Source organism: Triturus cristatus, chromosome 2_2 (genome assembly GCF_964204655.1).
Source record: "Triturus cristatus chromosome 2_2, aTriCri1.1, whole genome shotgun sequence".
Taxonomy (NCBI): Eukaryota; Metazoa; Chordata; class Amphibia; order Caudata; family Salamandridae; genus Triturus; species Triturus cristatus.
The window spans coordinates 632803021-633091378 of record NC_140582.1 but is presented as its reverse complement, the minus strand read 5'-3'; the positions used below and the strand labels follow the sequence as shown (position 1 = coordinate 633091378).

At 43.2% G+C, this 288358-nt stretch overlaps 1 protein-coding gene across 1 annotated transcript; it reads left to right on the top strand.

The window, feature by feature from the left end:
- Window positions 1-52474: 52474 nt before the first annotated feature.
- LOC146862604 (uncharacterized) lies at window positions 52475-197752 on the top strand. The gene is made up of 3 exons (XM_085643097.1): window positions 52475-53802; window positions 58159-61301; window positions 197623-197752. The coding sequence occupies exons 2-3, from the start codon at window positions 58201-58203 to the stop codon at window positions 197750-197752; spliced, it is 3231 nt and encodes a 1076-aa protein (XP_085499223.1). The 5' UTR covers window positions 52475-53802; window positions 58159-58200.
- Window positions 197753-288358: the final 90606 nt, after the last annotated feature.

Below are 288358 nucleotides of genomic sequence, written 5' to 3'. Positions count from 1 at the left end.
CGACCTTACAAGTAACTATGTTGCCATGCTCTAATAACTGTGTAACCTTTGTAACGATGTAACCTGCAACTATGATCTTATACTCATGTAAAGTGCTCTGATACCTCCGGGTCTAGCCAGCGCTATATAAAACCTTTAAAATAAAATAAATAAATATACAAAGATGGGTTGGGGGAGGGGGGTCTACCCCCAAGAAAATTCTGGGAACATGGTGCATGCTACAACACATTTGTCATTATACATTCAATTGCATTAGCTTTTAAAGCATGGTAAATGATGACTTACTGAGCACTAGGATAGGACAAACTTTGTTGGGGTTCTTTAATGATTTCCTAACTGTCACCCTCCAACAATGCATCTCATCTCTCCATAACCCCTCTCTCACATGTATTTCATTTGTTTTACAGCACCTCTCATGCTAGTTTAGTGTATCGGAGCACTTTAAATCACATACAGAGACAATGAATCATACGTGTGTAAGTCAGTGTATGGAAAATGTTACATGAGTCAAAGGGGACTACAAGGTGTAGGATTCACATATTATCTATAATGGTAGGCATTTTTCAAGAGTGCCTAGTCTGAATACACACAAACTCCGGATTCAGAACATGACAAAGTGGTTTCGGTTTACTTTAATGCAAATTTATTTCTACCTAAGCAAATCTTTTTTAGCAACATCAGATTAATAAAAGACTGGGAAAAAAACAAAGTTTGTAACCTGTATTATGCAATTTGCATGCAGCTATTTGGTGGTAGTTGATAGCTCACTGTGTTGGATTACGATTGTAACTTATGAAATGCACAGTAACAAAAGAATTGCCTTGACAAAAATAGAAACCCACTGAGCTATGCACATATAATACTGTTCTTCTGATGTACATGGTATACGTTCTTTGCAGCAGGTATATTAACACCTCTGCGCTACCTTGGGTGAGTTGAAACCACCTCTAGACAAAACTCCTATCTCCCTTCAGAAGATGCATTAATCACCAGAGTTATCTTGACACTTCTATTGTTTGTACATGATATTCAAGGTGTCATGATAATGTTCTTACTAAGTGGAATTTGTAAGCAATGTAGTTTCAGGGAATCTAATTCTGCATTGTTATACATGCAAATGTGTGTTAAAACTTAGGAAATGTGTACAAGTTAAAATTGGCATCATTTCTCCCCGGGCCTAACTAAGGGCGTGAGTATGAGTTTGGCAGTCCTGGAGCGGGTCCCCAGACCAGAACCATACTCCAGGAACACCAAACTCAATCGCCCGCCACCCGCCACATTATGAGTAATCTCGTGGTCTGGCATGCGGTCCTATGGCGTTCCCAAGGTGGTACCTATTAAAAAGGCACCGCAATGGGAAAAGCCTGTTCATGCACAGCATGGACTGGTGCAGTCATTACCATGCAGTAAAGGAGGTGACAGCACACAGGGGGGCACAACATGTGCCATCCTGTAGGCACATCATGGCCCTGAGGCAACAGTGGGCCCTGTACGGCCCACTTTGTTTTCTCTCCACCACAGTTTTCATGGCAGACTCACCTCCATGAAAACTGTGGCTCGCAGGAAACTCATAATTTGCTTGGCAGCACAGCAGCAGCACCACCGAGCATAGTGCAGCATCATGACTTCCGCAACACCACCAGGGATCTCTAATCCCTGGTGATTGCAGTGGTTCCATGGTGGTCTGACCAGTGGTGCCTGCTCCACCACCGTGGCTATAATTAGGCACTAAGACACATGACACCCACTCTGCGAAAATAAGTAAAATAACAAGCTATCTAAATAAAAGCAAGTCATGTTAATATATATCACAGCATATGTATATAGAAAATTAATTTACAAAGGCAATCATACAGTTTGAAAGCCCAAAGCACGTATTAAAAATATAAAAGCTACAAAAAACTTATTTAAGATGTTAAAACTAGGCCAACTAAATGGAACAGCCAACTGTTTATGTGTTTCGAGTGGTAGACAAAACATTTCTGTTCCCAGCAACCTAAGAGGATGATCCCATAGGCACACAAACAGAGAAGATTGATGGAGCAAAAGTGTTCCCATCCAACCTCACAGCAATCACTGAGGGAGTTACTACAGCAGTGGTGCTTCCGCTGAACCAGAGTCAAGATCCAATTCACCAGGAGAAGAAGCATCCCAGGAGTGCTCATAGAATGCAGTCAGGAGCAAGGGAATATGCAGTGGACAGCTACACAAATTAGTCTTTAAGGGGTCTATCAGAACATTGATATATGAAGGCTCAACTAATTAGGTGACCAGTCACAAGTCCAAGGAACACTCAAAAGTGCATAGGAGATAGCAAAATATGGGCTTCACACAATGAAGCCAAACAGGCTACAATGATAAGAACCAATGCTCATTCAGTTCTCGAAGCAAAGAGCAATTTAGAATTCTTGAAGTGAGTTGATGGTCCAGAGGTGCTTGGGGAGCTGTCCCAGGTCTTCCATCAGTAGATGTGGGGAGTATGGGCAAGTAAAAGTGAGAGGGAGTGTAGTTTTCTCAAGGTTGGTAGAAGTTCAGACAGTGGTTAATGTAGGCGGGTCCTTGGTTGTGTAGAGCCTTTCATGGGTTGGATCAGCAGCTTGAATTGTCATCTCACTAGTATGGGGAGCCAGTGGAGTTGCCTGAGGGGGGGTGAGGATGAGTCTGACTGTTGTGTTCTGTATGGTATGAAGTCTCTTTTGCAGGTGTGCTTCGGTTCCTACGTCGGAGGGCATTGCCATAGTCCAGTCAGCTGCTGATGAGGGCCTGTGTCACGGTGCATCTCGTGTGTAGGTGTAGCCACTTGAAGATCTTACATAGCATGTGCAAAGTGAGGAAGCAGTCGGAGGAGACGGCATTGATCTGTGATTTTATGGTGAGCTTGCTGTCAATGATGAGATATGTTTGCCATGGAACCATTACAGGCTCCATGAAGCACAACATCCTTCCTCACTAAGAATCCACTTAAAGTACTCTCAGAGTCTGAACCAGCTAAGAAAAACTACAGTTTTACTTTTTCGACAACAAAATTTGAAAGGTAGTTCCCAATACTTGTGTACAAACCCTTCACCCAACGCTTCCTATCTGCCCACTTGGTGGTATTGTAGCCAGTACTGTAAATGAAATGTTGAAATCAGAAGGATGATGTTCCCACAGTTTATCCAATCTGCAGATGGTTTTTCAGCAAAGGTGAAAGGTATCCTGCCTAGTATGTCTGTGTGTCCCCTAGTGTATTTTCGTGCCATGAGTATTTGCTGCTATGTAAGGTGGTAAGGGGCACACATGTTTGTGTCATTAATGTGTCCCCATGGCATGTGGCCAGAGAGTAGTGTTTGTAATGTCCAGATCAGTAGTAAAATAGACCTAAGCTGTGAATGTTAATGTTGTAATGCAGACATGTCTTGTTAAACAATGATTATCGCTAATGACACTGTTTCCCCCAAAAAAGTATATTCTAGACGACTGTTAGAGCCTTTTCCTAAATTGGCCCTGTCAATTTCACACAATCTTTTAGCAGCCTCCTGCTGAGAGACTTTCCATATTTCGTTGTATTAAGCATACTAGAAGCGTTTTTACATGGCTTTTGAGGATCTAATAAAAAGACCCTCAGTTCCAGGTCATCGGATAAAAGGGACAAGTGTTGTTTCACCTGGGACAGCGTTGAGGTTTTTAGCCAATCAAGGCACAACTTCCCAACACTATAAACTGTCACCACCCCGAGTGTTCAGACTGCACACACCGTATGTCAGGCCAGCTTGTCTTAAACTCCTCCATTTTGTCTAGGAATCGTGCCTGATATCTGTTTGTGTTTAGTGGCCAAACCGTCTTTCTCTTCCAGTTGGGGTCTGATGAACTGTTTGTGCCATGTCATAGGATAGTATCCAATGTATCCTCACTGTATTTTGTAAACCGTTGACAGTTTTCAAAACAGGTGAATGTGGGAATTCATGGTGTATCCACATCCTTCATCTTGGCTTATCCAAGGCATGTTGTTTGTTGCACAGTTCTGTTAAGGAAAATCATTTTTTGGTAGTATTAGGCATGCTCCAAACAAGGCCTCAGTTGCCTGAGCCTGTCAGTCTTTTTCCCCCCAAATTGATTTCACATCAATTGTGTCCGTTCAAAAGTCAAAACTCAGCTAAGACAGCCAGGAAAGAAAAGAAGCAGAGTATATCAGCTTGGTGTCTGTCACCACTGTTTTCTCCGCAGGTGATGTTGTGTTACAAGCCTATAGCAGTAAGAGGCAGGGTCGGATGTATCATACCCAGAAAATTTAGCAAACTTCTGTGCCAATGTTTTTGAACTACCCTCTGGTAGCGTAGGGCAATGTTTCCATTGAGTGTAATTGCAAACGAATGTATGACATTACAACGCAAACATTAACAATGCACTCCTTTACAACGCAGTTTTTACATCGCAACATTCATTACAATGCATGATTTTACATCGCATGCCATCACAATGCAATTTTTGAAAGTACATTTACAGCACATTCCATTACAACGCATACCATTACAACACATACCATTACAACACATATTACTTTTAGGGCAACAGTAGGGTAAGTGTAGGATAGTGTAGGGATAAACATTACTATTCCCACTCCAGTGAGTGCAACAGTAGGATAAGTGTTGGATAGTGTAGGGGTAAAAATTACTATTCCCCATTACTTACCTTATATTGCGTTGTAATGGCATGCGTTGTAGTGACATGCGTTGTAATGACGTGTTGTAGTGACATCCGATGCAATGGCTGCATTGTAATGGCATGCAATGTAAAGGATGTTGTGTTGTAATGACTGCGTTGTAAAGGTACTGCGATGTAATGACTGTGAAGTAAAGGTTGTTGCCCATTGCGAACAGCATGCAAAATACTTGTTTCATGCTGAAAATGATGACCATAATATTTTATATACTGTATCAATGTCCCAATCGTCAGAATTAGTGGTACGTGTAGTGACTTCATTCAATGATATTTTAAACAGGTATGGGATTTGTAAAAGTTTAGTGGGCCATACACGTCATACGATACCTTATCCCAAACAATCCCATCAGGAAATGGAACAGCTGAAATGTTAACTAGGGGAAGGTTTGTTCGTTCTCGGAGTGATGGCGAATGTGGTTTAAGAACCAAGTTTACAAGTTGAACTTCAGAACGTTCAGGGAGGTAGTGTCCATTCAGTATTAGGAAAAAGACTGCCACCAAACCAATCCATAGGACCAAGAAAAATAATGAAATGGTAATCCAAAGTTGTAGCGATGGAGAAAAAAAGATGTCCATTTCAGCCAAAAATTGAAGACACACACTTGCAGCCTGAATGGTAGACGTGGCGGTGGTAATGGGTCAGACAAATCTGTAGAGAAGTAATCAAAATCGATAAAGTAGCCAGAGGCAGTCTGATCTATTTTAAGCCGCCCAGCAGATTTTGTAGAACTGGGAGAGGACTCGATCTGTGGTACATTGACCGTATTTTTTTCAGGTTTCTAAATTGAAATCTTTGTTTTATTACTAGTTGACTGTACAGTTGTTGTGGTTGTGGCGACTTCATTGCTGTTGATTGTTGTCTCTCATTGGAGAGGAGATGCTTCATTAGATATTAAAGCTTCTCTCTGAACTTCCTGTACGGTAGCTAGAGGTGACAGGTAGCTAAAAAGGAGTCCACGTGGCTTACTGTTGAGAATAGGCCACATAGTGTGGTTTGATCAGATCAATAGAGACAAATCTTTTGTCTTTGCAGCCTGCAATAGGCGGAAGAAAGTACAGTGCTGATACCTTTAACAGCCAGAATAGGGACAGGTGCTCTGTAAGATGGTGCAAATACTTTCTTGTCCAAATTTTCTTCCTGACCTAATCTCCAACCTTTAAGATCCAGGCAGGTCTAGCCAGCACTTCCTTCACTTCCCCACTGACAGTGGATTTTACTTGGCCATTGCTATTTTTGTCCCATAAGCCATTCCATTCCTGTAAAAGAGCCAAATGTTCAATGATATCAAACTGTGTTTCTGTCGCCTCTGTGCTGGCATTGTCAAGACCTGGAACCCACATCTTCACCCCAAACAGGATTTTTAATGGAGTTGGACCACCCAGGGATTTTCTAGGCAGGTTGATGAGTGCCTTTTGGACCCCCTATAAGTGATTGACCCAACTGCGACCTGAGCTGTTACAGACTGCTTCAAGTCATGGTTTTGCCTCTCCACAACCGAATTTCCCTCAGGATGGTATGGAGAAGAGAAACACTGGGTAACACCCACACTTCCCATGGCCTCTTTGTAAGCCCTAGAACTAAATGCCGGAACCTGATCAGAATGTAATGTGCCTGCAGTGTATGTCAAGATGAAGCCTCGCAGTTCCTTTATAACAGTGCAGGCGTCAGCCGACTGCTGTGGCTATATCAATAAGAATCGGGGGCAGGTGTCCACTGCTACCAAGATGTACTTGTAAGCCCCATCTGATGACAAAGGGCCACAGTGGTCCAAGCAAACACAAGCCAGAGGCTTGTTTGAAATCAGTAGAGGTGCTGTGGTGAACACGCCACAGTGGAACCCTTCATATGCTGGCATATGTCACATTTAAGGACAAAGTCCATAGTCTGTTTGTAAAGACATGGCCACCATTAGCATTGCTGCAACAATGAAAATGTAGCAGCCACCCCTGCATGAGCAGATGTGAGACTCTCGTGTGCAGCTAGTATTAAACCCAGTCTGTGGTCAATGTTTGGTATTACTCTATCCCCCACTCCAGGAATATAAGCATATGAAATGTGTTGGTCATCTAACTTATAGGAGTACTTGAGTGGAAAGCCTTTCAGCAGGTGCGTGTCATTGTGAACAGCGTTGACAGCCACCATGATTTCTCTGTCTATCCTCGTACTTGAACAAGTTATTGCAGCAACCGCAGCAGTGCGAACTGTTGCTTTCACTGCTTCATCAGTGATGGAATTCTCTGCAAAGTGAATGCCAGCACTTTGATGACTCAATGTGAGTAACACATGAGTCTGTGGCAAGCAGTCTTTTATCTTTACCACCTGTTCCCAATGCATCTTGTGCTTGATTGAGCAACCCATTGAGTCTCTGAAACCATTCTGGCTCCAATAATGTAAATACAATAATGTGGACCATACACAATGAGTGTGGGGAACCCAGGATCCTTTTTCTCCAGAACCTGAATTAGAGACTTTAGTTCCACCAGCTCTGCTGTACAATAACCAAGTGGCTGTGTGTAGGTTTTCTTAGAATGCAATTCTCAATCATCAATGCACCCTTTCACAATTGAGCATGCTGCTCCGTATTGGTGCTTTGTCCCTATGGCCATCTGGCCAGAACCATCAATGTTTATGATGTCATCATAATGTTCTAGAGGCAATATTATATTAGGCAGAGGATTTTCATGTTCGCATTGCAGGAAAGCTTGTGTTTATTGTGTTGTGTCTACATCTGTTGCATTGAGTGAGTTAGCCCATTTAATCCATTGTCGATGTAATGCTTTAGCGTTCTCACCACAACAGTTTGTACTACTGTCAGTATTTTTTGTGTAGGTGCAAAACGCATTTCAGCATTTGTGTATAAATGCGATTTATATGCAACTGGTACTGTATCACTTTCATTCAATGTAACATAGGTGTACCAGGATGTCCCCAAGATGATGTGGATCACCAGGTTCATTGTGTTTACACATGTGTGTTAGCGTTTTGAAGCTATCATGTCAGCATTTTCAAAACGTAATATATTTATGTGTTCCTGTTCCCAATGTGTACTTGAAAAGTCGTAGAAATTTTACCCATTCTGCGTAATCTGGAATGTAGGTCCTGCCAAAGTTTAGAAATCCCAATATGGATTGTAATCTCTTCAACATAGTTGGAGTTTGAAGTAGTGCACACTTTTCCAAGAAGTGTATCGCAAGGTTTTTGCCTTCACTTGACAACTCATATCCCAGAGAAAGGATGTTGAGATGAGCAATTTTAGATTTTTTGAAAGCCCGGGGCTATTCTTAAACCCCTGGGGAATCAACAGAATTGCCCCTGTGAGCCTAGCATGCCGAATGCTTTAAGATATCTGCTTCCAGGTGCTATATTTTGGCAGGAACATCTGTTGGAGATATCTAGTGTTGTTTTTTTTGTTGTTGTCCTCATTTATGCAAGTATTGAGATATGAGTAGACAAGATCCCCCTTTTTCTAGAATGGTATCTAGTTGGGGCTTTATTCTCACATTATCTGATTGGAGGGACTGCCTCCAGATTCCACCGTGAGCAATGTCCCAAATCTCCAAATTCCACGGGCTGATCACTCATGGAGCCACCGAGATGATCCTCCCCAAATTTGTTTAGTTGCATTATAGAGTAATCATTGGACATCCCTTCCTACCCTACCTTTATGCCTAATTGTGATATATATTGTTGTCTCAAATCCTCCAAAATTTGGTCCTAGAGCTTGTCCCTCTTGATTTGTCTAATTTTCAAAATTTCTCTACAGATGCTCACCAATCATTTAAGTTTGGAGGGCTAGCAAGAATCTACTTTACACAAATTTCTCTACTGGCTAGCAAGATTAATATAAACTTTCTAGTATACCATAAATAACAGTGGTTGTGCTTACCTCAATATTCAGCCCTAGGGCTTTATTGATAGTCTTACCCACTTCTTCCCAAAACAAGCCGAGATCGGGACATTGATGGAACAAGTGGATGTTGTTCACTTTTGCTTCTCCACACTTTGGGCATTTTCTCACCACTTCCTTATTCATTTTAGTTAATTTCTCTGGAGATATCTAGTGTTGTTTTGTATTTCTTCCGCACTATGTTGTTCATTAATGTGGCACTGTGTTCATTTTCTGCAGCAAATGTGAGAGTAGCTGTGATTAAGGTCTGTAATCTAATACTAGATGATATGACTGATCAGGTTTCATTAAGGGAAACTAGGGATTTTTATTGATGAGGTGCAACTTTCTATTACATCTGGGTATTCAAGTTGTTGGAAGATTTCCCTAACCTGTTTTTTAGCTTCATGCTTAATTGGATATTGTGTTTGACATTGCGGGCTGTCCTCAGTGGCATTTCATAGTAAGGGGAACCATCATCCCATCCCACATGGTTGTGGTATAACGCACAATCTAGCACTAGCGCCCACTCCTTGGTGTATGAAAGTATAACTGATTCTGGCATGCAAGTGCTCCTCTGATTAAAACCTGGAAATGCTTCTTTATTAGTAACAAAAAGCATCCTGGCACTGAGCCGAGACCTTTAGTCAGGCCGCCATTTTTTACGTTCTGTAGATAGCTAAGTCACCACATGATGAACAACAAACATTTGCACAATGTATATTCAGACCTTGTACAGGATCTTCAAGGTGTTGTGATAATGTGGAATTTCCAGTGTTGTGCACACATATGTTTGTTAAAAGTCATCGTGTGAAAGAGAAGGCATCTTAGGAAACTTGTACATGTTAAAATTGGCATGATTTCTCCCCGGGCCTAACTATGATACATGACAGTGTATGCGACTCTGCTAAGGATGCCAACATTCTGGGCAATCCTCTCCACTCCTTGCAAACACCTTATCGTGAACTGCTTGGGCCTCTCTTTGTGTGAAATCTGTATCGCATCAAACATTTTATTTTGTGTCAAATATGATATGATTCCATGAATTGGCACTCTTCATCAATTATACTTTGCAATGCAGACCCTCTACCCTTCAAAGCAGCTCATTCGCTGCTCCAAATACGCCCACCAATATATAATGCATATTTCTGAAGACTGCGTAGTAATATTGTTAGCCTTGCTAGGATTCAATGGGTTTCAATTTTTCAGGATCCATTTGTTCCAAGCGTTTCCATCTCCAAAGTAGATTTCTTCAGCTTTCACCCCAGATTGAATATGCTGTATAATTCTCTGTGTTTGTGAAAAGTCAGATAGTATAGCCTATTCGGAAACCACACTGATAAAACCAAAATATCATGCATAGCTCTGTTCAACATGAATCCATAGCAGAAATATTATGAGATCAACAAGTCTTAAATCACTCCCCAGGAATGTATGATCTCAAGGTAAAGCCTTCTCAAACAATATCTATTGTTGCCCAGCCATGCCATATCCTGAGACTTAGCTGGTGTTTGTACATCTGTAAACACAGCACATCGATGAGACAAGTGTACAAAGAGGTGAGAGATGGGAACCCCACCAGCAAGAGCTTGCAAAGTTTAATTATTGGACTCATAGTTGCAGCACAAACTTCTAATGTGCTCTTTAATAAGCCACCAGCTACTTTAACAGTGACATAGTAAGGGTTCCCTAGGCTGTAAGGCTGTAATTACCCGAGGGTAGGTAGTAAAAGATAGCCTTAATTAGGATCCTCTGAGCCCGCCTAACCTCTTGGGGTATGATGCGACTGCACCTGCTCCACTGCTGATAGTTACGCTCATGCACTTTAAACAAACATGATTTTTCCATTTATAGGAGGGCACGTTACATAACTCTGCCAGGCCATTATTTCATTCAGGTTGTTATGGAGAAACATACTTTCAATAAATTGGATCTGTGTAAAGCACCGCTTCTAGAAAATACCATACCATGACACAAAAGTGGGTTCTGTGTTGGTTATCATAAATTAATTATGTTATATTATGGTATGGTATGGTATGGTATATATGGTATGGTATGATATGGTATGGTATGGTATGGTATGGTATGGTATGGTATAGTATGGTATTTTATGGTATGGTACGGTATGGTATGGTATGGTACGGTATGGTATGTTAGCAGGATTTATGAAGCGCAACTTATCACCAGAGATGTATACAGGTGCTGGAGAAAGTGTGAAGGTCGCCTCCCGGGTGTTAGTTGAAGAACCAGGTCTTCAGCTTCTTTTGTAATTCCAGAGGTGAAGAGGAGGCCCTTATGTGTGGAGAGAGGTTGTTCTGACTTTTGGGGAGGCTACAGTTGAAGTAAGCTGGTACAATGTTGTGCAGTGCCTTGAAAGCAGGTGTTAGGAGTTTGAATTGGCAGAATTTGTGGATCAACATCCAGTGATCTCTGCAGTGAGGCATGATGTGGGTGCGGTATGGGAGATCCAGGACGCGTCTAGCAGCATAGAGTGTGCTGCCATAGTTAATTCTGCTGGTGACTAGGGCTTGAGTGACAGTATGCCTGGTGCTCTTGGGAAAACATCTGAAGATTTTTAAGAGGATATGTAGTGTGTGAACACAGGAGGAGCTGAACTCGGTCACCTGAGTGCCCATGTTGAGTTTGTCATCTAAGCTGATTCCCAGGTTATGTGCGTGGTTAGAGGGGGATGGTGTTGGACTGATCTGTGATGGCCACCTGGTGAAGTCCCATGGGGAGTTCTTGTTCCAAAGATCAGCACTTCTGTCTTTTCCGTGTTCAGTTTCAGACTGTTGATTCTCATCCATTCTGCTATGCGGATCATGCGTTTGGTTGAGTTGGATCTGGTCTTGGGTGACTTGTCTGACACTGAAAGGATGAGCTGGGTGTCAACGGTGTAGGAGATGATGAAGATGGTGTGTGATCTGACGACATCTGTGAGTATTGTCATGTGGGTGTTGAAGTGGGTGAGGCTGAGGGATGTGACCCATGAGAACCTAAGCAGATCAGTTCCTTGCGTCAACAAATAGCGGTGCTCATAAACATCAAATCCCTGTCCATGGTTAGAGACAATAGTAAGTACCCAGTGCAAAAGCAACTGCGATTCTCTGGAAAGTAAAGTTAGCTGTATTCTCAAGAACAGGAGCACTAGAAGGAAATTAGGAGATGTATAGCATAAACATCATCTGTCCAACAAACAAGATGCAGACATTCTTTGCTCAGTGTTAGCAATGAGTATCAAACTGTCCAGACGTTCATTACTGGCAGTTTTCCATACAATAGATGAAGATACATTCATTTGGACAACAGTGTGGATGAATAAGTGCAATTCTCATGTACTTTTTGTTTTCTAGGGTATGAGAATGAAAAGCCACAAACCTAATCTTGCACACTTGAGCCAAGCAGGGATTATCTATAGTACACAAACTGTCCATCAGGATTTTACATTGTGATGTCTATAGGGCTCTTCAGTTAGGACAGCAGATACTCTGTATACTTTTTTTCTTTGTGAGATCTGCCCCCCATACATTCTCAGAGCTTTTAAAGACACTGTTCTTGTCCCTGAAAGCAGGAGGAGACTGCTATTAAATCAGGTGGTGATTTAGGCAGAGTTAGTGACACTTCTGGAGCAAAAATGAGTTAGAAATTTGAGAAAGGTTGGTAGAAGGTGAAAAACTAGACATGATTGGTTCAGAAACATAGGACAGGAAATAAACATAGGACAGTATACATAGGATAGGAAATAAACATAGGAAAGGATGAATGAACAGGACAAGATTGGCATCTCAACACCTCTGAATATTGCTGGAAGTAAGAAGACTACATCAGAAATGGAATGAAGTAAAACCCAAGAACTCCTGAGCCCTCTCCAAGGAGCAGATGGCTAACCTTCTGTTTGCTTGCTTCAGGGACACAAAGAACAGAAGAACACCTGTCTCAAAGAGACCCAGGTGAACACAGAGGTCTAGACCGTGCTGCAGGCCTGGATGGTAAGAGACCCGGTGTCTAGCAGTACCAAAGTGCTGCCGTAGTGGCTGAAAAGAATTGACTGAGTTTGAAAGTAAAACCTTGAACTGAGACAAATCAGCAAATCTACCCCAGCATCAAAGTGACCTTTTAGTTCTAGCTTTGTTCTGCTCTGAGCTCTTTATATTACATTTGGGTTGGTATATTGGACAAAATGTAGGTGTTATAAAAAACCATATTTCTCAGTGAACCATGAAATATAGGACAAATATGTATATGGCAGTTCTCTGCGAAATATGGATTTCATCAAAATGACAGTCCTAAACTGCATTGCAGAGCTTTACCATTGCTTGGCATACAAAGATCATGCAGAATGGTAGACCAAATTATGCAGCAAGGCTTTCTTAATATGCGGCAAAGGCAAAAAATGTGGCACAGTCTCTGGCAGTATTATTTTCATGCATGTTAGGTACAAAAAGCATTTTTGGTGAACTGTGCAAATTTTGCAAGTTACGCTACAAATTACATGCTAAATGCAGTAAATTAAAAAATGTCCAGCCACAAAATAGCAAAAATCTTCTGGCCCTCACCACTGCCAATTGCTTTATCAACAATGTATTCATGAAGGGTAAATCTTAAAAATCTACTGACTATCTGTGTGTATTGTTAGCCGAAATAAGGGAACTTATTGCATTGAGTGGTCCAATATAATCATTTAGGGGTTCTGGTGACATCATACACCACGAGGCCAAAATATCACCAGAGCCCCGGGATGACACTATAGGCCTTTACTTCATGTTACATGTCGCATATTTTATTAGATTTTTAGTTTGTGTATTTAGCCTTAAAAGTCTGTTTTCTTCATATTGCAACTAACAATGGGCACTTACAGGTAGAAAGTTTGGGTTTTAATCATCTTTCATGAATAGATTACTGAAGGAACCATTGACAAAAGTGAGGACCAGAGGCTTATGTGGCTGCAGTTGCTGCAGTATTTATGACGTCATCCGTGATATCATCAATGATCCCATTTAAAATGTCATGAATGATGTAAAAAGTGAGTTCATAGGCAGTGCATAATGAGGTGGAGGTTATGGTTAATTTACTGAAACATAACTGTCGAATTTCAGTGGTTTTTAGGTTTTTCTTTTGTTTTGAATCCCAGCCTCTGTAATGGCTAACCTCCCTCTCCGAAGACAGAGCTTGGCTGAGCATACAAAGGAATGGCTGCAAGCTCTGCACGCGACCTGTAATACGCAGCTTACCCATACAGGACATGGCCTTCATGCATGTGGCTTAGGGGTTGGCTTCAAACCATGCCCTCTGATACGGTCATGTGCCCTGCTTGAAGCGAGGGCTGTGCAGTCAGACCTTGTTCCTAAACTGGAGCATGGCCTCTTGCTGTGTGCCTCACTTTTTGCAAACGTCGGACTCCTATTTTGCACAGCCTTTGGCTATGCGTCATGCGCAGCAGAGGATATCTGCAGGGCCAAGACTCCAGCCAGGCCCTGCACCTTCCTGTTCCATCAGGACATGAGGACACATGAGATGCGGCGGGATTAGTTAGACCTCTATTTAAAACAGCCTCAATCTGCCCCACCCACTATTTGTTCACGTCAGAGGAGCAGCTCGTGCTCCTTAGGGTGGAGAGGAGAGGCCCAGCAGTGATTGGAGAAGCCCCAGCAATGCTGGAGCATGCTCCTGTGCTTCTTGCAATTACTCTGACTCCAAGTCTGGCAGAGTGAACATTCTCTTGCCGGACAAGGGTGGCCCACGGGCCCAGCCCAAGACGATAACGGGTGACCGTAATTACGAGCAATATCAGTATTACGCATAGCGATCTATGAAGGTTTGTTCTATCATAAACCTTTTTCACAGCATCTTATCCATGGCATCCCCACCCCGAGAGGGCAATCAGGGCAATTGTGAGCTATATGTTACTAATGGTCTTATGAATGTTCAGTGGAGATTAACGACTAGCTGCCATGAGAAGGCTCTTATCTGTGTCATCAACAATAACCCATTCCTCCAGATCCTCTTACGAGCTGCAAACATCCTCATTTCTCTCCTCCTCATTTCACCATTCTAACCCTCAGTAATCATAAAAGCAAAAGTGCCTCTGCCAAAATGTTGGATTCTGAAAGCGTGCCAAACCTGAGAATCAGGGCCTTAGAAAATCATTGTGCTTTATTGGTGGATGCGGTGGCCTTGTCCCAGATAGTTTTATTAGACATATTGTACAAATAGGAAAATAGGCCGTTGGTTCCTTCACACCACATAGCCTTAGACATTTTGCTCAGTAGCATTGATTTCATGGTATCACCAAAGCACATTTTCAAAGGTAGGATGATAACCATAATGTTTTTTAACCCCGACTTAAATTCTGTTATTTTAATTTGTCTTTAATAAGATGTTGCATTATGAAAAATATAACACACAATAACACACTTAACAGCTACTGCCTGCTGATGTAGACAAATGTATACATATGAACGATTTAGCTACGTACCTCCTAAGAAACTGTATTAAACAATGACTTCCTATGAAAGCGAGATAGTGTTCCATAGTCAAGGCTTTGGCTGCACCAATGTGTTTGCACTTTTGATCAATATTCTCATAATGCTCTCCACTGTGAAGGAGAAAGATCCACCTTCAGTCCTGGCACTCGGATGGATAGAAAGAATGTGTACAAGATAAAAGTGAATTGAGAGGCTAGAATTAGGTGACCTGAATAGTGTGACAAATAAACAGACGAACACATGAAGAGATCGAGCAAGACCACAACATATTTTGACCTGCGCCATGACAGGTCTTTGGGGATGGTGCAAACAACTTTTACCACCGTATTATGAAAGCATGTTTCTGGAGATGGTAATAGGAAAATGGTTCTCAATTCTGACACTCAACTGCATGTCTTCCGAGTAGTAAAAGAATGTGAAACCTTGTCTTCTGATCGATGTACCAAGAGGGGTCACACAGATATTAGGAGACTGGCTAAATGGCAAGCAAACGTGTGGGATGCGCCCATGTCCTCGTTGTCCTTGAGAAAGGAGCACAAAGACCCAGGGGCGAAGTCTTCGCTCCATAGTGTTTCAGATGGAAACACTGAATGACATGGGAGGCCATATCTAGGCCTTCGACCTGCAGAAAGAACGATTAGACCATTATACATTCACGACATTTTTTATAATATTGGTTTGTGTGGTGTAAGAGCTATCCAACAGGCCTAAGAGACTCTCTTCATCAAACCATTATCATGAAGCATACCGGATTCTTGTTTTAAATGAGAAGAGTTTCTGGGGCTGATGCAGGTGATGCTGCAGACTAAGAGGGCGATCTTGGCTTTGAACAGCCTCAGACCTCTGGCCATCATCGTTAAGGCTGGGAGGAGCGCGAGCCTCACACAGACAACCTTGTTTTCAGAAAGATTATCTTGAGAAAGCATATCTTTGTTGCTTTCTTTGACAATGACATAAACCTACGTTTTGGGGTTACAGTAGTTCTTTTAATTACATCATTAAGGGGCATATTATCAAGGCAGGCGATGAAATTATCGCCGCTTTAGCGGCAGAAAACTGCCGCTAATACGGCGATAATTCCATAGAGCATATTATCAAGCCCATTATCGCCGTTTTTTTTAGCGGCAGTTTTCTGCCGCGAAAGCGGCGATAATTGTATCGCCTGTTTCGATAATATGCCCCTAAGAGAGTCGGATGCCCACTTGCCAACGAAAACCTGAAAAGCCAACAAAGCTATTAATAAAACCATCACCTGAATGGTGCCCTTTACTGACATACTTTGCCATCTCCATTAATGTTTGGTATTAGGGAAACAGATAGAAGACATACCATCAGCAAACCTAATGGACGTGTGTGGTACAAAGAGGAGTATTTTCGTGTGTGCTCTCGAAGAGCAAGTGAAATGGGCACTTTCTGTTAGAATCTGCAGAGGTAACATAAACCAGCAACCATGCATAACTTGATTTCAAGATTGGGAGTCAAACAGTTTTGTGGAAAATATCTCCGAGAAGGGCAAATGTCATATATGCAAAGCATACTTTCCTTACACGGTCAGTAGGGCTGGACACGAGACAACCTCTGTGTGACAACACATGTGCTGTGTTTAGTCATACTGCAGGAATTGTGGCTATTATGCGAATACTGATCACACACACAACAACATATTCTGGCGTATTTCTGAAGCCAGAGTCTCCATTATGAAACTTTACCTCTGCACCTAAGTGACATTTATAACTATAAAACATTATTAAAATGTGGCTTCTTCTGACTATAAGTCAAATCCCCATGCACACACAAGTGATGGGATGATGCGTGCAATAAGCTTAACCTCTGGCAACAGTGGCATGACACAGAACCCCACAGCCCCCACTATGCGGAGGACCCCTGAGCTGCCGGCGACCCCCTCAGCACAGTATCAGGCTTGAGAGCTCCAGATTAAATCTGGAGCGGGGGGCCTCCATGTACCTTGCAGGGGGCCCCCTCAACTTTCATTACACCACTGTCTGGCAATTGCATGGCGTCACATTCCAACCCACTGCCCTTTTGCCCACTATACCACCTCAGAATAGACTAGGCTGTATGCAAATCAGTCTTGAACTTGCTACAATGGGAACAGTCAGGCCAAGCTGCCAAGCTAGGTCCTCTCTGAACCCGGAAAAAAAAGCAACTCAAGACCATTTTCCCCTGATTGGGACTCTTGAGTTGGGTTTAGCTTGGTTCTAGTGGTACAGTGAGCAAGGGACCCACATCTGGGCATACCCTTGGCCACTTAGGGCTGTATATAACACAATCAAAAGGTGATGGGGGGATGCTTACAATCATTTTAGCCACTGGCAATAACTCAGGGTAGCTTTTGAACCCATTTTTCTTTTGCCCACCATGCCCCCTTAGATATGTGCAAATCAGTCTTTACCCTGGTGTTGGGTCCTGTCTTTAGTCACCCTAGACTTTTTGTAGACTTGACCCAGATGTAGGGGTGGTATAGGAATCCGCAGACTTCAAAGGTGGGTACCAGCCATAAATATTGGACCTCTAGAGCCACTCATCTGTGAACACCAGGACCTGTGGACATTACAGACAAAGGACTGTCCTGCCACCTGAGGACTGTCCTGCTTCTACCAGAGGACTGCCTTGTTGTGTGAGAAGGAAGACTGGACTGGAGAAGGTGACAACCTGTTTGAGCTATGGGGACAGAACGAGCTCTGGAGGCCTCCTTGCAACTGCCCAGCTGACCTGTTGCAACTGAACCTGCCTGGACCTGGATCCTGACTTGCTAGATCCCTGCTGCTAGATTCTGCTTGGATTGAGTCCTTATCTCCAAGAGATGCTCATCCAGGTCATTGACCCTTGGCTGGAATCAGAATGTACTCCTCCCTGTCTATTTGTGTGTTCTACCTGAACTTACGCACCATGACACAACATGCCAGAGGAACTTGCATCACAGCTCCTGATCAAAGGCCTCATCATGACCGATGCAGCGTGATGCTACTCGATGCAGGACCTCCCATCACAGCCCCTGCAGCTCCGTATAATAGCCAATGCAGCATGGTGCAAAGCCTTGCACCAAACACGTAAGGTACAATTCTCATCTGGACTAATCTAGTCCCTGTATCTGTCCCATGCTCCTTCACAGTCGGACTGAACTTGTGACTTTTTCCCTATCCAGTGCAACCAGGTAGCCACGGTAAGCCTGGCTGCTTTTTTGCCAAGCTACCAGATGATTAAGGAGAGGTTAATAAAGTAAGTTTTGGGATTCATCCTGACAGGTATTCTGGTTGTTGCTTAAGCATGTCTTCCATCCTCCTCAACCAATAACCCAGTATCTTACACTTGAAATATTATCACACTTTTCCCCAGAGTGCCTTAGTGCCAGTGTTACTGTTGCAAGGCATATGCATCTTCTTTACACACTACATCTATGTATCTAGTACACAAATTATTCAACAATGTGATAATATTGGAGCATATTTACAATGGCAATCTTACGTTATAAGCAAATTTACATGTGCTAGTGTACTCTGTTTTTGAGAAACGTGACTACTTTGGTCTTTTCAAAATTTAAGAGTGTAAAGCTACTCAAAAGTGTAGACTTACATGTATGCACCCACTGAAGCAGGAGGTGGAGCGAAATTTAGGAGTGGTAAAATATTCCAGCAGTGCTGAAAGCATCACATGTGGACAACCACTGATACTGCAACACTGTCACACAGAAAATAAAAGAGGTATTAACTTAAAATATAACCACATAGCTAATGATGTTACATTAAATACAATTATTTAAAATAGTTCAAACTATAAATACATGTTTAATGCTTGAAAAATTCACTAATAAGAACAAAATTTCTTTATTTTGTTTTAACATATTGTAATAACATTTATTTGATTTAGAAATTAATGTTAACAATAATGTCTATTAAATAAATAAATAACCTTTATTAGTTCTGCACATCAGTTTTAACAAATATTACGAAATAATAAACGTTTATTTTCAGTGTGGTTGTTCACAGATCCTTGAAAATATATTGTTATGTTAATTTAATGTATTATATTTAAAAATAATAGCAACATAAACTTTGGTGGGGAATATTTCTCTAGGTAGAGGAGAAAGTAAAAAACGACTAAACTTGCACATTTTTTAAATATCTTTTATGTAAAATGGTAATGTAATTTATGTTTGAATGTGTTTAAAGGTAGAAGAAACATAGCAAGTTACAACATTAAAAACTTAATTTAAATTTAAGACTTAATTATTTTGAATACATTAAACTAAGCAAAATATTTTTTTCTGAATTTATAATTAAAAGCAAATCCCACCTAGAGGAAAAAAAAGTTTTATTATGTATGAATAATTATTAGGAATGCTCTATACAATTAATGAAAATTAATATTGTATTATATTTTGCTACATACATTTTTCAATTAAAACGATTATTGAAATAAGTTTAAGTAAAACCAAAAATATGATATGTTTAAATTAAATATAAATAGATTTTAACTAGTTGAATTTAATCAAACTAGTTTAATTTAATGTAGCATTATTTCCTTGGGGGTTTTATTTAAGTCATTATCTCCAATATTTTCTATGAGAAGGTGTTGCAGTACCAGTTCTTGGCCATGAGTGACACTTGCTTACTCCAGCTCTAAAATGAAGCTTTTTTTCTGTAGCAACTTTAGTAGTGCAGTTTGTGAATAGGAATGGGCTTACTCCTTTTGTGTGTGCGTCAGTTTCCCTTCCGAAACCCCTACCTACCACTCCTTAACTCCTTCTTGATCCTTACAGAGTCTCTTCTGTTTCATAATAAGTATTCCTCTTTTTCCAGGAAACTCCCACTGTCCCTCCCACATTTACTACTATGCATACCTGCATGTGCAGAGATCTCCACAGTCAAGGTGGATGCGGATATCTCCACAGTTAGGTAGAAAATATCTGCTCATAAAAGATAGGAGAGACGGAGGGGTTGACCTCAGCATGTAGGTTAATGAATTGCATTCTTCATTATGTTAGTAGTGCTATTAAAGTACTATAAAAAATTCTACAAAAGGTAGTTTGTGACTAAGACCCGGTATCTGACAACTTGGGGCCCTGTTGATCCCTGCACCCAGTTTGAGGTGCCTGCCACGGGGTGAGGGATGAACTGCACCACTGCTCTTTGCTATGAGAGCATGCATATCGTTTGAAATGCATGCTCCCATAGTAAAGTATAGGATTGAGACCGAAAGGGGTTCGGTCGCATCCTAATTCCTGGGCTGGAAGCGACGAGTGGTGGTCGTTCAGTTCCATTTCCAGAGAGATGCCGGACGTACGGCATCGTAATCGGCCCCTCAGTAGAGGATTGTTCTAGCACAGCAAAACTTCTGTTAATGCCATTACTGAAGGAAAATAATATACTCACTTGTACTCCACAGTTTTGTCATTTTTTGTTAAAAAAAAAGGCTCCCACATTTAGCAGATTTTCTCTAGCCTGTTCAGCGTAAATCACTAACCAGGGGCACCTGTACAATACCCAAAGTGGGGAAAACAGATAGAAAGTTATCCTGTATATCTTTCACAGATAAACATTTTTCAAGACTTAACCTTGAACTACCTGCCATAAATGTAACAAAGGTTCCAGCAGTGGGGAGAGGGTGACTGGGGTAGTAGGGAAACCCTCACGATATAAGGGTAAAACGTTTTTATGCTGAAAACACGTTTTGTAGTGTAAAGTGTGCTTAGTTATTATTTTAGTTTTCTGGAACTCTCTGTATAGTTGTGGTATGTATTAATTATAGCTAGTATTAAAGCATTATTTAGTAGCAAGTGTTTGACCCCAGCACAGTGAGGACAGAAACAGACACACCAGCATAATAAGAATACAGAATGTTTTGACAAAATGCCCCCAGGACAGGGATAATGTTATATGCCAAGTGCTAATGTTGCAATAGCTAAACTCATGGCATAACAACTTATCTTTGAATCCGTTTCTAAGCATAAAAAGGTTTTCTATACTATAGTATCTTTAATTGCCCTTCTAAATATGGATTACAAGAGTTCTGGACAATTGCAAACCTAGCAACCGTAATACATGAAACAATTGCTGAAGCAATTCCACTTGATGACCCATCTGCTAATCAGTAAGGGGTATTATATATTCTCTAGTCTTTAGCGCCTGCAGAGCATTGCTCTAAGACATTGGTGAAGCAATGTTTAGAGCGGACAACTCTCTGTGTCAGGTTGCCTAGGTGGCAGAATCAGAGGAGTTTTTTTAATTCTGTGTTTCTCTTGTAACACGGAATTACTGATAAATTGAAATTCTGCGGCTCCACCAGTGGAGTTCAAAATTATTCAGTGGTTTCTTAAGTTAGAAACCACTGCATACCATGCGGTGTCCTTGCATACTCTGCAGTTTTAATCACCGCAGAGTATGCAAGGGCATCTAATGATATGTAGTTGTTTCTAAACCTTAGAAACCACTGCATATACCACTCAGCACCCTTCCATACTCTGTAGTTTTAATCACTGCATAGTATGTAAGGGGCAGGCGTAGAGTGACATGCAGTGGTTTCTAACGTTTCTGAAGTTCTATTTTTGGATGCAATGGTGCATTTTGCGCTAAAAAAGTAGCACCAAATGCCCACTCCGCTCCGTAGCGGAATTCTGCAGAATCTGGCAGAATTTTGATGTAATTCTGCATAACAACATGGAATCAAACTCAGTCCACCCTTAATCTGTAGTCTTGCAGTTTATATTTTTACGACTTTTTAAAAATATATAAATAGAGTACCTTGAATAAAATTGGTGTCAGCTAACACCTAAATCAAAAACTACAAGAATACACACAAATTATCTAGAATGTACATAACAGGTAACTGTGTAATATGGTCCAACATTGAGCAGTTCTGGTGAAATCATAATAACAGAGCCCTGGGGGGGCGTGGCTAACACCCGACGAAGATGGCGGACTGTCTTTAACTCTCCCGAGACGCGGGAGAGAATGTTTGATCTGCCGCGAAGCTAAACACCTGTACGGACTTCCAGAAACGCGTTTCATTCGCCGGAAGGGGAGCTCTGCACAACGAGGTGCTTTTGAGCGGCGATATTGCTATGTAAGCGAAGCTTTCCCTGTTCGTAAGCCGGAGCGGTCCCGTCACAGTGACGGCTGCCATTTTAAGTGCGTTTCTGTGAGGATTTTTACCGCGCTTTGCCTCAACGGTCTTCTCCACATATCACCTGCATGCCACAATGAAATACTTCATTTCTTGTTTGTACCTGGCTTCTTCTGAGAGGTGTGTGCTTTGCCTACAAGGATGAGGATGTCTTACTCACAAAACGTGTTTTTCTGGTACTTTGTAACAGTTTAAACGGCCTCCAGAACTCGCATGTTTGCACTTCCTTTTTCTGTCATGTGTGAATGCTACCATCTACTGCCAATTTGCCCCACAAGTAAATGACAGCAATTCAGAAACAAAGGAGTGTTGTGATTATTGTGGAGTGTACTGCTTTATCCCTCTAGCAGAGAAATGTTGCTTTACTGCCAAGGGGGAGCTACCACAACAGACTGTTACCTCATATATTAACCCTATACACTAGGGGATACACCAAAGAGAGCAGTACCTTGGCGAACTACTCACTTCAGTACTCTCTTTTAACAGACTGCTCCTCATCTCTGTAGAACGTCTTTATATTCCGAATGCCGCTCCTCCTCTATATAAATATTGGTATTTGACGCAAATAATCGCACTGACTTCTTCAAGTTTAGACCTGCTTATCAAACCCAAAAGGTCTGAATATTTGTTCAGTGGATTATCGCAAATGGAAAGAGGGGTCAACAACATAATTTCTGTTGACCTACACAGTTGATGTGAATAGCCTGCAGAGTTTTCTCTTGACGTATGGTGTGCGCTTCCTGATTGTCAGCGATTTCTGAGAAACTGCCATTGTAATGTGACTAGACCCTGCAGAGGTTGACACGTGTTCATGTACCTGTGATATTTTACTATTGTGATCCTGGGGGGACCTGATCAAGGCCCAAAGAGTATGACGGCGTCAGGGTGAATCTCCCAAGAATAGCACGATGAACTTGCATCCACAGCTTTCTAATATGTAGCTTCCCAAAGGGCCGCCCTGCTGACATATCACTCACCTCCAGGAGTCTTCGTTTGCTGCTCACCAGAACAGAACACGTCATTTTTACAGAAGTCTGCATGGGGAAACTCCGGAATTTAAAGCTGGCTACTCCTTTTCAACTACCTGCGGATTCGGATTCAGATTCTTCTCCTCGAGACATGGTGGATGCCGCAACGCCGAAAACGGATCTAATACGGGGAGCCATTCCGAAAGCACGCAACAAAGGAAAGTTGCCGTCCTCTCTAGTTTCCTCTAAGCGTCTGAAGAAGGATCCACCATCCCCAGAGAGTACCTCCTCGTCCGCTTCCATGGATCTCATCTTGGAAGAACTGCGTGCGTTCAAACCTTTTATGGAGGCTACCACAAAGAACATGCAGGCCATGCAGGAAAAATGGTCATCTCTGGAGTCACGCGTTCAGAACTTAGAATCTTCCGCAGATTCCTTGCACTCCTCTTGTTCACATATCCCATCAATGGAGGCGGAGCTACTTCTACTCAAATGTCAGGCGGAGGATTTGGAAAATAGGAACCGTAGAAACAACCTACGCCTATATGGTCTTCCAGAACTTACAGAGGGGTCGAACCCCACCGTCTTCTTCCAAGCTTTCCTGGCCAAGATCTTAGATGCTCCGGCTTTGACTTCCATCAACATCCAAAGGGCTCACCGCCTTGGTCCGAAGGTCGCTAGTAAGCCTAGAGGTGTCATTATGTTATTCCTGCAATTCACTGACCTCCTACAGGTCCTTTCAGCTGCCAAGCTCAAGAAGCAAATTATGTGGGAAGGTCATCGTCTTTATCTCTCACAGGATGTCTCCAAGGCCACTGCAGATCAAAGGAAGAAGTTTTTGGACATGCGTCCTCAATTACGGGCCCTGAATGCTAGATATGGACTACTACATCCTTGTCTCTTCAAGGTCACATATAAAGACAGAACAACCACGTATGAAGATCCCGCGGCCTTGCAAGCATTTCTCCGGAGTCATGGCCCAGATGTTATGGATGTATCCAGACCTGGTTGACAAGTTCTGCTATTTCTTCTTGGGTCTCGTTGTGTTATGATTTTGTTGTCTCGCAAGTGTCGCTGATGTTGTGATTCCCTCATTGTCTCTTCTGCCACCGGCCGTTTTTATTCTCATATGTCCCCTTTGTAGTTTAACTGTAGTTTGTTTTTTCCTGCTTCTCTGTGACACGTCTTCCCTTCAGTTGTCATATCTCTTTTGTTTTTACAGATACCTTCTCCCTTCCTCCTACCCTGATGTGCCATGCTACCTTTTATATACTGCGTTTTTGGAGTCGTGGTATTTGAGGTCTGTTTTGTTCGCTTTGGATGTTGTCGTCGCTGTCTCCCGGCGTCATCGCCCCTTCCTCGCTCTCGAGTTTTTCGTTCCGTAAGTATGTTTTTCAGTCGTTCGTTTCGAACATGTACTGTCTTTTTGTTGATTTTTGTTCCTGTCCTTTTTTCTACCACCTTCTCTTTCCTCCCATTTCCCTTTTTTGTCCCTTCCTTTCTCTGGACTCAATACAATATTCACATTGGTTCCCTTTGTTTTTTCTTTTCCTTTCCTTCCTCTTTGCTTTTTCTCCTCTTGCCCTCTCTCCTTATTCAATTCATTAAAATTTTCTCAGTTCTGTTAAGCTATTTTTTCTGTAATAATAAGCATGTTGTTATTAGATGCTTCTTTTTGTTGTTCCATTCCGTATTACATCTTGGAATGTTAAAGGTTTAAATAACCCCATTAAGAGGCAAAGGGTTTTATCACATTTAGCGAGACTTGGGTCGGATGTTGCTCTCCTCCAGGAGACCCATCTTTCTGACACGGAGGCTCTAAAGCTCAAGCGTTGTTGGGTGGGTCATGTTTTTTGCTCTCCCACCGTTTCTAAGAAAAATGGTGTTGTGATATTATTACATAAAAAGTTAAATATTTCATCTTTTACTCATGAATGTGATGTTGATGGTAGGTGGGTTATTGTTTCACTGCTTATAGATAATATTCCTATCACTCTTTTTAATGTGTATGCCCCAACTGGAATTGATAGATCATTTTGGCCCTCTATTTCAACCAAGTTATCCTCCCTTTCTGGAGAGTACATACTTCTTGGGGGGGATTGTAATCAAGTTGTTGATCCCTTCCTCGACCGCCATTCCAATGTTAAATTTGTTCCCTCTAAGATGCATTCTCAATTTGTTAGCACTTTTCAAAATAATGCTTTGGTGGATATTTGGCGATTGTGTAACCCTGACCTTAGGGAATACAGTTTTTACTCCCCTTCACATCATTCACAATCCCGCATCGATCACCTCTTCCTTAGTAAATCCCTTTCCCACCACGCTATACGCTCTGACATTGGTTCCATCCTAATTTCAGATCATGGTCCGATTTATGTGGACCATGACTTACTTCCATTTTCCCCTCACTCTGGCAGATGGCGTTTCAACAATGCCTTACTTTTGGAACCTACTTTTTGTTATGAATTTAATGCCTTTGCCACTGAATTTTTTCTTTTTAATCATACCCCGGACTCCTCTTTTGTCACTGTTTGGGATTCTTTTAAGGCAGCCTCTAGGGGTTTTATTATCAATTTTGTAGCCCGGCGAAAGAAGCTTCGAGAAGCCAAGTCCAAATGCATTCTAGCTAATATTAAGACATTAGAGCTTGATTATCATGCTTCCAGATCTGAGGTCTCCCTTAAAAAACGTATGATGCGAAAATCTCTTTCAATAGGTTTACAACTGATGCTGCCTCAAATCTTTTGCTGAAATGTAATTCCAGGTATTATGGGGGTAAGAACAAAATGGGGAAGCTTTTGGCTAACTACTTGAAGATAAGGAAAGAGCGTACAAAGATTGAATCCATCAAGACTTCCACTGGGAACTCATGCTTTAAAGATAAAGACATTCTCTCTGAGTTTGTTAAATTCTATGATAATCTTTATACTCCTGAGCACATCCCGGAGACCGCGGATCTTATTTCATATTTCCATTCGCTTCCCTCCCCCCCGGCTTCTCACGTTGATTTCGCTGCCCTGGACCAGGACATTTCCCTTTCTGAAATTTCCCACGCTGTCTTTAAATTACGCCACGGTAAATCTCCAGGCCCTGAGGTTTCACTATTGAATTCTACAGCCATTTCTCCTCTTTACTTCTCCCCAAACTATTACTATTATTCCAATCTTTTCTTGCTGCGGGCTCTTCTAGTGGCTCCTTCCAACAGGCTTTAATCTGTTTAATTCCCAAAGAAGATAAAGATCACTCATTATGCAAAAACTACAGACCAATTTCCCTGGTTAACACGGATTACAAAATTCTGGCCAAAATTTTAGCACTACGCATGGATCCACTTCTACCCGATCTCATTGGCCCTGAACAATCAGGTTTTGTCAAGGGTCGTCTCTCACCTGACAACTCCCGTGTTTTTCTCAATATACTTAACAAGGCTTCCTCTCTGCCACTTCCCTTTGCGGCTATTTCTTTAGACGCAGAGAAGGCCTTTGACAGGATCGGGTGGGACTTTATGTTTCAAGCCCTACGCTGGATCGGTTTTTCTCCTAAATTCATCTCTATTATTTCTTTACTTTACTCTCATCCTCAGGCTTCCATTTTTGTTAATGGGATGACCTCGGATTATTTCTCATTGCGCAGAGGAGTCCGACAAGGCTGTCCTCTTTCTCCCCTACTTTTTGTTCTAGCCCTGGAACCCTTCCTTACTAAAATTCGTTTGGACAATAGTATTTCTGGTTTTAAATTTGGCTCACGTCAGGTCAAACTCTCGGTTTATGCTGACGATATTCTTTTTTACTGCTCTGATCCTGTTTCCTCTATTCCCTCTTTTCTTAATCAGGTGTCTTCCTTTTCCTCGGTCTCTGGTTATCGTCTAAATGCTGATAAGTGCGAGATTTTACCTTTAAACCTTTCTTGTCAAAAGCATCTTTTTTCCCAAACTGGTTTCTCATGGCAGCCGTCTAAGATCAAATATCTGGGTGTTTGGTTCGCTCCTCTCCTGTCAGATACGCTTAAACTTAATTTTGATTATGTTTTCATGAAAATGGATACGGCTATTCATCGCTGGCATCCGCTCTTTCTATCCTGGTGGGGTCGGCTCAATTCTATAAAAATGATGCTATCCCCTCTTCTTCTCTATACCATTTCCATGCTCCCAGTACATATTCCAGTTTCCCTTTTCAGGCGGATTGACTCTGTTATTGAAATTCTTATGGAATGGCAAACGATCTCGGATAGCTTTGATTTCGTTGCGCAAGGATAAGGCTCAATCTGGTGTGCGTTTTCTGGATTTCAGAGAGTATCATCGAGCTTTTTCCCTGAAACAATCATCTCGCTGGTTCTCTTCTGATCTCCCGCTCTACCCTCCCCTCTGGTTAGGTATAGAGGCTTTCTTTCTATCTCCCTTTACCTTTCGCGAGTTTTTATCCTTCACGTCTTCTTTAATTCGCTTTCGTACACCTGTTATTTCTTACTCTCGTACTCTTCTTTTCCCTTACCTATCATCATCTTATCCTTCCCTTCTTTCCATTCACGAACAACCGATATGGCACAACTCTCTCATCAAAATTCGTAATCGCACCATATTTTGGAAGACATGGTATTCTCGAGGATTGTGTTGGATCTCTCAACTAGTTTCCCAAGATACTCCCCTTTCTTTCCAAGAACTTCAATCCTCTCTCTCATTGCCCTCTTCTGCTCGATCGCAGTATAATGCTCTTCTCCCAGTCTTGATCTCATATCTTCGCTCTTTAGCATTATCTACCGACATTCCTCTAGAGTGCAAAGCCACCTCTTTACTACTGGAGGAATCTCCCTCAGCCTCTTCTATTTATAACTCCTTTCGATACTCCACCGGCAGACTAAAATCTAAAATCGAGATTGCATGGGAATTGGATCTTTCTCAAGACTTGCCAATACCTTTTTGGGACAAAATATGGACTAAGCTTCATAAGACCTCTAGAGCTGCTAACACTACCCAAACCTTATACTTTATTTATAACAGAAATTTATGTACTCCACATGTTTTGTCCCGTTTTTCATCTGACTCGTCCCCTATTTGTTGGTCCTGTTCCTGTTCCACTGCGGATCTCAAACACATGTTGTTTGAATGTCCTCCCATTTCCAAATTCTGGCGCTTAGTGTGGACACACCTACAAAAGACATTTCAATTTCAAATCCCCTTTTCTCCTGTACAAATTTTTCTGGGCTCCCTATCACCGTCCCTCTCGCAATCTCCTTCCCATTATTTATTACTTGACCTCCTAATTGCTGTAGCTCTCCATACCATTACTTCTAATTGGAAGCAGGCTGCAAATGTCTCCTACAACTCGTGGTGGAACGCAGTTTGCTTCCATCATCGCTTAGATACTAATTATGTCTCTCCCATCTCCCTAGCAGTCAAGCGTGACATGCTTTGGCTCCCTCTGGTATCCTATCTCTCCTCTTTTGCTCCAACCCTTACCTCTCCAGACCCTGACACAGTTGAGGTGCGTAAGCCACCATGATAGTCTTGTTTCTCTATTGCCTCTTTGTTACGTTTCACTACGATATATTTTATAGTATTTTCATTCTTATAATAGTTTATGTTCATGTAGTCCGCATGCTTGTTATTTTTGTTTTTAATGAGAGTTTCTATTGAATTGCTTAATCTTTGCATATGCTTATCATGATGATTATACCTTGTACCCCTTCCCTTTCTCCTCCCCCTCTCTTTTCTTCAATAAACTCAAACTTAAAAAAAAAAAATAATAACAGAGCCCTGAGATGACAATATAGGACAATATTACACGTTACTCAGTATGTTTTATTATATTACGTTTCCTTTGGAGTAATTATCATGAAAATGCTGCTTTCTTCAAATTGTACCTAACATTGGGCACTGAGTGCAATTAGAACATTTAGGTTTACCTCTCATGAATAAATTGTTGGCAAAACAATGCACCATTGTGAGGAATCGAAGATTTATGTATTTCTGTAACTGAAGGGTTTACCACATACTAAAGGATTCTCTGTCTTTACCACATCATTTGCAAAATTTGGCAATCTACAAAAAAAATGTTGTTTCTCTATGATATGGATGATAATATGCTGCCACGGAATGTACCGTGCAATTTGCATATTTCTGCTTAATTAAGAACACCTTTTGGTGCTCCATGTTGCATATTTCTAGCAGTCCAGTCAGTGGTACAGCTTTGCAGAGTGGTTTGGGGGCTGTAAAATGTGTTGATGAAATTCGTATTGCGTGAAATTGTTCCCAGCTAGCAAGATGTGAGGCTTCTCAAACCGCGCATTCCTCTCATTCCACTAAATACGTCGTTCAGAACATATTACAATAGCCACACTATACACACCGTCGTGTTGAACCACAGAATTGGCAAACGACGTTGCTGAACAGAACCGTCAGCTCAGACTTGGCACAGCCAACAATTCACCTTGAAAAACAAAATAATTGGACTAGTGACTACAAAGGTCCCTGACAGTATCGGACGCGTCACATTCTTCCCTTAACCTAGGTGAATTAGAACTTAACATTGTATGAGACAGGCAGGTCGACCTTCATCGATCGATCGAACACAATGACACCAGAGCACATAACAACAACAACAAAATCAGAACCATTGGACAAGGTCAGAAAATATAAGAAAGAACCACAACCCCTTAAAATGGTAGACGAGAACTGTGCGGATAACAGAGCATTACATTTCCTTTTCTCTATTTATTGCTTTCATTATGTGAACATTGTTCATGACTGTATTTGCTGCAAGAATTAAAGGACCCTTTTGTATTGAAAATAGCAATGCAAACGGTGTAGCACAATTTTGCTTGAACATTCCATGACCTGCCATGAGCAATTACTATTTGCGCCAGATGAATGGCAGAAAATGTGAATTTTGAGCTAACCGCTCGATGCAAATGTGGATTTTTTCCACTGGTCAGTGTATATAAATGTTGGTGTAAACGATTGCGCAATTATTCACTGCATCAGTGCAGTGTTACCTAATATGGCACAGGAAATATTGGTCAGCAAGAAGGAATGAGATGCAGAGAACACCATAGGAAAAGAGACATAGAGGGACTGAGACAAAAACTCTGAAAGGGACAGTGACAGAGGGACAGACGATGACAGAGAGCTAGAGCAATGACAGAACAATAGGCAGATATACAGTGTAAGATGGGATAGAAGTAGCCAGGGACAGGGGCAGAAAGATTTAAATTGGAAGACAGATTTAAATTAGAAGAGGGATAGAAACAGACACAGAGTTAGACAGAGCTACAAAGATCAGATAGATAGATAGATAAAAAGATAGATAGATAGATAGATAGATAGATAGATAGATAGATAGATAGATAGATAGACAGACAGACAGACAGACAGAACCAAGCCCAAGCCCTTTGGCTTGGGTCACGCTATAGAAATACCATGTATATACATATAGACAGTAAGGTAGGTAGGTAGGTAGACAGGCAGATAATCAGTTAGAGATACCTAGGGTTAAACAGTTGCACACCATGAGTTATAGTTAATAGAAGTCAGCGCCCTTCTCAATTAGTCCCTAAAGTCAATCCTTCATTGAGGTGCTCATTCTCCCGGTACGCAGCTGCCAAAGGTACCCCTGGATCAAATTTTCACAAAAAAATATACATTTTACAATGGGTAAGAGCACCCTCTTTTCAGTGTTCAATGATCAGAAAGTTAGAGCAAGCCACTTATTAATATTCATTTCTAGCTTTGTTTATGTTTCACATTACAAAATAACAGCCAACGCATTTCGTTCCAATATACCAGAGCATTTTCAGGGCTGTGGATCACAAAAAAAATTAGAAAAATATAGAAACATTAAAAAGGCAGCATATATATTATTCTCTACATCAAAAATCATGTGTGTAACATGAATTATCTCTTGTTTGCAAAAATAAAAATAAATACAATTTTATTTCTCACTCCAAACAACATCAACTAGCAATTCAACCAACAAATATGGTGTAAAATTCAGAGATGTTCCCACATGTGACCGTATAGCATTCAAATGTTAAAATATATACACATGTATAGCCCATTCAATTAATACAATAGGTGAAATCACGTGAAGCAACTTTGAAAAAATGAAGGGGCATATTCTCAAGGACCTATCGCCGAGTTAGCGGCACTTTATCGCCGCCAAAGTGACGATAAACTCATCACACTATTCACAAACTGGTGCTAACAGCCGATATCACCAGTTTTCCTGTGATAGCAGCCGCAAAAAACATCGCCACAGATGACTCCAGCAACTAACGCTAGTGAGATGCAGAGTAGGCGTTTTCGCGCAAAAAGCCGCACCAACACCACTTCGCAACATTCTAAACGACCAGCCAGATGGGCGATAAGTTCACAACACATGTGATAAGGCGCGTTAGCAGCAGGGATTTAACACCTGCCTCGACCTGGTGTTAAGTCAGACCACACCCTGCACCATAAAGGGAGCTCAGCCCAGAGCCACACCTGAAGAACAACAGATGCCATGGAGCTACTCATCATGCAGCTCGGAGCCCCAAGAGGGCCACAACACCAACCGCCACCACATCCAGGCCCGCAACCCCCCTGGCCCCCACTGCCCCCCCCCGGACCACCACAGAGGCAGCGCAGAAAAAGACAGCGGACCTTCGGAAAATGCACCAGCCTCACAGACTTAACACCAGAGGATGTCATTGCCCACTACAGGTTTAAAAGGACAACCATCCTACGCATCCTGACCATCATTGCCCACAGGCTGACGGTATCAACACAGCGGACAACCAACATCCCTCCGCAGACAAAGCTGCTGGCTGTGCTGCACCTGTTGGCCTCTGGGACCTTCCAACCAACAACTGCCAGAGTCGAAGGAGTCTCACAGCCAGCCCTATCCAAGTTCCTCACTCCTGTCGTGAATGCCATCATCAGCTTGATACCCTGCTCAGTTCTTCATGTGCACCACAACTCATGGGCCCTTTCTGATTGAGTTTTGTGCTGTGGACAGCTCTCGCAGCAATGTCACCTCAGGCAGTTGGGAAGACCTGGGAAGATGCTGGGGAAGATGAGGCAGGTGTAAAAAACCCCACTGCATCTGCAGCAGGAATATCCCGAAGGGACACAACCCTAGACAATCACTGGTGCCACAACATCAATGCACTTTGACTCACGGACCCTTCTGATTGCATATTGGGTGACCTCTGTACTTGCTCCGGCTACCACCATGATGCTTCGCAGTTGTTTTGTTATGTTGGTGTTTTCGGTTTCTGCTTAAATAGTGATCACTGTTCACGTTGTTGCCAGCAGCAACCACTCCATGAGGACTGGCTTGCACTCACCCCACACCCATCCAGCACAGGCGTCACTGTACATGTGACCCGGGCAATAAAAGGGGCCAGGCTCACGTGCCTGTAGCCAGTTCCGCAAACTATCTAAGTGTGTCCATTTGGTCATTATGTATGCATGAGGGACACCGGGACTCTGGGTGTGGTTAAGTTATGGCCTTGCCCAGGCAGTAACTAATGCGTGTGACTCTGTTGTGGTGTCGGCGCCACCCGTCACGCAATGGACAATGTTGCAATGTATCATGCCCCCGGAGTGCGGGCTCGGGCGAAGGGGTAAATGAGGGAGCGCAAGCCCGTTCGGGGTACGTGAACATGCTCGCCAACTGTTGTGTGTGTCACCATTACCGCAGAATAAGCCAAAGGTCTACCCTCAACGGCATCGCAAATTAAGCCAGCCATGAACTCTACATCTTTTTCCACCCTGTCCTTACCATAGGCCTACACACACGTGGCTGCCCACCTTCAACGCTCAATATCACAGTGTCGTAGTCAGCCTTGTGTACATGCGCAGACAGGCATGACAAAGGTGTTCCGTAGGAGTGCAAGCGATACAACCACGCTGTGCACAGTAGTAAATAGGCTTGGGGGATGGAGGAGCAGCAGGGAGGCTACATACTACACATTGATGCCACTCATTTGCTACAAGCAGTACATGTCAAACAGGAATCACTAAGACACACATATCACACACCAATGAACGAGTGAGCCTGCCCAACACATCATGCAGAACCAACTATTGACTCATGTCTCTCTGCACTGTCACAGGTGACCAAGGACATGCACTCTGCCCTTGGATGATGACACCCCTCCGAGCCCCGAACACACAGGCCCAGAGGCAGTACAATCCGGCCCACAAACGCACCTGGGGCATCGTGGAACGCACATTTGGCGTGTTGAAGTCACGTTTCAGGTGCCTGGACTTCACAGGTGGAAGGTTCCTGTACAGCCCAGACAACCGTGTGCAAGATGATCGTTGCATGTTGTGTGTTGCACAACATATGTGTACGCACCAATGCCCCATGGCTACAAGTGCCAGATGCACCGGACGATGATGAGGAAGATGAGGCATATGGACCATACCCCACTTTAGCTGCAGATGGAATAGCCCGTAGGAACACCATCATTGACAATTTCTTCACATGAGCACGACACATTGTCACAGTCCTCAGCAGACATGGGACAGTACAAAATGAGCACAGGCACAGCATGTGCAAATACATTTTTTCATACACACATTCCCTGAGTGCATGTCACTCCTGTGTACAGGCACATCACTCTGAGTGCAACATGTAGTGCTAACAATTTCAGAAATTTGGAATAGGTTTTGGGTGTCACATACAGAGAGGCTGTTTGGGGTGTCACATATTCGAAATGCCATTTCTGTGTGTCAGGGATAGTATGGAATCACACACATCAGCGTCTCACATGTGTCCCACTTAATTGCATATAAACTGTCATTTGTGACCTACAATTGACTACAGGGCTTCTTTTGGTGTCAGATGTGTACCACCATGATGAACGGATGCACCCTGTGACTCAAGTCCCACAACATGTGCAACATGGATGTTATGGGAAATCACTGCCCCTACATTCGTACATACTTTCATACTTGATAAATCATGTACATGACACATCTGTGTGTATTGGAAGGTATTATTCATTTACAGTGGAGTGTAGAAGCTGTCAAAGTACTGGGCCATGCAGACAACACTTTAGAATGTTGCCCCGTGGAGGGCCAGCCAGAGTCCTATAGGGATTGACAAGTTACTGGGAAGGGAAACAGTCCAGTCTACAGATTGCTCTGTCATTGTTTTGCAAATGAGATGTGGCAGTCCTTGTCGAGGTTATGGCTGGGTGTATCGGGGGACAGTGGAAGGTGTTATTCCAGGGCACGATGCAGAGTGCAGAACGAAGCAGTGAGAAGCCATTTGGCGGAGATGAATGCTACTGCTTCCTAATTACCACTGAGGCAGATACATCTTCATCTTCGGTCTCTGGCGTTTCATGTGCCTCACATGTGGGTGGTGGTGTTTGGTCTGCAACACTGTGTGACACTGACACATCAGGGGCCGGAGATGTGGATGTAGAAGTAGCAGCAGCATTAGTCTGCGCAATGTCTTGTGGCATCACTCTCATGATGAGGTTCTGCAGGGCATGGAAGATCCCATCTACAGCTTTCTCGTGTGCAGCCGTGGTAGCCATTCTTTGAGCCTGCAATTGCTCCATGTCCTCATGTTTCCCAAATCACGGATGACATCGCTGTAGCCACTCTGACTGGACAGTTGTAGTGGTCTCCGAGTCATGACTCCAGCGACGCCAGCCATGGATTTTTGGAGTGCATGGGGTGGACTGTAGGTGACTGCTAGGGAGTGTAAGTGGTCCCTGATGCTATTTAGACACCCAATTATGGCATCAAGTTTGTCTGCCATGAGTTGGAACCCCAGCCGCACCTGTTCAGCCAACCCCCACTGGCAGTCTAACACACGGCGTTGGAACACCATGTGTTCTTCGGTGAGGTGCTGGGAGCCTGACGTGGTGGTGGGTGCTTCCTGCTGTGTGGTCTGTGCAGGGGGTGGGCTCACCTCGATGGTGCTGGGCTGACCTGCTACTGGAGGTAGGGTGCGGAGGGTGTCCATGAACAGTTGTAGTTCGTCCAGGTCGATGTCCTGGTTGTCGTCTCCATCATCACTGACGTGATGTAGGGTCTGCTCTGCAGGAGGTTTTTATTGTCCCTCTGCAATGTAAAGGGGAGATGCAGCTTCACAGTGTGTTCCATGTATGTTGACGCATTGGCGAAGTTTACATACAGATTGCATGACAATGTACATTGTGACTGTTTGTGGTGAGTTGCCTATTTGATGCAGGACAGTGGACATTTGTACAACATCAGGGATGTGAGGTTGTACTCGTACCTTGTCATCTCACAGTTTCCTGCTATGTCAGGAGTGATTGGCCATTTTGTACACCCATGCGGCACCAGCTGTGTCCTGTGTACTGTTGTGAAAGTGTTGCAGTTTGTACCACATTGTTGTCAATGTTGAGGTGCTCTTATTCTGATGTGTGTGTGCAGCATTGTGGGTGAGCTGCCCCTGCAGCTCTGATTTTGTGGCCCCTTAACCCTTTCAGACGGTGTGCCATTGCCTTCTATGCTTCTACAGTGCAGAGATGTACCGGACTTGGGTAAATTGGGCTCTTGGTCGAGTTGTGACTCTTGGGCATGGTTTGTCCACAGATGTGTTGTTGATGTTAGGGGTTGTTTGTGCACGTGGATGTGTCAGATTGTGACCTGGTCCTTTCCGAATGTGGTCCACACTCAGCCACCTCAATGTCGTGGCGTGCACAATGTTATGATGATTGGCCTGCAGCCATGCTGATCGTCATGTAGTGTCACTTGCATTGTCAGTGTGGCTCACAAATAGGCATCCTTGCTGTGTTTCGCATGTGTGCATGTGTTGGTGGTGAGATTGGTGATGTGTGGTGTGGGACCCCTTTGGGGACATGGGGTACGGGGCCTTACTTGGTGTATGTGTGTGTGCTGCAGTGTGCCACGGGGTTGAGGGTCATGATCCAGAGTCCTTGTGGGTGTGCAGTGTGCTCTACTGAATTGTGCATGTGTGCCATTGTGCCCATTTGCCCCCGTCCCCCCAATCCCTGGTTGGTACTCACTCTGTTGATGTTGTGTCAGGTCATGTTGAGCAGTGTCCGGATCCCCAACTCCTGGCACCGTGTCCCGACTGATGACTGTGGCCACCAATTTCTCCATGTCATCCAGCTCCTGGTGTGCCGCTGGACCCCCACCTCCAATGAGTGTTGCTGCTTTCATGTTGACATCGAGTTTCTTCTTGGTTTTGGCCTTCACATCATTCCAGCGCTTCTTGGCCTCATCCATTGTCCTCCTCAATGCTGCAACTGCATTCACATGGTCCAAGATAGTCTGCCATATTTGCGTCTTTGTTGCCAATGACACGTTTGCAGTGCCGAACAATTGTTGTTAGTGTTCTGTCACCTTCGTAACGATGATCCTGTTTTCCTGCTGACTGAACCGCGTCATCCTCTTCCTCTTCTCCTTAGCCTTCCCCGACCCCAAGGTTCCTGGCTGGTCATCTGTGGGGCTTGTGGGGTTCACGTTATCCTCTGCACTCGGTCCGGGTGCATCCATGGTGCTGGTTATCGCAGATTTGTGAAGCGCGATTGGCCACATCGCAACTTATTTTGCGTTGCTGTTTCGCGTATTTTCAGTGTTGCGTTCATTTGAACGCGATCATTTGGCACGTTATCGTGAGACTATCGCATGGTGCTGCCGGGTTGAGAATACAACGTGAACATGGTGTTATTTTCCCACGATAGACTGTGATGTGCAAAGTTGCAATAAGCAAATATTGCAATAGTTATCACACGTTCTTGAGAATATCCCCCTGAATTTATTGAGAAAATGGCATATCTTCAACAAGTCAACTTTTATCGTTTTATACATCTCATCCTATCTCTATGTCATGTGTGGCAGTATAAATTATTGAATCCCCAGTTTCATTTACCCAAAAACTAATTTCTATACATCCCATTCAAATTTACAAATCAAATAGCTAACCATTTTTGCAAACGATGTATAAAAGTTTCAAAATCACATACCATAAAAAGTGTGTGGTCACATTTTGTTGTAGCTAAAAAATATTTTAAAATCACATCACTCATCAACCTCCAACCAAGGCTAATCTTGAAAGAGCATGTATCCACATATCTCTCCCGAGCATAATGTCATTTGATTGAACTTCTCACCCCTCCTTGCACTAAGCAATGCCCATATACATTCACCGCCCATTCCTCTTGGCTACCATGAGTGAACCTCCTATTGAGATAGAGGTCTTAATGTGCAATTGACTTTCTCCCAACCATTTATGTCTTTTGACATGTTCCATGTCTAAAAAGGAAAGCAATGAAACTACATGTTACAAATAACCCTTTTTCCATAGTTACCAACAGTAATAATGGGTTCACCTTATTATTTTAATCGCACCTAATCAATAAGCATGTAAGCCGCCATATTGCAAACATACCTGGTGTTAAACCTGTCAGCCTTAGGATGGTCTTGCCCCCAACTTCTTGCCTTCCTCCTCCACTTTTTCTGATCTAAGTTGTGCTGTCATTAGGACTCATCACACTTTACGACTGCTAACCAGTGTTAAAGTGCTTGTTCTCTATCCACTAAACATGGACAATTGGCTTATCCCTAATTGGCATATTTAATTTACTTATAGGTCCCCACTATCTGTGCCCGAGGGCTGTAAATTAAATGCTATTATGGGTCTGCAGCACTGATTGTGCCACCCACTAAGGCAGCTCTTTAAATATGTCTCAGGCCTTCCATTGCAGAGCCTGTATGTGCAGTTTTTAACTGCTATTTCGACTTGACTAAATAACACTTTGGTCAGACCCAAAGTTCCTGCAGAACTTAGGTTCTGCAGGGACTACCAAAGTCTCAGTTCTGTCACAAAGACTGACGCACACCCCATACCCCAAGGAGATGAGCTCATAGACAGGCTGGGTGCTGTCAAATTTCTCAGTACTTTTGATTTGACATCAGGGTACTGGCAGATCGCTCTGACTGAGGGGGCAAAGGGGAGAATAGCATTCTCTACCCTAGAGGGTCACTTTCAATGTAGGGTGATGCCCTTTGGCTTGAGAATGCCCCTGTCATCTTTCAGAGGTTGGTCAATAAGGTCCTGGCTGGGAAGGAGGCATTCTGTGCTGCCTACCTAGATGACAGAGCTGTGAACACCTTTAGCTATAAGGAACACCTGTACCATCTCCGGGAGGTACTCCAGGCCCTGCAGTACGATGGCCTGACTATCAAGGCCAGTAACTGCCGGACCGGGCAGGGTTCTGTTGTTTATCTTGGCCACACGTAAAGCGGGGACAGTGTGCAGCTCCTCCAGGCCAAGACTGAGACTACCCTGGCTTAGCAACCCCCTAAATTACAGGCAGAGTTGAGGGTCTTCCTGGCCCTCACCGGATATTATAAGAGGTTTGTTAAGGGGTATGGCACTGTTTTTCCCCCTTAACAGAGCTGACTTCAAAGGAGCAGCCAGACAGTTGATCTGGACAGAGGCCTGTCAGAAAGCCTTGGATACCCTTAAAAAGGCCATGTGTACAGAAGCCGTACTCAAGGCTCCTGACTTCTCCAAGGAGTCCATAGTGCAGACAGATGCTTCAGACCACGGCATACAGGTAATCTTAGCACCGTTAAATGAGGAGAGCCTAGACTAAGTGGTAGCCTTCATTTGCAGGAGGTTACTTCCACAGGAACAAAAGGTAGAGTGTGATTGAAAGGAAGGCCTTTGCTGTGGTCTAGGCACCAAAGAAGATGAGATCATACCTGTTCAGGACTCACTTCCGGGTTCAGACAGACCACAGACCCATAAGAAGGGTCATGCAAATTATGGGTGAAAACTCCAAACTGTTGAGGTGGTCCATCCCCCTACAGCAAATTGACTTTATGGTGGAACACCATCCTGAGTCGTACCATGCCAGTTCTCATGGTCTACCCAGGTTTTTCTGCCTTACTTAAGAGAGCTCCCAAGGGGTTGGGTAGTTCTTCCCACTTTCAGCTGTGAGGACACATGTTAGACTGCTCAGCCTTAGGAAGGTATTCCCCCCAAACGTTTGCCTTCCTCTTCCACTTTTTCTGACCTTATTTTTGGTGCTATTAGGACTCTGCACACCTTACCACTGCTAACTAGTGCTAAAGTGCTTGTACTCTCTCCTCTAAACATGGTAATATTGGCTTACCCCCTATTGCCATCTTTAATTTATAAGTCATCTTTTAACGGCAAATAAACACCAGAGTTTAGCTATCCCAACCTATCTATACACCTGCTCTGTCATTACTAGCTCAATACTAATTCTAATTTAGATGTAAAAATACAACATAACAGATAGAAAAAGGGCAAGGTGTCTCAGTTACATTTCCATTTCACATGAGCCAACACGGTCTAACCTGCGTCCTTCAAAACACTGTGGCATTGGTCAATCAAACACATACCATCCTCGAACAGGAAAAAGGAAACTTTTTGTACATCTCTGTCACGTAATTCAATATTAATTATTACTACCTGGTATACAAATAACATAAACAAAACAACATTGTAATCTTATATCATGTTGAAAGACTAACAGGCCACAAGTACTTAATCCACAAACCCTGTGTAATTTACATCACTTCATGATTTAAATGGGTTAAACCTGCAGTAACCATTCAATCCTAGTCCCATGCTAGCATTATGTGATTAAACATGATGGTTTTTACCCTGAAACATCCAGAAAATACATTTAAAAAAAGAAAACACTGAATGCTTGTTCTTAAGATTATAAAAACAGATGTAATTCAGTGTCAGTATTATGTCCTGACTGAGTTCCTCATAAATTACATATACAGTGGGACTTCCTCTTTCTAAGCTCATATTCCCTCTCTCCTCATTTTATATTCTTATATCACAGGGATATGTTCAATGCCATAAAATCAGATGGTACTGGTGCCATTATGTTCTTAGTGACTCGTCAGAAGTTTTTTACTATCTCTATTTTTAATGGTTAAAAAATGCTCCTGTAAACTAGGTTTTAGGTTGCGAGTGGTGCTCCCCACATATATATTATATCACAAGGGCGTTCAATGAAATCAATCACAAAGCTTAGCTTACTATTAATAAACTCACGGATATTGAAAGTTCTAGACGTAGTATATGAGAACTCCTGTTTTCTTTTTGTCCACAACAGCATACACTACACTCATTGGACATATAAAAACCTTCCAGTTTCATAGTAAGCCAATTGTGTCTTTCATATTCAAATATAGCATAACTGGAAAACCAGATGATTTAGTATCATTCTGGTACGTTGATAGGTGATCACCAGTGCTTTGGTTAAGGCCCCATGAAGAGCAGATACCTCCAATAATAGATGCTGAAGTTTTCTACAATCCTAAAATACTCCCCACTCAACATGCTATGTTGCGCAGTTAAGGTTAGACTATTATTGGATCTGCTTCTAGGTTTTCTGGCTTGTAAATTGATAGATCTATCAATTATTTTTATTTTGGCTGTCGCCCTATCCAGTCATGTATAGCTGTATCTTGAAACTTGCTATTCAAAATCTGCATATTCTGTAAGAAGTTCTTATTGTTCTTACAATTACGGTGTGCCCTCACCATTTCACCATAAGCGATATTCTCAATGACTGATTTTAGATGTGCACTGGTCGCATCCAATATGTTGTCACATGAAGTTGGTTTCCTATACATAGTGCTCTGTACCTTCCTGTTTTCTATCTTCAATCTCAAATCCAGAAAGGTGATGGGATTATAATCATGGTCCTTGGTTAACCTTATACTGTATGGATTATCATTTGGAAAACCCATAATATGCTTTCAATTATTCAAATCATCTATGTACCGTCCCCAGAATAATATATATTCCTTCAGGGGGGAGGGCATATCTGCCCCAGGCATGCTCTCTCTCATACCAGCTTGTTAGAAAGTCACCGTTTATGGCCCATTCACCCACATTTGTTTGTGCTGAAAGGAAGTGATGGTAGCTGACTCGGACTGTGTCCTAGGCTCTGCTAGTCAGGCCCAGGGCCAGTGCTATGTTAAACACAAACACATACATTGAGATAAACTTATAATTGGCATGACCTAACTTTAAGTCCCCAATATATACTAGGGCATGGCAGTTAAGAGGCCTGCAGCCTTTGTTACACTTGCATGTGCGCACTGCTGAGAGCCACCATCTCCTTCTGTTTGCTTTGTTTGCCCTAAGTTGGCACGGTATGCCCAGACGTGGGTCCCTTGCTCACTATGTCACTGGATTCAATCTAGCCTGGCTGATGAGGGGTGCTACTCCGAAACCGGTCCCAGGATGCTTGTTTCCGGTTCAGGGAAGACCTGGCTTTGCAGTTCGGGCTTGACTGTTCCCATGAGGCACAGGGTCAAGACTGATTTACATATAGCTGGGTCTGAACTGAGGTGGTGAAGTGTGCAAAAGAACGATGATGGATTTAACCCAGATCTGTGACTGGCAGTGAGTGTCTGAAAAGTTTAAGCTCTCCGTCCATCGTCTCCTTGTGTTTGCTTTGTTCACCCTAAGTTGGCAGGGTATGTCCAGACAGGGTCCCTTGCTCACTATGTCACTGGATTCAATCTAGCCTGGCTGATAAGGGGTGTTACCTCAAAACCGGTCCGATGATGTTCGTTTCTGGTTTAGGAAAGACCTGGTTTGGCAGTTCGGGCTGGACTGTTCCCATGAGGCACTGGTCAAGACTGATTTGCATATAGCTGGGGCTGAACTGAGGTGGCGAAGTGTGCAAAAGAACGATGATGGATTCAACCCAGATCTGTGACTGGAAGTGAGTGTCTGAAAAGCTTCAGAGCTCCATCCATTATCTCCTTGGAGCCGATTCATAGAACTAATCTGAGATAAAATCCCAAACTTACTACTTTTGGTATTCACAGAAGACATTTAGTGGTAGAAAAGTTAGGAGTCCTAACTTTACTACTACTAAATGCCTTCTGTGAATACCAAAAGTAGTAAGTTTAGGATTTTATCTCAGATTAGTCCTGTGAATCGCCCCCCTTGTGTTTGCTCTCTTCACCCAAAGTTTGAAGGGTATGCCCAGACTTGGGTCTCTCGCTCACTTTGCCACTGGATTCAAGCTAGCCTGGCTGATGAGGTGTGTTACCCCGAAAGCGGTTCCAGGATGCTTGTTTCCGGTTCAGGGAAGACCTAGCTTGGCAGTTTGGGCTGGACTGTTCCCATGAGGCACAGGATCAAGACTGATTTGCATATGGTTGGGTCTGAACTGAGGTGGAGAAGTGAGTAAAAGAATGATGATGGATTCAACCCAGATCTCTGACTGGGGGTGAGTGTCTGAAAAGTTTCAGCGCTCCGTCCATCAACTCCTTGTGTTTGCTTCATTTTAAATTAAGGCCTGTGTTGCAGCACTGCCTTAAGGCGTAACATTGACTGCAAACTCATCTTTGGTGGTATGGGCACTGTGAAGTAATAACCAAATTGTTTTTGATTATGAGGAACTGCCCATGTCTCCCCTAGGTGTTCCATGGGTAGGGGGTGATGTTTCAAGATCTAAAAGCTTTTATAAAACCTGTTGAGGCAGAAAGAAATGAAACATTTGATTTTCCCCATTGAAGATTGTTGGCCTCATAGGCTAACATGGCAATATGTTATGGACGCATAACTATTGCTAGGAGATTGTGAAATTATCATTCAAAGACTGAACAGAATGGTATTGATAAATCCAGCAACTTGGCATTGTTTAATTTGTCATAACTTGCACAAAAAATAAGTTATAAGACTTTTGTTTCTGTAAGCCAAAATCTAACTTCTAGCACTCTTCAGTGATTTTTCAGCCCTGAGGAGATTAGCCAAGCTGCCTTGATTGGGTGATAAGTGGCCTGGTCCGGCAAAGGGTATATAATGAAGGGAGCTCTGTAGGGTACAGGAATGACAGAGCAGGGGGTTGGGCCATAAAACATCAGCTTCAAAGGTAGAACAGGTCAAGCAAGCCAGTCAGCCAGGCCCACACCTTCTCCCTGCCAGATGGAAAGCTTAAGGAAGGAACTCACAGATGTGAGTGGGGGGATTTTTATGGAAATAAGCCATATTCAGTGTTTGGTTTAGTTAACTCTTTCTGCTCTGCTGAAAGTTCAGCCATGATGGATTTTGAGAGACTAGTGCTATCTGAGACAAGACCAGGTCACACTTTGGAGGACGTTTTCATGCTTTAGGGTGTTTCCCTGCACCTCATTGGACAGGATTGCTTTGCCGGCTTGTCGACGGAGAACACTAGAAAATAGGTGAGAGGTGCAGAGCTCATGTTTATGAAATGTTTTTGTGTAATCTCCGCCTGATGTACATGGTCTTGTATATCATCTCTCAGCCCCTGATGTACTGTAAAGTGCTGGGTTCATGCTATAAACACATACATATTGCAGTACATTTACATTGACTGGGTCTAATTTAGGGGTATATAATCTAACTTTTAACAAATCACAATTTATATCAGAGTTGTAAACACTTTATAATAATGGGGAAATGTGCACAGTCCTGTTTTAATCCTATGCTGGTCCGGTGCATATTCTCTATGAGATAAATTTGCCAGGCCCACCTTTATTCTGACCCAAGTGTTTGAGCAGAGAATTTAGATAGCTCTTAATAATGGGATCTGAATCACCCAAATGGTCAGCTTATTCCAAAGGGTTCACTGACAAAATATCGATGTAAAAAATATAGAAGTGAAATTATCGGCGCAAAAATATAGAATGCAAAAATATCTACTCCCTATATTTAAACAGGGAAGTACAAAAATATCAGGAAAAAAAATAGATGTAAAAATATAGTTGTACAAAATATTGAGTTATAAATATATATATATATTATCTACTGGCGGTCGCCAGTAGATAGTTATAGCTAGGACCGAGTTTCCATAGGAAATCTGAAAATTCTATTTTGAATAACTTTGGCACCGGTTGACGAATCCTCGCGAAATTTTCAAAACTAATGGGGCGCTACGCTCCGCTCCTACCCTGAAAGTCTCGGGGTGATTCGTCAAGCGGGGGCTGAGAAAAAAGGGGGGTCCCAAAACGCGTTTTCCCCATGCATTTTTCCATAGGACCTTTAGACACAGCTACAGCCCGAACGGCTGAACAGAATTACTTGTAATTTGGCAGAGAGGTAGCCATAAGGTCAAGGAAGTGCCTTTTGTAGGTCTGGTGTAAATCTGTTCAGTAGTTCCTGAGAAAATAGCATTTAAATCAATATATATATCTGTAAGCGCGCTCCGTGCGCTTACGGTAAGCTTACCGTACGCGTACGGTGCCGTGCGCGAGCGCGTTTCTGATTGGTTGTTAGATCAAAGTAAACATTCGAATCGGTCGAAACCAGGAAGTATCGGCCACCATTTTCTGTCTCTCGCACTGAAAAAAAAAGGTTGATAACATGAAAAGGGGGCAATGAAAATGAAGAGAGTTGCAGACCCCCTAGCGTTCGTCAGGGGGTTCACGAAGGAACAAAAAGTATGAAAAATGAATTTAATAATTTTTAAAAAAAATCGCGGGGTGCGCGTACGGTAAGCTTACCGTACGCGTACGGTAAAAAAAAAAAAAAGAATTAACAATCACATTTAATATATAAATCTAAGGACCCCCAAGAGAGAAAAAAACAATTGATATTTTGTAAAAAATGGCGAGGTGTGCACGGTACGAAATGCGCCACGTGGGCGCTCGGTGCGCGAAGCGCACCGAGTGCCCACAGCGCGCGCACGGTGCGCGAAGCGCTCCGTGCGTGCAAAAATTAAAAATAAATACATAACTTAGCATTTAAAAAACCGTACAAATTCACTGAAAAAACCCTAGGTTTCACACACGTTATAGTTAGGAATTAGCATTTAAAAAACCTTGCAAATTCACTGAAAAAACCATAGGTTTCACACATGTTATAGTTAGCTGTGCATTTCACTCGTAAAAAACCAATGAAATTCCACGTTATAGTTAGATCAGGTAACTATAACTTGCGCGACCGCAATCCACAATGTGTCATTTCAGATGTCATCATTGATGTGAAGAGTGATGTCACTGACCATGTCATGAGTGATGTAATATGTCACGTCATCAGCAGTTTATTGTGGGCGCGCAAGTTATAGTTACCTGATCTAACTATAACGTGGAATTTCATTGGTTTTTTACGAGTATATATATATATATTACCTACTGGCGGTCGCCAGTAGGTAGTTATAGTTAGAACCCTGTTTCCATAGGAAAACCGCAACATTCTATTTTGAATAACTTTGGCGCCGGTCGACGAATCCTCGCGAAATTTTCAAAACTAATGGGGCTCTACGCTCCGCTCCTACCCTGAAAGTCTCGGGGGGATTCGTCAAGCGGGGGCTGAGAAAAAAGGGGGGTCCCAAAACGCGTGTTCCCCATGCATTTTTCCATAGGACCTTTAGACACAGCTACAGCCCGAACGGCTCAACAGAGTTACTTGAAATTTGGCAGAGAGGTAGTCTACAGGTCAAGGAAGTGCCTTTTGTAGGTCTGGTGTAAATCTGTTCAGTAGTTCCTGAGAAAATAGCATTTAAATCAATATATATATCTGTGTGAGCTTACCGTGCGCTTACCGTGCGCTTACGGTAAGCTTACCGTACGCGTACGGTGCCGTGCGCGAGCGCGATTCTGATTGGCTGTTAGATCTTAGTAAACATTCGAATCGGTCGAAACCAGGAAGTGTCGGCCGCCATTTTCTCTCTCGCACTCTGAGGGGGTGAGGAAAAACAAAGTTGGATAACATGAAAAGGGGCAGGCTAGACAGCTCCTAACCACATAGCCATGGTTAGGGTGTCCCAAAAGAACCCCCAAGGCCAAAAATTATTATTTTTTTTTTTTTTTAAAAACGCCGATTGCGCTTACCGTACGCGTACGGTCAAAAATAAATTAAAAAAAAAAACAATATCCACATTTTCCCCACCCTGTGTGCAAAAGGTGTGCCCACCGTGCGTGCACGGCACTAACTGCGTAAACTGGGCACGCGGTGCACGAAGCGCACCGCGTGCTCACTGTGCGCGCACGGTGCGCGAAGCGCACCGTGCGCGCACGGAACGAACTGCGTGAAGTGGGCGCGCACGCCACGAACGGCGTAAAGTAACTTAGCATTTAAAAACCGTACAAATTCACTGAAAAAACCATAGGTTTCACACACGTTATAGTTAGGAATTAGCATTTAAAAAACCTTGCAAATTCACTGAAAAAACCATAGGTTTCACACATGTTATAGTTAGCTGGACATTTCACTCGTAAAAAACCATTGAAATTCCCCCGTTCTAATGAACATTTAATAGATAACCATTTACAACGAAGCGCATAATATGTCCCACCGTGTGTGCACGGCACGGCACTAACTGCGTAAAGTGGGCGCGCGGTGCGCGAAGCGCAACGCGTGCTCACTGTGCGCGCACCGTGCGCACACGGAACGAACTGCGTGACGTGGGCGCGCACGCCACGAACGGCGTAAAGTAACTTAGCATTTAAAAAACCGAACAAATTCACTGAAAAAACCATAGGTTTCACACACGTTATAGTTAGGAATTAGCATTTAAAAAACCTTGCAAATTCACTGAAAAAACCATAGGTTTCACACATGTTATAGTTAGCTGGACATTTCACTCGTAAAAAAACATTGAAATTCCCCCGTTATAGTTAGTGCAGGCAACTATAACTCACGCGACCGCAATCCTCTGCTGATGACATCTGTGTCTTTATGAAAAAAAAAAAATTGTAATATATGTATAGCTAAAATTTAATGGAAGAAGACATGGGCAAATAAGTGTCTAAATACAGTATTAGCATCAGCAGAGGATTGCGGTCGCGTGAGTTATAGTTGCCTGCACTAACTATAACGGGGGAATTTCAATGGTTTTTTACGAGTGAAATGTCCAGCTAACTATAACATGTGTGAAACCTATGGTTTTTTCAGTGAATATATATATATATATATACAATATTAAATATGTTTAAAATTAATATAAAAAGTAGATTTAATATACATTTTAAAAAACTATAATAAATACACTAAATTAAAAAAGTCAAACACACATTAGTGATAATTCATATATATATATATATAAAAACAATTATCAATTATTAAACTCTTAATTTTAATGTATTTTATCATTTTAAAATTATATAGAAATTCACACATATATATATATATATATATATTTATATATATATATATATATATATATATATTATCTACTGGCGGTCGCTAGTAGATAGTTATAGTTAGGACCGAGTTTCCATAGGAAATCTGAAAATTCTATTTTGAATAACTTTGGCGCCGGTTGACGAATTCTCACGAAATTTTCAAAAATAATGGGGCGCTCCGTTCAGCTCCTACCCTGAAAGTCTCGGGGTGATTCGTCAAGCGGGGGCCGAGAAAAAAGGGGGGTCCCAAAACGCATTTTCCCCATGCATTTTTCCATAGGACCTTTAGTCGAAGGTACAGCCCGAACGGCTGAACAGAATTACTTGAAATTTGGCAGAGAGGTAGTCCTCAGGTCAGGGAAGTGCCTTTTGCAGGTCTCGTGTCAATCTGTTCAGTAGTTCCTGAGAAAATAGCATTTAAAAGCATATAAATATCTATAAGTGAGCACCCTAACGTGCGCGAGCGTAATTCTGATTGGTGGTTACATGTTAGTCAACGTTCGAATCGGTCAAAATCAGGAAGTGTCGGCCGCCATTTTGTTTGTTTTCAGTGCGAGAGTGACAAAGGAAGGTGGCGAACGTGAAAAGGGGGCATGGTAGAGAGTTCCTGACCCCCTAGCCTTTGTCAGGGGGTCCCTGAAGGACCCCGAAGGCAGAAATTTTGCACGCACGGTGAAAAACCCCCCAAAAAAAATAATAATTTTAATACGTAGTTTATTGTAAAATAAATATATAAAAAAAATAATAATACATAAATAAATTAGCATTTAAAAAAACGTACAAATTCACTGAAAAAACCATAGGTTTCACACACGTTATAGTTAGGAATTAGCATTTAAAAAACCTTGCAAATTCACTTAAAAAACCATAGGTTTCACACATGTTATAGTTAGGTGGATATTTCACTCGTAAAAAACCAATGAAATTCCCCCGTTATAGTTAGTTCAGATAACTATAACTCGCGCGACCGCCACTCTATCACAAGGATGATGTCATCAGTGATGTCATGAGTGATGCCACTGACCATGCCATGAGTGATGTAATATGTGACGTCATGAGCAGTGGATTGCGGGCGCGCGAGTTATAGTTATCTGAACTAACTATAACGGGGGAATTTCATTGGTTTTTTACGAGTGAAATATCCACCTAACTATAACATGTGTGAAACCTATGGTTTTTTAAGTGAATATATATATATATATGAGCTCTCTTCGCTCACAAGTTTCTCCAAGGAAAAAGAACGAACGTAGACCTCCTTGTGTAGATTCAAAAGTATTTTATTCCTCCTCACCTGCCATTACGCGTTTCAGCCGTCAAAGCGGCCTTGATCACATGACAATGCTCAGAGTGTTTTGCTCATTATTTAAAGTGCTAATGCTTGAAAAAAAAAACCCACACACAAGGTCTGAATTGATGGACATGGAAAACAGACTAATAAGTTTCAAATTAATGCCGATAAAATAATACATTGCATATGTTCGACATTTGGCGTAAAATATACATACAGGTAGAATACCTCGTTTACACAAGTCCTGTGGTCCAATAAAATCAAATGTTGCAATTCTGAACATGGAAAATATTTGCCAATACCTGTATAATACCTGAAAGGGAGTGAAACCTTTATAAGAGTATTCTGATAATCCATTTCTAAACTATGTGTGTGTGTGAAAAATAAATAAATGTGCTTGCCAAATACCTGTGTGAAATACCTCATAAATGCACCCCCGGATAATATATAGATTTGACTGCATATACATAGGGCCTCACCCATGAAAAAAATATAAGTTTATCTTCTTTTATATTCCCCCCCATGGGAGATACTTAAAAGGTAAGGTTTCCAATCTCGTAATGGTATTTATAAATGATGATCTATAACCATTATCTGTAGGCTCCCTGATAGACATACATGAGAAAATCTCATTGACTATATACAGTTAAGGGTACATTGATCTATAATAATTGTAATATACCCTTATGTTTAAAAGATGTAAAAACAATAAAAGATGATATTATAAAATCCGAAGGTGCAAAGGAAAAAGTGCAAAATAGTGCGGTACTAGTCCATATGGACACCTAGTGCAAAATATGATGAGGTGGATATATGCAAAGGATTGCTAATAAATATGCATTTAATGTCACTGAGGACGCTAAGGAGAGGGATGTTGAATTACCCTTGTGATTCATGAGGGGAACAAGATAACTTAAATAATGTTTATATTCCAATAAAATATCCTAAAACTCAAAACCATCAGAACAAACAAGAGACACACAATAAAAACTATATGTCTAAAATCTCATTCTAAAAGGTCTAAGCCAGAATAAATATTTAGATAAGAACAGTATAAATACTAAAAAACAATGAGTTATCTTATAAACGAACATGACCAATATACATAATTTACAATTCATAATTTCACTTTCTAGATGGGGTCCAATTGCAGGTTTAGCAAAGTTTACAGATATGTGTAAAGGTCTTCGGTTGCGTTAAGCCCTCCAGGATACTTGGAATCAAATTCCAATATATAGTTGGTTTCCAGACGTCTTAACTATTATACATATATTTTCCCCCAGTTACGCCTGCTTGCACATGGGGCTGTGGGAGGAACAGGTCCTCATGACTGCCTTCAAGGATGTTTTGTCCCACCACATCATAAGGTGGTTCAGGTACATAGATGATCTGCTGATAATATGGAGAGGCACAGAGGTGGCAGCCCTTCATTTCATTGAGCAGATCAATGATAACAACCTGAACCTCATATTCTTTGGCCAGATTAGCACAACATCAATTTGTTTCCTGGATGTTGAGATTTATGTCCACAATGATCAGCTTTGTACCAGGCTATATCGAAAATCGACTGCCGGCAATACCTTACTACGTGCAACCAGTCACCATCCTGCTCACCTAATCCGCAGCATTCCATACGGTGAAATGCTCCGGATAAGGAGGATTTGCAATCTTGACTCCGATTGTCTGGCAGCACAGAATGAATGCAAATCCTGGTTCGTTAGGACAGGGTATGCCACTGATGTTATTGATAAAGCTATGCTACGAGCCAATGCACTGGGTAGAACGCAGGTACTGATTGGTAAAACTGGCATGACTGCAAATCAGGTACCCGAGAGCACAGAACCTCCAAGATTAATACTCACCTACAATACCCAAAACAAAATCATACGTAGAATGGTCAACAAAAACTGGTAGTTGGTAAAAAACGACCCGGTTCTAGGTGTTTCAGCAACCAAGTCCCCCAACATAACATTCAGAAAATCACGATCTATGAAGGACATGTTGGTAAAAAGTAGCCCTGAAGTGAGGAACTCTGTGAATTGGCTCGGTGCCAGTAAGGGTTTTATCAAATGCGCTGTTTGCAAGGCTTGCAAACAAGGTACCAACAAAACAGAGTACCTAACTCCTTTCAGCAGTAAACCTGTTCAAATCACCAAAAAACTGACATGCAAAACGGAGTTTGCTGTTTATGTGCTGGAGTGTCCCTGTGGCCTGCGGTATGTAGGTAGCACCAAGCTACAGGTCCACAAGCGGATACTCCAGCACATATGGGCAATCAATAATGGTGATATTACTTACCCAGTTGCCAGAAATTTTGATGAGAAACACTCCAAAAATTCTATGGATCTTAAATATTTTGTCTTGGACTCGGTCCTTCCATTGAGTAGAGCGGGTAATCACGAAGCAATGCTTCGTAAACTAGAGACAAAATATATTCTGGAGTTAGACTCTAAGACCCCCAATGGTTTAAATTCCAGTGAGGATTTTTTTACATATCTATGATGTTAGAGGTCTGTTCAAACCGTCTTAAGATTCGTCGCTACCTTACTATGAATTGTTTTAACCATCTGTGGTTTTATGACTTAGCACGATTTTGCACATGTGAATCCTCGGGTTCACTAGGTGATATTTTACATGCACTTGCACTTTATTGTAGACAAACAGTGATTATTACTTCAGCCCACTTGGGCAATATCATGAATGTCGTTTCAGCATTTGATTTGGGCAAAAAGATATATGCATACTAAGATGAGTAACATGCTTTTATTATGACAAAAAAGTTTACATTGGTTTTACTTTTTTTCTTAAAGCAAGTTTTTATCATCGTATTTGAAACGTTTTGATTCTAACACTGAGTAGTTGCATCTTTTATATTTATATATTTAATATTTATTTATTTATATATATTTATTAGATTGCACATTGCTCAGTTTGCACATATCATGTGTAGGAATTGTTTACCATCAATAGATATCAGGTTGAACAATGCGAGTATTTTCACTATGTCTATTACTTCTTCGTCACCATTTGTTGTGCTGTCACTTTTAAAAAGGTTATGTCTGCCCCCTTAATGTATCATGTGATCAAGGCCCCACGAGGGCTGAAACGCATTATGGCTGGGTGCATGGGTTTGAAATAAATTAACTGCACCATACCTGGGTTCGCTGTGTCTTTGTTCGAGGAAAAGAACGATAAAGAGACATTTCATGTATATATATACATATATGTATATATATTACCTACTGGCGGTCGCCAGTAGGTAGTTATAGTTAGGACCACGTTTCCATAGGAAAACCTCAACATTCTATTTTGAATAACTTTGGCGCCGGTCGACGAATCCTCGCGAATTTCTCAAAATAGGTGGGGCGCTACGCTCCGCTCCTACCCTGAAAGTCTCAGGGGGATCCGTCAAGCGGGGGCTGAGATAAAAGGGGGGTCCCAAAACGCGTTTTTCCCATGCATTTTTCCATAGGACCTTTAGAACGACCTACAGCCCGAACGGCTGAACAGAATTACTCAAAATTTGGCAGAGAGGTAGTCCTCAGGTCAAGGAAGTGCCTTTTGTAGGTTTGGTGTAAATCTGTTCAGTAGATTCTGAGAAAATAGCCTTTAAATCAATATATATATCTGAGCCCGCTTACGGTACGCTTACCGTACGCTTACGGTAAGCGTACGGTGGCGTGCGCGAGCGCGATTCTGATTGGCTCTTAGATCTTAGTAAACATTAGAATCGGCCGAAACCAGGAAGCGGCGGCCGCCATTTTGTGTATTTCACTCTGAAAAAAAAGAGTGAAAACAAAGAAAGGGGGCAATGAGGAGAGTTACAGACCCCCTAACAATTGTAAGGGGGTCAAAGAAGGACAGAAAAGTACAAAAAAAACATTTATTGATTTTAAAAAAAATCACGGGGTACGCGTACGGTAAGCTCACGGTAAGCGTACGGTAAAAAAAATAAAAATAAATAAATGAAAATCAGATTTAAGAGTTTAGAAATTAGGGAGCTCTAAAAAGAGCTGTTGTGTTTATGGAGTCATTTTTTTAGTGGTACTTACAAGTAAGTACCGATGCAGAGTCTAAGGTTCAAGAGGAAGACTCTGTTCCCTTCATCATTGAAGTGCACACCATCTCCTCTATAAATGTCTTGCATGTCGTAACGCAAGTTGTTGTGGTAAATGGCACCCATACCATAGTCACGGAGGAAAGCAGAAACAGATTTGTTGACGTGCTTTCTTGCTTTGTCAATCTGTGGACAGAAATGATTGGACCAGTTCCATTTTTGCCTTTGGCATATGTTGGAAAACACAAAGGCAGTTTTAGGGAAAAGTGTAAACAGTTGTGCAAAGGTGTCCTTCATAAGCATTTCCAGACCTACCCCAGTCAAAGTGCCTAGGTCATTGCCACCACAGTGCACTATTATGAGGTCAGGGTGTTGGATTTGCATGAAGGATTTCACCAATGGCATCAATTGGTGCCACTTTAACCCTCTCTGACCAATCCATTTAATGTCTACATTTGGCAAAGCAAGGTCTCTCACCATATCTGTTTTCTCTGCAAACTTTTCACTCCAGAAGACATAGCTGTGCCCTACAATCCACACTGTGAACATCTTCAAAGGAGAACTGGATGCACTCAGGAGGTGTCTTTCAGTAGAATGGCAATATGAAAATAAAGACAGTTTGGAAATGGAGGCATACATATTTTTTACAAAACAAAAAGAACTGATTGGCTGTTTCATACCATTCTAGAATAAAAAATAGGCTGTATGTGAAAATTAATAGAAGCATGTTTTGTATTGGTACAAAAAAATGTGTAACCAAAGAACAGTACTATGGATTTGCAGTTAGGTTTGAAAAGTCAAGCACTCTTGCTCTGTGGAATTGAAACATTGTGTGTCGAACTTCTGACCTAACTGCACACAGCAGTGTTCCATGAGCTGTTGCTATGGTAGCAGGCAGAAGTCAAGTTGGGGGAAGGGTACTAGGCAGAAGTCAAGTTGGGGGCAGGGTACTTTTGGAAAAGGGTTGGTTTTCAACCAATAGAAATGTGTCATTACATTTGAAAAAAAGGGGGAAGCACTGAGATTTGAAACTTACATGTATATGTGTGGAAAAATAGAGGGAAAGTTTGCCATTATCTGGTTCTGCTGAGAGGAGAGAGGTGTACAGAACAGAGATCCTGGCTCTGATAATCTGCTGTTTGAGTGACACATTTCTTTCACAACTAACTAAATTTAAAGGTGAGTTTACAGTTTGAGAGGGGATGTATGTGGTAACTTAAGAAATGAATAATAGAAATGGGAATTGTTTTTGTTGTAGTTACACATGGTGGATTCATAATGTGTCAGTCTGTAAAAGAGATTTTCACTTGGCCCGAAAAAAAAAGAGCAGTAAGTGTGCTTTCAAATTGGCAAAGAAATTTCGTTTTGGCACTTATGTGAAAACATGACTCTGTGTGCATAGAAGAATTATAGGCAGAAATGTATTGCGTCTTGCTCTGGTGATTTCACAGTTGCAGTAGATGGAAAAGAGGAGCGAATTTTTGGGGGAAGAAGCAGAGGCTTAGCACACACCCATGTGCTTGCCATGTATAGTCATGCACAGTAATTAGAAGCGGGTGGGGTTTTCAGGTTTAAGTCTGTAATGCAAATACATTCAGCATCACTAAGGCTGGTTGCCCCTGCTGGAGTGTAGGCAGTCACAGAGAATACACACGGTGGTGGTCTGAAAAAAAAACAGCTTGGACATGTGCATTTAAATAAATTTAAAAAAAAGGTTTCAGAATGTGTCAGTCTGTAAAAGTGATTTCAAAGTGTAAAAAGAGATTTTCACTTGGCCCGAAAAAAAAAGGAGCAGTAAGTGTGCTTTCAAATTGGCAAAGAAATTTCGTTTTGGCACTTATGTGAAAACATGACTCTGTGTGCATAGAAGAATTATAGGCAGAAATTTATTGCGTCTTGCTCTGGTGATTTCACAGTTGCAGTAGATGGAAAAGAGGAGCGAATTTTTGGGGGAAGAAGCAGAGGCTTAGCACACACCCATGTGCTTGCCATGTATAGTCATGCACAGTAATTAGAAGCGAGTGGGGTTTTCAGGTTTAAGTCTGTAATGCAAATACATTCAGCATCACTAAGGCTGGTTGCCCCTGCTGGAGTGTAGGCAGTCACAGAGAATACACACGGTGGTGGTCTGAAAAAAAAACAGCTTGGACATGTGCATTTAAATAAATTTAAAAAAAAGGTTTCAGAATGTGTCAGTCTGTAAAAGTGATTTCAAAGTGTAAAAAGAGATTTTTACTTGGCCCAAAAAAAAAAGAGCAGTAAGTGTGCTTTCAATTTGGCAAAGAAATTTCGTTTTGGCACTAATGTGAAAACATGACTCTGTGTCCATAGAAGAATTATAGGCAGAAATGTATTGCGTCTTGCTCTGGTGATTTCACAGTTGCAGTAGATGGAAAAGAGGAGCGAATTTTTGGGGGAAGAAGCAGAGGCTTAGCACACACCCATGTGCTTGCCATGTATAGTCATGCACAGTAATTAGAAGCGAGTGGGGTTTTCAGGTTTAAGTCTGTAATGCAAATACATTCAGCATCACTAAGGCTGGTTGCTCCTGCTGGAGTGTAGGCAGTCACAGAGAATACACACGGTGGTGGTCTGAAAAAAAAACAGCTTGGACATGTGCATTTAAATAAATTTAAAAAAAAGGTTTCAGAATGTGTCAGTCTGTAAAAGTGATTTCAAAGTGTAAAAAGAGATTTTTACTTGGCCCAAAAAAAAAAGAGCAGTAAGTGTGCTTTCAATTTGGCAAAGAAATTTCGTTTTGGCACTAATGTGAAAACATGACTCTGTGTCCATAGAAGAATTATAGGCAGAAATGTATTGCGTCTTGCTCTGGTGATTTCACAGTTGCAGTAGATGGAAAAGAGGAGCGAATTTTTGGGGGAAGAAGCAGAGGCTTAGCACACACCCATGTGCTTGCCATGTATAGTCATGCACAGTAATTAGAAGCGAGTGGGGTTTTCAGGTTTAAGTCTGTAATGCAAATACATTCAGCATCACTAAGGCTGGTTGCTCCTGCTGGAGTGTAGGCAGTCACAGAGAATACACACGGTGGTGGTCTGAAAAAAAAACAGCTTGGACATGTGCATTTAAATAAATTTAAAAAAAAGGTTTCAGAATGTGTCAGTCTGTAAAAGTGATTTCAAAGTGTAAAAAGAGATTTTCACTTGGCCCAAAAAAAAAAGAGCAGTAAGTGTGCTTTCAAATTGGCAAAGAAATTTCGTTTTGGCACTTATGTGAAAACATGACTCTGTGTGCATAGAAGAATTATAGGCAGAAATGTATTGCGTCTTGCTCTGGTGATTTCACAGTTGCAGTAGATGGAAAAGAGGAGCGAATTTTTGGGGGAAGAAGCAGAGGCTTAGCACACACCCATGTGCTTGCCATGTATAGTCATGCACAGTAATTAGAAGCGAGTGGGGTTTTCAGGTTTAAGTCTGTAATGCAAATACATTCAGCATCACTAAGGCTGGTTGCTCCTGCTGGAGTGTAGGCAGTCACAGAGAATACACACGGTGGTGGTCTGAAAAAAAAACAGCTTGGACATGTGCATTTAAATAAATTTAAAAAAAAGGTTTCAGAATGTGTCAGTCTGTAAAAGTGATTTCAAAGTGTAAAAAGAGATTTTTACTTGGCCCAAAAAAAAAAGAGCAGTAAGTGTGCTTTCAATTTGGCAAAGAAATTTCGTTTTGGCACTAATGTGAAAACATGACTCTGTGTGCATAGAAGAATTATAGGCAGAAATGTATTGCGTCTTGCTCTGGTGATTTCACAGTTGCAGTAGATGGAAAAGAGGAGCGAATTTTTGGGGGAAGAAGCAGAGGCTTAGCACACACCCATGTGCTTGCCATGTATAGTCATGCACAGTAATTAGAAGCGAGTGGGGTTTTCAGGTTTAAGTCTGTAATGCAAATACATTCAGCATCACTAAGGCTGGTTGCCCCTGCTGGAGTGTAGGCAGTCACAGAGAATACACACGGTGGTGGTCTGAAAAAAAACCAGCTTGGACATGTGCATTTAAATAAATTTAAAAAAAAAGGTTTCAGAATGTGTCAGTCTGTAAAAGTGATTTCAAAGTGTAAAAAGAGATTTTCACTTGGCCCGAAAAAAAAAGGAGCAGTAAGTGTGCTTTCAAATTGGCAAAGAAATTTCGTTTTGGCACTTATGTGAAAACATGACTCTGTGTGCATAGAAGAATTATAGGCAGAAATTTATTGCGTCTTGCTCTGGTGATTTCACAGTTGCAGTAGATGGAAAAGAGGAGCGAATTTTTGGGGGAAGAAGCAGAGGCTTAGCACACACCCATGTGCTTGCCATGTATAGTCATGCACAGTAATTAGAAGCGAGTGGGGTTTTCAGGTTTAAGTCTGTAATGCAAATACATTCAGCATCACTAAGGCTGGTGGCCCCTGCTGGAGTGTAGGCAGTCACAGAGAATACACACGGTGGTGGTCTGAAAAAAAAACAGCTTGGACATGTGCATTTAAATAAATTTTAAAAAAAGGTTTCAGAATGTGTCAGTCTGTAAAAGTGATTTCAAAGTGTAAAAAGAGATTTTCACTTGGCCCGAAAAAAAAAGAGCAGTAAGTGTGCTTTCAAATTGGCATAGAAATTTCGTTTTGGCACTAATGTGAAAACATGACTCTGTGTGCATAGAAGAATTATAGGCAGAAATTTATTGCGTCTTGCTCTGGTGATTTCACAGTTGCAGTAGAAGGAAAAGAGGAGCGAATTTTTGGGGGAAGAAGCAGAGGCTTAGCACACACCCTTGTGCTTGCCATGTATAGTCATGCACAGTAATTAGAAGCGAGTGGGGTTTTCAGGTTTAAGTCTGTAATGCAAATACATTCAGCATCACTAAGGCTGGTTGCCCCTGCTGGAGTGTAGGCAGTCACAGAGAATACACACGGTGGTGGTCTGAAAAAAAAACAGCTTGGACATGTGCATTTAAATAAATTTAAAAAAAAGGTTTCAGAATGTGTCAGTCTGTAAAAGTGATTTCAAAGTGTAAAAAGAGATTTTCACTTGGCCCGAAAAAAAAAGAGCAGTAAGTGTGCTTTCAAATTGGCAAAGAAATTTCGTTTTGGCACTAATGTGAAAACATGACTCTGTGTGCATAGAAGAATTATAGGCAGAAATTTATTGCGTCTTGCTCTGGTGATTTCACAGTTGCAGTAGATGGAAAAGAGGAGCGAATTTTTGGGGGAAGAAGCAGAGGCTTAGCACACACCCATGTGCTTGCCATGTATAGTCATGCACAGTAATTAGAAGCGAGTGGGGTTTTCAGGTTTAAGTCTGTAATGCAAATATATTCAGCATCACTAAGGCTGGTGGCCCCTGCTGGAGTGTAGGCAGTCACAGAGAATACACACGGTGGTGATCTGAAAAAAAAAAAAAGCTTGGACATGTGCATTTAAATAAATTTTAAAAAAAGAGCAGTTTGTGTGCATTGAAAATGGCAAAGAAATTTCGTTTTGTGACTATTGTGAAAAGAAATGTAGTAATATATTTAAATACAATAAAGGATTTTTTTTTTAGTTTTTTTCAGGTATTGCTGAAGAACAGTGAACAAAATTTAAGATGCCTACAAAATCTCGAGTTCAAAAAACGCTAAAAAAAAAACTATATTTGAGGACAACTGGAGGACCAAAGTTAGTAGAAGATGCTGATGTTGGGAAAAAGAAAAAATCTTCTGGTAAGCAAAAAAGACAATTCCTAAACAAAATATTGAAAACAAACAAAAATGTACAAAATGTCTGTTCTCGGAAAAATGTAACAAAACCTACAGAACAGCAAAAAATTGAGGATTTAGTTAATGCAAATATACCTTCTGCAATTGAAAAGTTTAACATAAACAGAAAAACAGCATTTAAAGAGATACGTAGAAAAATGTTTCAGAGAAGAGTTATGTCCAATTTGATAAAGGATATAAAGAAATATAAGCAGAAGGCTAAATATTATAAGAGAAAAAAAGAAATTGAAGCCATTGCAGCAAAAGCATTAGAATTAAAAAGGAAACTATTCATATTAATTTTGAATAGGATGCGTACATTAGATAAAATGGTTAATGTACTGAAATCACAAAGCAAAAGCAAAAGAGTAGTGAACAGAACAAACTTTTGTAAAGTGTTTTTAGGAAAGTGGATGCATAGTTCAAGTAGTGAACCTTTTTTTAATGAAGAAAGCTATTTTCAAAGCAATAGTTTGCTGCATGCAGTTGACACCAGAGGTCGTTCATACGAAGTAAAAAACGGTTGCATAATGGAGAAGGAGATAATGGTTCCAAGAGATGAGGTACAAGTGATGGCAGATGAGGCAATGGGGAGACGTCCTAAAGCCCCAGTGTACACTTGGAATTGTAGTAGTATTTGCACTGTGCGTCAGGAATCTATTGACAGATTTCGAGAGTTTCTAAGAGAATATAGTAAAAAAAGTGTAAAACAAAAGATTAAGGTGCTTCAAAGTCTGGATCCATGCAGAGTGAGAGAGAATACTGGTTTGCAGGGTCATTCTCTTGCTTGTCTATCTAGAAAAGTGTGCAATAGTGTTTTCCATCATTTTAGGATGCTGGCTGTTCATCATACTGAAATGAGAAAGTTTGTGAGACGGTTGTATTTTGCCAAAAGTCCAGCAATAAAGTTAAATGAATTGAATAGGGCTCTGTTCCGAGGAACGGTATCAGATGTAGAGAAGGTTGTTGATGAAATTCAGTTTTGTTACTTTGGTCCTGAACAAAACAGTGCAGAGAAGGACACAATAAATGAGGCAGAAGTGGAAGAGAATGTAGAACCCTCTGTAAGTAACACATTTAATGATCACATAACAAAATTTGCAATAGTCTCTAATGAAAGACCAAATGTTACTTGTATTTGTTGCCGCAGAACTCATTATAGAAAACAAACTAGGAATGTTGATCTCTACAGAAAGAGTGAAAATGAAGATAATTATAAGTGGATGGATTTTGCCACATATATATTTCTTGAAAATTGTTTTGAATTGGGTGAAGATCAGCGTATTTGCAAATACTGCTACAACAAGTTAGAGGAAAATAGAATGCCGACCAGAGCTGTACATAATAATTTAGAATTGGATGCTATTCCTGCTGAACTTTCTGAATTAAATACATATGAGTCTATACTCATTCAATGTGTTCATCCGTTCCAGACCATAGTACGTATGGAGCCCAAAACTGGTAAATTACCTCCTTCAGATTTACTGAGAGGTTTAAAAGGTAGAGTGGTGTATTTGCCCTTGGATTTGAAAAAAAATATGGAAACTATTGATGCAGATACTTTGGAAACTGAACCATTAATTATTCTGGTTAATGGTGTCCCTACAAAGAATAAGAAGATTTGGCAGGAGCTGGTAGATGTGCGGAAAGTACAAAGAGCAAATTTGTATTTGAAAAAAAATAACAAATGGTATGAATCAATTTATATAGAAGAAGAAGAAGAAGAAGAAGAAGATTTACAAGGAGACACAGAAACACCAACTGGACAAATTGAAAAAGTGGACAAGTCAAAGGAAGAAGAAATTTATGAACATTTTAGCATACATCCTCTCCATTCGAAAGAAGTTATGGGAGACAATATTGATCTCTTTCAGATGAAGAAAGCAAAAGGAAATCCTGTGAGTGTATGGGAGGAGAGCTTGGAAGCTCGATGTTTTCCCCAGCTGTTTCCTAAAGGAAAAGGAGGACGATACGATGAACGTCCGGAACAGATTCCAGCTTCTGAGTATCGGACTACAAGACTATATGCTGAAGATCCCAGATTTCGACAAAGTATCCCTTATTTGTTCCATCTTTTATTTGAAAGCGACTTGTCTGCACTGTCTTATGCAGTAAATCACATTTTAAAAAGTGGAGTACATTTACAAAATGTGTCTGCTAAGGATTTTATGGAGAAAGTGCAGCACCGAGATGATCATTTGGAAACACAACTGATCAATCTGATGGCTTGTCAGCGTGGGACAAATGAATATTGGTACCGACGCCATGGTGAACTAAAATGCATGTTACGCAACTTAGGAACACCAACATGGTTCCTTACCCTAAGCTGCGCCGAGTACGCTTGGGATGATTTACTGGATTTTCTACGAGAGGCCAATTCAAACATTGAAAACATCGAATACAAGACAGCAGGAGAACTGTGCTCATTGGATCCGGTTAATGTTTGCAGATATTTCAATCATAGATTTGAGGCTATGATGTCCTTCATCTGCAATAAAAAAAATCCACCCCTTGGAGAAGTAGTGGATTTCTTTTGGAGAAAAGAGTACCAGGCAAGAGGTGCTCCTCATATTCATATGCTGCTGTGGATCAAGGATGCCCCAAAGTTTGGAACAGATACTGATGAAGCAGTGTTATCTTACATTGAAGAATATGCAACATGTGCTATACCTAAAAACACAGAAGAGAACAAGTTAAAGGAGCAAGTTCTACGTTTCCAAAGTCATCGGTGTGGAAAATACTGTCGACGGAAATACAAGAGCAAAGAAAAATACTACACTAAATGTCGATTTGGATTTCCTAGACCTGTTCTTACAAATGGAAGAGTCAACAGTTTTATGTCAGCTGTGAGACATACTATCACAAGAAAATCACCTAAGAATACCTACAACCTTAAAAGAAAAGAAGAATCAAAAAATATAAATGACTACAACCCAGTCATTTTATCCATGTGGAACGCTAACATGGATATACAGTATGTTGCTGACAATTCCATTGCTGTTGCTCGATATGTAACGTCTTACATTACGAAATCAGAAAAAACAGAATTGAAGGAAATGTGGGAAGAGATTTCTCACGAGAAGACTGTCAGTAAGAAGCTGTACAGTTTTAGTTTGAAGATGTTATCGCATCGAGAAATTGGATCCTACGAATGTTCAGATAGGTTATCTTCTGCAAGTCTCTACTCGAAGTCAAGAAGAATAATTTGGGCAAGTTTAGGCCTTGCAGCAATGAGAAATCGGGTACTGAAATCTGTTGGAGAAATTGAATATTTGGCCGAGAATGACCCAGAAAGTACAGACATATTGAAAACAAACATGTTGGACACATATTATCCCAAGAGAAGTCATCATCTGGAGAACATGTGTCTCTATGAAGTGCTGCAGAACTACATTTATTCACGGAAAGCTGCAGAAGACATCAACAGTGGAAAATATAAAGTTGTTGGTGAAGAAGGATGTTTGGTGAAGCAAACCAAAGGAAGTTTGATAAATCACCGGAAGCTGAGTTGCGACACTACCGACAAGAAAGAATTTTACTACTTGGCTCTTTTACAGTTGTTTAAACCATGGCGTACAGAGGATGAACTACTGGGAGAATTCCAGAGCTATGAAGATTCTTTTAATGCTTGCAAAGACAGCATACAATGCAGTACATTCTCAACTTATCTGCAAATGTTAAATGAAGAAATTGAACAGGAAACTACAATTGCAGCAGAAATAGCTAGAGACAGTTCTCAGGACAGCCAAAGTTCAGGAACACACAGTCAAGATCCCCTAGGACAACCAATCGTAGAAAATGAAGCATCAATAGCCATGAATGAAGTGGAAACGGCTATGAATCTAGCTCAAGAAGAATTTATAGACTTAGAAAATTTGGAAAGACAACTGAATCAAGAGCAGCAACAAATTTATGAAGAGATCAGAAACAAAATTGATCACGGATTTCTACATATCAAAAAAGAGTGCTCATGCACATCATTTCATCCAATCAGGATGTATGTAAGCGGACAAGCTGGCACTGGAAAAAGTTTCCTAATTAAAGTCATCAGAAGCTACCTAAAGCAAAAAACGGATTCTACTTTGTCTTGTGTGGTTACTGCTCCAACTGGGTTAGCAGCATATAACATAAAAGGAATCACCTTACATCGTTTGCTAATGTTACCAGTGGAGCATGAGAACAAAATACAATTCAACAAGCTAACTGGAGAAGCATCCTTGGAAGTTTCACGAGTATTGAAGAAGATGCAAGTTCTCATTATTGATGAGGTGAGCATGGTATCAAACTTAATGCTTGCCTTTGTGCATTTAAGAATGCAGCAAATTTTGAAGACAGACTATGACGTGTTATTTGGTGGAAAACACGTCATAGTTTTTGGGGATCTTTTGCAACTTACTCCAGTTAAAGGACAACCAGTGTTTAATACTGTGACACATGAAGACACGAAGAAGTCATTGGGAAGCATTGGAAATACAAATATTTGGTCCTTCTTTGAGTACAAGGAACTTACAACTAATATGAGGCAAGCAAACGATGAAGAATATGGAAGTATTCTGAAAGATATCAGGATTGGACTACTCACAGATGTTGGGAAAAAAGCATTACAGAGTCGGCTGCTACATAATTTATTTCCAAAGGAAGAAATAGTTGCAGAGAAAATATACAAGAATATTGCAGAAAACAAAAGTGTCATCTGCTTAATGCCAACTCTACGTGAATGCTCAATATTTAATGAGGAGCTTTTGAAATTGGAAAAGGAAGACATCAGGAAATTGGAAGCAGTGGACAAAATTGAGGATGGAAGAATTACAGTCACAGTAACAGGCAAACTGAAAAATAAATTGGACTCACTAGAGAAGAACATCTCCAAAACAGCAGGATTAGAAAAAAATCTTTATGTTTGCATGAACTGTAGAGTGTTTTTAAGGAGAAATTTGGATGTTGAGAAAGGCTTAGTGAATGGAGCGATGGGAAGAGTTGTGGGTTTTATTAATTATCAGAAAAAAGAAGGAATTGAATGTTTACAGATAAAATTTGATCAGATAGAGGAAGTTAAAGACATTTGTCGTTGTTCAGTTCGTTTCATGCTTGTGAAAGACTTATATGTACGTAGGAAGCAGTTTCCGTTTTCACTAGCATATGCTGTAACTATCCACAAGTCTCAAGGATTGACTGTAGATTGTGCATTTGTGAACATTGGTTCAACTGTGTTCAAAGAAGGTATGGCATATGTAGCTTTGTCACGAGTCAAAACATTATCAGGTTTATTCATGATAGACTTTGATGACTCAAAAGTTAGTGCTGATACAAACTGTGTAAAGGAGTATAATAGATTAAGAAGAAGCTATGCTCCTCATTTAGGTCAGTATCCTGTGTTGGAGAAACGTGTAGTTTCTCGTAAAAGGAGAAATGAGAATATCTGTAATGAAGATGTAGAGAAGAGGAAAAAAAAGAGGAGTGATGTAATTGCAAGCAAAAAGAATAAGGAAAATGAAGAACAGGTTGTAGGATGTCATTTTGAAAATAGCTCTGGTGTCAACTGCTACGCTAATGTAGTGCTGAATGTTGCATTTTATCTGGAAAGTTTGCAAGAGCAGATAATAGTAAATCAGGGAAAAAGATTGTGTTCAGAGCTCAGTCTCCTTTTTCAAAAGCTGAGTAAAGATAAAACTCAAATAGAAAGTGCTACTGAAATTAGAAAACTTTTAGATGTATGTTCAGGACGAACACAGTTTTCTCAAAATGAACAGCAAGATGCACACGAATTTTTGATGTATTTTCTTCAGGTAGTGGAAGAAGAAGGAGTTCCCATTGACATTTTTTTTGGTCTCTCTTATAAATGGGAACATAGTTGTGATAATTGTTATAATATATGTGGCTCTATTGTTGATAATGAAAGGTTTATTTATTTGACATTGCCAGAGAGTAAAACAGTCACTTTTGCAAAATTAGTTAAAGATGCTAATCATAGCATGAAATGTGGTGAGTGTAATTCTGACATGTTTTCAACATTAATTTTAAGGGAATACGGACAGTATGTAATTTTAATGATGCAACGATGTAGAGCTGATGGATCAAAATTGGATACTTTAATAAAGAAGTTTACAGGACAGCAATTATCAATTTCAGGAAAAACTTTTGTAACTGTTGCAATAATTTTCCATGATGGACCTACTGTTACTTCTGGACATTACACAGTTTATCTAAAATGTGAAAAAGGCTGGACACTGTGTAATGATTCCAAATTGATTTTCAAACAACGTTTGCCTTTTGATTTAGCAAATTCCTATCTAATCTTCCTGAAACCTAAATTTTAGAGAGATTTGGCAAGATCTGGACAAAATAATTTTACCATTTTACTGGATTACCATTGCAATTTTGTAGAAAAAAGATTTTTAAAATTATCATTTGGCCTAAAGGAAAGATAACCAATTGTAATGTGGACTTTTTTAAATTTTAATGCAATTTTCAAAAACCAATAATTTAGAGATAATCGGTAACTTCTGCACATTTTAATTTATGGAATGCTATTGGACTGCCATTGGAAATTTTTTCAAAAATGATTTAAAAAATTACTATTTGGCCATGTGGAAAAGTAAGCAATTCTATTGTGGACTAAATAAATTATTCAAAAAATTTTCGTGAACCAAAATGTTACAGAGAATTGGTGAGATCTGGACAGATTAAACTTTAGAATTTTAATGGTTTTCCCTTGGAAATTTATTCCAGGAAAAAAAAAAAAATACTATTTGGCCTAAAGGAAATAAAATCAGATGTATTTTGGAGTTATTTGAGATATAATATTGTGATTATACTTCTGAAACAAACATATCAGACGGTATTTTAAAGAAAAAAGTATTGTTTTTAGATGATATTTTTTTAGAATAATATGCATTTCTGTAATGATAAGTTTAAGTGAGAAGACATTCTGGGCTTTTTTAATACAATCTTTGTGATTGTTAATTTTTTTTGCCCGCTGTAAAATGATGAATGCAATTGCTTTCACAATTAATAGTGAAATGCAATATATTCTGAAAACAGCAAAAATAAGGCAAAAATATTTTTTTTAAAAAAATGTAAATATGTGTATTGTATTATAAAATGGATAAAAAATATTAATACTTTTTTCTTTATTTTCAGATCGATATAGAAAATTTTCGGAAACTACAACCATTTTAAAAACTATTTTTAAAAAAAACAAATGAATAAATATTTTTTTGAGTGAGTATGGTAAGTTAAAAATAAAAATTGTAGTCTCTCAAGGACTTTGTAATGAGATAAATGATTTTTAGTGTTTTTTTTAAAAAAATAAAAAAAAGGTACGCTTACCGTACGCGTACGGTAAAAAAAAAAAAAAAAAGTTTTTAAAAAAAAAGAAAAAAAAAGATGAAAGATAAGGTTGGCTCTTAAAAGAACCGTTGTGTTCATGCAGGGACAGAGGAAAGAAAGATTGGGAATATTAGACGGTACGACAAGTGTGCTGATCTATTTTACTGTTCACCAGGGAAACACTGGTCTCCCTATAAGTAATTAGATCGTGACAAGTGGCGCACCGTACTTCAACCCTCGCAAACCGAGGGTTAATTTCCAGAGGGCCAGCAAAAGGAGATTCTCCCCCCACAGATGAAGGGCTCACCTGACCTGCAGAAGAAGGAGTCTGCCCTGCAGATGATGGTCCAGGCTGAGCTGCTGTGGATGTACTGGCTCGTCTTTCTGAAGAGTTACCTCCAAAAAGATGACCATGTGTCCTTCTGTGTACTTCCTGGAGGTGTCTCTTCATGGTGTGATTCCCAAAGGAATACTTCCTGTTAGGATTACCTCTAGAAAGTACACGCTTACACAGCTTGCAAGTAACTAAGGGTGCATTCACCTTTTGCTGGCCTTCTGGAAAAGTAAAATACTCCCAAACGTAAGAAGGCTTTACTTTCCTCGCTCTCTGCCTCAAGACAGTGCTGCTGGTGCTAGCCTCACTCTCAGAAGAGCTCTGCTGTTCTGCCATCGTATCCCAAAGACAAACCAGCTCCTTCTCCCAAGGGATCACAAGCAGAAATGAGGGGAATGGGTGTGGTGTAGGAGAGTTCTAGAACTGAAAGTAGTTTCAACCAATCAAAAGTTGTGTTTCAAGATCACATGACCTACCGTACGCTTACGGTACGCTTACGGTACGCTTACGGCAAAAAGTACGCGTGCGCGTAAAAAAGACACGCGCTTGCGCGCATGCGCATAACAGTCATTTCCCGGCACTTCCGCGTAACGTGCGCGTGTTGCGTAAGCGCGCACGCGTCCCACGCGCAGTACGCGCGGCTACGCAAAGTACGTAACTATACGCAAGCAGCGTAGATAGATTACGGGCGTTGCGTAAACCGTACGCTTACCGTGAGCTTACGGTACGCGTACTATAAAAAAAAATAATTAAAAAAAAAAAAAAAACTGGAAATAAATTTTACATGTTTATTTTAAAAAATATATATAAAAAAAATATTTAAGGATTTTAAAAATTTAAGCATAGTCTTTATAAAAGATAAGAAAATTAAATTAAAAATATGTTTGAAAAAAATGAAGAATAAAAAAAAAAATAGCATATAAAAAACCTTGCAAATTCACTGAAAAAACCATGGGTTTCACACACGTTATATTTAGGAATTAGCATTTAAAAAACCTTGCAAATTCACTGAAAAAACCATGGGTTTCACACACGTTATAGTTAGGAATTAGCATTTAAAAAACCTTAGAAATTCACTGAAAAAACCATAGGTTTCACACACGTTATAGTTAGGAATTAGCATTTAAAAAACCTTAGAAATTCAGTGAAAAAACCATAGGTTTCACACATGTTATAGTTAGCTGGACATTTTACTCGTAAAAAACCAATGAAATTGCCCCGTTATAGTTAGTTCAGCTAACTATAACTCGCGCGCCCGCAATGCACTGCTGATGACGTCACATATTACATCACTCATGACATGGTCAGTGACATCACTCATGACATCACTGATGACATCTCAAATGACATCACTGATGACATCACTGATGACATCATCCTTGTGATAGAGTGGCAGACCTCCTCTCACCTTAATATAAGCTTTGATACACACATTCAAAAATAGAGACTAAAAATTTCAAAACAATGGACATACCAATACCAGTTACAACAACCTCTTCAGTAATTCTAAGATCCACATACACATCCACTCATTCACCAACAGTCCTATACAGTCACTCATACATGTACTCACTCATCATATGTACTCATACATCTATACATCCTGTTACACAATGCCACTCATCCATAGAGTTACTCACACACATAGTCACTCATGCTAATAAAGAATAAAACATACATTTACTTGCATATACAGTAATACACACACCACCATACTTACTTCTACGGAAACTTACACATACTTAGTCTTTTAAACAATCACTTATAGAAACACATACTTATTCATACAGGAACTCTTTCAATCTCTCCCTCTCACATATACTCACATATATACACCAATAGTCACATATACTAGTTAAAAACATATGTAGTTACTCCTGAAGACACTATTGAGACAGTCATTCACTCACTAACACACCCATACACACACTCATCCACCCATACAGTCCTGCACACATGCTGTCTTCAACACATACAAACAGTGAGTCACTCATTCATGCATCTATGCACTACGTAATACCCCCCACCGTACCATACAGACACTCAGACTGATACTCAAAAAAACAACTAATAACCTATATAGACACCCATGTAGCTACTCACCAACCCATGCAGCCACTTATACACAAAGTGAGAGATACACTTAATCAGTCAGTAACACAATCAATTTTTCAAAAACAAATCATCCATTTAGACACTTATATACCCATTTATTCTTCCATCGACCTTGAGATACACATATATAAAACATATTTATTTTTCTGAAAAACACACATTCACTGGATGATGTCATCAGTGATGTCATCAGTGATGTCATTTGAGATGTCATCAGTGATGTCATGAGTGATGTCACTGACCATGTCATGAGTGATGTAATATGTGACGTCATCAGCAGTGCATTGCGGGCGCGCGAGTTATAGTTAGCTGAACTAACTATAACGGGGCAATTTCATTGGTTTTTTACGAGTAAAATGTCCAGCTAACTATAACATGTGTGAAACCTATGGTTTTTTCACTGAATTTCTAAGGTTTTTTAAATGCTAATTCCTAACTATAACGTGTGTGAAACCTATGGTTTTTTCAGTGAATATATATATATATATATGTATATATATATATATATATATATATATATATATATATATATATATATATATATATATATATATATATGTAGAAAAATCCCGTGAGACACAATCATCCACAAGAAAAGAGTCGCACTCCAGGATCACTTTAAGGATCAAAGTGTATTTCAAAGGCAACGCGTTTTGACCGCAACAGTCTTCTTTACAAGCCTGGTGATCACCGTTCCACACCACCATATGTAGTGCTCATTGATCAACATAAAGGACGGACTGACGATGTCCGTTTACAGGTACTCTTCAAAAAAAATAGTGATGTCGGTTAAGCTCAAAGGTGAGGAGGGGCTACATACATAATCTAAAATTAATTCATTTCATAAATTCCATCTAAACATTACATGTTTCAAATATTTTGAAATTAAAACGGAAATTTTATTACAAAATATTTACATCAATTAACAAGTGTCATAATTGTATATTTCCAGACAGTGTTTGAACAAATCTCATTTTTGAGTGCAATGTTTTCATGTCATTTCATTACGTTGTTTTCATGTTACACCGCGTATGCAATCACGTGTTTCCCATCACGTGTTACTGTCCTTCGTTTGCCCAGCCAAGTGGCTCATAAGTCTACCTCAAACCCTGATTCCAGTAACACTCGGCCAAGTGGCCCCTATTGATACAAAGCATTATGCCTCGAGTCTGCCATTTCAATACTGCCAAGTTGAGATGTAACCTCATTTGTCATAAATAAAAAGTTCAACAAGCATGTAGTGAACACCGTGTATCCCTAAATAAAAAAACAACAAAATAGCAATGATCTGCAGGGATAGGGAAAATGTGATTTCTTATGAGCATGGGGATCCAGGATTGGGGGCTATGGTGACGATGATAAGATTTTGAACATCAATCGTCAATGTATGTCCCATCCAGATAAGGATTATCAGATTGGGTTTGAATATGAGGGGAACACAAATCAGGGCAAAGGGCCTTGGGGAGAGAAATCAGGCAGGGATGTTACAAAGGGACAAAACTATGCTTCCCATGAAGTTTTTCAAGACTGATAACACTGAGTCAAAGTTGAGAGCTCTCACCATGCCACAGTATATACAGGGAAAAACATGGATCACAATGAAAGCAGTTTTACAGTCAACGTATGTACTTATCCAATGTGGACATAAAGTTCTTCGTCCTCGTTTATCCCAAACGGGCTTTTGCTATCAAGGAGGATGATGTATTTCGACGCCAGGATTCTCAATTGCCTCTCTCGGTCACACGCTCTGGGCCTCCCTGCAATCCTGTCAATGCCAAAGAAAGATAGACTATTAGCATCTTTGCTATGGAATTTCAACCAATGTCTTGCTGTTGAGTAACTCAGATCCACATTCCTAATGGCTCTTATGTGCTCTAGTATTCTCTTCCTAATAGGGACAATTGTGCTGCCCACATACATTTTATTACAAGGACAGAGTATCACATACACACAATACTCAGTATTGCAATTCGTGAACTTTTTTATGTGTTCCGTTCTTCTAGTAGGAAGTGGATATGTTTTCCTGTTTTTGCTGGTGCCACAGGCCCTGCATTTCCCACACTTGAAAAACCTCTCTGTTGTTGTAGCCACCCTAGTTGTTTCGTGGCCCCCATCTAGCTGTTCACCAGCATGTCCTTTAAAGAACGTGGCTTCCTGTATGTGATCAGGGGATGTGTACCCACCAGTGAGCCTATTACTGGATCACTTTTCACAATGCACCAATGTTTCTTAAGTGTATTGCGTACTGCTGCAGCTTCTTCACTGAATGTGGTGATCATCCTAATGTTGTTACTTCCTCCCTTGTTCTCTGGTCTGTTTACCAAAAGGGCTGATTTATTCTGTATTGCCGCTTTCTCTTTAGCTGCATTGAGGACTTTCTCCGGGTATCCCCTTCTCCTGAACCTTCTAAGCATTGTGTCTCGTTCCTGCTCATACGCCTGTTGTGTATTGCAGTTGCGCCTAGCTTTGATTAGCTCGCCAAAGGGGATACTCCATTTAAGTTTAAGTGGGTGGTGGCTGCCAGCATGCAGTAAACTATTGTCTGTGGTTGATTTTCTTAACAGCTAAGTCATGATTGTCACATTCGTAGTTCTCACACACACATCCAAGAAATCCATCTAATTCTGATCACATCTATAGGTGAAGCGTAGGTTCACCTCGTTATCTGATAACCCAGCCAAAAAAACTGTCTAAATCAGTTTTGAAACCGCTCCATATCATGAAAATGTCATCTATAAACTTCGTCCAAAACACAATGTGTCTGGTGAGGTGCTCATTTTTCTCAACCCACACAAGTTGTTCCTCCCACCATCCCATAAACATGCATGCAGAGCTTGGTGCGAAACAGTTTCCCATGGCGTTCCGAACTACCTGCTTGTGCCATCTGTCTTCAACCAGAAAAAAGTTGTTCTAGGCACAAGGTCAGCATGTAAATCAACATCATGGAATGTTTGTACAAGAAAATTGACTTGTCCCTAAAGAAGTGTTTGCATGCTCCAATTCTCTCACTGTGTCTTATACACATGTATAAGGACACCACATCGATGGTGACTAGCCAGAAATCCTCTTGCCATGAAATACCCTCAATTTTATTGATGAAGTCTGTGCTGTCCGTGCAATAGGATGGGAGGTTGAGGACATATGGAAAAAGAAAATCATCCAAGAATACAGATGTGTTTTCCAGGAGGCTGCCATTGGCTGGCAAAATGGGTCTGGCAGCAGGGTTTGTGGTGTCCTTATGAATTTCCAATAAAATGTAGGGTATTTCATGGCAGGAGGATTTCTGGCTAGTCACCATCAATGTGGATAAGACACAGTGAGGGAATTGGAGCATGCAAACACTTCTTTAGGGACAAGTCAATTTTCTTTTACGAACATTCCATGATGTTGATTGACATGCTGACCTTTTGCCTAGAAAATAACTTCTTTCTGTTTGAAGACAGATGATACAAGCAGGTAGTCGGGACCGCCATGGCAAGTTGTTTCACACCGAGGTATGCTTGCATGTTTATGGGATGGTGGGAGGAACACCTTGTGTGGGCTGAGAAAAATGAACAACCCACCAGACACATTGTGTTTAGGACGAGGTTTATAGATGACATTTTCATGATATGGAGCGTCTCCAAAACTGATTTAGACTGTTTTTTTGGCTGGGTTATCAGATAACTAGGTGAATCTACGCTTCACCCTTAGATGTGATCAGAATGAGATGGATTTCTTGGACATGTGTGTGAGAACTACAAATGGAACAATCATGACTGAACTGTTTAGAAAATCAACCGCAGACAACAGTTTTCTGCTTGCTGGAAGCCACCACTCACCTAAACTTAAATGGAGTATCCCCTTTGGCGAGCTAATCAGAGCTAGGCGCAACTGCAATACACAACAGGCGTATGAGCGGGTGTTAGAAATGGGATTTTTAGTCGGCTAGGGCATGTCCCAAAGTCGGCAGAAACCACCACTCTAGTCAGGATAAGGGAGTTACACTCCTAAAATAACCCCTTCTCACCACTTGGCAGCTTGGCACGAGCAGTCTGACTTATGTTAGAGGCAGTGTGTAAAGCATTTGCACATTACCAACAGTAATACAGTGTAAACACTGCAAAAGGACACCACATCGGTGTAGAAAAATTTCCAATATTTTTATATATTTAAGACAAGACCAAAAACGATAAAAATCCACAATACAGTACTTAAAAATCTTCAATTATCAAAATATGCTTGAAAAATTGTTCCTTGGTGTCGATATCTCCGTCTGGGGCTATCACGGCGTTGTGAGCAAACAAATCCAAACAGTTCTGGCTGACCGCTACGGTGTCGGGAAGATCCGCAAACAGTACCTTTTAGGAATGCAGGGCGTCGGCGGCCTCTCGTTGAGCTTCCTAAAGCACGGCGTCCGCAGGCATCGGTTCAGGAGGTCAGTGCAGGAGTCGTTGGGGCCCTCGAAGTCACATGCGTTGCAGATCAAACTCCTCTCTGTTGAAGTCAGAAGCGCTGGCGTCGGCAGGCGTCGGGTGCTGCGGTGCCAAGTGCAGCGGTGCGGCGTGCGGTGCCCTCAGGTCGCGGTGCGAGCAACGGCTCGGAGGCGATATCAGATGGCATCGTCGGTGAGACCAGGGTCACGGTGCGAAGTGAATGTGGTGTTCGTTGCAGTGCTTGCAGGTCGCAGTGCAAGCAGCGTCGTCGTCATTGCGGAAGCGCTGTCGACGGCTGACGAACTGGAGTCGATGGCGCAAGCATTGGTAGGCCAATGCTGCGGTGCGGGATGAGGGCGGTGTGTCGTGTAACTTTACGAGCGGTGCCCTAGAACCACGGTGTAAGCAGCGTCATAGATTTCCGTGTGGAGCAGCAGCGTCGGGGATACCATGGCGTTGTCGTGAAGCAAGGCGGTGTGGAGTGTGGGGCTCACAGGTTGCGGTGCGAGCTGCAGCTCAATGGCAGTGTCAGCAGGCATCGTAGGTGAGACCAGGGTCACGGTGCGGCATTGCGGCGGTGCCCTCTGTAGTGCCTTCAGGACACGGAGTCGGCAGCGGCATCGTAGACGTCGCTGGGTTGCTTTTCTTCTGTTGCAGCACAAAACACACAGTCCCCAGTGCTGAGGGCAGAAGAGCTTGAAGTCTTTGCTGTTCCTGAGACTTCTTGAACAGGGGACACGCTCTGACTCAAGCCCTTGGAGACACCCACAAAGTAGATTGCAGAAAGTTCAATCCATTCCTTTCACTGCCCAAGACAGAAGCAGCCACTGCAGGCCAACACAGCAAAGCACACAGTGGTAGTTCCTCCTCACAGCTTCTCCGGCTCTTCTTCTTGGCAGTCCTGTTGGTCCAAAAGAGTTCTAAAGTTCAGGGGTCTGGGTCCCAATATTTATATCCCAAAATCCTTTGATCTCTTAGGCAGAGAATGTCTGTGCCCAGCCAGAACCAGTTCTGCCTTCTCTGGTGTGACTTTCTGGCAGGAGGTGGAGACGGCATGGTCAGAGGCAGACCAGGCCCTTTGAGGTACAAGGAAATCTCCCCCCTCTTCCCCATTTGCAGCCCAGGTCTACTCAGCCCATTCCTGACCTACCTAGTCTATCTGGAACCACTCCTGCTCCCCAGCCTTCTGTCATCCAAAACCCAGACAGGCAATCCACATTCCAGCAGAGGCACACAGGGTGACTGAGCAAGAAAATACCTACTTTCTAACACAGAATGTAAAAATCACCTTCACTAAAAGATGCATCTTTAGATTCTCAGTTCAGTCATTCTAAACTTTATTTTCTTACATAATTCCCCGGGCCTGTTATGTTTATAGGATGTTATAAACAAATTCCCCATTCTGTCAGCCTTGCCTCGGTAGCCTTGCAATAGCGAAAAATGAAATGGGCTGTAATTCGCTCCGAGGACATGCCACACACACCAGGGCATGTCCTACCTTTCAAATACACTACACCCGGCCCACAGGGGTACCTTAGGGATGGCGAACATGTAAGAAAAAAAAAAGGTGAGGGACTGACAAGTGTGGGCACTTGCCAGTCGACATGGCAGTACCAGACCGCACACGGGCTCTGCATTGGCAGGCCAGAGTTACCTTTTATGGGCCGTTCGTGTGGGTGGCACAATCCAGTGCTGCAGCCCACCAATGGTATTTGATTTACAGGCCCTGACACAGGCACTGCACTGTACTAGGGACGGACACATAAATCAAACAGACCAATCATGAAACACCAATCTATCACACATTTTACCATAGGAGCACTTGTACTTTATCACTGATCAGCAGTGAGAAAAGTGGGCAGAAATACTAAGCCAGCACCAACAGAGTCAAAACCAGAAGGTCAGAAAGCAAAACCTCAGGGAAAGCACGCCAAAAGATGCCAAGTCTAACAGCGGTAACTAGACAACAATGTTGAGGAGGTTCAGGAGAAGGGGATGCCCAGAGAAAGTCCTCAATGCAGCTAAAGAGAAAGCGGCAATACAGAATAGATCAGCCCTTTTGATAAAGCGACCAGAGAACAAGGGAGGAAGTAACAACATCAGGATGATCACCACATTTAGTGTAGAAGCTGCAGCAGTATGCAATACACTTAAGAAACATTGGTGCATTGTGAAAAGTGATCCAGTAATAGGCTCACTGGTGGGTACACATCCCCTGATCACATACATGAAGGCACGTTCCTTAAGGGACATGCTGGTGAACAGCTACATAGGCAGGGCCGGACTGGGAACTGAGAGCAGCCCTGGCAAATTTAGCCAGAACAGCCCCCGTCAGTTGCGCCCCGAGTGAGCGCAGTGAGCGCTCCGACCACCACTAGGGTGGTTTGGGGGGTTCTCCTCCCAAGAAAATTTTGGAAAAAGACAGACCAAAATGGTGCATTTTACAGCACATTGTTCATTACATATTTAATTATATCAACTTTCAAAGCACAGTAAATAGTAGATGATGACCTTAAAGGGCACCAGGTTACCTACCCAGTCATATGTGTAGCCATAGACATTCTTACAGAGAGCACCAAAAATAGACACGAGTAGTGAATCAGAGAGAACAAAGTAAAAGTGAGACCAGCCCTCATGTGGTGTGTAGCGAGCAAGCGCGGTGAGCAACCACCACTAGGGGGAGTTTGGGGGGGTTCTCTCCCCAAGAAAATGTTGGAGACAGAAAGGCCGAAACAATGCATTTTTCAACACACTTTTCATTACACATTAGATTGTATTAACTTTTAAAGCATAGTAAATGATTAATGTCCAAATGCAACAACGGCGGACCTCCAATGCCGCACCTCACACCAGTTCCAATAATTTAGTTCGCCGTGCAACTAACCCCAACGCCAGCCGTTGAATGCCGTTACTGTGTTCCAGATCAAGAGAAATTCTATTAGATGGGGGTGCGCAGCTAAGAGAGTACAGTAGGCAAAAAGTAGTAGAAAAATTGCTTTTTTTATTTCGATTATAATAAGCTCATCTGTTATACAACTGTCCAGCCAACGCATTTCATTCCCTTATCGGGAACTTCATCAGGGCCAAAACATGACAAAACAACATACATATTACATTCAAATTTAAAGACACAGGACTTGCAAAACAACCACATATGTCACAAATTACATTGAGTAAAACAGACAAAAAGGAAAAAATGGGAAAAAGCATATTTCACTGATACATATACAATCACCAATATGACCACAACCAACACCAATTCTAAATATCAAAACTAGAATATACAAAAGAAAAGGAGATCTATAACTTGAAAAGGTGTAATATATACCATCATGAAAATGGAATTTGATAGTTATTATTTCAACTTTTGTATGGGGTCGAAAATAATTACCCAAAATTGCCACTTTGTAGTCAAAGACCAAAAGCCCAGATGCTACGTAAATACACATATCCCCTCAGTGAACCCCACATGTGCAAAACTTGGTCATCAAGAGATAAAAGAGTTTACAGACTGAGAGCATTTTTATAAAAAAAACACCAGCAACATCAGCAGTACTTTATAACATGTCTTACCAAGAAGTATATGGATGGCGGCAAAGCCCGAAGTGCCACCCAGTTTCTGTAATCTATGATAATGAATTGTAGTGAGACTTCTCCGAAAGAACAGGGTAATTCTATATCAAAATAGAAAATAATACAACATTGTTCTATAAGCTAGGGAACAAAAAAGACAAAAACAAGGCGAACAGACAGTATATATCCTGCCAAGTTGTGTTAGGTCCGGGCAGTATTATTGCAGCAGTACCTGCGGGAATTCAGCATATGTGAATCCAACAAATTCCTTTATAGCCCATTACAGCTATTCAGAAAACGTACCAAATTAGAAGAAATTCAAGGAGTACATCAAGTGAGTTTGTAAAGGAAATGCACAAGTTTATACTAAAAAATATTATTAGATGCAACATTGGTATATTGCTAGATCATCCTAATTACAAGGGATCAATAGTATTTTGGTTGGAGACGCACCTGTTGTTTTGGGAAAATCAAAAATTATATGGATTCTATTTGATACAATTAAAAAATATAATGAGATTCCAAGTGGTACCGATGATCTCAACAGAAAGTAGGTGATATATACCCGTAGTAACAGATACACAGTCACATGTTGTATACATCAGAGTGGACTGCCCTCTGACCTAAAGTAAATCCCAAGTAGCTAATCCTATCTGTCAATAGTGAACATTATCCCAATAGAAAGTGCATCATAACCAGATACATAAATATATATATATATAAACATACCTTTTGTTTCCACTTAGTGTCACTTTCTGATTTCCAATAATTCAAAGAGTAGAGTATATTGCACTCAAACCCTAATATCCTGTAGGTAAATGTAATAACCAGCGTCACATCAAGGTAAAACACAGGACTAACCAAATCCAAAAACATCATCGATGGGTGTATTTCTAATAGTCAACATATTGCAAAGTATGTATTTCTGAAAAAGAGACGGGTAAGCGGGATGTGAGCGTGCTGAACCAATGCCGCATTTAGATAATTCCCATTTCAAAACTCACTTGGCATGACCCCATTACACTTCCATTTATGCTTAATATTGCCAATCCTACCAAAAACTACAATTCCCATAAGTCACTAGACAGAGGTTAGTAAGGCATTTTCAATCAACCGGACACTAATCCGGTGAATCTCCTCAAGAACATATCGTTCAGCACAAAATTAGCGTGAATACAGGGGAGAATCGAACTGGGAAAAACATACCCTTCAGAAAAGGTGATAAAAAGATAAATACCATTTAACAAAGAATTGGCGCGCTATCCATTTCTAGGAGTTAGAGCTTTTGCGGTTGGCGGAGTGCTACGATGTATGCCATCCAAATATAGTTTACGGGCATCCCACATCGATCCCAGATCAGCATAGTAAATGATTACCTTATGAGCACCAGGATACCCAGTCATATATCACAGACGTTCCTACAGAGAACACTAAAAAATGAAATTCCGAGCATGAAACATGAATTTAAATATAACCAATTTCTTCTTAATATAAATTAGTATAAAGACATTCAAAAAAGCACATAACTTCAAACAATTGTGCAAAGGTTCAGAAGAAAAAATGTACAAGACAATGTGCAAACACTTAAATGATTTTTATATCCTAAGTTTAGTAAACAGAGCTAAAATAAAGCATCTTAAGTAAAGTGCAACAGTGCACAACATTAGGATTGTGGGCATTTTTACATTTTAAACAGTTAACATGACCTGCCTGCCTGCAGCAAATCCTTAATATGAAATACTGTAAAAACATAACGTACTTCATCTCAAACAAGTGGTGTATTCAATTGCTTACTCCCTGGTTACGGTAGGTTTAAGAGAGTGAAATTGCATACATTGCTGCCCTGGACTCCTTAAGGGGCCGTACAGTGATGATCACAACACCTTTCAGGCCACTTTTGTCTTTTCAACAAAAAGTGCTACGCGTTCTAGGCTTTTTTTTAAAGACTGTTTCAACGTCTTAACTTTACAGAATAAGACTACATTCTGATATTCTTTTTTGTATTTTCAATAAATTGTCACTTACATTGTCACATAATAAGCACTGACATGTGATGTCACACGTGAGCACACAGGCCACTGAGGCCAGAAACTGTGGAAATGCCACACATAAGCACCTAGGCCACTGAGGGCAGAAACTGTGGAAATGTCACACATAAGCATCTGATAACTAGCACCTAGGGCACAGAGGCCAGAAACTATGGAAACATCACACTCAGGCCTGGTCACACCAGGCAGAAAGCATGGAAATATCAGACATAAGCACCCAGGGCAGAAAGCATGGAAACGTCACACATAAGCACCCAGGCAGCTAGAAAGCATGGATTGTCTCACATGGCACCCTGGCCAGAAAATTCACACAAAGGCACCCAGGCCAGTGGCACTGGAACACTTTTCAGAGTGTGGGCTCTGCCATCAATGTTGCCTGTACATCACTGAGTTCAAGGGATTGTAAAAAATTCAAGAATCACAGAAAGAACAAGGATAGCAATTGAGTCTCGCCTATTTCGGGACATATAAAACTTAAAAGTATATACCAAACCATTTAAATACACATCACTCTGCATACTGCACCCTGCCTTATGGACAGGGCTTGCGCTAGTGGTGACATAACATCCTGGTGACATATTTATTAAAAGTGAATATTTTTAGGCCTGGCAAAAAGTTCCTTTTACCAGGTCAAAATGGCAGTTTTACAGCTGCACAGGCAGACTGCAATGGCAGGCCCAGCCTTGACACATGTGTAAATAGGCTACTTAAGTGGGTGCAGGGGCACAATAAGTGTTGCAGGCCCACTAGCAGCATTTAATTTACAGTCCCTGGGTACATGTAGAACCACATTTCTAGGGACTTACAAATAAATTACATTTTCCAATTCGGTGTAAGCCAATTTTACCTTGTTTAAAGAAAAGAGCGCCTTATCACTGGTTAGTGGTGATAAAGTGCTCTGAGCCCTAACAGCCAACAAAAATGGCCTTTTGATGTAATAAAGCAGATCAAACCTGAATTTAATTTGGAGGAATCTGAGGCCGACAAGTACTTATCTAGCCATGTCTCAGCAGTCAGTATGAACAATATGTATCTAAGAACCACTTCTCTCTGTCCACGTAATTTCATTGTCATCTCCATCTCTTTTTGTGTCTTTCTGTCTTCCTTATTCCTCTTGCTATTGTTTTTGACTTTTTGCTATTTTTCACCTCTTTTCTGTTATTTTTCTTTCACCTTGTGTGCCTTTTCTGCTCTTTCTGCTCCCTCCTCCAGGCTCCAACCCCTCATTTGATCCAATAGGAATGTATTCAAATTTATACTGACTGCATATTATCATTCTTTTGCACTGGTTGGTCCATGAAAACGGTACAAAAAGGGCTTGTCGACAATAATTACTCGGTCTCAGGTGCTATGCGTATAACACAGTCCCTACATTTTATTTGTTGACAAAAGTCCCTTGACCTGTTAGTGATCTTATTTCCAGTGGATTCCAGTCCCAGGTTTTAGACTGCAAGGTGCAGTGGTAATCACCTAATTGTCTTGCTTGAGGCCTCTGAGTTTGCTATAATTTTCTGCACTACAGATCTAGAAGTAAAAATTGGCTTATAAAAGCCCACGCTTTATTTTATTTAGGGCGTGTGCCTACTAGAAGTGCACCTTGAGTTAAAAATAAGGTAAGTAATGATTTTCTCTGGGAGACAAAAGAAAATGCATTCTATCAAATGATGGGGCGACATGATCAAATTGTCTTAAATCCCTCTCACTCTAGAAGGGAGGGCCTGCCTAGAGCGGTGATATCTAGTACTAGGAGAGGCCAGGACACACATCGAAATCAATATATATTATTAGGCGTCATCATCTTAGTCCTAATACTGATAACAAAGTAGTAATATTCGGAAACACATAGAGACAAAAAACGATTTCACCAGTCAGACTAGTTGACGGCCAAACTGTCAGGGGGGTTTGGAAAATGGCTTTAGGTACATTTGTTAGTTCCGTGCTCTGAATGATTATGCTCATCAGCCGCAAGCATAAAAAGTGCAAATGCCTACAAATCTGACTGTGTCACTACCTGTGGGCATCTAAGAACGTGCACTAATAGAGAGAGGAGTCCAAAACAGGCATGACAACCAGAGCATGGGTAGGAGGAAAACAGGCCTCGTTGACTCTTTAGAATTAGCCTAATAGTCCAAAACTTAGCCTGGCAATTTGGACCCTGGTCGGGTCACGACTTGTTGTTGTGGGCGGCATCATGGTGCCGAAAGTGAAAGTGCCAGCCCAGTAATTTAGTGAGTGTGCGCAGCCAGGGACTCCAGGGAGGGTGACTGAGAGCCTGTGTGGTGAAATTATCCCAAGACCATGCGCCAGTCTCATGTTATCTGTGGGCGCTAAATGCCCACTGAATTTTGTGCCATGAGATGTCTTCGATGTCTTGTCCCATGAAAGAACACACACATCATGAGCCATGGACTGGAACTGGCTTCCTGTCCCGTAAAGTGCATATCCAGCCCTCTGCCCTGAAGTGCTCATGGGTGCTGTGCTTTGAAATGTCAATGAGGCACTCTGTCGTGATATACCCTTTAAGTCCTTCCTATTGCACACATATGACGTTATGTGCTTGTAAATACATAGGGCCGTGTTCCATGAATTGCACATGGGCAGTGTCACTAAATGCCCTCAAATTATTTGTTATGAAATACCCACGATGTTCAATGCCATACACTGCCCTCAAGTTCTTCGTAATGAAATACTCAGGATATTCATTGCCACAAAAGGCCTAGTAGGTTCTGGGCCTGTAAATACTCACGAGGTCATGTGCCATGAAATGCACATGAGGTCAAGTGCAGTAAAATACCCACAAAGCCCCACAATGCCTGGGATATCGGCACCATCATGCTATGGGACAACACATGCTTTGCATGGCAGAGGAACCCATAAGTGTGGGTGCCTCTGCCATGCAAAGCGTGTGTTATCCCATAGCATGAAGTGGCCACAAGGTCATGTGACCTTGTATGGACCTGAATTTTATGATTTTACCACAAAGTGTCATTAAGTGCTTTTCAAAAATTGTACCTTGAAATGTCAGCAAATGACTGTGTCAAAAAGAAGCCCACAAGATCCTCCAGGAGCCCAGGCAGTCCTTAGCTAGGAAATACCTAACCCAGCAATTCTGTGGCAGCATGCAACACCGAATGTCCCATGTCAAGGAAAGCCCATTAGGTCTTTTACAATGAGCTACTATGGGGCCATGTGCCATAAAGTATCCAGAAGAAGCTGTGTTGTGAACTAGTCTCAGCTCCTGTACCATAAGATGCCAAACAGGGTAAATGCCAGGAACGGGAATGCTGTGTCTCTCCTGCCCAAATACTTCCCTGGCTAACTACAGCTCTTGAGAGGAAAAGCAGGACGAGGGCAGTCTCAGAAGTCTATCTGGTGGGAAAGAAAAGGGAATGCCATTGTGTGTCAGAGGGGAGCACGCTAAAGAAATCATAGGCCAGGCCCATTCTTGAATACACTGCAGCAGGCTCTCCATTCATTGGTATGGGCATTGGGGTGATGCCAGCTGCCAGCAGCTCATATTAACTAGAAAGGGCCATGAAGTATAGGGTAGTGCGGGGAGGTAAAGAGCATAGAGAAGAGTATTGTGAAAGGTGAGGATCCCTAGACGGGTGTGAAAAAGAATAAATCCGAGGGCTAGGAGGTAATGACTTTTGCTCAGGGAGAGTGATGAGAAGGGTACCCATGCTGGGAGGCACAGGTGTAAATCCTGCTAAGGGCATGACCAGTGCAGATTGGAGCTCTTGGCCAAGGTGCCCATCATGGGGAGGAAAGAGAACGATGAAGCTGCAGTTAGAGGCAGAAATCTGCGGTGAGCCCCAGAGAGGGACTGTCCCACGGGAACACCTTGTAGTGTTCTGAGGAGACGGTGCTGTCCAGTGCTTCGTGCTACAATGCTGAAGGTTGAACAAATAATTAAGTTGTGGGTTCCCATTAAGTTGTAAAAAAACATTCTCTGATATTTACGTGCTAGAAGCCCTTCATTCACACTAAAAGTAACTCTGATTCAATCGCCTACTCCAGAGGATTTTTTTTATATATGGTTCAGTTCTGTTTGATTCCTCTATCAACTTTTCAAAGTGTTCTGGTAGCATGAAAAATGTAATGGCACCAATCTTTATTTCTTCGATGAAATCTATAGCATCCAGGCCTGATAGCATCCATTCAGAAATGTCTTCCATCTGTTTCTGTGCATCCAGCTAGTTCACTTCACAGCCCAGTAAAAATGTTTGGCAAACAGCCCCCCCCCCAATCAGGCCACCTCAATCCTCTCACTCTAAATGAGGGTCGCTGTCGCGTGGCTGCAATAAATCAAACATTTTAATCATGATGATTGTCACGGTCACCAGGTGATAGTCATCATGATTAAAATGTTTGATTTATCATCCTGTCCACGGTCTGTGCTGTGCGCAAGGCAAGCCAAGTCCCCACCTTGCACCACACTCTCATCTCAAACTGGAGTAGCAAGCAATCCACTGACACTGACTATAGGCCCCGGCCCGATTTGCGTTTGAATCTCAACCCGGCCGCGGGCGGCAGCCACCCACCCATGAATCATGATGATCAATCAGATTCAAGGATGGATGCCCAATGCCATTACCTGATGCCAAGACCACCACACCGAGTGGGTGACAGACATTCACCGGCTGTGGCCTGCGTGCGGCAGAGAACGGAGACAGAGGGAGCAGAACTGAAGACAGCCTCAGGGCAAGGCAAATGCAAATATTTAATTGCGCGAGCCTCACCCTGCCTCAATGTGCATGACAATTGCAGCCCCACCCTAAGACCGCGCAGACGTGGAGACATCACTTGATCTGCGCCCTGCGCAGGCTGTGGACCGGCACCATCACCTGCCTGCCTGCCTTGGCGGCCAATGGCTCACCTGCCATAAATGAATGCATACCTGCCCTGATGCCATGATGACATGGCCAATAAATGCCACATGGATCAGATGCCAGTCTTTTAGGTCAGTATGACTCTGACTCACGGAGTCACGGCCCGAAAATCGGTCCCACTCAGAGGGGGCTGGTTTTGCTGCTGAGTATTGTGTGTATGTGATACACTGTCCTTGTAATGAAATGTATGTGGGAAGCACACTTTTCCCCATTAAGAAGAGAATACTAGAGCACATAAGAGCCATTAAGAATGTGGATCTGAGTTACCGAGTTACTCTTCAGCAAGACATTGGTTTAAATTCCATAACAAAGATGCTAATAGTCTATCTTTCTTTGGAATTGACAGTATTGCACGAGCCCCAGAGGGGGTGACCGAGAGAGGCAATTGAGAATCCTGGAGTCGAAATACATCATCCTTCTTAATAGCAAGAGCCCTTTTGGGATAAATGAGGACAAAGAACTTTATGTCCACATTGGATAAGTACTTCAGTTGACTGTAAAACTGCATTCATGGTAATCCATGTTTTTCCCTGTATATACTGTGGCATGGTGAGGGCTCTAAACTTTGACTCAGTGTTATCAGTCTTGAAAAACTTCACAGGGAGCATAGTTTTGTCCCTTTGTGACATCCCTGCCTCATGTCTCTCACCCTGGCTCTTTGCCCTCCTTTGTGTTCCCTTTATATTCAATTCCAATCTGATAATCCTTATCTGGATGGGACATATATTGGCGATTGATGTTCATAATCTTATCATCGTCACCATAGCCCCCAATCCTGGATCCCCATGCTAAGAAGAAATCACGTTTTGTGTTTCCTTTGTTTGTTCCCTCTCCCTGAACTTTATTGTCTTTTTGGTTGTTTAAAACTTTATTTAAGGATACACGGTGTTCACTACATGTTTGTTGAGCTTTTTATTTATGACAAACAAGGTTACATCTCTTAACTTATGCAACAACTAATAGGTGGTAGTGTTCCTTATAAAGGAATAACTGCACACCAGAATATTACATAAAATTATTGATTGAAAAAAATATCTTTTCGACGTATGGTTTCAATTGTTCACAGTTAGATCGGGGTGCTCAAGGCAAAATTTAACGTCTACTACCTGGAGACATCGCCAGCACGTTAAACAACATGCATACATTGAAATTTAGAAAAAGCATGAACAGCACACCCCTGTATATTAAATTTTCAGTCCAACATTAATGTAGGTTGATCACTGTATCCAAAGATTACAAGTACTCATCAGTACAGGTGGGAGAGATCAGTTCCATCAATCAATAATCTCCATTGTCAAAGAATCCAAACCCCTTCAGTTGATTGTCATCTTTTTATTGTTAAAACAGAAATCCCAGCAAACGATCAAGCCGACACGTGTTTCGTCTTACACTAAGAATTTTTCAAGGCAATTGGTTTGTAACAATAATCGCGGTTGATATTTTTAGGTGACCCTCAGCAAATCGTCCAGTCGAATCCAAATTACGTTCGACTACGAAAGACCATGAATCTGATAAAAGTCACAGGTATCCTTGAAATAAATCGCAGTTGCACATGGAAATGTAAACCCAATGAAAAACGACACACTTCAGTCACGTTGTGTCAGTATTCAGTACAACTCCTTGATACAAGTGTACACACTGTCTCAGAGCGGTATTGGGTATATCCGAACGTTAGAGGTCCCGCGAAAAAATAAGACGCGCCTCTTAACTTGGCAGTATTAAAATGGCCGACTCGAGGTATAATGCTTTTGTATCAATAGGGGTCACTTGGCCGAGTGTTACTGGAATCAGGGTTTGAGGTAGACTTATGAGCCACTTGCCTGGGCAAAGGAAGGACAGTAATACGTGATGGGAAAAACGTGATTGCATACGTGGTGTTACATAAAAACAATGTAATGAAATGACATGGAAACATTGCAATCAAAATCGAGATTTGTTAAAACACCGACTGGAAATATACAATCATGACACTTGTTAAGTGAGTAAATATTTTAGAATATAATTTATGTTTTAATTTCGCAATATTTGTAACATGCATTGTTTAGATGGAATTTACAAAATATATTCATTTTAGTTCATGTATGTAGCCCCTCCTCACCTTTGAGCTTAACCAACATCACTATGTTTTTTGGAACAGTTACCATAACTTGAAAACTCAGTGTGTTGTCTGTGTTTATACCTGTAAATCAACATCATCAATCCGTCCTTTATGTTGATCAATGAGCACTGCATATGGTGGTGGGGAACGGTGATCATTAGGGATGTGAAGAAGAGCGTTGCGGTCAAAACGCGTTGCCTTTGAAATACACTTTGACCCTTAAACTGATCTTGGAGTACGACTCTTGTAAGTTTGAAGATTTTAAAATAGTTTAATGTTTTAATGTGTCATAGAATGGTTAATTAGATGTTATGTTATTAGTATAGATATAAAATCTAAGTAACCATTCTATTATACAATACAACATTAAACTATTTAAAAATCTTCAAACTTAAATTTCCCACTCCAGTGAGTGCAATAGTAGGGAAAGAGTTGGATAGCAGACGGGTACAAATTACTATTTACATAACGGAGGGGTACAAATTACAATTCCCACTCCAGTGAGTGAAGCAGTAGGGAAAGTGTTGGATAGGGAAGGGGTAAAAATTACTATTCCAAATCCAGTGACTGTAACAGTAGGGAAAGTGATGGACAGCAGAGGGGTATAAATTACTATTCCCACTCCAGTGAGTGTAACAGTAGGGAAAGTGTTGGACAGCGGACGGGTAAAAATTACTATTTCCACTCCAGTGATTGCAACAGTGTGGAAAGTGTTACATAGCGGAGGGTTAAAAATTACGATTCCCACACCAGTGAGTACAAGAGTGGGGAAAGTGTTGGACATCATAGGGGTAAAAATTACTATTCCCACTCCAATGATAGCAACAGAAGGAAAAGTGTTGTATAACGGAGGGGTAAAAATTACTATTCCCACTCCAGTGAGTGTAACAGTAGGGAAAGTGTTGGACAGCGAAGGGGGAAAAATTACTATTCCCACTCCAGGGAGTGCAACAGTAGGGAAAGTGTTGGACAGCGGAGGGGTAAAAACTACTAATCCCACTCCAGTAAGTGCAACAGTAGGGGAATTGTTGGACAGCGGAAGGGTAATAATTACCATTCACACTACAGTGAGTGCAACAGTAGGGAAAGTGTTGGGTAGCTGAAGGGTAACAATTACTATTCCGATTCCAGTGAGTGCATCAGAATGGAAGGTTTTGGATAGCGATGGGGTAAAAATTACTATTTCAACTCCAGTGAGGGCAACAGTAGGGAAAGTTTTGGATAACAAAGGGTGAAAAATTACTATTCTCACTCCAGTGAGTACACCAGTAGGGAAAGTGTTGGATAGGGGAGGGGCAAAAAATAACTATTCCCACTTCAGTGAGTGCAACAGTAGAGAAAGTGTTGGCCAGCGGAAGGGTAAAAATGACTATTCCCACTCCAGTAAATGCAACAGTAGAGGAAGTGTTGGACAGCGGAAGGGTAATAATTACTATTCACACTACAGTGAGTGCAACAGTAGGGAAAGTGTTGGGTAGCTGAAGGGTAAAAATTACTATTCAGATACCAGTGAGTGAATCAGAAGGGAAGGTTTTGGATAGCGTAGGGGTAAAAATTACTATTCCCACTCCAATGAGTGCAACAGTGGGGAAAGTGTTGCATAGCGGAGGAATAAATATCATTATTCCCACTCCAATGAGTGCAACAGTAGGGAAAGTGTTAGATAGCGGATGGGTAAAAATTACTATTCCCACTCCAGTGTGTGCAACAGTAGGGAAAGTGCGGATAGTCGAGGGGTACAAATTACTATTCCCACTCCATTGAGTGTAACAGTAGGGAAAGTATTGGAAAGCGGAAGGGTAGAAATTACTTTAAAATTACTATTCCCACTCCAGTGATTCTACCAGTAGGAAAAGAGTTGGACAGTGGAGGGGTAAAAATTACTATTCCCACTTCAGTGAGTGCAACAGTGGGGAAAGTGTTGGAAAGCGGAAGGGTAGAAATTACTTTTCCCACTCCAGTGAGTGCAATAGTAGGGAAAGTGTTGGATAGCAGAGAGGTAAAAATTGCTATTCTCACTCCAGTGAGTGCACCTGTAGGGAAAGTGTTGAATAGCGAACGGGTAAACATTGCTATTCCCACTCCAGTGAGTGCAACAGTAGGGAAAGTGTTGGATAGCCGAGGGGTAAAAATTACTATTCCCACTCCATTGAGTGTAACAGTAGGGAAGGTGTTGGATAGGGGAGGGGTAAAAATACTATTCCCACTCCAGTGAGTGCAACAGTAGAGAAAGTGTTGGACAGTGGAAGGGTAAAAATTACTATTCCCACTCCAGTAAATGCAACAGTAGAGGAAGTGTTAGACAGCGGAAGGGTAAAAATTACTATTCCCACTCCAATGAGTGCAACAGTAGGGAAAGTGATGGACAGCAAGGGGAAACAACTATTATTCCTACTCCAGTGAAAGAACCAACAGGGAAAGTGTTGGATAGCGGAGGGGTAAAAATTACTATTCCAACTCCAGTGAGTGTAACAGTAGGAAACTTGTTGGATAGCAGAATAGTACAAATTACTATTCCCACTATAGTGAGTGTAATAGTAGGGAAAGTGTTGGACAGCGGAGGGGTAAAAATCACTTATCCCATGCCAGTGAGTGAAACAGTAGGGAAAGTGTTGGAGAGCAGAAGGGTAGACATTAATATTAAAATTACTATTTCCACTCCAGTGATTGTAACAGAAGGGAAAGTGTTGGACAGTGGAAGGGTAGAAATTACTATTCCCACTCCAGTGAGTGCAATAGTAGGGAAAGTGTTGGACAGTGGAGGGGTAAAAATTACTATTCCCACTCCAGTAAGTGACACAGTAGGGAAAGTGTTGGAAAGCAGAAGGGTAGACATTATTATCAAAATTACTATTTCCACTCCAGTGATTGTAACAGTAGGGAAAGTGTTGGACAGTGGAAGGGTAGAAATTACTATTCCCACTCCAGTAAGTGCAACAGTAGGGAAAGTGTTGGACAGTGGAGGGGTAAAAAATTATATTCCCACTCCAGTGAGTGCAACAGTAGGGAAAGTGTTGGGTAGCTGAAGGGTAACAATTACTATTCCCACTACAGTGAGTGCAACAGTAGGGAAAGTTTTGGATAGCGGAGGGGTCAAAATTACTATACCTACTCCAGTGAGTGCAACAGTAGGGAAAGTGTTGGATAGCGGAGGGGTAAATATTATTATTCCCACGCCAGTGAGTGCAACAAAAGGGAAAGTGTTTGATAGCAGAGTGAGAAAAATTACTATTCTCCCTCCAGTGAGTGCACCAGTAGGGAAAGTGTTGGATAGCGGACAGGTAAAAATGACTATTCCCACTCCAGTGAGTGCAACAGTAGGGTAAGTGTTGGATAGCCGAGGGGCACACATTACCATTCCCACTCCATTGAGTGTAACAACAAGTGTTGGAAAGCAGAAGGGTAGAAATTACTATTTAAAATTAATATTCCCACTACAGTTTTTGCAACAGTAGGGAAAGTTTTGGATAGCAGAGGGGTAAAAATGACTATTCCCACTCCGATGAGTGTAACAGTAGGGAAAGTGTTGGATAGCGGAGGGGTAAGAATTACTATTTCAACTCCAGTGAGTGCAACAGTAGTTAAAGTGTTGAATAACGGAGGGGTAAAAACTTACTATTCTCACTCCAGTAAGTGCACCAGTAGGGAATGAGTTGGATAGGGGAGGGGTAAAAAAGACTGTTCCCACTCCAGTGAGTGCAACAGTGGGGAAAGTGTTGGATAGCGGAGGAATAAATATTATTATTCCCACTCCAGTGAGTGCAACAGTAGGGTAAGTGCGGATAGTCGAGGGGTACAAATTACTATTCCCACTCCATTGAGTGTAACAGTAGGGAAAGTGTTGGAAAGCGGAAGGGTAGATATTACTATTAAAATTACTATTCCCACTCCAGTGATTCTACCAGTAGGAAAAGAGTTGGACAGTGGAGTGGTAAAAATTACTATTCCCACTCCATTGAGTGTAACAGTAGGGAAGGTGTTGTATAGGGGAGGGGTAAAAAATACTATTCCCACTCCAGTGAGTGCAACAGTAGAGAAAGTGTTGGACAGCGGAAGGGTAAAAATTACTATTCCCACTCCAGTAAATGCAACAGTAGAGGAAGTGTTGGACAGCGGAAGGGTAAAAATTACTATTCCCACTCCAATGAGTGCAACAGTAGGGAAAGTGATGGACAGCAAGGGGAAACAACTATTATTCCTACTCCAGTGAAAGAACCAACAGGGAAAGTGTTGGATAGCGGAGGGGTAAATATTATTATTCCCACGCCAGTGAGTGCAACAAAAGGGAAAGTGTTTGATAGCAGAGTGAGAAAAATTACTATTCTCCCTCCAGTGAGTGCACCAGTAGGGAAAGTGTTGGATAGCGGACAGGTAAAAATGACTATTCCCACTCCAGTGAGTGCAACAGTAGGGTAAGTGTTGGATAGCCGAGGGGCACACATTACCATTCCCACTCCATTGAGTGTAACAACAAGTGTTGGAAAGCAGAAGGGTAGAAATTACTATTTAAAATTAATATTCCCACTACAGTTTTTGCAACAGTAGGGAAAGTTTTGGATAGCAGAGGGGTAAAAATGACTATTCCCACTCCGATGAGTGTAACAGTAGGGAAAGTGTTGGATAGCGGAGGGGTAAGAATTACTATTTCAACTCCAGTGAGTGCAACAGTAGTTAAAGTGTTGAATAACGGAGGGGTAAAAACTTACTATTCTCACTCCAGTAAGTGCACCAGTAGGGAATGAGTTGGATAGGGGAGGGGTAAAAAAGACTGTTCCCACTCCAGTGAGTGCAACAGTGGGGAAAGTGTTGGATAGCGGAGGAATAAATATTATTATTCCCACTCCAGTGAGTGCAACAGTAGGGTAAGTGCGGATAGTCGAGGGGTACAAATTACTATTCCCACTCCATTGAGTGTAACAGTAGGGAAAGTGTTGGAAAGCGGAAGGGTAGATATTACTATTAAAATTACTATTCCCACTCCAGTGATTCTACCAGTAGGAAAAGAGTTGGACAGTGGAGTGGTAAAAATTACTATTCCCACTCCATTGAGTGTAACAGTAGGGAAGGTGTTGTATAGGGGAGGGGTAAAAAATACTATTCCCACTCCAGTGAGTGCAACAGTAGAGAAAGTGTTGGACAGCGGAAGGGTAAAAATTACTATTCCCACTCCAGTAAATGCAACAGTAGAGGAAGTGTTGGACAGCGGAAGGGTAAAAATTACTATTCCCACTCCAATGAGTGCAACAGTAGGGAAAGTGATGGACAGCAAGGGGAAACAACTATTATTCCTACTCCAGTGAAAGAACCAACAGGGAAAGTGTTGGATAGCGGAGGGGTAAAAATTACTATTCCAACTCCAGTGAGTGTAACAGTAGGAAACTTGTTGGATAGCAGAATAGTACAAATTACTATTCCCACTATAGTGAGTGTACTAGTAGGGAAAGTGTTGGACAGTGGAGGGGTAAAAATCACTTATCCCATGCCAGTGAGTGAAACAGTAGGGAAAGTGTTGGAGAGCAGAAGGGTAGACATTAATATTAAAATTACTATTTCCACTCCAGTGATTGTAACAGAAGGGAAAGTGTTGGACAGTGGAAGGGTAGAAATTACTATTCCCACTCCAGTGAGTGCAATAGTAGGGAAAGTGTTGGACAGTGGAGGGGTAAAAATTACTATTCCCACTCCAGTAAGTGACACAGTAGGGAAAGTGTTGGAAAGCAGAAGGGTAGACATTATTATCAAAATTACTATTTCCACTCCAGTGATTGTAACAGTAGGGAAAGTGTTGGACAGTGGAAGGGTAGAAATTACTATTCCCACTCCAGTGAGTGCAACAGTAGGGAAAGTGTTGGACAGTGGAGGGGTAAAAAATTCTATTCCCACTACAGTGAGTGCAACAGTAGGGAAAGTGTTGGGTAGCTGAAGGGTAACAATTACTATTCCCACTACAGTGAGTGCAACAGTAGGGAAAATGTTGGATAGCGGAGGGGTAAATATTATTATTCCCACGCCAGTGAGTGCAACAGAAGGGAAAGTGTTTGATAGCAGAGTGAGAAAAATTACTATTCTCACTCCAGTGAGTGCACCAGTAGGGAAAGTGTTGGATAGCGGACAGGTAAAAATGACTATTCCCACTCCAGTGAGTGCAACAGTAGGGTAAGTGTTGAATAGCCGAGGGGCACACATTACCATTCCCACTCCATTGAGTGTAACAGTAGGGAAAGTGTTGGAAAGCAGAAGGGTAGAAATTACTATTTAAAATTAATATTCCCACTACAGTTTTTGCAACAGTAGGGAAAGTTTTGGATAGCAGAGGGGTAAAAATGACTATTCCCACTCCGATGAGTGTAACAGTAGGGAAAGTGTTGGATAGCGGAGGGGTAAGAATTACTATTTCAACTCCAGTGAGTGCAACAGTAGTTAAAGTGTTGAATAACGGAGGGGTAAAAACTTACTATTCTAACTCCAGTAAGTGCACCAGTAGGGAAAGAGTTGGATAGGGGAGGGGTAAAAAAGACTGTTCCCACTCCAGTGAGTGCAACAGTAGGGAAAGTGATGGACAGCAAGGGGAAACAACTATTATTCCTACTCCAGTGAAAGAACCAACAGGGAAAGTGTTGGATAGCGGAGGGGTAAAAATTACTATTCCAACTCCAGTGAGTGTAACAGTAGGAAACTTGTTGGATAGCAGAATAGTACAAATTACTATTCCCACTATAGTGAGTGTAATAGTAGGGAAAGTGTTGGACAGCGGAGGGGTAAAAATCACTTATCCCATGCCAGTGAGTGAAACAGTAGGGAAAGTGTTGGAGAGCAGAAGGGTAGACATTAATATTAAAATTACTATTTCCACTCCAGTGATTGTAACAGAAGGGAAAGTGTTGGACAGTGGAAGGGTAGAAATTACTATTCCCACTCCAGTGAGTGCAATAGTAGGGAAAGTGTTGGACAGTGGAGGGGTAAAAATTACTATTCCCACTCCAGTAAGTGACACAGTAGGGAAAGTGTTGGAAAGCAGAAGGGTAGACATTATTATCAAAATTACTATTTCCACTCCAGTGATTGTAACAGTAGGGAAAGTGTTGGACAGTGGAAGTGTAGAAATTACTATTCCCACTCCAGTGAGTGCAACAGTAGGGAAAGGGTTGGACAGTTGAGGGGTAAAACGTTCTATTCCCACTCCAGTGAGTGCAACAGTAGGGAAAGTGTTGGGTAGCTGAAGGGTAACAATTACTATTCCCACTACAGTGAGTGCAACAGTAGGGAAAGTTTTGGATAGCGGAGGGGTCAAAATTACTATTCCCACTCCAGTGAGTGCAACAGTAGGGAAAGTGTTGGATAGCGGAGGGGTAAATATTATTATTCCCACGCCAGTGAGTGAAACAAAAGGGAAAGTGTTTGATAGCAGAGTGAGAAAAATTACTATTCTCCCTCCAGTGAGTGCACCAGTAGGGAAAGTGTTGGATAGCGGACAGGTAAAAATGACTATTCCCACTCCAGTGAGTGCAACATTAGGGTAAGTGTTGGATAGCCGAGGGGCACACATTACCATTCCCACTCCATTGAGTGTAACAACAAGTGTTGGAAAGCAGAAGGGTAGAAATTACTATTTAAAATTAATATTCCCACTACAGTTTTTGCAACAGTAGGGAAAGTTTTGGATAGCAGAAGGGTAAAAATGACTATTCCCACTCCGATGAGTGTAACAGTAGGGAAAGTGTTGGATAGCGGAGGGGTAAGAATTACTATTTCAACTCCAGTGAGTGCAACAGTAGTTAAAGTGTTGAATAACGGAGGGGTAAAAACTTACTATTCTCACTCCAGTAAGTGCACCAGTAGGGAAAGAGTTGGATAGGGGAGGGGTAAAAAAGACTGTTCCCACTCCAGTGAGTGCAACAGTGGGGAAAGTGTTGGATAGCGGAGGAATAAATATTATTATTCCCACTCCAGTGAGTGCAACAGTAGGGTAAGTGCGGATAGCCGAGGGGTACAAATTACTATTCCCACTCCATGGAGTGTAACAGTAGGGAAAGTGTTGGAAAGCGGAAGGGTAGATATTACTATTAAAATTACTATTCCCACTCCAGTGATTCTACCAGTAGGAAAAGTGTTGGACAGCGGAAGGGTAAAAATTACTATTCCCACTCCAGCAAATGCAAGAGTAGAGGAAGTGTTGGACAGCGGAAGGGTAAAAATTACTATTCCCACTACAATGAGTGCAACAGTAGGGAAAGTGATGGACAGCAAGGGGAAACAACTATTATTCCTACTCCAGTGAAAGAACCAACAGGGAAAGTGTTGGATAGCGGAGGGGTAAAAATTACTATTCCAACTCCAGTGAGTGTAACAGTAGGAAACTTGTTGGATAGCAGAATAGTACAAATTACTATTCCCACTATAGTGAGTGTAATAGTAGGGAAAGTGTTGGACAGTGGAGGGGTAAAAATAACTTATCCCATGCCAGTGAGTGAAACAGTAGGGAAAGTGATGGAGATCAGAAGGGTAGACATTAATATTAAAATTAATATTTCCACTCCAGTGATTGTAACAGAAGGGAAAGTGTTGGACAGTGGAAGGGTAGAAATTACTATTCCCACTCCAGTGAGTGCAATAGTAGGGAAAGTGTTGGACAGTGGAGGGGTAAAAATTACTATTCCCACTCCAGTAAGTGACACAGTAGGGAAAGTGTTGGAAAGCAGAAGGGTAGACATTATTATCAAAATTACTATTTCCACTCCAGTGATTGTAACAGTAGTGAAAGTGTTGGACAGTGGAAGGGTAGAAATTACTATTCCCACTCCAGTGAGTGCAACAGTAGGGAAAGTGTTGGACAGTGGAGGGGTAAAAATTACTATTCCCACTCCAGTAAGTGACACAGTAGGGAAAGTGTTGGAAAGCAGAAGGGTAGACATTATTATCAAAATTACTATTTCCACTCCAGTGATTGTAACAGTAGGGAAAGTGTTGGACAGTGGAAGGGTAGAAATTACTATTCCCACTCCAGTGAGTGCAACAGTAGGGAAAGTGTTGGACAGTGGAGGGGTAAAAAATTCTATTCCCACTCCAGTGAGTACAACAGTAGGGAAAGTGTTGGGTAGCTGAAGGGTAACAATTACTATTCCCACTACAGTGAGTGCAACAGTAGGGAAAGTTTTGGATAGCGGAGGGGTCAAAATTACTATTCCCACTCCAGTGAGAGCAACAGTACGGAAAGTGTTGGATAGCGGAGGGGTAAATATTATTATTCCCACGCCAGTGAGTGCAACAGAAGGGAAAGTGTTTGATAGCAGAGTGAGAAAAATTACTATTCTCACTCCAGTGAGTGCACCAGTAGGGAAAGTGTTGGATAGCGGACAGGTAAAAATGACTATTCCCACTCCAGTGAGTGCAACAGTAGGGTAAGTGTTGAATAGCCGAGGGGCACACATTACCATTCCCACTCCATTGAGTGTAACAGTAGGGAAAGTGTTGGAAAGCAGAAGGGTAGAAATTACTATTTAAAATTAATATTCCCACTACAGTTTTTGCAACAGTAGGGAAAGTTTTGGATAGCAGAGGGGTAAAAATGACTATTCCCACTCCGATGAGTGTAACAGTAGGGAAAGTGTTGGATAGCGGAGGGGTAAGAATTACTATTTCAACTCCAGTGAGTGCAACAGTAGTTAAAGTGTTGAATAACGGAGGGGTAAAAACGTACTATTCTCACTCCAGTAAGTGCACCAGTAGGGAAAGAGTTGGATAGGGGAGGGGTAAAAAAGACTGTTCCCACTCCAGTGAGTGCAACAGTGGGGAAAGTGTTGGATAGCGGAGGAATAAATATTATTATTCCCACTCCAGTGAGTGCAACAGTAGGGTAAGTGCGGATAGTCGAGGGGTACAAATTACTATTCCCACTCCATTGAGTGTAACAGTAGGGAAAGTGTTGGAAAGCGGAAGGGTAGATATTACTATTAAAATTATTATTCCCACTCCAGTGATTCTACCAGTAGGAAAAGAGTTGGACAGTGGAGGGGAAAAAATTACTATTCCCACTTCAGTGAGTGCAACAGTGGGGAAAGTGTTGGAAAGCGGAAGGGTACAAATTACTTTTCCCACTCCAGTGAGTGCAATAGTAGGGAAGGTGTTGGACAGTGGAGGGGTAAAAATTATTATTCCCACTCCAGTGAGTGCAACAGTAGGGAAAGTGTTGGATAGCAGAGAGGTAAAAATTGCTATTCTCACTCCAGTGAGTGCACTTGTAGGGAAAGTGTTGGATAGCGAATGGGTAAAAATTGCTGTTCCCACTCCAGTGAGTGCAACAGTAGGGAAAGTGTTGGATAGCCGAGGGGTAAAAATTACTATTCCCACTCCAGTAAATGGAACAGTAGAGGAAGTGTTGGACAGCGGAAGGGTAAAAATTACTATTCACACTCCAGTGAGTGTAACAGTAGGGAAAGTGTTGGACAGAGGAAGCGTAAAAATGACTATTCCCACTCCAATGAGTGCAACAGTAGGGTAAGTGATGGACAGCGAGGGGAAAAAACTATTATTCCCACTCCAGTGAAAGAACCAACAGGGAAAGTGTTGGATAGCGGAGGGGTAAAAATTACTATTCCAACTTCACTGAGTGTAACAGTAGGAAACTTGTTGGATAGCAGAATAGTACAAATTACTATTCCCACTCCAGTGAGTGTAATAGTAGGGAAAGTGTTGGGCAGCGGAGGGGTAAAAATTACTATTCCCACGCCAGTGAGTGAAAAGTAGGGAAAGTGTTGGAAAGCAGAAGGGTAGACATCATTAATAAAATGACTATTTCCACTCCAGTGATTGTAATAGTAGGGAAAGTGTTGGATAGCAGAGAGGTAAAAATTGCTATTCTCACTCCAGTGAGTGCACCTGTAGGGAAAGTGTTGGATAGCGAACGGGAAACAATTGCTATTTCCACTCCAGTGAGTGCAACAGTAGGGAAAGTGTTGGATAGCTGAGGGGTAAAAATTACTATTCCCACTCCATTGAGTGTAACAGTAGGGAAGGTGTTGGATAGCCAAGGGGCACACATTACCATTCCCACTCCATTGAGTGTAACAGTAGGGAAAGTGTTGGAAAGAAGAAGGGTGGAAATTACTATTTAAAATCTTTTTGTTGGATAGCGGAGGGGTAAAAATTACTATTTCAACTCCAATGAGTGCAACAGTAGTTAAAGTGTTGAATAACGGAGGGGTAAAAACTTACTATTCTTACTCCAGTAAGTGCACCAGTAGGGAAAGAGTTGGATAGGGGAGGGGTAAAAAAGACTGTTCCCACTCCAGTGAGTGCAACAGTATGGAAAGTGTTGGATAGCGGAGGGGTAAATATTATTATTCCCACGCCAGTGAGTGCAACAGAAGGGAAAGTGTTTGATAGCAGAGTGAGAAAAATTACTATTCTCACTCCAGTGAGTGCACCAGTAGGGAAAGTGTTGGATAGCGGACAGGTAAACATTGCTATTCTCACTTCAGTGAGTGCACCTGTAGGGAAAGTGTTGGATAGTGAACGGGTAAAAATTATTATTCTCACTCCAGTGAGTGCACCAGTAGGGAAAGTGTTGGATAGCGGACAGGTAAAAATGACTATTCCCACTCCAGTGAGTGCAACAGTAGGGTAAGTGTTGGATAGCCGAGGGGCACACATTACTATTCGCACTCGAATGAGTGCAACAGTAGGGAAAGTGTGGATAGTCGAGGGATTCAAATTACTATTCCCACTCCATTGAGTGTAACAGTAGGGAAAGTGTTGGAAAGCAGAAGGGTAGAAATTACTATTTAAAATTAATATTCCCACTACAGTTTTTGCAACAGTAGGGAAAGTTTTGGATAGCAGAGGGGTAAAAATGACTATTCCCACTCCGATGAGTGTAACAGTAGGGAAAGTGTTGGATAGCGGAGGGGTAAGAATTACTATTTCAACTCCAGTGAGTGCAACAGTAGTTAAAGTGTTGAATAACGGAGGGGTAAAAACTTACTATTCTCACTCCAGTAAGTGCACCAGTAGGGAAAGAGTTGGATAGAGGAGGGGTAAAAAAGACTGTTCCCACTCCAGTGAGTGCAACAGTGGGGAAAGTGTTGGATAGCGGAGGAACAAATATTATTATTCCCACTCCAGTGAGTGCAACAGTAGGGTAAGTGCGGATAGTCGAGGGGTACAAATTACTATTCCCACTCCATTGAGTGTAACAGTAGGGAAAGTGTTGGAAAGCGGAAGGGTAGAAATTACGATTAAAATTACTATTCCCACTCCAGTGATTCTACCAGTAGGAAAAGAGTTGGACAGTGGAGTGGAAAAAATTACTATTCCCACTTCAGTGAGTGCAACAGTGGGGAAAGTGTTGGAAAGCGGAAGGGTACAAATTACTTTTTCCACTCCAGTGAGTGCAATAGTAGGGAAAGTGTTGGACAGTGGAGGGGTAAAAATTATTATTCCCACTCCAGTGAGTGCATCAGTAGGGAAAGTGTTGGATAGCAGAGAGGTAAAAATTGCTATTCTCACTCCAGTGAGTGCACTTGTATCGAAAGTGTTGGACAGTGGAGGGGTACAAATTACTATTCCCACTTCAGTGAGTGCAACAGTGGGGAAAGTGTTGGAAAGCGGAAGGGTAGAAATTACTTTTCCCACTCCAGTGAGTGCAATAGTAGGGAAAGTGTTGGATAGCAGAGAGGTAAAAATTGCTATTCTCACTCCAGTGAGTGCACCTGTAGGGAAAGTGTTGGATAGCGAACGGGTAGAAATTACTTTTCCCACTCCAGTGAGTGCAATAGTAGGGAAAGTGTTGGATAGCAGAGAGGTAAAAATTACTATTCCCACTCCATTGAGTGTAACAGTAGGGAAGGTGTTGGATAGGGGAGGGGTAAAAAATACTATTCCCACTCCAGTGAGAGCAACAGTAGAGAAAGTGTTGGACAGCGGAAGGGTAAAAATTACTATTCCCACTCCAGTAAATGCAACAGTAGAGGAAGTGTTGGACAGCGGAAGGGTAAAAATTACTATTCACACTCCAGTGAGTGTAACAGTAGGGAAAGTGTTGGACAGCGAAAGCGTAAAAATTACTATTCCCACTCCAATGAGTGCAACAGTAGGGAAAGTGATGGACAGCGAGGGGAAACAACTATTATTCCTACTCCAGTGAAAGAACCAACAGGGAAAGTGTTGGGTAGCGGAGGGGTAAAAATTATTATTCCAACTCCAGTGAGTGTAACAGTAGGAAACTTGTTGGATAGCAGAGTAGTACAAATTACTATTCCCACTCCAGTGAGTGTAATAGTAGGGAAAGTGTTGGACAGCGGAGGGCTAAAAATCACTTATCCCACGCCAGTGAGTGAAACAGTAGGGAAAGTGTTGGAGAGCAGAAGGGTAGACATTATTATTAAAATTACTATTTCCACTCCAGTGATTGTAACAGAAGGGAAAGTGTTGGACAGTGGAAGGGTAGAAATTACTATTCCCACTCCAGTGAGTGCAATAGTAGGGAAAGTGTTGGACAGCGGAGGGGTAAAAAATACTATTCCCTCTCCAGTAAGTGACACAGTAGGGAAAGTGTTGGAAAGCAGAAGGGTAGACATTATTATCAAAATTACTATTTCCACTCCAGTGATTGTAACAGTAGGGAAAGTGTTGGACAGTGGAAGGGTAGAAATTACTATTCCCACTCCAGTGAGTGCAACAGTAGGGAAAGTGTTGGACAGTGGAGGGGTAAAAAGTTCTATTCCCACTCCAGTGAGTGCAACAGTAGGGAAAGTGTTGGGTAGCTGAAGGGTAACAATTACTATTACCACTACAGTGAGTGCAACAGTAGGGAAAGTTTTGGATAGCGGAGGGGTAAAAATTACTATTCCCACTCCAGTGAGTGCAACAGTAGGGAAAGTGTTGGATAGCGGAGGGGTAAATATTATTATTCCCACGCCAGTGAGTGCAACAGAAGGGAAAGTGTTTGATAGCAGAGTGAGAAAAATTACTATTCTCACTCCAGTGAGTGCACCAGTAGGAAAAGTGTTGGATAGCGGACAGGTAAAAATGACAATTCCCACTCCAGTTAGTGCAACAGTAGGGTAAGTGTTGGATAGCCGAGGGGCACACATTACCATTCCCACTCAATTGAGTGTAACAGTAGGGAAAGTGTTGGAAAGCAGAAGGGTAGAAGTTAGTATTTAAAATTAATATTCCCACTACAGTTTTTGCAACAGTAGGGAAAGTTTTGGATAGCAGAGAGGTAAAAATTGCTATTCTCACTCCAGTGAGTGCACTTGTAGGGAAAGTGTTGGATAGCGAATGGGTAAAAATTGCTATTCCCACTCCAGTGAGTGCAACAGTAGGGAAAGTGTTGGATAGCCGAGGGGTAAAAATTACTATTCCCACTCCATTGAGTGTAACAGTAGGGAAGGTGTTGGATAGGGGAGGGGTAAAAAATACTATTACCACTCCAATGAGTGCAACAGTAGAGAAAGTGTTGGACAGCGGAAGGGTAAAAATTACTATTCCCACTCCAGTAAATGCAACAGTAGAGGAAGTGTTGGACAGCGGAAGGGTAAACATTACTATTCACACTCCAGTGAGTGTAACAGTAGGGAAAGTGTTGGACAGAGGAAGCGTAAAAATTACTATTCCCACTCCAATGAGTGCAACAGTAGGGTAAGTGATGGACAGCGAGGGGAAAAAACTAATATTCCCACTCCAGTGAAAGAACCAACAGGGAAAGTGTTGGATAGCGGAGGGGTAAAAATTACTATTCCAACTCCAGTGAGTGTAACAGTAGGAAACTTGTTGGATAGCAGAATAGTACAAATTACTATTCCCACTCCAGTGAGTGTAATAGTAGGGAAAGTGTTGGACAGCGGAGGGGTAAAAATTACTATTCCCATGCCAGTGAGTGAAAAAGTAGGGAAAGTGTTGGAAAGCAGAAGGGTAGACATCATTAATAAAATTACTATTTCCACTCCAGTGATTGTAATAGGAGGGAAAGTGTTGGATAGCAGAGAGGTAAAAATTGCTATTCTCACTCCAGTGAGTGCACCTGTAGGGAAAGTGTTGGATAGCGAACGGGTAAAAATTGCTATTCCCACTCCAGTGAGTGCAACAGTAGGGAAAGTGTTGGATAGCCGAGGGGTAAAAATTACTATTCCCACTCCATTGAGTGTAACAGTAGGGAAGGTGTTGGATAGGGGAGGGGTAAAAAATTACTATTCCCACTCCAGTGAGTGCAACAGTAGAGAAAGTGTTGGACAGCGGAAGGGTAAAAATTACTATTCCCACTCCAGTAAATGCAACAGTAGAGGAAGTGTTGGACAGCAGAGGGGTAAATATTATTATTCCCACGCCAGTGAGTGCAACAGAAGGGAAAGTGTTTGATAGCAGAGTGGGAAAAATTACTATTCCCACTACATTGAGTGCAACAGTAGGGAAAGTTTTCGAAAGCGGAGGGGTAAAAATTACTATTCCCACTTCAGTGAGTGCAACAGTAGGGAAAATGTTGGATAGTGGAGGGGTAAATATTATTATTCCCACGCCAGTGAGTGCAACAGAAGGGAAAGTGTTTGATAGCAGAGTGAGAAAAATTACTATTCTCACTCCAGTGAGTGCACCAGTAGGGAAAGTGTTGGATAGCGGACAGGTAAAAATGACTATTCCCACTCCAGTGAGTGCAACAGTAGGGTAAGTGTTGGATAGCCGAGGGGCACACATTACCATTCCCACTCCATCGAGTGTAACAGTACGGAAAGTGTTGGAAAGCAGAAGGGTAGAAATTACTATTTAAAATTAATATTCCCACTACAGTTTTTGCAACAGTAGGAAAAGTTTTGGATAGCAGAGAGGTAAAAATGACTATTCCCACTCCGATGAGTGTAACAGTAGGGAAAGTGTTGGATAGCGGAGGGGTAAGAATTACTATTTCAACTCCAGTGAGTGCAACAGTAGTTAAAGTGTTGAATAACGGAGGGGTAAAAACTTACTATTCTCACTCCAGTAAGTGCACCAGTAGGGAAAGAGTTGGATAGGGGAGGGGTAAAAAAGACTGTTCCCACTCCAGTGAGTGCAACAGTGGGGAAAGTGTTGGATAGCGGAGGAATAAATATTATTATTCCCACTCCAGTGAGAGCAACAGTAGGGTAAGTGCGGATAGTTGAGGGGTACAAATTACTATTCCCACTTCGTTGAGTGTAACAGTAGGGAAAGTGTTGGAAAGCGGAAGGGTAGAAATTACGATTAAAATTACTATTCCCACTCCAGTGATTCTACCAGTAGGAAAAGAGTTGGACAGTGGAGGGGAAAAAATTACTATTCCCACCTCAGTGAGTGCAACAGTGGGGAAAGTGTTGGAAAGCGGAAGGGTACAAATTACTTTACCCATGCCAGGGAGTGCAATAGTAGGGAAAGTGTTGGACAGTGGAGGGGTAAAAAATGTTATTCCCACTGCAGTGAGTGCAACAGTAGGGAAAGTGTTGGATAGCAGAGAGGTAAAAATTGCTATTCTCACTCCAGTGAGTGCACTTGTAGGGAAAGTGTTGGATAGCGAATGGGTAAAAATTGCTATTCCCACTCCAGTGAGTGCAACAGTAGGGAAGGTGTTGGATAGCCGAGGGGTAAACATTACTATTCCCACTCCATTGAGTGTAACAGTAGGGAAGGTGTTGGATAGGGGAGGGGTAAAAAATACTATTACCACTCCAGTGAGTGCAACAGTAGAGAAAGTGTTGGACAGCGGAAGGATAAAAATTACTATTCCCACTCCAGTAAATGCAACAGTAGAGGAAGTGTTGGACAGCGGAAGGGTAAAAATTACTATTCACATTCCAGTGAGTGTAACAGTAGGGAAAGTGTTGGACAGAGGAAGCGTAAAAATTACTATTCCCACTCCAATGAGTGCAACAGTAGGGTAAGTGATGGACAGCGAGGGGAAAAAACTAATATTCCCACTCCAGTGAAAGAACCAACAGGGAAAGTGTTGGATAGCGGAGGGGTAAAAATTACTATTCCAACTCCAGTGAGTGTAACAGTAGGAAACTTGTTGGATAGCAGAATAGTACAAATTACTATTCCCACTCCAGTGAGTGTAATAGTAGGGAAAGTGTTGGAGAGCGGAGGGGTAAAAATTACTATTCCCACGCCAGTGAGTGAAAAAGTAGGGAAAGTGTTGGAAAGCAGAAGGGTAGACATCATTAATAAAATTACTATTTCCACTCCAGTGATTGTAATAGTAGGTAAAGTGTTGGATAGCAGAGAGGTAAAAATTACTATTCTCACTCCAGTGAGTGCACCTGTAGGGAAAGTGTTGGATAGCGAACGGGTAAAAATTGCTATTCCCACTCCAGTGAGTGCAACAGTAGGGAAAGTGTTGGATAGCCGAGGGGTAAAAATTACTATTCCCACTCCATTGAGTGTAACAGTAGGGAAGGTGTTGGATAGGGGAGGGGTAAAAAATACTATTCCCACTCCAGTGAGTGCAACAGTAGAGAAAGTGTTGGACAGAGGAAGCGTAAAAATTACTATTCCCACTCCAATGAGTGCAACAGTAGGGAAAGTGATGGACAGCGAGGGGAAAAAACTATTATTCCCACTCCAGTGAAAGAACCAACAGGGAAAGTGTTGGATAGCGGAGGGGTAAAAATTACTATTCCAACTCCAGTGAGTGTAACAGTAGGAAACTTGTTGGATAGCAGAATAGTACAAATTACTATTCCCACTCCAGTGAGTGTAATAGTAGGGAAAGTGTTGGACAGCGGAGGGGTAGAAATTACTATTCCCACGCCAGTGAGTGAAAAAGTAGGGAAAGAGTTGGAAAGCAGAAGGGTAGACATTATTAAGAAAATTACTATTTCCACTCCAGTGATTGTAACAGTAGGGAAAGTGTTGGACAGTGGAAGGGTAGAAATTACTATTCCCACTCCAGTGAGTGCAATAGTAGGGAAAGTGTTGGACAGCGGAGGGGTAAAAATTACTATTCCCACTCCAGTGAGTGGCACAGTAGGGAAAGTGTTGGAAAGCAGAAGGGTGAACATTATTATTAAAATTAGTATTTCCACTCCAGTGATTGTAACAGCAGGGAAATATTGCACAGTGGAAGGGTAGAAATTACTATTCCCACTCCAGTGAGTGCAACAGTAGAGAAAGTGTTGGACAGCGGAGGGGTAAAAATTGCTATTCCCACTCCAGTGAGTGCAACAGTAGGGAAAGTGTTGGGCAGCTGAAGGGTAACCATTACTATTCCCACTCCAGTGAGTGCAACAGTAGGGAAAGTGTTGGATAGCGGAGGGGTAAATATTATTATTCCCACGCCAGTGAGTGCAACAGAAGGGAAAGTGTTTGATAGCAGAGTGAGAAAAATTACTATTCTCACTCCAGTGAGTGCACCAGTAGGGAAAGTGTTGGAGAGCGGACGGGTAAAAATGACTATTCCCACTCCAGTGAGTGCAACAGTAGGGTAAGTGTTGGATAGCCGAGGGGCACACATTACTATTCCCGCTCCATTGAGTGTAACAGTAGGGAAAGTGTTGGAAAGCGGAAGGGTAGAAATTACTATTTAAAATTAATATTCCCACTACAGTTTGTGCAACAGTAGGGGAAGTTTTGGATAGCAGAGGGGAAAAAATTGACTATTCCCACTCCGATGAGTGTAACAGTAGGGAAAGTGTTGGATAGCGGAGGGGTAAAAATTACTATTTCAACTCCAGTGAGTGCAACAGTAGTTAAAGTGTTGAATAACAGAGGGGTAAAAACGTACTATTCTCACTCCAGTAAGTGCACCATTAGGGAAAGTGTTGGATAGGGGAGGGGTAAAAAAGACTGTTCCCACTCCAGTGAGTGCAACAGTAGAGAAAGTGTTGGATAGGGGAGGGGCACAAATTACTATTCCCACTCCAGTGACTGTAACAAATTACTATTCCTACTCTAAAGAGTGCAACAGTAGGGAAAGTGTCGGACAGCGGAAGCGTAATATTTATAATTCCCACTCCAGTGAATGCAACAGTAGGGGAAGTGTTGGACAGCGGAAGGGTAAAAATTACTATTCACACTCCAGTGAGTGCAACAGTAGGGTAAGTGTTGGACAGCGGACGGTAAAAGTTACTGTTCCCACTCCAGTGAGTGCAACAGTAGAGAAAGTGTTGGACAGCGGAAGCGTAAAATTTACTATTCCAACTCCAGTGAGTGCAATATTAGGGAAAGTGTTGGACAGCGAGGGGTAAAAATTATTATTCCCACTCCAGTGAGAAAACAAGTAGGGAAAGTGTTGGATAGCAGAGGGGTAAAAATTACTATTCCAACTCCAGTGAGTGTAACAGTAGGGAACTTGTTGGATAGCAGAGTGGTAAAATTACTATTCTCACTCCAGTGAGTGTAACAGTAGGGAAAGTGTTGGACAGCGAGGGGTAAAAGTTACTATTCCCACTCCAGTTAGTGCAACAGTAGGGTAAGTGTTGGACAGCGGATGGTAAAAGTTACTGTTCCTACTCCAGTGAGTGCAACAGTAGAGAAAGTGTTGGACAGCGGAAGCGTAAAATTAATATTCCAACTCCAGTGAGTGCAATATTAGGGAAAGTGTTGGACAGCGAGGGGTAAAAATTATTATTCCCACTCCAGTGAGAGAACAAGTAGAGAAAGTGTTGGATAGCAGAGGGGTAAAAATTACTATTCCAACTCCAGTGAGTGTAACAGTAGGGAACTTGTTGGATAGCAGAGTGGTACAAATTACTATTCTCACTCCAGTGTGTGTAACAGTAGGGAAAGTGTTGGACAGCGAGGGGTAAAAGTTACTATTCCCACTCCAGTTAGTGCAACAGTAGGGAAAGTGTTGGATAGCGGAGGGGTAAAAATTACTATTCCCACTCCAGTGGGTGCAACAGTAGGGAAAGTGTTGAATAGCGGAGGGGTAAATATTATTACTCCCACTCCAGTGAGAGCAACAGTAGGGAAAGTGTAGGATAGCCGAGGGGTACACATTACTATTCCCACTCCATTGAGTGTAACAGTAGGGAAAGTGTTGGAAAGCGGAAGGGTAGAAATTACCATTACAAATAATAATCCCACTCCAGTGATTGTAACAGTAGGGAAAGTGTTGGACCGTGAAGGGGTAAAAATTACTATTCCCACTTCAGTGAGTGCAACAGTAGGGAAAGTGTTGGAAAGCGGAAGGGTAGAAATTACTATTCCCACTCCAGTGAGTGTAATAGTAGTGAAAGTGTTGGACAGTGGAGGGGTAAAAATTACTATTCCCACTCCAGTGAGTGTAACAGTAGGGAAAGTGTTGGATAGGTGAAGGGTAATAATTACTATTCCCATTCCAGTGAGTGCAACAATAGAAAATGTTTTGGATAGTGGAGGGGTACAAATTACTATTCCTACTCCAGGGAGTGTAACAGTAGGGAATATGTTGGATAGCAGAGGGGTCAAAATTACTATTCCCACTCCAGTGAGTGCAACAGTAGGGAAAGTGTTGGACAGTGGAGGGGTAAGAATTACTATTCCCACTCCAGTGAGTTTAACAGTAGGGAAAGTGTTGGACAGCAGATGTGAAAAATTTACTATTCCCACTCCAGTGAGTGCAACAGTATGGAAAGTGTTGAACATCGGAAGGGTAGAAATTACTATTCAAATTACTATTCTGACTCCAGTGATTGTCACAGTAGGGAAAGTGTTGGACAGCAGAGGGGTACAAATTACTATTCCGACTCCCGTGAGTGCAACAGTAGGGAAAGTGTTGGATAGCTGAAGGGTAACAATTACTATTCCAATTCCAGTGAGTGCAACGGTGGGGAAAGTGTTGGATAGCGGAGGAATAAATATTATTATTCCCACTCCAGTGAGTGCAACAGTAGGGAAAGTGTTGGATAGCTGAAGAGTAACAATTACTATTCCAATTCCAGTGAGTGCATCAGTAGGGAAGGTTATGGATAGCAGAGGGGTAAAAATTACTATTCTCACTACAGTCAGTGCACCGGTAGGGAAAGTGTTAGTTTGCGGACGGGTAAAAGTTACTATTCGCACTCGAATGAGTGCAACAGTAGGGAAAGTGTGGATAGTCGAGGGATTCAAATTACTATTCCCACTCCATTGAGTGTAACAGTAGGGAAAGTGTTGGAAAGCGGAAGGGTAGAAATTACTATTCCCACTTCAGTGAGTGCAACAGTGGGGAAAGTGTTGGAAAGCGGAAGGGTAGAAATTACCATTTCCACTCCAATGAGTGCAATAGTAGGGAAAGTGTTGGACAGTGGAGGGGTAAACATTATTATTCCCACTCCAGTGAGTGCAACAGTAGGGAAAGTGTTGGAAAGTGGAAGGGTAGAAATTACTATTCCCACTTCAGTGAGTGCAACAGTAGGGAAAGTGTTGGACAGCAGAGGGGTCAAAATTACTATTCCGACTCCAGTGAGTGCAACAGTAGGGAAAGTGTTGGATAGCTGAAGAGTAACAATTACTATTCCAATTCCAGTGAGTGCAACAGTAGGGAAAGTGTTGGAAAGCGGAAGGGTAGAAATTACTATTCTCACTTCAGTGAGTGCAACAGTAGGCTAAGTGTTAGACAGCAGAGGGGTAAAAATTACTATTCCAACTCCAGTGAGTGCAACAGTAGGGAAAGTGTTGGATAGCTGAAGGGTAACAATTACTATTCCAATTCCAGTGAGTGCATCAGTAGGGAAGAGTTTGGATAGCAGAGGGGTAAAAATTACTATTCTCACTCCAGTCAGTGCACTGGTAGGGAAAGTGTTAGATTGCGGACGGGTAAAAACTACTATTCCCACTCTAGTGAGTGCAACAGTAGGGAAAGTGCGGATAGTCGAGGGGTACAAATTACTATTCCCACTCCATTGAGTGTAACAGTAGGGAAAGTGTTGGAAAGCGGAAGGTTAGAAATTACTATTCCCACTCCAGTGAGTGCAACAGTAGGGAAAGTGTTGGGTAGCAGAGGGGTAAAAATTGCTATTCTCACTCCAGTGAGTGCACCTGTAGGGAAAGTGTTGGATAGCGGACGTGTAAAAATTGCTATTCCCACTCCATTGAGTGTAACAGTAGGGAAGGCGTTGGATAGGGGAGGGGTAAAAAATACTATTCCCACTCCAGTGAGTGCAACAGTAGAGAAAGTGTTGGACAACGGAAGGGTAAAAATTACTATTCACACTCCAGTGAGTGTAACAGTATGGAAAGTGTTGGACAGCGGAAGCGTAACAATTACTATTCCCACTCCAGTGAGTGCAACAGTAGGGAAAGTGATGGACAGCGAGGGGAAAAACTATTATTCCCACTCCAGTGAGAAAACCAGCAGGGAAAGTGTTGGATAGCAGAGGGGTAAAAATTACTATTCCAACTCAGGTGAGTGTAACAGCAGGAAACGTGTTGGCAGAATAGTACAACTTACTATTCCCACTCCAGTGAGTGTAATAGTAGGGAAAGTGTTGGACAGCGGAGAGGTAAAAATTACTATTCCCACTCCAGTGAGTGAAACAGTAGGGAAAGGGTTGGAAAGCAGAAGGGTAGACACTATTATTAAAATTACTATTTCCACTGCAGTGATTGTAACAGTAGGGAAAGTATTGGACAGTGGAAGGGTAGAAATTACTATTCCCACTCCAGTGAGTGCAACAGTAGGGAAAGTGTTGGGCAGCGGAGGGGTAAAAACTACTATTCCCACTCCAGTGAGTGCAACAGTAGAGAAAGTGTTGGACAGAGGAAGCGTAAAAATTACTATTCCCACTCCAATGAGTGCAACAGTAGGGAAAGTGATGGACAGCGAGGGGAAAAAACTATTATTCCCACTCCAGTGAAAGACCCAACAGGGAAAGTTTTGGATAGCGGAGGGGTAAAAATTACTATTCCAACTTCAGTGAGTGTAACAGTAGGAAACTTGTTGGATAGCAGAATAGTACAAATTACTATTCCCACTCCAGTGAGTGTAATAGTAGGGAAAGTGTTGGACAGCGGAGGGGTAAAAATTACTATTCCCATGCCAGTGAGTGAAAAAGTAGGGAAAGTGTTGGAAAGCAGAAGGGTAGACATTATTAATAAAATTACTATTTCCACTCCAGTGATTTTAACAGTAGGGAAAGTGTTGGACAGTGGAAGGGTAGAAATTACTATTCCCACTCCAGTGAGTGCAATAGTAGGGAAAGTGTTGGACAGCGGAGGGGTAAAAATTACTATTCCCACTCCAGTGAGTGACACAGTAGGGAAAGTGTTGGAAAGCAGAAGGGTGAACATTATTATTAAAATTTGTATTTCCACTCCAGTGATTGTAACAGCAGGGAAATATTGGACAGTGGAAGGGTAGAAATTACTATTCCCACTCCAGTGAGTGCAACAGTAGAGAAAGTGTTGGACAGCGGAGGGGTAAAAATTGCTATTCCCACTCCAGTGAGTGCAACAGTAGGGAAAGTGTTGGGCAGCTGAAGGGTAACCATTACTATTCCCACTCCAGTGAGTGCAACAGTAGGGAAAGTGTTGGATAGCGGAGGGGTAAATATTATTATTCCCACGCCAGTGAGTGCAACAGAAGGGAAAGTGTTTGATAGCAGAGTGAGAAAAATTACTATTCTCACTCCAGTGAGTGCACCAGTAGGGAAAGTGTTGGAGAGCGGACGGGTAAAAATGACTATTCCCACTCCAGTGAGTGCAACAGTAGGGTAAGTGTTGGATAGCCGAGGGGCACACATTACTATTCCCGCTCCATTGAGTGTAACAGTAGGGAAAGTGTTGGAAAGCGGAAGGGTAGAAATTACTATTTAAAATTAATATTCCCACTACAGTTTGTGCAACAGTAGGGGAAGTTTTGGATAGCAGAGGGGAAAAAATTGACTATTCCCACTCCGATGAGTGTAACAGTAGGGAAAGTGTTGGATAGCGGAGGGGTAAAAATTACTATTTCAACTCCAGTGAGTGCAACAGTAGTTAAAGTGTTGAATAACAGATGGGTAAAAACGTACTATTCTCACTCCAGTAAGTGCACCATTAGGGAAAGTGTTGGATAGGGGAGGGGTAAAAAAGACTGTTCCCACTCCAGTGAGTGCAACAGTAGAGAAAGTGTTGGATAGGGGAGGGGCACAAATTACTATTCCCACTCCAGTGACTGTAACAAATTACTATTCCTACTCTAAAGAGTGCAACAGTAGGGAAAGTGTAGGACAGCGGAAGCGTAATATTTATAATTCCCACTCCAGTGAATGCAACAGTAGGGGAAGTGTTGGACAGCGGAAGGGTAAAAATTACTATTCACACTCCAGTGAGTGCAACAGTAGGGTAAGTGTTGGACAGCGGACGGTAAAAGTTACTGTTCCCACTCCAGTGAGTGCAACAGTAGAGAAAGTGTTGGACAGAGGAAGCGTAAAAATTACTATTCCCACTCCAATGAGTGCAACAGTAGGGAAAGTGAAGAACAGCGAGGGGAAAAAACTATTATTCCCACTCCAGTGAAAGAACCAACAGGGAAAGTGTTGGATAGCGGAGGGGTAAAAATTACTATTCCCACTCCAGTGAGTGCAACAGTAGGGAAAGTGATGGACAGCGAGGGGAAAAACTATTATTCCCACTCCAGTGAGAAAACCAGCAGGGAAAGTGTTGGATAGCAGAGGGGTAAAAATTACTATTCCAACTCAGGTGAGTGTAACAGCAGGAAACGTGTTGGCAGAATAGTACAACTTACTATTCCCACTCCAGTGAGTGTAATAGTAGGGAAAGTGTTGGACAGCGGAGGGGTAAAAATTACTATTCCCACTCCAGTGAGTGAAACAGTAGGGAAAGGGTTGGAAAGCAGAAGGGTAGACACTATTATTAAAATTACTATTTCCACTGCAGTGATTGTAACAGTAGGGAAAGTATTGGACAGTGGAAGGGTAGAAATTACTATTCCCACTCCAGTGAGTGCAACAGTAGGGAAAGTGTTGGGCAGCGGAGGGGTAAAAACTACTATTCCCACTCCAGTGAGTGCAACAGTAGAGAAAGTGTTGGACAGAGGAAGCGTAAAAATTACTATTCCCACTCCAATGAGTGCAACAGTAGGGAAAGTGATGGACAGCGAGGGGAAAAAACTATTATTCCCACTCCAGTGAAAGACCCAACAGGGAAAGTTTTGGATAGCGGAGGGGTAAAAATTACTATTCCAACTTCAGTGAGTGTAACAGTAGGAAACTTGTTGGATAGCAGAATAGTACAAATTACTATTCCCACTCCAGTGAGTGTAATAGTAGGGAAAGTGTTGGACAGCGGAGGGGTAAAAATTACTATTCCCATGCCAGTGAGTGAAAAAGTAGGGAAAGTGTTGGAAAGCAGAAGGGTAGACATTATTAATAAAATTACTATTTCCACTCCAGTGATTTTAACAGTAGGGAAAGTGTTGGACAGTGGAAGGGTAGAAATTACTATTCCCACTCCAGTGAGTGCAATAGTAGGGAAAGTGTTGGACAGCGGAGGGGTAAAAATTACTATTCCCACTCCAGTGAGTGACACAGTAGGGAAAGTGTTGGAAAGCAGAAGGGTGAACATTATTATTAAAATTTGTATTTCCACTCCAGTGATTGTAACAGCAGGGAAATATTGGACAGTGGAAGGGTAGAAATTACTATTCCCACTCCAGTGAGTGCAACAGTAGAGAAAGTGTTGGACAGCGGAGGGGTAAAAATTGCTATTCCCACTCCAGTGAGTGCAACAGTAGGGAAAGTGTTGGGCAGCTGAAGGGTAACCATTACTATTCCCACTCCAGTGAGTGCAACAGTAGGGAAAGTGTTGGATAGCGGAGGGGTAAATATTATTATTCCCACGCCAGTGAGTGCAACAGAAGGGAAAGTGTTTGATAGCAGAGTGAGAAAAATTACTATTCTCACTCCAGTGAGTGCACCAGTAGGGAAAGTGTTGGAGAGCGGACGGGTAAAAATGACTATTCCCACTCCAGTGAGTGCAACAGTAGGGTAAGTGTTGGATAGCCGAGGGGCACACATTACTATTCCCGCTCCATTGAGTGTAACAGTAGGGAAAGTGTTGGAAAGCGGAAGGGTAGAAATTACTATTTAAAATTAATATTCCCACTACAGTTTGTGCAACAGTAGGGGAAGTTTTGGATAGCAGAGGGGAAAAAATTGACTATTCCCACTCCGATGAGTGTAACAGTAGGGAAAGTGTTGGATAGCGGAGGGGTAAAAATTACTATTTCAACTCCAGTGAGTGCAACAGTAGTTAAAGTGTTGAATAACAGATGGGTAAAAACGTACTATTCTCACTCCAGTAAGTGCACCATTAGGGAAAGTGTTGGATAGGGGAGGGGTAAAAAAGACTGTTCCCACTCCAGTGAGTGCAACAGTAGAGAAAGTGTTGGATAGGGGAGGGGCACAAATTACTATTCCCACTCCAGTGACTGTAACAAATTACTATTCCTACTCTAAAGAGTGCAACAGTAGGGAAAGTGTAGGACAGCGGAAGCGTAATATTTATAATTCCCACTCCAGTGAATGCAACAGTAGGGGAAGTGTTGGACAGCGGAAGGGTAAAAATTACTATTCACACTCCAGTGAGTGCAACAGTAGGGTAAGTGTTGGACAGCGGACGGTAAAAGTTACTGTTCCCACTCCAGTGAGTGCAACAGTAGAGAAAGTGTTGGACAGAGGAAGCGTAAAAATTACTATTCCCACTCCAATGAGTGCAACAGTAGGGAAAGTGAAGAACAGCGAGGGGAAAAAACTATTATTCCCACTCCAGTGAAAGAACCAACAGGGAAAGTGTTGGATAGCGGAGGGGTAAAAATTACTATTCCAACTCCAGTGAGTGTAACAGTAGGAAACTTGTTGGATAGCAGAATAGTACAAATTACTATTCCCACTCCAGTGAGTGTAATAGTAGGGAAAGTGTTGGACAGCGGTGGGGTAAAAATTACTATTCCCACGCCAGTGAGTGAAAAAGTAGGGAAAGTGTTGGAAAGCAGAAGGGTAGACATTATTAATAAAATTACTATTTCCACTCCAGTGATTGTAACAGTAGGGAAAGTGTTGGACAGTGGAAGGGTAGAAATTACTATTCCCACTCCAGTGAGTGCAATAGTAGGGAAAGTGTTGGACAGCGGAGGGGTAAAAATTACTATTCCCACTCCAGTGAGTGACACAGTAGGGAAAGTGTTGGAAAGCAGAAGGGTGAACATTATTATTAAAATTTGTATTTCCACTCCAGTGATTGTAACAGCAGGGAAATATTGGACAGTGGAAGGGTAGAAATTACTATTCCCACTCCAGTGAGTGCAACAGTAGAGAAAGTGTTGGACAGCGGAGGGGTAAAAATTGCTATTCCCACTCCAGTGAGTGCAACAGTAGGGAAAGTGTTGGGCAGCTGAAGGGTAACCATTACTATTCCCACTCCAGTGAGTGCAACAGTAGGGAAAGTGTTGGATAGCGGAGGGGTAAATATTATTATACCCACGCCAGTGAGTGCAACAGAAGGGAAAGTGTTTGATAGCAGAGTGAGAAAAATTACTATTCTCACTCCAGTGAGTGCACCAGTAGGGAAAGTGTTGGAGAGCGGACGGGTAAAAATGACTATTCGCACTCCAGTGAGTGCAACAGTAGGGTAAGTGTTGGATAGCCGAGGGGCACACATTACTATTCCCGCTCCATTGAGTGTAACAGTAGGGAAAGTGTTGGAAAGCGGAAGGGTAGAAATTACTATTTAAAATTAATATTCCCACTACAGTTTGAGCAACAGTAGGGGAAGTTTTGGATAGCAGAGGGGGAAAAATTACTATTCTCACTCCCGTAAGTGCACCAGTAGGGAAAGAGTTGGATAGGGGAGGGGTAAAAAAGACTGTTCCCACTCCAGTGAGTGCAACAGTAGGGAAAGTGATGGACAGCAAGGGGAAACAACTATTATTCCTACTCCAGTGAAAGAACCAACAGGGAAAGTGTTGGATAGCGGAGGGGTAAAAATTACTATTCCAACTCCAGTGAGTGTAACAGTAGGAAACTTGTTGGATAGCAGAATAGTACAAATTACTATTACCACTATAGTGAGTGTAATAGTAGGGAAAGTGTTGGACAGCGGAGGGGTAAAAATCACTTATCCCATGCCAGTGAGTGAAACAGTAGGGAAAGTGTTGGAGAGCAGAAGGGTAGACATTAATATTAAAATTACTATTTCCACTCCAGTGATTGTAACAGAAGGGAAAGTGTTGGACAGTGGAAGGGTAGAAATTACTATTCCCACTCCAGTGAGTGCAATAGTAGGGAAAGTGTTGGACAGTGGAGGGGTAAAAATTACTATTCCCACTCCAGTAAGTGACACAGTAGGGAAAGTGTTGGAAAGCAGAAGGGTAGACATTATTATCAAAATTACTATTTCCACTCCAGTGATTGTAACAGTAGGGAAAGTGTTGGACAGTGGAAGTGTAGAAATTACTATTCCCACTCCAGTGAGTGCAACAGTAGGGAAAGTGTTGGACAGTTGAGGGGTAAAAAGTTCTATTCCCACTCCAGTGAGTGCAACAGTAGGGAAAGTGTTGGGTAGCTGAAGGGTAACAATTACTATTCCCACTACAGTGAGTGCAACAGTAGGGAAAGTTTTGGATAGCGGAGGGGTCAAAATTACTATTCCCACTCCAGTGAGTGCAACAGTAGGGAAAGTGTTGGATAGCGGAGGGGTAAATATTATTATTCCCACGCCAGTGAGTGAAACAAAAGGGAAAGTGTTTGATAGCAGAGAAAAATTACTATTCTCCCTCCAGTGAGTGCACCAGTAGGGAAAGTGTTGGATAGCGGACAGGTAAAAATGACTATTCCCACTCCAGTGAGTGCAACATTAGGGTAAGTGTTGGATAGCCGAGGGGCACACATTACCATTCCCACTCCATTGAGTGTAACAACAAGTGTTGGAAAGCAGAAGGTTAGAAATTACTATTTAAAATTAATATTCCCACTACAGTTTTTGCAACAGTAGGGAAAGTTTTGGATAGCAGAAGGGTAAAAATGACTATTCCCACTCCGATGAGTGTAACAGTAGGGAAAGTGTTGGATAGCGGAGGGGTAAGAATTACTATTTCAACTCCAGTGAGTGCAACAGTAGTTAAAGTGTTGAATAACGGAGGGGTAAAAACTTACTATTCTCACTCCAGTAAGTGCACCAGTAGGGAAAGAGTTGGATAGGGGAGGGGTAAAAAACAACTGTTCCCACTCCAGTGAGTGCAACAGTGGGGAAAGTGTTGGATCGCGGAGGAATAAATATTATTATTCCCACTCCAGTGAGTGCAACAGTAGGGTAAGTGCGGATAGCCGAGGGGTACAAATTACTATTCCCACTCCATGGAGTGTAACAGTAGGGAAAGTGTTGGAAAGCGGAAGGGTAGATATTACTATTAAAATTACTATTCCCACTCCAGTGATTCTACCAGTAGGAAAAGTGTTGGACAGCGGAAGGGTAAAAATTACTATTCCCACTCCAGCAAATGCAAGAGTAGAGGAAGTGTTGGACAGCGGAAGGGTAAAAATTACTATTCCCACTACAATGAGTGCAACAGTAGGGAAAGTGATGGACAGCAAGGGGAAACAACTATTATTCCTACTCCAGTGAAAGAACCAACAGGGAAAGTGTTGGATAGCGGAGGGGTAAAAATTACTATTCCAACTCCAGTGAGTGTAACAGTAGGAAACTTGTTGGATAGCAGAATAGTACAAATTACTATTCCCACTATAGTGAGTGTAATAGTAGGGAAAGTGTTGGACAGTGGAGGGGTAAAAATCACTTATCCCATGCCAGTGAGTGAAACAGTAGGGAAAGTGATGGAGATCAGAAGGGTAGACATTAATATTAAAATTACTATTTCCACTCCAGTGATTGTAACAGAAGGGAAAGTGTTGGACAGTGGAAGGGTAGAAATTACTATTCCCACTCCAGTGAGTGCAATAGTAGGGAAAGTGTTGGACAGTGGAGGGGTAAAAATTACTATTCCCACTCCAGTAAGTGACACAGTAGGGAAAGTGTTGGAAAGCAGAAGGGTAGACATTATTATCAAAATTACTATTTCCACTCCAGTGATTGTAACAGTAGTGAAAGTGTTGGACAGTGGAAGGGTAGAAATTACTATTCCCACTCCAGTGAGTGCAACAGTAGGGAAAGTGTTGGACAGTGGAGGGGTAAAAATTACTATTCCCACTCCAGTAAGTGACACAGTAGGGAAAGTGTTGGAAAGCAGAAGGGTAGACATTATTATCAAAATTACTATTTCCACTCCAGTGATTGTAACAGTAGGGAAAGTGTTGGACAGTGGAAGGGTAGAAATTACTATTCCCACTCCAGTGAGTGCAACAGTAGGGAAAGTGTTGGACAGTGGAGGGGTAAAAAATTCTATTCCCACTCCAGTGAGTGCAACAGTAGGGAAAGTGTTGGGTAGCTGAAGGGTAACAATTACTATTCCCACTACAGTGAGTGCAACAGTAGGGAAAGTTTTGGATAGCGGAGGGGTCAAAATTACTATTCCCACTCCAGTGAGAGCAACAGTACGGAAAGTGTTGGATAGCGGAGGGGTAAATATTATTATTCCCACGCCAGTGAGTGCAACAGAAGGGAAAGTGTTTGATAGCAGAGTGAGAAAAATTACTATTCTCACTCCAGTGAGTGCACCAGTAGGGAAAGTGTTGGATAGCGGACAGGTAAAAATGACTATTCCCACTCCAATGAGTGCAACAGTAGGGTAAGTGTTGAATAGCCGAGGGGCACACATTACCATTCCCACTCCATTGAGTGTAACAGTAGGGAAAGTGTTGGAAAGCAGAAGGGTAGAAATTACTTTTTAAAATTAATATTCCCACTACAGTTTTTGCAACAGTAGGGAAAGTTTTGGATAGCAGAGGGGTAAAAATGACTATTCCCACTCCGATGAGTGTAACAGTAGGGAAAGTGTTGGATAGCGGGGGGTAAGAATTACTATTTCAACTCCAGTGAGTGCAACAGTAGTTAAAGTGTTGAATAACGGAGGGGTAAAAACGTACTATTCTCACTCCAGTAAGTGCACCAGTAGGGAAAGAGTTGGATAGGGGAGGGGTAAAAAAGACTGTTCCCACTCCAGTGAGTGCAACAGTGGGGAAAGTGTTGGATAGCGGAGGAATAAATATTATTATTCCCACTCCAGTGAGTGCAACAGTAGGGTAAGTGCGGATAGTCGAGGGGTACAAATTACTATTCCCACTCCATTGAGTGTAACAGTAGGGAAAGTGTTGGAAAGCGGAAGGGTAAATATTACTATTAAAATTACTATTCCCACTCCAGTGATTCTACCAGTAGGAAAAGAGTTGGACAGTGGAGGGGAAAAAATTACTATTCCCACTTCAGTGAGTGCAACAGTGGGGAAAGTGTTGGAAAGCGGAAGGGTACAAATTACTTTTCCCACTCCAGTGAGTGCAATAGTAGGGAAAGTGTTGGACAGTGGAGGGGTAAAAATTATTATTCCCACTCCAGTGAGTGCAACAGTAGGGAAAGTGTTGGATAGCAGAGAGGTAAAAATTGCTATTCTCACCCCAGTGAGTGCACTTGTAGGGAAAGTGTTGGATAGCGAATGGGTAAAAATTGCTGTTCCCACTCCAGTGAGTGCAACAGTAGGGAAAGTGTTGGATAGCCGAGGGGTAAAAATTACTATTCCCACTCCATTGAGTGTAACAGTAGGGAAGGTGTTGGATAGGGAAGGGGTAAAAAATACTATTACCACTCTAGTGAGTGCAACAGTAGAGAAAGTGTTGGACAGCGGAAGGGTAAAAATTACTATTCCCACTCCAGTAAATGGAACAGTAGAGGAAGTGTTGGACAGCGGAAGGGTAAAAATTACTATTCACACTCCAGTGAGTGTAACAGTAGGGAAAGCGTTGGACAGAGGAAGCGTAAAAATGACTATTCCCACTCCAATGAGTGCAACAGTAGGGTAAGTGATGGACAGCGAGGGGAAAAAACTATTATTCCCACTCCAGTGAAAGAACCAACAGGGAAAGTGTTGGATAGCGGAGGGGTAAAAATTACTATAACAACTTCACTGAGTGTAACAGTAGGAAACTTGTTGGATAGCAGAATAGTACAAATTACTATTCCCACTCCAGTGAGTGTAATAGTAGGGAAAGTGTTGGACAGCGGAGGGGTAAAAATTACTATTCCCACGCCAGTGAGTGAAAAGTAGGGAAAGTGTTGGAAAGCAGAAGGGTAGACATCATTAATAAAATGACTATTTCCACTCCAGTGATTGTAATAGTAGGGAAAGTGTTGGATAGCAGAGAGGTAAAAATTGCTATTCTCACTCCAGTGAGTGCACCTGTAGGGAAAGTGTTGGATAGCGAACGGGAAAAAATTGCTATTTCCACTCCAGTGAGTGCAACAGTAGGGAAAGTGTTGGATAGCTGAGGGGTAAAAATTACTATTCCCACTCCATTGAGTGTAACAGTAGGGAAGGTGTTGGATAGCCAAGGGGCACACATTACCATTCCCACTCCATTGAGTGTAACAGTAGGGAAAGTGTTGGAAAGAAGAAGGGTGGAAATTACTATTTAAAATCTTTTTGTTGGATAGCGGAGGGGTAAAAATTACTATTTCAACTCCAATGAGTGCAACAGTAGTTAAAGTGTTGAATAACGGAGGGGTAAAAACGTACTATTCTCACTCCAGTAAGTGCACCAGTAGGGAAAGAGTTGGATAGGGGAGGGGTAAAAAAGACTGTTCCCACTCCAGTGAGTGCAACAGTATGGAAAGTGTTGGATAGCGGAGGGGTAAATATTATTATTCCCACGCCAGTGAGTGCAACAGAAGGGAAAGTGTTTGATAGCAGAGTGAGAAAAATTACTATTCTCACTCCAGTGAGTGCACCAGTAGGGAAAGTGTTGGATAGCGGACAGGTAAACATTGCTATTCTCACTTCAGTGAGTGCACCTGTAGGGAAAGTGTTGGATAGTGAACGGGTAAAAATTATTATTCTCACTCCAGTGAGTGCACCAGTAGTGAAAGTGTTGGATAGCGGACAGGTAAAAATGACTATTCCCACTCCAGTGAGTGCAACAGTAGGGTAAGTGTTGGATAGCCGAGGGGCACACATTACTATTCGCACTCGAATGAGTGCAACAGTAGGGAAAGTGTGGATAGTCGAGGGATTCAAATTACTATTCCCACTCCATTGAGTGTAACAGTAGGGAAAGTGTTGGAAAGCAGAAGGGTAGAAATTACTATTTAAAATTAATATTCCCACTACAGTTTTTGCAACAGTAGGGAAAGTTTTGGATAGCAGAGGGGTAAAAATGACTATTCCCACTCCGATGAGTGTAACAGTAGGGAAAGTGTTGGATAGCGGAGGGGTAAGAATTACTATTTCAACTCCAGTGAGTGCAACAGTAGTTAAAGTGTTGAATAACGGAGGGGTAAAAACGTACTATTCTCACTCCAGTAAGTGCACCAGTAGGGAAAGAGTTGGATAGAGGAGGGGTAAAAAAGACTGTTCCCACTCCAGTGAGTGCAACAGTGGGGAAAGTGTTGGATAGCGGAGGAATAAATATTATTATTCCCACTCCAGTGAGTGCAACAGTAGGGTAAGTGCGGATAGTCGAGGGGTACAAATTACTATTCCCACTCCATTGAGTGTAACAGTAGGGAAAGTGTTGGAAAGCGGAAGGGTAGAAATTACGATTAAAATTACTATTCCCACTCCAGTGATTCTACCAGTAGGAAAAGAGTTGGACAGTGGAGTGGAAAAAATTACTATTCCCACTTCAGTGAGTGCAACAGTGGGGAAAGTGTTGGAAAGCGGAAGGGTACAAATTACTTTTTCCACTCCAGTGAGTGCAATAGTAGGGAAAGTGTTGGACAGTGGAGGGGTAAAAATTATTATTCCCACTCCAGTGAGTGCATCAGTAGGGAAAGTGTTGGATAGCAGAGAGGTAAAAATTGCTATTCTCACTCCAGTGAGTGCACTTGTAGGGAAAGTGTTGGACAGTGGAGGGGTAAAAATTACTATTCCCACTTCAGTGAGTGCAACAGTGGGGAAAGTGTTGGAAAGCGGAAGGGTAGAAATTACTTTTCCCACTCCAGTGAGTGCAATAGTAGGGAAAGTGTTGGATAGCAGAGAGGTAAAAATTGCTATTCTCACTCCAGTGAGTGCACCTGTAGGGAAAGTGTTGGATAGCGAACGGGTAAAAATTGCTATTCCCACTCCAGTGAGTGCAACAGTAGGGAAAGTGTTGGATAGCCGAGGGGTAAAAATTACTATTCCCACTCCAATGAGTGTAACAGTAGGGAAGGTGTTGGATAGGGGAGGGGTAAAAAATACTATTCCCACTCCAGTGAGTGCAACAGTAGAGAAAGTGTTGGACAGCGGAAGGGTAAAAATTACTATTCCCACTCCAGTAAATGCAACAGTAGAGGAAGTGTTGGACAGCGGAAGGGTAAAAATTACTATTCACACTCCAGTGAGTGTAACAGTAGGGAAAGTGTTGGACAGCGAAAGCGTAAAAATTACTATTCCCACTCCAATGAGTGCAACAGTAGGGAAAGTGATGGACAGCGAGGGGAAACAACTATTATTCCTACTCCAGTGAAAGAACCAACAGGGAAAGTGTTGGGTAGCGGAGGGGTAAAAATTACTATTCCAACTCCAGTGAGTGTAACAGTAGGAAACTTGTTGGATAGCAGAGTAGTACAAATTACTATTCCCACTCCAGTGAGTGTAATAGTAGGGAAAGTGTTGGACAGCGGAGGGCTAAAAATCACTTATCCCACGCCAGTGAGTGAAACAGTAGGGAAAGTGTTGGAGAGCAGAAGGGTAGACATTATTATTAAAATTACTATTTCCACTCCAGTGATTGTAACAGAAGGGAAAGTGTTGGACAGTGGAAGGGTAGAAATTACTATTCCCACTCCAGTGAGTGCAATAGTAGGGAAAGTGTTGGACAGCGGAGGGGTAAAAAATACTATTCCCTCTCCAGTAAGTGACACGGTAGGGAAAGTGTTGGAAAGCAGAAGGGTAGACATTATTATCAAAATTACTATTTCCACTCCAGTGATTGTAACAGTAGGGAAAGTGTTGGACAGTGGAAGGGTAGAAATTACTATTCCCACTCCATTGAGTGCAACAGTAGGGAAAGTGTTGGACAGTGGAGGGGTAAAAAGTTCTATTCCAACTCCAGTGAGTGCAACAGTAGGGAAAGTGTTGGGTAGCTGAAGGGTAACAATTACTATTACCACTACAGTGAGTGCAACAGTAGGGAAAGTTTTGGATAGCGGAGGGGTAAAAATTACTATTCCCACTCCAGTGAGTGCAACAGTAGGGAAAGTGTTGGATAGCGGAGGGGTAAATATTATTATTCCCACGCCAGTGAGTGCAACAGAAGGGAAAGTGTTTGATAGCAGAGTGAGAAAAATTACTATTCTCACTCCAGTGAGTGCACCAGTAGGAAAAGTGTTGGATAGCGGACAGGTAAAAATGACAATTCCCACTCCAGTTAGTGCAACAGTAGGGTAAGTGTTGGATAGCCGAGGGGCACACATTACCATTCCCACTCAATTGAGTGTAACAGTAGGGAAAGTGTTGGAAAGCAGAAGGGTAGAAATTAGTATTTAAAATTAATATTCCCACTACAGTTTTTGCAACAGTAGGGAAAGTTTTGGATAGCAGAGAGGTAAAAATTGCTATTCTCACTCCAGTGAGTGCACTTGTAGTGAAAGTGTTGGATAGCGAATGGGTAAAAATTGCTATTCCCACTCCAGTGAGTGCAACAGTAGGGAAAGTGTTGGATAGCCGAGGGGTAAAAATTACTATTCCCACTCCATTTAGTGTAACAGTAGGGAAGGTGTTGGATAGGGGAGGGGTAAAAAATACTATTACCACTCCAATGAGTGCAACAGTAGAGAAAGTGTTGGACAGCGGAAGGGTAAAAATTACTATTCCCACTCCAGTAAATGCAACAGTAGAGGAAGTGTTGGACAGCGGAAGGGTAAACATTACTATTCACACTCCAGTGAGTGTAACAGTAGGGAAAGTGTTGGACAGAGGAAGCGTAAAAATTACTATTCCCACTCCAATGAGTGCAACAGTAGGGTAAGTGATGGACAGCGAGGGGAAAAAACTAATATTCCCACTCCAGTGAAAGAACCAACAGGGAAAGTGTTGGATAGCGGAGGGGTAAAAATTACTATTCCAACTCCAGTGAGTGTAACAGTAGGAAACTTGTTGGATAGCAGAATAGTACAAATTACTATTCCCACTCCAGTGAGTGTAATAGTAGGGAAAGTGTTGGACAGCGGAGGGGTAAAAATTACTATTCCCATGCCAGTGAGTGAAAAAGTAGGGAAAGTGTTGGAAAGCAGAAGGGTAGACATCATTAATAAAATTACTATTTCCACTCCAGTGATTGTAATAGTAGGGAAAGTGTTGGATAGCAGAGAGGTAAAAATTGCTATTCTCACTCCAGTGAGTGCACCTGTAGGGAAAGTGTTGGATAGCGAATGGGTAAAAATTGCTATTCCCACTCCAGTGAGTGCAACAGTAGGGAAAGTGTTGGATAGCCGAGGGGTAAAAATTACTATTCCCACTCCATTGAGTGTAACAGTAGGGAAGGTGTTGGATAGGGGAGGGGTAAAAAATTACTATTCCCACTCCAGTGAGTGCAACAGTAGAGAAAGTGTTGGACAGCGGAAGGGTAAAAATTACTATTCCCACTCCAGTAAATGCAACAGTAGAGGAAGTGTTGGACAGCAGAGGGGTAAATATTATTATTCCCACGCCAGTGAGTGCAACAGAAGGGAAAGTGTTTGATAGCAGAGTGGGAAAAATTACTATTCCCACTACATTGAGTGCAACAGTAGGGAAAGTTTTCGAAAGCGGAGGGGTAAAAATTACTATTCCCACTTCAGTGAGTGCAACAGTAGGGAAAGTGTTGGATAGTGGAGGGGTAAATATTATTATTCCCACGCCAGTGAGTGCAACAGAAGGGAAAGTGTTTGATAGCAGAGTGAGAAAAATTACTATTCTCACTCCAGTGAGTGCACCAGTAGGGAAAGTGTTGGATAGCGGACAGGTAAAAATGACTATTCCCACTCCAGTGAGTGCAACAGTAGGGTAAGTGTTGGATAGCCGAGGGGCACACATTACCATTCCCACTCCATCGAGTGTAACAGTACGGAAAGTGTTGGAAAGCAGAAGGGTAGAAATTACTATTTAAAATTAATATTCCCACTACAGTTTTTGCAACAGTAGGAAAAGTTTTGGATAGCAGAGAGGTAAAAATGACTATTCCCACTCCGATGAGTGTAACAGTAGGGAAAGTGTTGGATAGCGGAGGGGTAAGAATTACTATTTCAACTCCAGTGAGTGCAACAGTAGTTAAAGTGTTGAATAACGGAGGGGTAAAAACTTACTATTCTCACTCCAGTAAGTGCACCAGTAGGGAAAGAGTTGGATAGGGGAGGGGTAAAAAAGACTGTTCCCACTCCAGTGAGTGCAACAGTGGGGAAAGTGTTGGATAGCGGAGGAATAAATATTATTATTCCCACTCCAGTGAGAGCAACAGTAGGGTAAGTGCGGATAGTTGAGGGGTACAAATTACTATTCCCACTTCGTTGAGTGTAACAGTAGGGAAAGTGTTGGAAAGCGGAAGGGTAGAAATTACGATTAAAATTACTATTCCCACTCCAGTGATTCTACCAGTAGGAAAAGAGTTGGACAGTGGAGGGGAAAAAATTACTATTCCCACTTCAGTGAGTGCAACAGTGGGGAAAGTGTTGGAAAGCGGAAGGGTACAAATTACTTTACCCATGCCAGGGAGTGCAATAGTAGGGAAAGTGTTGGACAGTGGAGGGGTAAAAAATGTTATTCCCACTGCAGTGAGTGCAACAGTAGGGAAAGTGTTGGATAGCAGAGAGGTAAAAATTGCTATTCTCACTCCAGTGAGTGCACTTGTAGGGAAAGTGTTGGATAGCGAATGGGTAAAAATTGCTATTCCCACTCCAGTGAGTGCAACAGTAGGGAAAGTGTTGGATAGCCGAGGGGTAAACATTACTATTCCCACTCCATTGAGTGTAACAGTAGGGAAGGTGTTGGATAGGGGAGGGGTAAAAAATACTATTACCACTCCAGTGAGTGCACACAGTAGAGAATGTGTTGGACAGCGGAAGGATAAAAATTACTATTCCCACTCCAGTAAATGCAACAGTAGAGGAAGTGTTGGACAGCGGAAGGGTAAAAATTACTATTCACACTCCAGTGAGTGTAACAGTAGGGAAAGTGTTGGACAGAGGAAGCGTAAAAATTACTATTCCCACTCCAATGAGTGCAACAGTAGGGTAAGTGATGGACAGCGAGGGGAAAAAACTAATATTCCCACTCCAGTGAAAGAACCAACAGGGAAAGTGTTGGATAGCGGAGGGGTAAAAATTACTATTCCAACTCCAGTGAGTGTAACAGTAGGAAACTTGTTGGATAGCAGAATAGTACAAATTACTATTCCCACTCCAGTGAGTGTAATAGTAGGGAAAGTGTTGGACAGCGGAGGGGTAAAAATTACTATTCCCACGCCAGTGAGTGAAAAAGTAGGGAAAGTGTTGGAAAGCAGAAGGGTAGACATCATTAATAAAATTACTATTTCCACTCCAGTGATTGTAATAGTAGGGAAAGTGTTGGATAGCAGAGAGGTAAAAATTGCTATTCTCACTCCAGTGAGTGCACCTGTAGGGAAAGTGTTGGATAGCGAACGGGTAAAAATTGCTATTCCCACTCCAGTGAGTGCAACAGTAGGGAAAGTGTTGGATAGCCGAGGGGTAAAAATTACTATTCCCACTCCATTGAGTGTAACAGTAGGGAAGGTGTTGGATAGGGGAGGGGTAAAAAATACTATTCCCACTCCAGTGAGTGCAACAGTAGAGAAAGTGTTGGACAGAGGAAGCGTAAAAATTACTATTCCCACTCCAATGAGTGCAACAGTAGGGAAAGTGATGGACAGCGAGGGGAAAAAACTATTATTCCCACTCCAGTGAAAGAACCAACAGGGAAAGTGTTGGATAGCGGAGGGGTAAAAATTACTATTCCAACTCCAGTGAGTGTAACAGTAGGAAACTTGTTGGATAGCAGAATAGTACAAATTACTATTCCCACTCCAGTGAGTGTAATAGTAGGGAAAGTGTTGGACAGCGGAGGGGTAGAAATTACTATTCCCACGCCAGTGAGTGAAAAAGTAGGGAAAGAGTTGGAAAGCAGAAGGGTAGACATTATTAAGAAAATTACTATTTCCACTCCAGTGATTGTAACAGTAGGGAAAGTGTTGGACAGTGGAAGGGTAGAAATTACTATTCCCACTCCAGTGAGTGCAATAGTAGGGAAAGTGTTGGACAGCGGAGGGGTAAAAATTACTATTCCCACTCCAGTGAGTGGCACAGTAGGGAAAGTGTTGGAAAGCAGAAGGGTGAACATTATTATTAAAATTAGTATTTCCACTCCAGTGATTGTAACAGCAGGGAAATATTGCACAGTGGAAGGGTAGAAATTACTATTCCCACTCCAGTGAGTGCAACAGTAGGGAAAGTGTTGGACAGTGGAGGGGTAAAAAATTCTATTCCCACTCCAGTGAGTGCAAAAGTAGGGAAAGTGTTGGGTAGCTGAAGGGTAACAATTACTATTCCCACTACAGTGAGTGCAACAGTAGGGAAAGTTTTGGATAGCGGAGGGGTCAAAATTACTATTCCCACTCCAGTGAGAGCAACAGTACGGAAAGTGTTGGATAGCGGAGGGGTAAATATTATTATTCCCACGCCAGTGAGTGCAACAGAAGGGAAAGTGTTTGATAGCAGAGTGAGAAAAATTACTATTCTCACTCCAGTGAGTGCACCAGTAGGGAAAGTGTTGGATAGCGGACAGGTAAAAATGACTATTCCCACTCCAGTGAGTGCAACAGTAGGGTAAGTGTTGAATAGCCGAGGGGCACACATTACCATTCCCACTCCATTGAGTGTAACAGTAGGGAAAGTGTTGGAAAGCAGAAGGGTAGAAATTACTATTTAAAATTAATATTCCCACTACAGTTTTTGCAACAGTAGGGAAAGTTTTGGATAGCAGAGGGGTAAAAATGACTATTCCCACTCCGATGAGTGTAACAGTAGGGAAAGTGTTGGATAGCGGGGGGTAAGAATTACTATTTCAACTCCAGTGAGTGCAACAGTAGTTAAAGTGTTGAATAACGGAGGGGTAAAAACGTACTATTCTCACTCCAGTAAGTGCACCAGTAGGGAAAGAGTTGGATAGGGGAGGGGTAAAAAAGACTGTTCCCACTCCAGTGAGTGCAACAGTGGGGAAAGTGTTGGATAGCGGAGGAATAAATATTATTATTCCCACTCCAGTGAGTGCAACAGTAGGGTAAGTGCGGATAGTCGAGGGGTACAAATTACTATTCCCACTCCATTGAGTGTAACAGTAGGGAAAGTGTTGGAAAGCGGAAGGGTAAATATTACTATTAAAATTACTATTCCCACTCCAGTGATTCTACCAGTAGGAAAAGAGTTGGACAGTGGAGGGGAAAAAATTACTATTCCCACTTCAGTGAGTGCAACAGTGGGGAAAGTGTTGGAAAGCGGAAGGGTACAAATTACTTTACCCATGCCAGGGAGTGCAATAGTAGGGAAAGTGTTGGACAGTGGAGGGGTAAAAAATGTTATTCCCACTGCAGTGAGTGCAACAGTAGGGAAAGTGTTGGATAGCAGAGAGGTAAAAATTGCTATTCTCACTCCAGTGAGTGCACTTGTAGGGAAAGTGTTGGATAGCGAATGGGTAAAAATTGCTATTCCCACTCCAGTGAGTGCAACAGTAGGGAAAGTGTTGGATAGCCGAGGGGTAAACATTACTATTCCCACTCCATTGAGTGTAACAGTAGGGAAGGTGTTGGATAGGGGAGGGGTAAAAAATACTATTACCACTCCAGTGAGTGCACACAGTAGAGAATGTGTTGGACAGCGGAAGGATAAAAATTACTATTCCCACTCCAGTAAATGCAACAGTAGAGGAAGTGTTGGACAGCGGAAGGGTAAAAATTACTATTCACACTCCAGTGAGTGTAACAGTAGGGAAAGTGTTGGACAGAGGAAGCGTAAAAATTACTATTCCCACTCCAATGAGTGCAACAGTAGGGTAAGTGATGGACAGCGAGGGGAAAAAACTAATATTCCCACTCCAGTGAAAGAACCAACAGGGAAAGTGTTGGATAGCGGAGGGGTAAAAATTACTATTCCAACTCCAGTGAGTGTAACAGTAGGAAACTTGTTGGATAGCAGAATAGTACAAATTACTATTCCCACTCCAGTGAGTGTAATAGTAGGGAAAGTGTTGGACAGCGGAGGGGTAAAAATTACTATTCCCACGCCAGTGAGTGAAAAAGTAGGGAAAGTGTTGGAAAGCAGAAGGGTAGACATCATTAATAAAATTACTATTTCCACTCCAGTGATTGTAATAGTAGGGAAAGTGTTGGATAGCAGAGAGGTAAAAATTGCTATTCTCACTCCAGTGAGTGCACCTGTAGGGAAAGTGTTGGATAGCGAACGGGTAAAAATTGCTATTCCCACTCCAGTGAGTGCAACAGTAGGGAAAGTGTTGGATAGCCGAGGGGTAAAAATTACTATTCCCACTCCATTGAGTGTAACAGTAGGGAAGGTGTTGGATAGGGGAGGGGTAAAAAATACTATTCCCACTCCAGTGAGTGCAACAGTAGAGAAAGTGTTGGACAGAGGAAGCGTAAAAATTACTATTCCCACTCCAATGAGTGCAACAGTAGGGAAAGTGATGGACAGCGAGGGGAAAAAACTATTATTCCCACTCCAGTGAAAGAACCAACAGGGAAAGTGTTGGATAGCGGAGGGGTAAAAATTACTATTCCAACTCCAGTGAGTGTAACAGTAGGAAACTTGTTGGATAGCAGAATAGTACAAATTACTATTCCCACTCCAGTGAGTGTAATAGTAGGGAAAGTGTTGGACAGCGGAGGGGTAGAAATTACTATTCCCACGCCAGTGAGTGAAAAAGTAGGGAAAGAGTTGGAAAGCAGAAGGGTAGACATTATTAAGAAAATTAGTATTTCCACTCCAGTGATTGTAACAGCAGGGAAATATTGCACAGTGGAAGGGTAGAAATTACTATTCCCACTCCAGTGAGTGCAACAGTAGGGAAAGTGTTGGACAGTGGAGGGGTAAAAAATTCTATTCCCACTCCAGTGAGTGCAAAAGTAGGGAAAGTGTTGGGTAGCTGAAGGGTAACAATTACTATTCCCACTACAGTGAGTGCAACAGTAGGGAAAGTTTTGGATAGCGGAGGGGTCAAAATTACTATTCCCACTCCAGTGAGAGCAACAGTACGGAAAGTGTTGGATAGCGGAGGGGTAAATATTATTATTCCCACGCCAGTGAGTGCAACAGAAGGGAAAGTGTTTGATAGCAGAGTGAGAAAAATTACTATTCTCACTCCAGTGAGTGCACCAGTAGGGAAAGTGTTGGATAGCGGACAGGTAAAAATGACTATTCCCACTCCAGTGAGTGCAACAGTAGGGTAAGTGTTGAATAGCCGAGGGGCACACATTACCATTCCCACTCCATTGAGTGTAACAGTAGGGAAAGTGTTGGAAAGCAGAAGGGTAGAAATTACTATTTAAAATTAATATTCCCACTACAGTTTTTGCAACAGTAGGGAAAGTTTTGGATAGCAGAGGGGTAAAAATGACTATTCCCACTCCGATGAGTGTAACAGTAGGGAAAGTGTTGGATAGCGGGGGGTAAGAATTACTATTTCAACTCCAGTGAGTGCAACAGTAGTTAAAGTGTTGAATAACGGAGGGGTAAAAACGTACTATTCTCACTCCAGTAAGTGCACCAGTAGGGAAAGAGTTGGATAGGGGAGGGGTAAAAAAGACTGTTCCCACTCCAGTGAGTGCAACAGTGGGGAAAGTGTTGGATAGCGGAGGAATAAATATTATTATTCCCACTCCAGTGAGTGCAACAGTAGGGTAAGTGCGGATAGTCGAGGGGTACAAATTACTATTCCCACTCCATTGAGTGTAACAGTAGGGAAAGTGTTGGAAAGCGGAAGGGTAAATATTACTATTAAAATTACTATTCCCACTCCAGTGATTCTACCAGTAGGAAAAGAGTTGGACAGTGGAGGGGAAAAAATTACTATTCCCACTTCAGTGAGTGCAACAGTGGGGAAAGTGTTGGAAAGCGGAAGGGTACAAATTACTTTTCCCACTCCAGTGAGTGCAATAGTAGGGAAAGTGTTGGACAGTGGAGGGGTAAAAATTATTATTCCCACTCCAGTGAGTGCAACAGTAGGGAAAGTGTTGGATAGCAGAGAGGTAAAAATTGCTATTCTCACCCCAGTGAGTGCACTTGTAGGGAAAGTGTTGGATAGCGAATGGGTAAAAATTACTGTTCCCACTCCAGTGAGTGCAACAGTAGGGAAAGTGTTGGATAGCCGAGGGGTAAAAATTACTATTCCCACTCCATTGAGTGTAACAGTAGGGAAGGTGTTGGATAGGGGAGGGGTAAAAAATACTATTACCACTCTAGTGAGTGCAACAGTAGAGAAAGTGTTGGACAGCGGAAGGGTAAAAATTACTATTCCCACTCCAGTAAATGGAACAGTAGAGGAAGTGTTGGACAGCGGAAGGGTAAAAATTACTATTCACACTCCAGTGAGTGTAACAGTAGGGAAAGTGTTGGACAGAGGAAGCGTAAAAATGACTATTCCCACTCCAATGAGTGCAACAGTAGGGTAAGTGATGGACAGCGAGGGGAAAAAACTATTATTCCCACTCCAGTGAAAGAACCAACAGGGAAAGTGTTGGATAGCGGAGGGGTAAAAATTACTATTCCAACTTCACTGAGTGTAACAGTAGGAAACTTGTTGGATAGCAGAATAGTACAAATTACTATTCCCACTCCAGTGAGTGTAATAGTAGGGAAAGTGTTGGACAGCGGAGGGGTAAAAATTACTATTCCCACGCCAGTGAGTGAAAAGTAGGGAAAGTGTTGGAAAGCAGAAGGGTAGACATCATTAATAAAATGACTATTTCCACTCCAGTGATTGTAATAGTAGGGAAAGTGTTGGATAGCAGAGAGGTAAAAATTGCTATTCTCACTCCAGTGAGTGCACCTGTAGGGAAAGTGTTGGATAGCGAACGGGAAAAAATTGCTATTTCCACTCCAGTGAGTGCAACAGTAGGGAAAGTGTTGGATAGCTGAGGGGTAAAAATTACTATACCCACTCCATTGAGTGTAACAGTAGGGAAGGTGTTGGATAGCCAAGGGGCACACATTACCATTCCCACTCCATTGAGTGTAACAGTAGGGAAAGTGTTGGAAAGAAGAAGGGTGGAAATTACTATTTAAAATCTTTTTGTTGGATAGCGGAGGGGTAAAAATTACTATTTCAACTCCAATGAGTGCAACAGTAGTTAAAGTGTTGAATAACGGAGGGGTAAAAACTTACTATTCTCACTCCAGTAAGTGCACCAGTAGGGAAAGAGTTGGATAGGGAAGGGGTAAAAAAGACTGTTCCCACTCCAGTGAGTGCAACAGTATGGAAAGTGTTGGATAGCGGAGGGGTAAATATTATTATTCCCACGCCAGTGAGTGCAACAGAAGGGAAAGTGTTTGATAGCAGAGTGAGAAAAATTACTATTCTCACTCCAGTGAGTGCACCAGTAGGGAAAGTGTTGGATAGCGGACAGGTAAACATTGCTATTCTCACTTCAGTGAGTGCACCTGTAGGGAAAGTGTTGGATAGTGAACGGGTAAAAATTATTATTCTCACTCCAGTGAGTGCACCAGTAGGGAAAGTGTTGGATAGCGGACAGGTAAAAATGACTATTACAACTCCAGTGAGTGCAACAGTAGGGTAAGTGTTGGATAGCCGAGGGGCACACATTACTATTCGCACTCGAATGAGTGCAACAGTAGGGAAAGTGTGGATAGTCGAGGGATTCAAATTACTATTCCCACTCCATTGAGTGTAACAGTAGGGAAAGTGTTGGAAAGCAGAAGGGTAGAAATTACTATTTAAAATTATTATTCCCACTACAGTTTTTGCAACAGTAGGGAAAGTTTTGGATAGCAGAGGGGTAAAAATGACTATTCCCACTCCGATGAGTGTAACAGTAGGGAAAGTGTTGGATAGCGGAGGGGTAAGAATTACTATTTCAACTCCAGTGAGTGCAACAGTAGTTAAAGTGTTGAATAACGGAGGGGTAAAAACTTACTATTCTCACTCCAGTAAGTGCACCAGTAGGGAAAGAGTTGGATAGAGGAGGGGTAAAAAAGACTGTTCCCACTCCAGTGAGTGCAACAGTGGGGAAAGTGTTGGATAGCGGAGGAATAAATATTATTATTCCCACTCCAGTGAGTGCAACAGTAGGGTAAGTGCGGATAGTCGAGGGGTACAAATTACTATTCCCACTCCATTGAGTGTAACAGTAGGGAAAGTGTTGGAAAGCGGAAGGGTAGAAATTACGATTAAAATTACTATTCCCACTCCAGTGATTCTACCAGTAGGAAAAGAGTTGGACAGTGGAGTGGAAAAAATTACTATTCCCACTTCAGTGAGTGCAACAGTGGGGAAAGTGTTGGAAAGCGGAAGGGTACAAATTACTTTTTCCACTCCAGTGAGTGCAATAGTAGGGAAAGTGTTGGACAGTGGAGGGGTAAAAATTATTATTCCCACTCCAGTGAGTGCATCAGTAGGGAAAGTGTTGGATAGCAGAGAGGTAAAAATTGCTATTCTCACTCCAGTGAGTGCACTTGTAGGGAAAGTGTTGGACAGTGGAGGGGTAAAAATTACTATTCCCACTTCAGTGAGTGCAACAGTGGGGAAAGTGTTGGAAAGCGGAAGGGTAGAAATTACTTTTCCCACTCCAGTGAGTGCAATAGTAGGGAAAGTGTTGGATAGCAGAGAGGTAAAAATTGCTATTCTCACTCCAGTGAGTGCACCTGTAGGGAAAGTGTTGGATAGCGAACGGGTAAAAATTGCTATTCCCACTCCAGTGAGTGCAACAGTAGGGAAAGTGTTGGATAGCCGAGGGGTAAAAATTACTATTCCCACTCCATTGAGTGTAACAGTAGGGAAGGTGTTGGATAGGGGAGGGGTAAAAAATACTATTCCCACTCCAGTGAGTGCAACAGTAGAGAAAGTGTTGGACAGCGGAAGGGTAAAAATTACTATTCCCACTCCAGTAAATGCAACAGTAGAGGAAGTGTTGGACAGCGGAAGGGTAAAAATTACTATTCACACTCCAGTGAGTGTAACAGTAGGGAAAGTGTTGGACAGCGAAAGCGTAAAAATTACTATTCCCACTCCAATGAGTGCAACAGTAGGGAAAGTGATGGACAGCGAGGGGAAACAACTATTATTCCTACTCCAGTGAAAGAACCAACAGGGAAAGTGTTGGGTAGCGGAGGGGTACAAATTACTATTCCAACTCCAGTGAGTGTAACAGTAGGAAACTTGTTGGATAGCAGAGTAGTACAAATTACTATTCCCACTCCAGTGAGTGTAATAGTAGGGAAAGTGTTGGACAGCGGAGGGCTAAAAATCACTTATCCCACGCCAGTGAGTGAAACAGTAGGGAAAGTGTTGGAGAGCAGAAGGGTAGACATTATTATTAAAATTACTATTTCCACTCCAGTGATTGTAACAGAAGGGAAAGTGTTGGACAGTGGAAGGGTAGAAATTACTATTCCCACTCCAGTGAGTGCAATAGTAGGGAAAGTGTTGGACAGCGGAGGGGTAAAAAATTACTATTCCCTCTCCAGTAAGTGACACGGTAGGGAAAGTGTTGGAAAGCAGAAGGGTAGACATTATTATCAAAATTACTATTTCCACTCCAGTGATTGTAACAGTAGGGAAAGTGTTGGACAGTGGAAGGGTAGAAATTACTATTCCCACTCCATTGAGTGCAACAGTAGGGAAAGTGTTGGACAGTGGAGGGGTAAAAAGTTCTATTCCAACTCCAGTGAGTGCAACAGTAGGGAAAGTGTTGGGTAGCTGAAGGGTAACAATTACTATTACCACTACAGTGAGTGCAACAGTAGGGAAAGTTTTGGATAGCGGAGGGGTAAAAATTACTATTCCCACTCCAGTGAGTGCAACAGTAGGGAAAGTGTTGGATAGCGGAGGGGTAAATATTATTATTCCCACGCCAGTGAGTGCAACAGAAGGGAAAGTGTTTGATAGCAGAGTGAGAAAAATTACTATTCTCACTCCAGTGAGTGCACCAGTAGGAAAAGTGTTGGATAGCGGACAGGTAAAAATGACAATTCCTACTCCAGTTAGTGCAACAGTAGGGTAAGTGTTGGATAGCCGAGGGGCACACATTACCATTCCCACTCAATTGAGTGTAACAGTAGGGAAAGTGTTGGAAAGCAGAAGGGTAGAAATTAGTATTTAAAATTAATATTCCCACTACAGTTTTTGCAACAGTAGGGAAAGTTTTGGATAGCAGAGAGGTAAAAATTGCTATTCTCACTCCAGTGAGTGCACTTGTAGTGAAAGTGTTGGATAGCGAATGGGTAAAAATTGCTATTCCCACTCCAGTGAGTGCAAGAGTAGGGAAAGTGTTGGATAGCCGAGGGGTAAAAATTACTATTCCCACTCCATTTAGTGTAACAGTAGGGAAGGTGTTGGATAGGGGAGGGGTAAAAAATACTATTACCACTCCAATGAGTGCAACAGTAGAGAAAGTGTTGGACAGCGGAAGGGTAAAAATTACTATTCCCACTCCAGTAAATGCAACAGTAGAGGAAGTGTTGGACAGCGGAAGGGTAAACATTACTATTCACACTCCAGTGAGTGTAACAGTAGGGAAAGTGTTGGACAGAGGAAGCGTAAAAATTACTATTCCCACTCCAATGAGTGCAACAGTAGGGTAAGTGATGGACAGCGAGGGGAAAAAACTAATATTCCCACTCCAGTGAAAGAACCAACAGGGAAAGTGTTGGATAGCGGAGGGGTAAAAATTACTATTCCAACTCCAGTGAGTGTAACAGTAGGAAACTTGTTGGATAGCAGAATAGTACAAATTACTATTCCCACTCCAGTGAGTGTAATAGTAGGGAAAGTGTTGGACAGCGGAGGGGTAAAAATTACTATTCCCATGCCAGTGAGTGAAAAAGTAGGGAAAGTGTTGGAAAGCAGAAGGGTAGACATCATTAATAAAATTACTATTTCCACTCCAGTGATTGTAATAGTAGGGAAAGTGTTGGATAGCAGAGAGGTAAAAATTGCTATTCTCACTCCAGTGAGTGCACCTGTAGGGAAAGTGTTGGATAGCGAATGGGTAAAAATTGCTATTCCCACTCCAGTGAGTGCAACAGTAGGGAAAGTGTTGGATAGCCGAGGGGTAAAAATTACTATTCCCACTCCATTGAGTGTAACAGTAGGGAAGGTGTTGGATAGGGGAGGGGTAAAAAATTACTATTCCCACTCCAGTGAGTGCAACAGTAGAGAAAGTGTTGGACAGCGGAAGGGTAAAAATTACTATTCCCACTCCAGTAAATGCAACAGTAGAGGAAGTGTTGGACAGCAGAGGGGTAAATATTATTATTCCCACGCCAGTGAGTGCAACAGAAGGGAAAGTGTTTGATAGCAGAGTGGGAAAAATTACTATTCCCACTACATTGAGTGCAACAGTAGGGAAAGTTTTCGAAAGCGGAGGGGTAAAAATTACTATTCCCACTTCAGTGAGTGCAACAGTAGGGAAAGTGTTGGATAGTGGAGGGGTAAATATTATTATTCCCACGCCAGTGAGTGCAACAGAAGGGAAAGTGTTTGATAGCAGAGTGAGAAAAATTACTATTCTCACTCCAGTGAGTGCACCAGTAGGGAAAGTGTTGGATAGCGGACAGGTAAAAATGACTATTCCCACTCCAGTGAGTGCAACAGTAGGGTAAGTGTTGGATAGCCGAGGGGCACACATTACCATTCCCACTCCATCGAGTGTAACAGTACGGAAAGTGTTGGAAAGCAGAAGGGTAGAAATTACTATTTAAAATTAATATTCCCACTACAGTTTTTGCAACAGTAGGAAAAGTTTTGGATAGCAGAGAGGTAAAAATGACTATTCCTACTCCGATGAGTGTAACAGTAGGGAAAGTGTTGGATAGCGGAGGGGTAAGAATTACTATTTCAACTCCAGTGAGTGCAACAGTAGTTAAAGTGTTGAATAACGGAGGGGTAAAAACTTACTATTCTCACTCCAGTAAGTGCACCAGTAGGGAAAGAGTTGGATAGGGGAGGGGTAAAAAAGACTGTTCCCACTCCAGTGAGTGCAACAGTGGGGAAAGTGTTGGATAGCGGAGGAATAAATATTATTATTCCCACTCCAGTGAGAGCAACAGTAGGGTAAGTGCGGATAGTTGAGGGGTACAAATTACTATTCCCACTTCGTTGAGTGTAACAGTAGGGAAAGTGTTGGAAAGCGGAAGGGTAGAAATTACGATTAAAATTACTATTCCCACTCCAGTGATTCTACCAGTAGGAAAAGAGTTGGACAGTGGAGGGGAAAAAATTACTATTCCCACTTCAGTGAGTGCAACAGTGGGGAAAGTGTTGGAAAGCGGAAGGGTACAAATTACTTTACCCATGCCAGGGAGTGCAATAGTAGGGAAAGTGTTGGACAGTGGAGGGGTAAAAAATGTTATTCCCACTGCAGTGAGTGCAACAGTAGGGAAAGTGTTGGATAGCAGAGAGGTAAAAATTGCTATTCTCACTCCAGTGAGTGCACTTGTAGGGAAAGTGTTGGATAGCGAATGGGTAAAAATTGCTATTCCCACTCCAGTGAGTGCAACAGTTGGGAAAGTGTTGGATAGCCGAGGGGTAAACATTACTATTCCCACTCCATTGAGTGTAACAGTAGGGAAGGTGTTGGATAGGGGAGGGGTAAAAAATACTATTACCACTCCAGTGAGTGCACACAGTAGAGAATGTGTTGGACAGCGGAAGGATAAAAATTACTATTCCCACTCCAGTAAATGCAACAGTAGAGGAAGTGTTGGACAGCGGAAGGGTAAAAATTACTATTCACACTCCAGTGAGTGTAACAGTAGGGAAAGTGTTGGACAGAGGAAGCGTAAAAATTACTATTCCCACTCCAATGAGTGCAACAGTAGGGTAAGTGATGGACAGCGAGGGGAAAAAACTAATATTCCCACTCCAGTGAAAGAACCAACAGGGAAAGTGTTGGATAGCGGAGGGGTAAAAATTACTATTCCAACTCCCAGTGAGTGTAACAGTAGGAAACTTGTTGGATAGCAGAATAGTACAAATTACTATTCCCACTCCAGTGAGTGTAATAGTAGGGAAAGTGTTGGACAGCGGAGGGGTAAAAATTACTATTCCCACGCCAGTGAGTGAAAAAGTAGGGAAAGTGTTGGAAAGCAGAAGGGTAGACATCATTAATAAAATTACTATTTCCACTCCAGTGATTGTAATAGTAGGGAAAGTGTTGGATAGCAGAGAGGTAAAAATTGCTATTCTCACTCCAGTGAGTGCACCTGTAGGGAAAGTGTTGGATAGCGAACGGGTAAAAATTGCTATTCCCACTCCAGTGAGTGCAACAGTAGGGAAAGTGTTGGATAGCCGAGGGGTAAAAATTACTATTCCCACTCCATTGAGTGTAACAGTAGGGAAGGTGTTGGATAGGGGAGGGGTAAAAAATACTATTCCCACTCCAGTGAGTGCAACAGTAGAGAAAGTGTTGGACAGAGGAAGCGTAAAAATTACTATTCCCACTCCAATGAGTGCAACAGTAGGGAAAGTGATGGACAGCGAGGGGAAAAAACTATTATTCCCACTCCAGTGAAAGAACCAACAGGGAAAGTGTTGGATAGCGGAGGGGTAAAAATTACTATTCCAACTCCAGTGAGTGTAACAGTAGGAAACTTGTTGGATAGCAGAATAGTACAAATTACTATTCCCACTCCAGTGAGTGTAATAGTAGGGAAAGTGTTGGACAGCGGAGGGGTAGAAATTACTATTCCCACGCCAGTGAGTGAAAAAGTAGGGAAAGAGTTGGAAAGCAGAAGGGTAGACATTATTAAGAAAATTACTATTTCCACTCCAGTGATTGTAACAGTAGGGAAAGTGTTGGACAGTGGAAGGGTAGAAATTACTATTCCCACTCCAGTGAGTGCAATAGTAGGGAAAGTGTTGGACAGCGGAGGGGTAAAAATTACTATTCCCACTCCAGTGAGTGGCACAGTAGGGAAAGTGTTGGAAAGCAGAAGGGTGAACATTATTATTAAAATTAGTATTTCCACTCCAGTGATTGTAACAGCAGGGAAATATTGCACAGTGGAAGGGTAGAAATTACTATTCCCACTCCAGTGAGTGCAAAAGTAGAGAAAGTGTTGGACAGCGGAGGGGTAAAAATTGCTATTCCCACTCCAGTGAGTGCAACAGTAGGGAAAGTGTTGGGCAGCTGAAGGGTAACCATTACTATTCCCACTCCAGTGAGTGCAACAGTAGGGAAAGTGTTGGATAGCGGAGGGGTAAATATTATTATTCCCACGCCAGTGAGTGCAACAGAAGGGAAAGTGTTTGATAGCAGAGTGAGAAAAATTACTATTCTCACTCCAGTGAGTGCACCAGTAGGGAAAGTGTTGGAGAGCGGACGGGTAAAAATGACTATTCCCACTCCAGTGAGTGCAACAGTAGGGTAAGTGTTGGATAGCCGAGGGGCACACATTACTATTCCCGCTCCATTGAGTGTAACAGTAGGGAAAGTGTTGGAAAGCGGAAGGGTAGAAATTACTATTTAAAATTAATATTCCCACTACAGTTTGTGCAACAGTAGGGGAAGTTTTGGATAGCAGAGGGGAAAAAATTGACTATTCCCACTCCGATGAGTGTAACAGTAGGGAAAGTGTTGGATAGCGGAGGGGTAAAAATTACTATTTCAACTCCAGTGAGTGCAACAGTAGTTAAAGTGTTGAATAACAGAGGGGTAAAAACGTACTATTCTCACTCCAGTAAGTGCACCATTAGGGAAAGTGTTGGATAGGGGAGGGGTAAAAAAGACTGTTCCCACTCCAGTGAGTGCAACAGTAGAGAAAGTGTTGGATAGGGGAGGGGCACAAATTACTATTCCCACTCCAGTGACTGTAACAAATTACTATTCCTACTCTAAAGAGTGCAACAGTAGGGAAAGTGTTGGACAGCGGAAGCGTAATATTTATAATTCCCACTCCAGTGAATGCAACAGTAGGGGAAGTGTTGGACAGCGGAAGGGTAAAAATTACTATTCACACTCCAGTGAGTGCAACAGTAGGGTAAGTGTTGGACAGCGGACGGTAAAAGTTACTGTTCCCACTCCAGTGAGTGCAACAGTAGAGAAAGTGTTGGACAGCGGAAGCGTAAAATTTACTATTCCAACTCCAGTGAGTGCAATATTAGGGAAAGTGTTGGACAGCGAGGGGTAAAAATTATTATTCCCACTCCAGTGAGAAAACAAGTAGGGAAAGTGTTGGATAGCAGAGGGGTAAAAATTACTATTCCAACTCCAGTGAGTGTAACAGTAGGGAACTTGTTGGATAGCAGAGTGGTAAAATTACTATTCTCACTCCAGTGAGTGTAACAGTAGGGAAAGTGTTGGACAGCGAGGGGTAAAAGTTACTATTCCCACTCCAGTTAGTGCAACAGTAGGGTAAGTGTTGGACAGCGGACGGTAAAAGTTACTGTTCCTACTCCAGTGAGTTCAACAGTAGAGAAAGTGTTGGACAGCGGAAGCGTAAAATTAATATTCCAACTCCAGTGAGTGCAATATTAGGGAAAGTGTTGGACAGCGAGGGGTAAAAATTATTATTCCCACTCCAGTGAGAGAACAAGTAGAGAAAGTGTTGGATAGCAGAGGGGTAAAAATTACTATTCCAACTCCAGTGAGTGTAACAGTAGGGAACTTGTTGGATAGCAGAGTGGTACAAATTACTATTCTCACTCCAGTGAGTGTAACAGTAGGGAAAGTGTTGGACAGCGAGGGGTAAAAGTTACTATTCCCACTCCAGTTAGTGCAACAGTAGGGAAAGTGTTGGATAGCGGAGGGGTAAAAATTACTATTCCCACTCCAGTGGGTGCAACAGTAGGGAAAGTGTTGAATAGCGGAGGGGTAAATATTATTACTCCCACTCCAGTGAGAGCAACAGTAGGGAAAGTGTAGGATAGCCGAGGGGTACACATTACTATTCCCACTCCATTGAGTGTAACAGTAGGGAAAGTGTTGGAAAGCCGAAGGGTAGAAATTACCATTACAAATAATAATCCCACTCCAGTGATTGTAACAGTAGGGAAAGTGTTGGACCGTGCAGGGGTAAAAATTACTATTCCCACTTCAGTGAGTGCAACAGTAGGGAAAGTGTTGGAAAGCGGAAGGGTAGAAATTACTATTCCCACTCCAGTGAGTGCAATAGTAGTGAAAGTGTTGGACAGTGGAGGGGTAAAAATTACTATTCCCACTCCAGTGAGTGTAACAGTAGGGAAAGTGTTGGATAGGTGAAGGGTAATAATTACTATTCCCATTCCAGTGAGTGCAACAATAGAAAATGTTTTGGATAGTGGAGGGGTACAAATTACTATTCCTACTCCAGTTAGAGTAGGGAACGTGTTGGATAGTGGAGGGGTACAAATTACTACTCCCACTCCAGGGAGTGTAACAGTAGGGAATATGTTGGATAGCAGAGGGGTCAAAATTACTATTCCCACTCCAGTGAGTGCAACAGTAGGGAAAGTGTTGGACAGTGGAGGGGTAAGAATTACTATTCCCACTCCAGTGAGTTTAACAGTAGGGAAAGTGTTGGACAGCGGATGTGAAAAATTTACTATTCCCACTCCAGTGAGTGCAACAGTATGGAAAGTGTTGAACATCGGAAGGGTAGAAATTACTATTCAAATTACTATTCTGACTCCAGTGATTGTCACAGTAGGGAAAGTGTTGGACAGCAGAGGGGTACAAATTACTATTCCGACTCCCGTGAGTGCAACAGTAGGGAAAGTGTTGGATAGCTGAAGGGTAACAATTACTATTCCAATTCCAGTGAGTGCAACGGTGGGGAAAGTGTTGGATAGCGGAGGAATAAATATTATTATTCCCACTCCAGTGAGTGCAACAGTAGGGAAAGTGTTGGATAGCTGAAGAGTAACAATTACTATTCCAATTCCAGTGAGTGCATCAGTAGGGAAGGTTATGGATAGCAGAGGGGTAAAAATTACTATTCTCACTACAGTCAGTGCACCGGTAGGGAAAGTGTTAGTTTGCGGACGGGTAAAAGTTACTATTCGCACTCGAATGAGTGCAACAGTAGGGAAAGTGTGGATAGTCGAGGGATTCAAATTACTATTCCCACTCCATTGAGTGTAACAGTAGGGAAAGTGTTGGAAAGCGGAAGGGTAGAAATTACTATTCCCACTTCAGTGAGTGCAACAGTGGGGAAAGTGTTGGAAAGCGGAAGGGTAGAAATTACCATTTCCACTCCAATGAGTGCAATAGTAGGGAAAGTGTTGGACAGTGGAGGGGTAAACATTATTATTCCCACTCCAGTGAGTGCAACAGTAGGGAAAGTGTTGGAAAGTGGAAGGGTAGAAATTACTATTCCCACTTCAGTGAGTGCAACAGTAGGGAAAGTGTTGGACAGCAGAGGGGTCAAAATTACTATTCCGACTCCAGTGAGTGCAACAGTAGGGAAAGTGTTGGATAGCTGAAGAGTAACAATTACTATTCCAATTCCAGTGAGTGCAACAGTAGGGAAAGTGTTGGAAAGCGGAAGGGTAGAAATTACTATTCTCACTTCAGTGAGTGCAACAGTAGGCTAAGTGTTAGACAGCAGAGGGGTAAAAATTACTATTCCAACTCCAGTGAGTGCAACAGTAGGGAAAGTGTTGGATAGCTGAAGGGTAACAATTACTATTCCAATTCCAGTGAGTGCATCAGTAGGGAAGAGTTTGGATAGCAGAGGGGTAAAAATTACTATTCTCACTCCAGTCAGTGCACTGGTAGGGAAAGTGTTAGATTGCGGACGGGTAAAAACTACTATTCCCACTCTAGTGAGTGCAACAGTAGGGAAAGTGCGGATAGTCGAGGGGTACAAATTACTATTCCCACTCCATTGAGTGTAACAGTAGGGAAAGTGTTGGAAAGCGGAAGGTTAGAAATTACTATTCCCACTCCAGTGAGTGCAACAGTAGGGAAAGTGTTGGGTAGCAGAGGGGTAAAAATTGCTATTCTCACTCCAGTGAGTGCACCTGTAGGGAAAGTGTTGGATAGCGGACGTGTAAAAATTGCTATTCCCACTCCATTGAGTGTAACAGTAGGGAAGGCGTTGGATAGGGGAGGGGTAAAAAATACTATTCCCACTCCAGTGAGTGCAACAGTAGAGAAAGTGTTGGACAACGGAAGGGTAAAAATTACTATTCACACTCCAGTGAGTGTAACAGTATGGAAAGTATTGGACAGCGGAAGCGTAACAATTACTATTCCCACTCCAGTGAGTGCAACAGTAGGGAAAGTGATGGACAGCGAGGGGAAAAACTATTATTCCCACTCCAGTGAGAAAACCAGCAGGGAAAGTGTTGGATAGCAGAGGGGTAAAAATTACTATTCCAACTCAGGTGAGTGTAACAGCAGGAAACGTGTTGGCAGAATAGTACAACTTACTATTCCCACTCCAGTGAGTGTAATAGTAGGGAAAGTGTTGGACAGCGGAGGGGCAAAAATTACTATTCCCACTCCAGTGAGTGAAACAGTAGGGAAAGGGTTGGAAAGCAGAAGGGTAGACACTATTTTTAAAATTACTATTTCCACTGCAGTGATTGTAACAGTAGGGAAAGTGTTGGACAGTGGAAGGGTAGAAATTACTATTCCCACTCCAGTGAGTGCAACAGTAGGGAAAGTGTTGGGCAGCGGAGGGGTAAAAACTACTATTCCCACTCCAGTGAGTGCAACAGTAGAGAAAGTGTTGGACAGAGGAAGCGTAAAAATTACTATTCCCACTCCAATGAGTGCAACAGTAGGGAAAGTGATGGACAGCGAGGGGAAAAAACTATTATTCCCACTCCAGTGAAAGACCCAACAGGGAAAGTGTTGGATAGCGGAGGGGTAAAAATTACTATTCCAACTCCAGTGAGTGTAACAGTAGGAAACTTGTTGGATAGCAGAATAGTACAAATTACTATTCCCACTCCAGTGAGTGTAATAGTAGGGAAAGTGTTGGACAGCGGAGGGGTAAAAATTACTATTCCCATGCCAGTGAGTGAAAAAGTAGGGAAAGTGATGGAAAGCAGAAGGGTAGACATTATTAATAAAATTACTATTTCCACTCCAGTGATTGTAACAGTAGGGAAAGTGTTGGACAGTGGAAGGGTAGAAATTACTATTCCCACTCCAGTGAGTGCAATAGTAGGGAAAGTGTTGGACAGCGGAGGGGTAAAAATTACTATTCCCACTCCAGTGAGTGACACAGTAGGGAAAGTGTTGGAAAGCAGAAGGGTGAACATTATTATTAAAATTTGTATTTCCACTCCAGTGATTGTAACAGCAGGGAAATATTGGACAGTGGAAGGGTAGAAATTACTATTCCCACTCCAGTGAGTGCAACAGTAGAGAAAGTGTTGGACAGCGGAGGGGTAAAAATTGCTATTCCCACTCCAGTGAGTGCAACAGTAGGGAAAGTGTTGGGCAGCTGAAGGGTAACCATTACTATTCCCACTCCAGTGAGTGCAACAGTAGGGAAAGTGTTGGATAGCGGAGGGGTAAATATTATTATACCCACGCCAGTGAGTGCAACAGAAGGGAAAGTGTTTGATAGCAGAGTGAGAAAAATTACTATTCTCACTCCAGTGAGTGCACCAGTAGGGAAAGTGTTGGAGAGCGGACGGGTAAAAATGACTATTCGCACTCCAGTGAGTGCAACAGTAGGGTAAGTGTTGGATAGCCGAGGGGCACACATTACTATTCCCGCTCCATTGAGTGTAACAGTAGGGAAAGTGTTGGAAAGCGGAAGGGTAGAAATTACTATTTAAAATTAATATTCCCACTACAGTTTGTGCAACAGTAGGGGAAGTTTTGGATAGCAGAGTGGAAAAAATTGACTATTCCCACTCTGATGAGTGTAACAGTAGGGAAAGTGTTGGATAGCGGAGGGGTACAAATTACTATTTCAACTCCAGTGAGTGCAACAGTAGTTAAAGTGTTGAATAACAGATGGGTAAAAACGTACTATTCTCACTCCAGTAAGTGCACCATTAGGGAAAGTGTTGGATAGGGGAGGGGTAAAAAAGACTGTTCCCACTCCAGTGAGTGCAACAGTAGAGAAAGTGTTGGATACGGGAGGGGCACAAATTACTATTCCCACTCCAGTGACTGTAACAAATTACTATTCCTACTCTAAAGAGTGCAACAGTAGGGTAAGTGTTGGATAGCCGAGGGGCACACATTACTATTCGCACTCGAATGAGTGCAACAGTAGGGAAAGTGTGGATAGTCGAGGGATTCAAATTACTATTCCCACTCCATTGAGTGTAACAGTAGGGAAAGTGTTGGAAAGCAGAAGGGTAGAAATTACTATTTAAAATTAATATTCCCACTACAGTTTTTGCAACAGTAGGGAAAGTTTTGGATAGCAGAGGGGTAAAAATGACTATTCCCACTCCGATGAGTGTAACAGTAGGGAAAGTGTTGGATAGCGGAGGGGTAAGAATTACTATTTCAACTCCAGTGAGTGCAACAGTAGTTAAAGTGTTGAATAACGGAGGGGTAAAAACTTACTATTCTCACTCCAGTAAGTGCACCAGTAGGGAAAGAGTTGGATAGAGGAGGGGTAAAAAAGACTGTTCCCACTCCAGTGAGTGCAACAGTGGGGAAAGTGTTGGATAGCGGAGGAATAAATATTATTATTCCCACTCCAGTGAGTGCAACAGTAGGGTAAGTGCGGATAGTCGAGGGGTACAAATTACTATTCCCACTCCATTGAGTGTAACAGTAGGGAAAGTGTTGGAAAGCGGAAGGGTAGAAATTACGATTAAAATTACTATTCCCACTCCAGTGATTCTACCAGTAGGAAAAGAGTTGGACAGTGGAGTGGAAAAAATTACTATTCCCACTTCAGTGAGTGCAACAGTGGGGAAAGTGTTGGAAAGCGGAAGGGTACAAATTACTTTTTCCACTCCAGTGAGTGCAATAGTAGGGAAAGTGTTGGACAGTGGAGGGGTAAAAATTGCTATTCTCACTCCAGTGAGTGCACTTGTAGGGAAAGTGTTGGACAGTGGAGGGGTAAAAATTACTATTCCCACTTCAGTGAGTGCAACAGTGGGGATAGTGTTGGAAAGCGGAAGGGTAACAATTACTTTTCCCACTCCAGTGAGTGCAATAGTAGGGAAAGTGTTGGATAGCAGAGAGGTAAAAATTGCTATTCTCACTCCAGTGAGTGCACCTGTAGGGAAAGTGTTGGATAGCGAACGGGTAAAAATTGCTATTCCCACTCCAGTGAGTGCAACAGTAGGGAAAGTGTTGGATAGCCGAGGGGTAAAAATTACTATTCCCACTCCATTGAGTGTAACAGTAGGGAAGGTGTTGGATAGGGGAGGGGTAAAAAATACTATTCCCACTCCAGTGAGTGCAACAGTAGAGAAAGTGTTGGACAGCGGAAGGGTAAAAATTACTATTCCCACTCCAGTAAATGCAACAGTAGAGGAAGTGTTGGACAGCGGAAGGGTAAAAATTACTATTCACACTCCAGTGAGTGTAACAGTAGGGAAAGTGTTGGACAGCGAAAGCGTAAAAATTACTATTCCCACTCCAATGAGTGCAACAGTAGGGAAAGTGATGGACAGCGAGGGGAAACAACTATTATTCCTACTCCAGTGAAAGAACCAACAGGGAAAGTGTTGGGTAGCGGAGGGGTACAAATTACTATTCCAACTCCAGTGAGTGTAACAGTAGGAAACTTGTTGGATAGCAGAGTAGTACAAATTACTATTCCCACTCCAGTGAGTGTAATAGTAGGGAAAGTGTTGGACAGCGGAGGGCTAAAAATCACTTATCCCACGCCAGTGAGTGAAACAGTAGGGAAAGTGTTGGAGAGCAGAAGGGTAGACATTATTATTAAAATTACTATTTCCACTCCAGTGATTGTAACAGAAGGGAAAGTGTTGGACAGTGGAAGGGTAGAAATTACTATTCCCACTCCAGTGAGTGCAATAGTAGGGAAAGTGTTGGACAGCGGAGGGGTAAAAAATTACTATTCCCTCTCCAGTAAGTGACACGGTAGGGAAAGTGTTGGAAAGCAGAAGGGTAGACATTATTATCAAAATTACTATTTCCACTCCAGTGATTGTAACAGTAGGGAAAGTGTTGGACAGTGGAAGGGTAGAAATTACTATTCCCACTCCATTGAGTGCAACAGTAGGGAAAGTGTTGGACAGTGGAGGGGTAAAAAGTTCTATTCCAACTCCAGTGAGTGCAACAGTAGGGAAAGTGTTGGGTAGCTGAAGGGTAACAATTACTATTACCACTACAGTGAGTGCAACAGTAGGGAAAGTTTTGGATAGCGGAGGGGTAAAAATTACTATTCCCACTCCAGTGAGTGCAACAGTAGGGAAAGTGTTGGATAGCGGAGGGGTAAATATTATTATTCCCACGCCAGTGAGTGCAACAGAAGGGAAAGTGTTTGATAGCAGAGTGAGAAAAATTACTATTCTCACTCCAGTGAGTGCACCAGTAGGAAAAGTGTTGGATAGCGGACAGGTAAAAATGACAATTCCCACTCCAGTTAGTGCAACAGTAGGGTAAGTGTTGGATAGCCGAGGGGCACACATTACCATTCCCACTCAATTGAGTGTAACAGTAGGGAAAGTGTTGGAAAGCAGAAGGGTAGAAATTAGTATTTAAAATTAATATTCCCACTACAGTTTTTGCAACAGTAGGGAAAGTTTTGGATAGCAGAGAGGTAAAAATTGCTATTCTCACTCCAGTGAGTGCACTTGTAGTGAAAGTGTTGGATAGCGAATGGGTAAAAATTGCTATTCCCACTCCAGTGAGTGCAAGAGTAGGGAAAGTGTTGGATAGCCGAGGGGTAAAAATTACTATTCCCACTCCATTTAGTGTAACAGTAGGGAAGGTGTTGGATAGGGGAGGGGTAAAAAATACTATTACCACTCCAATGAGTGCAACAGTAGAGAAAGTGTTGGACAGCGGAAGGGTAAAAATTACTATTCCCACTCCAGTAAATGCAACAGTAGAGGAAGTGTTGGACAGCGGAAGGGTAAACATTACTATTCACACTCCAGTGAGTGTAACAGTAGGGAAAGTGTTGGACAGAGGAAGCGTAAAAATTACTATTCCCACTCCAATGAGTGCAACAGTAGGGTAAGTGATGGACAGCGAGGGGAAAAAACTAATATTCCCACTCCAGTGAAAGAACCAACAGGGAAAGTGTTGGATAGCGGAGGGGTAAAAATTACTATTCCAACTCCAGTGAGTGTAACAGTAGGAAACTTGTTGGATAGCAGAATAGTACAAATTACTATTCCCACTCCAGTGAGTGTAATAGTAGGGAAAGTGTTGGACAGCGGAGGGGTAAAAATTACTATTCCCATGCCAGTGAGTGAAAAAGTAGGGAAAGTGTTGGAAAGCAGAAGGGTAGACATCATTAATAAAATTACTATTTCCACTCCAGTGATTGTAATAGTAGGGAAAGTGTTGGATAGCAGAGAGGTAAAAATTGCTATTCTCACTCCAGTGAGTGCACCTGTAGGGAAAGTGTTGGATAGCGAATGGGTAAAAATTGCTATTCCCACTCCAGTGAGTGCAACAGTAGGGAAAGTGTTGGATAGCCGAGGGGTAAAAATTACTATTCCCACTCCATTGAGTGTAACAGTAGGGAAGGTGTTGGATAGGGGAGGGGTAAAAAATTACTATTCCCACTCCAGTGAGTGCAACAGTAGAGAAAGTGTTGGACAGCGGAAGGGTAAAAATTACTATTCCCACTCCAGTAAATGCAACAGTAGAGGAAGTGTTGGACAGCAGAGGGGTAAATATTATTATTCCCACGCCAGTGAGTGCAACAGAAGGGAAAGTGTTTGATAGCAGAGTGGGAAAAATTACTATTCCCACTACATTGAGTGCAACAGTAGGGAAAGTTTTCGAAAGCGGAGGGGTAAAAATTACTATTCCCACTTCAGTGAGTGCAACAGTAGGGAAAGTGTTGGATAGTGGAGGGGTAAATATTATTATTCCCACGCCAGTGAGTGCAACAGAAGGGAAAGTGTTTGATAGCAGAGTGAGAAAAATTACTATTCTCACTCCAGTGAGTGCACCAGTAGGGAAAGTGTTGGATAGCGGACAGGTAAAAATGACTATTCCCACTCCAGTGAGTGCAACAGTAGGGTAAGTGTTGGATAGCCGAGGGGCACACATTACCATTCCCACTCCATCGAGTGTAACAGTACGGAAAGTGTTGGAAAGCAGAAGGGTAGAAATTACTATTTAAAATTAATATTCCCACTACAGTTTTTGCAACAGTAGGAAAAGTTTTGGATAGCAGAGAGGTAAAAATGACTATTCCTACTCCGATGAGTGTAACAGTAGGGAAAGTGTTGGATAGCGGAGGGGTAAGAATTACTATTTCAACTCCAGTGAGTGCAACAGTAGTTAAAGTGTTGAATAACGGAGGGGTAAAAACTTACTATTCTCACTCCAGTAAGTGCACCAGTAGGGAAAGAGTTGGATAGGGGAGGGGTAAAAAAGACTGTTCCCACTCCAGTGAGTGCAACAGTGGGGAAAGTGTTGGATAGCGGAGGAATAAATATTATTATTCCCACTCCAGTGAGAGCAACAGTAGGGTAAGTGCGGATAGTTGAGGGGTACAAATTACTATTCCCACTTCGTTGAGTGTAACAGTAGGGAAAGTGTTGGAAAGCGGAAGGGTAGAAATTACGATTAAAATTACTATTCCCACTCCAGTGATTCTACCAGTAGGAAAAGAGTTGGACAGTGGAGGGGAAAAAATTACTATTCCCACTTCAGTGAGTGCAACAGTGGGGAAAGTGTTGGAAAGCGGAAGGGTACAAATTACTTTACCCATGCCAGGGAGTGCAATAGTAGGGAAAGTGTTGGACAGTGGAGGGGTAAAAAATGTTATTCCCACTGCAGTGAGTGCAACAGTAGGGAAAGTGTTGGATAGCAGAGAGGTAAAAATTGCTATTCTCACTCCAGTGAGTGCACTTGTAGGGAAAGTGTTGGATAGCGAATGGGTAAAAATTGCTATTCCCACTCCAGTGAGTGCAACAGTTGGGAAAGTGTTGGATAGCCGAGGGGTAAACATTACTATTCCCACTCCATTGAGTGTAACAGTAGGGAAGGTGTTGGATAGGGGAGGGGTAAAAAATACTATTACCACTCCAGTGAGTGCACACAGTAGAGAATGTGTTGGACAGCGGAAGGATAAAAATTACTATTCCCACTCCAGTAAATGCAACAGTAGAGGAAGTGTTGGACAGCGGAAGGGTAAAAATTACTATTCACACTCCAGTGAGTGTAACAGTAGGGAAAGTGTTGGACAGAGGAAGCGTAAAAATTACTATTCCCACTCCAATGAGTGCAACAGTAGGGTAAGTGATGGACAGCGAGGGGAAAAAACTAATATTCCCACTCCAGTGAAAGAACCAACAGGGAAAGTGTTGGATAGCGGAGGGGTAAAAATTACTATTCCAACTCCCAGTGAGTGTAACAGTAGGAAACTTGTTGGATAGCAGAATAGTACAAATTACTATTCCCACTCCAGTGAGTGTAATAGTAGGGAAAGTGTTGGACAGCGGAGGGGTAAAAATTACTATTCCCACGCCAGTGAGTGAAAAAGTAGGGAAAGTGTTGGAAAGCAGAAGGGTAGACATCATTAATAAAATTACTATTTCCACTCCAGTGATTGTAATAGTAGGGAAAGTGTTGGATAGCAGAGAGGTAAAAATTGCTATTCTCACTCCAGTGAGTGCACCTGTAGGGAAAGTGTTGGATAGCGAACGGGTAAAAATTGCTATTCCCACTCCAGTGAGTGCAACAGTAGGGAAAGTGTTGGATAGCCGAGGGGTAAAAATTACTATTCCCACTCCATTGAGTGTAACAGTAGGGAAGGTGTTGGATAGGGGAGGGGTAAAAAATACTATTCCCACTCCAGTGAGTGCAACAGTAGAGAAAGTGTTGGACAGAGGAAGCGTAAAAATTACTATTCCCACTCCAATGAGTGCAACAGTAGGGAAAGTGATGGACAGCGAGGGGAAAAAACTATTATTCCCACTCCAGTGAAAGAACCAACAGGGAAAGTGTTGGATAGCGGAGGGGTAAAAATTACTATTCCAACTCCAGTGAGTGTAACAGTAGGAAACTTGTTGGATAGCAGAATAGTACAAATTACTATTCCCACTCCAGTGAGTGTAATAGTAGGGAAAGTGTTGGACAGCGGAGGGGTAGAAATTACTATTCCCACGCCAGTGAGTGAAAAAGTAGGGAAAGAGTTGGAAAGCAGAAGGGTAGACATTATTAAGAAAATTACTATTTCCACTCCAGTGATTGTAACAGTAGGGAAAGTGTTGGACAGTGGAAGGGTAGAAATTACTATTCCCACTCCAGTGAGTGCAATAGTAGGGAAAGTGTTGGACAGCGGAGGGGTAAAAATTACTATTCCCACTCCAGTGAGTGGCACAGTAGGGAAAGTGTTGGAAAGCAGAAGGGTGAACATTATTATTAAAATTAGTATTTCCACTCCAGTGATTGTAACAGCAGGGAAATATTGCACAGTGGAAGGGTAGAAATTACTATTCCCACTCCAGTGAGTGCAAAAGTAGAGAAAGTGTTGGACAGCGGAGGGGTAAAAATTGCTATTCCCACTCCAGTGAGTGCAACAGTAGGGAAAGTGTTGGGCAGCTGAAGGGTAACCATTACTATTCCCACTCCAGTGAGTGCAACAGTAGGGAAAGTGTTGGATAGCGGAGGGGTAAATATTATTATTCCCACGCCAGTGAGTGCAACAGAAGGGAAAGTGTTTGATAGCAGAGTGAGAAAAATTACTATTCTCACTCCAGTGAGTGCACCAGTAGGGAAAGTGTTGGAGAGCGGACGGGTAAAAATGACTATTCCCACTCCAGTGAGTGCAACAGTAGGGTAAGTGTTGGATAGCCGAGGGGCACACATTACTATTCCCGCTCCATTGAGTGTAACAGTAGGGAAAGTGTTGGAAAGCGGAAGGGTAGAAATTACTATTTAAAATTAATATTCCCACTACAGTTTGTGCAACAGTAGGGGAAGTTTTGGATAGCAGAGGGGAAAAAATTGACTATTCCCACTCCGATGAGTGTAACAGTAGGGAAAGTGTTGGATAGCGGAGGGGTAAAAATTACTATTTCAACTCCAGTGAGTGCAACAGTAGTTAAAGTGTTGAATAACAGAGGGGTAAAAACGTACTATTCTCACTCCAGTAAGTGCACCATTAGGGAAAGTGTTGGATAGGGGAGGGGTAAAAAAGACTGTTCCCACTCCAGTGAGTGCAACAGTAGAGAAAGTGTTGGATAGGGGAGGGGCACAAATTACTATTCCCACTCCAGTGACTGTAACAAATTACTATTCCTACTCTAAAGAGTGCAACAGTAGGGAAAGTGTTGGACAGCGGAAGCGTAATATTTATAATTCCCACTCCAGTGAATGCAACAGTAGGGGAAGTGTTGGACAGCGGAAGGGTAAAAATTACTATTCACACTCCAGTGAGTGCAACAGTAGGGTAAGTGTTGGACAGCGGACGGTAAAAGTTACTGTTCCCACTCCAGTGAGTGCAACAGTAGAGAAAGTGTTGGACAGCGGAAGCGTAAAATTTACTATTCCAACTCCAGTGAGTGCAATATTAGGGAAAGTGTTGGACAGCGAGGGGTAAAAATTATTATTCCCACTCCAGTGAGAAAACAAGTAGGGAAAGTGTTGGATAGCAGAGGGGTAAAAATTACTATTCCAACTCCAGTGAGTGTAACAGTAGGGAACTTGTTGGATAGCAGAGTGGTAAAATTACTATTCTCACTCCAGTGAGTGTAACAGTAGGGAAAGTGTTGGACAGCGAGGGGTAAAAGTTACTATTCCCACTCCAGTTAGTGCAACAGTAGGGTAAGTGTTGGACAGCGGACGGTAAAAGTTACTGTTCCTACTCCAGTGAGTGCAACAGTAGAGAAAGTGTTGGACAGCGGAAGCGTAAAATTAATATTCCAACTCCAGTGAGTGCAATATTAGGGAAAGTGTTGGACAGCGAGGGGTAAAAATTATTATTCCCACTCCAGTGAGAGAACAAGTAGAGAAAGTGTTGGATAGCAGAGGGGTAAAAATTACTATTCCAACTCCAGTGAGTGTAACAGTAGGGAACTTGTTGGATAGCAGAGTGGTACAAATTACTATTCTCACTCCAGTGAGTGTAACAGTAGGGAAAGTGTTGGACAGCGAGGGGTAAAAGTTACTATTCCCACTCCAGTTAGTGCAACAGTAGGGAAAGTGTTGGATAGCGGAGGGGTAAAAATTACTATTCCCACTCCAGTGGGTGCAACAGTAGGGAAAGTGTTGAATAGCGGAGGGGTAAATATTATTACTCCCACTCCAGTGAGAGCAACAGTAGGGAAAGTGTAGGATAGCCGAGGGGTACACATTACTATTCCCACTCCATTGAGTGTAACAGTAGGGAAAGTGTTGGAAAGCCGAAGGGTAGAAATTACCATTACAAATAATAATCCCACTCCAGTGATTGTAACAGTAGGGAAAGTGTTGGACCGTGCAGGGGTAAAAATTACTATTCCCACTTCAGTGAGTGCAACAGTAGGGAAAGTGTTGGAAAGCGGAAGGGTAGAAATTACTATTCCCACTCCAGTGAGTGCAATAGTAGTGAAAGTGTTGGACAGTGGAGGGGTAAAAATTACTATTCCCACTCCAGTGAGTGTAACAGTAGGGAAAGTGTTGGATAGGTGAAGGGTAATAATTACTATTCCCATTCCAGTGAGTGCGCCAATAGAAAATGTTTTGGATAGTGGAGGGGTACAAATTACTATTCCTACTCCAGTTAGAGTAGGGAACGTGTTGGATAGTGGAGGGGTACAAATTACTACTCCCACTCCAGGGAGTGTAACAGTAGGGAATATGTTGGATAGCAGAGGGGTCAAAATTACTATTCCCACTCCAGTGAGTGCAACAGTAGGGAAAGTGTTGGACAGTGGAGGGGTAAGAATTACTATTCCCACTCCAGTGAGTTTAACAGTAGGGAAAGTGTTGGACAGCGGATGTGAAAAATTTACTATTCCCACTCCAGTGAGTGCAACAGTATGGAAAGTGTTGAACATCGGAAGGGTAGAAATTACTATTCAAATTACTATTCTGACTCCAGTGATTGTCACAGTAGGGAAAGTGTTGGACAGCAGAGGGGTACAAATTACTATTCCGACTCCCGTGAGTGCAACAGTAGGGAAAGTGTTGGATAGCTGAAGGGTAACAATTACTATTCCAATTCCAGTGAGTGCAACGGTGGGGAAAGTGTTGGATAGCGGAGGAATAAATATTATTATTCCCACTCCAGTGAGTGCAACAGTAGGGAAAGTGTTGGATAGCTGAAGAGTAACAATTACTATTCCAATTCCAGTGAGTGCATCAGTAGGGAAGGTTATGGATAGCAGAGGGGTAAAAATTACTATTCTCACTACAGTCAGTGCACCGGTAGGGAAAGTGTTAGTTTGCGGACGGGTAAAAGTTACTATTCGCACTCGAATGAGTGCAACAGTAGGGAAAGTGTGGATAGTCGAGGGATTCAAATTACTATTCCCACTCCATTGAGTGTAACAGTAGGGAAAGTGTTGGAAAGCGGAAGGGTAGAAATTACTATTCCCACTTCAGTGAGTGCAACAGTGGGGAAAGTGTTGGAAAGCGGAAGGGTAGAAATTACCATTTCCACTCCAATGAGTGCAATAGTAGGGAAAGTGTTGGACAGTGGAGGGGTAAACATTATTATTCCCACTCCAGTGAGTGCAACAGTAGGGAAAGTGTTGGAAAGTGGAAGGGTAGAAATTACTATTCCCACTTCAGTGAGTGCAACAGTAGGGAAAGTGTTGGACAGCAGAGGGGTCAAAATTACTATTCCGACTCCAGTGAGTGCAACAGTAGGGAAAGTGTTGGATAGCTGAAGAGTAACAATTACTATTCCAATTCCAGTGAGTGCAACAGTAGGGAAAGTGTTGGAAAGCGGAAGGGTAGAAATTACTATTCTCACTTCAGTGAGTGCAACAGTAGGCTAAGTGTTAGACAGCAGAGGGGTAAAAATTACTATTCCAACTCCAGTGAGTGCAACAGTAGGGAAAGTGTTGGATAGCTGAAGGGTAACAATTACTATTCCAATTCCAGTGAGTGCATCAGTAGGGAAGAGTTTGGATAGCAGAGGGGTAAAAATTACTATTCTCACTCCAGTCAGTGCACTGGTAGGGAAAGTGTTAGATTGCGGACGGGTAAAAACTACTATTCCCACTCTAGTGAGTGCAACAGTAGGGAAAGTGCGGATAGTCGAGGGGTACAAATTACTATTCCCACTCCATTGAGTGTAACAGTAGGGAAAGTGTTGGAAAGCGGAAGGTTAGAAATTACTATTCCCACTCCAGTGAGTGCAACAGTAGGGAAAGTGTTGGGTAGCAGAGGGGTAAAAATTGCTATTCTCACTCCAGTGAGTGCACCTGTAGGGAAAGTGTTGGATAGCGGACGTGTAAAAATTGCTATTCCCACTCCATTGAGTGTAACAGTAGGGAAGGCGTTGGATAGGGGAGGGGTAAAAAATACTATTCCCACTCCAGTGAGTGCAACAGTAGAGAAAGTGTTGGACAACGGAAGGGTAAAAATTACTATTCACACTCCAGTGAGTGTAACAGTATGGAAAGTATTGGACAGCGGAAGCGTAACAATTACTATTCCCACTCCAGTGAGTGCAACAGTAGGGAAAGTGATGGACAGCGAGGGGAAAAACTATTATTCCCACTCCAGTGAGAAAACCAGCAGGGAAAGTGTTGGATAGCAGAGGGGTAAAAATTACTATTCCAACTCAGGTGAGTGTAACAGCAGGAAACGTGTTGGCAGAATAGTACAACTTACTATTCCCACTCCAGTGAGTGTAATAGTAGGGAAAGTGTTGGACAGCGGAGGGGCAAAAATTACTATTCCCACTCCAGTGAGTGAAACAGTAGGGAAAGGGTTGGAAAGCAGAAGGGTAGACACTATTTTTAAAATTACTATTTCCACTGCAGTGATTGTAACAGTAGGGAAAGTGTTGGACAGTGGAAGGGTAGAAATTACTATTCCCACTCCAGTGAGTGCAACAGTAGGGAAAGTGTTGGGCAGCGGAGGGGTAAAAACTACTATTCCCACTCCAGTGAGTGCAACAGTAGAGAAAGTGTTGGACAGAGGAAGCGTAAAAATTACTATTCCCACTCCAATGAGTGCAACAGTAGGGAAAGTGATGGACAGCGAGGGGAAAAAACTATTATTCCCACTCCAGTGAAAGACCCAACAGGGAAAGTGTTGGATAGCGGAGGGGTAAAAATTACTATTCCAACTCCAGTGAGTGTAACAGTAGGAAACTTGTTGGATAGCAGAATAGTACAAATTACTATTCCCACTCCAGTGAGTGTAATAGTAGGGAAAGTGTTGGACAGCGGAGGGGTAAAAATTACTATTCCCATGCCAGTGAGTGAAAAAGTAGGGAAAGTGATGGAAAGCAGAAGGGTAGACATTATTAATAAAATTACTATTTCCACTCCAGTGATTGTAACAGTAGGGAAAGTGTTGGACAGTGGAAGGGTAGAAATTACTATTCCCACTCCAGTGAGTGCAATAGTAGGGAAAGTGTTGGACAGCGGAGGGGTAAAAATTACTATTCCCACTCCAGTGAGTGACACAGTAGGGAAAGTGTTGGAAAGCAGAAGGGTGAACATTATTATTAAAATTTGTATTTCCACTCCAGTGATTGTAACAGCAGGGAAATATTGGACAGTGGAAGGGTAGAAATTACTATTCCCACTCCAGTGAGTGCAACAGTAGAGAAAGTGTTGGACAGCGGAGGGGTAAAAATTGCTATTCCCACTCCAGTGAGTGCAACAGTAGGGAAAGTGTTGGGCAGCTGAAGGGTAACCATTACTATTCCCACTCCAGTGAGTGCAACAGTAGGGAAAGTGTTGGATAGCGGAGGGGTAAATATTATTATACCCACGCCAGTGAGTGCAACAGAAGGGAAAGTGTTTGATAGCAGAGTGAGAAAAATTACTATTCTCACTCCAGTGAGTGCACCAGTAGGGAAAGTGTTGGAGAGCGGACGGGTAAAAATGACTATTCGCACTCCAGTGAGTGCAACAGTAGGGTAAGTGTTGGATAGCCGAGGGGCACACATTACTATTCCCGCTCCATTGAGTGTAACAGTAGGGAAAGTGTTGGAAAGCGGAAGGGTAGAAATTACTATTTAAAATTAATATTCCCACTACAGTTTGTGCAACAGTAGGGGAAGTTTTGGATAGCAGAGTGGAAAAAATTGACTATTCCCACTCTGATGAGTGTAACAGTAGGGAAAGTGTTGGATAGCGGAGGGGTACAAATTACTATTTCAACTCCAGTGAGTGCAACAGTAGTTAAAGTGTTGAATAACAGATGGGTAAAAACGTACTATTCTCACTCCAGTAAGTGCACCATTAGGGAAAGTGTTGGATAGGGGAGGGGTAAAAAAGACTGTTCCCACTCCAGTGAGTGCAACAGTAGAGAAAGTGTTGGATACGGGAGGGGCACAAATTACTATTCCCACTCCAGTGACTGTAACAAATTACTATTCCTACTCTAAAGAGTGCAACAGTAGGGAAAGTGTTGGACAGCGGAAGCGTAATATTTATAATTCCCACTCCAGTGAATGCAACAGTAGGGGAAGTGTTGGACAGCGGAAGGGTAAAAATTACTATTCCAACTCCAGTGAGTGCAATATTAGGGAAAATGTTGGACAGCGAGGGGTAAAAATTATTATTCCCACTCCAGTGAGAGAACAAGTAGGGAAAGTGTTGGATAGCAGAGGGGTAAAAAGTACTATTCCAACTCCAGTGAGTATAACAGTAGGGAACTTGTTGGATAGCAGAGTGGTACAAATTACTATTCTCACTCCAGTGAGTGTAACAGTAGGGAAAGTGTTGGACAGCGAGGGGTAAAAATTACTATTCCCACTCCAGTTAGTGCAACAGTAGGGAAAGTGTTGGACAGCGGAGGGGTAAAAATTACTATTCCAACTCCAGTGAGTGCAACAGTAGGGAAAGTGTTGGATAGCTGAAGGGTAACAATTACTATTCCCACGCCAGTGAGTGCAACAGTAGGGACAGTTTTGGATAGCGGAGGGGTAAAAATGACTATTCCCACTCCAGTGGGTGCAACAGTAGGGAAAGTGTTGAATAGCGGAGGGGAAAATATTATTACTCCCACTCCAGTGAGAGCAACAGTAGGGAAAGTGTAGGATAGCCGAGGGGTACACATTACTATTCCCACTCCATTGAGTGTAACAGTAGGGAAAGTGTTGGAAAGCAGAAGGGTAGAAATTACCATTACAAATAATAATCCCACTCCAGTGATTGTAACAGTAGGGAAAGTGTTGGACCGTGAAGGGGTAAAAATTACTATTCCCACTTCAGTGAGTGCAACAAGAGGGAAAGTGTTGGAAACCGGAAGGGTAGAAATTACTATTCCCACTCCAGTGAGTGCAATAGTAGTGAAAGTGTTGGACAGTGGAGGGGTAAAAATTACTATTCCCACTCCAGTGAGTGTAACAGTAGGGAAAGTGTTGGATAGGTGAAGGGTAATAATTACTATTCCCATTCCAGTGAGTGCAACAATAGAAAAAGGTTTGGATAGTGGAGGGGTACAAATTACTATTCCTACTCCAGTTAGAGTACGGAACTCGTTGGATAGTGGAGGGGTACAAATTACTACTCCCACTCCAGGGAGTGTAACAGTAGGGAAAATGTTGGATAGCAGAGGGGTCAAAATTACTATTCCCACTCCAGTGAGTGCAACAGTAGGGAAAGTGTTGGACAGTGGAGGGGTAAGAATTACTATTCCCACTCCAGTGAGTTTAACAGTAGGGAAAGTGTTGGACAGCGGATGTGAAAAATTTACTATTCCCACTCCAGTGAGTGCAACAGTATGGAAAGTGTTGAACATCGGAAGGGTAGAAATTACTATTCAAATTACTATTCTGACTCCAGTGATTGTCACAGTAGGGAAAGTGTTGGACAGCAGAGGGGTACAAATTACTATTCCGACTCCCGTGAGTGCAACAGTAGGGAAAGTGTTGGATAGCTGAAGGGTAACAATTACTATTCCAATTCCAGTGAGTGCAACGGTGGGGAAAGTGTTGGATAGCGGAGGAATAAATATTATTATTCCCACTCCAGTGAGTGCAACAGTAGGGAAAGTGTTGGATAGCTGAAGAGTAACAATTACTATTCCAGTGAGTGCATCAGTAGGGAAGGTTATGGATAGCAGAGGGGTAAAAATTACTATTCTCACTACAGTCAGTGCACCGGTAGGGAAAGTGTTAGTTTGCGGACGGGTAAAAGTTACTATTCGCACTCGAATGAGTGCAACAGTAGGGAAAGTGTGGATAGTCGAGGGATTCAAATTACTATTCCCACTCCATTGAGTGTAACAGTAGGGAAAGTGTTGGAAAGCGGAAGGGTAGAAATTACTATTCCCACTTCAGTGAGTGCAACAGTGGGGAAAGTGTTGGAAAGCGGAAGGGTAGAAATTACCATTTCCACTCCAATGAGTGCAATAGTAGGGAAAGTTTTGGACAGTGGAGGGGTAAACATTATTATTCCCACTCCAGTGAGTGCAACAGTAGGGAAAGTGTTGGAAAGTGGAAGGGTAGAAATTACTATTCCCACTTCAGTGAGTGCAACAGTAGGGAAAGTGTTGGACAGCAGAGGGGTCAAAATTACTATTCCGACTCCAGTGACTGCAACAGTAGGGAAAGTGTTGGATAGCTGAAGAGTAACAATTACTATTCCAATTCCAGTGAGTGCAACAGTAGGGAAAGTGTTGGAAAGCGGAAGGGTAGAAATTACTATTCTCACTTCAGTGAGTGCAACAGTAGGCTAAGTGTTAGACAGCAGAGGGGTAAAAATTACTATTCCGACTCCAGTGAGTGCAACAGTAGGGAAAGTGTTGGATAGCTGAAGGGTAACAATTACTATTCCAATTCCAGTGAGTGCATCAGTAGGGAAGGGTATGGATAGCAGAGGGGTAAAAATTACTATTCTCACTCCAGTCAGTGCACTGGTAGGGAAAGTGTTAGATTGCGGACGGGTAAAAACTACTATTCCCACTCTAGTGAGTGCAACAGTAGGGAAAGTGCGGATAGTCGAGGGGTACAAATTACTATTCCCACTCCATTGAGTGTAACAGTAGGGAAAGTGTTGGAAAGCGGAAGGTTAGAAATTACTATTCCCACTCCAGTGAGTGCAACAGTAGGGAAAGTGTTGGGTAGCAGATGGGTAAAAATTGCTATTCTCACTCCAGTGAGTGCACCTGTAGGGAAAGTGTTGGATAGCGGACGTGTAAAAATTGCTATTCCCACTCCATTGAGTGTAACAGTAGGGAAGGCGTTGGATAGGGGAGGGGTAAAAAATACTATTCCCACTCCAGTGAGTGCAACAGTAGAGAAAGTGTTGGACAACGGAAGGGTAAAAATTACTATTCACACTCCAGTGAGTGTAACAGTATGGAAAGTGTTGGACAGCGGAAGCGTAACAATTACTATTCCCACTCCAGTGAGTGCAACAGTAGGGAAAGTGATGGACAGCGAGGGGAAAAACTATTATTCCCACTCCAGTGAGAAAACCAGCAGGGAAAGTGTTGGATAGCAGAGGGGTAAAAATTACTATTCCAACTCCAGTGAGTGTAACAGTAGGAAACGTGTTGGCAGAGTAGTACAAATTACTATTCCCACTCCACTGAGTGTAATAGTAGGGAAAGTGTTGGACAGCAGAGGGGTAAAAATTACTATTCCCACTCCAGTGAGTGAAACAGTAGGGAAAGGGTTGGAAAGCAGAGGGGTAGACACTATTATTAAAATTACTATTTCCACTGCAGTGATTGTAACAGTAGGGAAAGTGTTGGACAGTGGAAGGGTAGAAATTACTATTCCCACTCCAGTGAGTGCAACAGTAGGGAAAGTGTTGGGCAGCGGAGGGGTAAAAACTACTATTCCCACTCCAGTGAGTGCAAAAGTAGGGAAAGTGATGGGTAGCTGAAGGGTAACAAATACTATTCCCACTAAAAGGGAGTGCAACAGTATGGAATGTTTTGGATAGCGGAGGGGTAAAAAATACTATTCCCACTTCAGTGAGTACAACAGTAGGGAAAGTGTTGGATAGTGGAGGGGTAAATATTATTATTCCCACGCCAGTGAGTGCAACAGAAGGGAAAGTGTTTGATAGCAGAGGGGGGAAAAATTACTATTCTCGCTCCAGTGAGTGCACCAGTATGGAAAGTGTTGGATAGCGGACGGGTAAAAATGACTATTCCCACTCCAGTGAGTGCAACAGTACGGTAAGTGTTGGATCGCTGAGGGGCACACATTACTATTCCCACTCCATTGATTGTAACAGCAGGGAAAGTGTTGGAAAGCGGAAGGGTAGAAATTACTATTTAAAATTAATATTCCCACTACAGTTTGTGCAACAGTAGGGAAAGTTGTGGATAGCAGAGGGGGAAAAATTACTATTCCCACTCCGGTGAGTGTAACAGTAGGGAAAGTGTTGGATAGCGGAGGGGTAAAAATTACTATTTCAACTCCAGTGAGTGCAACAGTAGGTAAAGTGTTGAATAATGGAGGGGTGAGAATTACTCTTCTCACTCCAGTAAGTGCAACAGTAGGGTAAGTGTTGGACAGCGGACGGTAAAAGTTACTGTTCCCACTCCAGTGAGTGCAACAGTAGAGAAAGTGTTGGACAGCGGAAGCGTAAAATTTACTATTCCAACTCCAGTGAGTGCAATATTAGGGAAAATGTTGGACAGCGAGGGGTAAAAATTATTATTCCCACTCCAGTGAGAGAACAAGTAGGGAAAGTGTTGGATAGCAGAGGGGTAAAAAGTACTATTCCAACTCCAGTGAGTGTAACAGTAGGGAACTTGTTGGATAGCAGAGTGGTACAAATTACTATTCTCACTCCAGTGAGTGTAACAGTAGGGAAAGTGTTGGACAGCGAGGGGTAAAAATTACTATTCCCACTCCAGTTAGTGCAACAGTAGGGAAAGTGTTGGACAGCGGAGGGGTAAAAATTACTATTCCAACTCCAGTGAGTGCAACAGTAGGGAAAGTGTTGGATAGCTGAAGGGTAACAATTACTATTCCCACGCCAGTGAGTGCAACAGTAGGGACAGTTTTGGATAGCGGAGGGGTAAAAATGACTATTCCCACTCCAGTGGGTGCAACAGTAGGGAAAGTGTTGAATAGCGGAGGGGGAAATATTATTACTCCCACTCCAGTGAGAGCAACAGTAGGGAAAGTGTAGGATAGCCGAGGGGTACACATTACTATTCCCACTCCATTGAGTGTAACAGTAGGGAAAGTGTTGGAAAGCAGAAGGGTAGAAATTACCATTACAAATAATAATCCCACTCCAGTGATTGTAACAGTAGGGAAAGTGTTGGACCGTGAAGGGGTAAAAATTACTATTCCCACTTCAGTGAGTGCAACAAGAGGGAAAGTGTTGGAAACCGGAAGGGTAGAAATTACTATTCCCACTCCAGTGAGTGCAATAGTAGTGAAAGTGTTGGACAGTGGAGGGGTAAAAATTACTATTCCCACTCCAGTGAGTGTAACAGTAGGGAAAGTGTTGGATAGGTGAAGGGTAATAATTACTATTCCCATTCCAGTGAGTGCAACAATAGAAAAAGTTTTGGATAGTGGAGGGGTAAAAATTACTATTCCTACTCCAGTTAGAGTACGGAACTCGTTGGATAGTGGAGGGGTACAAATTACTACTCCCACTCCAGGGAGTGTAACAGTAGGGAAAATGTTGGATAGCAGAGGGGTCAAAATTACTATTCCCACTCCAGTGAGTGCAACAGTAGGGAAAGTGTTGGACAGTGGAGGGGTAAGAATTACTATTCCCACTCCAGTGAGTTTAACAGTAGGGAAAGTGTTGGACAGCGGATGTGAAAAATTTACTATTCCCACTCCAGTGAGTGCAACAGTATGGAAAGTGTTGAACATCGGAAGGGTAGAAATTACTATTCAAATTACTATTCTGACTCCAGTGATTGTCACAGTAGGGAAAGTGTTGGACAGCAGAGGGGTACAAATTACTATTCCGACTCCCGTGAGTGCAACAGTAGGGAAAGTGTTGGATAGCTGAAGGGTAACAATTACTATTCCAATTCCAGTGAGTGCAACGGTGGGGAAAGTGTTGGATAGCGGAGGAATAAATATTATTATTCCCACTCCAGTGAGTGCAACAGTAGGGAAAGTGTTGGATAGCTGAAGAGTAACAATTACTATTCCAGTGAGTGCATCAGTAGGGAAGGTTATGGATAGCAGAGGGGTAAAAATTACTATTCTCACTACAGTCAGTGCACCGGTAGGGAAAGTGTTAGTTTGCGGACGGGTAAAAGTTACTATTCGCACTCGAATGAGTGCAACAGTAGGGAAAGTGTGGATAGTCGAGGGATTCAAATTACTATTCCCACTCCATTGAGTGTAACAGTAGGGAAAGTGTTGGAAAGCGGAAGGGTAGAAATTACTATTCCCACTTCAGTGAGTGCAACAGTGGGGAAAGTGTTGGAAAGCGGAAGGGTAGAAATTACCATTTCCACTCCAATGAGTGCAATAGTAGGGAAAGTTTTGGACAGTGGAGGGGTAAACATTATTATTCCCACTCCAGTGAGTGCAACAGTAGGGAAAGTGTTGGAAAGTGGAAGGGTAGAAATTACTATTCCCACTTCAGTGAGTGCAACAGTAGGGAAAGTGATGGACAGCAGAGGGGTCAAAATTACTATTCCGACTCCAGTGACTGCAACAGTAGGGAAAGTGTTGGATAGCTGAAGAGTAACAATTACTATTCCAATTCCAGTGAGTGCAACAGTAGGGAAAGTGTTGGAAAGCGGAAGGGTAGAAATTACTATTCTCACTTCAGTGAGTGCAACAGTAGGCTAAGTGTTAGACAGCAGAGGGGTAAAAATTACTATTCCGACTCCAGTGAGTGCAACAGTAGGGAAAGTGTTGGATAGCTGAAGGGTAACAATTACTATTCCAATTCCAGTGAGTGCATCAGTAGGGAAGGGTATGGATAGCAGAGGGGTAAAAATTACTATTCTCACTCCAGTCAGTGCACTGGTAGGGAAAGTGTTAGATTGCGGACGGGTAAAAACTACTATTCCCACTCTAGTGAGTGCAACAGTAGGGAAAGTGCGGATAGTCGAGGGGTACAAATTACTATTCCCACTCCATTGAGTGTAACAGTAGGGAAAGTGTTGGAAAGCGGAAGGTTAGAAATTACTATTCCCACTCCAGTGAGTGCAACAGTAGGGAAAGTGTTGGGTAGCAGATGGGTAAAAATTGCTATTCTCACTCCAGTGAGTGCACCTGTAGGGAAAGTGTTGGATAGCGGACGTGTAAAAATTGCTATTCCCACTCCATTGAGTGTAACAGTAGGGAAGGCGTTGGATAGGGGAGGGGTAAAAAATACTATTCCCACACCAGTGAGTGCAACAGTAGAGAAAGTGTTGGACAACGGAAGGGTAAAAATTACTATTCACACTCCAGTGAGTGTAACAGTATGGAAAGTGTTGGACAGCGGAAGCGTAACAATTACTATTCCCACTCCAGTGAGTGCAACAGTAGGGAAAGTGATGGACAGCGAGGGGAAAAACTATTATTCCCACTCCAGTGAGAAAACCAGCAGGGAAAGTGTTGGATAGCAGAGGGGTAAAAATTACTATTCCAACTCCAGTGAGTGTAACAGTAGGAAACGTGTTGGCAGAGTAGTACAAATTACTATTCCCACTCCACTGAGTGTAATAGTAGGGAAAGTGTTGGACAGCAGAGGGGTAAAAATTACTATTCCCACTCCAGTGAGTGAAACAGTAGGGAAAGGGTTGGAAAGCAGAGGGGTAGACACTATTATTAAAATTACTATTTCCACTGCAGTGATTGTAACAGTAGGGAAAGTGTTGGACAGTGGAAGGGTAGAAATTACTATTCCCACTCCAGTGAGTGCAACAGTAGGGAAAGTGTTGGGCAGCGGAGGGGTAAAAACTACTATTCCCACTCCAGTGAGTGCAAAAGTAGGGAAAGTGATGGGTAGCTGAAGGGTAACAAATACTATTCCCACTAAAAGGGAGTGCAACAGTATGGAATGTTTTGGATAGCGGAGGGGTAAAAAATACTATTCCCACTTCAGTGAGTACAACAGTAGGGAAAGTGTTGGATAGTGGAGGGGTAAATATTATTATTCCCACGCCAGTGAGTGCAACAGAAGGGAAAGTGTTTGATAGCAGAGGGGGGAAAAATTACTATTCTCGCTCCAGTGAGTGCACCAGTATGGAAAGTGTTGGATAGCGGACGGGTAAAAATGACTATTCCCACTCCAGTGAGTGCAACAGTACGGTAAGTGTTGGATCGCTGAGGGGCACACATTACTATTCCCACTCCATTGATTGTAACAGCAGGGAAAGTGTTGGAAAGCGGAAGGGTAGAAATTACTATTTAAAATTAATATTCCCACTACAGTTTGTGCAACAGTAGGGAAAGTTGTGGATAGCAGAGGGGGAAAAATTACTATTCCCACTCCGGTGAGTGTAACAGTAGGGAAAGTGTTGGATAGCGGAGGGGTAAAAATTACTATTTCAACTCCAGTGAGTGCAACAGTAGGTAAAGTGTTGAATAATGGAGGGGTGAGAATTACTCTTCTCACTCCAGTAAGTGCATCAGTAGGGAAAGTGTTGGATAGGGGAGGGGTAAAAAAGACTGTTCCCACTTCAGTGAGTGCAACAGTAGAGAAAGTGTTGGACAGCGGAAGCGTAAAAATTACAATTCCCACTCCAGTGAATGCAACAGTAGGGGAAGTGTTGGACAGTGGAAGGGTAAAAATTACTATTCACACTCCAGTGAGTGCAACAGTAGAGTAAGTGTTGGACAGCGGAGGGTAAAAGTTCCTATTCCCACTCCAGTGAGTGCAACAGTAGAGAAAGTGTTGGACAGCGGAAGCGTAAAATTTACGATTCCCACTCCAGTGAGTGCAATATTAGGGAAAGAGTTGGACAGCGAGGGGTAACAATTATTATTCCCACTCCAGTGAGAGAACAAGTAGGGAAAGTGTTGGATAGCGGAGGGGTAAAACTTACTATTCCAACTCCAGTGAGTGTAACATTAGTGAACTTGTTGGATAGCAGAGTGGTACAAATTACGATTCTCACTCCAGTGAGTGTAACAGTAGGCAAAGTGTTGGACAGCAGAGGGGGAAAAATTACTATTCCCACTCCAGTGAGTGCAACATTAGGGGCAGTTTTGGATAGCGGAGGGCAACAAATTACTATTCCCACTCCAGTGGGTGCAGCAGTAGGGAAAATGTTGGATTGCGGAGGGGTAAATATTATTACTCCCACTCCAGTGAGTGCAACATTAGGGAAGGTTTTGGATAGCAAAGGGGAAATATTGCTATTCTTACACCAGTGAGTGCACCTGTAGGGAAAGTGTTGGATGGCGGACGGGTAAAAATGACAATTCCCACTCCAGTGAGAGCAACAGTAGGGAAAGTGTTGGATAACCGAGGGGTAAAAATTGCTATTCTCACTCCAGTGAGTGCACCTGTAGAGAAAGTTTTGGATAGCGGACGTGTAAAAATTGCTATTCCGACTCCAATTAGTGCACCAGTAGGGAAAGTGTTGGATAGCCGAGGGGTAAAAATTACTATTCCCACTGCATTGAGTGTAACAGTAGGGAAGATGTTGGATAGGGGAGGGGTAAAAAATACTATTCCCACTCCAGTGAGTGCAACAGTAGAGAAAGTGTTGGACAGCGGAAGGGTTAAAATTACTATTCACACTCCAGTGAGTGTAACAGTAGGGAAAGTATTGGACAGCGGAAGCGTAACAATTACTATTCCCACTCCAGTGAGTGCAACAGTAGGGAAAGTGATGGACAGCGAGGGGAAAAACTATTAGTCCCACTCCAGTGATAAAACCAGCAGGGAAAGTGTTGGATAGCGGAGGGGTAAAAATTACTATTACATCTCCAGTGATTGTAACAGTAGGAAACTTGTTGGATAGCAGAATAGTAAAAATTACTATTCCCACTCCAGTGAGGGTAATAGTAGGGAAAGTGTTGGACAGCGGAGGGGTAAAAATTACAATTCCAACTCCAGTGAGTGAAACAGTAGGGAAAGTGTTGGAAAGCAGAAGGGTAGACACTATTATCAAAATTACTATGTCCACTGCAGTGATTGTAACAGTAGGGAAAGTGTTGGACAGTGGAAGGGTAGAAATTACTATTCCCACTCCAGTGAGTGCAACAGTAGGGAAAGTGTTGGGCAGCGGAGGGGTAAAAATTACTATTCCCACTCCAGTGAGTGCAACAGTAGGGAAAGTGATGGGTAGCTGAAGGGTAACAATTACTATTCCCACTACAGGGAGTGCAACAGTAAGGAAAGTTTTGGATAGTGGAGGGTTAAAAATTACTATTCCCACTCCAGTGAGTTCAACAGTAGGGAAAGTGTTGGATAGTGGAGGGGTAAATATTATTATTCCCACGCCAGTGAGTGCAACAGAAGGGAAAGTGTTTGATAGCAGAGGGGAAAAAATGACTATTCTCACTCCAGTGAGTGCACCAGTAGGGAAAGTGTTGGATAGCGGACGGGTAAAAATGACTATTCCCACTCCAGTGAGTGCAACAGTAGGATAAGTGTTGGATCGCCGAGGGGCACACATTACTATTCCCACTCCATTGAGTGTAACAGTAGGGAAAGTGTTGGACAGCGGAAGCGTAAAAATTACAATTCCCACTCCAGTGAGTGCAACAGTTGGGTAAGTGTTGGACAGCGGAGGGTAAAAGTTACTATTCCCACTCCAGTGAGTGCAACAGTAGAGAAAGTGTTGGACAGCGGAAGCGTAAAATTTAATATTCCCACTCCAGTGAGTGCAATATTAGGGAAAAGTGTTGGACAGCGAGGGGTAAAAATTATTATTCCCACTCCAGTGAGAGAACAAGTAGGGAAAGTGTTGGATAGCGGACAGGTAAAAATGACTATTACCACTCCAGTGAGTGCAACAGTAGGGTAAGTGTTGGATAGCCGAGGGGCACACATTACTATTCGCACTCGAATGAGTGCAACAGTAGGGAAAGTGTGGATAGTCGAGGGATTCAAATTACTATTCCCACTCCATTGAGTGTAACAGTAGGGAAAGTGTTGGAAAGCAGAAGGGTAGAAATTACTATTTAAAATTAATATTCCCACTACAGTTTTTGCAACAGTAGGGAAAGTTTTGGATAGCAGAGGGGTAAAAATGACTATTCCCACTCCGATGAGTGTAACAGTAGGGAAAGTGTTGGATAGCGGAGGGGTAAGAATTACTATTTCAACTCCAGTGAGTGCAACAGTAGTTAAAGTGTTGAATAACGGAGGGGTAAAAACTTACTATTCTCACTCCAGTAAGTGCACCAGTAGGGAAAGAGTTGGATAGAGGAGGGGTAAAAAAGACTGTTCCCACTCCAGTGAGTGCAACAGTGGGGAAAGTGTTGGATAGCGGAGGAATAAATATTATTATTCCCACTCCAGTGAGTGCAACAGTAGGGTAAGTGCGGATAGTCGAGGGGTACAAATTACTATTCCCACTCCATTGAGTGTAACAGTAGGGAAAGTGTTGGAAAGCGGAAGGGTAGAAATTACGATTAAAATTACTATTCCCACTCCAGTGATTCTACCAGTAGGAAAAGAGTTGGACAGTGGAGTGGAAAAAATTACTATTCCCACTTCAGTGAGTGCAACAGTGGGGAAAGTGTTGGAAAGCGGAAGGGTACAAATTACTTTTTCCACTCCAGTGAGTGCAATAGTAGGGAAAGTGTTGGACAGTGGAGGGGTAAAAATTATTATTCCCACTCCAGTGAGTGCATCAGTAGGGAAAGTGTTGGATAGCAGAGAGGTAAAAATTGCTATTCTCACTCCAGTGAGTGCACTTGTAGGGATAGTGTTGGACAGTGGAGGGGTAAAAATTACTATTCCCACTTCAGTGAGTGCAACAGTGGGGAAAGTGTTGGAAAGCGGAAGGGTAGAAATTACTTTTCCCACTTTAGTGAGTGCAATAGTAGGGAAAGTGTTGGATAGCAGAGAGGTAAAAATTGCTATTCTCACTCCAGTGAGTGCACCTGTAGGGAAAGTGTTGGATAGCGAATGGGTAAAAATTGCTATTCCCACTCCAGTGAGTGCAACAGTAGGGAAAGTGTTGGATAGCCGAGGGGTAAAAATTACTATTCCCACTCCATTGAGTGTAACAGTAGGGAAGGTGTTGGATAGGGGAGGGGTAAAAAATACTATTCCCACTCCAGTGAGTGCAACAGTAGAGAAAGTGTTGGACAGCGGAAGGGTAAAAATTACTATTCCCACTCCAGTAAATGCAACAGTAGAGGAAGTGTTGGACAGCGGAAGGGTAAAAATTACTATTCACACTCCAGTGAGTGTAACAGTAGGGAAAGTGTTGGACAGCGAAAGCGTAAAAATTACTATTCCCACTCCAATGAGTGCAACAGTAGGGAAAGTGATGGACAGCGAGGGGAAACAACTATTATTCCTACTCCAGTGAAAGAACCAACAGGGAAAGTGTTGGGTAGCGGAGGGGTAAAAATTACTATTCCAACTCCAGTGAGTGTAACAGTAGGAAACTTGTTGGATAGCAGAGTAGTACAAATTACTATTCCCACTCCAGTGAGTGTAATAGTAGGGAAAGTGTTGGACAGCGGAGGGCTAAAAATCACTTATCCCACGCCAGTGAGTGAAACAGTAGGGAAAGTGTTGGAGAGCAGAAGGGTAGACATTATTATTAAAATTACTATTTCCACTCCAGTGATTGTAACAGAAGGGAAAGTGTTGGACAGTGGAAGGGTAGAAATTACTATTCCCACTCCAGTGAGTGCAATAGTAGGGAAAGTGTTGGACAGCGGAGGGATAAAAAATACTATTCCCTCTCCAGTAAGTGACACGGTAGGGAAAGTGTTGGAAAGCAGAAGGGTAGACATTATTATCAAAATTACTATTTCCACTCCAGTGATTGTAACAGTAGGGAAAGTGTTGGACAGTGGAAGGGTAGAAATTACTATTCCCACTCCATTGAGTGCAACAGTAGGGAAAGTGTTGGACAGTGGAGGGGTAAAAAGTTCTATTCCAACTCCAGTGAGTGCAACAGTAGGGAAAGTGTTGGGTAGCTGAAGGGTAACAATTACTATTACCACTACAGTGAGTGCAACAGTAGGGAAAGTTTTGGATAGCGGAGGGGTAAAAATTACTATTCCCACTCCAGTGAGTGCAACAGTAGGGAACGTGTTGGATAGCGGAGGGGTAAATATTATTATTCCCACGCCAGTGAGTGCAACAGAAGGGAAAGTGTTTGATAGCAGAGTGAGAAAAATTACTATTCTCACTCCAGTGAGTGCACCAGTAGGAAAAGTGTTGGATAGCGGACAGGTAAAAATGACAATTCCCACTCCAGTTAGTGCAACAGTAGGGTAAGTGTTGGATAGCCGAGGGGCACACATTACCATTCCCACTCAATTGAGTGTAACAGTAGGGAAAGTGTTGGAAAGCAGAAGGGTAGAAATTAGTATTTAAAATTAATATTCCCACTACAGTTTTTGCAACAGTAGGGAAAGTTTTGGATAGCAGAGAGGTAAAAATTGCTATTCTCACTCCAGTGAGTGCACTTGTAGTGAAAGTGTTGGATAGCGAATGGGTAAAAATTGCTATTCCCACTCCAGTGAGTGCAACAGTAGGGAAAGTGTTGGATAGCCGAGGGGTAAAAATTACTATTCCCACTCCATTTAGTGTAACAGTAGGGAAGGTGTTGGATAGGGGAGGGGTAAAAAATACTATTACCACTCCAATGAGTGCAACAGTAGAGAAAGTGTTGGACAGCGGAAGGGTAAAAATTACTATTCCCACTCCAGTAAATGCAACAGTAGAGGAAGTGTTGGACAGCGGAAGGGTAAACATTACTATTCACACTCCAGTGAGTGTAACAGTAGGGAAAGTGTTGGACAGAGGAAGCGTAAAAATTACTATTCCCACTCCAATGAGTGCAACAGTAGGGTAAGTGATGGACAGCGAGGGGAAAAAACTAATATTCCCACTCCAGTGAAAGAACCAACAGGGAAAGTGTTGGATAGCGGAGGGGTAAAAATTACTATTCCAACTCCAGTGAGTGTAACAGTAGGAAACTTGTTGGATAGCAGAATAGTACAAATTACTATTCCCACTCCAGTGAGTGTAATAGTAGGGAAAGTGTTGGACAGCGGAGGGGTAAAAATTACTATTCCCATGCCAGTGAGTGAAAAAGTAGGGAAAGTGTTGGAAAGCAGAAGGGTAGACATCATTAATAAAATTACTATTTCCACTCCAGTGATTGTAATAGTAGGGAAAGTGTTGGATAGCAGAGAGGTAAAAATTGCTATTCTCACTCCAGTGAGTGCACCTGTAGGGAAAGTGTTGGATAGCGAATGGGTAAAAATTGCTATTCCCACTCCAGTGAGTGCAACAGTAGGGAAAGTGTTGGATAGCCGAGGGGTAAAAATTACTATTCCCACTCCATTGAGTGTAACAGTAGGGAAGGTGTTGGATAGGGGAGGGGTAAAAAATTACTATTCCCACTCCAGTGAGTGCAACAGTAGAGAAAGTGTTGGACAGCGGAAGGGTAAAAATTACTATTCCCACTCCAGTAAATGCAACAGTAGAGGAAGTGTTGGACAGCAGAGGGGTAAATATTATTATTCCCACGCCAGTGAGTGCAACAGAAGGGAAAGTGTTTGATAGCAGAGTGGGAAAAATTACTATTCCCACTACATTGAGTGCAACAGTAGGGAAAGTTTTCGAAAGCGGAGGGGTAAAAATTACTATTCCCACTTCAGTGAGTGCAACAGTAGGGAAAGTGTTGGATAGTGGAGGGGTAAATATTATTATTCCCACGCCAGTGAGTGCAACAGAAGGGAAAGTGTTTGATAGCAGAGTGAGAAAAATTACTATTCTCACTCTAGTGAGTGCACCAGTAGGGAAAGTGTTGGATAGCGGACAGGTAAAAATGACTATTCCCACTCCAGTGAGTGCAACAGTAGGGTAAGTGTTGGATAGCCGAGGGGCACACATTACCATTCCCACTCCATCGAGTGTAACAGTACGGAAAGTGTTGGAAAGCAGAAGGGTAGAAATTACTATTTAAAATTAATATTCCCACTACAGTTTTTGCAACAGTAGGAAAAGTTTTGGATAGCAGAGAGGTAAAAATGACTATTCCCACTCCGATGAGTGTAACAGTAGGGAAAGTGTTGGATAGCGGAGGGGTAAGAATTACTATTTCAACTCCAGTGAGTGCAACAGTAGTTAAAGTGTTGAATAACGGAGGGGTAAAAACTTACTATTCTCACTCCAGTAAGTGCACCAGTAGGGAAAGAGTTGGATAGGGGAGGGGTAAAAAAGACTGTTCCCACTCCAGTGAGTGCAACAGTGGGGAAAGTGTTGGATAGCGGAGGAATAAATATTATTATTCCCACTCCAGTGAGAGCAACAGTAGGGTAAGTGCGGATAGTTGAGGGGTACAAATTACTATTCCCACTTCGTTGAGTGTAACAGTAGGGAAAGTGTTGGAAAGCGGAAGGGTAGAAATTACGATTAAAATTACTATTCCCACTCCAGTGATTCTACCAGTAGGAAAAGAGTTGGACAGTGGAGGGGAAAAAATTACTATTCCCACTTCAGTGAGTGCAACAGTGGGGAAAGTGTTGGAAAGCGGAAGGGTACAAATTACTTTACCCATGCCAGGGAGTGCAATAGTAGGGAAAGTGTTGGACAGTGGAGGGGTAAAAAATGTTATTCCCACTGCAGTGAGTGCAACAGTAGGGAAAGTGTTGGATAGCAGAGAGGTAAAAATTGCTATTCTCACTCCAGTGAGTGCACTTGTAGGGAAAGTGTTGGATAGCGAATGGGTAAAAATTGCTATTCCCACTCCAGTGAGTGCAACAGTAGGGAAAGTGTTGGATAGCCGAGGGGTAAACATTACTATTCCCACTCCATTGAGTGTAACAGTAGGGAAGGTGTTGGATAGGGGAGGGGTAAAAAATACTATTACCACTCCAGTGAGTGCACACAGTAGAGAATGTGTTGGACAGCGGAAGGATAAAAATTACTATTCCCACTCCAGTAAATGCAACAGTAGAGGAAGTGTTGGACAGCGGAAGGGTAAAAATTACTATTCACACTCCAGTGAGTGTAACAGTAGGGAAAGTGTTGGACAGAGGAAGCGTAAAAATTACTATTCCCACTCCAATGAGTGCAACAGTAGGGTAAGTGATGGACAGCGAGGGGAAAAAACTAATATTCCCACTCCAGTGAAAGAACCAACAGGGAAAGTGTTGGATAGCGGAGGGGTAAAAATTACTATTCCAACTCCAGTGAGTGTAACAGTAGGAAACTTGTTGGATAGCAGAATAGTACAAATTACTATTCCCACTCCAGTGAGTGTAATAGTAGGGAAAGTGTTGGACAGCGGAGGGGTAAAAATTACTATTCCCACGCCAGTGAGTGAAAAAGTAGGGAAAGTGTTGGAAAGCAGAAGGGTAGACATCATTAATAAAATTACTATTTCCACTCCAGTGATTGTAATAGTAGGGAAAGTGTTGGATAGCAGAGAGGTAAAAATTGCTATTCTCACTCCAGTGAGTGCACCTGTAGGGAAAGTGTTGGATAGCGAACGGGTAAAAATTGCTATTCCCACTCCAGTGAGTGCAACAGTAGGGAAAGTGTTGGATAGCCGAGGGGTAAAAATTACTATTCCCACTCCATTGAGTGTAACAGTAGGGAAGGTGTTGGATAGGGGAGGGGTAAAAAATACTATTCCCACTCCAGTGAGTGCAACAGTAGAGAAAGTGTTGGACAGAGGAAGCGTAAAAATTACTATTCCCACTCCAATGAGTGCAACAGTAGGGAAAGTGATGGACAGCGAGGGGAAAAAACTATTATTCCCACTCCAGTGAAAGAACCAACAGGGAAAGTGTTGGATAGCGGAGGGGTAAAAATTACTATTCCAACTCCAGTGAGTGTAACAGTAGGAAACTTGTTGGATAGCAGAATAGTACAAATTACTATTCCCACTCCAGTGAGTGTAATAGTAGGGAAAGTGTTGGACAGCGGAGGGGTAGAAATTACTATTCCCACGCCAGTGAGTGAAAAAGTAGGGAAAGAGTTGGAAAGCAGAAGGGTAGACATTATTAAGAAAATTACTATTTCCACTCCAGTGATTGTAACAGTAGGGAAAGTGTTGGACAGTGGAAGGGTAGAAATTACTATTCCCACTCCAGTGAGTGCAATAGTAGGGAAAGTGTTGGACAGCGGAGGGGTAAAAATTACTATTCCCACTCCAGTGAGTGGCACAGTAGGGAAAGTGTTGGAAAGCAGAAGGGTGAACATTATTATTAAAATTAGTATTTCCACTCCAGTGATTGTAAAAGCAGGGAAATATTGCACAGTGGAAGGGTAGAAATTACTATTCCCACTCCAGTGAGTGCAAAAGTAGAGAAAGTGTTGGACAGCGGAGGGGTAAAAATTGCTATTCCCACTCCAGTGAGTGCAACAGTAGGGAAAGTGTTGGGCAGCTGGAGGGTAACCATTACTATTCCCACTCCAGTGAGTGCAACAGTAGGGAAAGTGTTGGATAGCGGAGGGGTAAATATTATTATTCCCACGCCAGTGAGTGCAACAGAAGGGAAAGTGTTTGATAGTAGAGTGAGAAAAATTACTATTCTCACTCCAGTGAGTGCACCAGTAGGGAAAGTGTTGGAGAGCGGACGGGTAAAAATGACTATTCCCACTCCAGTGAGTGCAACAGTAGGGTAAGTGTTGGATAGCCGAGGGGCACACATTACTATTCCCGCTCCATTGAGTGTAACAGTAGGGAAAGTGTTGGAAAGCGGAAGGGTAGAAATTACTATTTAAAATTAATATTCCCATTACAGTTTGTGCAACAGTAGGGGAAGTTTTGGATAGCAGAGGGGAAAAAATTGACTATTCCCACTCCGATGAGTGTAACAGTAGGGAAAGTGTTGGATAGCGGAGGGGTAAAAATTACTATTTCAACTCCAGTGAGTGCAACAGTAGTTAAAGTGTTGAATAACAGAGGGGTAAAAACGTACTATTCTCACTCCAGTAAGTGCACCATTAGGGAAAGTGTTGGATAGGGGAGGGGTAAAAAAGACTGTTCCCACTCCAGTGAGTGCAACAGTAGAGAAAGTGTTGGATAGGGGAGGGGCACAAATTACTATTCCCACTCCAGTGACTGTAACAAATTACTATTCCTACTCTAAAGAGTGCAACAGTAGGGAAAGTGTTGGACAGCGGAAGCGTAATATTTATAATTCCCACTCCAGTGAATGCAACAGTAGGGGAAGTGTTGGACAGCGGAAGGGTAAAAATTACTATTCACACTCCAGTGAGTGCAACAGTAGGGTAAGTGTTGGACAGCGGACGGTAAAAGTTACTGTTCCCACTCCAGTGAGTGCAACAGTAGAGAAAGTGTTGGACAGCGGAAGCGTAAAATTTACTATTCCAACTCCAGTGAGTGCAATATTAGGGAAAGTGTTGGACAGCGAGGGGTAAAAATTATTATTCCCTCTCCAGTGAGAAAACAAGTAGGGAAAGTGTTGGATAGCAGAGGGGTAAAAATTACTATTCCAACTCCAGTGAGTGTAACAGTAGGGAACTTGTTGGATAGCAGAGTGGTAAAATTACTATTCTCACTCTAGTGAGTGTAACAGTAGGGAAAGTGTTGGACAGCGAGGGGTAAAAGTTACTATTCCCACTCCAGTTAGTGCAACAGTAGGGTAAGTGTTGGACAGCGGACGGTAAAAGTTACTGTTCCTACTCCAGTGAGTGCAACAGTAGAGAAAGTGTTGGACAGCGGAAGCGTAAAATTAATATTCCAACTCCAGTGAGTGCAATATTAGGGAAAGTGTTGGACAGCGAGGGGTAAAAATTATTATTCCCACTCCAGTGAGAGAACAAGTAGAGAAAGTGTTGGATAGCAGAGGGGTAAAAATTACTATTCCAACTCCAGTGAGTGTAACAGTAGGGAACTTGTTGGATAGCAGAGTGGTACAAATTACTATTCTCACTCCAGTGAGTGTAACAGTAGGGAAAGTGTTGGACAGCGAGGGGTAAAAGTTACTATTCCCACTCCAGTTAGTGCAACAGTAGGGAAAGTGTTGGATAGCGGAGGGGTAAAAATTACTATTCCCACTCCAGTGGGTGCAACAGTAGGGAAAGTGTTGAATAGCGGAGGGGTAAATATTATTACTCCCACTCCAGTGAGAGCAACAGTAGGGAAAGTGTAGGATAGCCGAGGGGTACACATTACTATTCCCACTCCATTGAGTGTAACAGTAGGGAAAGTGTTGGAAAGCGGAAGGGTAGAAATTACCATTACAAATAATAATCCCACTCCAGTGATTGTAACAGTAGGGAAAGTGTTGGACCGTGCAGGGGTAAAAATTACTATTCCCACTTCAGTGAGTGCAACAGTAGGGAAAGTGTTGGAAAGCGGAAGGGTAGAAATTACTATTCCCACTCCAGTGAGTGCAATAGTAGTGAAAGTGTTGGACAGTGGAGGGGTAAAAATTACTATTCCCACTCCAGTGAGTGTAACAGTAGGGAAAGTGTTGGATAGGTGAAGGGTAATAATTACTATTCCCATTCCAGTGAGTGCAACAATAGAAAATGTTTTGGATAGTGGAGGGGTACAAATTACTATTCCTACTCCAGTTAGAGTAGGGAACGTGTTGGATAGTGGAGGGGTACAAATTACTACTCCCACTCCAGTGAGTGCAACAGTAGGGAAAGTGTTGGACAGTGGAGGGGTAAGAATTACTATTCCCACTCCAGTGAGTTTAACAGTAGGGAAAGTGTTGGACAGCGGATGTGAAAAATTTACTATTCCCACTCCAGTGAGTGCAACAGTATGGAAAGTGTTGAACATCGGAAGGGTAGAAATTACTATTCAAATTACTATTCTGACTCCAGTGATTGTCACAGTAGGGAAAGTGTTGGACAGCAGAGGGGTACAAATTACTATTCCGACTCCCGTGAGTGCAACAGTAGGGAAAGTGTTGGATAGCTGAAGGGTAACAATTACTATTCCAATTCCAGTGAGTGCAACGGTGGGGAAAGTGTTGGATAGCGGAGGAATAAATATTATTATTCCCACTCCAGTGAGTGCAACAGTAGGGAAAGTGTTGGATAGCTGAAGAGTAACAATTACTATTCCAATTCCAGTGAGTGCATCAGTAGGGAAGGTTATGGATAGCAGAGGGGTAAAAATTACTATTCTCACTACAGTCAGTGCACCGGTAGGGAAAGTGTTAGTTTGCGGACGGGTAAAAGTTACTATTCGCACTCGAATGAGTGCAACAGTAGGGAAAGTGTGGATAGTCGAGGGATTCAAATTACTATTCCCACTCCATTGAGTGGTACAGTAGGGAAAGTGTTGGAAAGCGGAAGGGTAGAAATTACTATTTTTCTCTTCAGTGAGTGCAACAGTGGGGAAAGTGTTGGAAAGCGGAAGGGTAGAAATTACCATTTCCACTCCAATGAGTGCAATAGTAGGGAAAGTGTTGGACAGTGGAGGGGTAAACATTATTATTCCCACTCCAGTGAGTGCAACAGTAGGGAAAGTGTTGGAAAGTGGAAGGGTAGAAATTACTATTCCCACTTCAGTGAGTGCAACAGTAGGGAAAGTGTTGGACAGCAGAGGGGTCAAAATTACTATTCCGACTCCAGTGAGTGCAACAGTAGGGAAAGTGTTGGATAGCTGAAGAGTAACAATTACTATTCCAATTCCAGTGAGTGCAACAGTAGGGAAAGTGTTGGAAAGCGGAAGGGTAGAAATTACTATTCTCACTTCAGTGAGTGCAACAGTAGGCTAAGTGTTAGACAGCAGAGGGGTAAAAATTACTATTCCAACTCCAGTGAGTGCAACAGTAGGGAAAGTGTTGGATAGCTGAAGGGTAACAATTACTATTCCAATTCCAGTGAGTGCATCAGTAGGGAAGAGTTTGGATAGCAGAGGGGTAAAAATTACTATTCTCACTCCAGTCAGTGCACTGGTAGGGAAAGTGTTAGATTGCGGACGGGTAAAAACTACTATTCCCACTCTAGTGAGTGCAACAGTAGGGAAAGTGCGGATAGTCGAGGGGTACAAATTACTATTCCCACTCCATTGAGTGTAACAGTAGGGAAAGTGTTGGAAAGCGGAAGGTTAGAAATTACTATTCCCACTCCAGTGAGTGCAACAGTAGGGAAAGTGTTGGGTAGCAGAGGGGTAAAAATTGCTATTCTCACTCCAGTGAGTGCACCTGTAGGGAAAGTGTTGGATAGCGGACGTGTAAAAATTGCTATTCCCACTCCATTGAGTGTAACAGTAGGGAAGGCGTTGGATAGGGGAGGGGTAAAAAATACTATTCCCACTCCAGTGAGTGCAACAGTAGAGAAAGTGTTGGACAACGGAAGGGTAAAAATTACTATTCACACTCCAGTGAGTGTAACAGTATGGAAAGTATTGGACAGCGGAAGCGTAACAATTACTATTCCCACTCCAGTGAGTGCAACAGTAGGGAAAGTGATGGACAGCGAGGGGAAAAACTATTATTCCCACTCCAGTGAGAAAACCAGCAGGGAAAGTGTTGGATAGCAGAGGGGTAAAAATTACTATTCCAACTCAGGTGAGTGTAACAGCAGGAAACGTGTTGGCAGAATAGTACAACTTACTATTCCCACTCCAGTGAGTGTAATAGTAGGGAAAGTGTTGGACAGCGGAGGGGCAAAAATTACTATTCCCACTCCAGTGAGTGAAACAGTAGGGAAAGGGTTGGAAAGCAGAAGGGTAGACACTATTATTAAAATTACTATTTCCACTGCAGTGATTGTAACAGTAGGGAAAGTGTTGGACAGTGGAAGGGTAGAAATTACTATTCCCACTCCAGTGAGTGCAACAGTAGGGAAAGTGTAGGGCAGCGGAGGGGTAAAAACTACTATTCCCACTCCAGTGAGTGCAACAGTAGAGAAAGTGTTGGACAGAGGAAGCGTAAAAATTACTATTCCCACTCCAATGAGTGCAACAGTAGGGAAAGTGATGGACAGCGAGGGGAAAAAACTATTATTCCCACTCCAGTGAAAGACCCAACAGGGAAAGTGTTGGATAGCGGAGGGGTAAAAATTACTATTCCAACTCCAGTGAGTGTAACAGTAGGAAACTTGTTGGATAGCAGAATAGTACAAATTACTATTCCCACTCCAGTGAGTGTAATAGTAGGGAAAGTGTTGGACAGCGGAGGGGTAAAAATTACTATTCCCATGCCAGTGAGTGAAAAAGTAGGGAAAGTGATGGAAAGCAGAAGGGTAGACATTATTAATAAAATTACTATTTCCACTCCAGTGATTTTAACAGTAGGGAAAGTGTTGGACAGTGGAAGGGTAGAAATTACTATTCCCACTCCAGTGAGTGCAATAGTAGGGAAAGTGTTGGACAGCGGAGGGGTAAAAATTACTATTCCCACTCCAGTGAGTGACACAGTAGGGAAAGTGTTGGAAAGCAGAAGGGTGAACATTATTATTAAAATTTGTATTTCCACTCCAGTGATTGTAACAGCAGGGAAATATTGGACAGTGGAAGGGTAGAAATTACTATTCCCACTCCAGTGAGTGCAACAGTAGAGAAAGTGTTGGACAGCGGAGGGGTAAAAATTGCTATTCCCAATCCAGTGAGTGCAACAGTAGGGAAAGTGTTGGGCAGCTGAAGGGTAACCATTACTATTCCCACTCCAGTGAGTGCAACAGTAGGGAAAGTGTTGGATAGCGGAGGGGTAAATATTATTATTCCCACGCCAGTGAGTGCAACAGAAGGGAAAGTGTTTGATAGCAGAGTGAGAAAAATTACTATTCTCACTCCAGTGAGTGCACCAGTAGGGAAAGTGTTGGAGAGCGGACGGGTAAAAATTACTATTCCCACTCCAGTGAGTGCAACAGTAGGGTAAGTGTTGGATAGCCGAGGGGCACACATTACTATTCCCGCTCCATTGAGTGTAACAGTAGGGAAAGTGTTGGAAAGCGGAAGGGTAGAAATTACTATTTAAAATTAATATTCCCACTACAGTTTGTGCAACAGTAGGGGAAGTTTTGGATAGCAGAGGGGAAAAAATTGACTATTCCCACTCCGATGAGTGTAACAGTAGGGAAAGTGTTGGATAGCGGAGGGGTAAAAATTACTATTTCAACTCCAGTGAGTGCAACAGTAGTTAAAGTGTTGAATAACAGATGGGTAAAAACGTACTATTCTCACTCCAGTAAGTGCACCATTAGGGAAAGTGTTGGATAGGGGAGGGGTAAAAAAGACTGTTCCCACTCCAGTGAGTGCAACAGTAGAGAAAGTGTTGGATAGGGGAGGGGCACAAATTACTATTCCCACTCCAGTGACTGTAACAAATTACTATTCCTACTCTAAAGAGTGCAACAGTAGGGAAAGTGTAGGACAGCGGAAGCGTAATATTTATAATTCCCACTCCAGTGAATGCAACAGTAGGGGAAGTGTTGGACAGCGGAAGGGTAAAAATTACTATTCACACTCCAGTGAGTGCAACAGTAGGGTAAGTGTTGGACAGCGGACGGTAAAAGTTACTGTTCCCACTCCAGTGAGTGCAACAGTAGAGAAAGTGTTGGACAGAGGAAGCGTAAAAATTACTATTCCCACTCCAATGAGTGCAACAGTAGGGAAAGTGATGGACAGCGAGGGGAAAAAACTATTATTCCCACTCCAGTGAAAGAACCAACAGGGAAAGTGTTGGATAGCGGAGGGGTAAAAATTACTATTCCAACTCCAGTGAGTGTAACAGTAGGAAACTTGTTGGATAGCAGAATAGTACAAATTACTATTCCCAATCCAGTGAGTGTAATAGTAGGGAAAGTGTTGGACAGCGGAGGGGTAAAAATTACTATTCCCACGCCAGTGAGTGAAAAAGTAGGGAAAGTGTTGGAAAGCAGAAGGGTAGACATTATTAATAAAATTACTATTTCCACTCCAGTGATTGTAACAGTAGGGAAAGTGTTGGACAGTGGAAGGGTAGAAATTACTATTCCCACTCCAGTGAGTGCAATAGTAGGGAAAGTGTTGGACAGCGGAGGGGTAAAAATTACTATTCCCACTCCAGTGAGTGACACAGTAGGGAAAGTGTTGGAAAGCAGAAGGGTGAACATTATTATTAAAATTTGTATTTCCACTCCAGTGATTGTAACAGCAGGGAAATATTGGACAGTGGAAGGGTAGAAATTACTATTCCCACTCCAGTGAGTGCAACAGTAGAGAAAGTGTTGGACAGCGGAGGGGTAAAAATTGCTATTCCCACTCCAGTGAGTGCAACAGTAGGGAAAGTGTTGGGCAGCTGAAGGGTATCCATTACTATTCCCACTCCAGTGAGTGCAACAGTAGGGAAAGTGTTGGATAGCGGAGGGGTAAATATTATTATACCCACGCCAGTGAGTGCAACAGAAGGGAAAGTGTTTGATAGCAGAGTGAGAAAAATTACTATTCTCACTCCAGTGAGTGCACCAGTAGGGAAAGTGTTGAATAACAGATGGGTAAAAACGTACTATTCTCACTCCAGTAAGTGCACCATTAGGGAAAGTGTTGGATAGGGGAGGGGTAAAAAAGACTGTTCCCACTCCAGTGAGTGCAACAGTAGAGAAAGTGTTGGATACGGGAGGGGCACAAATTACTATTCCCACTCCAGTGACTGTAACAAATTACTATTCCTACTCTAAAGAGTGCAACAGTAGGGAAAGTGTTGGACAGCGGAAGCGTAATATTTATAATTCCCACTCCAGTGAATGCAACAGTAGGGGAAGTGTTGGACAGCGGAAGGGTAAAAATTACTATTCACACTCCAGTGAGTGCAACAGTAGGGTAAGTGTTGGACAGCGGACGGTAAAAGTTACTGTTCCCACTCCAGTGAGTGCAACAGTAGAGAAAGTGTTGGACAGCGGAAGCGTAAAATTTACTATTCCAACTCCAGTGAGTGCAATATTAGGGAAAATGTTGGACAGCGAGGGGTAAAAATTATTATTCCCACTCCAGTGAGAGAACAAGTAGGGAAAGTGTTAGATAGCAGAGGGGTAAAAAGTACTATTCCAACTCCAGTGAGTGTAACAGTAGGGAACTTGTTGGATAGCAGAGTGGTACAAATTACTATTCTCACTCCAGTGAGTGTAACAGTAGGGAAAGTGTTGGACAGCGAGGGGTAAAAATTACTATTCCCACTCCAGTTAGTGCAACAGTAGGGAAAGTGTTGGACAGCGGAGGGGTAAAAATTACTATTCCAACTCCAGTGAGTGCAACAGTAGGGAAAGTGTTGGATAGCTGAAGGGTAACAATTACTATTCCCACGCCAGTGAGTGCAACAGTAGGGACAGTTTTGGATAGCGGAGGGGTAAAAATGACTATTCCCACTCCAGTGGGTGCAACAGTAGGGAAAGTGTTGAATAGCGGAGGGGGAAATATTATTACTCCCACTCCAGTGAGAGCAACAGTAGGGAAAGTGTAGGATAGCCGAGGGGTACACATTACTATTCCCACTCCATTGAGTGTAACAGTAGGGAAAGTGTTGGAAAGCAGAAGGGTAGAAATTACCATTACAAATAATAATCCCACTCCAGTGATTGTAACAGTAGGGAAAGTGTTGGACCGTGAAGGGGTAAAAATTACTATTCCCACTTCAGTGAGTGCAACAAGAGGGAAAGTGTTGGAAACCGGAAGGGTAGAAATTACTATTCCCACGCCAGTGAGTGCAATAGTAGTGAAAGTGTTGGACAGTGGAGGGGTAAAAATTACTATTCCCACTCCAGTGAGTGTAACAGTAGGGAAAGTGTTGGATAGGTGAAGGGTAATAATTACTATTCCCATTCCAGTGAGTGCAACAATAGAAAAAGGTTTGGATAGTGGAGGGGTACAAATTACTATTCCTACTCCAGTTAGAGTACGGAACTCGTTGGATAGTGGAGGGGTACAAATTACTACTCCCACTCCAGGGAGTGTAACAGTAGGGAAAATGTTGGATAGCAGAGGGGTCAAAATTACTATTCCCACTCCAGTGAGTGCAACAGTAGGGAAAGTGTTGGACAGTGGAGGGGTAAGAATTACTATTCCCACTCCAGTGAGTTTAACAGTAGGGAAAGTGTTGGACAGCGGATGTGAAAAATTTACTATTCCCACTCCAGTGAGTGCAACAGTATGGAAAGTGTTGAACATCGGAAGGGTAGAAATTACTATTCAAATTACTATTCTGACTCCAGTGATTGTCACAGTAGGGAAAGTGTTGGACAGCAGAGGGGTACAAATTACTATTCCGACTCCCGTGAGTGCAACAGTAGGGAAAGTGTTGGATAGCTGAAGGGTAACAATTACTATTCCAATTCCAGTGAGTGCAACGGTGGGGAAAGTGTTGGATAGCGGAGGAATAAATATTATTATTCCCACTCCAGTGAGTGCAACAGTAGGGAAAGTGTTGGATAGCTGAAGAGTAACAATTACTATTCCAGTGAGTGCATCAGTAGGGAAGGTTATGGATAGCAGAGGGGTAAAAATTACTATTCTCACTACAGTCAGTGCACCGGTAGGGAAAGTGTTAGTTTGCGGACGGGTAAAAGTTACTATTCGCACTCGAATGAGTGCAACAGTAGGGAAAGTGTGGATAGTCGAGGGATTCAAATTACTATTCCCACTCCATTGAGTGTAACAGTAGGGAAAGTGTTGGAAAGCGGAAGGGTAGAAATTACTATTCCCACTTCAGTGAGTGCAACAGTGGGGAAAGTGTTGGAAAGCGGAAGGGTAGAAATTACCATTTCCACTCCAATGAGTGCAATAGTAGGGAAAGTTTTGGACAGTGGAGGGGTAAACATTATTATTCCCACTCCAGTGAGTGCAACAGTAGGGAAAGTGTTGGAAAGTGGAAGGGTAGAAATTACTATTCCCACTTCAGTGAGTGCAACAGTAGGGAAAGTGTTGGACAGCAGAGGGGTCAAAATTACTATTCCGACTCCAGTGACTGCAACAGTAGGGAAAGTGTTGGATAGCTGAAGAGTAACAATTACTATTCCAATTCCAGTGAGTGCAACAGTAGGGAAAGTGTTGGAAAGCGGAAGGGTAGAAATTACTCTTCTCACTTCAGTGAGTGCAACAGTAGGCTAAGTGTTAGACAGCAGAGGGGTAAAAATTACTATTCCGACTCCAGTGAGTGCAACAGTAGGGAAAGTGTTGGATAGCTGAAGGGTAACAATTACTATTCCAATTCCAGTGAGTGCATCAGTAGGGAAGGGTATGGATAGCAGAGGGGTAAAAATTACTATTCTCACTCCAGTCAGTGCACTGGTAGGGAAAGTGTTAGATTGCGGACGGGTAAAAACTACTATTCCCACTCTAGTGAGTGCAACAGTAGGGAAAGTGCGGATAGTCGAGGGGTACAAATTACTATTCCCACTCCATTGAGTGTAACAGTAGGGAAAGTGTTGGAAAGCGGAAGGTTAGAAATTACTATTCCCACTCCAGTGAGTGCAACAGTAGGGAAAGTGTTGGGTAGCAGATGGGTAAAAATTGCTATTCTCACTCCAGTGAGTGCACCTGTAGGGAAAGTGTTGGATAGCGGACGTGTAAAAATTGCTATTCCCACTCCATTGAGTGTAACAGTAGGGAAGGCGTTGGATAGGGGAGGGGTAAAAAATACTATTCCCACTCCAGTGAGTGCAACAGTAGAGAAAGTGTTGGACAACGGAAGGGTAAAAATTACTATTCACACTCCAGTGAGTGTAACAGTATGGAAAGTGTTGGACAGCGGAAGCGTAACAATTACTATTCCCACTCCAGTGAGTGCAACAGTAGGGAAAGTGATGGACAGCGAGGGGAAAAACTATTATTCCCAATCCAGTGAGAAAACCAGCAGGGAAAGTGTTGGATAGCAGAGGGGTAAAAATTACTATTCCAACTCCAGTGAGTGTAACAGTAGGAAACGTGTTGGCAGAGTAGTACAAATTACTATTCCCACTCCACTGAGTGTAATAGTAGGGAAAGTGTTGGACAGCAGAGGGGTAAAAATTACTATTCCCACTCCAGTGAGTGAAACAGTAGGGAAAGGGTTGGAAAGCAGAGGGGTAGACACTATTATTAAAATTACTATTTCCACTGCAGTGATTGTAACAGTAGGGAAAGTGTTGGACAGTGGAAGGGTAGAAATTACTATTCCCACTCCAGTGAGTGCAACAGTAGGGAAAGTGTTGGGCAGCGGAGGGGTAAAAACTACTATTCCCACTCCAGTGAGTGCAAAAGTAGGGAAAGTGATGGGTAGCTGAAGGGTAACAAATACTATTCCCACTAAAAGGGAGTGCAACAGTATGGAATGTTTTGGATAGCGGAGGGGTAAAAAATACTATTCCCACTTCAGTGAGTACAACAGTAGGGAAAGTGTTGGATAGTGGAGGGGTAAATATTATTATTCCCACGCCAGTGAGTGCAACAGAAGGGAAAGTGTTTGATAGCAGAGGGGGGAAAAATTACTATTCTCGCTCCAGTGAGTGCACCAGTATGGAAAGTGTTGGATAGCGGACGGGTAAAAATGACTATTCCCACTCCAGTGAGTGCAACAGTACGGTAAGTGTTGGATCGCTGAGGGGCACACATTACTATTCCCACTCCATTGATTGTAACAGCAGGGAAAGTGTTGGAAAGCGGAAGGGTAGAAATTACTATTTAAAATTAATATTCCCACTACAGTTTGTGCAACAGTAGGGAAAGTTGTGGATAGCAGAGGGGGAAAAATTACTATTCCCACTCCGGTGAGTGTAACAGTAGGGAAAGTGTTGGATAGCGGAGGGGTAAAAATTACTATTTCAACTCCAGTGAGTGCAACAGTAGGTAAAGTGTTGAATAATGGAGGGGTGAGAATTACTCTTCTCACTCCAGTAAGTGCAACAGTAGGGTAAGTGTTGGACAGCGGACGGTAAAAGTTACTGTTCCCACTCCAGTGAGTGCAACAGTAGAGAAAGTGTTGGACAGCGGAAGCGTAAAATTTACTATTCCAACTCCAGTGAGTGCAATATTAGGGAAAATGTTGGACAGCGAGGGGTAAAAATTATTATTCCCACTCCAGTGAGAGAACAAGTAGGGAAAGTGTTGGATAGCAGAGGGGTAAAAAGTACTATTCCAACTCCAGTGAGTGTAACAGTAGGGAACTTGTTGGATAGCAGAGTGGTACAAATTACTATTCTCACTCCAGTGAGTGTAACAGTAGGGAAAGTGTTGGACAGCGAGGGGTAAAAATTACTATTCCCACTCCAGTTAGTGCAACAGTAGGGAAAGTGTTGGACAGCGGAGGGGTAAAAATTACTATTCCAACTCCAGTGAGTGCAACAGTAGGGAAAGTGTTGGATAGCTGAAGGGTAACAATTACTATTCCCACGCCAGTGAGTGCAACAGTAGGGACAGTTTTGGATAGCGGAGGGGTAAAAATGACTATTCCCACTCCAGTGGGTGCAACAGTAGGGAAAGTGTTGAATAGCGGAGGGGGAAATATTATTACTCCCACTCCAGTGAGAGCAACAGTAGGGAAAGTGTAGGATAGCCGAGGGGTACACATTACTATTCCCACTCCATTGAGTGTAACAGTAGGGAAAGTGTTGGAAAGCAGAAGGGTAGAAATTACCATTACAAATAATAATCCCACTCCAGTGATTGTAACAGTAGGGAAAGTGTTGGACCGTGAAGGGGTAAAAATTACTATTCCCACTTCAGTGAGTGCAACAAGAGGGAAAGTGTTGGAAACCGGAAGGGTAGAAATTACTATTCCCACTCCAGTGAGTGCAATAGTAGTGAAAGTGTTGGACAGTGGAGGGGTAAAAATTACTATTCCCACTCCAGTGAGTGTAACAGTAGGGAAAGTGTTGGATAGGTGAAGGGTAATAATTACTATTCCCATTCCAGTGAGTGCAACAATAGAAAAAGTTTTGGATAGTGGAGGGGTACAAATTACTATTCCTACTCCAGTTAGAGTACGGAACTCGTTGGATAGTGGAGGGGTACAAATTACTACTCCCACTCCAGGGAGTGTAACAGTAGGGAAAATGTTGGATAGCAGAGGGGTCAAAATTACTATTCCCACTCCAGTGAGTGCAACAGTAGGGAAAGTGTTGGACAGTGGAGGGGTAAGAATTACTATTCCCACTCCAGTGAGTTTAACAGTAGGGAAAGTGTTGGACAGCGGATGTGAAAAATTTACTATTCCCACTCCAGTGAGTGCAACAGTATGGAAAGTGTTGAACATCGGAAGGGTAGAAATTACTATTCAAATTACTATTCTGACTCCAGTGATTGTCACAGTAGGGAAAGTGTTGGACAGCAGAGGGGTACAAATTACTATTCCGACTCCCGTGAGTGCAACAGTAGGGAAAGTGTTGGATAGCTGAAGGGTAACAATTACTATTCCAATTCCAGTGAGTGCAACGGTGGGGAAAGTGTTGGATAGCGGAGGAATAAATATTATTATTCCCACTCCAGTGAGTGCAACAGTAGGGAAAGTGTTGGATAGCTGAAGAGTAACAATTACTATTCCAGTGAGTGCATCAGTAGGGAAAGTTATGGATAGCAGAGGGGTAAAAATTACTATTCTCACTACAGTCAGTGCACCGGTAGGGAAAGTGTTAGTTTGCGGACGGGTAAAAGTTACTATTCGCACTCGAATGAGTGCAACAGTAGGGAAAGTGTGGATAGTCGAGGGATTCAAATTACTATTCCCACTCCATTGAGTGTAACAGTAGGGAAAGTGTTGGAAAGCGGAAGGGTAGAAATTACTATTCCCACTTCAGTGAGTGCAACAGTGGGGAAAGTGTTGGAAAGCGGAAGGGTAGAAATTACCATTTCCACTCCAATGAGTGCAATAGTAGGGAAAGTTTTGGACAGTGGAGGGGTAAACATTATTATTCCCACTCCAGTGAGTGCAACAGTAGGGAAAGTGTTGGAAAGTGGAAGGGTAGAAATTACTATTCCCACTTCAGTGAGTGCAACAGTAGGGAAAGTGTTGGACAGCAGAGGGGTCAAAATTACTATTCCGACTCCAGTGACTGCAACAGTAGGGAAAGTGTTGGATAGCTGAAGAGTAACAATTACTATTCCAATTCCAGTGAGTGCAACAGTAGGGAAAGTGTTGGAAAGCGGAAGGGTAGAAATTACTATTCTCACTTCAGTGAGTGCAACAGTAGGCTAAGTGTTAGACAGCAGAGGGGTAAAAATTACTATTCCGACTCCAGTGAGTGCAACAGTAGGGAAAGTGTTGGATAGCTGAAGGGTAACAATTACTATTCCAATTCCAGTGAGTGCATCAGTAGGGAAGGGTATGGATAGCAGAGGGGTAAAAATTACTATTCTCACTCCAGTCAGTGCACTGGTAGGGAAAGTGTTAGATTGCGGACGGGTAAAAACTACTATTCCCACTCTAGTGAGTGCAACAGTAGGGAAAGTGCGGATAGTCGAGGGGTACAAATTACTATTCCCACTCCATTGAGTGTAACAGTAGGGAAAGTGTTGGAAAGCGGAAGGTTAGAAATTACTATTCCCACTCCAGTGAGTGCAACAGTAGGGAAAGTGTTGGGTAGCAGATGGGTAAAAATTGCTATTCTCACTCCAGTGAGTGCACCTGTAGGGAAAGTGTTGGATAGCGGACGTGTAAAAATTGCTATTCCCACTCCATTGAGTGTAACAGTAGGGAAGGCGTTGGATAGGGGAGGGGTAAAAAATACTATTCCCACTCCAGTGAGTGCAACAGTAGAGAAAGTGTTGGACAACGGAAGGGTAAAAATTACTATTCACACTCCAGTGAGTGTAACAGTATGGAAAGTGTTGGACAGCGGAAGCGTAACAATTACTATTCCCACTCCAGTGAGTGCAACAGTAGGGAAAGTGATGGACAGCGAGGGGAAAAACTATTATTCCCACTCCAGTGAGAAAACCAGCAGGGAAAGTGTTGGATAGCAGAGGGGTAAAAATTACTATTCCAACTCCAGTGAGTGTAACAGTAGGAAACGTGTTGGCAGAGTAGTACAAATTACTATTCCCACTCCACTGAGTGTAATAGTAGGGAAAGTGTTGGACAGCAGAGGGGTAAAAATTACTATTCCCACTCCAGTGAGTGAAACAGTAGGGAAAGGGTTGGAAAGCAGAGGGGTAGACACTATTATTAAAATTACTATTTCCACTGCAGTGATTGTAACAGTAGGGAAAGTGTTGGACAGTGGAAGGGTAGAAATTACTATTCCCACTCCAGTGAGTGCAACAGTAGGGAAAGTGTTGGGCAGCGGAGGGGTAAAAACTACTATTCCCACTCCAGTGAGTGCAAAAGTAGGGAAAGTGATGGGTAGCTGAAGGGTAACAAATACTATTCCCACTAAAAGGGAGTGCAACAGTATGGAATGTTTTGGATAGCGGAGGGGTAAAAAATACTATTCCCACTTCAGTGAGTACAACAGTAGGGAAAGTGTTGGATAGTGGAGGGGTAAATATTATTATTCCCACGCCAGTGAGTGCAACAGAAGGGAAAGTGTTTGATAGCAGAGGGGGGGAAAATTACTATTCTCGCTCCAGTGAGTGCACCAGTATGGAAAGTGTTGGATAGCGGACGGGTAAAAATGACTATTCCCACTCCAGTGAGTGCAACAGTACGGTAAGTGTTGGATCGCTGAGGGGCACACATTACTATTCCCACTCCATTGATTGTAACAGCAGGGAAAGTGTTGGAAAGCGGAAGGGTAGAAATTACTATTTAAAATTAATATTCCCACTACAGTTTGTGCAACAGTAGGGAAAGTTGTGGATAGCAGAGGGGGAAAAATTACTATTCCCACTCCGGTGAGTGTAACAGTAGGGAAAGTGTTGGATAGCGGAGGGGTAAAAATTACTATTTCAACTCCAGTGAGTGCAACAGTAGGTAAAGTGTTGAATAATGGAGGGGTGAGAATTACTCTTCTCACTCCAGTAAGTGCATCAGTAGGGAAAGTGTTGGATAGGGGAGGGGTAAAAAAGACTGTTCCCACTTCAGTGAGTGCAACAGTAGAGAAAGTGTTGGACAGCGGAAGCGTAAAAATTACAATTCCCACTCCAGTGAATGCAACAGTAGGGGAAGTGTTGGACAGTGGAAGGGTAAAAATTACTATTCACACTCCAGTGAGTGCAACAGTAGAGTAAGTGTTGGACAGCGGAGGGTAAAAGTTCCTATTCCCACTCCAGTGAGTGCAACAGTAGAGAAAGTGTTGGACAGCGGAAGCGTAAAATTTACGATTCCCACTCCAGTGAGTGCAATATTAGGGAAAGAGTTGGACAGCGAGGGGTAACAATTATTATTCCCACTCCAGTGAGAGAACAAGTAGGGAAAGTGTTGGATAGCGGAGGGGTAAAACTTACTATTCCAACTCCAGTGAGTGTAACATTAGTGAACTTGTTGGATAGCAGAGTGGTACAAATTACGATTCTCACTCCAGTGAGTGTAACAGTAGGCAAAGTGTTGGACAGCAGAGGGGGAAAAATTACTATTCCCACTCCAGTGAGTGCAACATTAGGGGCAGTTTTGGATAGCGGAGGGCAACAAATTACTATTCCCACTCCAGTGGGTGCAGCAGTAGGGAAAATGTTGGATTGCGGAGGGGTAAATATTATTACTCCCACTCCAGTGAGTGCAACAGTAGGGAAGGTTTTGGATAGCAAAGGGGAAATATTACTATTCTTACACCAGTGAGTGCACCTGTAGGGAAAGTGTTGGATGGCGGACGGGTAAAAATGACAATTCCCACTCCAGTGAGAGCAACAGTAGGGAAAGTGTTGGATAACCGAGGGGTAAAAATTGCTATTCTCACTCCAGTGAGTGCACCTGTAGAGAAAGTTTTGGATAGCGGACGTGTAAAAATTGCTATTCCGACTCCAATTAGTGCACCAGTAGGGAAAGTGTTGGATAGCCGAGGGGTAAAAATTACTATTCCCACTCCATTGAGTGTAACAGTAGGGAAGATGTTGGATAGGGGAGGGGTAAAAAATACTATTCCCACTCCAGTGAGTGCAACAGTAGAGAAAGTGTTGGACAGCGGAAGGGTTAAAATTACTATTCACACTCCAGTGAGTGTAACAGTAGGGAAAGTATTGGACAGCGGAAGCGTAACAATTACTATTCCCACTCCAGTGAGTGCAACAGTAGGGAAAGTGATGGACAGCGAGGAGAAAAACTATTAGTCCCACTCCAGTGATAAAACCAGCAGGGAAAGTGTTGGATAGCAGAGGGGTAAAAATTACTATTACATCTCCAGTGATTGTAACAGTAGGAAACTTGTTGGATAGCAGAATAGTAAAAATTACTATTCCCACTCCAGTGAGGGTAATAGTAGGGAAAGTGTTGGACAGCGGAGGGGTAAAAATTACAATTCCAACTCCAGTGAGTGAAACAGTAGGGAAAGTGTTGGAAAGCAGAAGGGTAGACACTATTATCAAAATTACTATGTCCACTCCAGTGATTGTAACAGTAGGAAAAATGTTGGACAGTGGAAGGGTAGAAATTACTATTCCCACTCCAGTGAGTGCAACAGTAGGGAAAGTGTTGGGCAGCGGAGGGGTAAAAATTACTATTCCCACTCCAGTGAGTGCAACAGTAGGGAAAGTGATGGGTAGCTGAAGGGTAACAATTACTATTCCCACTACAGGGAGTGCAACAGTAAGGAAAGTTTTGGATAGTGGAGGGTTAAAAATTACTATTCCCACTCCAGTGAGTTCAACAGTAGGGAAAGTGTTGGATAGTGGAGGGGTAAATATTATTATTCCCACGCCAGTGAGTGCAACAGAAGGGAAAGTGTTTGATAGCAGAGGGGAAAAAATGACTATTCTCACTCCAGTGAGTGCACCAGTAGGGAAAGTGTTGGATAGCGGACGGGTAAAAATGACTATTCCCACTCCAGTGAGTGCAACAGTAGGATAAGTGTTGGATCGCCGAGGGGCACACATTACTATTCCCACTCCATTGAGTGAAACAGTAGGGAAAGTGTTGGACAGCGGAAGCGTAAAAATTACAATTCCCACTCCAGTGAGTGCAACAGTTGGGTAAGTGTTGGACAGCGGAGGGTAAAAGTTACTATTCCCACTCCAGTGAGTGCAACAGTAGAGAAAGTGTTGGACAGCGGAAGCGTAAAATTTAATATTCCCACTCCAGTGAGTGCAATATTAGGGAAAAGTGTTGGACAGCGAGGGGTAAAAATTATTATTCCCACTCCAGTGAGAGAACAAGTAGGGAAAGTGTTGGATAGTGGAGGGGTAAAAATTACTATTCCAACTCCAGTGAGTTTAACAGTAGGGAACTTGTTGGATAGCAGAGTGGTACAAATTACGATTCTCACTCCAGTGAGTGTAACAGTAGGCAAAGTGTTGGACAGCAGAGGGGTAAAAATTACTATTCCAACTGCATTGAGTGCTACAGTAGGGAAAGTGTTGGATAGCTGAAGGATAACAATTACTATTCCCACTCCAGTGAGTGCAACATTAGGGGCAGCTTTGGATAGCGGAGGGCAAAAAATTACTATTCCCACTCCAGTGGGTGCAACACTAGGTAAAGTGTTGGATAGCGGAGCGGTAAATATTATTACTCCCACTCCAGTGAGTGCAACAGTAGGGAAGGTTTTGGATAGCAAAGGGGAAATATTACTATTCTTACTCCAGTGAGTGCACCTGTAGGGAAAGTGTTGGATGGCGGACGGGTAAAAATGACTATTCCCACTCCAGTGAGAGCAACAGTAGGGAAAGTGTTGGATAGCCGAGGGGTACACATTAGAATTCCCACTCCATTGAGTGTAACAGAAGGGAAAGTGTTGGAAAGCGGAAGGGTAGAAATTACCATTACAAATAATATTGCCACTCCAGTGATTGTAACAGTAGGGAAAGTGTTGGACAGTGGAGGGGTAAAAATGACTATTCCCACTTCAATGAGTGCAACAGTAGGGAAAGTGTTGTAAAGCGGAAGGGTAGAAATTACTATTCCCACTCCAGTGAGTGCAATAGTAGGGAAAGTGTTGGACAGTGGAGGGGTAAAAATTACTATTCCCACTCCAGTGAGTGCAACAGTAGGGAAAGTGTTAGATAGGTGAAGGGTAACAATTACTATTTCCATTCCAGTGAGTGCAACAATAGAAAAGGTTTTGGATAGTGGAGGGGTAAAAATTACTATTCCTACTCCAGTTAGAGTAGGGAATTTGTTGGATAGTGGAGGGGTACAAATTACTACTCCCACTCCAGGAAGTGTAACAGTAGGGAAAGTGTTGGACAGCAGAGGGGTCAAAATTACTATTCCCACATCATTGAGTGCAACAGTAGGGAAAGTGCTGAAAAGCGGAAGGGTAAAAATTACTATTCCCACTCCAGTGAGTGTAATAGTAGGGAAAGTGTTGGACAGTGGAGGGGTAAAAATTACTATTCCCACTCCAGTGAGTTTAACAGTAGGAAAAGTGTTGGACAGCGGATGTGTAAAAATTACTATTCCCACTCCAGTGAGTGCAACAGTATGGAAAGTGTTGAAAAGTGGAAGGGTAGAAATCACTATAAAAATTACTATTCTGACTCCAGTGATTGTAACAGTAGAGAAAGTGTTGGACAGCAGAGGGGTAGAAATTACTATTCCGACTCCAGTGAGTGCAACAGTAGGGAAAGTGTGGGATAGCTGAAGGGTAACAATTACTATTCCAATTCCAGTGAGTGCATCAGTAGGGAAGGTTATGATTAGCGGAGGGGAAAAAATTAGAATACCCTCTCCAGTGAGAGCAAAAGTGGGGAAAGTGTTGGATAGCGGAGGAAGAAATATTATTATTCCCACTCCAGTGAGTGCAACAGTAGGGAAAGTGTTGGATAGCTGAAGGGTAACAATTACTATTCTAATTCCAGTGAGTGCATTAGTAGGGAAGGTTATGTATAGCAGAGGGGTAAAAATTACTATTCTCACTCCAATCAGTGCACCGGTAGGGAAAGTGTTAGATTGCAGACGGGTAAAAATTACAATTCCCACTCTAGTGAGTGCAAAAGTAGGGAAAGTGCAGATAGTCGAGGGGTACAAATTACTATTCCCACTCCATTGAGTGTAACAGTAGGGAAAGTGTTGGAAAGCGGAAGGGTAGAAATTACTATTAAAATTACTATTCCCATTCCAGTAATTCTAACAGTAGGAAAAGAGTTGGACAGTGGAGGGGTAAACATTACTATTCCCACTTCAGTGAGTGCAACAGTGGGGAAAGTGTTGGAATGCAGAAGGGTAGAAATTACTATTCTCACTCCAGTGAGTGCAATAGTAGGGAAAGTGTTGGACAGTGGAAGGGTAGAAATTACTATTGCCACTTCAGTGAGTGCAACAGTAGGGAAAGTGTTGGACAGCACAGGTGTAATAATTACTATTCCGACTCCAGTGAGTGCAACAGATGGGAAAGTGTTGGATAGCTGAAGGGTAACAATTACTATTCCAATTCCAGTGAGTGCATCCGTACGGAAGGTTATGGATAGCAAAGTGGTAAAAATTACTATTCTCACTCCAGTCAGTACACCGGTAGGGAAAGTGTTAGATTGCGGACGGGTAAAAATTACTATTCCCACTCCAGTGAGTGCAACAGTAGGGAAAATGTTGGATAGGGGAGGAGTAAAAATTACTCTTCCCACTGCAGTGAGTGTAATAGTAGGGAAAGTGTTGGACAGCGGAGGGGTAAAAATTACTATTCCGACTCCAGTCAGTGCAACAGTAGAGAAGGTGTTGGACAGCGGAGGGATCAAAATTACTATTTCCACTCCTGTGAGTGCAACAGTAAGGAAAGTGTTGGACAGTGGAAGGGGGAAAATTACTATTCCGTTTCCAGTGAGTGCAAGAGTATGGAAAGTGTTGGATAGCGGAGGGCTACAAATTACTATTCCGACTCCAGTGAGTGCAACATTAGGGAAAGTGCTGGATAGAGGGAGGTATAAAAATTACTATTCCCACTTCAGTGAGTGCAGCAGTAGGGGAAGTGTTGGATAATGGAGGGGTTGAAATTACTATTCCCACTCCAGTGAGTGCAACAGTAGGGAAAGATTTCAATAGCGGAGGGGTAAAAATTACTATTCCCACTCCAGTGAGTGCAACAGTAGGGAAAGTGTTTGATAGCGGAGGGGTAAAAATTACTATTCCCACTTCAGTGAGTGCAACAGTAAAGAAAGTGTTCGATAGAGGAGAGATAATAATAAATATTCCCACTCCCGTGAGTGCAATAGTAGGGAAAGTGTTGGATTGCAGAGGAGTAACAATTAATATTCTCACTCCAGTCGCTTCAAAATTAAAAACAAACAAAATTTTAGCAACACAAATATTTAAAAAATGGAAAATAATTAAAAAATATATAAATATGTTAAAAATTCTAATACAAAAATATTTAATATTAAACAACATTAAAAAACATATTATAATGTTAAATACATATTACAAATACCTACAGATATTATATTAAATTTAAAAAAAAATCCAAACAAATAAATATTTTTCATTAAAAATTATTTAGAAACAAAAACATTAATTATTACATAAATGTAGTTTTTTTTATTTCCGACCCTATAACACCACACAATTCACAACCTACATCTGAATTTAAAAAAAAGTAATTCCTCACCTAACATAATTAATTACCAATTAAAGACATATTATTACTTAAAAAACAAATCAAAATTCATAAAAATGTTTTAACTTCCTACACTTTACCCCTATCATCCCCACAACCCACAACTAAAATTAAACTGTAAAAATATTAATCACACTATTAAAACTTATTTTCAATTAAAAAACTAACAGTTTTTAACAACTAATTATAAAGGAAGGAAAATTAATGTACTCCCTACACTGTACCCCTATAACAATAAAACCCACACACAAAAAATATTAACAAATACCCTACTGAAATATACATTAATTAATTCACATTAATGATCAACTAATTTTAAATTAATGAAACAATAATTACTTCCCACCCTTTACCTCTATAAACCCCGCAACCCACATCTAAAATTAATTACACAATTTCCGTAATTAATTTTCCTTCAATTAATTAACATGAATCAAGAACTAATTAATAATTAACTAAAAGTAAATTGCTTTCCACCCTTTACTCCATAAGCCCCCCAACCCACATCTATGAAAAATCTCATAATTACCATAATTAATTATCAATATATTAGTTAATATAAATGAACTAATTATTAATTAATTAAACATAAATTAATTTCCACCCGTTACCCCTATCAACCCCACAACCCGCACCTATAATTAATAACACCATTTCCATAATACATTTTCAATCAATTAATTAATATAAATTAACAAATAATTATTAATTAATCAAAAATAAATTACTTCCCACCCTTTAACCCTATAAACCCTACAACCCATGCCTTAAAAAAATTACATAATTACCATAATTAGTGATCAATTAATTAATAATATTTAACAACCAATTAATAATTAATTACAAATAAATTACTTCCCACAGTTAACACTATAAAATTTAAATTAACTAAACAAGAAATAATCATTAATTTATTTCAATTAAATTACTTCCCACCCTATTCCACTTTTAACCCACAACACACTACGGGACTATAAAATGCAAAATTTAATTAAAATAAAATTCATAACTACTAAAAATGTAACCCCTATATTAGAAAACATAAACAATATGTATACAAAAAAACATACATCACATACATTTAAAATATATACTAAAATACATCAAACTAATAAAAAATCGCTATTTTAAACATCTATATTTTTGTAAACAATATTCTTAAACTAAATTCGATATTCTTGACCACGATATTCTTGCTGTCGATATTTCTGAATCACATTTCCAACTCGATATTTGTGTGTCGACATTTCCAACTCGATATTCTGTCTCAGCACCATTCCAAAGTAAACTCTTATCATTCTTCAAATGTTGACCTATGATCTTCAAACATACATACAAATTAGATTTAGGAACATACAGCACACTATGGATCAGCATCAACAGCGACAGAGCTAGCCAATTCCTCCATGTCTATGAATAGCAATTATGTATACACGTTGGGTACACCATCTAAAAGAGTGATTCGATGATAGGAAGGTAACAACGATTGATCCCCTATTATAGACTGTCGATGTAAAATGGATCCTTGCCATGAATCTTGACTATTACACATCTCATGACTTGATTTAAATAAGTGTATTAAATAGGAAACTGACCCTAATATTAATGATTTTTATATTGTACCCATCCTTACTGGGAAGTGGGATTACTGCTCATCTCTCCCCTCGCAGCAAATTTGTATGTGGTCAACATTGCATTACTTTACCAAATCGACAGCACTCATCTGTATTTATCCACTTTTACTCTACACAGATATATTCCTGCTCCTAAGTTATTTTTTATGCATGTTCTTTTTAATGAAATAGTTGCCCATTTTGTGTCTTTATATAGTAGGGTTTTGATAAGCATGCTTGTTTTCTTACTGTCTCCTTTTCTTTTTTATTAACTTAACTGTGCGCCATGGGTTAATTGCAGAATACTTCCCTTAGTTTATGTGATATTTGGGTTTGAAGCTTAAAGATACCTGGTGGGAATCTATGCTATTTCAGTAACTATCCACAGTGTCCCTGCATTCATCTTCTGAAAGATCGCAAACCAGATTCAGGTTAAAATCCTGGTTCACAACGAAATATGTATTGTGAGCATGTTGATATATGTGAGAAAGAAGTTTCTTAATTTTCTTGCAAAACAGGTTTTTGGCATTCAGAGTTTGTTGGACGTAACTATTCAAAATACCAAATGAGATGATAGTACCTGATTAGCAGGTGTGAGTTATCCCACCAACTGAATGTCATAAATTCCATGACCTAAATCCAATATTTGGCAATCCAGTGGTGCATCAATCTTTTCAACCCTCCTGCGGGCCGTCTTTTACCAAATGAGAACCTGGAATCATCAGACAATTATTGATAATTCATATGTGGGACACTCGTATTTGACCATGTTTCTTGTAGACATACTATTTCATAGTTGTGTGCAGAGACTGTTATATATGGATCTTTTAGATGTCGCTCTGTGTCCTAGAATCCCCGCCTAAGACTCTTAGATTTGCTCTACCACCACCCATCTGTTATTTCAATCTAGTCCTAAGGAACTTTGGGGCATATGTACAAGCCTCTATCGCCACGGGAACGTCACTTTTTATGACGTTCATGTGGCATTAGGGGCCTTGCCTTATGTACAAGGCAGCGTTAAGCCACTTAACGTGGCTTAACGCTACCTTGTACATAAGGCACCCTTTCACGCTATGTTTAGCGGGAAAGGGGTCTGAAGTGGGTGTTGCGGTGGGCGTTTCACCGCAACACCCATTGTATTTGACGCTACCCCTATATACATAGGAGGCAGCACCAAAATTAAGACCAGGAAAATCCTGGCCTCAAGTTGGTGAAACGAGGAGAAATACATTATTTCTCCTCGTTTTTGTCGTTTTTGCTTTTTCCATGTGTGCTGCCTTGTGAAGCACACATGGAAAAAGCAAAATAGCATTGTTTCTTTATGTACAGGAAGGCGTGCCTTCCTGTACATAAACAAGCCTTTTTTTCTAAATGCCATTTTGTAACTTTCATGTGTGCTGCATGAAGCAGCACACATGAAATTACAAAATGGCATTTTAGGATTGTGTATGTGCAGGAAGGGACACCTTCCTACACATAACCAATCCTCCCCTGCACGCAGACACCCTTGCACTCTGGTGCAAGGGTGCCTGCGTTGGCGCTAAGTGCCATCGCAGGGGGAAATGCAAGGCTGCACCACATTCTTGTAAATATGGTGCAGTCTTGCGTTTCCGAAGTGCCGGAACGTGTTGTTAAGCCCAGGAGGCCAACCACACGCTCTGCCACTTCATTGTAGATAATATCCCCCTTTGTCTCACCCTTGACAAATAACTTGAAAGGGTATCAGCCAAGCAACTCCACTCTGCAGCATGTTCATGTATTAATCTGTTTGGGGCCCACCCTCGAGAACACACCTTCCTCTCCTTATCCCTAGCACAGAAAACAAGAGTCTTAACTGATCTAGACACCACAGAAGCTGTAGAGTCTTGAGCATTTTTCAACAGGACATAAAATACTTTTTCTGTTCTCTGATTAGAAAATGAGGCAAGTATACTTGGCTTTTTATCATTTTGCCGCCTGCCTGTCTTTGTTCCTTAGTTAGAAAAGATATCATTCTGGTCACAACCCCTATGAGAAAATGGAATGTCTAACCTTACTACTTCGGTCAGCACAGTCTCACTAAGCAGTATATTGGCTTGATCGGCAGAGCTAGGGCCGTACCTCTCGAATAAAAGAGATCGGATTGATGCAGGTGAGCTAAGAACAATTACTGCGGTTTGGCTGCCCCAGCCGGTCCGCCATTGACGTTAGATAAGGGGGTAATAAACAGTCTGGAGATGGCGGGTCTCACACAAGTAGGCCAGCTGTTTGCGGGGTGCACGTTTTTGTCGCTAACACAAATCCAAGAAAAAGAGATATAACTTCTTCGGGCAAATTTGCATCCTTTATAGTATGACATGCAGTATGGATGAAGTGACCCTTGTTTCCGGATGAGCTTGACGCGTTCCTCCAGCTTACTTATATGAAATGCCCCTGAGCTAAGCGGGTGGATATCTTCACTATAGGTTTTGTATACCGACTGCTCCACTCTAGTTGATCATAATGCTCTAAAGAAAGGGGAGATGGACTTGGGAGAGATGACAGAGGCCGGGATTTGGAAGCCCTGCCTTACTCAATTCAATCTGTATCTGTAAATTATAGCCATAAATAGCTCCGCTTTAAAATCTTGGACAGACTCTACCGCTGTCCTAGGTTTCTGCCTAGAGTTGACCTCCTGGGCCCTTCGCTCTGTGAAATACGCATACCCTTCCACTTAGCACGTGACTGCCCACCGGTAAGGGCTGATGGGAAGGAAATGTCTCAGACCGTAGGGAAGATAATGGTAGCATATTTAGAATTCAGCCCTCTGACATTAATCTCGAGATATGTCAAACTCTTTCCCAGAGCCGTGCAGCAGCTAGTGGCGGCGTTGATACCATTGCTGAAGGCAGAGTGGGCGCACATGGATGAAAGTTCCCACTTCAAGAGCGAAAGACTGGCTAAACGATGCCGCATAAAGCAGCAAAACAGCTGAGATGTAAGCAGGACTGCAGGCGTGGCCAAAGGGCATCCAGGGGTCACTCAGACGGCATCTCACTTGTCGGGCTGATGCTGATGGCAGCGCGTAGGGGGCAAAAGGGTGAATATAAAACATGTGGCAGGATGTGTTTGAGATGGAATACCTCGACTGTCGACACTTTTTTTTATAAAGAGGCAGAGTTTGGTGTGCCTCATGCTGTTGATTGGACAGTTATACATAAGATGCACAGCGTACACCTTCAATTCGCAATTTTATGCATAATACTGGAAAAAAAGCAACTATAATCTCCTGGCAATAGACATCTTCTGTGCCCACAGCATTTGCTTGATTCATGGCTATACCTATTTATTTATTTTTTGTTAAAACCGACAAATAGAAATTAATTTAAAAAAACTTTACTTCAGTAACTTTTTTATAAGGTGATCAGGTCTAGTGGACAGAACTTAATATGATACATCGTTTTGGATGACACTGGACCGAAAGTTGGTACAGCTTGTAGCAGGTGACTAATGCTGCCTCTAGTTAATAAGTCATACGGCCCTTGTGGATTGAATTCCTAAAAGAAAAATAGTTCGGGAGGCTTATAAGCACCCAAGTCATCAATACTTTGCTTCTCCTTATTTGTGTTCAATTTTACAGTTGGAGAACCTTTCACAACCTTAGAGCGAACCAGAGCCTCAAGATAGGGATGTCAAGCTGGGCCCAAACGTTGCAGCCCAGCATTAATTGGGTCCTGGCTCAGTTCCGTAACTTATTATGTGGGTTTTCGTGTGAACTTGATTTGGGATTCAGAGCAGGCCTTCATTGAGCCTGCACTACTCTCATCAATGATTGCAGGGGAAGAGAGACCCATCGTACTTCCCTTCGAAAAATGCTGAATTTAAAGCAAGTTGTCGGTCTTACTCAGCCTAAAAAACACTTCTATGAGTGTCAGAGTGCACCATCTGAGCAACGTCTTTAGATGATCAGAATTACCTGGGCCTCTCCTGACTTTCATATGCTTTTGGTCACAGAAGATAGGTACTTTTATGAAAAAGAACGATTTGTCTCACTCTGCTCAGCTCAATTTGGGAATAATATTGGACTGTTACTTAGATTCCCTCTTATTTCCACCAAGAGCTTCCACCCTTTATGCCTTGTTTAGTTTTGTTTTTGCTGTATTCCTAGTTTGATGCTCTACTTTATTCCCCCCACTAACAGAAGTCTGGGGTTGAATTACCAAAACCAAAATTACTTGTCCTGTTGACTACATGCTGCATGACTTCTTCTTTTGGTGCTCCCTCCTTCTCCCCCCAAATTATCCCACCTTTTGAAGGTAAGTAGTTCTCCCAGGAGCCTCTCTGCGATTATTTTTTAACGATGTAGGTGCCATTTTCCAGGGGCGGCTCCTCCATAAGGGCAGAGGAGCGTCACCCCACTGCTTTCTCGCAGTGCGAGAAGCAGAACCATAAAATGGTAAAACTACCATTTTACGCTTCTGCTTTTCGCACTGCGAGAAACCATAAGGGTTTGGTTGGCGGTGGGCGGGTGCCAGTCTGTTGGAGGGCAGGGGAGGAGTGGCTAGCCCACTGCTGCGGGCCTTGACTGTTTGGTCAGCCCAACCAGTCATGCACACTCTCCCTTTTCTCCATGTAGGCTGCATTCAGACTACATGGAGAAAATGACCTTCCCACCAATGGCCTCCCCACCAATCACAACGCTGCCATTGCAGCGTTGTGATTGGTTTAGGGAAGGGGAGGGAGGCTGCCTGCTTCCTGTTACACGTGACCCGGGCTGAGACGGCGCGGGACCTGAGAAGGTAAGTTTATTGTTTTTTTTTTTATTAATTCCCCCGCTACACGAACCCCCGTACGATCGAGTTACTTCAGAGGGCATGCCGGTGTGGAAATGGCCAAAGGTTTAATGAGAATAGATTATATCCCTCAATATGAGATCATCACATATAGTTTTAATCAGTCTGGGGGGGCTCTGTATCTGCTTTAACAGAGCTCCAGATCGGGATTAAAACGATTGGAATCTGATGTATTTCAGCCTCCAATGCTTTCTTGAACACTTTGTTCCACTATAAAATCCTAGACCGATTTACTGGCAACAAATTAATTGTATTGTGACTGTAAAAGACCTCTCCGTACTTAGTAATGACTCGTTACTACTAGACAAAAATAGTCCCATCAAACAGACATTTTTGGAGTGCTAAAAGGACTTTCATTTTGCATCCTGTATGATCTCAGAAAGAAACAAGCATTGGCAAAGCCAGTAGGTTTCACCTATGTGACATCTATTCGGGTTGTCAATGTGCTTTTTTAGACGTTGCACAGCAGCCCATGTGTTTTTACAAAAACGCTATGAGGCATCCAGTGTTTATCGCGTCATATCGCTGTTTTTTCTTTAAGCCATGTTGCACAACAGCCAGCCCTGCTGTGTGACATGTACAAAATACATTGACAAAGCCAGTAGATGTTGCATAGCTTTGCCAATACTTGTTTCGCACACTCACTGTCGAGTTTATTTCAGTGGTATTAACGATTTGACATATTCACCCCTGGCCTCCACTAATGTTTAAAGAGTGTATCATTTCCTGGTGGGTAGTCTCAGCTCCTCACAGAGTCCATATCGATAAGAATAGTGAAGACGTGGGGAAGATGAGTGACGATTATGACTTAAACAGTAAGAGAACTCCTTACTTAATGAAGATGCCAACCTCAACAACCACTGACTCCTAACAATTACGCTTCTTTGGGAGGCGAGGTGGTGATTCGACTTCCACTATGCATTTTCACTTTCTTAAATAAATTGTTTGAAACAATCCAGGAGCACTGCCCACAACCAGTTACGTGCTACGTAAGAGTTGCATGATGAAGTGTATCTTCAAATTGTACTTCTGAAAGTAGTTTGAAGTAGAAAGCCACATGAGGTAAACACTTGCAAACACATCCAAATCACCACAGTCGAATGGGAGAACCAGCCCCACTATTAGCTACCTTCTTTCACGTGTGACACAATCCAGTTTCTGATTACAGTAAACCTTGAAAATCAACCTCTGTGTCGGTAACACGTGCGTCTCAATGTATATGAATGTGCCCTAATGCCCGTGTGTTCCAACAATCAATCAAGGGCGGAACTGACAGGAAATGCGTTGAAGGACTGGGGTGTCATTGGAGTTACTGTTGGCGCAAGGCGATGCAAAACCTTTGCTAAATATGTCCCTGCATGTGCATGTCATTGCCTTGTCACTGTTGTGCTGCTTCTGTGTCTATGCTTGTTAATAAACAAGCCCCACCCAATCTGTTGATTTCAGCTTCCCTGGCACTACACCATCCTAGGAAAAACTCACTGGGCTGTGGAGAGAATGATCAGCATGACTTGACTTTGGGTGTCAAGCAGTGGCAATCATTACCTCCTCGTCCGTCTTCCTCGCCACAGTAATCACCAATGAGCCTTCGGCTCCCACAGAAACTCCAAGTATAATTTTTACAGTCTAGTCTCCCTCTCCCTCCAATATGGCCCCCGACCACACAGCCAATCCCATAAAGGGACACATAATGCACCAGAACGACCTGTTTTTTTGTTTCTGCACTACTCCGAGTGCTGTGTTCCTGCTGGTCAGGTATGTGTGGGGCGGCGGTCCTGCTTTAGCGGACTCTGGGGCCCCGTGTTCGCTTGGCTGGGGGGACTTTATTTCTTTTCTGTAAATGCATTGTTTGTGTGTTGTCCCCCTGTGCAGCGTGCCTCTCCGGTTTCAGCTTTAGCGAACCCGGAGTGGCGGCGGTCGGGTCGTTTTGTGTCCCGCCTCCTTATATTGTTGTGCCTCTATGTCCTGCTTTAGCGGACTTCATAGACGCGTTTTTGGGTGTCTGCCGACCGGGCGTCCTGCTTTAGCGGACTTCTGCGGTCGGCGCTCTCTTCGAGATCGCACTTCCTGCTTCCTTCGGATTCTTACTTGTTCTGGTTTGTGGATTTCCTCGGCGTTTCTGGGGATTTCTCGTTGGCGTTTTTTTTCTGCATTGGAGGGCGCGGGCTTCCGGCATCTCTTTTCTTTCGGTGCTGGGGGCGTGTCCTGTATTGCATTTTTGATTAGTTGCACCTGGTAGATATTTAAGGGGCTGTTGGCTGGCTGACTTTTGCTGCTGGTTGATTCTCGCCTTGCTGCATTGCGTTAGGTTTTGAAATGGAAGTTGCTGATGATTCGGTTGCTCCTGGCCTTGGGGCTGTCGCTTCTGGGTCTCAGGAGGCTTTGCCTTCTTTGTCTGTCCTCCAGCAGATGATTGATTCTGCTGTGGCTGCTGCATTGCGTGGCAGTTGACTGCGCCTCCTTCAAAAAAGCCCAGGTCGGATCCTGAATCCCATGTTGGCTCTGACGCTGAGGAGGATGTGGAGGTTCGTGGTCGCTTTGTGCAGGGTGCTGATCTTAAAGAGTTCTGGGGCACATTCGCACCAACTTACTGTTTCCTGAATCGGTGGCCCCGATGGAGGATGATTTTTTTGCACAGTATCAGCGTCCGGATCCTGATACTCTTCCGTTGCATTCTTCTGTGGTGAAGGTGTTGGAAAATGAGTGGAAGGATGTTGATAAAGGGGCTTTCCCGCGCTACTTGGCGAAACGTTACCCTTTGCTGGACTTTTCTTCCAAGTATCCTTCTTCTGGGAAGGTTGATTCGTTGATGGCGGCGATGTCCTCTCAAGGGTCTGTGGTCTCCGAGGATTCCTCCCCGGCGGATCCTGTGGATCGGAAGGTGGATGGGGCAGTAAAGCGCACTTTTTCTGCTGCCAATTTTTCCATCAGTGCTGCCACTTATTCCACTTATACCATTCAGTCCTTGCTGAAGGATTTTCAGTCCTTGGCTGAACTGTTGGACCAGGGCGAGGATGTCTCCTCTACGTTGGCCATGATGGAGCAACAGGTTCGTCTCCTTTCGGACGTCTCCTATGATGCCTTGGGTGCAGCTGCTTCTGTGGCTGGTTATTCAGTGGCGGCTAGGCGCCATTTGTGGTTACGCTCGTGGAAGGCTGATGCTGCCCAGAAATCTTTACTTATGAAGATTCCTTTTACTGGTGTCAAGCTTTTTGGTCCTCCTTTGGAGGATATGGTCAAGAAGACTGCGGAGGATAGGAAACTGCTGGCTCCGGATCGGGCTGGTCGTTTCCGTTCTTTTGGTGCTACCCGTGCCTTTGGGCCTTCTCGTAGGGGCCGTGTTCACCAGCCCTTTCGTGGTAGGGGGTGTGGCCGGGGTGCCCCTTCCACTGATAAGTCCCGGTTCTCCAATGTTCAATCCTCCGCTTCTGCTCCCTCGAAGTCATGACTCTGTGTCCCTGGGGAAGGGTCCGGTTGGGGGACGGCTACGGTTCTTCCTGGATTCCTGGAGAATGACTGTGTCAGATCGGTGGGTCCTTCAGGTGGTTTCCGAGGGTTTTCGCCTTGGGTTCAGCCAGGTTCCTCCAGACTATTTCAGGTCCACTCCCTGCCCCAGGTTGGCTCACAAGAAGGCGACGCTTTTGGACGGTATCGAGGTTCTTCTGGCAAAAGGTGCGGTGATTCCGGTTCCGGAGGCTCAGCTGGGGTTAGGGGTGTACTCCATCCTGTTCCTTGTGTCCAAGCGCACGGGGGATCTGCGGCCTGTCCTGGACCTCAAATGGCTGAATGGGTTCGTTCCTCCTCAGACTTTCAAAATGGTGTCTCTGAATTTGATCCTCCCTCTGATTTCTCGGGGGGACTTTCTCGCGTCTATCGATCTCCAGGACGCCTATCTCCATGTGCCTGTGCACCCCGCCAGTCAGCGTTTCCTGCGGTTCTGTGTCCTGGGTCGACACTTCCAATTTCAGGTATTGCCTTTTGGTCTCTGCTCTGCTCCCAGGGTGTTTACGAAGGTTTTGGCCCCTGTCGTTGGTCATTTGCATGGGGAAGGTATTCAGGTGTTTGCCTACCTGGACGATTTATTGATTTCTGCTTCTTCTCTTTCTAAGGCGGAGGTCCATGTCCAGAGGGTTTGCCAGGTCCTGGAAAAGCACAGCTTCCTGGTGAATGTGGGGAAGTCATCCCTGGTTCCTGCGCAGGATCTGACTTTCATAGGGGCTCGTTTCATGACTCTGTTGGGCTCTGTGTTCCTGCCTCCTGCTCGCATGGAATCCCTTCTGTGTGCTGTTTGATCTCTGATGTCACGTCCTTCCCAGCCTGCGAGACTTTGTTTGAGGGTTCAGGGTCTCATGTCAGCTTCCCTATCGGTGGTTCTTTGGCCTCGCCTTCACATGTACCCAGTGGTTTCCCACATTTTGCGGCATTGGGACCCCTGTTCTCAGGATCTCGATCTCCTGATTCCTGTGTCGGTGGTGGTTCGGGTGGCCCTGGAGTGGTGGTTGGACGTGGTGCATCTCTCCCGGGGATGTCCTTTCCTTGTGATTCCTTCTCGGGTCCTCACTACAGATGCCAGCCTTTTGGGTTGGGGTGCTACTCTGGGGGACTCTTCGGCTCAGGGTCTTTGGGATCCGATTGTGAGGTCTTGTTCGTCCAATTACAGAGAGCTGAAGGCTGTCCAGTTGGGTCTGTTGGCGTTTTCGGACCTTCTCTTGGTTCATCATGTTCAGGTCCGGACGGACAATCAGGTGGTCATGGCATATCTCAACCATCAAGGGGGCTGCCGGGTTCCTTCCCTCAGTTCCCTCAGTTTCCTGATTTGTTCTTGGGGGGAGTTGCACCTGGCCTCACTGTCGGCTGTTTATCTTCCGGGTCAGGAAAACGTGGTTGCGGACTGCCTGAGCAGGGTCTTTCTGTCCATGGGTTCCTTGTCCCTGACGCCCCAGATGTTCAGGGTTTTGCGGAGGAGGTTTGGGTCTCCGATTGTGGACCTGTTTGCTTCCAGATTCAATGCGAAGATCCGTTGCTTTTGCACAATTATGCCGTGTCCGGAGGCATGGAGGGTGGATGCTCTATTCTTCCTGTGGCCGAGGGGCCTCTTGTATGCGTTCCCTCCTGTTCCCCTGATCCCAGTTGTGTTGCAGAAGATCAAGAGGGAGGGGTCCCTTGTTCTTCTGATTGTGCCAGGTTGGCGTCGCCGCCCATGGTTTCCTCTCTTGTTGGAGTTGGCGGTGGGCTCGGGGTGGCTGTTGCCATTCGATCCCTTTCCTCTGATGGGGCCTCCTCTTCCTCTTCCGGTGTTCAGGTCCTTAGGTATGTGGGCCTGGCTCTTGAGAGGGAATCCCTGATTCAGGGTGGGTGTTCGGCGGTGGTTGCTGATGTTATTCAGCGATCCAGGCGTCCATCTACTTTGCGTTCCTACGCAAAGCACTGGGACCACTTTGCTGCCTGGTGTGTGCGGCATGATCTACCTCTTTCTGATTTGGATCCTGCCCGCGTTCTTGACTTTCTGCATGAGGGTTTCGATTTGGGGTTGGCCATTTCTACTCTTCGTGCGCAGTGGGCTGATAATTCGGGCATTTCATGCTCTTCCGTTGCTTTCTGTGGCACCGTTGGTGTCCAGGCTGTTGAAGTCTCTGGCCTTTCAGCGTCCCCGTCCTGTTCTGTCTTCTCCTCCTTGGGATCTTCCCCTGGTTCTGCGTTCGCTGCAGTTGGGTCCTTTTGAGCCTTTGGAGTCGGTTGACCTCAAGTTCTTGACTCTTAAGGTCGTCTTTCTTGTGGCTATTGCTTCTGCCAGGAGGATTGGGGAGTTGGGGGCTTTCCTACGGTCTGCTCCTTTTTTATGTGTTCTGGAGGATCGTGTTGTATTGCGTCCTCACCTCACTTTTGTTCCTAAGGTGAATTAGTTTTTTCATCGTTCCGCGGAGGTTATCCTTCCGGTTCTTTGTCCTGATCCTTCGTCTGTGGATGAGTCTTTGCTTCATCTTCTGGATGTTCGGCGCGCCTTGTTAATTTATCTGGATAGGACTTCTTCTTTTTGCAAGGTGGACAATTTATTTGTGAATTTTGGATTTTCCCGTAGGGGTTTGCGTCCTTCCCTGTCCACCCTCAGTCGTTGGATTAAGGACGTTATTTTGTTGGCTTACGGTTCTTCATCCTTGGCTCCTTCTCTTCCTGTTCAGGGACGTTCCACTCGTTCGGTTGCTGTCTCCTGGGCTGCTTTCAAGGGGGTGTCCATGGAGGATATTTGCCGTGCTGCCACTTGGTCTTCCCCTCATACCTTCATGTCGCAATACCGTCTTCATATTGGGGGGATGCATTGGTTGCCTTTGCCTCTTCTGTGCTGAGTTCCGGGGTCCCATAGGTTGGAAGTTCCATGTGTGTCTTTCCTGTTTTTTTGTAAGAAAGTTTTGCATTGCTGCTGACTTTGATGGTGGACTCTGTTCTTACATGAAGCTGATATGCTTTGGTATCGGCTCATTGGTGATTACTGTGGTGAGGAAGACGGACGAGGAGGTAATGCCCCGGTTACTTACCGGTAATCTTCATTACTCCGAGTCCTTGTCTTCCTCGCCACAGTAAAGTTTCCCTTTCCCTCCCGGCCCTCTTCTTGGCTTCATGTCTGCGGCTGGGTTCTCAGGTCGTTCTGGTGCATTATGTGTCCCTTTATGGGATTGGCTGTGTGGTCGGGGGCCATATTGGAGGGAGAGGGAGACTAGACTGTAAATATTATACTTGAAGTTTCTGTGGGAGCCGAAGGCTCATTGGTGATTACTGTGGCGAGGAAGACAAGGACTCGGAGTAATGAAGATTACCGGTAAGTAACCGGGGCATTTTGACAGGTGAGAGTCATAGTTGTGCGGTTCCATCGATTCAATCCTGGTCTTTCCATGCCTCTACGTATCTGTCCCTGTCTTTCTCCTTGTCTCTGTCTCACCGTCTTTCCATGTCTCCCTGTCTTTGCCTCCTCTGTCAGTCTTTATTTCTCTCCCTGTCTTTCTGTCCCATTATCTGTCTATCCCTATCTCTCTTTCTCTTTGCATGACTCGCTCAATCTTTGACATCTATTTTTCTCCTCTCTCTCAATCTCTCTCTCTCTCTCTCTCTCTCTCTCTCTCCAGTGTCTCTGTCTTTCCCTGTCTTGCACTATTTGTTCAGGTCTTTCATTTATCTTTCTCACTTTCTTTCCATGAAACGGTAGACAGAGTTCCTATAACTCTCCCTTTCTATCTGTCTCTCTCTTTTGGTCGAGCTTTCAAGACGTCTTGTTAATATGTAGGTTGAGATTTTGAAAATTCTTGTATAACTTTAGTATATACTTCTTTGTGGGCTCAACTGCTTATCATTTGTTTGTTTCAGTGTCCTCTCTTGCCAGTGGTCATTTACTCTTTGTCCCTCCTTTTGCTCCCAAGTAGCAGGAATCAAGTATGGTATCTTTACACTTTGGCAACTATTTTTAAGTCGAGCCTATAGCGGCAGCGCTCCTGAGCTGCTCGCTTTGCGAGGCATGCAGTATTCAGTAAGGAGTGGAAGCTCCGTGGAAGCTCCACCCACTCTCCGCCCATCTTTTTCATTGGCTTGTGTCTTTGTCGTTCCTAAATGCTACCTTCCAATTGGTTTTAGGCTTGTTAGTCCCTCCTTCTGACGGCCATGTTGTCATTTGAATCCTTCCATGGCTATTGGCCCCTTTACTTTGAGCGTTGCACAATATGTTTTATTTAGATTGTGAGCACTACTTTCTTCCCATGCCTCCCCCATCTCCTGCAGTCCATGCCTTCTTAGAATTTGAAAGCAGGGGCGGGGCTCACAGAGCATCAGAAGTAGTTATTGTCATTGTTGAATTTGTTTTGTGTTTTCCTGGCAGTCCCGGATTACCCTGGCAGTAGAGGGGAGCCTTGGACCAATGCATGAACTCGGTTTTTTTCTTCGGATATCCTGATGCTGTATGTAACGTTTGTGTGGGTGTGCTCTGCCGTTATTAGGGGTGCCGTGGCGAACTAACTGTGTGGGTGCAGATTCCGAGGCGCGCTGGGTAAAGCACCCTAGATTGACGTGTGGCGTGAGATGTGTTCAGGGCTCTATGTCACTGAGTTGTGAACCCCTCTTGACTAGGTGAAGCCTGCGATGTTTCTTCATCACTAGGCATGTACACTCAGCTCCGGGACCTGAAACCTGGCCCTGGTACTCTGTGTCCTACGAGTGTAAGCCCCCTGGCTAGGTGTGCCCTGAAATCCAAGAATGGGCTGAATAATGTCATGTGAAGCCACTCACACTGGTCCCTCTTCCGAACCCCCCTTAGCACTGAAGGTCACCACTGTGACTCCCCACAAGTCCCACAGTGACACCCAGTCTCCCCTATGCCCTGGGAACGGAATCCTGGGTGTCTCGTCCGCCCTCCTGTCCACCTGAATACCCGTGTGCCAGTGTGCAGGGCTGTGGGTACCCAGTCCCTGTGTGCCAGAGGGCGGCTGCTGTGGGTACAGAGAGACCCGAGCATACACGGAGATCGACCTGAGCCCCGCCGTGCCCTCACATCTGACTCTGCCATTATAGCCAGTGAAGGGCCGACTTCTGCCATTTCTTACTCAATTCTACAGTGTGGGGGGATTTTTTTAAGGAAGGGGGATGAGATGGTGCGCCGCCTCTTTTTTGTACTGTAGGGGTTAAGGGCATATTTGAGCGCACATAGGTCTTTCATTTCACTTTTGTTCAGATTGGGGGGTGCACATGTGTCTTTGTGGAGAGATCGTCTCCCTTGTAGATTTGAGTGGAAAAGTGAAAGTGAACGGAGGGGGTTAACCCCATTTGGATGAATTGCTTTTAACCACTGTTGTGGCCTTGCTGAAAACTACCAGTGTTGAGCCTGTTGTAGTTAGCAATCACCAGTGCCAGGCTGGCATTTTGAGCAGTCTGGCAATGCCACGCGGACGGGCCAGATTTGATAGCCTCTTAGCATTTTTTCTCTCACCTATAGCTCTCACACGTTATCCCTCTTTTATCTAGCCCCTCCCCCTTTTTCACTGCACTCACTCTTTCCTCTAGCTCTGTTTTTCTCTCCTTTAATCCCTTTGTTGCTTTGACACCCTTCTATGTTCCCAAACCCTGTTTAACTCTCTTTTCCTACAATGGATATACAGAGTGGGTAAGCACCTGCCTCCATAAAATTGTCTGTAAAGAACACAGTACTACTTACTCTGGCTATGTTGTATACATTGTGCTGTGCATGCCGTCTTCTTCTGTTATTAACACACAGGAGTGACATGTGCTTATCTGAGTGCAGTGCAACTTGGTCCCGCTTTGATTGCAGGGCGAGCAGTCTGCCTGCCGAAGTGCAGGGCGAGTGGATTCCCTTTCTGAATCTGGGGTGTGCTGTAAGTCTTGTGTGAGTGCAGGGCAAACGATGTACCCATTTGAATGCAGGGTGCATGATGTGCCTGTGTGACTGTAGGACGAGCATTGTGTATTACTGAGAGCAGGGCTAGCGTTGTAGCTGCCTGAGTGTAGGGCGAATGGTGTGTCTGAGCGGAGGGCAAATGGTGTGCCTGTGTGAGTGTAGGATAAGCGGAGTGCATGCCCTAGTGCAGGGTGAGCGGTGTGGCTGCATGAGTGTAGGGCAAACTGTGTGCCTGTTTGAGTGCAGGGTGAGCAGTATGTTTGCATCAGTGCAGGGCGAGCGGGATGCCAGTGCGAGTGCGCGGTAGGAAGTGTGGCAATAGGTGTGGATTTAATGTGCATGCTCAAATGCTGATTGCATGTCTTGGCACATTTAAGCCAGACCTATTGGCAATGCCAACAATTAAGTAGGGGCCCTTGACGAATAAGCAACACCTAAGAATAACTTGTGAGTACTTTAATGATGACTACATTTAACAGGCTTCCAGAATTATTGAGAAGGGAACTAATTTAATAAGTTGCCAGTAAAGATGTATTTTTTTTACAACACTTTATCAGTTTTAGTAGATGCACAGCACAATCACGTACATTGCAGGCCCTCAAATGGGATCCTGAAAATGACAGAAGTCCCATAGACCCCACTTCCCTCCTCGTGGACCTCCAACACCTGCTTTCCAAGCAGCCTGGGACAATGGTGTCCGCTTCTTTAAATTTATATAGGTCTCGTATTAACAAGAGCTCCAGTTATTGGCATTGTAAATTACAATGCCTTTTATTTATTTGTTTAATTATAAAAACAGATAAATAAATAGCATTGTCATTTACAATGCCAATAGCTTAAACCCTCGCCAAAGCGAGACCTATTGCATTGCATATGCTTGTTTTCTTTGTTTCCTGCTCATGTTGAGGGTGCACGTGTTTTATAACTTTCATCTTGTTTACCAACGCTAAGCACTTTTCCAAGAGTGCATGTGTTTTACAACTTTTCTAACGTGTTCATTGTCCAGCCTGCAACAGCGTGAACGTTTTCTTTCACTTTGTTGCTGTTTTCCACCCCCACTAACATTTTATTTTTTCACAGTTGCTTATAACGCGCTTTCCAGTTAAACTATTTTGTTACACTATGCACAGGCAAATCGAGTTATTTGCCCATAATCGGATGTTGAGTCGAAGACGAGACTCGAACCCTGTTCCTCAAATCCAAAGTCGGCAGCTCTGGCTGTTACGCCACATACTCTTTCCGTCGCCGCAGGGTTGCTTTTAGAATCTCCTCTTACCAAGCATTTCTCCATTTTGTAGATCCACGTTCTCTTCGCAAACCCTCCAAACTTGGGGGCAGATTTATGTTTGACTTGCGCCTCACTTACGCCGCCGTTGCGTCACTTTTGTGACGCAGCAGCGGCGCAAATCCTGCGCCATGGTGCGGGGTATTTACAACGTGACGCATCTGGGAGATGCGTCACGTTGTAAAGCCCTGAGCCACATGTAGGCGTTCCAGGGCAGGTGGGGGCGTTCCGGCGCAGGAACGCCTCCTAAAAGTGGCTGAGTGAAATCTACAAGATTTCACTCAGTCACTTTTGAACCCATGCTGCGTCAAAACCCAGCGCCTGCTTGAAGCAGGCGTAAGGATTGACGCAGCATTGTGCAAATAGGGCCCCCCAGAGCATTGCTGGAGCTGCGTCGCGCTTGCGACGCAACTCCAGCAATGCGCCACTTTTACGGCACAGATGCGTGACGCATCTGTGCCGTTTTTGCCCCATGGTGCGCCGCATTATAAATGCGGCGCATCCATGATGGCGGAGCTGGGGCGCAAAATAACTGGCGCATCCCTGCTGATATGCAGGGATGCGTCAGTTATTATAAATATGCCCCACGTTACTTTTAAGTTCATCGGCTGTTTTGAGACTGCCAGAGTAGCATGCATAAAATGCATTTCTAAATTGCTTGGAAATGGGTCCAATCATTATTGAACTAAACACAAAATTATCTGAATTTCGGTACCCACAATACAGGAATTTCCCAAGATTTTGACTGGGAATTCCCCGATGTCACTGCTTCACCAACATCTGCCAAAGTTAGGGCTCAGCACCAAATATAGTTTTCTTTTGTCCAAGGCTAAAGAATGGTGCTGCAGCAGACTCATGCTAACATAGGCAATGTGCTCTTTCGAGATGGCCCCTGCATGCACCTGGTTTTTAAGGGAGAGCTTGAGAGAAACAGTATCCGAGGGCAGGAATTTTGAAGACGAGATAGAGGCTGCGGGCAAGGAGGTGACAGTCCGAGAACACCAAATATAAAATGGCGAAAAAGGTAAGAACAAGGCCTTCTATAGCCAGTTCCGAGCAGTTGATTAACGCAGGGTCGGCGAAAGAGTAGCACGGCCCTGTTTGGAGACAGAAAATATTGATTGACAGAAGTGCTTCCTGAGTCCAGGCGATGGAGCTCATCCTGTTGAGTTAGGCCTTTGCTTTTTATTTCTTGTGTTTGTTTAGAAGATTTTAGTGTAAGGATAGTGTGTGCCTGTTAGCTAAATATGAAATAGACATGCAAATCGAGCCAAATAAAGCCAGTAAAATTGAGAGATGCTTTGAAAGGAAGTTGTTTGTTAGATGACAGTGGCCTTTCTGGAGCCTCTTTTTCCTTTTTTCTTTTTTTTTTAAATTGATTTTGACAAGGGTCATGAGAATCAAGGTAGGCTACACATCACAGACATCTGTACGTTATTGATTGGTATTTCCTAAGGAGACAGACCTCCAGAAATGATGGGTAACATTCTAACTATTTTGTTGAAGATTGTAAAGAACATCATAATCATCAGTTAGAAGCTGGCTCTGTATGTACTCTACCGAAATAAGGTATAGTGTGCACAGAGTCCAGGGGATCCCTAGAGGTATAGCAGAGGCTAAATTAGACAAGTACTAACAGCTCTCTTTCTGGTAGTGTGGGTGAGCAGTTAAGCTTATCAGGAGGGTGTGTTAAGCATTTATTGTATTCAGTCAATCAAGAACTGATTACACACACTCAAGACAGAATCCAGACCAATTGTGTAAGTATAAAAAATGTATACGTATGTTTTATTTCTAGAACCAAACAGGACTTGGTGCACTTAGGAAAAATGTACTTACAATTGTAAAACTTTAAAAGGTAATGCAATTGGGAATGGGTTTGCAATAGTTACAGGTTTGTATATACTTTCAAAACAGTTTAAATTACACAGAAATTACTTTGGTGTTACTTTTGGATTACATCGACTACTCAGGGTATTGTGCCTAGGGATCACACTGTGGATCCTACAATACAAGGTAAGTAAGACTTTTTCAGGTTTGCAATATAGATACTTTTCTTTCATACAAAAATCAACTCGACAGACCATTTTTAGGAACAAAACATCACAACATTGGTTTCTATGGAGAAAAGAAGGTTATTGGTTTGCAGGTAGGTAAACGACCTGCAGAAAGAGTTTTTCGGGGTTAGAACCAATGTTCCCCAAGGTTCAGGGACGCACTCAAATTGCTCCAACAGCGGCGCTAGGGCAGCCGGGTACAAAGTGAAGGGGCCCAATGTTAGGCAATGGGGTTAAGGGTGCCTTCAGTCAGGGGCTGCTTACAAGCAGGCCACTTGGTTGTGTCCAAGGGAAATTCTTGGGGTTAGGATCAGCACTGCAGGGGCCAACAATCAGCACAGGAGCTGCACCACCAGCGGCATGGGGATCTCCGGTTCTGAAAAGATTCTGCAGGCTCGATCAGGGAGACTTTCTGAAGGTGACCACCGGGAGCTCACATTGGAGGCAGACCTTTTGGTGGATTCCAGAGGGTCTGGAGAGCCATTGGGGAGTGACCCCGAGGGGAGTGGCTCAGGTATCTTCCAACCCAGAGTGGTGGAAGAGGTTCAGAGTAGACCAGCTAGGTCCTGGTGTAGTGGGAAGGGTGTAGGGGCTCACGTCCTGTCTCAGTGGAGACGGAATGAGTGAGGGGCTGCGTGTCCCAAGGTGCCCGAAACCCAGTCGTGGCCTTGCTGAAAACTACCAGTGTTGAGCCTGTTGTAGTTAGCAATCACCAGTGCCAGGCTGGCATTTTGAGCAGTCTGGCAATGCCACGCGGACGGGCCAGCTTTGATAGCCTCTTAGCATTTTTTCTCTCACCTATAGCTCTCACACGTTATCCCTCTTTTATCTAGCCCCTCCCCCTTTTTCACTGCACTCACTCTTTCCTCTAGCTCTGTTTTTCTCTCCTTTAATCCCTTTGTTGCTTTGACACCCTTCTATGTTTCCAAACCCTGTTTAACTCTCTTTTCCTACAATGGATATACAGAGTGGGTAAGCACCTGCCTCCATAAAATTGTCTGTAAAGAACACAGTACTACTTACTCTGGCTATGTTGTATACATTGTGCTGTGCATGCCGTCTTCTTTTGTTATTAACACACAGGAGTGACATGTGCTTATCTGAGTGCAGTGCAACTTGGTCCCGCTTTGATTGCAGGGCGAGCAGTCTGCCTGCCGAAGTTCAGGGCGAGTGGATTCCCTTTCTGAATCTGGGGTGTGCTGTAAGTCTTGTGTGAATGCAGGGCAAACGATGTACCCATTTGAATGCAGGGTGCATGATGTGCCTGTGTGACTGTAGGACGAGCATTGTGTATTACTGAGAGCAGGGCTAGCGTTGTAGCTGCCTGAGTGTAGGGCGAATGGTGTGTCTGAGCGGAGGGCAAATGGTGTGCCTGTGTGAGTGTAGGATAAGCGGAGTGCATGCCCTAGTGCAGGGTGAGCGGTGTGGCTGCATGAGTGTAGGGCAAACTGTGTGCCTGTTTGAGTGCAGGGCGAGCAGTATGTTTGCATCAGTGCAGGGCGAGCGGGATGCCAGTGCGAGTGTGCGGTAGGAAGTGTGGCAATAGGTGTGGATTTAATGTGCATGCTCAAATGCTGATTGCATGTCTTGGCACATTTAAGCCAGACCTATTGGCAATGCCAACAATTAAGTAGGGGCCCTTGACGAATAAGCAACACCTAAGAATAACTTGTGAGTACTTTAATGATGACTACATTTAACAGGCTTCCAGAATTATTGAGAAGGGAACTAATTTAATAAGTTGCCAGTAAAGATGTATTTTTTTTTTACAACACTTTATCAGTTTTAGTAGATGCACAGCACAATCACGTACATTGCAGGCCCTCAAATGGGATCCTGAAAAGGACAGAAGTCCCATAGACCCCACTTCCCTCCTCGTGGACCTCCAACACCTGCTTTCCAAGCAGCCTGGGACAATGGTGTCCGCTTCTTTAAATTTATATAGGTCTCGTATTAACAAGAGCTCCAGTTATTGGCATTGTAAATTACAATGCCTTTTATTTATGTGTTTAATAATAAAAACAGATAGATAAATAGCATTGTCATTTACAATGCCAATAGCTTAAACTCTCGCCAAAGCGAGACCTATTGCATTGCATATGCTTATTTTCTTTGTTTCCTGCTCATGTTGAGGGTGCACGTGTTTTATAACTTTCATCTTGTTTACCAACGCTAAGCGCTTTTCCAAGAGTGCATGTGTTTTACAACTTATCTAACGTGTTCATTGTCCAGCCTGCAACAGCGTGAACGTTTTCTTTCGCTTTGTTGCTGTTTTCCACCCCCACTAACATTTTATTTTTTCACAGTTGCTTATAACGCGCTTTCCAGTTAAACTATTTTGTTACACTATGCACAGGCAAATCGAGTTATTTGCCCATAATCGGATGTTGAGTCGAAGACGAGACTCGAACCCTGTTCCTCAAATCCAAAGTCGGCAGCTCTGGCTGTTACGCCACATACTCTTTCCGTCGCCGCAGGGTTGCTTTTAGAATCTCCTCTTACCAAGCATTTCTCCATTTTGTAGATCCACGTTCTCTTCGCAAACCCTCCAAACTTGGGGGCAGATTTATGTTTGACTTGCGCCTCACTTACGCCGCCGTTGCGTCACTTTTGTGACGCAGCAGCGGCGCAAATCCTGCGCCATGGTGCGGGGTATTTACAACGTGACGCATCTGGGAGATGCGTCACGTTGTAAAGCCCTGAGCCACATGTAGGCGTTCCAGGGCAGGTGGGGGCGTTCCGGCGCAGGAACGCCTCCTAAAAGTGGCTGAGTGAAATCTACAAGATTTCACTCAGTCACTTTTGAACCCATGCTGCGTCAAAACCCTGCGCCTGCTTGAAGCAGGCGTAAGGATTGACGCAGCATTGTGCAAATAGGGCCCCCCAGAGCATTGCTGGAGCTGCGTCGCGCTTGCGACGCAACTCCAGCAATGCGCCACTTTTACGTGTCCTTGACCCACTTTTACAGTGGGTCAGGGACCAGCCAGAAGGGCTGAGGCACCGGCGAGTAACCATGGTGAAACCACTTCTGTCCTGGGGGATCTTTACGCGCTGTCAGATGGACAGGAGTCGGGAGATCTGTGCCAGGCAGACTGTCACATGACACATGAGTTATGTGTCACCCTCAGGGGGGCATATATGCTACCAATGAAGTCCTGGTGCGCCAGGCAATTGTTCAACCGCTGGGGTTAGTCCCTGGGTTGGGAAGCCAGATTCAGGTGTTGTCTGACCTGGAGGGTGGGACAACTGTAAACAGTGTCCTTAGCGGTTTGTCTTCTGGGGGTACCGCTCCTGATGGGTGGATGCAGTATTCTGGAAGAGGGTGCAGAGGGAAGGAGTCCTTGCCTCTGACCCTGGTTCAACTGGAGGGTTTAGACCCTAGGTTGGAGTGCCAGGATCAGGGTGTTCCCCCTGACCTGGAAGCCCAGTTGCAGGATAGAACCCCTGAACTGGTGGGTGAATTGTACAGGATACCTGTTGCAGGCACCCTGACAATTCTGGAAGGGGTCCCACTCCAGGTGGGAGGGTGCAGAGCCCCGAGGAGGAGGACCGGTGTGGGAGAGCCCACCCCAGTCTCTTGTCCAGCCGCCGGGTACAGGCTGGTGGGTCAGTGTCAGGATGTCATCCCTGACCTGACAGGAGGGAGAGTGGACAAAGGGTGCCAAGCACCTGAGGCTACTGCCCCCCACTCTCTGATGTCACAGAGGTTTGAGAGCCCTGGGAGGCATAAGGCCTGGGTCTCATCACTGACTATGGTCAGTGGCCACTGTGGCTGGCTGGCTGTCTTTTGGGACACACCTGTGAGCAAGTTAAGGTTAGGTGCTGCACAGATGGTGTCCACAGGGGAGGAGAAGGGTTCCACATGGGTTAGCTTGGTGGGCCCTGAGAGTATGGATAGAGGGATTCAAATAGATTTAGATTGGCGTAGAACTGGAATATGCCCCTGCAGTTGCGGGCCAGGTCCATGTTCTATCGCCCAAAGCAGAGAAGCCCATCAGGGTAGTGATTGGTCTCCCCTGCGTTTTGCCTGGAAGGGGGTTGTGTTGGACTTGGCCCTTTTTGTAGGGTCATCCCTGAACTTTTTGCCTTCCTCCTGTATTTTGTCGGACCAGTTTTTGTTGGTTTTATGACTCTGGGCACTTTACCATTGCTGATCAGTGCTAAAATGCATATGCTCTCCCTATTGTAAGTTGGTGTATGGATTAGTGACTCCATGATTGGCTGATTTGGTTTACTTGTCAGACCCTAGTACAGGACACTGAGTGTGCCCAGGGCTTGTAAATCAAATGCTGCTGGTGAGCTTGCAGCACTGGTTATGCCACCCACAGAAGCAGCCTGTAAAAAGGTGTCTCCGGTCTGCCATTGCAGAGCCTGTGTGCAGTCTGGTACTGCCATCCTTACTGGCTGAGTGCACCCACTTGCCAGTCCCCAGACCTTCCCTTTTCTTCATATCAGACACCCCTATGGTAGGCCCAAGGGCAGGGTGCATTGTAAGTATAAGGTAGGATATGCCCTGGTGTGTGTGTGGCATGTCCTAATTGTGAATTACAGCCATTTTCGTTTTTCACTATTGCAAGGCTACCTATTCCTCATAGGCCAGAATGGGCAGTTTGATTATTACATTTTATAATCCTAACTGACTCAGGGGACTAGGTAGAAATTCGAGTTTAGTGTGCCTGAACTCAGAATGATAAAATGCATCTTTTAGTGAAGTTGGTTTTAACATTCTGTGTTTGAAAATACCACTTTTAGAAAGTAGGTATTTTCATGTCTTACCATCCAAGCCTGCCTCTGCTAGGTTGTGTATTCCTTGTCTGGAGTTTGAATGACTGGGGCTAGGGGATTCCAGGAGGCAGGGTGAGTCAGCACAGGGCTGAATAGAGAGATCTGCATGTAGATGGGTGGGAGGAGTTGCACCTGGGACCTGAATAGGGCTGTGCCTTCCTGTGAGAAGTTGGCCTGGTATATGCTGTCCACTAGATATAGTGGGCACCCTGTACCAGTCCACACAACCCCTTATTGGTTATACGTTAAAGACAACCTTTATTGAAAGCTATCCTAGTGGTAGCTATGGAACGCAGCCTTCAGGCTAAGTCTTGAAGGAATGTAAAGCAGCTTGTTTTACCAGTCTATAATCGCTTGAGTGCCTAAATGCAAGACAGCCACACCAGGTATATATATAAAATATATGTATTTACTACTAAACACACCCTCCTAGTCTCCTTATGAGACTAGAGGTCAAAACGCATAAGTTACACTTCAAATATGACATTTAAAATAGCACAAATACACGTCAGGCCCTGGGGGCGAGCCAAACCATATACTAAAATAGTGGTATAAGAACCACGACTTAACTAGACACAAGGCCTAGAGCCTGTAGTATCGCTGGGACCCCAAGGAACCACCCAAGGTAGTGACACAGGGGACCCACGGGGGCCGTGTGCAGTGTCGGAACACAGCAGCGAGCTCCCATTAGCTTCTATGGGGAAAGTCGCGGTTAGATTTTTAAAGATTAGGGACACTTAGAAACGAGTCAGGACCAAACCCTTTGGGACTTAGGAAGTTCTAGGGCCAATACCCACTGGAGCACCGGAGTACTCGTGTTACCTCACCCAGGGAAGCCGGGTGCATAGGTGTCAAATGGTGTCAGGCCGCGTCGTCGATTTCAATGGGAGCTGGCAAAGAAGTGCTGCTGCCGGGAAGATGCGAAGTGTCCGAAGAGATCCAAGCCTGGATCAAAGTCGAGAAGAACCTGAAAGCAGAGGGAACAGAGTCTGGGTCACTTGCCAGTGACCAGGAAGGCGATAAGCGGATGAACACCTTTGTCGGGTGATTTCAGGTGAAGGAGGTGAAGCTTGACTCTTCAGCCACGAGGACCAGGAGGTGTCGAGGACAACCAGAAGCTGGATTCGAGCTGTCTAACAAAGGATGTCGAGTGCTGTAGTGTCGGTGCCTGGATTGGATACAACAAGCCTTGGCAACAGCAACCCATGCAGAAAAGAGAAAGATGATTTGGTGCAGACCAGCAAGGTCTGAGGGACTCACCACTTGGTTGGGAGTCAGGGCACATCTGGAGCAACCTGGGAAGCCCAAGGAAATTCAAAGTTACCCCCTCAGGGACCCACCAGTCGACGGACCAGGGATTGAAAAGTGACCTCGAGATAAAACACAAAATGGTGGCCCACTGGTCACTCGGGGTGACTAGGCCAACAATCTTCAGTGGATTCTGTGCTCGAGGTGGGGGCTACAAGTAAGCCCAAGCATGACTTCGAGAGACGTCGAGAAGTCAATGCACTTGCAAAAGTGCCAAGTGACCAGGAGTTCCGGTTCCACGCTACTCACTAGGGCTGCGGGTCTCAGCTTTGCTGGGAACTCTGGTTGGCCTCTGTGATGTCTGAAAATCCTCTTCCTGGGCTGCAAATACTTAGGCGTCCAGGGGGAGCTTCGGAGATGCAAACCGGCAAAAGGCTTTGTTGGTGCCTGCCAAGCAGGGGAGTCACTCCTTGACCCCAAGGGAGATTTCTTCAGTCCTCTGGTCTTGAGCAGAGCGTTGAAGGTCCAGGATTTAGCTTCAGAGTTTCATCATCCAGGGATATCTAAAGTTCTGGTTACAGAGGTTCCTTACTTATACCTAAGGAAGGGGTTGGACTGGCTCTGGGGATCCACCTATGAGAGGGTTTGGAAAGAGGGGTGGCTACACCTATTTGCTTTGTCCAGTTTCACACTAGAGCAGGTGCTGGAAGCCCCTGAACCGTTTTGAGCTGGACTATGCACAGGGACACCAAATGTGCCCCCAGTGCAGGACTTCAAAGCACTCAGAGAGTGCTCCCACCCAGCCCCAATACACATAGGCCTGTCTGGGAGTTGGTTACACCTCCCTGTGACAGGAAACCTATTGTCCAGGCCTCCCCTGCCGGAGTTTTGGTCAGCATCAGGAGGTCAGACCCGTGTCTGTGGCTGCAGCATCCATTTTGTGATGCCAGGGCTCTATTAAATTTCTACCGGGTATACCAGTACTGCCATGTCTCTCCCTCTAGAAGGGTTGGATCATATCCTCACATCAAGAACTGATGTGGGGTTATGATTCCAAGGTGTTTGACAGCAAACACCACATGTTTCCGTGCAGCCAGTCCAAAGTTAGCATTAACCGTTTAAGATATAATGCACTTGAGTATATGGTCAGGCTGCACCACTGACAACCCCGGAGAAGAGATTCCGAAGGCTGCAGAGGGGCTCAGCTCATGCTTGGGCACCCTCTCACATATAACCAAGCACTCTGCCTTCAGGATTGTTAAGACCTGCCATAGGAGTGACTGATAGGTTTGTATGTGCAGTGATAGGTGAGGTATTGTGAACCTATACCCCAGTAAGGGGTGCATACACCACCTTACCCAGGCTGCAGTAGCAGACCTGTGGTGTAATTTTGGGTGGCTTTCCAGGGGTGGCATAATAAATGCTTCAGCCTCTGGGGTACCTATGCCATGGGTACATAGTATACCATATACTAGGGACTCACAAGGGTACCTCAGGATCCAATCTGTGGTGTACCTAAAGTACATGCAATCAATTTAGAGAAGAAGCAGCTAGGCAGGCTGGGGCCCTGAATAGCAGGGTCCGAGCCAGACTAAACTCGAAAAACAGTGAAACACCAGCAGAAAGTGGGGGTAAGCATGTGAAGCAGATCCTACTCTCCTACACTTCCCCCACAATGCTGGCTCCACCTCCTGTGGTGCATCTGATGTCGCTGCCCTGCACTATGAAAGGAAAGAAGGAGTCTTGTCAACAAAGTGCTCCATGACTGAACAGAACTGGGTTGGACTAGGCAAAGGCCTCTCTTTCCTTCAGAGAACTAAGAGAAACTGTATAAAAAGGGGGACCCAGTCCCCAGAACTTTAGATCACTTTGGGCAACAAGAAGAAATCTTTCATGAGGAGAGGAATCAGAGAGACTGAGGAGAGACTATCCCTAAGCTGAAGTGCTGCTTGGGGGATTGGCCTGCAGTAGTTGCCTAAACTGCCTAAGAAAGGAGAAAGGAATTTTATGTGTACTTTCATCAACTTGTAAAGTATCTCATAGGGCTTGAGAGAGAGCTTGCCTCCTGCTGAAGTCTCAGGGACAACAGACTTCACCCACCAGCTCCCCAGGAGTTCTTTTGGAAGTGCCTGCTGCTATGCGAGGCTTCCTGAAAGACTGCGTGTCGCAAGGTCGTGGAAGCGCAACTCATGGAGAAGAAGCGTGTCACCGCCGCGGACGCTGTCGTAGCATCGCTGAAGAAGAGGATTGACGTCGCACCAGACGCTGCTGCATCAACGGAGAAGCATGACGCCACTGCTGCAGCTGTTGCATCGTTGCCGAAGTGCCTAACATCGCCAGAGAAGATGATCGACGTCACATGAGACGCCGCTGCATCACTGGGAAGCGTGTCGCAGGGCCTGTCGCGGCTCAGAAGAATCGTTGAGTCGCCGCACGGCCGTCGGGCATGCACACATCGTGTAGCATCAAGAGGAAGATGCCATCTTTGTTACATTGTACCGTATCTTCATCGCATCACGGCGTTGCTGGCCGCAACACCACGGAAGCGCAGTAGGAAACTGATGCATCACCTCTCCTCGCAAAGAAGAACCGACGCATCCCCTATGCATCAGTAGGGACCTGACGCATCACCGTTCTTGCGTGTAAGGAACTGACGCATCACCTTCCCTGCAACACTTTCGTTGTATATCGTTACGCATCCTAAGGTACATTGAACTCAAAGTGTCGCATTTTAACATCTAAAGAGAACTAAGCTAATTCTACCATTTTAAGTACAGTATTGTGGACTTTTGTCATTTGTGGTCTTGTGTTAAGTCTATATAAAAGATATTTATTTTTATACTACAACTTGTGTGGTGTCCATCTGTAGTGTTGTCACTGAGTTACTGTATGTGTTCACAAATGCTTTACACACTGCCTCTGAGATAAGCCTGCCTGCTCATGCCAAGCTACCAAGGGGGTGAGCAGGGGTTATTTTAGGAGTGTACCCCCTTAATATGACTAGATGCAAGGGCCCCTATTTGGTCAAAGGTACCTACCTCTGCCAACTACAGACCCCCAAATCTAACAGGGCCGATTCTCAAAGGTAATCTGAGATAAAAGTCTAACTTTACAACTTTTGGTATTTACAGAAGTCGCTTATGACTTTTGGTATTCACAAAAGTCATTTACGATTCGTATCTTTACGTCCACACTCGAGACAGAATTTCCTCACTCGGGACGGAATCTCCGCACACGGGCCAGAATCTCCGCACCCGGGTGGTGATCTCCAAAATCAGACCGGAGATTCAGCAATCGGACCGCAATCTCTGCAATCAGGCCGAATGATCATTGCCTTCAATACTAAACACTTGTATACATGCTTACCATCCCCCAACTTGGAGAAGATAAAGTCAATTACCACCACCTGCAAGACCTGCACTACAAACCATATAAAAGCAGCACACTAACAAGGACCAGGTTTGTCCACATCAAGTTCCTGCTTGACTGTTCTGCACATCACTTCAGGAAAATGCTTCAACAGAGGTGGAAGAAAATGTTTACAGAGGAGGAGACCACCATGATCATAGAGTTCATTGTTCATTAGAGTTCATTGTGAGGCACTACAGATAGCTCCATGGTTTCCCCTATTACAGCACCAGTGGCTCACTGAAGGCATCCCTTTGCCAGCATTTAGCCACTGCAGTTACATCATTGGGGGAGGATGTCCGCACTGTCAATGACATCAAGAAGAAGTGGCAGGACGAGAAGAGGGGGGCGAGGGAGAAGTATGCCAGGATTGAGCTGGCCAGAATTCTCCCTGGTCAACAATCCAGACCCCGCCTCTGTCTCACCCCACTAGAGGAGGATATCCTCAGCACCATACACTCCCATATGCTCCATGGGCTGCCTGTGAGTGATGTCTGCAATATGCCATCAGATAAATGTGATGCCCAGAACATGGATATGAAATGTCTGTCTGTGTTCCACCGCAATTGTGACTAATGAATTTGTTCCAAGTATGTATAAAAAGCATAGTGTGTCAGCGCCTCATGTGTCTCCTTTTGTATGTTGCACTACAAGTCCCAGAAGAGATGGGAATGGCAAATCCCAATCTCACCAGCAAAAACATGTGTCCAGCACTGCTGGCTCATATACCTAACACTGCTAAATAGCAATAGACAAAGTTCCCTTTTACTTATCCAGCTGCAGCAGGTGCAGGTAAGAGGGGAGAGGGTGGGAGTGGGCTGGGGGTAGTCCAACAGACAATGTAATAGGAAAAATACAATGAAAAGAACAATCAAAACCACTTACCTTGCGCTGGCCGTATAGCCGAGCAGAAGGTGAGAGAATATTCGTTTTCTCCTTTTTTTGAATTGATATTCCTCATTCCGTCATCTGGATAAATTCCCCCCTCCGTGCCCCTCCTACCGCACCACTCCTCCTACCTGCACTGGCCGTGTCTGCTTTTAGCATTACTGTTAGCATGCAGATGCATTGATGAAAGATCTGACAAGTTGCACATGTTCATTTTTGCTTAGCTGACTATTCTCTGCTCTCCTCCAAGACACATTCAGACAAAGTTCAGTCATCCACTGTAGCATAGGTCACTGCATCTGCTGGGACGAAACAAAATCATCCACAGCAAGCCATAAAACCCTCATGAAATGGTAAGTAAATCCGGTCAGGAGAGGCTCCAAAAGCCTACATTGTCAGCAGACAACAAATGGACATATTGGGCCCAATTCACAAAGGTACACTGAGACAAAAGCCTAACTTTACAATTTTCATTATTCAGAAAGCACATCTACAAGAAGTAAATGCCATTTCTGAATATCAAAAGACATAAAGTTAGATATTCGTCTCATTATCCCTTTTGTGAATCGGGCCTATTACAGTGCCAGAACTGTGAATGGAACTCTGAAATCAAGTGCATCACATGTGGCGGCTGGATTTGTAACTGGCAGGCACACATTTCTTTGTTGGTCCAATGATGTCGTCAGGATTCCAGGCCCCACAGTGACATCTTCTACAAGTTTTGCTGGGACATCTGGTCAGGAACCACAGACTGGGCAGATGCGGGACCCTTGTAAGTAAAGCCAAGATTCATGTACCTGAATGCTCACGCTCATAAAATGTGGATTTCATATCCGCAGCATGTTGTATGTGTTCAACATCACTGTTGTGAGACAACATCATACTCATGAGACATGATGGGCCTAACAAGAAGGTGTAACCAAAGGTAGGCGGAGGCGTTCACCATACTTATCCCCGTACTTCAAATATCAGTTACCTTCTCATACACGTTTATCTATTAATGTGTTATCTCATTGATAATGGTGCAGTGGGAAGGTGTTAGATTTGGGGGTCTCTAGTTGGCATAGGTAGGTACCTGTGACAAATAGGGACCCTTGCATCTAGTCAGGGTAAAGGGGTACACTCCAGAAATAACCCCTGCTCACCCCCTTGGTAGCTTGGCACGAGCAGACAGGCTTATCTCAGAGGCAGTGGGTAAAGCATTTGTGACCACATACAGTAAGCAAGTGACAACACTACAGATGGACACCACACACGTTTTATATAAAAAATAAGTATTCTTTATATAGACTTATCACAAGACCATAAAGGACAAACATTCACAATACTGTTACTTTAAAATGGTAGAAGCTAGCTTAGTTCTCTTAAGATGGTAAATACGGCACTCAGCGTTCAATGTACCTTAGATGCGACACGCAGGGCAACGAAAGTGTTGCAAAGACGGTGATGCGTTGAAGAGCCGGTGCAAATAAACAAAGATGGCACTTTCTTCTTGATGCGGAACGCTTCCCGGTGATGCGGCAGCGCCTGATGCGATGTTGATCCCCTTCTCTGGTGATTCGAGATGTTTTACACGATGCCAGCCACGACAGGCCCCAAGCAGCACTTCAGCTTAGGGATAGTCTCTCCTCAGTTTCTTCTGGTTCCACTCCTCAGCAAAGGTTTCTTCTTGTTTCCCAAAGTGATCTAAAGTTCTGGGTCTCAATATTTATACCAAGTTTCTCTTTGTTCTCTGAAGGCAGAGAGGCCTTTGCCTAGTCCAAACCAGTTCTGGTCAGTCCTGGAGCACTTTGTTGACAAGACTACTTCTTCCCTTTCAGAGTGCAGGGTAGAGACATCAGACTAGGGGTGGGCGGAATTTGCGAAACACACACGGAACTTTCGCGAAGATGCGGAGACTGCTTATCCCGCCCGTTCGCGATGTGTTTTTGCATGCTCGCGGGGAAATATATCTCTAACTTGCCCATGCGGTCGCTAATGGGCATGGCCATCTTGCTCGCGATGCTTATTTCCTGTTCCGGGTCGAATGACGTGTTCGCGATCGCAAACTCTCGCGGGATAGCGCGACTGGCTACCAACAATCCAACATCTCGTGGCGCACACGAACGGATAGGAAAACTCGTCGGCGAATGCAGCCACCCGGTAAGTCGCGACCGCGCGCGCGAGAATGCATTTTTAAAGCGCGAACAAGAAAAATACTTCCGTTTCGTGGCAGACTGCGAAAGTTTTGACATTTTCGCTCTCTACGCGGAACGCAAAAATGTCAAAATATTGCAAATTCCGCAAGCGGAACATAATTTACCGCCCAGGCCTACATCAGACGCACCACAGGAGGGGGAACCAGCATTGTGGAGGGAAGACACAGCCCTATTTAGGTCCCAGGTGCAACTCCTCCCACCCATCTAGATGCAGATCTCTCTATTCAGCCCTGTGCTGACCCCTGTCTCCTGGAATTTCCCCAGCCCCGGTCACTCAAACTCCAGACAAGGAATACACAGCCTAGCAGAGGCAGGTTTGGATGGTTAGACAAGACAATACCTACTTTCTAAAAGTGGTATTTCCAAACACAGAATATTAAAACCAGCTTCACTAAAAGATGTATTTTATCATTCTGAGTTCAGGCATACTAAATTTGAATTTCTACCATGTTCCCTGGGTTAGTTAGGATTATAGGATGTAATAATCAAACTGCCCATTCTGGCCTATGGAGAACAGGTAGCCTTGCAATAGTGAAAAACGAAAATTGTTGTAATTCACTATTAGAACATGCCACACACACCAGGGCATGTCCTACATTATCCTAACAATGCACCCTACCCTGGGGCTACCATAGGGGTGTCTGATATGAAAACAAGGGAAGGTTTAGGGACTGGCAAGTGGGTGCACTTGCCCAGTCAGCATGACAGTACCAAACTGCACACAGGCTCTTCAGTGGCAGGCCTTAGACACACTTTTACAGGCTGCTTTTGTGGGTGATACAACCAGTGCTGCAAGCCCACCAGCAGTGTTTGGATTACCAGCCCTGGGCACTCCTGGTGCACTGAACTAGGGTCTGACAGGTAAACCAAAACAACCAATCATGGAATCACTCATTCATACATCAATTTACAACAGGGAGCACTTGCACTGTGTTACTGGACAGCAGTGGCACAGTGCCCAAAGCATCCAACACCAGCAAAAACACATGAGGCAACAGCAAAAATGGAAAGGAGACCCATGCCAAGGTGCCAGGTCTAACAGAAGGTAACAGCTGGCAACTGCTGGTGGTGACCAGGGGCCCAGATGTAAAGTTTAGGAGGTACACATGTGGCATACTGGCCACAAATAGTAGATCAATGATCGATGAAAATGACATATACATGTTAACTCATTGCCATCATGCTTTGTACTTAAATATGGCAATATATGTCTTATTACAACTGCTGGCAGGATACCATCGGCGCTACACACAACACCATCCCGGGGTATGCAAGACATCCTGGCTGCAGCAATGAAACCCACTCGCATCTGGCCATCAGGTAAGCGTGCCATGAAATGTTTCCTAATATGGATTCCAAAAAGCTTCCAAAAATCCCAATCCCCTTCTGCATAGCATCTATAGCTGGTGTTTAAAAAGTTATGCTATTTCATTTATGTGCGTCTCATGTGTGCCTGTTATCATATTAATCATGCAGATAATTAAGTATGGTGTCACTTTCCTCTCAAGCTGCTGGATCGCAGACTGCTTCTTCAGCTACACCTATGAGGAGCCAGGTTCAGCAGTTGACATCATGGCGGGATCACAAGGCAACACAGATCTGTGGTTGGGGTTGGTGAGTTAGCTTGTGCATTGTACATCTCCATTTCACACCTAAGTGCTATGGTGTGAGCTGTCATGTGTAGGTGTACCCAAACCAGATCACATGTGCAACATCGGTTGATGCAAAGTACAGTAGAATCAACCCTTGTGTTGCACCACATCACATACTGTGTCAATTACTTATCCTGTTGCCACATCTGTCTTCCAGGTGATGAGGACATTGAGGAGAATAGACCTCCCACCAGTTCTGGGCAATGGGCAATCGAAGGGTAGAATCCACTACTCTTGCAACAGCAATTTCAGGTGCAGGTACTGCGCAAGAGGAGGAGGATGAGGAGGAAGTACTAGAGGAGGCTGCTGAAGTGGAGGATGATGGAGACTGTCTGGCCCTTCTCACAGAAGATGACGCGTCAAATGCCCTGACTAGAACATTTGTCACACTGGCCAAGATGTGCAAGGCCATCCCCCTCCACCAGGCAAAGTGCCTCAACATCAAAAACCCATGATTTCGAGTCCTCGGCATAGCACTAACAAGCCACAGCTCTCACACACCCCAACACAGAGCTCACTCCCTCACAGCCCTCACATACAGGACAGACCTGGTGGTTTCTCTACACACTTGTCCTTATGCAGTGCCTTCCAGGCATGTTCTCCACCATCTGAGGGAAGTACCACCCCTGGTGTGGCGGAGGTATCCACTGAGCACCAGTTTCCTGTTCACAGACTACCACCTGCCACCCTCCCCCTGCTGGTGGACTTTGCCATGCTCATTCCATGCAGAAGGGGCTAGCAGATGGCCATGGTGGCCAGTGGGAGGAGGATTTCTTCCAACAGCAGGCTGATGTGAAGCAAGACATACGTGCCATAGGGGCTACCCTGTCAGACATGTCTGAGGCACTGCAGGGCATGCAACAAATTCCTCAAGTGGTGGACAGAGTGACCTAGGTGTTGGACAGGATGGATAAATCTTGGCAAGACATTTTCAAGAATATCAATGACATTACGGAAGAGAGTGAAAAACACCATGACTTGGACATGAAGATGATTGAGGGCATTCTGAAACTTTGCCAAAGTCTCCCTTCAAGATCAACACAGGGAGGGGAGACAACACATCTGCCTACAAAGAAAGACACAAGGAGACCCTAAAAGTCTGAAGGGACAAAGGGTGGACATATGTTAAGAGAAACAATGGTTCCATACAAGGTAAATTGGTACAATATCGCAATTTTTATAATCAAAACACGGAATTACGAGTATATCAAATGGAAAGATAAAAACATTTATTACAATTAAATTAAATGCACAAATTAATATATGGAAAGGTGAGGGATCAGGCCGTCACAATGTAATAGGAAATCAGCCGATTTCCTTACCACAGGCAAATGACTTAAGAAGTGACTTTTCAATTTGTGAAAATGTAAGTAAGCAAAAAGCCACAATCAGATTTACATCTCATACTCCACAATTAGATACAAATTACAGTATAGCGTTGAAGATGTATGTGTCGACGATGTTTCGATCCCTATTAGATATTGGGATCTCATCAGGACTAAGTGATGAAACAAGTGCCTGGGAAGCTGCCTGGGTAGGTATAGGTGGAGAGGGTAGGGAAAAGGTGTGGAGAAAAACAGGGAGGGAAATAGAGTAAAAAATTAATTAAAGATGCAAGGTCAAAGAAGATTGTGGTGGTCACTATATAATTAATTGTCTAGAGACAAAGTTAGCGAAGCATGAATGCCTGGATTAGCGCACATTCGGCATAGTGAGATTCCAGAGAAATTGGCTTGTGGAAGAAGACAGCATAGTCAATTGTTAGAAATTATATTAATTTGAAGGTACCTAGCAAGGTGTTGTGATTATGTCCGGTAAAGGATCCATTCAGAAGGTTCAATTGGATAGTGAAGTGAATTTACGCAAATGAAATATCGACCAACCGCTTATTCTGTCCCGGACGGGACATCACCTCCTCTCCCTGGCTTCTGACCCACCATGGTTCCAGGTTCCACAACACCACAATTTCCTTTCTGATAAGACCTATGGCAAATTCATCATATGCCTACCCTCCTCCTGTCATTTCCCCTTTACGTAATCTCACTTTCCCTTCTCTCTAGGGCGCCGGCCGTCGCATTGCCCTTTTTCAATTGGGATTCGCCCTGCTTACCATACAACCTTTTTCACTGTAAGTCTGTAAACTACCCCCACCACCCCCTTGCCTTCTGCACTGTGCTCCTTCACTGCCTCGATTCAATGCATTGGGTCACCGCTCCCTTTCCATTCTTGGTCCCTTTTTGCGGGTACACCCGGCCTTCATAATGAACATCCTGCCTCCCCTTCTATTACTACCGATGCGCTTTTTTCACTTTTCCTCTTCTTCTCACTTCTAATACCCACAGCAATTGCTTCAACCTGTTTCCTGACTGCATTTTGATAATACATTTGTGTAAATTCACTCCACTATCCATTTGAACCTTCTGAATGGATCCTTTACCTGACATATCACAACACCTTGCTTTGTGCCTTCAAATTAATATCATTTATGATAATTGACTATGCTGTCTTCTTCCACGAGACAATTTCTCTGGAATCTTACTATGCGGCATGCAAGCTAATCTAGGTATTCATGCCTTGCTAACTAAGGGCATATCGGCAAGGGCCTGCGATAATTATCGCAAAGCGCACTTTGCGCGAGGATAATTATCGCCGGCCAACTCTGAATTTTATCGCGGAGATAGCGTGCTGTCAGCAATTCTTATCTCCAAAGCGATAAAATTCAGAGCGCAAGCTGCCAACTGTGCGATTATCGCTGGAAATCCATCGATAATCGCACATCTTTTGCCGATAGATTGCTGATAGGGCTACACAATCTTAGCCATGATATCCACCTTCCATAGGATATCATGGCTAAGTCAGTTTTAAAGCAGGCGTAAGGAAAGTAGCGATAACAGAGGTTATCGCTACTTTTCTTGCCGCTATGCTTCTTAGCATGAGGCTTGATAATAGGAGAAATGTAGATTAGCGACATTTCTCCCGTTATTCTGGGGAGGAACGCCCACTTTGCATCTCATTAGAGATGCAAAGCTGTTCGTTCAGAATACAGGCGCTAACGCAAGGTTTCACGCGATGGTATGACCTTGCTGATTAGGCGATAAAATTATCGCCGCTTTTCGTCCGTTTTCGGACGCAAAAGCAGCGATAATTTTTTATCGCCTCGTTGATAATATGCCCCTTTGTCTCTAGACAATTAATTATATAGTGACCACCACAAGCTTATGTGACCTTGCATCTTTAATTATATTTTACTCTATTTCCCTCCCCGTTTTTCTCCACACCTTTTCCCTACTCTCTCCACCTATACCTACCCAGGCAACTTCCCAGGCACTTGTTTCATCACTTAGTCCTGATGAGATCCAAATATCTAATAGGGATTGAAATGTCGTCGACACATACATCTTCAACTCTATACTGTAATTTGTGCGTGTGAGATGTAAATCTGATTGTGACTTTTTGCTTACTTACATTTTCACTTGCCTGTGGTGAGGAAATTGGCTGATTTCCTATTTCCCTGTCACCGTCAGCTCACTCATCTTTCTGTATATTAATTTGTGCTTTTAATTTAATTGTAATAAATGTTTCTAGCTTTCCATTTGATGTACTCGTAATTCCAGTGTTTTTATTGTAAAAATTATGACATTGTACCAATTTACCTTGTATGGAACCATTGTTTCTCTTAACAACACATCTACCTACAGCACATCACATCCACACAACTGTAGCACAAACTGCACAGGCTCGCAGCATGAGTACACATCCACTATCACCCCCTGTCCAGGCACTCCCCCTACCGGCACATCCACCACCAACCCCTGTTCAGGCACTCCCACCGACTGTATAGACACCAACAGCCCCCAGGAAGAAATATCATCATGGACATGTGTAAATAAAAGATGAATGTCCTCACAAATCAAGACTAAGTTGCGTATTATGTACTGATGTCCAAATGTCCAGGTACCCCACTGACCTGTACAACCACCACCACCCACTGTCCAGACACTCCCCCACCTGCACATCCACCACCACCCCCTGTCCAGGCACTCCCCCCACTTGCACATCCACCACCACCCCCTGTTTAGGCACTCCCACCAACTGTACAGACATCAGCAGCGCCTGTCCAGGAACTTCCCCCTGTACAGGCAGACACACCGCACCAACCTGCACCTCGGCCACAACACAAACTCACTTATTCACATCGAGGCTCACCACCAATCCCTACTGATCACAGGAAGAAATATCATCATGGACATGTGTAAATAAAAGATGAATGTCCTCACAACTCAAGACTGAGTTGCGTATTATGTACTGATGTCCAAATGTTTACCCATGTAGTGGCCTAGGGATGTGAGGATGAATGTGTGTGAATGATACATGTATACGTGTAACCCCATCAGTGCAACAAGCTATCATGTTCAGAGCAAATAACTACTCCCAAATATAAGTCCATACTTTGAACACAACGCATAGAATGAAGTTAACAAGATGGAGAATGTTTGATCCCAAAAAATTTATGTAAAGAAATCCTTTTGAGAAAAATAAAATATTCAATCCGTTTGAAAAGAGGAAAGGAAAGTATATAATGTTCTTTAAACAAAAAGGACTAGGGGACTTGAAGGGGGAGGGCAACATAAATAAAACACATCAGGAATTGTCAGGGGTACCAGTCTATATACAAGGGGCAAAGGAAAATAATGTCCAAAACAAAGTCAAACTCCATGTCAACAAACCTTCTGGTCATCTTATATCTCCACAATGTTCAGATAGTCTGAAGCTAAAGCAGGCTCCTGACGGGCCGGTGCAGGACCAGGCACCACACAGGGTTAGGATACATGAGGAGTATGGGGGGAAATAGTGTGGGGCAACATACAGGGGGAAACATTCAGGGTGTTTTGGGAGGAACGTTGGGCTAGGACAGACAACATGGGTGCACCCAAGGAAGTGACACTGGCAGTGAGGGTGGCCATAGATCCTGCAATTTCCTCTTGCATCATATGCACTTCAGTGCAGATCTGCAGCATGATGCGAGAGGACATGTCTGGCTGACCCTCACATGCCCCCATCAGTTCCTGGGGTGCAGCCACAGTACTTACAACACAGGGAGGGGTTTGGATGGAACATGAGGGGTGTGGTGTCTCAGGGTCAGAGCCTATGTTGGGATCTTCATGGCAGCCACTTGGATAGGGCTGTGGCAGGGGATGCAGCTGGAGACCCAAATTGAATGGGGGGCTCTAGAGACAGGGAGGGGCTGATGGCAGGCCCAGGTTGTGTTGTGGCCTTTTCCAGGTAAACCTCACCAAAATAAAGTTGTGAATAGTCAGGGGGAGAGTTTATCTCCTCCCCCCGGCCAGAGGTGTCCAGTTCTTCACCCCCCTACAATGTCCTCAGACTCCACCCAGTCGGTAGCACTTGAGATGTGTTCTTGTTGGGTGGGTGCAATTCACCTACCTTCTGATATAGAAGTCCCTCCTTCTCCTCCTCCTCTTCCTCTTCAGTCGTGGAGAGAGGTCGTGGTCGCCGGTGCCCCGAACATGTCCTGCTCCGACCCGAGTCCTGGTCCTGGTTCTCTTGGCCAGCTGAGCCCACTGAAATAGAAGATAAATGATAATGTAGTGGTTGTACATGTCAGAACAACACACATACTTACTTTAAGCAAAGGAAGATTATGTTATTCACTGTTCACACTATACAAATAAGTGACTTTGGGCTTAAAGTACGTTTATGTTCACTGAGATGTCCTGATTTGACTTGCACTCAGAATAAAACCTTTTTTATAGGTAGCATGAGGAACAATTCTTTTTAATCACACACTTGAGCACTCCTCACTTTTTTTATTTTATCATTTTTTTCCCTGATCACTACTGGAGAATTCAGTGGTTCCCTCCGGGTTGGAGGATGCATGGAATAAACCCAATGATGATGCTATCACGTATTTAAAGGCGGAGAACCAAGATATACCGCCCATACATATCTTGACGTGATTGAGGGTTTTTTACCTATATCAGATACAACCACCTGAACCCTGGTGCCAGCAACAAGTGATCCATTCTCTCTTGATTATTTATGACTAGCTGGAAGCCGTTTGGATCACAGCTTCTCTTTCCCCACTTTGATTGTATCATATTTAGCAGCGCACAGCTGTGGGAATCTTCCCTCCATCCCTGTATTTACAAGGAATAACCAGATCTCGGTTACTGTCAACCTCGATCTTATCTTGCCCCTCCCTTCCCCATAAGATGGCAGAGAACTTAGGCTTAAGTTACTCTCTGGATGAAATCAACGCCATCCTTGCTGCCCCCTCATCTTTCTTACAAGATGGAGACCTAACGCAAACCCTAGCACAAAACAACGACTGGGAAACATTATCAGAAGACAAGAAGGAACAGGTAAAAACCGCTATCCATGGTGTCATCATGACGGAGTACTTGCGCGCAAACGCTGCACCCAGAGGCCTCTGGGTCCACAATGCACCGAGAATTTTTCTGCAAGATTTAGCCTTTAGAAAAGATTGGTCAGCCATCTCATGGAAGTGCACCAGAGATTACCTCGTCCTCATAATTAAGACCGCGACAAGATTAACTGAAGCCCTCACGATCAAGATCCAACTGAGTGAGGCGAAACTCAAAAATATGGTACATATTACTGTATACAAAAAGAAACTAGAAGAGATTAACCGTGAGATGAACGAGACGAAGGAATATTTGACGCAAAACAAAATTCAAAAACTGAGTAAAGATCTGAAACGCTTTTCCACAGAGAAAATGCATCCATACAGTAGAGACGATTTTGTAGCACCTAACTACCAATCTGATAACGAATCCAGTGCCAACTCTTCTAACAATTCAGATTACAGTGGAGAAGATACCACACAACAACGTAACCATAGAGGTTCCAACAGACGTCAACTTAGACGCAGACCAAACACCTGGCGCAACCCAACCTTTGGTGAACATCCACCGCCTCTTTTTCACCCATTTGTCCAAAACTACCAAGGATGGATGAATCCTTACCAAACAGTACCACCTCCATTAGGTCCCTATATGGGACCCTTCCCTCAACAACCACCGTCTTTTTTAGGGAGAGGCCGGTCCAACCAGAGAGGAAGGAGGAGAGGCGTGACATGGTTAGACCAAGAAAGGCAAATACTAACCAGGAGCATGTCCAACTTGAACAAAGACAAACCGAGCACAAGCACGACTCACTAATCTTCAACATCTCCGATACTCTACTTACAGAAGAACAAGAATCTGTACTAAACAAAGGTCTTGGCTTCGTCCCCACCCCACCACTGGACATTTTTAAACTGCAAAGTGAAGTGGCCCATTTTTGCAGAACATTGAAACTGAAAGCCTTCTTTCAGGGTAAAGAAGATAATACCAACAGAGGAGACACCTCTTTGAGACCCAAGTCAACTTTCTGTCCAGCACAACATCAAGTCCCAGTTGAGATTCAAACGTTTGAACAAGCAGTCATGAAGGAAATCAATCAACTTGGTGAGACAGTTAGAAAACCGTTTATGAACACCACAAACAAAGAGAAAAAAGCATTGGAAGAACTAAAAACACACCCAAACATCATCATCAAACCCGCCGATAAAGGCGGAGGCATTGTCATCCTCAATAAAGAAGGTTACCACGCACAATGTCAAGAGCTACTATCTGACGAGAAATTTTACAAAATAATAACAGAAGATCCCACACCCAGACTACAACGAACTATCAATCTAATGGTTGAGGAAGCTGAGACAAATAGGTGGATCTCAAAGAACGAAGCTTCTTTTTTACGTACCACTCTCCCACGAACGCCATACTTCTATTCTCTTCCAAAAGTGCACAAAGCAAGAAAACCTCCACCTGGTCGTCCTATAGTATCTGGGATCGGCTCAGTTTTGGACCCCTGTCCCAGTTTGCTGACCAATTCTTAAAACCCATGGTCCAACGGACACCCACCTACCTCAAAGATACACGTGACCTTCTCAATTATCTAACAGACAAGAGTTTCTCCAGTGAAACAATGCTGCTTGTAGGACTCGATATAGAAAGTCTTTATACGAGCCTACCACAACAAGCCACCCTAGACACCCTGGAAGATCTACTGTTCCAACAAGAATGGCTATACCATACTCCTAGACACTTTGTCTTAGAATGCTGCAGACTGGCCCTGACTGAAAACTTTTTCGAATATGAAGGTACTCTCTACCAACAATGCCACGGTACTTCCATGGGAAGTACCTTTGCTCCAAGCGTGGCAGGCCTCTACGTGAGCAATTTTGAGAGTACCTACATATTGAATGACACCAACCCCTTCCTCCCAAGAATCCTTTTCTGGAAAAGGTATATAGATGATGTCATCATGCTCTGGGAAGGTACCAAAACCAACTTACAAGCATTTCAAGACTGGATGAATATTCAAGACCCTTGCCTCAAGTTTACCTTTGACGCAGATAAGGAACATTTGGACTTTTTAGACCTCACCATCTACGTTGAAAATGACACCATTAAAACCAAGACCTTCTTCAAAACAACGGCTAAGAACAGCCTGCTTTCTTTCAATAGCTTTCACCCGCGTCCACTACGAGAAAATCTGCCTTACAGCCAATTCCTTCGTCTCAAAAGGAATTGCAGTGAACTCAGTGAGTACAAAAAGCAAGCACAAGACCTTTCGAACAAACTCAGGAAAAGAAACTACCCTGAAAAAATAATTAAAAAATGCCAGAAGCGGGCTCGTAACCAGCCAAGAGAAAGCCTCCTAGAGTTAACACCGCAAGTCACATCTGCCGAAAAATTGACCTGTGTCACTACCTACAGTACTGTAACAAACTCAGTCAAGAAAATCATCAACAAAAACTGGCGTATCATCACGTCTGGCAACCTCACTTGGTCCAAACCCATGTTTGCCAATAGACGAACTCGAAACTATAAAGACATTTTGGTACACACACGTCCACCAGACGTCAAACTTAATCCAAGTCAGAGTACCTTGTGGTCCCTACCCCCAGTCACTGGCCACTTTCCATGTGGCAATTGCTCTGTTTGTTCCTTGACTGAAATTACCAAAACTGTCATCTTATCACCAAAATTGACCTGGACGATGAGACAACATACCAACTGTAACACGACACATGTAATTTACATGATAACCTGCCCATGTGCTCTTCGGTACATTGGAATGACTTGCCGGAAGATCAAACAAAGAATATGTGAACACCGAAGCAACGTCAAATGCGGACGAGGAACTACCAAATTGAGTTCGCACTACATTGAACATCCACACACTGTCAATGAACTGAGATGGATAGTTCTTGAAACACTTGTATCCAAAACATCCAATGCTGAGAAATTACTCTTCCAGAAAGAACAAAGATGGGTCCACCGCCTTCAAACTAACATCATAGGACTGAATGATGATATTCCATGGCTGAGTATATCATTGTAAATAGAGATAGGGTCTACATTACACCTCCATATTTCATCCCAACTAGGCTAGGTCGAGAACTTTCCCTTGCCCCCCTACTCTCCACGGTATTTAAAATATCGGGTCATTCCACACTTCATATGATACCCAGAGCCCACCTTCAGCTCATCAGACTCCCTGTACCCAACGAGAAACTACAACAATAATGGCTACTTAATCATCTGTGTCCATTTCACATTACTTAATAAAGTTGTAAAGGCACTATATTTCACCTATTAGGGCCAAGTTGAGACTCTAACCCTGCCCCCCCTTTCCCCACGATATTTAGAAATATCGGGTCCCTTCGCACTTTATGTGATACTCAGTGCCCACCATCAGCTCACGGTACTCTCTACATACCACGATAACGGTTACTTTGACATCTCACTAACCGTATCGGTGTACCTCTCACATGACTTAATAAAGTTGTCTAGGCTTTGACACTGCCCGCACCAGTCCCCTTTCTACTTCAGCTTAACTCACTATTTAAGACACACCCCCAGCCTACGTGTGCATACAGGAAACCAGAGTCAGCACAAGTCGTAGCAGACCATTGCGGTACGGAGGCCTCTACTACAACACAACCTTGAAGACACGTAACGTTAATCTGTTGAATCTCCCTTGTAATGTGCGGTTTCTTCTTGTCTTTATTTGCATAGTATTAACGCTGCCTGTATCCTCGTACGGAGCTCGTACTGTGAAAATATCAGGTATTTTTCTTTAGTTAATTTGTACGCCTAATCTGTACGAGAAGCATATTAGCATCAGCAGCTTTCAATATGTTTCCTCCTGAAGAGCGCGCCATACTTCGCCATTGATGCTTTACGTGTTTAAACTAACATTCACAGCTGCAACTTTAGACAAATGCAGACAGTTTAACCCCTAATCGCCTCCGGTACTGCTCATTAAGAGTCTCCTTGCGGACCAACACGTAACCACTAACATTATATACTGCCTCATTTTCGAGCAGTTCCAACCACCCCCGCTTCAAAAATATTTGTTGTATGTCTAAATATCTGTTGTATGTCTAACATTCATTTACCAGTCGATGTCTCCCCAGGGCATTGCGATTTAGGTTCTCCTAGTAAGAGCGATGGTTCAATACTTCACTTGCTGATCAAAATGTATACCAAAAGTATATAAAGATTTGCCATTTATAGTTGCTTTCATATTGTTCAGTTTACGTCACTTTTGCAGCTCCTTTGGCGTTTTTTTACCCCTCTACCCCTTATAATTATTAAGGACGTTCTTACCCACTCCCCCTTTTTCCCCCCATTTTCTCTGAATTGACATTGGAACTTCTACATGTAATTGATAAAAAAAAATTCAATTCACTTTATTCACCTGAGGTCCTGAAGAAAGCTCCCTGACCCTCCTCTGGGCTTTACAAGAGCTGAAACATGTCGACCGATCACCACGTTTAAAATTGCAGAGGATTCATCATACATCCTATCTGCAACTTGACCCTTTTTTAACGTTTCCCCAGCACCTATCAGAATAAAACCTTTTTTATAGGTAGCATGAGGAACAATTCTTTTTAATCACACACTTGAGCACTCCTCACTTTTTTTATTTTATCATTTTTTTCCCTGATCACTACTGGAGAATTCAGTGGTTCCCTCCGGGTTGGAGGATGCATGGAATAAACCCAATGATGATGCTATCACGTATTTAAAGGCGGAGAACCAAGATATACCGCCCATACATATCTTGACGTGATTGAGGGTTTTTTACCTATATCAGATACAACCACCTGAACCCTGGTGCCAGCAACAAGTGATCCATTCTCTCTTGATTATTTTTGACTTGCACTTAGACATATTGCTTGAAATTTGATCGCTTACACTTCTGTACTGACCAATCCTCGCCTTCTGCTTTCTTGTAATCTGTGTTTCCTGTCATTGCTACATAGGCAACTTCCAATGCCAGTGTACAAGAGGAGATCGGAGACAGTCCGGATGGCATTGAAATGCTCCTGTGATATGGAGTCTCTGCACTGTTACACTTTCTAACAAACGTCATCTGCTGTGTAGCAGCATTGTATTTGACAACTCAAATGCAGATTTGGGTGTACATATCCAAATATGTGCTGGGATATTGCCTTTGCTAAGTGGGGAGTCTAACAATTTGATATTCCATCACAACAGCAGACAGTCTAGTGCCACCTTTTGCCTTCACAGACTGCTCATGTATTGCCGTACCCTGGTGAACAGTTGTGGCTAGTTGTTACTGCTACCTTGACTGGACAAATGACATACAAGCCACTATTGGGAAGACGTGTGTATTTGGACCCACTTAAAAAAGTTAGTATCACTTAAGAGTGAGTCGAAGATCTCAAAGTCAGTCTTAACTCCATGGCAACTGATGATTTATCTTAATCAGAAGCCAATCTCACCAAAGGCAATGCAAGTCACAGCATCCAACAGCCATAGGCCTTTCATCCAGACACTGAATAGTGTCTGTACCATTCCTCACCCAATTCACACATCAGTTATAAATCCCTTGTTTCACTGCTAAAGGTGCTGGCTGTGAAATTTCATATCCAAATGCATTTGTGTGGCTCTATGCCCCCGGTGGCATACAAAAACTACCACTCCCAGAATACACTCTGCTTAGTGCATTCTATGTGCTACAATGACGCTTTGGCCTTATAATGACTGCTGCATTTGCACAGAATAGATACATTGAGGCATGGGACACTTGATGGTACTCTTCTGTCATCCCTCACATCATAGTTTTGGACACATGTTTTAGTTAATGCGCTTACCAGCTCTCTGCTGCTCATACTCTTCCAGCTGAGCATGGAGGGTCAGCCAGGCTGCCCTCAGGACCCTCCCGTACAGTGGCCATAGGCGACCAGTGCACATGGTGCTGGGAGGACAGGCCCAAGATTTCCTGGGCCTTGAGCCTGGCTTAGCGATTTAGGTCCTCCCAGCACTTACGGCATGCCCTACCCCGCCGTGTATAGATGCCCCCTACACTGCAGCGCTCCCTAATGGTGGACCAGAGTCTGGCATGTGCTAAATTACTCAACTGGTCCTCAGGCCCCCCATACAGCTGAGGGAATTTTCCAAGCACCCCCTCTGCTAGGTTATCCAGTTCCCTTTCAGTGAAAGCGGGTGCTTGCTCTTCATATCCCTCAGCCATGTTGGAGGTACTTAGGTTGTACTAAGCAGCAGGATGGCAGAGGATCTGATCTGTGACAGAGAATGACTCAGAATGAACAGAAAATGGCTGCCAGCAACTTCCTGTGATGTATTTCCTGCCCACCACTTCCTATATGTAATTTCCTATATGAAAGAATGGGTTCTGGTCTGTTTCCAGAAATTCCGGCACAAATACATACTCGCCGAGTGTGGAGTGTAAGCAAAGTATGCAAAGCTGAGGCATCGCACATGGTGCCTATGCTATGCATACGGAAAGTATGTACTCGGGCCGGAATTTCAGGAAATGGACCGGAATCCATTCTTTCATATAGGAAATGACATACAGGTAGTGGTAGGCAGGAAATACATCATAGGAAGTTGCTGTTAGCCATTTTCTGTTCATTCTAATTCTTTCCCTGTCACTGATCAGATCCTCTCTCATCCTGCTGCTCTGTAGCAAAGATCCCAAGAATGATACATTAAAGGAATTTTAGAGACGTGAAAGCAAAGCTAGAACAGAAGATGTAATTATGTTTGGCCTGGGACAAGGGTGTGCCCAGGCACAACATCACATCCCAGAAGAGTTTGCTCCTTTGCATTATGGTACATGTGGTCATTATTTTGCCCTCAACTCAAGAATGCACTATAGTGTTACGGTAAATTCAGGGGAAAAAGTGTTTTGTATCCCAGACACATAGGGCCTTATTCACCAACCTCATCATCACTCAATGTGGGGGCCCCACAGTTGTGGGGGAGTTGATTCAGTTGGGGGCAAATACTCCAGAATGCAATAGTTAGGCCCCTTTGTGAATCAGGCACCCATTGTCAATAGGTCCTGGGAGGTCTCACACTTGCACATACATTTAATCCTCTGAGGCAATGGATTCCCTGGGGACATTGACAACACTGATCGCTGACATCTGCACCTGACCTAATGCATGGCCAATCTTTTGACTCTTGTCAACAGCTGTGGTTTACATACATTTAGTGTGGCTTCAGTGTAGTCTCAATATGGAATTTTTGAACTGAGTCGTAAGTATTCAGCTTTCATCATTGGCAACAGACTGCAAACCACATTTTGTCCATAACACAACAGATTGCTCAGGTGAAAAAAGTGCCAACCAGCTGACCACGGACTTGCATACCCTGCTCACTGTTCGGTGTAGTGGCCTGGTTGCCGAGATTCAGACCTAGCTGAGGTACAAGAGGTATGTGTTAGCCATGACTTAAAGCTATGTTGTGCAAGACACAACAGGCTAATACGATCTTGCACACAACTTCAGGGGAGTACACCAGCACCCCCCTGTACAATCAAGACTTCTGAATCGCGACCTCAGGAGACCAAAAGATCACTCTATGATGGCTCGAGTTTGTTTGTGTGCCCTATTTCACCTACGCTGGGGTACAGTGGCTTAACGTCTGGATGGTGTGAGGAGTTGAGTGGAGAGTGCATACCCAGCATCACCTGAGGAGGGAAAATAGGGAAATTGATTACATTTCCCTCTTACATCTGTACAGAACATGATCTATACTTTGGTGTATGCAGTGTCTGTGGAGGCAGTGTATGCGGCATGATGAATCTTATTGAAAATTGGTTGTTTATGTTAGATGGCATTCATACATTACATTTGTACATTTGCCACATGTTTGGTACTTAGTACTTATCCAGTAGCCACATGTTTCCAAATTTTCCTGCAGCCATCCGCTAGGCAAGAGGTTACATGAGCAATACAAAGCTGTCATGAGTACTGCCTGGAAACACTGCATGCACATCAATGAATCTACCACTGGCATCACAGACACCCTTCACATTGATGAAATGCCTTTGGTGTCTGTTTCAGAAGATGTGTGCAATGTGGTGGGGTGGCTGAAGAGCCACATGGGTACAATCAATTGCACTCAGCACACATGGGAAGCGGGAAATGCAATAGAAATCCCAAGCTGCCCTTTGCCTCCTGTCCATTGTATGGGGCATTCGTATGTGGAGGTGGGCTTTCATATTGATGCAGCTCAGTACCTGATTCAAGCTCCACGACTGGCTAGCCTGAGAGATGCCCACAAGGTCAATGACCCGCAGCGAAAAAATGGACAGCAGCAAGGATCTTGAGATAGACTGGGATGGCAAGGGAGTGACAGGTCACAGAGACAAGTTACTCCTCCCACTCACAAACCATCTCCAAGATGACATCTGGGGGGAAATTGTATCTAGCTCTGACATCTTGGCTGGACATCCCAAATAGGTTAATCGTTTGCCTGACTAACCTCTCTACTCTTCTACTCCTCCTCAACTTTTCTTGCCGCATAGCAAGGGGCAGAGCAACAAACACATTCAGCAACATGTTGAAAGGTTTGTATGCATTAGCTCTGAATTTATAGGTTTTGCAGGGCTGGGATTGGCTGTTGGGCTGCAGTGTTTCAGCTTACGCATGGTCGGGTATAGTAAGCACGTACAAGGGTGTTTAGCATTGAAGGCAATGATCATCCGGCCTGAATGTGGAGATTCCAGCCCGATTGCAGAAACTCCGGTCCAATTTTGGAGATTCCGGCCTGGGTGCAGAGATTTCGGCCTGCGTGCGGAGATTCCACCCTGGGTGTAAAAGATTCCAGCCGGAGTGCGGATGCAAAGATACAAATCTTAAATTACTTTTGTGAATACCATAAGTCGTAAGTGGCTTCTGTGAATACCAACAGTCATAAAGTTAGACTTTTGTCTCAGATTACCTTTGTGAATCGGCCCAAAATGTCCCAGAATGGACTTAGACACTGTAGGGCTTACATAGGCTATAGGCAATGAACTGCAGGCATGGCACACAGGGATGTGTTCCATGTCGATTCTTCCCTTTTCTCTGCACCAAAGCACGCAGCCTGCCATGGCAGTGTGTGGGTGTTAAGGTACAGGGCCACTCAGGCTGGCACAATAGGTGCAACAGCCCTTAGAGGCCTTACCTGGTCACAGTGCATCATGTGTCTGGCAAAACGTGGGGGGTAACCATTAAAAAAGGGCACTTTCCTACAAGTATCTAGTACAGGTGGAGATTCAGGTCATGGAGGAAGAGAAAACAGATACAGGAAATTGGAGAAAAAAGGTGGGGTAGATGGAGGGAAGGTCCTCAGTCGATTGTTTCCTGGCCGGCTGTATCTTGGGGGTAATGGCCGGAGGCACTACGGGTGAGGCACTGGGGGAATTCGGGACCAAAGTTAATAAATATGTATGAAGGGGATGCCATATATCTTTGGTTCGGGTGGAGGGAGGTTGCAGCACGGCATAGACCTCGCTGGCGAGGTCGCAGTGTGTCATGCTGTTTGGCCATGAGGGCACTTTGGGCCGGGGCAAATTACCCCATCGGAGAGTTATTTCTCTTTTTGCCAGTAATAAGGTGATGGCAGGGAAGTGACACATCTGCAAAACATGCAACATTACGCAGTAGAGCCAAAAAGGGAGAGGGCACTAGTGAGATTGAGGTCATATGTGACAGGGACTCAAAAATGGTTTTCCAGTATGCATTAAGAACTCGGCAGGTCCATATCATGTGTGTGAAATCAGCATTTAGATACTAACAGTTAGAGCATTGTGAAGATCCTGAGGGGTCTATTTTTGCCAGGCTGACTGGGGTAGTATAGGTCCTGTGTAAAAACCTGAGGTGGAGCAATTTATGACAGTGATTGGGGAATACCAGTTTGGTTTGCAAAGAGCAATATGTCCAGTCTGGGTCAGAGATGGGATGGCTGAGGTCACGTTCCCACAGTTGCCTGACCCTACTATCATGAGTATGTTTAAGAGCCATGCTGGCCCAGTAAAGTCTCAAGACCGGGTGTTTACCATTGGGTTTTCGCAGTTAAACGACTAAGAGGTATTTTGTCTTGTGGCATCAATGAAAATGTGGGAAAGTGTTAGCGAAGTGTGCTGAGTGTATGTCGGAAAACAAATTGGTCCATTTGTACGGCATGAGTGAAATTGGGATACGTTGTGGGGGAGGAAATGTGACCGTTCGGAAATAGGTCTTCAAATGTACAGAGGGTAGGGGAGGTGAGAGTGCGCTGCACTAACATTTCTGAGGTGAGCAGCAGCCAGTGGTTAGGGTAAAGTGGCAGTGCTGGTAAATATAGAAGGCCCCAGCCCAGTGTCCCATTGACTCTACGAAGGGCCCAGCTGTAGATTAATAAAGTCTATATGTCTGCAGAGTCAATTTTGAGACCATGTGGGAGCAGGGCAAACAACGGTAGAGGGTCCGTGACATCACGTTTGGGTTAAGCATATATTAGTCAAGCGTCAGTGTGGCACCAGTGATGAGTGAACTGTGATTGTGCTTCAAGAAAGTATGTGTTAAAATCTGGAACAGCAAATCTCCCACACTCATAAGGGACGGGTGTATTAGAATATCCAAAGTCACCCGGGGCCTCCGTCCAGCCCATTTATCATGAATCAACAACCCTTGGAGCGTAGTAAAAAAGGAGACAGTAAGGGGTAAAGGGATATTTTGGAGCAGGTGAAGGAGATGGGGGAGGACTACCATTTTTATAATGGTGATTCTGTCTTCCATGGATAGGGGGAGATGGATCTAGCATTCAATCTGGTCAGTTAATTTGCTAACGGCCAGGCCGTAGTTAAGGCAGATGACCTGGTCTTTGTCTCTATGCAAGATTATGCCTAAGTATTTGACGGTGTCGGTGCGCCAGACTAGTGGGTATTTATAAGGAAAGGATTCTGTGGCATCGGTGAGAGGGAATGACTCTGATTTCTTCCAGTTAATGTTTAAGCCAGAGAGGGCACTGAAGCAGATTATTTCACATATGAGCGGTGAAAGGTTATTGGAAGGCATCTTAATAAACTGTAGGATATCCTCTGCATACATTCAAATGAGTAGAGGGCCCGGTTTGAAACGAAGGCCCCAGTCCAGATGTTTTTCCTGTAGGTGGTGGATCAGGGGGACCATTGCTAGAATAAAAAGTAGTGGTGAGAGGGGGCACCCCTGTATGGTGCCTCACACAATGGGAAAGGGGGCTGAGAGGGAGCCATTTATTCCAATGTGAGCGGTTTGTGCAGAATATAGGAGAGACACCAGGGCTATAAATTGTAAAGTTATGCCAACTCTGGGCAGAGTGACCTGCAAAAAAGGCCATTTCAGGGAATTAAAAGCCTTCTCTGTATCAAGAAGGGCCACAGTGGCTGGTATCTACGGGGATATCCTGTTCAGGAGTGAAAAATCGCTCTGCAAATTAAGTGATGTGGATCTGTCGGGGATGAATCCAGTTTGGACGAGCGAGATGATTTGGTCTAAGACGAGTGAGAGCCTGTTAGTCATTGCCTTGGCAAAGATCTTATTATCAACGTTTAAAAGGGCAGGGGCCTGTAAGAAGAGCAGAGTATAGGGTCCTTGTTGGTTTCAAAAATAGAGAGATCGGAGCTTTTCTCATGGAAGGCGGGAGGACTTTGCTGCTCACAGCCACCGCATAAACTTCCAAAAGGTGAGGTATGAGGAGACCTTTATATGCTTTATAAAAAGTGCCCCTGAGGCCATAAAATCAAGGGGTCTTTGACCCATCAAGAGAGTCAATGGCTGAGGCGATTTCTTCGGAGTGTCAGGCTCGGATAGGAACTGGGATTGTCCCATAGTAAGATGTACTATGGCTCTTTCTTCATAGTAGGGTAACCGAGACGATTTGTCAGGGCCAAGGCGTGTAGCATATAATGATTTAGAATATGACATTAGTTCATGCAGTATATCTTCATCTACTGTGATTGGAGGGCCGTCTGAGGTTTGTTGTATAATAATGCATCCTAGCTCCAAGGGGGGGACAAAGAAGACAGGCAAGTGTGCAGCCAGGGTGCTCACCTTCGCCATCTTGGCATGCTTTGGGTATTTGCCAAGATATGTGGATTCTGTTTCTGCCAAGTCTGTAAATTTGGTCAGTAGGTGGGATCGTCTGAGTAAGTAATCAGGGTTAGGGTGTGGGGAATTTGAAGAGTCGAGGGATTGTAATTGGGATTCCAACCAAGCCTGGTCCCTACTCAGGGACCAGAGGATACCAGTGTGTTCTCATATGCAGACTACCCAGATGTACGCCTTGAAAGGCATCCCACAACACAGCGTGAGTTTCAACAGTGCCTGTATTTAACTGAAAATAATCAATGATCACCTCTCAAAATTCAGAATGAAATACTATGTCAAATAAAGCTATTGAGGGGAAGGACCATAAGGCACCACGAGTGTCAACTAGACAGGGACATGATCTGGAAGCATGTGGGGGAGCACTTGGATATCTCGCATCCAACGGATGGCATGTTCGCAGAGAAACCAGTAATCCAGCTGGGTCCAAACTGCATGAGTGGTGGAATAAAAGGTATGGCCAGGGGTGTCAGGGTGTGGGATGTGACAGGCATCTATGAAAGAGTGGTCAGCAAACACAGCATGAAGCGCTCATAGTGCCTGGGGTTCGCTGCTTGGGCAATTGCTGGTGGTGTCTATATGTGGATCAAGGGCAAGGTTTAGGTCACCTCCAGTATGAAGACATCTGGATCAGAATAGCTCAATAATACAGAGAGGTCATGAAAAAAGACCGGGTCGTCGAAATTGGGGGCATATATGTTGAGGAGCAGGACCTTCCTCCCTATGAGGGTGCCTGTAACTAAAGCATAATGACCGTCAGTGATAGGGGAGTGATGATAAAAGGGAATGTGTTTATTAATCAGTATGTAAACGCTGTGGGAACATGAGCTGTAGTTTGAGAAATATCTGTATGTTCCCCAGGTGGCGGCGAGGGATGTGAGTTTCCTGTAGAAAAGCCACCATAATGGAGTGACAGTTTAGATAAGATAAGACCTGATTACTCTTACGGGGGTTGTTAAGCCCCCGTACATTTCACATGAAAAGTGTAAGGTCTACATGTCGCTTAACATGGCCCGCCATTCAATTTGTTGAACAAAAGAGGAGGTACAAGATCCACCAAGGAGAAGGAGAGCTTGGTGTATAAGGTCAGGCCTACCACTAACGATAGTGAGAAAAGAAAGGGGAAAAGAGAGAAACTCCCGTTCAAACAGTCCTAACACTCCCCACCCACACCTAACCTAAGGGCATCAGCGAATCCCAAATATATCAACAAAATAAACTCAACCCAACATGGTACATGGAGTACTCCTAAGTGGGTGAGGAATGCCATAAAGGGTCAATGCCTATTCCAAAACGTGGTTCATAATAGTCAAATAGTGAAAGGTTAAGGAGTCACAAGTATCTTTAAGGGGGTTACGGGAAGATCAATAGGAGAGAGGAGAGTTGCCAGCTCTCCAAGGTGTGGGTTGGCTGGCCTCAGTCCGGATTTGAATAAATCTGCACTCAATGGTATGGTATGCCCAAGTCAGGAGAGGCGTGCTTGTGGGCAGCGCGGGGTTGCAAAGGACCATTGGAAGTCTGTTGCTTGCAAAAGGATATGACCTCTGCCGGGTATCAAAGAATCTGGCTTTGTTATTAACTATAACTCGAAGCCTGGCCGGACAGAGCATACCATATTTTAAGTTGTTTTTTGCAAAGCACTGCCTTGGTGTCACTGAACTTTCGCCTGGCCTCCTGGACAGCTAATGTAAAGTCTGGGTATATGGAGACAGTGGTAATTTGGTACCGTAAGGGCGCTTTTTCACCGGCTAGACTTAGTGTGGTGTCTCGGTCCCTGTAATTGAGAAGTCGTGCAATTATAGGGTGGGGGGCATTAGTGGGGGGCCGTGGGCCCAAGGATCTATGTGCTCACTCTACAATGAAGTTGGAGGTGAACTGCTGCGGGCCGAAGAGTTCGGTGAGCAGGAACTCAACAAGAGTTCAGGGGGACCCATGTTCGTCGTTTCCGCCATGCCACTTTCCATATGTTGTTACGTCGAGACCTGCAATCCAGATCTTCGTTTTTGACAGCAACTTCTTTGAGGAGACGCTCTGTTTTCTTCAGACGGCGTGCCATGGCATTCGATGTGTCTTCGACACCAGATATGCGCTCTTCCACAGGTGGTGTCTGTGCCAATACAGGTGCTCCCCCATGCAGTCAGTCTGAGACACTAGGGCATCAAGGTGGGTGTCATGGCACTAAAGCCTACTCGCAGCTCTGCAACGATCACTGCCGCGCCAACATCGGATGTTGACCCTGAGCAGTCCATGGTTTTGGATAGTTCGAATGTTAGTATGTGTTGTTTGGGGTCTCTTTGATCCATATCTAGGCTGCAGGGATCCTCACAGGGGAGTCCAAGGGGCCCAGGAGAGTGTTGGAGAGGATTTCTATGTTAACTTAGCAACAATCTGAACCAGTAAGAGCAAGATGGGAGACTTTGTGGTATGCAGGAGGCCAAGGCAGAGAATAGCAGGCCAGCAAGCAGTGAGATGTCCATGGTGGGCGTTCAAATGAAGTAGACAGGGTGCCTCCACCAGGCAGTCCCGCCAGCAGCACTTGCCAAGCGCTGAGAGGAGGAGGGGCACTCCACGGGCATAGTGCGGGACTAGTAGTCACAGGGAAGCCTCTGGCAGTGGCAAGAGCAACAATTGACCTCACCGCCCATGCGTGTGTCCCCCGCTAATCAGAAGGGGTAGGAGAGGCCAGCAACTGTGTTGCATGGGGGAAGTGAGGGTATGAAAACGAAGTCCCCTAACAGGTGTGCAGCACTGCAGGCGGTGAGGAGAAGCCACCAGATGGAGCAGCCAGATCCCCAGTCCCCCTCTGTAGTTGCTCAACGTTGGGCCCACTGTCCAGGCTGTGCACCGACAGCCACCACTCATATCCAGGAGAAGGGACGGGGAGGCTGTGTGGCAACAGCTTGCGAGCCGCCACCCCAGCTGCAGCCATCCCACAGTAGTTGGAGCAAGGCGAGGACCAACCGCTTGCGTGAGGCTGTGGAAAATGGCACACCCAGCACTCCCAGGCCCACCCACGTCCTCCAGACTCGGCCTTCAAGGAGCTGCAGTGCAGTATCAGGCCTGTTTAGACCGCAGCAACAGGGCACAGTCAGGATCCCTTGCAGGGCACAGGTGACCTCCCTGCAGTCTGTTGAGATGTTGGGGTAGAGCAGGACCCGGCTGAGAATCTGCTACCCCGGCCTCACACTCATCCACGACCCCTGTCACCACGGGGCCTCCGAGGAGGGCTGGGCTCCATGCTTCTTCCCCAAGCAGTTGAGGTGATAATTGCTCGGGTAGCCCCAGTGACACAGTCCCAGGTGGCCACTGCGGCATCCGGTAGGGCAGCGGGGGTTCCTTCCTTGCCCCAGTGTGCAGATGGAGAAGGGTGTGGCCTGCATAGCTGTTAAGATGCAGGAATCGGCTCGGGAGCTTCAGAGCTATGCGGCCATGTTGGTCAGCAGCTTAGCCATGCCCCCTGAAGTCTCTTTTTCAAACTGTGTTGGTCTACAAAGAGGCGGACATTCTGGAATCAGGAATTAGGGGTGGGAAAAACTGCCCTGTTGCAAAGCTGACAGCTTTCAGTGGAGTGTTACATTCCTATTAGAAATGGGAGTCTCTAGTTGTGGTAGGTAGTGACTTGCACCCTGTCCAGGTAGGGACCATTATTCTAGTAAGGGTAAGCGAGTTACATACCCAAGATAAACCCGGCTCACCCATTTGGTGGCTTAGCACGAGCAGTCAGGCTTATCTCAGAGGCAATGTGTAAAGTATTGTACCTAACACAATGAAAACACTACAAATCCACACCAGTTTAGACAACTAACGAATCTTTATTTCAGTAAAACAGGACCAAAATGACAAAAATCCAACACACACAAGCAAAGAAATCACTTTTTAGAGGTTCAAAATAGTTCAGTTTATTGATAACTATAGATGCATCACTTTTATGACAAAGCACCTGGAATGCATCAAAATAAAGGAAGAGAACAGGCGCAGGGGAGGTGAGGCACCAGAAAAGTAAAGCCCCGCATTGGTTCCTTACTCCCAGGGGAGGTGATGCGTTGGTTCCTTACTGGCAGGGGAAGTGATGCGTTGGCTCCTTACTGTGAGGAGTGATGGTGCATCGGTTTCTGGGTATGCGGCCTCAGTTCCATACTGCTGGGCAATTTTGCTGAAGAACTTGGTACACAGGTGTGATGTGTAAAAAATCCAGATGGATTGGGTTGATGCGGCGGCAGGTGCTGCAGCGATTTTCCAGCTGCAGAGCAGGTGATGCATTGTTTTTTTCAGCCTCACAGTAGGGCCTGCATTAGAGTCGGAGCAGGTGCCATGGACATTCGTGACACAGTCCTCGTGACTCGGGCTGCAGCGATCTTTTGGCCGCAGCAATGTGATGGTTTTTCAACCACACTGTATTGCTGTGGTGTAAAAAACAGGCGCTGTACGTCAATGCATGGATTTTCATCAGTTCTTTGCAGCAAAGCCACCTCCAAGCCCCCAAAACTGGAATTGGCACCATTTGGCAGGTCAGAACTCCTAGCAGAGGAGCTCGGGGGCTGCAGATGATGCCTTTGATGGCCCGGAGACTTCTTAAAAGGAGGCATGCACATACAAGCCCTTGGAGTACCTTGGCAAGAAGAATACAGACAGGGAAGTCCAGTCCTTTTACTGCCCAAGACCGAAGCAGCAAGCAGTACGACAACTTGCTGTGAAGTGCATAATCGTGGGCCTTTCTTTAAAAAGAAAAAAAAGCAGGTGCAATAATTCTGCTCCGAAATCCTTTTGAAAGGGACTGCTGTCATTTAGCGCTCCTTTTTAAAAAGACCATAATTTAACAGTCTGACGTTAATTTAACATATATTCCATGAAATATGAGTTCAAGAGATGCCTGGAGGGTCCTAGCTGGAAACAATGTACGTTTTTAATTAAACCCGAGAATAAAACGCTTGCAGAACAACAGTTTACATTTGTTTTAATATGATGGCCGGTACCTCGAGATCATTGCTTCCCTCCAGTGTATTTCAGGTTGGTGAGGACGCTGACCCAGTGGCTTGGCAGATGCTGCAGTCCTGTCTGTGGAGTGGTCTTTACTCACAAAGACCTATGTGTGGCACACCTCTCGATCCACATAATTATTGCTAATGTACCTGGTTGAGGGTGCGACCTGTGCAATATATCTACACCATTTTATGCCTTATACCATTCACTGGCAGTCTCTCTATAGCAAGGATCATTAGAAACGTTTTCAACCAGGGCTCATTTTAAGAGGTGTAGCCAAAGGGAGCGCTCCATCAGTCGTGGGTCATTTGTTAATTTGTGCTTTTTGTGCGCTTCATTGGCCACACCCCAAAATGTTATGCAGTACTTCAGGGCAGCTGTTTTTTTAAAATCCCATTTAAAACACTGGCCCTTTAGGTTTATATCCTAAATCGGTGCAGAGTGTTTATAATATACTTAATTGCCATGTGAAGGACAAATTTTAGAAAATATGTGATTTCTATCTTCCAGGTTAAAAACTATCGGAGGGAGTTCCTCTAGATAGTATATTTAGTGTTTGTAGGCGGGAGAGTTGACACTTTGCCACCTGTCAAAATCTACATGCCTTAATGCTGGGCATTAAGAGCAGGGTGGAGGTTTCATTACATTGTCTCTCCAGCTCAACTTCATAAGTGCTTGAATGAAGTCCTATACGCATAGGTGAACACATATATCCCATAATATATACATATGTGCCAAGGCGTACAACAAACATGTTTACAATTAAGAAACTAAATAAAATCAGATAAAAACATTAGAATAAGTATGTCCTTGAACAAAAATAATGAATTTAGCTTCTAAACCCACATTTTATGTGTGCTTAGTTTATAACTGTGTGCCTTGTTCCTATTTGATAGCCATAGTACATGGGTACATTTGAAGGGCCTCATTTATGAGGTCTCTTGCGCCATCGGAACGTCACTTTTTGTGACGTTCTGTGGCGCAGGAGCCTGCTCCATATTTACGAAGCAGCATTAAACCACTTTTTGGCTTAATGCTGTCTCGTAAATATTGTCCCCTTTAACTCAGTTTTCTGTGTTAAAGGGGCGTGCTATGGGTGTCGCTGGGGGCATTCACAGCAACATCCATGGCATTTCGACACTGCCAAAAACGTACGCCTCCCCAGGGCACACATGCGGCACACATAGAACAAGCGTTTGCAATGCAATAGGTCTCGCATTTGCGAGAATTTACGCTATCGGCATTGTAAATTACAATAGCAATGCCTTTTATTTATCTGTTTTGATAATTAACACATAAATAAAAGCCATTATTATTTACGTCAATAGCTGAAACTCTTGTATATGCGAGACCTATTTCATTTTAAAGAAGGGACTGCCATTGTTCCGGTCAGCTTGGAAAGTGAAAGCGTGCATAGCCTTGGACAGCCATTTAGTGGCATATTGAAACACTTGCTCTTGTTAGAATTGATTGGTTACTAGAGGACGTGTTTGGGCTATCTGTATGGCACACCTGTTTTTGCTTGAATATGTACGAATCCTAAACAGGTAAACCTTGTATACACTTGAATACACTGAATGCAGTTCATAGTGTATTTGTAGCCATTAATTTACACGAACGCTGTATATTAGTTATAAGAGTTGTACAATATCTGACAAAGATAGTTAAAGATATTCAGGGAGTCAGAGGTCACATGAACTGAGAGGGGAGCGCAGGAGTTTTCGGGGAACCGGTTGCATAAAACATAACCAGGCGCCAGACTGGTGATACCTGTATCATACGTGTTAAGAACATGTAGGCTTGGAAGAAGTTAACAGCTCTGAACAAAATTGTACACTGATAATGTACGGTCAACACACGCGCCACACTCATGCACGAGCTACATTTCTTAAAGTCTGCCGATTATATGCAGAAGATAATGGATTATGTGGCACATGTGGAAAATCCATACTTATGCCAAAAAAGCAGAGGCTGCAGTATCACATAATTCCAGTAGCTCCGTGTGTAAGTCGAAAAGTTACCACTCCGCGGTACGCTGAAACAGACTGCCAAGACCCCAATAGCACTAACAGGCTGTATACACAGCATACGCCACTCTACACAAACAGAGTAACAAAACATCACACTGGAACATGTGACATGAAAAACAGAAAATACCATACAACACAATCACTTTTAGCATATCATAACATATAACCAGGAACCCTTAAATTATACATGAATGTAGAACTAAATTATGCAGCAAATAAAAAAAAGATTGTGCGGCATATTGTAGAATAAAAGTCCAATTGTGCATCACTTTCTTTGCCGCTATTATCTAGCTATTATGGCATTTTAAAACAGATATTGATACACAATACAACTCATTGCTTTAGAAAAAACACCAGTCTTGAGGAAGAAAACTATGTGCATTAAAATGTTATTCAGCAGACTTTGAGTAATTTATCTGGCACAATATTTTAGGAATACTTTCCTCTTTCCTCGCCATAGTAAACTTATTTGTGCAAAATATATACAATATTGTACTAGCTACATGTTTTTTTGTTTTTTTTCCCCGTAGATTTATATAGCGCGAGCTTGACTCGAAGGTATCAGAGCGCTTTACACGAGCACCAGTTATGTTACACAAGGACATGTGCAATAAAAGGTGCGCCTCTTTAATTCTGTTCACCCCAACTCTACTTTAAACGTTGTCCCCTGGAGCTCAGTGCCAGGCTGATTTTGTGTTTACATATTTGAGCTCCTGGAAGCAAGCATTTCCCAACTAGAAGTAGCGTCCGAGGAGGGTGGTGTAGTCACACATTTGTGACATATTTATCTCAGTAAAAGGCACTTTGAGATAAAAACAGCAAACCTTAAATACAAAAATAATGAAAAATGCTTTGGACTTTTCTGAAATGTATGTACTCTATTGAAATAGTGGTTGCTTTGAGAACCCTGTGAACTGAACATGAATTATCAACTGTGAACAATATCATTAAATGCATCAAATCACATTTCCTTCTTGTAAATGACGTCAAATGTATTTTCCTGTGGTACAAAAAAGCTTCCCCATCAGTCCATTGGGGCTATAAGCAGCATCCGGGGCAAACGCTGACATCTTCGTCCATAGGTAACCAAATAACTTTTACACAGTGCCAGAAGCATTAGTTCCATATGTAGCGTTCTGAGCAAATATGGATCCTTTTTGAGATAGAAATTATTTTTTTCTTGAAATTTGCAAATTATCCGGTGCATTGTGCAAAGTGCGTCAAATCCTTATTCATGCTGAACAGATTCTGGGTGCTGTACGCACGATTTGAGCTGCCCTGTATATATCATAGAACACGTTTCCATAACCTAGCATATAAAGTGCTGCAACATAAAGCGTGTAAAATATAACATTTATCATATCACGTTTCAAGCAAAGGTTTTCACATAATTAATTAAAAACATGTGGCATTCACGCATGACACATTACGACATATATTGTATGATTGCTGCAACGCATGAATTCTTCTCGCCCCCTCTGGATTGGGACCTTTGCCTCCTTCCATCTCACTCACCAATGCACTAACTTATACATTCACTCGCAAAGTCAATACAACACACACTCAGTCATTAACCCCCCTTAATCGAGTGGCCCAGCTACTTGCCTGAAGCCCCCTGAAGCTCATTCGCCTCCTTCAGTGAGTTAGCAGTCACACCTTCACCCTCATTCTACTGACACAGAGGGGGGAGATGGGGTTTAAGCATAGCCCCATTTTTGGGGGATATTACAGGCCAACAGATTATCATTAGCCTTCCACATGTGATGGCGCCTAGAAGCCTTTCTGGTTCCTCACAGCTGGATGCTGAATCTCGTCCCACTGAAGACAATAGTGACTTGACACTATCGTTAGGAGCTTTAAAGTGTGGAGAAGCATGTGAGCCGCAGGGTCCTGCGGTTGAGGGTAATTCTCTGCCAATCGTAGAGTCTACAAGCAGCAGCCAGGCAGTCCGGCCAGTGTGCCCCTGCCTGCCCTGCTGCTCGCTGCCTGCTCCACCTGACAGCACCGTCTGCTGCGGCGGACTGACCAGGCGCTACTGAGCTGGATGCGGACGGGCTTTCACAGGCGGAGGCTCTGCTTCCCTTTTCAGCCACTAGAGGGCAGTAAAGGACTTGAAATGCCTAACTTTCTGCTGTTCTTTCACGCAGGGGAGGGGAATAGGGGGAGTCGGGTGGTGGTTCGCGGGCCTGTGCATATTTATTTATTTATCTGAGAGTTTTGTATGACTTGCTATCAAGTCTTGGCGGCGTTGGGCATGCAACTGACTCACACTGATTCCAGCTGTCACCAGCGGCCGGTCCTCAGACACCTCCGAGAGCATGCTGGGACCTGTGCAGTAGAGTAGCAAGGAAATATACCCTATGACAGCTGGTGGGGTAGTAAAATACACAAACTCTCAGGTTTCAACAGGCGCCTCGAGGGTCTGGGCCCCGGTGTCACCGCACCTGCTGCACCACAGTGGCAGCTACGCCCTTCGGTTTGTGCACACTGTTCAGAAAGACTTGCTTTTTAAGAGTTCTTTAGAGATTACATAAAGTCCCCGGGCCCGGCCGATGTGTGCACAGCTGCTTTACAACCGGTAGTAAGTACACCCAGCAGTTTACTGTCTAGTGTAAAGGTGCCGCGCGTGCAGCCTGGATGTTGCTATCCTTACATCACGTGAAAACATCATGTTTCTTAGGTGAGAATGGCAGCTAGTGTGTGTGTGTCTTTTATTTTGAAAGCGCAAATAAAAGTATTTCTTCATCTTCAAGGCGCAACAGATACAAAGCAAACAGAAAACAAGCAGCATGCCCTGCCCATCCCTCGCGCACACCGGCTGCCATGTTAAGTCAGGCACAGACGCGCGACAAAAAAAATAGTGCGATCTGGTGGACGAAAACTGTAGTTAGCGGCCGCTGCTTCCGGATTACACAGAAGTCAGTTTGACATGAACAGCCTGTAAAAAGCCAGCTAACAGGAGCTGTGCCAACATTCACCAAATGGCAAGCGGCAGAAGAAACTACCAGCTGCTTGGCAACACATACAGATTACTTGATGCCTTGTAGAGGCAGCGCATGCGCTGCCCTATGCGAGACCTAATAAGGACAAAAGGCACATAAGAAAGGAAAAAGCCTCTTGTAATTGTTTTTGTGCAGGAAGATTTCCCTTCCTGCACAAAACAATCATCCCCTCAATGCAGGAACCCTTGCATCATTGGTGCATAGGTGCCTGCGTTGGTGCACGGCAGCCCATTGTACCCCAGCGCAAGGGAAAAAGGACAGGAATGCATCATATCTCATAGATACGGCACATTCCTGCCCTTTTCGTTTGCCCTTGGGCAGCACAGCAGGAAGGCTGCGCTCCCCTAAGTTAAAAATACATAAATGAGGCCTGTAAAGTGTAAGGGATACCCAGTTGGAAAAGACCATTGCGTCGCTTTTTAAATTTGGTTCCAAATGAGAGTCCCTCCCACTGAATGCTGCTCTTACTACCTATAAAATGAGACCTATTGCTATAGCTACCTATGATGAAGACATATGGGGTTATTCGGATCATGCCGCTTTGCAAAATAGTGAGAATTGATTTTTGCACAGATTATTATAACTTCCTTGCAGTACACCCGCTTCAATTGCGCATACAGACCTAGGTGTGCAGGACATTGGGTATTCTATAAAAATTGCACCCACTTTATTCTGGCTCTCAATTTGATCTAGATCTGAGGTGGTATTAACGCAGTCTATAATTTACCACTGTTTAAAACTTTCCCAGGCACATAAAATTAGGTGGTTGACATATGTCGAAAGGCAACATTATTTAATTGCTAGGACAGAGTTGTTCTCTAATTTGATACCCATTGATGATCAAACCAGGCTTTTGGTGAAAAATGAAGTATTAGAGCATACAGTGGAGAACAGATGGAAGGGTGAGCGGAAGAAGAATAGGGAGTTGATGTATTTACCTTTAAGTACTATGCCTGACATTCAACCATATTTATTGAGAGTGCTTTGCGACCAAAGATTTCTTCCGCTAAGGTTTAGACTAGGCTTGACCCATTTTCTGGTGTCTTACCCTTCTAATATTTTTTCTGAGAGGGATTTGAAGTTATGCCCTTGTAACGCGATTATCCCTCAATTCGAAATGCATTTCTTTTTCTACTGCGAGCTTTATAAAGAAAAAAGAAATCCCATAAAGAAGATTTCTTACCCATGTTATTAAATATAGAAGATTAGTGGGGAAATAATGAGGAGTTGTGTTAGGGCCAACAGTTTCAAATTTGTATGGATTTTTTACCATTAGAATGACTGTCTTAAATTTGTACTGTAGCATTTGATCTGGATATATATTTTATGATGAATTCTCTGTACATATAATGGAGGTTTTTGATGTTTTTATTTGCATGCTTGTATGGTTGTTTTAAACAAAATAAAGTATTACTGGCTGACTGGCTGGCCTTTGTGCCTTGCTTATCGCTCTTCCTGACTTTTCTTGGTTTCTCTGCCACTAATCTTTGCATATTTAAAAAGTGAGACCATTTGACTTTGCCAATGTGTGTTGTTCTTGTGCTGTTTTGTTCGCGTAGGATGAGTGAAGTTGCAATTGGTTGTGTGCCCTCATGATTGATTGAACATGTTTCGCACTTGTGCTATAAATATAGGCTATCTCTCCAGAAGATGTCTGCCCTTTCTTGAAGTAAGTGGTGACTTGTGTGATCTGATGTAAAGTGTAACACTCCAAGCATTTCATCCATTTGAAGTTTGAAGTGTATGTAGAATGATTTATACATGAAAGGTTTAATGGTCCTGGGGCTTGTCCCCAGCTACTTGGCCACTGCAAAGTTCTCTATCCACAATATTTCAATGTCTGAATTATTTAAGCACAACTAATCTGCTGCCTTCCAAGCCTGTTTTTTTTACACTAACTGATTACCCGTGGAGCTGTGATGCTTTTCTTAAATGTGTCATTGTCGATTTCCTTGAAACTGCAGACAGGTGCTATCTTTGTCAGCTTGACTAAAGGAAACATACGGGCAGTAGTGGCTGCTATCGGACAGCAGTGGCTGGGCAGGTACCTTTAACGGCTGGCTGCCGCCTCTCCTCCGTACTCTTTATCTTCCTTCTTCCTGCAGTCTCAGATGGATGCAGAAAGCACCCGGGCAAACACACAGACTCCCCTGAGTCAATCACAGCACTGTAATGCAGCATTGTGTTTGGTCTGATCACTATGGTTTGGAGCTCAGACGGGGACATGGAGCCTGTGCATGTTCCTCACCAGGCTGTGTAATGCAGCTTGGTGGGAACATGCAAAGTGAGCATGGACTGTTTGGCCGGCCAGCAAGATTATGGTAAAGAGCCAAGGCCCTGCTAATAAAAGGTTTAAAAGTCCTATTTTTAGGTCAAAGACTTTGTTAACTATAGCTTGGGGACATTTGGAAATCTTCCCTCGGAATGCATTGCGCTTGTTGTTTACCATTGGCTTTGTGGTTTGTGATTCACATTTGTTTACATTCAATTTGCTAGCTCTATTTGCTTTAGGTTGTCCAGCTCGGGTTTGTCTGTTCCCTTGCCCAAACCCTATTTACTGTATTATTCCAACAGTGGTCTATTTCTAAAAACAGGGCTTTAAATCTTGTTCTTTATATTGTCACATTTGTTGTGCATTGAATGCCAGGCTCTGTCTTCCAAGGAGCTTGATGTTTACTTTTCTCACTCTGACTTCAAAGTGAGAGGATTTATGTGACAATCATGCTGACTCCAAGAAATGCTTGAGGAGGGCTGTACAATGGTATTTTTTCCCAGCACACAACTAAATTTAAATGTCTGTAAATTAATTGTGCAGACATTTCAGAATTAGAAAAGCCCAAATCAAGCAACTTTTGGGGTAATGCTAAAGTGTGGTGGAAACAAATATTTTAAATGATCAAAACAAATAAATAGACTAGGTGATGATATTTTCACACATTATCGTTTGTGCGCTTTATACTTTTATCAATAAAACTGGCTGTGCAAATGTAATGGTGATTTCAATTGAAGATGTGTTGTCTGTAATAGAATGCTACCACGCCATGCATATTCCACTGTACACCACTCCTCTGTACTCTGCACCACTCCACTATACACCACACCACTGCACTCTGTGCCACTGCACGCTACTCCACTCTGCACTACTCCATTCTGCTTCTCTGCAGCCTACGCCACTTCACTCTTCTCTGCACCACTCTATGCTACTGCATTCTTTGCCCCTGCAATCTACACCACTCCAGTCTAGGCTACTCCACTCTACTCTGCACAACTCTGTTCTACATCACTCTACTCTATGCCGCTCTGCAAAACTACACTCTATGCCACAGCACTCTATGCCAATACACTCTAGGTCGATACATTCTACTCTATACCACTCCAATCTACGCCCCTGCATTGTATGCCAATCCACTGTATAGCGGTCTAATCTACTCTACACAACTGCACTCTATGCCACTGCACTCTACACCACTTTTCACTATTACTCTATGGCACTCTATTCTATGTCACTGCACTCTACCCTGCACCATTCCACACCACCTCACCCTACCAAGCACCACTCCACTCTACCCCACTTCACTCAACTCTGAAACAATCTACTATACGCCACTGCATTCTACTCTGCACAACTATAATCTACGCCACTGCTCTCTATGCCACTCTACTCTATGCCACTGCACTCTATGCCAATGCTCTCTGCGCCACTTTAAACTGCATTTTTCACCAATGCACTCTACACCACTCTATTATATGCCACTCTACTCTGAATAACTCTATACCACTTCACTCTGTAGCACTCTACTTCACTGCACTGTATGCAACTGCACTCTATGGCCCTTTACTCTACTCTGCATCACTCTACTCCACTCTAATCTGCAAAATCCTACGCCACTCTACTCTGCATCAGTCTAAGCCACTGTATTGTATGCCACTCTTCTCTGCATCACTACACTCTACGCTGCACCAATGCACTCTGCACCACTGCACTCTACTATGCAACACTCTGATCTCTGCAACTGAATTCTATGGAGATGTGTTGTACCCTGCTGAATTCTATGCCACTTCACTCAATGCCACTGCACTCTACACCACTTTACTCTGCAACACTCTATGTCAATGCACTCTACACCAGTCCACTCTACTCTGTCATGCTACACAACTCCCATCACCTTTTGGGTGTTTCATCTACCGCCTTTATTGGCATGGGTAAGCCCAGATGTGGGTCCCATGTTCATTGTGTCACTGGAACCAAGTTGGACCCAGCTAATTAGCCCATATCGTGGACGAAACTGGTCCTGGGTTGCTTGTGTTTTGATTCAGGGGCTTGGCAGTCCGGGCTGGATCTTTCTCATGAGGAACAGGGTCAAGACTGATTTTCAGAAGGATAAGTCCAAACTGAGGTGGCATGGTGAGCAAAAGAATGATGGGTTGGAGTGCTACCCCGAGGGATTGCCAGTGGTAAGACTTGTAACTTAAAATGCCAAAAATGATGCGATACAATGCTGGTGTGAACAAAATTTCCCCAAGCCTACTTTTCCATGCCTTCCTTTTTCTCTGTCTGCCTGTCTTTCTGTGAATCATGCAGTCTTTGCCTGCTGTCTCTCCTTCCACTCCCTTTCGCTTTCTCTCATCTCTCCTTGCTTTTGTTTCCCTCTCTCTGTCTATTCCTGTCTCCCTCTTGTGTTGTATGACTCTCCCTTTCTTTGACATCCATGTTTTGATTGTTTCTCACTCCTCAGTCTCTTCCTATTTCTCTGTCTTTCACTGCCAGTGCCTGTCGTTCTATCTCTTTCCTTTTCTCTCTCCTTTTATATCTTTCCCTATCTCTTTCTGTCCATCCTCCCGCTGCCTCTCCCTGCTCTATATTTCCACGTATCTTCAAGTCTTTCTCTTAGCTTTTCTTTATCTTTATAGCTTTTATTATTTTTCTCTTGTTACGCTGATTGTCTCTTTCCATCTCTCAAATGCTGCGAATAGCCAGGGCCCTAGACCTACAATACTTTACATTTTCAGATTTTTATTTTTGTGTTCCATGCAAACAGGAGTGTAGCTTGGTCGGTAACCCTGGGGGGGTGTGAGCTTCAGATTTTCGACAATCACGCTGGCATATCATGTTAATCATTATATGAGAAGCAGCCCGTGAATGGGGATAAAGGACCCGTTGAAAGGGAAAGGAGTGCGCATTGTGAGGGGTACTTAAAACACAGTATTTTGTAAAACTAACCATATTTTAAGACTTTCCAAACAGAGATGTGAGGGTGCGTGTGTGCGTACCTGTGTGTGAGTGTTTAAAAATCTCTGGTGAAATTCAACAGACACCTAATCATACCCAACTGACTGCTCCTGTACCCAACTATCTAATAAATAATACATTTATTAGGGGGGGTGTAACAGCCCAAACAGCCCACGCCCACCTCTCTGAAGCTCCGCCCCTGCGTGCAGACTGAATAGCTCCAGGTGTGAAGTTCCTTGAACGGCCCCGACCTTCCTTGGATGAATGCTGTGCCCGCTGTGTCCGGGCCGAACCTGTGTGGGCAGCAGGGCGCTTTCTTCCCCCGCATCGGAGGAACCAGTAGACGCTTCGATTGTCAAATCAAATATTGTTTCTACCGTCTAATTTATGGCTAAAAAATGTCATTCAAAAATAAGTTTTGCTTTTCGCTGCCTAAAACGTTAAACAATACCCAACGGACTAATCCCAGCCCGTCTCTACCGTTAGAGCCCTGGAATCAATTTTAATGAGAAGCTGGCCAAGCATGATGCATTATAAACAATCAGCCTGCCTGCCTGCTTCCTTCCATTGCAGCCGCCACAATACGCCCCATTCTGCCAACCCGCTTTATTAATTAAGATGTTTTTTCATCTGCCACGGCCGCCCTGGGAGACTGGAGAGGTAAATAAATGCAGGCTGGCTTATCAGCCAGAGTGAATGAGAAAGAATCACTCTAGCAGCAGGGGAGGAGAGAGCAGACAGGCAGCAGGAGAGCCGATCAGACGCTAGGCAGCTGTCTCCCTCATGGGCGCTCTCCGCAGCGCCCCTCCCATCTTCCCATTCACCAGATATCCAAACACTGATGCCGCTGCAGCCGCACAGTATGTGACTTTAATCGAGCATTTAATTTTCAACACCCTCTGCAATTTCTTTGGGCGGGTGGGGGTTGTTTTGCGCTTTATGTAGAAGTGTTCTGCCGCCTAGAATAATCCCTAAAGACCGGGTCCCCGTGAAATCATTTCGTTAAAGTAAACTCGATAAGAAAGTAAACTCGATAAGAAAGTGTGTTACAGACAAGGAGAACGCTGGCTAAGACGTGACACGCGTACTGTGACTAGTGCCTTATTAATTGCAAATGTTTGGGTGTGATCTAAAATATCTCTCCGTCTTCCATATGAGTTGTGTAACTGTTCAATGGGCAGCTAACAGCTGGGTGGAATTTTGCTGTAGGAAATTTGTATTATACAATGCTGCCCTCATGTGGAAATACGCCATCTAACATCACGTCTAGTCAAGATGACTGGGAACTATCGTATAGTGAAAATCTTAGATTTTAAAACACATTAAGAATGAATGTGTGGAATTTAATGTCCCTTGCACGCACCACCGTGTATACCACAAGCATATTCCAATCTAAGAACACCTAGCGAAGTTAAACGAAAAGCGGATTTCCTCACCATTCTCATACTCCCTAGAGAAGGCAAAGACAATCGTGCGTCATAGTAGGATTCTTTTCCTCATTTTCGAGAACATGTTATTCAGTGAATCTCAGTGGTCGACATGGAGAAAAAAAGGTAGGGGGCCTGTGGGCAGAGGATCAGAGGGTGGGAAAAACCGGAGGATTGGAGAGGTGTGGCCAGGATGCACAAAACATCGCAATTTGTGGTATTTGTGTGGCATTTCACTGACCAGTTACAGCTTATTATGGGGCATACTATCAACAAATGGCGTTAAAATAATCGCTGCTTTAGCGGCAGAAAACTTGAGAATTCCCATAGAAGCCCATGTTCTGGTGTGAACCTGGGCTTCTATTGGAATTCTCAAAGGCATATTATCAAGCCCATTATCACCGTAATCCAGATTTTAGGAATTGGATACGGAAGTCGCGATATATCGACATCATACTTACTACATATGGTTTTGAAACTGATTCACCATAATTCCTGATCTAGTGGCCAGGACGGATATTCTACTGGTCCCAAGATTTAGTCCTGATTCATATTCATCGATTGCCCTGAGGAAGTCGCGGGTACACCCGGGCGACGAAACAAGTGTTGGCTGGACCAACGAAAGAGAAAATAAAGAGAAGAGTCAATCAAATGCCTAATATTTTGATATTGTACTGTATTTGCGGATAACACAGTAGTGTGTGCTATAACAGTTGTGCTCGGGTTTCGATTATGCAAAATCGCATGTTAGCTCCCTTTTTCACTACGCTTCCCTTTGCATCTCTAATGAGATGCAAAGTGGGCGTTCCAGAGCAAAATAATAGAGCAAAATAATAGGAGAAATGTCGCTAAGCGACATTTCTCCTATTATCGAGCTTCACGCTAACCCTGTTTTTACGTCTGCTAATTTTCAGACTTAACCATGTAATCCAATGGGAGGTGGATTACATGACTAAGTCCACCATGGGCTATCAACAAGGATATCCCTAGCCTTGTAGTTTTATCGCTGCATTACCAGCGATTACCTCCCAAAATGCCGCTATCGCTGGATTTTTTATCGCCTAGGCGGTTAGCGTTGTTAATAACGCGTTAAGCAGGCGATATTATCCAGCGATAGCCGGCGTTAAAAGAATTAACGCTAAGCGCCGTTAGAATTAATTTTCCCTGTTCCTTGTTAATATGCCCCCTAGTTTGCAAATGTTTTCCCCATAATTATCTGGCAATCTTAGCTAATAAATTGTTTGTAGCTCAAGGGGATCAAAAGTTACAAAAAAAGTGACTTGTGTCCCTGCCAAGTGGACAGCCCTTTGCAAAGGTTCACTGATCACCGTTCTCACTGCTGTATTTGTAAGTTACACTGGTACTAATAAGGCAAAATATTTCCAGAGACTGTTAGCATGTGTAAAATGTCAAAATAATAAAGTATCAAAAAATATACTGCATTACACTGCATCCTTTTTTTGCTGCATAATTCAGTCAACTCTGCAACATAATTGTGTTCTCTTTTGCTGCATATTTTCAGTGGCCACAAAGGAAGCAGCACATGCTAAAAGTGCTTGTGCATGAAGCAGAGAGGCTGTAAAGTTTGTGAACTTAGTTTGGTGTGAGAGCAAATCCTGCATTGCTAATTCCTGATGGGTAGCAGTTACTACTGCTGAAACAAGGCAAATGGAGGTGCCAATGGGTGAGGTGGACTGGCCTCAAGGGCAGGGCTGGCTTTAGTGCTGGTGGCGCCCTGTGCAACAATGTTTTTTGGTGCCCCTCAATGACCACTCCACCACGGATTCCCTCACTACCACCCTTTAACAGGGGCCCTCAAGTCTCCATAACTACACTTTCTCTCAGATATATTTAAGTTGATTTACAATGCGGCTCATACAAATGTAGGGTGTCAGAGCACTTTACATCACAAACATTACACAGAGACAACCAATTATACATGTGGGAATCACTGTATAGGGAATTTTACATAAGACAAATGACTACAAGGTGTAGGAGTCACATGACAACCATAATGGTAGCCAATGTAGTTTAATAGTGATTGGCCTGGAGAAACACAAACAGAGAATTCAAAACGTAATACCTTGGTTGGGGGTTGTCTTTAATAATCAGGATTGATTTCCATTTGAATGAACACCTTTTTGCAACATTAGGATAATCAAAGACTGGGGAAAAAACCTATAGCGTTCTAATTTATATTTTGTAGTTTACATGCAGCTCTTAGATGACAGTTAATAACTCACTGTTCTATGTTATGATTTTATCTTATAAACTGCAAGAAACAAAAGGATCTATCTGACAAAAGTAGTAACTCACTGACCTAGTTACATTATGTGCGCTTTGTGATCTGATTGGTACATGATTGATAGGCACATTAAACCTCTGGGCTACCTTTCCATGAGTCAAAACTTCCACTAGACAAAACTGTGATCTCTCTCTCTTTTGGAAGAATATTAATCACCAGAGTTATCATGAAATTTATATTATTACTAAAATAGCTGGAGGTCAGGAAGGAGGCAGAAAGTGCTTTTAAAACCATAATATACTTGCAAACACGATGCCTCCACCCAAAGTCAGCTCCTGATGCAGTCACACCAGTTGCACCGCCCTAGAGCCGGCCCTTCTGAAGGGTCCTGTGACCTCAGTAACAGAGTCACTATTGCTGTATGGTGTCCTGCTTCATAGGCCTGCCCACATGACTGGAGACAAACTTTAGTACAGATTGTGGTGGACAGGCCTTCAAGGTTAACCCACACTTGCCACCGTTAGGGTCCACCTGCTGATGCTAAGACACCAGGGCTTCTAAGGTCTAGTGGGGCCATATAAGGTCTAGCAAGGGGATGTGCTCCCTCAGGAGAGTGGTCTGGGGGACTGGTCATGAAGGCTGAACCTGGATCCCCAGTTCCAAATTAGGCAGCTCTGACTAAGTGCCACACCCTCTCCCCCATTGAACACCATACTTACCCCCTGAGAGAAACTCACACTGCTGTACACTACAACCCAATTGTGCCCTGCTATAAACACCTGGATGCTACTCAATTCAAATTACACACTAGACAAGAGCAACATGCTGCCTAAAAGAAAAAGTACCAACATCCTGGAAAAAGCAAACACTCATAGGGAATGCAAGATTAAGTAACACGTGTGAAATGTAAGCAGGGACAATGTGGTTACCGTAACGCTTTTACACTCACTATTCAGAAATCAGTGAGTGGTTTTGCCTGAAAAGTTAAGGACTAACAACAGGGCCCGGAAGGGACCCATTTCAATGTCCATTGCTTATATCCTTACAAAACATAACCAGTATGGTTTAAAAAGACCACATCCGTTGAACACAGAGCCGTGGTACACTTTTTGTTTACCAATCAATCCGGCATTGCAGTACCACCAGGATTGGTGCACTTCCCCACCTGGGGAAATCAATGCTGTTCAAAGAAAGACAAGAAAACAAAAGAAGCTCTTCACTAGCAAACTCTGTAAAGTGACGCTAATGTGTTTGGGTATGAATAAAATCAATCTGGCCACTTTGCGACCACTATGTCTTGCTTTAGTTATTTTTTGTTTTTCTTCATATTTTAACCTTTTATTCCAGAGGCTGCATGTAGTAATGGTGTATCTCTTTAAATGATGTTCCATTACTAGAATCCTACTATGTAACTAGAATGTTATAGTATGAACAGTAGGTTGTTAGTCATTTTACCTGTCTGTCCCTTGAGAGCTACATCTATCTTGTTATACTTGGCTATCAGAATAAACCTCCAATCTTTTACTTCTCAGCTACTCCTTGTATTAACTCCATGCAAATCCTGCGAGATTCCTACACTGCACTTTGGAATAGAAAATCTCAGCAAAAGAGTTTTTTCTTTTTTGAATCCATTTCACAGGTGAACAAATAAACAAAAAAGGAAAGAAAGGGTGGGAACTTTTTCTTGAAGTCAGTAAAAAAGAAGTTAGAAAGAAAGAGAGGGAATAAAAGGAAGAAACGGGGGGCAGCTTTCCTTGTCTGCTCTGGGCAAGAAGGAAAAGACAGAGTCCTTTTCCTTCTCTACCCACCCTGGCAGTCCCGAACAGCCACAAACGCTGCACCTTATCTATAGGCCATGGCTATTTCTGCCATCCTGGGACGCACGTTTAAAATGGAAAAGTAGGGGAACAGAATCTATTGAATTAAGAAGTAGGGCCACGCTGTGCCCTGCCGATCCCGCCCACTTCAACCACTGGCTTTAACTTGGTCTATTCATTATCCATGAACAAAAGTGCTTTATAACTGACTAACTCTGATTAAATGTGTGAAAAAGTTCTAGTTTTTTGTCTGTTTATGGACATACCTTTAACAGGAAGCAGGAGGGTAGGCGGTTTGTCTGTTTGAGGTCAGAGTGGGTATTGGTGCTGGTCCCTCAAACTGAATCAGCACCTGTAGCTGTCTTAACCTGTTCTCCAGGGCCACAAGGGATTTGCTGTTTCCTGGAGGATATGCTCATTCTTCCTGAGGTGGACAGGTTGTGGTGGTCTCTCCCTCTGCCAGACCAGCCTGTCACAGCAGGGTCACCCCCAAATGTTTTGACTTCACCCCTCCTGTTTTCTGAACCCATTTGTTTGGCTTTAGGACTCTGCACACTTTACCACTCATAGCCAGTGCTAAAGTGCTTGATCTCTTTTCTGTTAACATGATAAAATTGTCTCTCATCCAATTTACCTATTTTATTTACTTGTAGGTCCCTTGCATAATGGTACTAGAGGTACCCAGAGCCTATAAATTAAATGCTACTAGTGGTCCTGCATCACTTATGGTCCCACCCACTTAAATAGCTCTTTACACATGACATAGGCCTGACTGCCACTGTAGCCTGTGTGTGCAGTTTTATACTGCCATTTTGACCTGGAAAAACAAGCCTTTCACCAGGCCTAATCCCTTCTTCCTAATACATATAAGTCACCCCTAGGGTAGGTCCTAAACAGACCATAGGGCAAGGGTTCATTTTATTTAAAAAGTTGGACATGCGCTTTTACGTTTTACATGTCCTACTAATGAAAAACTCTCAAATGTGTTTTTCACTATTGCAAGGCCTACCTCTCCCATAGGATAACATTGGGTTACCTTATTGCATTTATTAAGAGATAAGGTTTGTTTGGGAAAAGGTTTAAATATCTTGCTTGGTGTTTGAGAAATCGCAATTTAAAGCCCTCTTAAATGGTGAAGTCAGATTTGAAAGTCACAGTTCTGAAAATGCTACTTGTAGAAAGTTGAAATGTTCTTCTTTTGACCATTCTGTGCTGCAGCCTGTTTAATGGGTCATGTGACTAGGTGTAGTTGGCTGGTGACCTTTGTGTATTCCTCCCCGACAGTATGACAGTGGAGGGTTTGGGTGTTGGCAGGATGGGCCTTCCTGGCTTCATGGGAACAGAGCTGTCAGTCAGTCAGTGCATCTTTATTTTGGCAAGTTGCCATAAAAAGGATATAACACATAAAATAAATACATTTCAATATAAAAGACGATAATAGTCATTAAAACACATACAATATTACATTAAATGATAGCTCTGAAATTCAGAAAAGAGGATAATTCTCATTTAAAACAAGGCCTCAGTTAAAATGTAAAAGCTCATAGCGGTTTCAAATCCTGTTTGCGCTCCTAATAAAAGTTAGCACTGCGTGGCACATATCTATCCTAATTAGATTGTTCAAAAGTTCCATTGTTGACCGGTATTGCCAAATCTTTACCTGGCACAACAAAGGAATCGGAAAGGTATTTCTTGGACCTGAATAAAGTGGAAAACATAAGACAAAGCGACATGTGCTCTGTTTAGTGGCATTATCTCAATGACATAAGGGTAATTCCTGCTGCCAAGTGCATTGTAACGGAAAAGCAACTTTAAAGTGAATTAAATTAAATCTGAAGTATGTTAAAAGGAACCAATGATTTACATTCTTAGTCCATCCCAGATACAGTTCAATGAATTTAACTGTAGAAATTTGCAAGTAATATTCAACTGTTTTCCGATCCAACGTGCCTCATAACCTTCCCTCCAAACAATGGTTGGCATACTTGAATTTCACAATAATCTTAGCATTTGGTGGGAGAGGAGTAGGGCATTTGAACATTTCTATTAGGCCCAACTTCTGAAGACCTGATTTTACTTACATCAACCAAGGTATCTTATTAATTTTTTCTAAGGCTAAACAGTCCAACTTGAAGCTCTAACCAAAACTGCCTCTGGGTTTTGCCAACACTAAATCCACAAGAGGAGTGGTGCAATTTTTATCTATAGGAAAGGCCCAACTCTTCATGACATATAAAAGTAGCAGTACTTTTTGGACCTGCAAGCATTCTACGTTTAAAACAATATTTAATATATTGAATTTGTCTGTTTTTGGAAACCCCATACCCCTGCCATATGTATGGCGGCAATGGTGCATTTGGATTTATACAAGGCTCTTACCTAAAGCAAAGGTTTATATCTCAATGGTCTTGCATAGCAAAAAATAACCTCCACATTCCTTCCCATTTGTTGTGCTTTCTTAAGAAGTAGTCCTGTACGGTAAACTCTACTCCACGGATGGAGTTCACAGAGTTTTTGCCACTCCTCACTCTGCTTGGCGCTCAGAGTTTGGCAAAAAACCTTGCCTACACCATGTGGCAGAGTTTACCAGCGCACTGCCCACATTAGATTTTTCCTTGCACAGGATGGTGTGAAAGCACTAGGAGGCTGCGGTGTGTTTTCACTTTTGTATTTATCCAGCAGACTTTGATGTGACCCCCTAGGTCTGCATGCAGACAGAGAGGTGATGCACTGCATGGGGCCAATGGCAAGCTGCCTTCCCTCAGATAGATTCTAAGGGCGTAACTCCTGAGGCTTGAGCCGGGAGTCTGTCGCTTTGCGCTAGCTGAATATCTTTGAGCATTAGAGGGGGTGCAGAGTGGTTGTACTGTACTGTTTACGTGCTTTTAATCATTTTAAAATCGTGTTGTTTGATTTCATTGTACTTTTGAAAAACTACTTTAATTACTCACCAAGCGGCTACATTACTTTGAGCTTGCTCGCATTTCATTCTGTGGAAGGTTCTTCCCCCGTTCCCGCTCCCCGGTACCTTTTCCATCTACCCGACCGCCATCTTGGGGGTAGCACAGGGAGCAGTCTAGTGTCTGCTTCCCTGACGCTACTAAAGTGAGGCATGGTGCGAACGCGCAGCGGCGTAACTCCTGAGGCTTGAGCCGGGAGTCTGTCGCTTTGCGCTAGCTGAATATCTTTGAGCATTGGAGGGGGTGCAGAGTGGTTGTACTGTACTGTTTACGTGCTTTTAATCATTTTAAAATTGTGTTGTCTGATTTCATTGTACTTTTGAAAAACTACTTTAATTACTCACCAAGCGGCTACATTACTTTGAGCTTGCTCGCATTTCATTCTGTGGAAGGTTCTTCCCCCGTTCCCGCTCCCCGATACCTTTTCCATCTACCCGACCGCCATCTTGGGGGTAGCGCAGGGAGCAGTCTAGTGTCTGCTTCCCTGACGCTACTAAAGTGGGGCATGGTGCGAACGCGCAGCGGCGTAACTCCTGAGGCTTGAGCCGGGAGTCTGTCGCTTTGCGCTAGCTGAATATCTTTGAGCATTGGAGGGGGTGCAGAGTGGTTGTACTGTACTGTTTACGTGCTTTTAATCATTTTAAAATCGTGTTGTCTGATTTCATTGTACTTTTGAAAAACTACTTTAATTACTCACCAAGCGGCTACATTACTTTGAGCTTGCTCGCATTTCATTCTGTGGAAGGTTCTTCCCCCGTTCCCGCTCCCCGGTACCTTTTCCATCTACCCGACCGCCATCTTGGGGGTAGCGCAGGGAGCAGTCTAGTGTCTGCTTCCCTGACGCTACTAAAGTGGGGCATGGTGCGAACGCGCAGCGGCGTAACTCCTGAGGCTTGAGCCGGGAGTCTGTCGCTTTGCGCTAGCTGAATATCTTTGAGCATTGGAGGGGGTGCAGAGTGGTTGTACTGTACTGTTTACGTGCTTTTAATCATTTTAAAATCGTGGTGTTTGATTTCATTGTACTTTTGAAAAACTACTTTAATTACTCACCAAGCGGCTACATTACTTTGAGCTTGCTCGCATTTCATTCTGTGGAAGGTTCTTCCCCCGTTCCCGTTCCCGCTCCCCTGTACCTTTTCCATCTACCCGACCGCCATCTTGGGGGTAGCGCAGGGAGCAGTCTAGTGTCTGCTTCCCTGACGCTACTAAAGTGGGGCATGGTGCGAACGCGCAGCGGCGTAACTCCTGAGGCTTGAGCCGGGAGTCTGTCGCTTTGCGCTAGCTGAATATCTTTGAGCATTGGAGGGGGTGCAGAGTGGTTGTACTGTACTGTTTACGTGCTTTTAATCATTTTAAAATCGTGTTGTCTGATTTCATTGTACTTTTGAAAAACTACTTTAATTACTCACCAAGCGGCTACATTACTTTGAGCTTGCTCGCATTTCATTCTGTGGAAGGTTCTTCCCCCGTTCCCGCTCCCCGGTACCTTTTCCATCTACCCGACCGCCATCTTGGGGGTAGCGCAGGGAGCAGTCTAGTGTCTGCTTCCCTGACGCTACTAAAGTGGGGCATGGTGCGAACGCGCAGCGGCGTAACTCCTGAGGCTTGAGCCGGGAGTCTGTCGCTTTGCGCTAGCTGAATATCTTTGAGCATTGGAGGGGTGCAGAGTGGTTGTACTGTACTGTTTACGTGCTTTTAATCATTTTAAAATCGTGTTGTCTGATTTCATTGTACTTTTGAAAAACTACTTTAATTACTCACCAAGCGGCTACATTACTTTGAGCTTGCTCGCATTTCATTCTGTGGAAGGTTCTTCCCCCGTTCCCGCTCCCCGGTACCTTTTCCATCTACCCGACCGCCATCTTGGGGGTAGCGCAGGGAGCAGTCTAGTGTCTGCTTCCCTGACGCTACTAAAGTGGGGCATGGTGCGAACACGCAGCGGACGCGCGCAGCGGGCGCGCTGGCGGCGCGCCGAAGGCGCGCCAAAGGCAAGCCCGTCTGCGCCCGTCCGCGCCCTGACGGGACCCAGGGCCACCCCTCTTTCTTCTGGTTCTCTGATCCCTAAACTCACGTATTCACGTTCTGTTCTGTATAGCCTCCAAGTGCCTTTAGGGCCTTAATGCTCTCGATTATGCTGTAACGATGTCCCTTTGGTCTGCCCCTCATGTGCCCTAGCTCTTACTTCCCTCCCCTCGGAGTTGTGTATCGCCTCTGCCTCCTTTTGGAAAGCTACTCCCTCTTCAGTGACAGCATACCCCTCCGACCTTGCTCCCGATCTTAGTTTTATTAACCTAAATTGTAGATCCTTGCCCAAACACAAAAGGGACATATTTGATCTCCTTACATTATCTAGTCCGTCAGCCCTGTTTTTAACTGAGACCTGGCTTAATGAAAGCTCCGGCCCTGATATTGCTACTGCTCTCCCCGATGAATACACTTTTGTGGGACGTAATCGAACGTCTGGGGTAGGTGGTGGCATCGCTATCATTTACAAGAGGTGTTATTCCTGTAAATGGGAAGACCTGGACATCCCCAATTGTGAAGCTGGCAGTTTTAAATTGTTATTATCCCCTAATTTTACTCTGTCTGGCGTCCTTTTGTATCGTCCACCTGGTGCGGCTGCCGCATGGGCAGCCTCCTTTCCTGAGCTCATTGCTCCCTTTCTGTTGGAAACTACCAATTTTATGTTGTTAGGTGACCTCAATATACATTTTAATGATACCCTATGTTCCATTGGCGCACACCTTATACAGGATCTTGCTGCTATTAATTTAAGTCTGCTTAATTCTGGCCCAACTCATAAAGGCGGTAATCTTCTTGATCCAATTTTCACTAATTTGGACTCTGTAACTTGTTTACCCTCTAGGCCTATTATTTGGTCAGACCATTTTATCGTAGAGTTCTGTATTAAAATAGCGGGTGCTACTTGCCTTTCCGACAATATTCACCCCCCTAGAATCCGTAGGAATTGGCAAAAACTCAATTTGGAGCACCTTAATAATTCCCTTTTAAAGACCATGCCTCAACTTCTTAACATCCCCACGGATGATGTTGTGACAATCAGCACCTGGCTTACTTCTGCGCTCGACCTCTGCCTTCCAGCACGCAAATGTAAGTAACATTTTCTGCACCCCCCTGCCCCCTGGTTCAACGAACAATTAAAAATGGAAAAGTCCCGCTGCAAAAGACTGGAGCGTATCTGGAGATCTAACTATTCTATTGCAGACAAAGAAAATTATAAAACTGCACTCCACAAATATCACGCTCTTTGTAAAATTACTAGGGCCAATCATGTTAACAACACTATATTGAAAGCCCAGTATCGCCCCAAAGCTCTTTTTAAGGCAGTCAAGGAACTATCAGGTATGGCCTGTGCTCCTAAAGCCCCCTGTTTGGATAGCATTCAATGCAATTCCTTGGCCGACTTTTTTATGCAGAAAATTGATAACATCTACGCGGGTTTTGGAGCCCCACTATCTGCCCCACCTTCATCCAGCCCACCCACACAGAACCATGACCAACCACTTCTTCTAGATGATCCGGTTCAGTCTTCACTCCCCCTCTTAGATAAGTGGGACCTCATTTCTATGCCCGTCTTCCAGAAATTGTTGGCAGAGATCAAATCTGGTTCTCCCTTAGATCCCATGCCCCCACAGATTTTTTGTTCTCTAGCCCCTGCTTCACTTGACTGCATTTTGGCTCTTCTGAATGCTTCTCTCACCGAAGCTATTGTCCCTAATGTCTGGAAACATGCGATGGTTGCTCCACTTTTGAAAAAAGCTAACGCAGACCCTAGTAATCCAGCCAATTTCCGACCGATCTCCTTACTTCCCGGCCTCTCGAAGGTGCTAGAGAAGCACGTTAATCGTCATCTAACTACTCACATTGAGTCGGCGAACGTTCTCCACTTTTCCCAATCTGGCTTTTGGACGGGCTTTTCCACTGAGTCCACCCTTCTGGGAGTTACGGAGACAATCAGACGTCAGGTGGATAGAGGAGAGACGGTGGCACTCATCCTTTTGGATTTGAGTGCCGCTTTTGACACCGTCTCTCATACCATCCTCCTTTCTGCCCTGAGGTCTGTTGGGGTTTCTGGCTCTGCACTTGCTTGGATTTCCAATTTTCTTTCGGACCGCACTTTTCAGGTTTTTTCTCCTTCTTCGGTGTCCTCTGTTCATAATGTTCCGCACGGTGTCCCCCAGAGCTCTATTCTTAGTCCTCTGTTTTTCAATCTTTACATTAGACCCCTTGATTTTCTTGCTGTTCAGTCTGGACTATCTATTTTTTCGTATGCAGATGATACTCAAATCATCTTCTCTCTCTCTGCTAATCAACACTCCCCTTGTTCCTCTCTTAGTTCAGGGCTCACGAACATTGCCAATTGGATGACGACTAACAAATTGAAGCTGAATGGAGATAAAACGGAGTTGCTCCTGTTTGGGCCTGACTCCGCTCTCTGGGGCCCTCAACATTGGCCTCAGCAAATGGGTCCTTTGCCGGTCCCGGCAACTACAGCTCGCAACCTTGGGGTCCTCTTTGACAATCAGCTATCCATGAGACAACATGTGATTAAAGTCACAGCCACCTGTACTACTATTATCAGGTGGCTGAGGAAGATTACATGGATGCTTCCTCATGCCACCCAGAAGCTTGTGGTCCAGGCCTTAGTGACATCACAGCTGGACTACGGTAATGTTTTACTCCTGGGTGCCTGCAAAGAGGTCTCCCGGAAGCTCCAATTGGTACAAAACATGGCTGCCCGTTTACTGTGCAATTTGCCCAGATCTGCATCTGTTTCCTCTGCTCTGCGCAGCCTGCATTGGCTACACATAGAATCTAGATCTAAATTTAAAGCTTTATGCTTCATGCATCGCATTAAAGCTGGTAAATCTCCCCATTACCTATCCACTTTAGTTCACCAATACTGTCCCTCTCGTACTCTCAGATCCTCCTTTCAGTGCAGATTTGCTGTCCCTCGTTTTAAGCGCACCAGAGTTGGTGGGCGCTCTTTTTCGTATTTGGCGCCCTCACTCTGGAATTCGCTTCCTATTCCTTTGCGGTCTGAAATGTGCTATCTTAAGTTCCGCAAAGGAGTGAAAACTTGGTTGTTTTCCTCGTAACTTTCTCTTTGTACCCTTGCCTGCTCTACATTGCTATGCTTCAGCGCCGGGAAACCTACGGGTAGCTGTGCGCTTAATAAATTTATATATAATAATAATAATAATAGATTAGAAGAACTCTAGCTGCAGCCTGCCTTAGGTGGGGCGTTGCCAGGGGAGAGACTGGTCAAGAGTTGGCTTACTCTCCCCTGAACTCCAGCACCAGACCCCTGTTTCTCTATACCGATGACTCTCTAAACAGGCCTGATTTTCGAGGGTAGAAGTCTTAGTTACACCTGTGGGGCAGCTAATGTAGCATCATCCCTAAGCAGTTTAGGTGCTGCCATTGGGCGAAAACGGCAGATAAATCTGTGACCAGACGTCATAATTAAAATGGCGGTCGCCATTTCTTTAGGGCACACAGGACTGTCGCTGTCACTGGAGTGGCTTTACTGAGGAAAGTGTGGCTGGAGGAGCCCAGAGTTTACAGCAGGGGCCTTGAAACAAGGTTGGTACGAGAAGGCAGCCCCCTGGAGAAGTGACTAGCGGGTCTGGTGTTCGGCACTGAGAGGCCTACGGTGGGGTCCAGCATTGAATGTCCTGGTGACTGCGCATGATCATCGGATCATCAAGGAGGCCTTGAGGGCAGGGGGCTACTTGCATGCCAGCCGGAATTTGCCTCCCCTACTCACGGACTCTTACGGCCTGCAGGTAAGGAGGGGTCTCTGAACTTGCGGAGCCTGTAACAAGTGAAGCGGGTTCTTGTAGGCTATAGGGGGCAGGCCCCAATCATGAGGGAGCACTGGTGGCAGCCCCCCAACTCTTGCTCGGACATCAGACCAAGGGGGGTCTGGCTGCGGGTAGACTGGTCTTCTTACAGGGTTCTTTGCAGTATGGTATAGTTACTTATGGCCCAACGTTGTGTACAACGTTGGGCCATGCTTTGTTGTTTGCAAGCTTATTTTAATAACTATTGTCACGTCACAACCTGGTGTCCAAGTGTCCATCATCATGTGAGCAATATGCCTCAGTGTGACAGCAGCTTTAGGGTAGGCAGAACTCACTGGAATTTTGTGGAGTTTCTATGTATCTCAGAGGAATTTTGCAGAGTAAAACTCCATGCGCTCTGACCACCCATAATAAGAAGGTGTGATTTTTAACTTAAGGATGAGCTAAAAACAATACATAAGTAGCTAAAATCATTTGTTTGTTTTAGGAGAGTGCCCCCCATTTTAAAGTGCGTGGATTTCATGCGTAGTGGCCCACATATTATGGTGTCTGATTTCAGATAATTCACTCTTAGGTCCAGGCCTTTCATATACTCAGGAAAAAAGATCTAACAGCTTCTGCAGGGCATTCAGGGTAACTCCAGTCAGGACAACATCATCTGCATATAAATTTTGGGCACCGATTGATCCCCTATCTTCTGTACGTCCACACCCACCCAGGATAAATGTTCTGTAATGCCATTGATATAGACCAAAAACAAAGGTGCTAAAATACATCCCTGTCTCACGACTCTCAGACTTTATTTGAGAAGATAATTCCCCTTGGGGGTCATAGCGGAACAATTCTTTAAGGTCATGGGAAAAGCATTTTATTAGGGTGAGCAGATTTGCTTCCTCCCCCATTTTCTGTATAGCCTCCCATAATTTGTCCCTGTTGACTAAATCGAAAGCGCTTGACAAGTCGATGAATGCCCTGTGAATGGCACCTCCTTTTGCACTCACGTATTTGCATGGGGGCAGAGCTGCTGTCACCTACCACACTTTTACTTCAAAGGCACTAGCCCATCTCACACACAAAGGACTTCGCACTAGCCTATTGTGTCCCCAGGCAGACTGGGACAAGGGGAGGGAGGCAGACAAATTCCAGACACCACAGTGAGTAGGGAGGGGCAACAACAAAAGCTTCTCCCAGTTCAAATGGGGCACTAGATGTAAAAATGAAGAGTCTCAGACCCACTTTTCAGCACAATCTTGGACCTGTGAGCACTACAGAAGAAGGACTGCCCTGCTTCTTGAGTCCTGCCCTGCTATCCGAGAAAGAATACTGGACCTGCACTCTTCATCCCAGCCTACCTGAGAAACTCTAAGGGCTGGTTAGCTGAACTCATTTTCTGAGCTACAGGGAGACAACAAGCTCCAGAGGTCTCCCTGCAACTGTCCAACTAACCTGCTGCACTGGACCTGAAACTTGACCAGCCTGAGCCCTGCTGGGCTCTGCTGAACTAATTTCCTGATACTGAAAGGATGCCTTCTAGGTCCTGACATCAGTTGAGCTTTTCCTTAAAGAAAAGTTGAAATCCTGAAGTTTAGGGCTCTTTGCAAACACAAACAGCGGCGTTAGCACCTCAGTTTTGCCACCCATGCTGACTGCATATGCAAAGCTCCAGTGAAACCAAATCTTTGTAATATAGTGACGACTGGCCATGCGATATATGCACTTTGTGCTACAGTATCAACAGCCCACTGTGACTGCCAATGCAAATCTCCATCAAATGACCATCTCCGACGCCTGAGAGGATCTTCACACTACAGCTACGACTGTTTGCAACGCCCAGCCTGCTCTTCACACTACAGCAACAATCATCCACAATGCTCTCCCTGCTCCTCATAGCCTCTTCCACGTTGAACTGGATTTTTGCTGTAGCGTGAATTTATTCTGTCAGACTAACCTAGTCCCTGTATCCAGCCCATGCTCCATTGTGGTCAGCGTTAACCTATGACTTTCATCTGGTCCCTCAAGACCAAATAACTGCAAGTGCTGCTTTGTGCCTTTAGGTGAAATGCTTACCTTAAACTTGTGAAATTGCATATCTTAGGTTCTACTGATTGGAATTTTGTTGTTTTGGTGTCAAATAAGTAATTGAATTATACTCTGTTTTCTAAATTGGTGTGAGATTTTTCTGCTGTTGTATTATCACTTTATTACCGTTTAAATGCTGTATAAATACTTTACACATGCCTCTAAGCTAAGCCTGACTGCTTTTGTACCAAGCTACCAGGGAGATAAACACAGGTTAATTTAGTGAGTTCTGTGGTTCACCCTGAAAAGGACTGTGGCTGTTGCTTGGGAAGGGCTCAATCCACCACCCCCCACAGCCCCACGAACAACAACCCAGTTTCTCGCTCCCTGCCTCCCTGTTCTGAGCTGAGACAAGGTGTTCACCGTGCGATTCTTGCTCATCTGCATTATAGAGTTCATTGTCACAGAGGTGTTTTTCAAAGGGGCTGGTGTGAGTTACAATCTGTTTTTAAGTGTTTTTTGCAATTTGGATAGTTTAGGTCATGTTTGTTGGGTGCTTATATCACTCAGAAAGGAGGGGTATAAAAACCAAATTTCACAGGAAACTGAAACATGGATCAGCGTTATGACAGTTCACACACAACACTGCAAAGTTTTACCATTGTCAGGGCTACTAAAATTATGCAACATGAGGAGCAAATTCTGCAGCAAGCTTATGGAAATTATGCAGCAAAAATATACCTTTTCATGCACATTCTCTGGCAGTATTATTTTAATTCATTTTAACTAGAAAGTTCTTTTTCAACAGCAAAATATTCAAACTATATGCTACATGCAGAAAAATTATAATTATGCAGTAGTTGAGGTGCCACATAGTCACATAAATCCATTGGCCATTACCATTGTTTGTTGCTTTATCAACAGTTTATTCATGAATGACAAACAAAACCTAATCATTCTAACTACAATCGGTACCCATTGTTAGCTATACTTTGAAGAAAACAGCCCTTTCATGCTAATAGCCCCCAAACATGCAATAAAGAAATAATATAAAGGATAATGTGTAATATGGTTCTGCATTTAAACCTTGGAGTTCTGGTGACATTTACAAACCACTCGCCCTTTGACCTCACTATGTATTCTTTCTTTCTATTGTTCTATCTCTCTCTCTTCCTCGACTCCTGCATGTCTCTCCCTCTCTGTTTCTACTAAACAAAATGAAACAGTTTCTCTCGAATGTGATTTCATAAATGGAGTTCAAGCCCTTGTACTCAAACATTTAGATGACAGTGCCGTGCTCCATGACCTCCCAGATTTCACACTGGCCACCTCCAAAGATGTTGTACACAATGCAGCACGTCTCATCGAGGTCCTGAATAAATATGAATACACCACCCCACACCGATCGCAACTGTCTTTTTCAAAGCCAGCTACCTCTCTTAAAAAGTCACCATGATAGCGCCACAGCCAGCAAACTGGCCAACAATCTCTCCATCTCTGCTGGCTCTCAGCATGCCCGCAGTCAGGACACTATCTAAAAATAAAAACAAGGCAACAGGCCTTTACCATCAATGCACACTAGATCTTCCCCAATCTCATCATGTCAATTTGGACCAACCCAACCCTACTCCATTCTAGGAAAGATCTGAAGATGCATCTCTTTAATGAACATTAAAGCACAATGTAGTGACAGTTCAAGGATCCTAAAGCACAGCTGCCTTTCCATTCCTGTGTTATGTCTTCCTGTGACACTGTACAGAACCCCACTGCCTTTTAACTAGTTTGGGGCTCTACAAATACCACATATAACCATACATGCATACATCAGAAAACATGAGATCTGGAATTGGCTGTAACTAGGGGGGATATGTATCAAACGATTTTATATTCGCAAACGCTGCGAATCGCAAAAAAACAGCGTTTGCGAATACAAAATCGCAAAATGAGATGTATGAGGCATTTCAGCAGCGCATTCTTAAGGAATCGCTAATTTAGCGATTTCTTAAGTTTGCGTAAGCATTTAGGAAATCGCAAATTGCGATTCCTTAAATGCTATGTAACACGCACCCAAGTTGTGCGATTTCTCCTTAAGAAATCGCAAATTACCACCAACTTGAAGTTAGTGGTAATTTCGATTTCTTTGAAAAATGCACTTTTTGGCATTTTTCAAAGTGTCATGTGGCGCACATACATGCCCTTAGGGCATGTATGTGCGCCATATGCGCACACATGCGGATTTCAGGGGTGCATCAGGGTGTCATCATGACACCCTTGCACCTTTGAAAATATTCTCAATTTGCGATTAGCAAATAGCGATTCGCAAATTGAGAAAGACTTCCCATTCATTGCTATGGGCCTCCTGGCCCATAGGAATGAATGGGAAGGTATTCCTTAATTGCGATTTCGCAATTTGCTAATCGCAATTAAGGAATTTTAAGAAATCGCAAAATTGGTGCGAATTTTTAGATACATCCCGTTTTGCAATTCTCAAATAGCGATTCTCTAAAAATCGCTATTTGAGAATCGCAAATGGAGATGTTGACACATATGCCCCTAGCACACTTGTGCTATACTTTGCCTGAGACCTCCATCATGCACCCTGTTTTGTTATTAAAGGTCTCAATTTTGCACCTGCCACTTTAAAAAAAAAAACATTTTCATGTCTGTATTTTAATTGTTTTAAAATGTTTCATTGTATTTCTTTGATTGAACGACGAAAACTGAAATGTTTAAATAAAATGTAATTGGATAACAACTATGTATGACTGGTACAATCGTCTTAAAATATAGTAACAGTTTGCTTTTAGAGGAACTTGTCCACAAAGACCTATTCCCAATTAACTGGAAGTGTTGGAATAAAAAGGGAACTAATGACACAATATTTTAACTTAACTTTAGTCTGCCACTATAATATTAAGACAACTGTACTCAAATAATTTCTAGCACACCGCTGTGTTGCAATGAGGTATAGATGAAAATTCCTGTTTCTTTGCTATTTGGGAAACCAATGGATGAAGCTCTCAGAATTTTTTTTTTCTAAATTCGAAATATCATCGAAGCTCTTCCGTTCCTTATTTACGCAGTAGTCTTTCAGTATTTTATTATATGGTAGATATTGCAGTCTGTTATTCACTACCAACAGTTAAACAGTTTTCATCTTTGTGGCGTGCAGATAATTTTATTTAGGGCTCCCATGTTATTAGATAACACAATAAATTAAGGAGTGTGTTTGGAACCTGATGTACGAAGCTCTTTTGTAGTTGCAAAGTCGACACAAAATCACAGGCATTACTGACTAACAATATAGCCTTTTTTCATCCACTTCTAATCTCAAATAGGAATGGACTTTAAAGGGGCGCCAGCCTCCCATATGCACATTGCAATACTTTGTATCAATGTGGGTGCAAAGCATTGAGCAGCAGTTAACAACAAGAAAGTTGGGATGGCTATTGATTTGCAGAGTTCTGGCAGGTAGCTTCAGCAGCAGCAGCCCCCGGTCCAAAGAACCACTGGATTCCCTGGATGACATAATTTTTAGGTCTCGCCTGACCCAGCGCATGCGCTGGGTCAGGCGAGACATTTAGTAGGTGGGTTTTGAAAGTGCTACCCACATTTTTGTGCTGGCTACAAGCTACAGTGCACGATGGCGTGCATGCGCACAGCTGCTCCCCTCATTCCCCCCTCCCTTCTCACCCAGCCATCTGCCTTTCCTCCGCCAGCCTTCAGCACCATGCCCCTCCCCCCGCTGCTTTAGCGCGTCTCGCAATCACTTTTGCTTTCAGAGTGATCGCGATGACTTTCGCTTTAAAGGGCGCGCTGCATTACTTTTACTGCCGCGCGGCCAATGCTTGTTTTTCTCTGACCCTGCTCACAAAACACATTATGCTGAAAGGCATTCTGCAAACACATTTTCTCCCACTGCAAAATTACCATAGAGCGCATCCCTAAATATCAGCTTGTGTATTTTAGCAGGGATCAGCACCCCAACTGTCTTGCGTGTCTTATAATGTGTTTCTGTACAGTCTTAAGTCATTTGTCTGGGGAACTTATCTTCACTTCCTCACTGGCCGAAAACATAATTATCGGTCTACTTACTAGATGATTGTTTTGAGAGAGCAAGGCACGAGAATGCGAACCTTACCCTGCATTTGCAGCCTCCAGCTCCTTCCTGATAGTCTGGGCCAGTTATCACAGAACACAACTCCTGTTTCAGAGGGCGGCACTAGCAGCTGCCTTCCTTCCACCCGCAAACTGTGAAGTCGCTCTTCAGCTGAAGAATCCCCACATGGGAGAGTAAACATCGACGAGGGGAGGATGCTTGCAAATACAGCGGCCATCTTTAATCCGCGTTATTTCAACATCCACACTAGCAGAATTAACAAACTTGCAATCCTTTTTCATATTTGTTAATGACGATTAGTAGTTTCAAGTTTTCATCATACATTTTCGATATCTGATAAAATAATACAATATGCCAACTTTTTTAAATGGCTTGAATGAGATGATAAAGCATATCCATTTGAAGACAAAACTGCTACAAAAACGTTTTTGACCAATAGACTTATTTATGAGTTGCTTTCATGAAGAGCTATGTTTGTTTGAGCTGCAAATGACGCTTTTCTAAAGTTGCTTCCTAGCTTAATAAAAAAGCAAGAAGAAAATAAATTAAGAAAGTTGCAGCTAAACACACCGATGCCTATGCCCAGCAGGGGAGAGGCTGTGGCGTAACCTCCAGAGCTGCTGACTTTCGAACTGGGGAGCCGGGTTAGAGTCCTGATATCGGTAAAACTGTGCCTTAAAAACAAGCATTGGCATAGCCAAATGTCTCGCCTTTGGAACCTTATAAGTGTTTAGCCATGCAACAGGATATTGTGCTGCATAAGTAAATACTTATAAGATCCCAAAAGCGAGACCTATTGGCTGTGCCAATGCTTGTTTTAAAGCAGCACCTGTCCCTTTAAAATACATGGTCGGCCTTAAAAAAAAGTCTACATAAGATGCAAGCAGGGTGATGGATTTCAGCTGTCCCTCACAAGCCTCGACCCCTGCTGTCGCAGACATTTGTAGGAGGTCGCAAACTGCCTCATTAATGTTCATATGGTAGAAGGGTTTGAACCCTCATGTGAATATGTAGTTTAAGATGGAAATGTTTACTATGTCAGTTGTATTGCAAACTAAAGGGCAGTTGACTAACCAGTTAGTGGGTAATTTGTCTTCCTTTCACATCATAGTTCCTGATGAAATCGACTATTGAAAAAAGAACATGGTAATTGACAGTGATTGATTCGTAAAATATTAAGTGCCGGTGCCCAAAGCACTGCTTAGAAGACCGCAGCTGGCGCTATTAAATGTCAGCACTCTGATTACCAAGGATGCCCACTCCTCAGGGCTCTTTACTCCACAGCCAAACACTCCTTGGTACTTTATCTTACCCTTACTCACTTTTGGAGGTTCCTTCTTTCGCCCTTTCTGATAGTTTTTCATTTTTTGTCTTCCTCCTTTGTGTATTTTTTACTCGCTAGGGAAATATCTGGTGAGGAAAATTAGAGCCTGTCCCCAAAAGTGAGTGTGGGTGGTCCCCACCAGCAACCACTGGCTCAAATTAAGCACAGGTAATTGAATTCCATAATAAAGCTAGAGATGGATGAATGTAGGCACTTTGCGCATCAATTCGAGTGACACTGGTTAACTTCATATAAGGAGGTAATTTTTCTTGACTGTGTTTGACTACACCTGATGTGAAGTTTAGCTCCCCTTACTCACTGCGGGTGATGATTTTTTTCAAAGAGTTATCCCACCCTTTAATGGTGAAGAATCTCAAAATTATAAATCATATGGTGCTGACTGCTGGCTTCCAGGTACTGAAATACTCTCAGAAAAATAATGCTGGGGAATTAACAGCAGCCCTAAGTAGGGCCAACTAATTTACCAACTATTTCTCTGAGCTGTCCTCATCACTCAATAGTAATAGCCATTACCTTTCTCAATACTTAACTTTCAGTTCCGTCACTGTTCGGCTGTGCTGCATTTGGGCACAGAGCACTGTGCAAAGGTTGGCCTGTGCTGCTTTTCGGATCTCCGGTTTCTCTGAAGATGGTATTGTAGCATCATGTGAGCATTAACCCATTCAATAGAATTATACGTTTTTGTTTGGTGCATCTGGAATATTGCTGGTGTTGCAGCGTGAAGCGTGCATAAAAACGTTTGTATTCCTATGCTCACTCTCTTCATTATTATAACTGAACTGGGCACTCTACGATTAGACAGTCTGAAATGTTTCCATTACCACAATTCACCTGTCGCCTGCTTGGGAACCCTCTTTCAGATTGTGAGAATGCCCACTTTACCATGGAACTTATGCCACACCTTTCTTTTACAGGCATTCTCATCTATCGCCCCCCTGGAGTGGTAGGATCCTTCAGCAAATCACTGCTGGAGGCAGCAGTTAACCTGGCCACCTCGGCGGCTAATTTTACTCCCCTTGGAGATTTCAATCTTCACTTTGACGACCCACGAGCTGTAAATGCAGTCGAGTTGGCCAGAGACCTTAGGGCTCTCCAATTGTCCCAAAAAATCCTGCATGCTACTCATGTTAAAGGACACCTCCTTGACCCGGTGTTCTCTAGTCTAGAGGACCTTAAAGGAATAGATCTTACCCCTCTTCATGGTCTGACCACCTCCTTGTCTCCCTTTCCTGGTCTCCACAGGTCACCAAACCTCTTACCCAATCGATCGGGACCTAGGAACTGGAAAGGACCAGACCCATACCTGACCCATGTCCAGTCAAAGCCAATGAGGACTTTTTTAGCTGGATAGAGGAGTCACTTGATTCTGTCCTTCCGAAAACTAGGATAAAAAAGACTGTCGGTCCTCATAACTCCCCTTGGTTCTCCTCCGAACTCTACACCCTAAAACAGCGTTGTAAGGTTAAGGAAAGACAGTGGAGGAAAGACTTCCTACCCATCAAAAAGGGGGAATACAGGGCAGCTATTTGTGTCTATAAAGCGGAAATAAAAATAGCCCAGGCCTCCTAATACGAGGGTAAGATTTTATCAGCCGCCAACTCTCCTAGAGAAACCTTTATTAGCATTAAAAAAACTACTTAAAGCCCCCTTCCCACGAATTGCACCGGATACCTCTGGTCTATGTTGCAATAAACTGGCAGAATATTTCACCACAAAGGTTCAGAATAATCTTGAATCCCTGCCGCATAACGATGACAATGGCGAAACCCCTTACAAGCTGACGGATCCTGACCCACGTCCTTCTGAACACACACTAGAGGTCTTCCCCCCATCTCAGGAATCACTCCTTATCTTGCTGTCCTCGGTAAAGAGCGGATCACCCAAGGATCCCGCACCGCTTATCATTTTGAAACAGGCAGCTTTGATAATAGCCCCTAACATGACGGACCTGATAAACGCCTCATTGTCCACAGGAATAGTTCCTACCAACTGGAAAGGGGTCATGGTGAAAGCCCTACTAAAGAAACCTAACTTGGATCCGGAAGATTTGGGCAACTACCATCCTATTTCCCTTCTACCAGGAATAGGTAAGATGGCAGAGAAATACGTTAATCAAGTCCTCTCCGGATTCCTTGAAACCCACAACGTGCTCCACCCCTCTCAAACAGGATTCCGATCGCGCCAGAGCACCGAAATGGCCCTATTAGCAGTGGTGAAGGAAAGTAGGAAAATCTTAGACTCAGGAGGTTCGTCTGCCAGTATACTCCTTGACCTAAGTGCAGCGTTCGACACTGTGATCCATAGGATCCTGGTGCACCGTCTCAGAAGTACAGGAGTAACAGGCATGGTTCTTCAATGGCTGTGTTCCTTTCTGGAGGGAAGAATCTTCCAGGTGTTTGAGGAGAACATCTCATCTAAACCTACCTCTCTGCCGAGCGGAGTCCCTCAGGGCTCGTTGCTTAGCCCGACCCTTTTCAATGTGTATTTGGCTCCTTTGGCAGCCATTGTAGCCCCCTCTGGAATCCGCATGGTGACCTATGCCGATGATACGCAATTGGTGGTAGCGTTAAACCAAGCAGGTCAAAAAAACAATGGCCTCTATTCTTGTCTAGAGGATGTTTCGAACTGGATGGATGCGTCTTAGCTCAAGCTTAATGGTGGAAAAACTGAGCTCATGATATTGGGCAACCCCTTAGCTTTAAATCCAATTCTATGTGGCCAGCTGGCATGGGTCCTCCCCGGGTCCCTAAGTCAGAAATCAAGAGCTTGGGCATCTGGTTGGACCAGGATTTTAACTTTAGGGTACAGGCCAGGAAGACAGCAGCCATCTGCTATGGTCTGCTCCAAATGGCCCACAAAGTCCTTCCCCTCCTCCCCTTTCAAGCTAAAAAAGTACTGGTCCAATCACTTATACTTTCTAGACTGGACTATGGTAAGGCACTATGTCTGGGTGCACCCACAACAGTAGTCTCCAAATTACAGTCTTTTCAAAACAACGCTGCCAGACTTCTGACTGGAGCTACCAACAGACAATCGGCGAAACCAGCACTCCTCTCCCTGCACTGGCTCCCAGTGCAGGAGTGTATTAGATTTAAAGCTCTTTGTCTAGTACAAAAATCCATGCCGGGGAAGGGGCCTCCTATCAACTCAGCCATGATCCGTCCCTACAAAGCTAATAGGAATCTTCGGTCAGATGTACTGCATCTGGCCGAGGTCCCTAGAATCAAGAAGGCCAGAAGTGGTGGACGGCTCTTCTCTTATAATGCCGCTAAACTCTGGAATTCTCTTCCACTACATCTTCGTATATTCCCCAATCATCTGGCTTTCCATAAACAACTGAAGACCTTTCTGTTTCCTTAGTTCTTCTGCCTCCCCTGTGGCAGTCCTTAGCGCTGGGATGCTCCTGGGTAGCCATGCGCTTTATAAATGTTTATTTTCATTTCATTTCATTTCACAGAGGCAATGATCCTCTGATGGAATCTTTCTCCACTGATAGGAGAGGTGGAAATTAGAGGGACCAAACTCCATGTTAGCTGTCAAATAAGGACCATTAACTGACAGCCAACTCACAAGTTTAAAAAATCAAATTTGGGTACACCACTCTTAAGACCATACTGTAAAAATAAAGAATGGCTACTGGAAGACCGAACCTCCTGAAGAAATTTAGTCGAGTGAGGATTATGCAGACCAAATGCTCTGCAATTGCAACATAGAACAAAAGAAGTAAACCCCATGCTCTGCTAGGGTTTGCTGATTATCCCTACAACGCATTTAAAACATCAGCACTAATGCACGGTTTAAATGGACGAATCAACAGAATTCAATAACAGACTCAGACAAGATTTAGATTAATTTGGTTATTGTATTATTAAATCAAAATTCATAAAAATGAGCAATTTCTTAAGGACTTCAGTCAAGAATATCACAGATTGCATTAAAGAACCAAACATTTGGATACATCTTTATCGAATGGCTATAAATTCTGTTTGCAATGTTACAGAGTCCCACTACCCATAAAGGCAGAAGGATAATTCAAATTTCTAACAGCTCAGGTCCTACAAAAAAGGGGAAATTTCAGATTTAAAGTCCATTGGGGTAAGCCCATTAGCATAGAGCTAAAGATATAATGGAAAAATGAAAAAACGGAAATGGTTTGGCAAAGAAGGTCTCGGTCCATCAATTACCAATTGTAGCATCAACAAACTTTCCAAAAGCAAAGATCGATCAGCATAGCTTCCGTGTCTCAAGCAGGAAAAAACAGAATGGCGGTTGTCGTGAAGCAAAAATCAATACAGTTCAGTGAGTGGGTGCCCCTACTTTGGGGTTTCTTCTTTTATAGAGTTTTTGGCACTGTACAGTGACGTGACATCATACCACCATCGAAAGACTATTGCATGTCCATGTTCACATCATGTCACCTGAGATGGTTGAAACATCAAGCTGGTTTTCCATGCTACCCATAAGAAACTAAAGTTTGTGAGTCCACACAGGCCTAACATTTGTAAAAAAAGAAATACAACGTTGCGACTTAAACCAATAGCTGAAATTCTATACCCACAGAAATATTTCACTGTGAATGTTGAAAAAGCATTGAAAAATGTCAGGGGAAAACATATACGAGACAAAATAAACTACATTTTACTAGTAAGGAACAATCCATTGTATTTGTTCAGGGGAAACATTTGCATTTCAAGAAGGTCTCTAAGTTAGCATTGCACCTTTAAATGTAATGAGCTTTAACTTTTCTTCAAATACAACGAAATTAAATCAATTTAAATGAAGAATGTATACGTTTTCACAAAATATTATTACATGGAAATAGCTAACGTTAGAACTGCCCCACAACTGCAATTTTTCCCAACATTCATATAAATGCACGTTTCTCTAATTTTATCCAGCAAAATTAATTTTTTATATTTCATAAACTATAGAGTCTCTAGTACAATACATCAAGGTTGTACTTCATTGCTACACATTTTTGCACCTTCTTTTTTAATTGGTGCATTCTCAAAAAAGAGCATGAAAAACACTAGGCCGCTGCACTAAGTATCACAATTTTCATCAATATAAGTTAATAAGCAACATATGCATTAGATCATTATCGCAACTAGGTTATATGTACCAGTGTTGTCTTATAAATGTGTTTTCTTTATCTTCATGTTTTAAAGCACACTTTTATAATGTTTCCACTGCACTTGTCTCTGTATCATGTGTCACTGTATCTAATATGGGCAATGTGTACTTACAACCTTTCCTGACTTCTTTGTATAAACATGTTGTGTATTATGATTTTTAAACTCATGCTGCATCATTGGCTTCTACCTTTCTAACTGTTAAGTGTTTCATGTGTGCATTCAATTGCTGAGCACTGCTAGAGGAGCTGATCTCACTGAAGCCATCTTCTGCAGGAGTGATGCTTTCAGTCTGCCTACTATTAGACTTTGTGGTAGGGCATTCTATGTCACTGCTGTCTGGTTATGCCTCACAAGCATCCATTCAGGTGCTCTAGTCAGTGGAGGTTCAACCTGTTTTCAGTTCTCTGAGAACCATCCTGAGGTGGGAGTTTTCTGCTTCCTAAATGGTTTAACTTTTGACTGATTTCTAGTGTATTTAAATTGAGGGGTAACACCCAATACACCCTTGAGGGCTTGGGCAAATGGAATGTAATAGTGGAAGGCCAACAAGGGATTTTGTTTAAACAAAATTCAATACAATTGTACTGTACAAAGTAACCATTACATAAGTACTAGAGGGAAGTTCATCCAAACGTAATTCAGTTGGATACAGTAAATGATGAAATATAACGCAAACACACACGGGGTATTTTTTCAAGTGAAAGAATCACTGATTTTTATCTAGAAACAATTCATAAAAAGGAGTACACAAAACAAATAAATGTATAATGTAACATGAAGGGAAAGAAAGTTCAATATTATCCACAAATCATGACATTACAAAAAATCCAATCCAATAACTATAACAGAGATATATCTCGTGGTTAGAGAACAATCAGCTGTGCAGCTATGCTGTGGAAATGGACCATATAGTCGACGTTTCGGTCTGTTGAGGCGTCAGTCAGTCAGACCATCTTCAGGACAGATGAACAGTACAAAAAGACTCTCGTAGTTTGTTGTGGTATTTTAAAGGAGTAATCACTTCCTCATTAAGCATAGATTGTGCTTCATCCGATCTTATTTGGATAAGCGTATACCAAGTGAGGCCTGTAGCAGGACAACAGTGGGCTTCAGAATGTTGCCTATTCTGGTATTCTATGATTTCCCACCGACGGATGGCACTCTAACCTTTCCTCGGCTTTGTAAGACTAAAACCATTTCCTGGAGTGAAAAAT

Excerpts from the sequence above, each read along its gene's own strand:
- LOC146862604 (XM_085643097.1), top strand. The coding sequence starts at position 58,201 with ATGCCTACAAAATCTCGAGTTCAAAAAACGCTAAAAAAAAAACTATAT. Across the intron at positions 61,302-197,622 it reads AACCCAGTCATTTTATCCAT|AGCCGTGCAGCAGCTAGTGG; the intron begins GTGGAACGCTAA and ends ACTCTTTCCCAG.